The sequence below is a fragment of the Budorcas taxicolor genome, chromosome 11, assembly GCF_023091745.1.
Source record: "Budorcas taxicolor isolate Tak-1 chromosome 11, Takin1.1, whole genome shotgun sequence".
In the NCBI taxonomy this organism is placed as follows: domain Eukaryota; kingdom Metazoa; phylum Chordata; class Mammalia; order Artiodactyla; family Bovidae; genus Budorcas; species Budorcas taxicolor.
Genome location: NC_068920.1, coordinates 80,728,702 through 80,977,883, shown reverse-complemented (window position 1 = coordinate 80,977,883; position 249,182 = coordinate 80,728,702). Strand labels below are relative to the sequence as shown.

Genomic DNA, 249,182 nt, shown 5'->3' with positions numbered 1-249,182 from the left:
AGCATCAACAAGGGTGGGAGTGTTGACCATGATCTGGTATAGACAGTTTAGGTAACTCCAGCTGCTGCTTTCCTCACCAGAACAGCTCTGCCACATGATTTGGGGCATTGCTGCTGGATGCATAATCCCAAACCTGGTTCTCCAGTCTCCCAGAGATTTTATGAGCTGTCCATATCCTTTTAACAATGTCCTTTGCTGCATAAATCAGCTAGTTATTTCCTATTGCTTTGCAATTAAGAAACATAATTGAAATAATAAAAATATATTAACACTATCCAAGATTGAGAAAGCATAAGTTACAGCTTTGTTCATTGCTCTAGAAAAGACACATCTAATTTCTGGTGATAAAATGCAGATCAGTGTTCACCTAGGGCAGGAGGTGGGAGTTTAACTGGGAAGAAGCACAGGGAACTTTTTAGGTTGATAAAAATATTCTATTGCTTAATTGTGGTAGTGGTTATCCAGATGCATTAGTTTGTCAAAACTCATCAAAATGTGTATTTTGACTGAGTGCCTTTTATCCTATATAATTTATACCTCAAAGTAGAAATTAGTGTTTCATGCATATATTGAGGTCTGTGAAGCAAAGTGATTAATTGACAGAGTCTGGAGGCACACATGGATGAAAAAGCATTGGTTAATACCTGCACAATTATAAATGAGGGATCTAAAGAAAGGCCCAAAGTGAAGGCCATATGCTATTTGGAATCTTCTATATTTTTCATGTGAGCATGGAAATTATGTCGAGGTAAGGCATCTTCCCTAGCTATCTGAATCTCTTTCATAGCTGATATAAACATTACTAAGATGAAAAGTTTCTGCTTCTTAGCAAACAATCATTTGATATTTAATGAATTCCATGATGAATATAATTAAATCACAGAAAGTTAGAGCCAAAAGACACTGAGAAAATTACTTGATTCAACTTCTTCATTTATTGGAGAAGCAGCCGAGGCGTGGAGAGGAGAAGATAAGTCATCTGCTCAAAACCACATAGCTTTGAAAATAATTGTTAGAGGTGATTTCTGTTACTATTTAGGGGAAAAAGTGTTAAAATATGTGAAGCCATATTTTAATGGGATTTTTTATGGATAATTAATTCCAGAGGATTGATTGATTTAATCTGCAGCTAATTAAAAACAAACCCCCAAACTGCCATCTGTCATAGGTAGAATGTAAATTTATGCATTTTCAGAGGTAAGACATCATCAGGCTCACAAATGTACAAATAGTTACTGATTTCAAGAAGTAAGATAAGGTATGTGGTTACTAGAAAATACATTAGAAATTTTATTTATTTAATTATGAAAGCAACCAAACCACATTATAAAAAATTTAGAAAATACTGAGGGAAAAAAACCAACTATGATGCCTCTACTTATTGATCATTTGATTTTATTGCTAGTCAATCACTTTTCCCGTGAATATTTTACCTGATTGTTAATGGAGACTATAATTTTACATCTACTTTTTTACCTATATTAAGTATTTTTCTTTCTTTTACAAATTGGACCTTTATTATTCAAGTTGTTTTTATTGTGGTTATTTGGGTAGAGGTACAAGTGTCCCTCCGTAGACCCAGTCAGTGTTAACGATCTGCCGAAATTCTTCATTCCTTTCTCCATCCTCATAGAGCCACATTCAAATGTATATGCAACATATACAGATAAGGCGGGGGTTGTCATTGTAGGTTCATCCCCTTCCTCTCTGCATCATCCCCTCTCACTTCATATATCATGGCAATCTTTCCAAGCTAATTGGTGTAAATCTAACAAAGCACTGTTAGTGACTGAGTAACATCCACGGTAGGAATAATCTGTTTTAATTGTTCCTTTATTGATGGGCATTCCCTTTATTTCCATTATTTTGTCACTGTAAACAATGCTACAACAAACATCTCGGTACACAGAGCTGTATATATTGGTGCTTTTATATACTTAGGGGTTTAATAAGTAAGACTCATTTATTCTTAAGTATTGTATAGTTTCTATTGCTACTGAGAATGGCATTTTTCAGTTTCCAGTTCTCTCTAGCTGGTGTTTGTAGTCTCTCTCTTTTTTAAATATTTATTTTGTTCTCAGACATCTTACTAAATTCCTTTATTAATTATAGAAGATTTAAAAATAAATATTTCTACATGATTTTTATTCTTGTTTTCAAATTTTATACTGGTTATTTCACAGTTGACTGTATTTGCTAGAGCCTCTAGAATAATGTTTACTAATAACAGTGACTGGATATTATTATTCATCTTCTTATTTTAATGTAAATGACTTTAAAGTCATTTAGAATCATATTTTCTACCTTTGGTAAATAATGTATATCACAGTTAAGTAACTTTAGCCTTGTTTTACCAAAATTTCTTAAAAGGAATGGCTACTGTGTTTTATCCATCTTTTAGCAGCTACTGATAGACTTGCCTTTTTCTCCTTTTCGTAATAAATTATACTGATTCTCTGATGTTGAATCATCCTCACATTCCTGGAATATTTTCTTGGTCATAGGAGATGGTTTTATTGACACTCTGCTGGATTCTATTTGCTAATATTTAGACATTTTTGCATCTATATTTTCATGAGTGATTTTGATCTGTGGAAGATTTATTGCTTTTTTAAATTTTATTCTATGGCAAAGGGACATTCACATTATCCTAGCTTCTTAAAATGAATTAGAGAGGTTTTCTATTTTGTCTTATAATCTAGAAGTGTTTCAATTAAATTGGAATTATCTGTTCATCAAAAGATAGTATAGCATAGCTATGAAAACATTTGGTCTTAATGCCTTTTAAAAAAATTAGACACATCCTTAGACCCAATTCAATTTCTTAAAAGGTAACTGGTCTACTCAGCTTTTAAGCTTAATTTTATAATTTATGTTTTCTTAGGGCATCATGTATTTCCTTAAGTTTATTAACAAATCTGTGGATAGAGGATAAGTATCTACATTTTTTGAACTGCTGCTGTGGTCGCAGCGCCATCTTCACGTTTTCTTCATACTGTCACATCTAATTGAATCCTCACATCGATCCTGTTCAGTGTGGGTCATTATCTTCATTTTACAGATGAGCATATTGAGGCTTGGGAAAATGAGGTAATGATGTACCAAGAATCATGGGGAAGCTATGGCAGAGCGAGCCAGAATTGAAATAGGTCTCCGTAACTTCAGAACTGGTGGATTCAATTCCTAGATTTCTCCAAATACTTTTGCAGTCATTATATTTAATTACTGAAAAATAGTTGTGTGAGGAATTATTTCATTGTTGTCTTTTCCTTTCCAAATTATTGAATATTAGTATCATTTTCTATTTGTCAGATAGTTAATGGAAAATTATAGTTAATATAAAAAAGAATATAGATTTTTTTCCCTCTTATTTAAGGCATTTTTAGGCTAGGTTTACAGAAGAAAATTGCTAGTTTGAAGAGTATGATCATATTAGTGAGTAACATATTTTGAAAGATACATCTTAAAAGGGAAAATAACAGTATTATGTGGGAAAGTAGTATGACTTTTTCCGGGAAGAGCTATACAACATTATGAAATTCCTTTGAGATCTTACTTGTAGTCTGCTTCATCGTCTGTGGGCATCCCTCACTCTCTGAGCCCAGTAATTCTTTACTTTGTCCTTCATAATCCTTGAGTCACTGCCTGTGCTGTGCTGTGCTTAGTCATGTCCAACTCTTTGCGACCTCCTGGACTGTAGCCTGCCAGGCTCCTCTGTCCTTGGGATTCTCCAGGCAAGAATACTGGAGTGTGTTGCCATGCCTTCCTCCAGGGGATCTTCCCAGCTCAGGGATCGAACCCAGGTCTCCTGCATTGCAGGCAGATTCTTTACTGTCCGAGCCACCAGGGAAGCCCAAGAATACTGGAGTGGATTCTCCAGGCAAGAATACTGGAGTGGGTCGCCATGCCCTTCTCCAGAGGAACTTCCCAACCCAGGAATCAAAGCGGGTCTCCTGGATTGCAGACAGATTCTTTACCAACTGAGCTATCAGGGAAGCCCAAATAGCGATGCTAGCCTCTAATAACATCCATCTGGGCCTCAGCAGACTCTTGAGAAAATACTGATAAGTTTTTAGAAAAAGCCTGTTTGTCTCTAAACCATGTCTGATCATTACATAGAACAATTGTTTTTAGTCTCTACTTTGAAGCCCTTGGGTTTTTTGAGCCTGCCTTGGGAGCAAAGAGAAAGCCACCAAGCTGGTGGAGTCCTGGGCCTCCCTTCCCTTCCCCTGAAGCAGAGTCTCTCTGTTCTCATCTAATTTACATACTATAACTATGGGTGAAGAAATTTCCTTTAAAATGGATTTCTGCTGCTTTAAAAAAGGTTCTAAAAAAAAAAAGTTTCTAAAAATGATCACAATAGAGATACAGGAACATTGAAACACTCATCTAAAAAGCTATAGCCAGATTTTTATGACATTAACTCAAGTAATAAGATTAGCAGCATTAATAAAGTTAATAGAAGCAGAAAGAATACTGGAAAATCTCCTGACCCTCCCCCAGACTGACCTAGAATGTATACCCCACACACCAGTGCAGGCATAAGACCACAAAAACCTAGGATCGTCTATTACTTTCCAATTACTGCTGGTGACAGAAAAGGAAAGTTTTGCACTACTGGGAATTGAAATTAATTGAAAGCAGACTTGAGTTAATTTCCATTCCAGTGTCCTTTATTGAATGGGTCTTTAGTGCACATTTCTAATTTAGTAGAATGAGAACTCTTTATGTTGGGGGGAGGGTGATGAGGAAATATTTTCCCCTGAAACTAAAGTAATTCATCAGGACAAATATTGCTAATGTTTTCAAAGAGGAAAGCCTATATGAACTTTGTGATATAGAAAAGTACTTTTAAAAAATTACGAAAGGGGTTGTTCATTTTTTCCATACACCCTAAAAGCAACATAAGTTTATAGTACCTGCATCTTTTCCAAAACACTCTCACCTACATTATCTCACCAGATGACTGTAGCCATGCTGTGCAGTGGGCAGCACACTTTACCGTCCATTTTATACAGAGGGAAACTGTACCTCTGAATGATTAGGGAAGTAGTTCCAATAGGACCATTATTTTTTCTGTTACTTTCTATCTTTAAATAAACTGCTCATGTGACAAGATTCCAAACCACTATTGTATCAAAAACCACTTTTACTGTCATTAAAAGTATATCAGTTCTTAGACGGGGTCTGATATCTATTTTAAAAAAAGATTGAATAAATTGTAAAATGAGAAAAGTTTTGATAAGTCTAATGAGAGATATGGAGATTGAGAGAAAGAGAAAGAACACAAAGCAGAACAAAAAATAGGATGTAACCACTGATTCAGAGGCTATAAAATATTATTATAAAATTCTCGGAGAAGGCAATGGCACCCCACTCCAGTACTCTTGCCTGGAAAATCCCATGGATGGAGGAGCCTGGAAGGCTGCAGTCCATGGGGTTGCTGAGTGTTGGACACGACTGAAGTGACTTATAAAATTCTATGTGCATTTTATTATCAATAACTTGTAAAGCTAAATGAAATGGATAATTTTTAAGGAAAACATAGACCATTGAAATTTGCTTTATAAAATCAATTACAGCAACTATTTATAGAAGATATTGAAAGGGGGAGGTTGACTATCAACCCCCAAATAAGAAATCACCCAGGATAATATAATAGGAAATGTCTGTAAATAACAATGACTGTGTTGTTTAATCCATACCCCAAAATAAGATATGTACAAGTCACTAAATCCATTCTATGAGGTTCTGATACCAAATCTACTCTAGGATAGCCTATATATAAAAATATTCTAAATAAAATATTAGAAAACAAAAATACAACAGTATGATTAGTGGTTTTAGGTTATAAAAATATCTTGATGCTTAGAAGTCTATTGATGTAATTCATTAATCAATATAATGCAAAAAAAAAATCCAACCAAAAAACAAAGAGCACAGTGTGACTTTAAGAAGCAAAATAAAGAGATAATACAAATTTCACAATGCATAAGTGTATAAGCACGTGTTTAAAATGAGGATGTTTTAGTGATAATGTAACTTTTTATACCCACTTCCCTCAAATATATATAACCAAATCATCCTTGAAAACATAGCAATTTATGCAAAGGCAATAAATTAAAGTAAAATGCGGATCTGTCAGCAGACAACTCAAACAATAAGTAGTCTTATTTTGAAAAAGTTCTTGGTCCTCAAGTCAGCTTCTTACCTGACCTTTTCTCAAATATAGGTGTTGCTAGAAACTGGATGACCCCTGCTACTGAAAAAGGTCACAAGGCCATTGTCACATCCTTGGTTAACTGCCTGAATGTTAGTTCCCTCACCAGACCATAAGCAGAGAGTGTATTTTATTCATTTTTGTATCCCCAGCTCCTTGTCCCTTTCAGAGCTTGTGGTCACCAAATATTTTGTGGAAGTGAGTCGAATTCTCATCTAATAGACTACAAGAGAAACATACTCTTTACCACATGTGCTTCACATAAGTGAAAAATAATCAGTGATAAATATGGAAAGAGTTTAGCCTGGAGGTGACTTTTGTTAGAAAAAAATTCCAATTTTATTTTATTGAGCCAAGTTTCACTGTATCCACCATTGGGCTTGAGGAACCAAAAGAGGTAGATAGAATTCCCTAACAAATGGCCCTGCAACAAAACTAATTAAAACTGATACTCCATTGTTGCCAGCAACCTCAGAGCGCTCAGAACCAGTGAGAAGAGGGACAAAGCACAGCGAGGGGGCACTTCTGTAGCTCATAAAGCACACAGAGGTTCTTTTCCCCTGAGTGTGGAAAGCAGAGGTCCTCCCACCTCCACCCCACAGACACATTAATTTGTTTTTGTTCTATCTACAAATATCAGTCAAGATAATTTGCTTGAGTGGCTATTTGTCAACTCAGAAAAAGAAATATTATCAGCATGTCATTACACACAAAAATATCCAATGGCCAGAGATAATTATTTTAAGACTGCTTCATTTAAGAGATCAAAACTTGTCAAAAGCCCATAATACTTCCAGAAGCTCTTCTGACTCATTGATTGGCAAAAATAAAAAGATGTTAGAATCTGATTTTGCAAACCTGGATGCTTCAGGGGCTCTGGGTCTGGAGTGGAAGATGTTTTCTTTTCCACACAGATGTTTTCTTTTCTTCCATCTCTTTTCTTATCCTGGTTTGACTCACTTTAATTTCAACCTTTTAAACTGGTTCTCTCCCTGGGTTCATCTGAGTGGAAGTTAAGAGCCTCCCAGAGACACTCTGCAAGAGGCAGAGGGCATGGTGTTACCTGAATACAAGGTAAATACTTCCTTCAAAAGAAAATTGACTGTTGCTATATTTTTACTAGGGCAGTCCTGATTGGAAGAGAGGGAAGACAGTGGAGGGCAGGAGAGGCTCCTGGGAGACTTGAGCAGGGAAAGAGCCCTGAGCTCCAGCGAGAGCTCCCTCCAGCCCTAGGGATGGCCCTGAATTACAGAGGGTAAATCCTTAACTAGTCCTCAGAAGTATTCTTCCTTCCGAAGCAGAGGCAGTGGCAGCACTCACTATACCTGAATCACAAACTGAGTTAGCAGTGCTTTGTAAAATAGAGCATCAGTTACCACTAACAACCTATTTTAGGTGAGAGTGGAAACCAGGTTACTGCTGATATTCCTGGGAGAATTCTTTTTCATAGTTCTGATGAAATGACATCTAATTTGGATCTGCCTTTGGCACTTTCTGAACTGCTAAAAACGAGACTAGAGTAAAATCCAGTCTTCAGAAAGACTCACCTCTCACCACCTCCCAGGGAACCCCAGGACTTGGAAATCATAGACGAATCCTGCACACCTATGACCTCAGTAGAGTTGCCCATAGCCTGAGCAGAGGGCAGAGCATGACTCATACGCTATAAGCCTGACTTGGCCATTCTCCTCAACTGTCAGCTATCCTGCCCAGGGCAAGGATCATCCAATAATCTGTTCTTATTAGAGTCCAATGGCATAGTAACCTAGATATAATTGATAACAAATGCAATGCCATCATTAGTTCGATAACTTCTTTTTAAATTTTTGAAATGAATTTCTATTTCATACATGTCCTCCTCAGAGCTAAGGCATACTGAACCCAATCAATGGGTAATTTCTCACCGCATCTGGTAAGTTTGGCACAAGGATAAAAGCCCTGGGGAATTCCCTGTTTAGGACTGTCTGCTTTTACTGCTGAGGGCACAGGTTCAATCCTTGATTAGGGAGCTAAGATCCTGCAAGCCACTCAGTGGTGCGCCCGAATAAAAGAAGAAAAGAAAAATTAGGCCTAAAAACATTCCATAAAGGGACCAGAATAAGTGAGGCACACTGGGGCTGGTTTTGCTGAGATGCTGTATTTTGATTCCTAAACTTCATACTGCACTAATTCAGTTTCCTTTTTGGAAAAAGTTAGGACAGGAATAAGTAAATAAAATATAGAAATGCTCCTGCCTCCCAACTGAATTACATTCTTCTCACATCCCAGGTAGCTGGATAGCAATCCAGTTCTTCAGAGTCTTTAAAAATAAGTATGGAAAGATACTAAACAACCTCATTAGAATCTATCTAGGGCTCCTTAAGGGTACGATGGGAAATCATTCCCTGTGTAGATTATGTAGATTCATCTTGTTCTGATGTCATTTGAAAACGATTCCCTGAACTGAAGGTGAGTTGATCTAACAGGGCACATGCATGTCCCCTCCTCGGCCTGTCACTTCCTGCTTTCACTGCTATGTTTTTAGCACTCTTCTTAAGGCATCCATTTTGCTATTTTTTAATTTGGTTGCGCTGCACAGCCTGTGGGTTCTTAGTTCCCCAACCAGGGATTGAACCTGCACCCTACCCTACAACCCCTGCCCCACATTGGAAGCGCAAAGTCTTAACCACTGGACCACCAGGGAGTCCCCATTTTGCTTTTTGATGATATAATCTGTGAACATCTTCATCAGGCTTCCTACCATAGATCTATGTAAAAATGTTCCCTAAAGAGTTGGGAAGGGACACCCATTGACCAGCAGTGTCGGGGGAAGGAAGGCACACTGGACTGAGATCTGATCCTGACTTCTCATTCACTGTGCGGCCATGAAAAAGCCAGGAACTCTCTCCAGGATTCAGTTTCCTCACCTCTATTATTCAGAAGCTGTCAAAGTCCTTGCAGCTCTAAAATGCGAAGCTAAAATCTAGCAGGGCATCTCCAAATATTACTGTCATGTGATGATATGGCAACCAGGGGCCTTCCTTCCTAGCACCCAGTTCAGAGCTTTTCATAACTGTCCTTTTGTTCAATTTAAAAATCAAAAACCAAAAGATGCATTGTACCCAAACTAAAGTGATGCTAAACAGTTCACAATCTCCTAATTTCTAGTTCTTCCACTATGCAGTTTTAGCTGTCTTTTCAGGTCTGTATTTCGAGAGAAAGAAACAAAACAGTCTTTCTGATCTTTTTTCCTGCTAAATGAATGTCCTTTTTATATATCTTGAACTTCTTTTCAATGAAAATTTCCACTTGGCTGTTCCAAAGTTACCTCAAATTCAAGCTGGTTAAATCACATTGGTCATCTTCAGCCTATCCAGGTACCCCCTTCAGATTTCATTTCCCAGGCTCTGTCACAGTTGCCGTATTGACCCAGACTTAAGCCCTTGGAATGATTTTCATCTCATCCTATGATCCACCACAGTGAAATTTTGAGTCTTCCTTTATATGGTTTCTTACATCTCCTCCTTTCTTTCTATGTCACTTCTTTGATTCAACCTGACTGCTTTGTTCCCAAACATCTATAGTAACATTCTCATTAGTTTATCAACACTCTATACTTGTACTAGATTATTTTTCTTTAAATATCTCTCTGATCATCTCTCGCCCTTGTTCATGCTCTTGAATAGCTCTCTCCTTGTTGAAATAGACAGTGAACTTCAAGGTCTTCCGGTGTCCCAGACCTTCCTCTCCAACATTTTTTCTGATGCGTAGGAGGTATTCCAGCCTCCTAACTCTTACTCATCACTTGCATTCCTATCTTGTCTCTTCTCTTCTCTGTAGCCTGGTCTGCCCTCCTCACCCTATTCCAATTGTCAAATTCTTACTCATTCCCCAAAGTCTAACTCAGGCCCAATACCTTTCTGGGCTGTCACCTTCAGTCCAATAGGATATCATCCCTTTCTTGGAAAATCTGTAGAACTCAACTGGAACCAAAACCATGATTTTCTGCTGTATATAACTTATGTATATAATCTCATCTTATAAACAAACTTCTTGAGTAAAGAGGCTAGTTTTTCCATCTCTTTGTATTCTTGGTGCCTGTTTTATATTCTTACATAGAATAGCATCTCAATAAAAGTTTGTTGAGACTAAGATGATAAACCTGCTAAACATTGTCAATAGTAAGTATTTAGCACACAATCCTCCTGTAATTAATTAGGTGTTATTAATTATTAATAATTACTTGTTAAGTGTTCTCTTACCTAACAATCTGGTAATCAATAGTCATGGACATAAAGGGTAAGAGAGGTCACAGGAAACCCAGGCTGGGAGAGTAGAACGAGGGGATTTAATATTCTATCTTAGTCTTAATGGGCATTTTCAGTGTGATGGAGTTAAAACAAGATGATCTGTAGTGGCTTAGCCTTTGTTCCATATATTAGATTCAAATGTTGGGATTTAGAGACCAAGTTAATCCTTTTCTTCCTCTACTCATTTTGAGATGTACCTTAGAAACCTCACTTCCTGGGCTTTTTCTACCTCTTTGCTCTTAAAACTCAAGGACCTGCTGTTGGTCTATAATGTCTACCACTCATCTTCTTGGGGATCTGTGCTCCAGGCCTCCAAAACAAATATGAGATGGGCAGTGAATGAGCCAGTAGGCAGAAAATGAATCCAGGGGAAAAAAAAAAAAAAACAACTACACCCATCCCTTTGAAAGCAGTATTTCTAGCCTACTCCTTGAATCTTTAACTCCTCACACATCCTTAAGCTTAGGTTCTCCCTCTAAGCCTGTGGTTTATGAAGATGACAAAAGAAATACTCTAAATCTAGATGCAAAGTTTACATGCAAATCAAATTCCTGCTTCTTAAAAATCTTGTAAGTTCAGTTTTAACAGCCTTTTGAAGTTACTGCTAATACTGTAACCCTCATTGGCAAAAATTATATATATATGTAGATGCAGTACTTTTGAAAAGTCATTAAAATGTTACTATAGAATATTTAGAATCACAGAAGCAAGAGAAGCTCATTTGTGAAAATGCAGGGGCCCACAGGATGTGAGTGTAAAGGTGAGGTTGAAACTCAAACTCACACACCTCCACCAAGCCCATTTTGTTCCTATCAGAATTTTGACAACTTCAAGGTCTGGTCAAATTTACAAGATCCCACAATCATCCATTAAGAATAAAAAAATTCTAAGTCTTCTGGTCTCTGTTTAAATGTCAACTCCCTGACCACACATGTAAGAACAGGTCACATTTTCAAAGCCTGTATCCTTTCCATTGCTTCAGTTTTCTCCACAGCATTTACCATCAAACGACAATGCTGCCTGTTTATTTGTTTGTTCTTTGATCTTCTTGGCCCATCACCTCCACTTCATGAGGCCTTGGACATTTTTATTCACTCTTCATTCCCCAAGGTCTGAAATAGGGTCTAGCATGGGAACCCACTCCAGTGTTCTTGCCTGGAGAATCCCAGGAACGGTGGAGCCTGATGGACTGCTGTCTATGTGGTCGCACAGAGTCGGACGTGACTGAAGCGACTTAGCAGCAGCAGCAGGAATAATTTAGGAGAGGGCAGCGGTACCCCACTCCAGTACTCTTGCCTAGAAAATCCCATGGATGGAGGAGCCTGGTGGGCTGCAGTCCATGGGGTCGCTAAGAGTCTGCCATGACTGACCAACTTCACTTTCACTTTTCACTTTCATGCATTGGAGAATGAAATGGCAACCCATTCCAATGTTCTTGCCTGGAGAATCCCAGGGACAGCGGAGCCTGGTGGCTACTGTCTATGGGGTTGCACAGAGTCGGACACGACTGAAACGACCTAGCAGCAGCAACAGCATAGACCCCAAATACATAGGTGTGAAGTAAATAAATGAAGCAATATCATGGTTTAGAAAAATCAAACCAAATCATACCCAACCAGAACTTGCAATATAAATTAAGAGTTCAGCTTGTGTGGTAAAGAAGGTCAGAACTAAAAGATGGCCCAGAGATCATCCCGCCAAACCCTGTCACTTCACAAATAAAGTGAGGTCATGATTAAGTGACTTGACTAAATCATAAGCTCTTGTTTTGACAGAAATAATAAAATGGTTCACTACAGAGTTCCAATTTCTTCTGCAAGTATGGTACTTATGTTTTTTGATCATTTTTATCTCGGTGAGGTGGGCCTCATAAATAAGTGGAATAAAAAGACTGTCGGGTCAGGCCTTTCACCCAAATATACTAACCTTGCTATCACCAACATTGTGACTTTATTCCTTTGGATCCTGAGAGATTTTTTAAAAAACATGCTTTATTTACTTTGTCGTCAGTTACCATTTCCAAAAGCTGAGAGCAGTACTGAGAGCCAAGCTAGGTGCCAGCAGGGAATGGAGGTGGGGAATCTGAGCTTTGAAATATGGTGCTTCTGGACTCAAATCCTAGCTTGATGATTTAAATAGCTGATTGACCTTGAGAAAATTAGTTACCCTCTCTGAGAGTCTGATTAGCTCATCCACTGGTGTGATTATTTCTAGTAGTGATTATCACTACCCTTTGCAGTTTTGCCTAGGACAAAGCTGGAGGCTGTCACCTAAAATTGATAGAGATGACAGAAGCAGCAAACGTGGATCCTCCCAAGGAGCCTAGATTCATTGGTCTTTAAAGGTAGGGACTGTATGTTAAGCTTTTTCTGCAGTCCGGAGCACCTAGCTCACACAGGTAAGCACTGTGCAGGCTCCGGTGACCGCTTCATGAGCCACAGTTGAGAGCTTGATCCACAGCAGCAACCTGAGCCCAGCTGTGGAGAAGGAGGGAGCCCCCAGTGATCAATTGCTTGGGAACATCAGGCCTGAAAATGGGGTTGGAGCTTTTAGATTCAGGAGCTATGCATGCACTTATCTCTCAGAAGTGCTGAAAGAGCCTGGAAGTGTGAAAGGGAGAAAACCATATCTATCAAGAATTCTCTCAGGAAAAAAATCTTGTGTGAGTGAAAGGAATGCTTCTGTCAGCACCCTGAGAATGTGTATGTATGCGTCTATGTTTGGGGTGGGGGCGACAGCTTGAGTAGCAACAAGTGGTTGCTGAAAAGCCTTCTTAGAAGGGTGAGTCTGGTTTTCCTGTAGGATTTTGATTTTGCTAAGCGGTGTAGCCAATATGAGGCCAGAGCTGAACTGCTCTTCATCTTGGACGGGAGGCTGAGTACTGCCGTTATACTCTACCTCCAGAGAGGAATCAGCCTCCTTTCCCTTCTGAAGTTGAATAATGAAAGAAAACCCGTTCGACTGTCAGATTTTAAGTTGGCCTCATGTCTCTGGATCCAACTTTGCCTGTGGGACCTTAATTTTATCCCTGAGGGTTACTCCCAATGTGTCTCTGTAGCCAGTTAGACATTAGTTGATGTGATTTTACTACTTGTAACAGTTAATGACTGGACTGGCTGAACTTACTTGATTCATTTCTCTATTTCATAGTATTTCAAATAAAACTTTGTAACAATATATATGACGCAGATGTATAGATGATCACAGTTCATGCATTTTATTAAACACTTGCCTGTGTATCTTTGTTCCTCCCATCTTCTATGCCTCAAATATCTTTCCTTACCTAATGAAATGCTTCTCATCCTTCAAGGCTCACTTCAAGCCCCTCCTTCTCTGTGAGCCTGCCCTGGTCCTCCAAGCCATCATTAGTTATTCCCTTGTCTTCCCTGGTGGCTCAGATGGTAAAGCATCTACCTGGGTTTGATCCCTGGGTTGGGAAGATCCTCTGGAGAAGGAAATGGCAACCCACTTGAGTACTCTTGCCTGGAAAAATCCCATGAATGGAGGAGTGTGGTAGCTTACAGTCCGTGGGGTCGCAAAGAGTTGGACGCAACTGAGCAACTTCACTTCTTTACTTTCTTTGTTTCACTGTATTCTCATACCCTGTTATTAGTGTCTCTTCCTGTTGGGATTTATAGGCAGTAGTCTCTGTTTCCACATGATACTATAAGCTCCGCCAGTTCAGGGACTCTTTCTTATTCATAGCCATTGCACCTGGTGAGTATCCAGTTCCTACCAAACTAGAGTGCTAGACTGCAAGCCTCAGATAACATAGACAATCTCTTTATAGGAGCAATTTTTCTCAATGGTAAGCAATTTTTAAAATTATTATACATTTTGAAGTGTTCAGATGTTTCACAGAGAGGCATGCAAAATTAGCTTGAGTTTTAAAGATATAACATTTATGTCATTTGTTCATATTCCTCTGATATGAAAATTTGAGAACTTTTTGCAGTGGACACTCAAGTCAAATTTGAGTTTAATTATTAAATTCCAGAGGATGTTTATATAGTGATTGACTTCTGGTTGGTAAAAGGGTACAGACTCTCAGTTATAAGTAAAATAAGGTCTGAGGATTTAATGCATAACATGGTGACTATAGTTGATAAGGGGATTCCCAGGTGGCATTAGTGGTAAAGAACCGGCCTGCCAATATAGGAGACATAGGAGACATGGGTTCAATCCTTGGGTTGGGAAGATCCCCTGGAAGAGAGCATGGCAATCCACTCCAGTATTCTTGCTTGGAGAATCCCATGGGCAGTGGAACCTGGCAGGCTATAGTCCATAGGGTCGCACAGAGTTGGACACGAATGAGGCAACTTAGCACACAGGCACACCAGTGTAGGAGATGCAAGAAATATGGGTTCAACCCCTGGGTCAGGAAAATCCCCTGGAGTAGGGAATGGCTACCCACTCCAGTGTCCTTGCCTGGAAAATTCCTCGGACAGAGGAACCTGCCAGGCTACCGTCCATGGGGCTGTAAAGAGTTGGGCAAGACTGAGCAACTAAGCACTCACACTCACAGTTGATAAGACTGGACTGTACAACTGAAATTTACTAAAAGGATATAACTTAAATGTCCCCACCAATAAAGGAGGGGAATCCTTTCCCAATGCATAAATATATCAAATCATCATATTTTACACTTTAAGTATCTTACCATTTTATTTATCACTTATATCTCAACTCAGCTGGGGAAAAGGAAAACAACACAGTAACTTATTTGTTTTTATTAATAGCAAGGAGACATTAAAAAAAATAATGAGCTAGAAAGGCAGACTGGGAAAATCAATTTTATATCTATATACAATATATACCTAAATTGTAAATTTTGTTTTAACAAAAGATCACTATCTATACATGTAGACTGAGAAATCTTTCAGAGCACTACCCTTTGGCAAAGACCAAATGCCTCTTGTATTTTAAAATGTTCTTATGATACATCATACACACAAAATAGCATGTATAATACATGTACAAGTCTAGTCTTCAAAGCCTTTACATCTGATAAGTAATATTTTTTAATGAATAATAAATATTTGTCAGGTGAAATACCTTTGAGACTTTAGATGCTTACTTCAATTATGCAGCCACTGCCAAAAAGCAGGAGGTGAGATTAATATTGGATATTGAGGTGGGTACATCAGGTGAAGTACAACCAAACAGAAACAAATGGGCTGTGACACTGTAAGCCTGGCTTTCTACCACATTACTTTAAAACAAGATTACAGGGACTTCCTGCGTGGTCTAGTGGTTAAGAATCTGCCTTGCCATGCAGCGGACACGGGTTCAGTCCCTGGTCTGGGAAGATCCCACATGCCTCAGAGTAACTAAGCCTGCGTACCACAGCTAGAGAGTTCCTGCAACACAACGAAGACCTGTGCAGCTAAATAAATAAATAACAAAATTTTATAAATAACTGTAAAAGTGATACATATTCGGTGTTAAAAAAAGTTGAAAACCTGACTGATTGCACCCTCTTTCTCTTTCCTCCTCTTGGCAGTCAGTAGAAAACCAAGGGTCCACCAGGAGTCACGGGAGGCCAGTGGAGGACAGGGGGGTGTGACACGCCAGGAGTGGCACAGAAGCCCGAGGGACTGACGCTTGGCTTGACTGTACCTGGGATTCACTGCAGTGAGGGGGCAGATGGACTGCCCAAATTTTGAGTTTTATCTCACAAATACAGTCTCAGACCTGCAGTCTCCCTATCTCCTTTGTAAAAACAGTGACCTTCTACTCAATTCCATTGGATTTTTACAACATATCTTTTCAATAGCATATTATTTCATCAACAATCCCTCAAAAAATCTGAATCAAGTTGTCTTATCTCTTTCTTATAGCTTATTCTATCATCCACATGAGTATTCCTAGGATCATTTATTTAGTCGTGCAGTAATTGTAGGCTTCTAACCTACAGTGATGAAATTCTTGTTCAGAATCCTCCACTGACTCCTAGTATTCAAACATCCTAATACAATAGACAGACCCCTCCATGATCTGACCTCTATCTAGCTCTGCAAACTCATCTTTCATCCCTTTTATATACAAACTGGGCTCCTGACACAAAAACAGTCTTGTGGCTCCCTGTCCTCTCTAGCTTGTAGGATCTGTAAGTGGTGTTTCCTCAGTGGACATCCTTCCCCTACTCTGGGCTAGCTGTCAAACTCCTTGTGTTCTTTAAGATTCTGTACAAGTATCACTCTTCCCTTTCTTGACATGTCTTAGTGAAGTCTTTGCTTTTCTGTGCTGTCTCAGTGTCTTGTCCACACTTCTACTATAGTATTTATCTATGTTAAATTACTAATTTAAGAATCTTGCTTCTACAAGATCAGGGGTCTGCATACTCTCAGAGTATCCATGAATCACCTGAATTATAAGCAAAACTTTACGCAGATCTATTTTCTTCTGGGGAGAAGGTTCAGAGCTCACATCAGACTCTCAAAAGAGTCCATATTTACTCTCTCAAAATCAAATTAAGAACACTGCACTAGATGACGAGTCCCTAGAAAAGAGTGAGTTCTGTTCTTTGGGTCTGTTAGCTGAATGAGATTTTCAGTTATTATTTAAAGATAGATGTTCATACTAGTAAAGATATATGGTAAATTCAACTTCCTCTATTCTTTGATGTTTTAAAGTAGACCAGAATTGTGATACAATGAAAAGCACATAGGATAAAAAGAAAGAGATGGAAGGCTTTATACCAAACTACTAACAGTGGTTACTCCTGAAAAGAGGGATGGGTTAGGGGTCAGATGGACTTACACCTTTTACTTATGCTCTTCTGTCTTGAACAAGTGTTTGTTTTATAATGTGCACTTTTAGATTTTAAATTAAAAATTAATTCTTTTAACTATGGGACTTTAAGTGCATTAAACATTCAAATTCTAGCCCTGTTTCTTATTTAGCTTTGTGACCCTGGAACCTTACTAATCTTTATAAACCTATGTTTCTTCAACTGTAAAACCAGGATAAGACTTACTAATCCCACATAGTTATTACATCACAAAGCCTAGTAGAAAGTAGACAGTAAATTTAGCTGAATGTAAAGTTAAGGTTTTTTTGCACTCTTCAAAAACACCTAAAATAGAACTCAAAACATAGCCATTATTATCTCAACACTGTGAGTAAACATTACAGTGTACTTAGTCACTCAGTCATGTCCAACTCTGCGACACTATGGACTGCAGCCTGCCAGGCTCCTCTGAACATGGTGATTCTCTAGGCAAGAATACTGGAGTGGGTTGCCATGGCCTCCTCCAGGGGATCTTCCCAACCCAGGGATCAAACCCAGGTCTCCCACATTGCAGGCAGATTCTTTACCATCTGAGCCACCAGGGAAGCCCATATTATTATCTCAATACTGTGAGTAAACATTCATAAATGCAGTAAAAGTTTGATGTCATATGGCTGGTTTATGATGTGGCTATTAGCTGTGATTGCTAATTAATAAAGGAATCCCATAATATATTCACTTGTTTTTAAATAAAGAAGGGTTACAAAATTTTTCCAAGTAATTTGTAATATTTGTACTTCAAGAATGAAGTACAAGCACTGGTTTAAACTAAGTAAAGTACAAATATGTTTAACCTGGGTTCTCAGTTTATCCATGTTCTTACTAATAACAATTTCTTTGCAGTTTCACTCACCTTGTGGCCTGTCTCCACCTGTAGACATTACACCATATTTTGTGAAGCCTTCTTGATTTCTTTATAGGTTCTACAAAAAATAAAATGTCATTGATATGATAGGTACCTTGTAATTTCTACCATCTTTTATCCTATAATTTCATAACTAAAAGTTTTGTTATATATGCAATTGATTAAAATTTCTAATAGTTAAAAATACATAAATTAAATGCAAAAATCCTTGTTCCTCTTAGTCTTTGAATTTTTAAGTCACTTGGTGTTAAATAGGCACAATTACCTTGGTATTTGTCTCTGGAGTGACTAATAAAAATTAATTCTTACGTATTTAGAAATGTAGTTGGAATACTCTAACATGGCTTAGGGAGCTTTGCTGAATCAAAAGAATTCAGACCAGCTCATCTGACCTGAAAATAATGAAAGCCAAAAATCTAGAGATTTGCATTAAATATCCCACATTAAATGAAATCACCTACATCAGGTGACAAGTGGAGTAGGTTTGTAATAGGTTTTTCTGTAGGGGCTAAGTCAGGTGATCTACAATCAAAAGTAGGTATAAATCCTTTCGGAGAACACTCTACGAATTATATAGTTTTGTGAGTAGGACAGCAGATTCCAAGCCAGCTGTGTGTTTTATTTATTTTTCATTATCTGCAGCCTCTTGGGCAGTTTGGCCACGTCTCTGAATCTTTGGACCTTCAGCTTCTTAACTGGTATAATTGGCCCAGTAGTAATAGTAGTCATCTCACAGTTCAGAAGTGAAGATTAAGGTGAGTGAAAGCTGAGGGGGCAGGGGCCAGGATATAGGAGTGGGCTTACTGAATCACCTTTGTCATTTTGTCAAGGTCCCTGTCCTTTATCCTAAGTGAATCTGTTTATTTCCAGCTCGGCTTGCTCTTTCTTTCCCTTTAACTTCACAGAAAATTTTTCTTAAAAGATTCCTTTTTTGTACAAATGCTGTTCTTTGTCCTAAAGGAACATGAGAGGCAATGGATGGCCTTACCGGCTCTATCAGTCACTGCTAATTGCCACCCAGTAACCATGTTCCCTGTTTTCTAAGAAACCTGTTAAAAAACAAAACAAAACAAAACTGTATTCCCCATTCTCCTTCACAGGTAGTTGTAACCATGGGGATAGATTCTACTCATGAGTTACAAGTAGAAACAGTGTGAGTGACTTCTGGGAAGTCTCCTTAAAAGAGACAGCACATCTTTTTCTTCCCATTCCTCCTTCCTGCTGGCTGAATACACAAATGAGACAGGTGGACTCCTAGCAACCTTCTGTACCAAGAGGTGAGACACCAGGGATGGCAGAAGAGCAAGATGGAAGGAATCTTGGTCTTTCACACCAAGGAATTGACTGAATAGCTCTGGATTGCCTATCTATGGACCTTCTTTTTTTTAATGTAAGAGAGAAATGAGTTTCTAGCTTATGAAAGCCACTATTATTTAGGTTTGAGCCCAACCTTACTTATATGCTGGTCCTTTAGGAGGTTGTCTTGCACCAAGAACCATTTTTAATTCTTAAAAGTGTCATTACATTCCCTTTGATCCTATGTGTGCTTTCCTCATATCAAAAAATTTTCTACTATTCAAAAGCCTCTAGGGTATCCCTCCAGTTGTTTTTACCCTTTCTTTCTTGCATCACTCATATCTTGGATAGTGTACATTCATTTGAGCTCTTCAGATAGGAACTTGGAAAATGGGGCCACTCTAGTGGGGAAGGAAAAAGGAATTTTGGCTAAAATGAAAGTTTAGCTTTTTTTGCATATTATAGGAAAAGCAGAGTTCATTTCAACTCAGAAAACATTTATTTAGCCCATACTATGTAAAAGGCATTGTGCCAGATCTTGGGAAGGAATATAAAGATGACATAGTTCCTCCTCCAGGGAGTTTACAGACTAGTAGGAAAGATGAGACATACATATAATTAACTATAGCATATGATGGATTGGAAAAACACGATAAGAAAAGTATAAAGTACCTAAAACTTGCAGAGAAAAAAAAATGAGTTCTGGTCATGGGGATTAAAGAAAGTGTTATAAAGAAGACAGGTGATGAGCTTGCCTGTGAACAGTTTGTAGATACGGTACAAAGAGGATCAGTGAAGGGTCAGAGGTGGACAGTTGCAATGCATCAGAAGATTTAGGGGTTCCAGGGAGTATCTTTGGTAGAGTAGAAGGTAAGGCTGGATAGGTGGATTAGAGACAGATAAAGGGCGGTGAATATCTTCTTGGGAGTCTTATCTGATGTGGAGAGAATAAGGAGTTACTGAAAGCCTCTGAGCAAGGGAATAACCAGATCACATGTCCTCAGTAAGAAGATGACAGTTTTGACTGCAGAGGAAAGACTGGCTGCAGAGAGGCTAAGATGGGCACCTTTAATAATCCAAGTAAAAGGCAATGGTGGCCTGAATTAGGGAAGTGACTATTAGAGTGGAAAGGAGGGCACACACAGAAGCAATATTTCAAAGGTTACTGCATGAGCTAAATGTATGCTTTGCCCAGGAAAAAAAAAAAGAGTTGGAAAAAGAGTAATTCCCTGATCCAGAAGTGGAAAGAATTTTTAAAATTACTCTACGTTCTCTTAAACTAGGAAACTAAAAGGAGGCTGAATATGCTGTAATAATGAATTTATTGGTTCTACAATTCTGACAGAGACTTAACCTTTATTTTTCCCCAGATGTCAATTGGGGGTACTCTGATTGACCCTCGAGGAGGTAAGGAAAGAATATGGAAGAGCATCTCAGGAAAGAATGCAACCAACCCTTCTATCCCATTGTTCATCCTTTGCCCAAGTGTTTTAGTAAATAGCAGATGGAAGGTATTTTGCAGAGTAAGATTCTTCCACTTCTCCTCCGTTATCCCTTTGCCCATCCTTACACACCATCTCCACTCAGCCTACCCATGCACACACTCCATAAGAAATCCAGAGAAAATTTAAGAGGAGGAGGAGGTTTTCTAAACAGCATTAAGAATTTCCTACTATTTGTCTCTTCGTTGCTCACTAAAACCATGCCAGCATAGCTCCCCCAAAATGGAGAAGGCTAGCCTAGACCCATATAAGGGCATTGTATTCTCTAATAGCTTTCAGATAAATAACACTCCCCTCCCCCAAGTCCTAAATAGCTACTTCTTCATTATCAGGAGATACATTTTAGAGATCTCCTCAAATGGACACAGTTGAGCATTTAATCAGCTGCCATTTTCTGTTTTTATTTTCCTGATTATTGAGGAAGATTGAAATGGGTATTAAAGCCTAGTAATCTCTCTTTTCTCAATAAGGGCAGGAGCAGACAACAAAATAACCATGAACCTACGAATCAGAAGCATGTCCTGTGTAATCTTTTGCAATTTATGGTTTAGTTCATCTTATGTGGGGCACTGAGAGCAATAAATGAAATAAAATAATGAGGATTTTTTTCTTCCGTGATTCCCAAGGTGATTCTTAGCACTCTCGAAAGCAGAAGTGATTAATCAAGTCAGTGGGGACAAGCAGCAGTAATGTGATTGTCAAAACTATAGATATCTGTTAAACTGTGTTTCACTCTCATGTAAGGTGTTTGTGTATGTTTGTTTGCATGTGTGTGTGTGTGTGTGTGTGTTGGGAGCTAGTCAGTGGGAGAATCAACATTTTCAACGTTGTCTCTGAGAGAAGATTAGCAGGAATTATAAATTTAAAAGATTCTTACATTTTATAAAAACCCAGAAGCTAAGAAAAATGTTGAGCAACTCATACTCTAGTCTTAAATTTCAAAATCAAAGGTCCTTAACTCAGGGTGTCCACAGATTGTATTTCAGGCTATCTATAAGTCTTCTGAAATTATATGCAAAATTTGGTGTGATTTTACATTTCTTTGCAGAGAGGGTGGGCTGGTTTCTAAAAATTCATAGAGTGATCCTTGACCCCCAAAAAGATGAACTCCCTTCATTAAAGAAAAGAGGACAGAGGAGGAGAGAAGGAAAGAGAGAGAGGAAAGAGGGGAAATAAAGAGAATTCAGGAGTTTTATCAATTCTGTTTCAAACCAAATCAATCAAATGTATGTGAAATTTGAACAAGGCACTTATCTATTAACCTTTATATTTATATGAAAAGTTAGCAATAGTATGATCATCTTCCTTCCAGAAGCCTCTGAGGTTTCAGGCTGGTTTCGACTGCATTTTGGAGCCCATGGTATTAGCAAAAATTTAGATGTTAATTCAATTCTTGGAAACTATTTAGAAGAAAATGTGCTAAATCCTTCAGAAGTGCCTTTAAATGGCTATACCATTTGCAGCCAATAATTTTGTATTAAAAGGAGATATAAAAAAGATAAAATTTACACAAAGACAAATTTCTATATTTTTCAGAATATTATTGTTTCAGCATATAAAAAACTAATTATAGTGGATTCCTATTCTCACTTAAGAAAAGAAAGCTTTCAGGTGAAACCTAATTCTTATCATGCTCCCCAAGCCCCAGCAAAGGCTTTAGAATTTTCACTAATGTTCCTATGTAACTAATTAGCACATATTTTTCTGCACATAGAGGAGTAAACACTGATAGAATCCTCTATCCCTTTTCTATGTTACAAAAGCCATGAATTAACCTCCCTCCATTTCTAATCTTTTTCATTTTTCATTCTTATTCCTAAAGAGGCATACACATATTGGATATATGTGCCTTGTAAAACAGGCAGTCAGTCATCCTTTCTTTAAGATTGCTCTCAAATTTTAAGTCAGCTTCAACTAAATATGTAAATAAGCAACTCTTCAGTCCAAACATTTTTTAGTTGACAACCTGCAAAGGCAGACTATGACATCATATAAAAATAATTGTTATAACTTTGAATAAATAGTACTTTCTTTAAATGACTTCCTTAAAGAAAAGTTAGTATATTTTGAACCTACATTAGTAAAGATTTATGAGATTTCTACTCTTCTGAAAATATTTGCCCTCTCAATGTCTCTCAAAGCATATAAAAGCACTTACCCCATGTTGCTTGCCGTGGTTATATCATCATCAGATCAAGGCGTATCTGGATTCTGAATTAACTTAAAGGTTATAAAAAGAAGCAGTAGAGGTTTGACTTCCCCGGAAACGAGACTGTCATATGCTAACTAGGCTTTTAAATGAGGAAAACTAGTGTCTCTTCTAATTATATAAGCTCCAGGTCAAATTCTAGCATCAACTAATCAAATAACTGAACTGCATTTAGTATCAAGGAGTAAAAGAAAGAAAACTGTTTAAGATGAATGATTTTAGCATCTTTGAAAACTGGAGACTTGGGCATTGGAAGTTATTCTTATACCATTAAAAGTTAAATACTTTAAAAGCAATGTATATATCTTGCTACCTTAAATAATTTGAAGAAAAGTATTAGGGAAAATTTTAGTTTGCAGTAAAACAGGTATTTTTCTGTATTTTCCAGAAGTTCTGAATTTGCATTGTATGTCCTGGTCCCTGAAAACATCCTCTCAGGTTATCTTAACTTGTCCAGTATTTATCTCCTTACAAATTTTAATAAATAAAAATAAACTCTAAAATCATACCAAGTTAATGCTAAGCAACATATCCAGAATTGTCTAATTTTTAAATGTATCTTTTGAACACTTATAAATAGAGTCTTTTAAATTAAATACAAAGTTATTGTGATTTCTATTTTTAAAATGCCATTTAATTTCAACATTTTAAAAGACATTTCAACCCAAATTTATAATAGTACAACTAAAAATAGAATTTGGCAATGATTTATTGAGGAAATACAAATTTTCACAAGAAGTTGATAAAAGAAGTATATTATAGAAGTTATCTGTTCCATACACCATTTTGGAGGAGTTAGTTTTACAGAAATAGTTTCAGTAAAAACGCTAATCTTTTAAAAAATTTTTAGTGAAGTATAGTTACTTTACAATGTTATGTTAGTTTCTGCTGTACAGCAAAGTGAATTAGCTATACTTATGTATATAGCCCCTCTTCTTCAGATATCCTCCCCATTTAGGTCACTACAGAACACTGCGTAGAGTTCCCTGTGCTATACAGTAGTAAAGCCTTTATTGTAATTTTTAATAGGTAGCTGTCATGTACTGCTTTGGCAATTTTTAAATTACTTTATCTAGAAGTAAAGGTGCTTTCTAGGCAGAGAATATGTGAGCCCACACTGATCTACTTTTTTAAAAAATGAGATATAATTCACCTATGTCAAGGAGAAATACATTTTCCTCTACCCTTCCAGATTCTTCTGGCTGGTCTAAGAATTACAGTAAATTTGACATGAGATAGATTAACAGGAGAAAATCAAAAGTTTAATAACATGGGAGAGAATCAGGAAAGCGAATTAGCTCACTAAAATGGTCAAAGCCCTGACCTTAAAAACCACTTTTAGCTAAAGATAAAGGAGGATGTTGAGGGTAATGGTTTGGGACTTCAAAGGAAGGCAATTGAAGTAAGTTGGAAAAGCAAATGTTTGGTAAACAACTGTTTGTTGGGCCAGGGACAGACAATGAGGCAGAGTGGACTCTAAATGTCTGGGCCTTGCTCAGTTTCCCCCATCACATCTAGCCTAAATTCTTTGCAAGCATCTCTGGTGATACCTCTATTCTGGCAATAGATGCTTTATCTAAATTCTTTAGGCAGTTAAGCGGCAGGTGAAAAGAAAGACTTTAGGACTTAAAAGAAAGACTTTTAAGACTGTTTCTTAAAAATAAATCTCCCTAAATTAATACTCATGCCAAAGAGACACATTTTGCGGTGGCACATTTGGGATGGCTTCCTTACGTACAACATACATAAAATTTGCCATTTTAATATTAACATGAACAATTCAGGGGTTTTTTGCATTTGCAAGTTGTACAGCTACTAATTCTAGAACATTTGCATCACTCTAAAGAGAAACAACCAGTCCATTCTAAAGGAGATCAGTCCTGGGTATTCATTGGAAGGACTGATGCTAAGCTGAAACTCCAATACTTTGGCCACCTCCTGCGAAGAGTTGACTCATTGGAAAAGACTCTGATGCTGGGAGGGATTGGGGGCAGGAGGAGAAGGGGACGACAGAGGATGAGATGGCTGGATGGCATCACCGACTCGATGGACATGGGTTTGGGTGAACTCGGGAGTTGGTGATGGACAGGGAGGCCTGGCGTGCTGCAATTCATGGGTCGCAAAGAGTCGGACACAACTGAGCGACTGAACTGAACTGAAAGAGAAACCCAATGCCTCCCAACTCCTCCCTCCTTTGCAACTACTAATTTACTTCCTGTCTCTATGAATTTGCCTATTCTGGATACTTCACATAAACATAGTATTATATGTGGCCTTTTGTGACTGGCTTCTTTCACTTGTTAGCTTCCCTGGTGGCTCAGATGGTAAAGTGTCTGCCTACAATGCAGGAGACCCGGGTTCGATCCTTGGGTCGGGAAGATCCTCTGGAGAAGACAATGGCAACCCACTCTAGTACTCTTGCCTGGAAAACCCCATGGAGAGAGGAGCCTGGTAGGCTACAGTCTATGGGGTCGCAGAGTCGGACATGACTGAGCAATTTCACTTTCACTTTCTTTCACTTGGTACGATGTTTTCAAGGCTGGTTTATGCTATATCATATGTCAGTACTTCATTCCTTTTTGTGGCTGAAAAATATTCCACTGTAGAGATATATCACATTCATCCATTTATCAGTTGAGGGACATCTGGGTCTTCAGTATTGGGCTGATATGAATGATGCTGTTATAAACATTTGTATACAAGTCAATTCTCTTAACATGCATACTCAGGAATTGCTGGAACATATGATAATTATATATCAACTTTTTGAGAAACTGTTTTCCACAGTGCTGTACCATTTTTCATTCCCACCAGACCAATCTTTATTATGTGTTTCTTAACATAGCCATCCTAGCAATTGAGAAATGGCATCTTATTTTGGGTTGCTTTGTATTTCCCTAAAGAATAATGATGTTGAATATCTATTTGTTTGCTTATCAGTTCAATTCAGTTCAATCACTCAGCTGTGTCCGACTCTTTGCAACCCCATGAAAGGCAGCACGCCAGGCCTCCCTGTTCATCACCATCTCCTGGAGTTCACTCAGACTCATGTCCATCGAGTCCGTGATGCCATCTAGCCATCTCATCCTCAGTCGTCCCCTTCTCCTCCTGCCCCCAATCCCTCCCAGCATCAGAGTCTTTTCCAATGAGTCAACTCTTCGCATGAGGTGGCCAAAGTACTGGAGTTTCAGCTTTAGCATCACTCCTTCCAAAGAAATCCCAGGGTTGATCTCCTTCAGAATGGACTGGTTGGATCTCCTTGCAGTCCAAGGGACTCTCAAGAGTCTTCTCCAACACCACAGTTCAAAAGCATCAATTCTTCAGCGCTCAGCTTTCTTCACAGTCCAACTCTCACATCTATACATGACCACAGGAAAAACCATAGCCTTGACTAGACAAACCTTAGTCGGCAAAGTAATGTCTCTGCTTTTGAATATGCTTTGTAGGTTGGTCATAACTTTTCTTCCAAGGAGTAAGCGTCTTTTAATTTCATGGCTGCAGTCACCATCTGCAGTGATTTTGGAGCCCAGAAAAATAGTCTGACACTGTTTCCACTGTTTCCCCATCTATTTCCCATGAAGTGATGGGACCAGATGCCATAATCTTCGTTTTCTGAATGTTGAGCTGTAAGCCAACTTTTTCGCTCTCCTCCTTCACTTTCATCAAAAGGCTTTTTAGCTCCTCTTCACTTTCTGCCATAAGGGTGGTGTCATTTGCATATCTGAGGTTATTGATATTTCTCCCGGCAATCTTGATTCCAGCTTGTGTTTCTTCCAGCCCAGCGTTTCTCATGATGTACTCTGCATATAAGTTAAATAAGCAGGGTGACAATATACAGCCTTGACGTATTCCTTTTCCTATTTGGAACCAGTCTGTTGTTCCATGTCCAGTTCTAACTGTTGCTTCCTGACCTGCATATAGGTTTCTCAAGAGGCAGGTCAGGTGGTCTGGTGTTCCCATCTCTTTCAGAATTTTCCACAGTTTATTGTGATCCACAGACATTTGTCTGTCTTCTTTGAAAAAATGTCCATTCAAATCCTTTGCCCATATTTAAACTGAGCTATCTTTTAATTTATGTATATTTATATATGAATTCTGTATATATTCTGAAAACTAAACCTTTATCAGATATATGATTTTGCAAGTATTTTCTCCCATTCTGTGAACTGTCTTTTCATTTCCTTGATAGTTTCCTTTAAGATGTAGATATACTTTTTAAAGATGACAAAATTCAGGTACAGGATTGGAAACTGACTTTGTCAAGATCTGCACAGTTTATATTAAAATGAACAAACAAACTCTCAATTGAATCATATAATTTCTTTTTTTTTTCTTTTTTTTTTTTTTTTGTCATGTGCTAGTTTAGTTCCCTGACCAGGGATCAAACCTGCACCCCCTACAATAGAAGCATGGAGTTTTAACCACTGGACTACCAGGGAAGTCCCCACATAATTTATTTTAAATTAATTATAAGATGGTCAAAAGAAAGTGCAAAAAGGTATAAATAAGTGATGGTTTTATTGGCAACAGTAAACAGATAGTGTATGAAGTTATTTCAGATGACAGATTTAGTTGTTTTCCTTACAAGTAAAAGCTGCAATTACCACATTAAAACTTTAATGCAGGCTATCTACATATGGAGCTTTAGCCTCAGGCCTGGAGCAGCTGTGAAATGAAAGTTACCACACCATTCTAGTCCTTGGATATCAGTATATTGTCCTTCACCTTCCACCCTGCAACAGTAAAAAATAAATGTGTTCATTAACAAGACCAGAAATTTACAGTCCAGGCATAAGACTGTCTAGTATATTATATACTATGTCTGAAGAATTACATCATTCTGCTTTCAAACTTTGATTTAAAACCTGACATCCTGTTTTTATATCCTACCAAAAAAAAAATACTACTATTCCAAACAAACATTGTCATTATACAATTTTTTATGTCTAAGATTTTAGGGTTACATATGCTTAGTTTAGACAAAACCAGAATGGTCACAAAATGAAAAGTTTATATTGGTTATCTGACTTAATTAGTTCATTTATTCAACAAATGTTTATTGATCTTCAACTATGTTTGAGATACTGTGCTCTATGCTGGTGTTTTCTGGACTATTTGGAGTGGTGAAAATGCACTTCGCAGAACCAAACAGACCTTTATCCCATGGGTTAGAGTTTTCCCCCTTTATTAACATCAGCGGGAAAAGTTTATATGCTGTCATCACAGACTTGGCAACAGAAGAGGTGAACACTTTTCTACCCTCCTCAATATGTATCAGCCACTTCATAACAATTAGGTTGCATTTTTAATTCTGGAAATAATAAGGGGGTAGTTATAAATGAACATGAAACCTCTGGATGACATAGTATTTGGTGTGAGGATTAAGTTTATAAAGATGTGTGAGGGTGGGGGTGGAGATTTGGATGAAGGTGGTCAAAAGGTACAAATTTCCAGGTACAAGATAAATAAAGTATTAGGACTGTAATGTACATTCCTACATACATAAATATAATTAATACTTTTGTATGTTATATACAGGGCTTCCCTGGTGGCTCAGAGGTTAAAGCGTCTGCCTCCAATGCAGGAAACCCGGGTTCGATCAAGTTAAGACAGTAAATCCTTAGTTCTCATCACAAGAAAAAAATATTTTTTTTATTACTTTATATCAATGTGAGATGATGAATGTTCACTAAATTTATTGTGGTAATCACTTCATGATATATGTAAATCAAATCATGCTGTATACCTTGAATTTATACAGCGCTGTACATGAATGACATCTCAAACTGGAAGAAAATCTAAAATAAAATTTAAAACTATAAAAAAACCTTATTAAGATATTTCAAGTGAAAATAAGTTTTGGCCTAAATTTTCTCAATAATTGCAACAAACTTTCCATCTTTCATATGACTGCAAAAAGTTCCACAGGAATAAAGGAGTCAAGAGGAAATAAATGAAAAATCTAACAGATTATCACTAGGAATGATATGTTTTGGAGGCTCATGATGGCCTTAGCCTCTCTCATAACATTTTTCCCCAAAATGATAATCCAACAATTATTCTAAAATGTAAGTATGCTGCTGCTGCTGCTGCTGCTAAGTCACTTCAGTTGTGTCCGACTCTGTGCGACCCCAATATTTTAACTAAATACATTACAAAAGAAATTTAGCATTAACTAAATTTTTAGGCAAATATGCCTGAAAAATATCTTTTAGACTACAGTGACTTTTAATTTTAAACTCACCTGTTTTCATTGAAATTTCCAGTGTACTTTGCCCCAGTTGGGAATGTGTAAGTTCCCAGTCCATGAAACATATTGTCCTTAAAGTGTCCTTCATATATTGCTCCTGAAAAATGCTCAAGTCTTCCGAAACCATTCATCTGTTTGTAACAAAGGAAATGACCTCAGTAACTCATCTTCAGTTTCATTAGTGTATTTCTAAAAAGTATACACAGATGTCTGTCATCCACTTAGTTATTATTTAATCTAACATTGTATCACCCTTTATTTCCACAAAAATAAGACAACATTTTTATCATTGTCCTTTGTATGTCTGTCTCTGTGAAGCTGACAAAGTCAGTGTTTCTCATCTGGGGCACGTGAACATCTTGCAGGTCCATAATGACAACAACAGGGCTCCTCAAGATACCTTGAATATATAGAAAATCTTAAAGGCCAACCTGTTTATTTAGCCCAGAAATGGCACAAAGAAGTTGTTAAGAACAGAAATTTGTATTCAAGCAGAACTAAGAACATTTTTGTTTCATCACTTACTAGCTAGGCAAGAAATCTGAGCCTAATTTCCCTCAATTGTAAAGCAGCAATATTAATGATATCGAACTCATTAGGCTGCTGTAAAGATTAAATGAGAAAATTATGTAATGAGTTTAGTTTGTTCAACGAATAGGAAATGAGAAAGATGATGACAGCTCTCTGAATGAGTTTCATACTATTCCTTATATTATTCATATATATTAAATACAATAATTTGTTATTTTTATTGCATGGCCTACTCATACATGTTTTTTGAAATGGCGAAATGCCAGGAATCATTTAACCAACAGAGTTACTTATCCACTGGCAATATTCAAAACAATAATAATACCTTGTCATCTTTCCAGCTTCCTGTGTAGACAATCCCATTAGGAGTGGTATGAATACCTATTCCATTTCTCTCAATGACTCCAGAAGATGTTCTTGTACAGTCCCCATCTAAGTAAGAGAGAAATACTGAAGATTATAAACGGGAACCCTGTTTGGCTAAATAATAAAGTATGTTCAGGCTTAATCAGAACTGCATCACAGTGGGTCTCTCTGCTTTCCTAGAACTAAAACTAATGAGACCACAGATGAGGCGCTCCGTGGACCTTTAAATTATTGAGACTCAAGGGCCTGGAAGACTGACATATGGCTATGGCCCTCCCATAGGTTTCCAAGGCACACTGTCTATACTTAACTTTAGAGTTTAAGATTTAAAATCTGTTCCTCCATTAGTATCTTTCTTCTCTCCATTAGTATCTTTTTTCTCTCCATTAGTATTTCTGTGTGTTTTATTTATGGAGTCAATATCTCAATAGTACTTTTATCAAGTGTGACAGTCTCAGTTTTGCACTCTTAAGCTATTTAATCTATATAGAAAAAAGTAATTGAAATGTATGCTTACCATACGTGTCTCCATTTGGAAATACAAAGTTTATCTTAAATACTTCTGGAGCTGTTTTAAAAGATTTAAGAAAAATCACATATTTTTAAAAGTTTTTTATTCTTTGATACGAACAATTTTTAAAGTCTTTATTGAATTTGTTACAAAATTGATTCTGTTTTATGTTTTGGTTTTTTTGGCTATGAGGCATGTGGGATCTTAGCTTCCCAACGAGGGATCAAATCCACACCCCTTGCATTGGAAGGTGAAGTCTTAATCAGTGGACCACAAGGGAAGTCTCAAGCTTAAACATTTTTATGTTATAAGACCTATAACAAATTTGCTTTAAGAGCCAATCAAATACTCACTTTATATTCATGTTTACTTGGCATTTCCATAGTCGAGTGTAGGGTTCTGGGGAAATAATTTTGTCTAGATGATCTATTTTTATTTGTTTAACAGCTTTATTAATATATAATTCACATACCACAAAAATTACTCTTTAAAAGTATACAAAATTAATTTGTTTTTGCATACTCAAGTTGTATAACTGTCACCACAATCTAATTTTAGGATATTTTAATCACCCTCAAAAGAAATCCTATACATATTATCAGTTGCTCTCTATTACCCTAAAACCTACCCAACCCCATCCCCAGACCCTGGCAAACAATAATCTATAATCTGTCTCTATGTACTGGTATAATCCAGACAGTTCATAGAAATAGAATCATACAATATGTGGTCCTTTGTAAGTAGCTTCTTTTACTCAGCTTCAAGTTTCATCAATGTTGCACCATGTATTAGTATTTTATCACTTTTTATTGCTGAATATTCCATGGTACAAAAAGAACACATTTTGTTTATTTATCCATTGATCAGTTGATGGTCAGTTGAGTTGTTTCCAGTTTTGGCTGTTATGAATAGTGCTACTATAAACATTCATGTGTAATTTTTTGTATGGGCATATGTTTTTATTTCTCTTGGGTATTTGATCTATTGATTATTTCACAGAGGTAAGGTAGAGTGAGCAATCTCAGAATTGGCAGCAGAAAGAAATAGAAAAAAAAAGATAGTAAGTGAGAAGAGGTGGGGGGAGGAGTAGGGTCCAAACAGAATGAGATTAGAATGAAGACCAGGTAAAAAATGAAAAAAGAAAACCACAGCCCTGGGGGGCAGGAGTGGAGTGGAATCTCTGCCTCAGAGCTCTGGGACATTCAGTGGATTAAAACTTTAGAAACTAATTTTTTCCAATACTGAAGAAAACATATATTGGAGATGCTAAGTAAACTATAACTTCTAGAACAACAGCCTATTAGAATGTTACTCAAAGTGTGGCCCATGCATTAGAACATTTAGGGTGCTTTACAAGTTCCTAGGCCCTACTCCACACTGCTGCTGCTGCTGCATCGCTTCAGTCGTGTCCCACTCTGTGCGACCCCACAGACGGCCGCCCACCAGGCTCCCCCGTCCTTGGGATCCTCCAGGCAAGAACACTGGAGTGGGCTGCCATTTCCTTCTCCAATGCATGAAAGTGAAAAGTGAAAGTGAAGTCGCTCAGTCGTGTCCGACTCTTAGCGACCCCATGGACTGCAGCCTACCAGGCTCCTCCGTCCATGGGATTTTCCAGGTAAGAGTACTGGAGTGGGGTGCCATTGCCTTCTCTGCTACTCCACACTACTGAATCAGAATCTCTACGGGTGGGACAAGAGAGCTGATCTTTTCAACTGGAATACTAACCTGAGTGCCAGTTATGAAAGGCTGGAAGCTCATCTCCTCTGAGGAAACAGAGTTAATAAAATAGGCAGAAGACTTAAACATCATCAAAAAGGGAGAGTCCAGCAGCCTTGAGACAGGAGTAGACATTTATGAAAAATAATTAACAATTTAGGAAATGAATAATTTAACTGTGAAAAGAAGAGAAGCAAAAAGCAAAGGAGAAAAGGAAAGATATACCCATTTGAATGCAGAGTTCCAAAGAATAGCAAAGAGAGATAAGAAAGCCTTCTTCAGTGATCAGTGCAAAGAAATAGAGGAAAACAATAGAATGGGGAAGACTAGAGATCTCTTCAAGAAAATTAGAGATACCAAGGGAACATTTCATGCAAAGATGGGCTCAATAAAGGACAGAAATGGTATGGACCTATCAGAAGCAGAAGACATTAAGAAGAGGTGGCAAGAATACACAGAAGAACTGTATAAAAAAGATCTTCAAGACCAAGATAATCACGATGGTGTGATCACTCACCTAGAGCCAGACATGCTGGAAAGCAAAGTCAAGTGGGCCTTAGAAAGCATCACTATGAACAAAGCTAGTGGAGGTGATGGAATTTCACTTGAGCTATTTCAAATCCTGAAAGATGATGCTGTGAAAGTGCTGCACTCAATATGGCAGCAAATCTGGGAAACTCAGCAGTGGCCACAGGACTGGAAAAGGTCAGTTTTCATTCCAATCCCAAAGAAAGGCAATGCCAAAGAATGCTCAAACTACTGCACAATTGCACTCATCTCACATGCTAGTAAAGTAATGCTGAAAGTTCTCTAAGCCAGGCTTCAGCAATACGTGAACCATGAACTTCCAGATGTTCAAGCTGGTTTTAGAAAAGGCAGAGGAACCAGAGATCAAATTGCCAACATCTGTTGGATCATCGAAAAAGCAAGAGAGTTCCAGAAAAACACCTATTTCTGCTTTATTGACTATGCCAAAGCCTTCGACCATGTGGATCACAATAAACTGTGGAGAATTCTTCAGGAGATGGGCATACCAGACCACCTGATCTGCCTCTTGAGAAATCTGTATGCAGGTCAAGAGTAACAGTTAGAACTGGACATGGAACAACAGACTGGTTCCAAATAGGAAAAGGAGTGTGTCAAGGCTGTATATTGTCACCCTGCTCATTTAACTTATATGCAGAGTACATTATGAGAAACACTGGGCTGGATGAAACACAAGCTGCAATCAAGACTGCGGGGAGAAATATAAAAAAGCTCAGCTATGCAGATGATACCACCCTTATGGCAGAAAGTGAAGAACTAAAGAGCCTCTTGATGAAAGTGAAAGAGCAGAGTGAAAAAGTTGGTTTAAAGCTCAACATTCAGAAAACGAAGATCATGGCATCAGGGCCCATCACTTCATGGCAAATAGATGGGGAAACAGTGGAAACAGTGAGAGACTTTATATTTTTGGGTTCCAAAATCACTGCAGATGGTGACTGCAGCCATGATATTAAATGACGCTTACTCGTTGGAAGGAAAGTTATGACCAACCTAGACAGCATATTCAAAAGCAGAGACATTACTTTGCCAGTAAAGATCCATCTAGCCAAGGCTATGGTTTTTCCAGTAGTCATGTATGGATGTGAGAGCTGGACTATAAAGAAAGCTGAGCACCAAAGAACTGATGCTTTTGAAGACTGGCGTTGGGGAAGACTCTTGAGAGTCCCTTGGAGCACGAGGAGATCCAACCAGTCCATCCTAAAGGAGATCAGTCCTGAGTGTCCTTTCAAAGGACTGACGTTGAAGCTGAAATTCCAATACTTGGCCATCTGATGTGAAGAGCTGATTCATTTGAAAAGACCCTGATGCTGGGAAAAATTGAAGGCAGGAGCAGAAGGGGATGACAGAGGATGAGATGGCTGGATGGCATCACCGACTCAATGGACACGAGTTTGGGTAAACTCCGGGAGTTGGTGATGGACAGGGAGGCCTGGCGTGCTGCAGTCCATGGGGTCACAAAGAGTCAGACATGACTGAGTGACTGAACTAAACTGAATTGAACTGTTGAAATAAACCGCCTTAGAAGGGCTGAAGAGCAAAATGAAAACCATTGGAAAGTAAATTAGTGAACTGGAATACAAGGCTGAACATTTTTCCCAAAAAGAGGCATAAAGGAAAACAGAGATATCACCTGACAAACCTTTCATATCTACCCTCATCCCCAGACTCTTCTAGGACCTCCCACAGCACTCTTGTTCTATCCCTGCTGTAGTGTGTGTGTGTTGGTCTATCCTTACTGTAGAGTGTGAGACTGTGTGTGTGTGTGTTGGTCTATCCCTAGAGCCCCCACACCACTCTTGGTCTATCCCTACTGTAGTGTGTGTGTGTGTCTGTGTGTGTGTTGGTCTATCCTTACTATAGAGTGTGAGTGTGTGTGTGTGTGTGTGTTGGTCTATCCCTAGAGCCCCCACAACACTTTTGGTCTATCCCTATTGTAGTGTGTCTGTGTGTGTTGGTCTATCCCTACTGTAGTGTGTGTATGTCAATTGCCCTTAAATGGTTCACACACCCGAAACTTCGGAATGTTAAAGCTAGAAGAAGGGAACCTAAGAGGTGCAGACTGGCAGTACGCTGGCACTGGCCTAATGTGTCACAACAGCGAATCGACGGCCGGATGAGAGCTAGAACCCAGGTCTCCAGATTCCCGCTCCTGGGGCTCTCTCTGTACCCCCATCCCACCAGGAAATCTGTCTCATCCCTACTGGAGTTGCCAGGGGCCGGCTCACTGCATGTTCTATTTAAGAGACGTTGAGAGGATGGGGCACTCACTTGACACAGGGCTGCGGGAGAGATTTTCTGGACTCTGTGATTCTCCCTGGGCCGCCAGCTCGGTGGCCTGGAGGGAAGAAGCCCTAGTTCAGCGCCGGGTGCGACATGGTTGCTAGGGCGACCAGGCACCTCTCACCCGGAAGCGAATGTGGGGGGAGGGGTGGGCCCGAGGTTGAGCCAATCAGAAGGCGCCAGGGCTGTACCCCTGTAGCTGGGCCGCTGCAGAGCCGCTCCAGGTAAGGTCCGGGTGGATGGCAGCGCCCAGGCAGGGCCTTTGGCCGCTGGGCGCCACGTCCGAATAGGTGGCCCGAGAAGCAGCGCTACAAACCCGGGACGGTCGCCCCTTCCGCGGACGAGGAATGTGTGTCCGTGTGCGTGGTCCGCGCGTCTCCCTGGTGGTCAGTGTGCGGACCTTTCTACCGTCAGCCCCTCCCGCAGTGGGCAGGGTCTGAGAAGCCTCCCGGCCCGGTGGGATCCAGCCTGTCTGGCAGGGGCCGGTGAGTCTGGAGCAGCAGGATCCTAGGCCTGCGACCAGGCCTGGCCTGGGTCGACAGCTGAGGGTTGTACAGCTGAGGCCGGGGAGCTGAATTCTGCGAGATAAAGGGTTGACTTGGAGGGCCTCGGGCTGGTTTCCTGTATCTTAGCTCCATCTCCAGTTGGTGGCTGTTTGGGGAGAGGATTGGCTACAGTGTATGCTGGAAGAAAGGTACCGGGTCTGGGTATCTGCAAGGAGCTGGATCTATGGGGTCAGTCAGAGATTTGCCTGGGAGGGGAATGGTTTGTGCTAAGTTCTCAGCGCCCAGCTTGGTGATTCTGTTCCTGGGAGCCAAACATAGGTTCTCGTGTCCACGGTGAATAAAGAAAGTTGAGATCTTCCCAGGCTAAATGGATTTCTGATGTTTTGTTGTCTTATGGGGCCTGCCTGACCAGGGAAAAAATGCCATTCCTGGGGCTAGCTGATTAACGATTGATCTGACAGCATGCCTTTCATATGCAAACCAACCAATCCTGCCCGCCTTACCTCCAACAACCTCCTTTGTCTAACCAGCAAGCCTGTAGTTCACCTGCCCTAAATCAGCCCAGGGCCAAGTACCAGACAACTAGGGACAAGCCCTAGACCTTAGAGTCTGTGGCAATTACTTAAAGTAGCCAGTCCTAAGCTGTTTTCCCTGCCTGGCCTCTTCTTTCCCATGGAAAAACCAAGAAAGAATGCGGGGTGGCCTTCTCCTTACTCCTTTCTGCCTGCTCCTGACACAGGTGCTTCCCTGGCGTGGCCTACGGAGACAGACAGACCTCTCCTTTTTAGGAGAACTGTAAGTAACGTTAAACTTTTTCTTTTGATGGTATTAATCTCTCTGTGTCAGCACTCAGTCACCTTTATAAATTAAGGCCCAGGCACAAATCAAAGCGGGGCTGGCTTAACATTAAAATTTTGAATTGAAGATACAAAGTACATGTTTGAGGGGTAAAAGGTAAGTATGGGGGAAAGAATTTCAGCTTTGGAGTCAAATGGATTATTTCAGACCCTAGCTCCAGGCTTTTCTTCTATAGTAGTTACATTGGACAAGTTGTGTAATTTATCTGTACTCTAGTTTCCTCCTCTATAAAATATAGAAAATAATATTTACCTTGTAGGAGTTTTACAGAATTAATTGAAATAATCTTTCCCCTCCATGCAGACTTATATTTCCAACTATGTTCTACACATCTCCATTTGAATGTCTAGAAGGTATCTCCAGTGTAACATCCATTCTGAACTTGTGACACTCCCTATATAATTTCATGTCCATTCCCTGGTGGCTCAGATGGTAAAGCATTTGCCTGCAATGTGGGAGACCCGGGTTCGATCCCTGGGTTGGGAAGATCCCCTGGAGAAGGAAATGGCAACCCACTCCAGTACTCTTGCCTGGAACATTTCATGGATGAAGGAGCCTGGTAGGCTACCGTCCATGGGGTTGCAAAGAGTCGGACATGACTGAGCGACTTCACTTCACATTCCCATTCTGATCACATGGCTGAGCACAGAACCCCTAATTCACCTAGTTAAGCTAGGACCTCAAATTTTACAATAATTCTAGACACTTCTTATACCTTTCATCTAATTCATCTATGATTAAAATGCATTGAGACTCTATGGCCACTTTTCAACTTTACTTGTTTCCTCTGTAGTCCAGCTCACTGTTTAGTTTTTTATCTCCTACCTGAACAATTGCAGTAGTTGCCTAACTGGCCTCCTGGTTCTCCTCACCTCCCTACAGTCATTTTATTCTTCACATAGCAGCTAGAGTAATTGTTAGAACCGAAGTCAGTCATACCAAGCTTTTGCCTTTGTCCTCTATTGACTTTCTATTATATTTAGAGTAAAATTCAAAGTTCTTCCTAGGGCTTATACGGCCATCTCTGGTCTCTGACCCCATCTCCTTTGCTTAGTACGTTGCAGACCCACAAGACTCCTCACTGTTCAGCCCACTGCATTGAAGATGTTATTCTGGACTTGGACCCTTTTCACCTACTATTGCTTTGCTTAGAATGTTCTTTTTACAAATATTTCATGACTCATTTTCTGCATGTTCACATGTCTGCTCAAATATGATCTCAGAAAGATGATCACTCTTACCTGACCACTCTATCTGAAAAAAGACTCAGGTTTTTTTCTTCATAGCACTTAATTAATATTGTATATTTGTTTATTGTCATCTTAATTTCTAGAGGATGAGCTTCATGAGGCAAGAATTTTGTTGTCTTTACTGTTGTATCCCTAGAATCTAGCACTTAATAAGTGTTCAATAAATATTTGTGGAATGAATAAATAAATGAAGGGCTCTCCATTCTCATATCAGTAATTTATTCAACCCTCAGCTATTCCTCAAATACATGTTGAATTCCTGTTATATGCCATACACTATTAGAGGTACAGCGGTAATCAACATGGATATACTCCTTGCCTTCAGAGAGCGTTCTGGGGGCAGGGGGAGGGGCGGGAGATAAACATCAAAGAAACAATAAATATGTATAATTATAAAGGACTTGAAGAAAGGAATATCAAGAGACCTAGCCCAATTGCTACCTATTTGTGAGTTTCCCAGTTATTTCCCTGCTTTTGATTTCAAATTTCGTTTTAGTTTGGTTGCAAAACATACTTTTTAAAGTTTTGTCTTTTTAAACTTATTAAGGTTTGTTTTATAGGCTAGTATATTGTCTATCCTGAAAATTTTTCCTTGTCCACATATGAAAAATGTCTATTTTTTGTTGGTAGAATGTTCTATAGATGTCTCTTAGGTCAAGTTGGTTTTTACTGTTTCAAGTCTTCTGCTTCCTTATTGATCGTCTGTGTAGGTGCTTTTTACCATGGCTGAACGTGGGTTTTGCAGTTTCCTGCTGTTATATGTTGTGTATTTCTCTGTTCATTTCTGTCAGTTGTTGGTTGATGTGTTTTGGTGCTCTGTTATTAGGGACAGTATATTTATAATTGTTACATCGTCCTCATGGATTGACTCTCTTATCTTTATGAAATGTTCTTCTTTATCACTAACAAGATTTTTTTTGCTTTATAGTCTATTTTGTTTGATATTAACATAGTTGCTGCAGCTTTCTTGTGGTTTTCATTCGCATGATTTCTCTTTTTCCATCCTTTTACTTTTCATTTACTTGTATCTTTGAATTTAAAGTGATAGACAGCATATACTTGGATCTTGTTTTTTTCACTAATAATTCATCTTTTGATTGGATTGTTTAATCCGTTCACATTTAATATTGTTATTAGTATAGTGGGATTTATTTTTTCCATTCTACTTTTAGTTGTCAATATGTCTCATGTCTATTTTGTTTCACTGTTCCTACTTTGCTGTTTGCTTTTGCATTAAATTATTCAATAAATTTTCCTAATGCAATATTTTAATTCCTTTAGTGATTTTTTTTTTCACTACATTTATTGAATTTTTGGTTTACTTTTTAGTGACTGCTCAAGGATTTGTCTTATACCTCTTAACATATCAGAGTCAACTTCACATTTATACTAACTCAATTTTGGTAATATATAGAAATGTTACTTTCATATAGCTGTATGCCTTTCCTCTCCTTTTTGCAGTAAAGATTCCACATGTAAGCAATATCATATGATATTTGTCTTTGAGTTACTTCATTTAGTATGATAATCTCTCAGTCAGTTCAGTTCAGTTCAGTCGCTCAGTCGTGTCCGACTCTTTGCGACCCCATGAATCACAGCACGCCAGGCCTCCCTGTTCATCACCATCTCCCGGAGTTCAATCAGACTAACGTCCATCGAGTCCGTGATGCCATCCAGCCATCTCATCCTCGGTCGTCCCCTTCTCCTCCTGCCCCCAATCCCTCCCAGCATCAGAGTCTTTTCCAATGAGTCAACTCTTCACATGAGGTGGCCAAAGTACTGGAGTTTCAGCTTTAGCATCATTCCTTCCAAAGAAATCCCAGGGTTGATCTCCTTCAGAATGGACTGGTTGGATCTCCTTGCAGTCCAAGGGACTCTCAAGAGTCTTCTCCAACACCACAGTTCAAAAGCATCAAGTCTTCGGTGCTCAGCCTTCTTCACAGTCCAACTCTCACATCCATACATGACCACTGGAAAAACCATAGCCTTGACTAGACGGACCTTAGTCGGCAAAGTAATGTCTCTGGGTCCATCCATATTGTTGGTAATGGCATTTCATTCTTTTTTATGACTGAGTAATATTCCATTGTGTATATATACCATGTTTTCTTTATCCATTCATTTGGCAATGAAACCTTAGGTTTCATCCCCAACTATACATTGTTATAGTTTTTACTTTACCATCTGTAGTCATTTTATTAACCCAATCCATCTGTGCTCCCGCCAACCTGCTTTGTTCTGTTACAGCATATACATTACATTTTTGCGTATCATAAACCCACTATTACGTTATATACATATTATTTTATATGGTTGCTTTTTAAATCAGTTATGTGAAGAAAGAAGAAAATATGGATATACACTGTTTGGTAGGTTTTGGGGGAGTTGATTTTGTTTTATATTTACATAGTTGCCTTTACTGGTGCTTCTTTTTGTGTGTGTGTGAGTTCAGATTACCATCTAGGGTCACTTTCTTCAGCTTAAACAAATTCCTATAATAGTTTTTTTGTAAAGCAGATCTTAACTGGGTTTATATCTGTAAGTGACAAGTTGTTTTTCTCTAAATGCTTGCAAGACTTCTTGTCTTTAACTTTAGCATTTTTATGTATTGTGTCTATTTATGGATCTCTGGCTTTATCCTATTTGAAGTCCTTAGAACTTCCTGTATGTGTAGGTTATTGTCTTTCAATACATTTGATAGGTCTTCTGTCATTATTTCTTTAAATGTTTTTTCTGTTCTTTTCCTTCTCTCTCTCCTATCCTTCCGGTGTTCCTGTTATGCATACTACTAACTTTGCACTTAGTTTGGGTGTAGTTAGTTGACTTAGTTAGAGCTTAGTTTGTTCTTTATTTCTGGTTCCTTAAGATGTAAATCTAGGTTGTTTATTTGAGATCATTTCTTTTTCTTAACATAGACATTTATTACAATAAACTTCCCTCTTAGAGAACTCCTTTTGCTGCATCCCGTAATTTTTGGTATGTTGTGTTTTCATTTTCAGTTGTTTGAGGATATTTTAAAATTTCCTCTTGGTTTTGTCTTTGACCCACTGGTTGTTCAAGAGCATGTTATTTAATTTCCATACGTTTATGAATTTTCCAGTTTTCCTTCTTTTATTGATTTCTAGTTTTATACCATTGTTACCAGAAAAGATGTTTGATTTGTTCTCAGTCTTCTTAAATTTGTCAAGACTTGTTTTATGGCCTAACATATGATCTGTCCTGAAAAATATTTCATGTGGCTTTGAATGGAATGTTCTGTGTATGTCTATTATAGTTCCAGTCGAATTTTTCTTTTACTGGATGACTATCTTTCTGGATGAGCAGACCATTGTTGAAAGTGTGATATTAAAGTCTCCTGTTACTGTTGTATTGCTGGCTGCTTCCTCCCAGTTATGTTAATATTTGCTTTATATATTTAGATGCTCTGATATTGGGAGTATAAATATTCATAATTGTTAGATTCTCTTGATGAATTGACCCCTTTATCACTGTATAATGATCTTCTTTGTCTCTTGTTACAGTGTTTGACTTAAAGGCTATTTTGTCTGAGTACAGCTACCCCTGCCGTTTCCTTGTGCATTTACTATCTTTTACATCCCTTCACTTTCAGTCTGTGTCTTCGCAGCTGAAGCAATTCTCTTAAATGCTGCATGTAGTTGAGTCTTATTTTTTTAATCCATTCAATTATTTTATGTATTTTGATGGGAGAATTTAGTCCATTTACATTTAAAGTAATTATTGATAAGTAAGGACTTACTGCCATATTGTTGTTTCCTGAGCATTTTTAAGATCTTTTGTTTGTTTCTTTCTCTCTTGCTGTCTTCATGATTTGATGATTTTCTATAGTGGTATGCTTTGATTTTTTTCCCTCCTCATCTTTTGTATATCTACTATAGATTTTTTAAAAAATTTTTATTCATTTATAGTTTCTTTCTTACTATAGATTTTTAATGTGTAATTTTTTGGTTTGTTTGTGTTTTACCATGAGGCTAATGTAAGACATCTTATAGCATTTTACTTTAAGCTGATAGCAGCTTAACTTTGATCGCATACAAGAGTTTTACACTTTTACTCCCCTCCAGGCACAATCTCTTAGCCAGAGCTGTTTCTAAAAATATATATGTAAATATAAATTTTATTTATCAAATCATATATTAAATACATGAAACATCTCTTCTAGGGTTTTTAAACCCTGTGCCAGACCTAACCAAATCAGAATGTAGCAGGGGACCCTACACACCCTCCTGTGTGACTTGAAAACTTCTCCATGTGTTTCTGATGCACCTCCTAGTTAAGAAACTTGTGTCAGAAGAACTTATTAGATATTAGTCTGGGGAGATGTGCTTATAAATCTTTTGTGAAGCAGTTTGTTCGTGCTTCTAAACTGGCCCTTTGAGTGCGTTTTCCTTTTTTTTTTCTTTAAAATAGGCTATATCTTTAACTTTGACAAACAAAGGATTATTATATTTACCTGGTTTTATAATGTCTGTATTACTTTTTTCTCTTGCAGGTAAAAATGAGTTCTTCAGTAAAAAGGAAAGGCAAGCCAGGGAAAGGAGGTGGAAAAGGGTCTTCCAGAGGAGGAAGAGGAGGCAGGAGCCATGCTAGTAAATCTCATGGGGGTGGCAGCAGTGGCGGTGGTATTGGTGGCAACAGAAAGGCGTCAAGTAGAATCTGGGATGATGGCGATGACTTTTGTATCTTCAGTGAATCAAGGCATTCATCCAGGTTATTATACTCGTTGAATGTTCAAATATGAAAACAGTATCAATTCCTGATGTATGGGACAAAAGATGGTTAAGACAAAGGGGGAAAATGCCAAGTAATTCTGGCTAAGTTACTCTTCCTATTATTTTAAAGCCTTACAGTCCCCCGCTTTGTGAATTTTTTTAAAAGCATAATGGTAAATAACACCTTTGGGAGAGAGCTGGGCATTGAAATCTGAACTTAACTTTAACTTCCATATGACACTGTAAATTGAGTGTAATATTTTTATTGTAATCAATATTACAGAAAAGTAAATATTGGAAATGGTAGGGTAATTGAAAATTATATTAAGTATTTCTTAAGCATTGTAGTTTGAAGGTCCCGAAATGAGATCTGGCTGTATCCCTTCTGTTTAGTTGATGAATTATCTATTTTCCAACCGATCAACCAAATATTTACTGAAGCTTAATGTGATGGCCAGAGATAGATATCATGCCCAGGCTTCTCTCATAGTCAACTTTTAATTAGTGAACGTTGTTTTGTTGTTGTTCAGTCACTTCAATCATGTCCAACTCTTGGCAGCCTCAGGGACTGCAGCACGCCAGGCTCTTCTGTCCTCCACTATCTCCCAGGGTTTGCTCAAATTCATGTCCAGCACCACATTTTGAAAGTATCAATTCTTTAGCACTCAGCCTTCTTTATGATCCAAAGCTCACATCTGTACGTGACCACTTTTGTCAATAAAGTGATGCCTCTGCTTTTTAATACACTCTATAAGTTTGTCATAGCTTTCCTTCAAAGGAGCAAGCATCTTTTACTTTCAGTCCTCAGTGATTTTGGAGCCCAAGAAAATAAAATCTATCACTGCTTCCACTATTTCCCCTTCTATTTGCCATGAAGTGATGGGACCAGATGCCATGATCTTAGTTTTTTTAATGTTGAGTTTCAAGCCAGCTTTTTCATTCTCCTCTTTCACCCTCATCCAAAGGCTCTTTAGTTTCTCTTTACTTTCTGCCATTATGAGTGATATCATCTGCCTATCTGAGGTTGTTATTTCTCCTGGCAATCTTGATTTCAGATTATGATTTATCCAGCCCAGCATTTCACATGATGTATTCTGCATAATTCTAATACATGTTTCATGAAAATAAAGATTTTCTACTGCATGTTATGCAGTATAAATATAAAATTCTCCTTGTTTTTCAAATTGCACTTTAAGCTGTTTACTTAAATTTTTAGAGATAGAGAGACTTCTTTAGAGTTATGTGTATATACACAGGCATACACACACTCTTATGGGAACAATTACCAACTAAATATTGGTTAGAAATATCGGTGAGTGCTGAGGTTTCACTGGATCATACATGCTTTTAATTTAAATGAATTCAGTTGTATGCATTCAGGAAAAAAAAAAGAAGAACAAATGGTATTTAAGTAGTTAAACTTGCCACTAAATGAATCTGAACTCCATCATGAACAGGATAATGAGAGAGGAAGGTGTTCATTCCTGTCAGTCTCAGTGTCTAAGTGCTTTATATAGTTCAAGCTTCTTGATGCACTGAGTAGGTGATATTAATGTGTTTTTTTAAACATATATTTCTTATACATAGTCTCTACCCTAACCAAATACTTCAGTTGGTATGCAACCAGAGAATCTCCATTTTTTTCCATTCTAAATGAAGAATGGTCATTTTTGGACATACTGAGAGATAATATATCAATCTCAAACTTGATTCCTTTTTAAGAAATCTTCCAGAATAATTTAAAGCTACGTTTCACATTAGCTGCTGACCTAAGAACCTGACTGCTGAGTTAGGTGCAGCTCCATTCTTTCTGAAAACACTTACTTTATAGGTTCTTAGGGTCTTAGATGTTCATTCACACAGGATATATTGACTTAGTGCCTACTATGAGCCAGACAGTGTTTTAGTGACCAGGATTACAACAATGAATAAAATATTGTCCTGCTGTTCATAGAAGGAGGTTTGAGATATAAAAACTGTAAACAAAGGTGTAATAATATGTCAAGTGGTAAGTACTATGGAGGAAAATAAGGACGAAGGGATAGAAAATGCCAAACTGGATTGCTCGTGTTTTTAAATGGTTACTCTTGTCTGTGGAGTGATCAGAGAAGACTTCTCTCTTGATGTGTCATTTGAGGCAGGACAAGAAGGAAGTGAAGGAGTAAGCCATGAATCTATCTGAGGGAAGAACGCTTGAGGCAGAACAGCAAGTGAACAGTTCCTGAGGCAGGAGTTTTAAGAAGATTTAGGGAATGACAAGGAAGCCATGTGGCTAGCATGGATGGGTAAGAAGTGTTAGGCAGTTAGATTCCGCAGGCTATGCTGTATAGAATCTTATAGGCCAGTATAAGGATTCTGTTTTGTTTGTAAGTTTTAAAAATCATGTTTCCTGAAGTGTAATTTACATTCAGTAAAACTCACCCTAAAGTTTGACAAACTCAGTCATCTCTGTAACCAGCAGTTCTTCAAAACTCGCCCATGCCCTTTTGCAGTGAACTCCTCCCTGATCCTTAGGGATTCATCTGTTTTCTGTCAGCAGGATCAAATTTAGTCACTAAAATGATGTATTGTAGGAAAAATAAGCACATAAAACCAAGGGATTTTTTTTCTTTGTGTGTGGTTATTTGTTTAGATGGTTTTTTGGCTATTTGTTAGTTGGTTTTAGCAAGCTGTGTGACTTGCTGTATGGCTTAGTTCCTTTACCAAAGCTCAAACCTGGGCCCTCTGCAGTAAAAACGCAGAGTTCTAACCACTGGACAGCCAGAGAATTCCCAAAATTCAAGTTTTTAAAAGGATACTTTGGAATGTATACTCTTTACAGTAATCAAAAGAATTGGGATTTTAACATAACCTTTGAAAATTAAAGCACAGTTGTTGACAAAGTTGTCTTAAGATAGCTGCAGAATAGCTAGTCTAGTTACTGTGTCAGTCTTCAGCCTGGGGCTGTTTGGTACAAAACTATTTTAGATAATGGAATTGAATTATACAGAAATTCTCGATGGGGCAGATGTATATTCTCACAGATATCTGACACCTTCTCAAAAGATCACCCCTGCTGCCACCATGCAAGGGACAAGGAAAGCAGAAACATCTGTTCTGTTTATATCAGTCATCTCATGTTCAGATAGACCTTGTTGTCCAGTTGCTAAGCGTGTTCAGTTTTGTGTGCCACATGGACTGCAGCATGCCAGACTGCCCTGTCCTTCACTATCTCCAGGAATTTGCTCAAATTCATGGCTTCCCTGGTGGCTCAGACGGTAAAGCGTCTGCCTGCAATGTGGGAGACCCGGGTTCAATTCCTGGGTCGGGAAGATCCCCTGGAGAAGGAAATGGCAATCCACTCCAGCACTCTTGCCTGGAAAATCCCATGGACAGAGGAGCCTGGTAAGCTACAGTCCATGGGGTCGCAAAGAGTCGGACACGACTGAGCGATTTGACTTCACTTCACTTCATGTCCATTGAGTCAGTGATGCCATCCAACCATCTCATCCTCTGTCATCCCCTTCTCCTGCCTTCAGTCTTTCCCAGCATAGGATCTTTTCCAGTGAGTCGCTGTTTGCATCAGGTAGCCAGAGTATTGGAGCTTCAGCTTCAGCATCGGTCCTTCCAATGAATATTCAGGGTTAATTTCCTTTTGGATTGACTGATGTAGTCTCCTTGCTGTTCAAGGGACTCTCAAGAGTCTTCTCCAGCAACACAGTTTGAAAGCATCAATTCTTTGGTGCTCAGACTTCTTTATGGTCCAACTCTCACGTCCGTACTTCACTACTGGAAAAATCATAGCTTTGACTATACAGATGTTTGTCAGCAGAGTGATGTCTTTGCTTTTTAATACACTGTCTAGGTTTGTTATAGCTTTCCTTCCAAGGAGCAAGCTCTTTTAATTTCATGGCTGTAGTCACCATCTGCAGTGATTTTGCAGCCCAAGAAAATAAAATGTCACTATTTCCACTTTTTCCCCATCTATTTGCCATGAAGTGATAGGACCAGATGCCATGATCTTAGTTTTTTGAATGTTGGGTTTAGGCTTGCTTTCTCACTCTCCTCTTTCACCCTCATCAAAAGACTGTTTAGTTCCTCCTCACTTTCTGCATAGAGTGTTATCATATGCATATGTGAGGTTGTTGATATTTTTCCCAGCAATCTTGATTCCAGCTTGTGATTCATCCAGTGCAGCATTTTGCATAATATACTCTGCAGATGCACCTTATGTACCTGAAAAGCTGCTTTCAAGTTCCAGCCTTGAGGTTTGTCAGCATGTTGAAGTAGATTGAGCCAAATTGTGTACCATGGCTGAAAAGCTATTATAAGGACTTTGCCTTTTGCTTTGAGTAAGATGGGAAGCCATTGAAGGGTTTGAGGCGAGAGTATATGTCATCAATCACTCTGGCCAGAGTTACTGCCATTAATTATATCCTTTTATATGAATTAGAAAATGGTGAATGTGAATTAGAAAATGCCCCCTTCTCTGGTCAGCTATAGCTCCAGAATACATGTCTTGGCAAGCGGAAAACACATTGGATTTTGGCTCTCGCTGTCCCCTCCTCCTCTGCTTCAGGACCCTTTGCATAGTATACAGCCTGTGCATCCATACTCAGTAGCCCCGCCTCAGTGTACTGTGTGGCGAATCGACTACAAGGGGACATGAGTGAAAGCAGGAAGACCAGTTAGAAGATACTCTCCCGGTGGCAGTGTCCTAGACAATTTAATAATATGTCTGGAGTTCAAGAACAAGATCTCGCCTAGAGAAGTAAGTGTATGAGTTCTTTATGAGTAAATACTATTTAAAGCTATGAGACTAAATGAGATAAGTTGTAGAGAAGAGGTCTGAATTTTGAGCCCTTGGGCACTCTAGGATTTAGGGTTGAAAGAGGTTAGGAGAATCAGACAAAATAGATTGAGAAGTTGCCAGTGAAGTAGGAGGAAAACTAAAAGCTGATTTCTGGAAGTCAAGGAATGAAGATGTTTTAAAGGGGGTTATCCAGTCAATTGGATTGGATACTTAAAAGGGATATGCAACTTGTATAAAAAAGTGCTTCTAGCAGGTCAAGAAAAATGTGTTCTGGGAGTTCCCTTGGTGGTTAGGACTTGGCACTTTCATTGCTGGGGCCCCAGGTTTAATCCCTGGTTGGAAGCTAAGATCCTACCAGCTGTGCAGCACGGCCAAAAGAAAAGGAAAATGTGTTCTGACTGTTGTCCACTGGATTTGGCAATGTGGGTGGCATGGGTAACCTTGACAAGAGTTGTTTGGTATAGTGTAGTTGGTATAGAGTGTGTTTCAGAGAGAAGAGGAAAAACAGTGGCGACAAAGACATTTAGAGACCCCTTTGGGGGAGTTTTACTGTAAAGGGCAAGGGTGGGAAGATGGATAGGACAGTACCTTGAGGGGGATGTAAAGTCAAAGGGAGGAATTTTTTTTTTTAATACGGTAGATGTTACATAGCATGTATATATGCTGGTGGAAATAATCCAAAGGAGAATGAAGAACTGATGTTGTAGAGAGGGGGATAAGTGCTAGAATGATTTCCTTGAGGAGACTGAAGAAATTGAGATACAGTATACAAACAGAGGGACTGACTTTTAGGATCAAGAATGGTTCATCCTTAGTAACAGGAAGGAAGGCAAAGTATCGAGGTTTACAACTAAGTGGTAGATGAAATAGCATATGTAAGGTCTCCCCCACCCCCCTTTATTTTTTGCACTAATCATGAAGAAACAGATAAATCCAAATTATGAGTATTCTACAAAAATACTGGCCTGAGTACATAAAAAAAAGTCAATATCAGGAAATAGATAAGGAACTATTCTAAATTAAAGGAGTTTGAAAAACAGATAATGTCATTTTTAACTAGATAATCAGAAAATCTGTAGAAGATGTGACTGAGGCAATTAGGAACTTTGAATATCAGTTCAGTTCAGTTGCTCAGTCATGTCTGACTCTTTGTGACCCCATGGACTACAGCACACCAGGCTTCCCTATCCATCACCAACTCCCAGAGCTTGCTTAAACTCATGTCCATTGAGTCACTGATGCCATCCAACCATCCAGCCTTCAGTCTTTCCCAGCATCAAGGTCTTTTCCAGTGAGTCAGTTCTTCACATCAGGTGGCCAAAGTATTGGAGTTTCAGCTTCAGCATCAGTCCTTCCAATGAATATTCAGGACTGATTTCCTTTAGGAGGGACTGGTTGGATCTCCTTGCAGTCCCAAGGGACTTTCAAGAGTCTTCCCTAACACCACAGTTCAAAAGCATCAATTCTTCAGCGCTCAACTTTCTTTATGGTCCAACTCTCACATCCATACATGACTACTGGAAAAACCATAGCTTTAACTAGATGGACCTTTGTTGGCAAAGTAACATCTCTGCTTTTTAGTATGCTGTCTAGGTTGGTCATAGCTTTTCTTCCAAAGAGCAAGCATCTTTCAATTTCATGGCTACAGTCACCATTTGCAGTGATTTTGGAGCCCAAGAAAAGAAAATCTGTAACTGTTTCCTTTGTTTCTCCATTTGTTTGCCATGATGTGATGATATCAATATATAGTTAAATGATATATTAGATGAGATCAATATAAAATATTAATATCTTGTGAGTGATAATAGTATTATGGTTATATAAAAGTTTGTCTCTGTTCTTAGGAAATAACATGCAGAAGTATTTACGAGTGAATATGATGTCAGCAGCTTACATTCAGATGGTTTAGAACATGCATGTGTATATATGGGGAAGCATATATATATATATATGCATATATGTGTGCATATAGAGAGGAAATAAGAGAAGGGCATAAATGTGTGTGTGCATATAAGTATGGCAGGTGTTAACAGTTATTGGTGAATCTTAATAAATGCTATATATATTAAAAAATTTTTGAAACAAAAAGGGGAAATCATGAATTTTGGATAACATTTCTTTCAGAAGTTGGAATTATGTGGTTAAAAACCCCAGTCTCTTCTATTTTCTCCTTTGCTACCCAGTTGAGAGAGTGTAAATGTGTGGTTCTTTTCAAAGTCTCAGTAATATGTTGGATTTTCGGTACAGAGAAGTTTCTACCATTTCCCTAGATTTGTGAAAATTTATAATGAAACATGCCAAGTGAAAAAAAGAAAAGAAACTTTGTGAGTAAAGGTAAACTTTAGAATTCATTGTTTTTTTAAATATTAAAAAGTGTTCCTAAAAAGTCTAAATTCCAAAAATGAGATTAGTGAAATAGTGAATAGTGAAATAAATTCTAGTCTCTCTGTGTTTAAAATTTAAAAATTAAGTTGTAGGAAAATGTTTAATTTGGGGGAAATGCCAGTTTGATTTTAATAAGGAAATAAAGCAAATTATAAAAAATTACATATGCTGCATAATTTTATAAAAAATGTATGTGAAAAGGAATGATATTAGTTAAGATGTTTTCTGTTCTTTGTTCTCTATTTTTCTACAGTAAACATGTATTATTATATTTGTAATCAGGAAGTTAAAAAGTTAAATAAATATTTCAAAAAATAGGGCCTAATAGTCACAAGATACGACTCTTAGTTGTTTTCGGATTAAATACCTCGAATAGAGTGAAATATGTACTCTTTGTACATAGCGTGTTTCTTGTGAAAGAAATATGACTCCTCCACTAGTGCAGGAGTCATCATAGCATTGTTTTCCCCAGAAGATTCTTGAGTTAGTGAAGCAGGATTTAATGGTGAAGAATCTGATCAGGTTTTTCCCCAGCATTTAGAATATAATGAAGTTGAATAAATACCATAGAAATGGAGACTATCTCCACATTGATGTCCCCTTTCATAAGATACGTGACAGTCCAGTCATATTGTGTGTGTATGGAGACCCTGAAGAGAGTGTAAAAATTCTGATAACAAATAAGTGTGTAATTTTGTTCTTGTGTCCTTTGCAGACCTAGCAACAGTAGTGTGAGAAAAGGGGATGCACGCCCCAAGTGGAAGCCTGAAGCCAAAGTGCCCCTGCAGACTCTACATATGACTTCTGAGAATCAGGAGAAAGTGAAAGCTCTTCTCCGAGACCTGCAGGAACAAGACGCAGATGCTGGATCTGAGTAAATTATTATACTTGAATAAATTATTATATTGAGGAAGATAAAATGTGAGGGTCCTGTGTGTCTTTGGAATACTGTATCAATACTAATTGTGTTGTGGCTGTGTAACTAGTTGAAAGTGAGCCAAGAGAAATACAAGAATAATTATTCAGCAACTTGTTGTCCTTTACAGTGTAACCTTTAGTTATTAAATTGTCTCTTTAAGTTTTAGTTGATCATGTGAGAAAGAAAAAAATGGAGATTCCACTAGTTGGCTGGGTTGTTGTGAAGATTTTCAAAGAACTAGTACATATAAAACATTTAACATAGTGCCTGGCAAGTAATACGTGCTATTAATTACCAATATATAAGTTATTAGGTCATTAAAGAACTAAATCGGTGACTCAATAGTGGTCAGGATCCTATGTCCTTGGGTTCCATGAATTCTTAAACCCTTATAAAATTTTTATTTGAAGCAAGTGGAAATTAATATATGATATATGAAAATGTTACTTTTGCCAGAAGAGGTGTTTCTGGGGAAGAAGAAGATGATGAGCCTGATTATGATGACGAGCAGTACTGGTCACCTGGACGAGAAGCTTCCCTTGTTCCTGACTCTGATCCTTTGGAATGCGCTGGCTCAGGCCTGGTGGAGCCTCATAACCCAGAATTTACAGTCTCAGCATTTGCAGTGCACAGACTTTCCAGGTTTGCTTTCATCACTTACGGGCGGATCAAAGGAAACAAAGTTATGTTGTAAACGAATTACCTCTTGCTGAGTACTTCCCTGTAGTGTGGGCTCTAGCAGTAATACTTCCCTGTGGTGTGGGTTCTGCAGTAATACTTCCCTGTAGTGTGGGCTCTAGCAGTAATACTTCCCTGTGGTGTGGGTTCTGCAGTAATACTTCCCTGTGGTGTGTGTTCCAGCAGTAATACTTCCCTGTGGTGTGGGTCATAGCAGTAATACTTCCCTGTGGTGTGGGTTCCAGCAGTAATACTTTCCTGTGGTGTGGGTTCCAGCAGTAATGCTTCCCTGTAGTGTGGGTTCTAGCAGTAATACTTCCCTGTGGTGTGGGTCATAGCAGTAATACTTCCCTGTGGTGTGGGTTCCAGCAGTAATACTTCCCTGTAGTGTAGGTTCTAGCAGTAATACTTCCCTGTGGTGTGTGTTCTGCAGTAATACTTCCCTGTAGTGTGGGCTCTAGCAGTAATACTTCCCTGTGGTGTGGGTTCCAGCAGTAATACTTCCCTGTAGTGTAGGTTCTAGCAGTAATACTTCCCTATAGTGTGGGTTCTAGCAGTAATACTTCCCTGTGGTGTGGGTTCTAGCAGTAATGCTTCCCTGTAGTGTGGGCTCTAGCAGTAATACTTCCCTGTGGTGTGGGTTCTGCAGTAATACTTCCCTGTGGTGTGGGTTCCAGCAGTAATACTTCCCTGTGGTGTGGGTTCTAGCAGTAATGCTTCCCTGTAGTGTGGGTTCTAGCAGTAATACTTCCCTGTGGTGTGGGTCATAGCAGTAATACTTCCCTGTGGTGTGGGTTCTGCAGTAATACTTCCCTGTGGTGTGTGTTCCAGCAGTAATACTTCCCTGTGGTGTGGGTTCTGCAGTAATACTTCCCTGTAGTGTGGGTTCCAGCAGTAATACTTCCCTGTGGTGTGGGTTCTAGCAGTAATGTTTCCCTGTAGTGTGGGTTCTAGCAGTAATACTTCCCTGTGGTGTGGGTCATAGCTGTAATACTTCCCTGTGGTGTGGGTTCCAGCAGTAATACTTCCCTGTAGTGTAGGTTCTAGCAGTAATACTTCCCTGTAGTGTGGGTTCTAGCAGTAATACTTCCCTGTAGTGTAGGTTCTAGCAGTAATACTTCCCTGTAGTGTGGGCTCTAGCAGTAATACTTCCCTGTGGTGTGGGTTCTGCAGTAATACTTCCCTGTGGTGTGGGTTCTAGCAGTAATGTTTCCCTGTAGTGTGGGTTCTAGCAGTAATACTTCCCTGTGGTGTGGGTCATAGCTGTAATACTTCCCTGTGGTGTGGGTTCCAGCAGTAATACTTCCCTGTAGTGTAGGTTCTAGCAGTAATACTTCCCTGTAGTGTGGGTTCTAGCAGTAATACTTCCCTGTAGTGTAGGTTCTAGCAGTAATACTTCCCTGTAGTGTGGGCTCTAGCAGTAATACTTCCCTGTAGTGTGGGCTCTAGCAGTAATACTTCCCTGTGGTGTGGGTTCTGCAGTAATACTTCCCTGTGGTGTGTGTTCCAGCAGTAATACTTCCCTGTGGTGTGGGTTCTAGCAGTAATGCTTCCCTGTAGTGTGGGTTCTAGCAGTAATACTTCCCTGTGGTGTGGGTCATAGCAGTAATACTTCCCTGTGGTGTGGGTTCTGCAGTAATACTTCCCTGTGGTGTGTGTTCCAGCAGTAATACTTCCCTGTGGTGTGGGTCATAGCAGTAATGCTTCCCTGTGGTGTGGGCTCCAGCAGTAATACTTCCCTGTGGTGTGGGTTCCAGCAGTAATACTTCCCTGTGGTGTGGGTTCTGCAGTAATACTTCCCTGTAGTGTGGGCTCTAGCAGTAATGCTTCCCTGTAGTGTGGGTTCTAGCAGTAATACTTCCCTGTAGTGTGGGTCATAGCAGTAATACTTCCCTGTGGTGTGGGTTCTGCAGTAATACTTCCCTGTGGTGTGGGTCATAGCAGTAATACTTCCCTGTGGTGTGGGTTCTGCAGTAATACTTCCCTGTGGTGTGTGTTCCAGCAGTAATACTTCCCTGTGGTGTGGGTTCTGCAGTAATACTTCCCTGTGGTGTGGGTTCCAGCAGTAATACTTCCCTGTGGTGTGGGTTCTAGCAGTAATGTTTCCCTGTAGTGTGGGTTCTAGCAGTAGTACTTCCCTGTGGTGTGGGTCATAGCAGTAATACTTCCCTGTGGTGTGGGTTCCAGCAGTAATACTTCCCTGTAGTGTAGGTTCTAGCAGTAATACTTCCCTGTAGTGTGGGTTCTAGCAGTAATACTTCCCTGTAGTGTAGGTTCTAGCAGTAATACTTCCCTGTAGTGTGGGCTCTAGCAGTAATACTTCCCTGTAGTGTGGGCTCTAGCAGTAATACTTCCCTGTGGTGTGGGTTCTGCAGTAATACTTCCCTGTGGTGTGTGTTCCAGCAGTAATACTTCCCTGTGGTGTGGGTTCTAGCAGTAATGCTTCCCTGTAGTGTGGGTTCTAGCAGTAATACTTCCCTGTGGTGTGGGTCATAGCAGTAATACTTCCCTGTGGTGTGGGTTCTGCAGTAATACTTCCCTGTGGTGTGTGTTCCAGCAGTAATACTTCCCTGTGGTGTGGGTCATAGCAGTAATACTTCCCTGTGGTGTGGGCTCCAACAGTAATACTTCCCTGTGGTGTGGGTTCCAGCAGTAATACTTCCCTGTGGTGTGGGTTCTACAGTAATACTTCCCTGTAGTGTGGGCTCTAGCAGTAATACTTCCCTGTGGTGTGGGTTCCAGCAGTAATACTTCCCTGTGGTGTGGGTCATAGCAGTAATACTTCTCTGTGGTATGGGTTCCAGCAGTAATACTTCCCTGTAGTGTAGGTTCTAGCAGTAATACTTCCCTGTAGTGTGGGTTCTAGCAGTAATACTTCCCTGTGGTGTGGGTCATAGCAGTAATGCTTCCCTGTGGTGTGGGCTCCAGCAGTAATGCTTCCCTGTGGTGTGGGCTCCAGCAGTAATGCTTCCCTGTGGTGTGGGTCATAGCAGTAATACTTCCCTGTAGTGTAGGTTCTAGCAGTAATACTTCCCTGTAGTGTGGGTTCTAGCAGTAATACTTCCCTGTGGTGTGGGTCATAGCAGTAATGCTTCCCTGTGGTGTGGGCTCCAGCAGTAATGCTTCCCTGTGGTGTGGGCTCCAGCAGTAATGCTTCCCTGTGGTGTGGGTCATAGCAGTAATACTTCCCTGTAGTGTAGGTTCTAGCAGTAATACTTCCCTGTAGTGTGGGTTCTAGCAGTAATACTTCCCTGTGGTGTGGGTCATAGCAGTAATGCTTCCCTGTGGTGTGGGCTCCAGCAGTAATGCTTCCCTGTGGTGTGGGCTCCAGCAGTAATGCTTTCCTGTGGTGTGGGCTCCAGCAGTAATGCTTCCCTGTGGTGTGGGTCATAGCAGTAATACTTCCCTGTGGTGTGGGCTCCAGCAGTAATGCTTCCCTGTGGTGTGGGCTCCAGCAGTAATGCTTCCCTGTGGTGTGGGCTCCAGCAGTAATACTTCTCTGTGGTGTGGGCTCCAGCAGTAATACTTCCCTATGGTGTGGGTCATAGCAGGACTTGATAGTCTCAGTGTCCTCTCTTTTAGGATAGGTAGGTGAAGTAGAAGTTAGTATTATCGGGGAGACTTCTTCGGGATACAGCCCCTGCCTCTCTACACTTATATCATCACATGTATGGTTTTCTGATTGTGGGTTTTTTCAGTGGTTTTATTTATTTATTTATTTTGGCTGTGCTGGGCCTTCATTGCTATGCAGGCTTTTCTCTAGGTATGGCGAGGCGGAAGCTACTCTAGTTGCCTGAGTGGGCTTCTCACCGAAGTGGCTTCTCTTGTTGTGGAGCATGGGTGTAGGGCTCATGGGGTCAGTAGTTGTGGCCCCTGGGTTCTAGAGCTCAGGCTCGATAGTTGCCACACACGGGCTTACATGCTCCACAACACGTGGGATCTAACTGGATCAGGGATCAAACTCGCATCTCCTGCATTGGCAGATGGATTCTTTACCACTGAGCCACCAGGGAAGGCCCACATACATGTATTTAAATGAATTTCTATTCTGTGGTTTGATACTACTTTTTGATATGTCTTTTTTTGTCATGTTTCACACGTGGCAGGTATGGTTTCCACACTGAACACTGTCAGGCAGCGCTGAGGATTTGTGATGGAGACGTGGGGGCATCACTGGAACACCTGCTCACCCAGTGCTTTTCAGAGACATTTGGAGAGAGGATGAAGATATCTGAGGCAGTTGCGCACATGAGCTTGGATGAGTGTGTGGAACAGCGACAGGAAGAGGCATTTGCTCTCAAGTCAATCTGTGGAGAAAAATTTATAGAAAGAATTCAAAACAGAGTCTGGACCATTGGATTAGAACTGGAGTATTTGACAAGTAAATTCTGCAAATTCAAGCAAAAGGAAAGTACCAAAAATATACAGGAGGCTTCACTTGAAGTCTGCAAATTTTACCTCAAAGGAAATTGTAAATTTGGATCAAAGTGCAAATTTAAACATGAAGTGCCCCCAAATCAAATTGTCGGAAGAGTTGAAAGAAATGTAGATGATTCTCATCTAAATGCTAATGAAGATGCATCCTTTTTATATGAACTTGAAATTCGATTTTCTAAAGACCACAAATACCCCTACCAAGCTCCCCTTGTGGCATTTTATTCCACCAATGAGAATCTACCTCTGGCTTGTCGTTTACATATTTCTGAGTTCCTTTACGGCAAAGCCTTGACATTTGCAGAAACTTCAGAACCTGTTGTATATTCTTTGATAACCCTTTTAGAGGAAGAGTCAGAAATAACCAAGTTGCTAACAAATACCCATCACAAGTACAGTGTCCCTCCTGTGAACTTTCTGCCAGTATCACCTGGAACCAGACTAAATAATCCCGTCTGTCGTAAACCAGTGATTCCAAGTAGTTCGTTTTTTTCGAATCAAATTCCAGAAGGTACGTAAGGCACTGACCAGATGGAGGGTATTGTGGAGTGGGGCATTTGGAATGATGGATTAAAGAAATCAGAAGTTTTGAGGGCTGATCTGGGATCTCCAGGGATCTTAGGCAAGTCATTCTCCTCAGTTTAAGGGCGAAAAGGAATGAGAATCCCCTGAACTGTGCCTGACTTTCATTGTAAGGCCCAGTTGTGTCACTGTATTCTGGCTCACTGAATCAATCGAAAATTTATAGTGATGTATATAAGCTTGTTTTAGCAGGTGAGGACTGGAAGAACCTTAAAGCATCCTTTCAGAAAATCTGCTTCATTTAACCCATTTGGTTTCATGTGATTACTTCTGATACTGTCTATAGGATTACTTTCAAATGAGTTTTTAGAGATACTTCTCTTTCTGGACCACTGTCCGTACCCTCCTGCTTTTACCATGGTAGACCCCCAGAATTCATCAGGGCAGGGCTCTCTTTATGAATCCCTAAATCCTCAGAGAAATGTTTGTACAAGCCTGTGGGTTTCTCCAGATCCAGATGTGCTATACAGAAGTTACCCCCTTTCAAAGTTCACCATAGGATTCAGAGAAACAAGTTTTTATTATTTCCCAAGAGTTCCTCGATAGACGTCAACAGGTAGAGAACAGTGAAACCACCAAGATGTGGATGCTAGACAGCTGGCTGGGTTCACTCACCTGCCCCTTGACTTACTCCCAACTTGCAGCTAGTTCTGGCACATGGGACTTGGATGTATTCCTCAAGAAATGAACAAGTATGTGTCATGGATTTTGGTGGGGGAAATAACAGCTTTATTAATATATAATTTACACCATGAAATTCACCCTTTTGAAGTGTACAATTCAGTGACTTTTAGTATATCACAGAATTGCACATCCATGACCACTGTTTAATTCTGGGACATTTTCATCACCCCATAAAGAAACACCATACCTGTTAGCAAGTCACTCCTCATTTCTCCCTTTCCCCAAGGCCTAACAACCATGAGTCTACATTCTGTCTCTATGGATTTGCCTGTTCTGGACATTTTATGGAAATGAAATCATACAGTAAATACATGGCTTTTTGTAATTGGTGTCTTTCAGTTAGCATACACAATGTTTTCCAGGTTCATCCATGTTGTAGCATGGATCAGTACTTCATTCCTTTTAATTACTGAATAATATTCCATTATATGGACATACCACATTTTATTTACTGATTAATCATTTGATTAATGATTATATTAATTGGGTTATATTGTGTCATGGAAATTTAGGGACACCTGCAAATATTTAAATCCTTAATTAACAAGGCATGCCATGATTTTCTTTTCTTTGTTCTTAACTTGGTTTAAGCAAAGCCATTTATACTTGATGATAAGTTTATTTGAAGATGCATTTTAAATTCGTTAGCAGTAGTAGTGTGGAAATGAATGAATTTGTTTTATTCAAGCTTTAACTGTTTCTCTATTATGATTTTTGTTGTTATTGTTACTCTGTTAGACAGTAACTTTCCCCCTTTGCCAAAGAAAGGGCTCCATATCGAAAACATTTCCTTTTATCCCCTTCAAGTTGAAAAAGAATCAGAGCCTGAGGAGGAGACAGATGAGGATGAAGGTCCAGCACCAGTTATGGTGGAGAATGAAAGCTATGTCAACCTTAAGAAAAAGATTTCCAAAAGATATGACTGGCAGGCAAAATCAGTACATGCTGAAAATGTCAAAATCTGCAAGCAGTTCCGAATAAAACAGGTAGGGTATTCTAAGAGAATGGCTAGTATTGCCTCTCTGATGTATGGATGAAGGGATTAGGAATTAGGAAGCTTTGGCTACTCTCCATAGTATACTATCAGTCTTTTACTCTGATTAGTCAAAGTTTCTGCATGCCACCACAAACTTGGATGCATGTTCTAACTAATTTTGGAAAATCTGATGGCTGATGAAAATGCAACATGTGTATACCAAATATTCTGAGAATCATGTGGCTTTGGTACTGTGATAGAAATCTGATAAGTGAAAGAAAAATCAGTACTGTGATTTACATTAGAAATACCAGTGTAGAAAAGGATAAGGAGGGACTCAACCCTATTTCAAGGCCTCCCAGAATAAATCATTTATCCAGGGTCACATAGCTGCTAAGGTTTCAAGCTAATTCTGTTTCCAAAGTTCATATTGTTTTACCTCATTCACATGAAGATTATTTTAAAAGAATTCATTAAGTGAACTGTCAGGATAGAGTTGGATGTAGGATAAAGATGAGTTACTTAAACCAGTTTGGGGATTGGATTAGATGCTGTCTAAGAGCTCTTTCAACTTTAAAGTTCTGTGATTCTGACTTTTGACATAGTATTAACACAAGTACATATATGCTGCAACACCCATAGAGTGTCAAATTGAATTAAAAAATCATACCGTAAATAATGGTAGAAATTAAAAATTACACATTCAGTTTTAGTGTGTTTACAGTGATAAATTTATATGATTATATACAGATAATGTATATGTTAATATAAATCCCTTACATTAGTCAAAAACACATCCACAGTTTTGACCTGTAGTACAACATTTATAGCATTGGCCATTAGATGTCAAAGGGAGTTATGTAGATGTGGTGATTGACCGAAAACCCTTTAGTGAGCGGTCTTAACTGTTGATTTGGATAAAAATCTGATGCTGTGTAGAGCTGCACTGTTCTATATGGTAGCCTCTAGCCATGTGTAGGAGAAGGCAATGGCAACCCACTCCAGTACTCTTGCCTGGAAAATCCCATGGACTGAGGAGCCTGGTAGGCTGCAGTCCATGGGGTCGCTAAGAGTCGGGCATAACTGACTTCACTTTTCACTTTCATGCATTGGAGAAGGAAATGGCAACCCACTCCAGTATTCTTGCCTGGAGAATCCCAGGGACAGAGGAGCCTAGTGGGCTGCCATCTATGGGGTCACACAGAGTTGAACACAACTGAAGCGACTTAGCAGCAGCAGCAGCCATGTGTAGCTATTTAAAGTTTAATTAAAATTAAGTATAATAAAAATTTCAGTTCCTTGATGTTATTTAAATGCTCAATAGCCACATGTAGCCAGAGGTTGCTGTATTGAACAGTGCAAATATAGAACATTACCATCAGCCCAGAAAGTTCTGTTGAATAGTGCTGGTGTAGAGATTGTTACAAAAAGAGCTGGATAGGTGCTAGGCAAGAGGGGTTTTTTCTAAGATCCTTCAGTTTATTCAGATGTAGGAAAGCCACACAGATTCCACAGCTTGTTCTGGCAGGTTCTCTGAACAGCCTTCTGACCAGCATCCCACCCCCAACAAATCTTCACTTTCTATCCCTAAGCAAATTGATGAAGAAAGGACAGAAAAGGTATGTCTAACTTTGGAATTCCATGTTCAGAGCTTCGTGAAAGGTTATTCAGAGTAACCAAACTGATGTCTTGTTTTTGTTTTATTAGGCCTCCAGACAGTTCCAGTCAGTTCTACAAGAAAGACAGTCTCTCCCTGCTTGGGAAGAAAGAGAAAACATTCTCAAAATGTTGAGCAAGCACCAAGTGCTTGTTATAAGTGGTATGACTGGGTAAGAATGTAATTTATTTGTAATGCAGCTGTCATCTGTGAATATGGTGTGTGCCCTGGCTACCACTCACTGCTAGTTCTTTGAAAAAGGAAAAAACAGTAGCTGGTGTTACTTGTGCTTTTTCCTGTCAAATATTAAATAATATCTCACAGAGGCAAACATGGTGGCAACTGTAACCAATTCAAAACGAAACTCAGAAGTTTGGGAGTTGATAGACCTTGCGCACCACTGCCTTGAGTCAGTTTAAAGCAAAATGCCTAGCCGAAGGCTTTTAACAAGACCCATTTAAAAATGTAAAGAATAGTTCCAGACCATTTAGCTTGAAACTCTTCATCTAAATTTATTCTGAATTCCCTAAAACTTTTGTTTAAGAACAGCTTAGGGTATCTTACTGTTTCTGTTTCACAGTCTCCATGTGTCATCCAAACCTATTTATCAGGGATGAGCTGCAGGCTTAATTTAATTCTGTATTTGGTGGTTTAGTCACTAAGTCATGTCCGACTCTTGCGACCCCATGGACTATAACTTGCCAGGCTCCTCTGTCCATGGGATTCTCCAGGCAAGAATACTGGGGTGGGTTGCCATTTCTGTGTTTAAGGGTTTTCAATTTAATTTGTGCCCAGACTCACAGATATAGTAGTAACTTTGTATCTTCCAGTTTCTCCTCTTTTTAACTTCTGTCTATTTATAGTCAAGCAATGCCACACCAAGGGAAAAAACAAAGTATTTTAATAATCACAAGATAATACTCCTATTTCTCTGGGATTCATATGTAGAGTTCACATTCCTGGAGGCATTTATAGACCTTAAGCTACTGTTTATTCAATGGTCCCGGTTTTACAAATAGTAAACTGTTATTTGATTGCTCTTTTAATCTCAGTGCAAATTCCTAGGAATTATCAGCTGTAGGTAATAAGTCAGTAGGTAGGTTTGGAAGATAGATGAAGCTGAACAACTTTTATTCTGATTAGCTTTCTTAACCTTCCTCATTGCGTATGATTGCTTCTTCAGTTAAGTAGCACTTAAAAACTCTCATTTTAGGACTTATTTGTCCTACATCTTTTTGACATACAGATGTGGGAAAACCACACAGATTCCACAGTTCATTCTGGATGATTCTCTGAATGGACCACCTGAGAAGGTGGCTAACATCATCTGTACCCAACCCCGACGAATCTCTGCCATCTCTGTTGCTGAGCGCGTTGCTAAAGAAAGGGCAGAAAGAGTGGGTCTGACCGTGGGATACCAGATCCGGTTAGAAAGTGTCAAGGTTTGTATGTTCTTCTTATTTCCTGATGACAGAAGTTTAAATTTTTCAGGTACAAAGAGTCATTGGTGTCTGGATAGTCACGGGCAAGTTGGTATATATACTTCAACAGGGCTGAAGTACTTTTAGACATATTTTAGTTTAAACTGTTATTGGGCTATACTTAACTTCCTCTATAAAGACCTTCTGTTCTTTGTTGGCAGAAGTGATCTAGTAAGTGCTGCCTTATTCCTAAGACTGGGACTTCGTCCATTTAATCAAATATAGAATGAATAAAATCAGAATTTGTTTCATCATTCACTGTTATCTTTATGTTTTATAATAATTTTTAAATGCTTTCTGTGAGTCCTAAAATTTTCATCTAAAGTGGGAAAGCTTTTGTTGTTATTGCCAGCAAGAAACTATGCATTTAGTCTCTTGGTTTATATTAAATGGAACTGCTGGTGTGTTCAGTATTCTTTATCCCTACCCATTAAAAATGGCCTTGCTGGGAAAGTGTTTCCTTTTTTCAAAAATTTCATTAATGTTTTCTGTGCCCTTTTATGTGTAAGTCCTCAGCCACCAGATTGTTATACTGCACCACAGGAGTGCTGCTAAGAAGGCTGGAGGGAGATACAGCTCTACAGGGAGTCACCCATATCATTGTTGATGAAGTTCATGAGAGGACAGAAGAAAGGTAAAACAAAGATTTTCCAAATGAGCACCACATACATAGAATGGAGACAAGCTTAAAGAATTTTGTTCTGCTTCCAGTTCAGTTCCTTAGGGCTAGTAATGGTAGTTACCATAGAGAAGGCCTAAGTTAGAGAAGAGGAACTGCCTTCCTGGTCTCCAAGGTCTGTGACACGGAAAATGCTAGGCAGCATACCTTCATCGCTGGAAGAGTCATCCTGTTAGATGGACATCATCTAGTAAGAGGCACCTTGCTGAGCTGGGCACTGTACTTAGCAGGAGTGTCACGTGTAATGCATGTTGCAGCCGATGGATTAGTCAGTATGTGCTTCCTTCTTTATTCATTTGGCCAGTCATTCAGTCCTAATGTGCTAAGTTGCTTCAGTCATTTCCCACCCTTTGCAACCACATGCACTGTAGCCTGGCAGTCTCCTCTGTCCATGGAATTCTCCAGGCAAGAATACTGGAGTGGGTTGCCATGCCCTTTTCCAAGGGGAACCTTCCAACCCAGGGATCAAACCCATGTCTCTTAGATCTCCTGCATTGACAGCCAGATTCTTTACCACTAGCACCACCTGGGAAGCCCATTCAGTTCTGATATTCATTCATATATTTATTCAGCCTGTATTAAGTGCCAGGTGGTATCTTAATTGCTGTAGATACTATAGTGAACAAACTCATGGTTCCCCTTCATCTCTTACGGTCTGCTAGGAAAAACAAATAATGAACAGGTAAATAACTACAAATTGGAATGAGTATCATAAAGGAATAAACAGGAAGCTGTGTTTGCGGGGAGAGAGCCTTAAGATAGTAGAGATGATGTTGCTGAAGAAATTACATTTAAATTAAAAACAGAAGTATGGAAAGGAGTCTCATGAGACATAAGAGGGCAAGACAGGCATTTGCAAAGACTCTGCAATAGCAAAGGGCTTCATGAGTTTAAAAACTAGGGGAAAGCCAGTGAAGCTGAAAGCATTTCAGTAGTGAAATGAGAGGAAAGGTGACAGCTTAAAAAAAAAGGCAGGAAGCAATGCACTGTGAATAATAAAGAATTTGGATTTTACTTTAATGGAATTAAGTCATTAAAGGCTTGAAATATAAAACAAAAAGTCTCAATATTTTAAAAGGAAGGACCATTAACTAGATGGCATTAATCATAGTTTGTCATGTAGTTGTTATTTTTCAGTCGCTAAGTTGTGTCTGACTCACCGCGACCCCATGGACTACAGCATGCCAGGCTCCCCTGTCCCTCACTGTCTCCTGGAGTTTGCTTAGATTCGTGTCCATTGAGTCAATGATGCTCTCCAGCCATCTCATCCTCTGCCGCCCTTTTCTTTTGCCTTCAGTCTTTCCCAGCATCAGGGTCTTTTCCAGTGAGTCAGCTGTTCTCATCAGGTGGCCAAAGTATTGGAAGTTCAGCTTCAGAATCAGTCCTTCCAATGAATTTTCGGGGTTGATTTCCTTTAGGATTGACTGGTTTGATCTCCTTGCAGTCCAAGGGACTCTTAAGAATCTTCTCCAGCAACACAATTCAAAGGCATCAATTCTTTGGTGCTCAGCCTTTTTTATGGTCCAATGGTCAAATCCATACATGACTTCTGGAAAAACCAAAACTTTGACTATATGGACCTTTGTCGGCAAAGTGATGTCTTTGCTTTTTAACACGCTTTCCAGGTTTGTCATAACTTTTCTTCCAAGGAGCAGGCGTCTTTTAATTTCATGGTTGCAGTCACTGTCCACAGTGATTTTAGAGCCCAAGAAGAGGAAATCTGTCACTGCTCCCAATTTTTCCCCACTTATTTTCCATGAAGTGATGGGACCAGATGCCATGATCTTAGTTTTTTGAATGTTGAGTTTTAAGCCAGCTTTTTTATTCTCTTCTTTCAACCTCATTCAGACTTAAATTGAAGAAAGTAGGGAAAACCACAAGACCATTCAGGTATGACCTAAATCAAATCCTTTATAATTATACTGTGGAAGTGACAAATAGATTCAAGGGATTAGATCTGATAGAGTGCCTGAAGAACTATGGATGGAGATTTGTGACATTGTACAGGAGGCAGTGATCAGGGCCATCCCCAAGAAAAAGAAATGCAAAAAGGTAAAATGGTTGTCTGAGGAGGTCTTACAAATAGCTGAGAAAAGTAGAGAAGCGAAAGGCAAAGGGGAAAAGGAAAGATATACCCATTTAAGTCCAGAGTGCCGAAGAATAGCAAGGGGAGATAAGAAAGACTTCCTCAGTGATCAGTGCAAAGTAATAGAGGAAAACAACGAATGGAAAAGACTAGAGATCTTTTCAAGAAAATTAGAGATACCAAGGGAACATTTCATGCAAAGATGGGCACAATAAAGGACAGAAATGGTATGAACCTAACAGAAGCAGAAGATATTAAGAAGAGGTGGCAAGAATACACAGAATGATACAAAAAACATCCTCATGACCCAGATAACCACGATGGTGTGATCACTCACCTAGAGCCAGACATCCTGGAATGCGAAGTCAAATGGACCTTAGGAAGTGTCACCACGAACAAAGCTAGGTGGTGATGGAATTCCAGTTGAGCTGTTTAAAATCCTAAAAGATGATGCTGTGAAAATGCTGCACTCAATATGCCAGCAAATTTGGAAAACTCAGCAGTGGCCACAGGACTGGAAAAGGTCAGTTTTCATTCCAATCCCAAAGAAAGGAAATGCCAAAGAATGTTCAAAGTACCACACAGTTGCACTCATCTCACACACTAGCAAAGTAATGCTCAAAATTCTCCAAGCCAGGCTTCAACAATACGTGAACCATGAACTTCCAGATGTTCAAGCTGGATTTAGAAAAGGCAGAGGAACCAGAGATCAAATTGCCAACATCCGTTGGATCATTGAAAAAGCAAGAGGATTCCAGAAAAACATCTGCTTTATTGACTACGCCAAAGCCTTTGACCGTGTGGATCACAACAAACTGGAAAATTCTTCAAGAGATGGGAATACCAGACCACCTTACCTGCCTCCTGAGAAATCTCTATGCAGGTCAGGAAGCAACAGTTAGAACTAGACATGGAACATCAGACTGGTTCCAAATTGGGAAAGGAGTATGCCAAGGCTGTATATTGTCACCCTGTTTATTTAACTTATATGCAGAAATGCATCATGAGAAATGCTGGGCAGGATTAAGCACAAACTGGAATATAGATTGCTGGGAGAAGTTTCAATAACAGATATGCAGGTGACACCACTTTTATGACAGAAAGCAAAGAACTAAAAAGCCTCTTGATAAAAGTGAAAGAGAGTGAAAAAGTTGGCTTAAAGCTCAACATTCAGAAAACTAAGATCATGGCACCTGGTCCCATCACTTCATGGCAAATAGATGGGGAAACAATGGAAACACTGAGAGACTTTATTTTGGGGGGCTCCAACATCACTGCAGATGCTGACTGCAGTCATGAAATTAAGAGATGCTTGCTCCTTGGAAGAAAAGCTATGACAAACCTAGACAGCATATTAAAAAGCAGAGACATTACTTTACCAACAGAGGTCCATCTAATCAAAGCTGTGGTTTTTCCAGTAGTCATGTATGGATGTGAGAGTTGGACCATAAGAAAAGCTGAGTGCCAAAGAATTGATGCTTTTGAACTGTAGTTTTGGGGAAGACGCTTGAGAGTCCCTTGGACTTCAAGATCCAACCAGTCAATCATAAAGGAAATCAGTCCTGAATACTCATTGGAAGGACTGATGCTGAAGCTAAAACTCCAAAACTTTGGCTTCCTGATGTGAAGAACTGACTCACTGGAAAAGCCCCTATGCTGGGAAAGATTGAAGGCAGGAGGAGAAGGGGACAACAGAGGATGAGAGGGTTGGATGACATCACCAACTTGATGGAATGTGAGTTTGAGCAAGCTCTGGGAGTTGGTGATGGACATGGAGGCCTGGAGTGCTACAGTCCATGGGATCGCAAAAAATCGACACAACTGAGTGACTGAACTGAACTGAACTGAAGAGGCTCTTTAGTTCCTCTTCACTTTCTGTCATTAGAGTGGTATCATCGCCATGTCTGAAGGTGTTGGTATTTCTCCTGGCAATCTTGTCATGTAGATCATGCTCTAAAGCAGAAGAATAATGGGAAAAAGAGATGATCCTGTGAAAATAATGAGGGTTTTGCCAAAAGGACTATACTATTAAAATTATCTTGAGAAGAAGAAAAGTCTAAGTTAAGTTGATGGGCTGACAGAGAAGCCAAAACAGATCATAGTAAAACTAAAAAGGAGGAAGAAACACATGTATGTGAAAAGAGGTCCCAGCTACTGTTGAGAAACAGTTTTCAAGAACTGAACAGGGAAGACATGCAACCAGAAGACTGTTAGAAAAAATAAATAACACTGATCTAGTTACAAATAGGAAATATACAGAAATTTGAAACTAAAGAAAAGGATTTTTATATAAAAAGAATAGATCAGGGAATTCCCTGGCTGTCCAGTGGTTAGTACTCAGCACTTTCACTGCTGGGTCCCCAGTTTTGATCCCTGGTCAGCAGTCCATGGGGGTCACAGAGTCAGACACGACTGAACACACATGCACGCAATCCATTGGAGTCACATACAGTCAGACAGGACTGAACACACACATACATGCAGTCCATGGGGGTCACATAGAGTCAGACACGAGTGAACACACACATACACACACACACGAGGCACTGAGATCCTGCAAGCCGCGTGGTGTAGCCAAAACATTGTTTTAAATAAAGAATAATAAATAAAAATAATTCCTAGAACAAAACAATAATAAATTTTAAGTAGCTGTATAGAAAGCACTGAAAATCTATGTTTGAGGGGCAAATCATCTTTTTGTAGAGACTCAGAGAACAGTGGGGAAAAAGTAAATGGTAAATAGTGTCAGTTTGCAGCGAAATGGTAAAATGAACATTTGAAGAAAGAACTAAGAATCACTGAACAGCTCTGAAGAAGAAATCAAAGCATTCTACCAAAATAATAAGATTTAAATGATCGTATTCTAACAGTTTTTAAATTTTAGGGGAATTTATTTTGAACATAAAAAATAACTCTGGGTTTTATAACATTTATGCTTCCACAGACTCAAAGAAACTGGAGGATAGCACTGAATCTGGTTCCTGGCTGCAGTGGTGTTCTCAGAAAAAGATTCTTATAAAAACTTAATGGCATATAGGGGCTTCCCTGACGGTTCAGCAGTAAAGAATCTGCCTGCAGTGCAGGAGTCAGGGTTCAGTCCCTGGTCAGGAAGATCCCCTGGAGGAGGGCATGGCAGCCCACTCCAGTATTCTTGCCTGGAGAATCCCATGGACCAAGGAGCCTGGAGGGGCTACAGTTCTTAGGGTTGCAAAGAGTTGGACACAGCTGAAGCGACTTAGCACACACAGTGACATATAGAATATTAGCAGTTAAAAACTCAAAATATTTTCACATCTGAATAAAGATAAATAACACACTGGAGAAGGGAGATTTGAGAATTTACAAATACCAGTCTATGGGAAGGAACTGTTGAAATTATAAGAAAAAGTAGAGGAATTATAACAAAAAGTAGGGAATAAGTGACTGAAAAAGGCAGAAAACAGCAAATTCTAGGAACTAAGATCAGTTAAGAAATAAGATAAAAGGTTAAATAGAGAAAAATTATATTTAAATTTTTAAATAAATTTTTTGATCATAGAGACAACATTATTTTAACACATTTAGGCAATGTCAAGAAAATCTTCCCTTATAGAATGGCTAATTACATGTTAGAATTTGGTCTGTTTTCTTCTGGGAGTATATTGGGAGTTAGGAAAGAGATGTGTGTCCATAAACACTTTTGGGATTATATAGTGTGCTGCTTTTGATCTAATATTCAATAGCATGAACTGTCTTTGAAATTATTATTAATAATTGCATGAGGAAATTCTAACATATGGATGTATCATAAATTATTGGGTTGGCCAAAAACCCAAATTAAGTTTTTGGCCAACCGAATACCTAACCACTTGCCTATTGTTACATTATTTTCCTATTCCCTAAAATAGAAACAGAAAAATCATAAATGTAATTAAATTATCTCATTAAAGAAAACTAAGTAGTATAAGGATATATTCATGAAAAATTGAAACAATGTAGATAAAGCAAAAGTCCCCTGTAACACTCTCAAATCATTCTTGATCCCTTCCCCAGAGATAACTGCAGCAGTCAGATTGGTGATAAATATTAACTTATATGCTTGCTTTGTCAGAAATAGGTACTTTTGTTTCATGACCTTTTTTTCTTTGACAAATTATGTATTCATTTAGTAAATCAATGAGCATTTATTGAGCACCTGCTATATCCCAGGCATTGGTCTAGGTACTAAAGTAGTATCTTGTAGAACAAAATAACCAAAATCCCTGTCCTCATAGAGCTTGCATTCTAGTGAGAGAGCCCAACATTGAGCAAGATAAAGAAGTAAAATATAAGGTATGTTTGTTAAGTGCTAAGAAGAGAAAGGGTAATATGAAATGCAAGGGATGAGAGCATTTGCAATTTTAAACATGGTGGCCAGGGAAGGCCTTGCGGAAAAGGCACATTTTGAGTCAAGATTTGAAGAAAGTGACTGAGTGAGCTTACCTCTGTGAGTATCTGGGAGAAGCCCTTTCTAGGCACATTAATAACACATGCCAGGGACCTGAGGTCCATGTCTCAAAGACATCAAGGAGAACATTGTGGCTGAAGCCAAGTGAACAAGAGGAAGAGGGACAGGAAATGAGCAGTGGGGCTGCAGATTCCAGGGCCTCATTAGTAAGAACTTTGGTAAGTCATTTGAAGGATGTTGAGCAGAAGAGTGGAACAGTCAGGTTTACAGTTGAACAGAATTATTGGTCTGCCATATTGAGAATAGATTTCAAGAGGTCAAGGGCTGGGGAAACCAGTTAGGCCTTTGATGTTCTGTGGTACATAGCTTTCTACAGCATGGGTTCTTTTTCCACTAACAGTATGGCTTAGAGATGTTTTCATGTCTGTTCTAGAGTTGTGAACATCTAGAGTTCTGAACATCTAGAGTTCTGCTCTATTCCTTTTATCTGCCTCATGTTTTTCCTTAGAATGGATGATACTGTCTTAATTAACCATTTTTTGATTGAAGACATTTCAGTAGTTTCCATTGATTTACAAACTCTGCTATAATGAAAATCATTGTGTATGCCTCTTTATGTACATATAGATATCAAGAGGTAGAATTGTCAAATGTAATGATAAATCCTGTGGGTATTTTGATTGGTACTACACATATTTGGACTTCCCTGGTGGCTCAGACGGTAAAGCGTCTGCCTACAACGCGGAAGACCTGGGTTCGATCCCTGGGTTGGGAAGATCTCCTGGAGAAGGAAATGGCAACCTACTGCAGTATGCTTGCCTGGAAAATCCCATGGATGGAGGAACCTGGTAGGCTGCAGTCCATGGGGTCGCAAAGAGTCCGACGCGACTGAGCGACATTTACTTTACTTTACACATATTTTAGTTTGATGGGAAATTGATAGCATTAAATCTTTACATCTAGAAACATGATACATCTTTCTCAGAATGTTGCAAGTTTTTTTCACATAGGTATTATACTTACTTGAAATATGTCAAAGTTTATTAATTTTCATATGTTAAATTTGTTTGATCCTCGGATGTTTCTTTTATTTCCTCTAGTGACTTCTTACTGCTAGTTTTGAAAGACATTGTGGTGCAGAGACCAACTCTTCAAGTTATTTTGATGAGTGCAACCTTAAACGCTGAGCTCTTTTCAGAATATTTTAGTTCCTGCCCAGTTATCACTATACCAGGTGATTAAAATGCATCATTAAATAAGTATTGTCCTAATAAGCAAATACAATTATTTTAAAGTTCATTTGAGATAGAAATGAATAAGTATTTATACCTCCTTCTAGAGAAGAATGATTTGTTTATAACAAAATCATAACCATATAATGAAATTAATAAAGAGGTAATGTTATATTCATTTGCTGGGAGATTTTAATTTATATGTGTTTTAAAAAAAGTCTAGGTGATTGGATTTCTAGCATTCTGTTGTGTTTAATATCAAAATGTGAATTTATAATGGTAATCTGTCATAAAGATGAAAGTTGTATCCATGTATAGCATATTTGTTCATTGATGAATTCTGCTAAATTTATGGATATTGACCCACTCTGGGAGTAAATTGGGTAGTTTGTGTCTTCTTTTGGTGCTTTCAGTCTCATTGTGGGATTAATTTATCACCTTGGGCTTTTGGCTTATCCTTCTGCAGTTGATTGCTAAAGGAACAGTTTGGAAACACTGATAATAGTACTACTTGTTCTAGTTATAGAGGATATCAACAGTAGATTTAAAGATGAAATTATATTCTTGATCTAGAATACAGGTTATAAGGTCCCCTGTGAGAAAGGAGGTAGGGGGTGAAAAGGTATAACAGACTTTTTAAAAGAGGTAAACGTCTTATTAGCAAATGATCATTTCTCCAACTATACACTTGTTTTATTTATTAACGGGAATCTACTCCTTCCAATTTTTATCATCAAAAGTGTTTTTTGGATACTTTTAAGACCACAGAGCAAATAGTACCTTATTGTGCCAGGCTTCATTTTAAGAAAATTTTACATGTACAAACAATTTCAAGATAGTTGAATGGGTAGTCTGAGACTTACTTGTTCTGTCTTCTTGTTTTTCTAGGTCGTACATTTCCTGTTGATCAGTTTTTTCTGGAAGATGCAATTGCTGTGACAAGGTAAGGAAGATAATATTTATTAAGGTTTGATGAAAGTCCTTGAAAACAAAAAAATTATTTTACCTCATTGTGCCCAGATACTGGTAAATGTGTTATTTTTTCTTCTAATTTTTCAATTTTTTGCATTTTGCTTTCCCCTTTCAGCAAATATTTACTATTCAAATTATTTGACTTCACAGGCAATATATTATATGTTCAGTTCAGTTCAGTCGCTCAGTCATGTCTGACTGCTTGTGACCACATGAATCGCAGCATGCCAGGCCTCCCTGTCCATCACCAACTCCCGAAGTTCATTCAAACTCATGTCCATCGAGTCGGTGATGCCATCCAGCCATCTCATCCTCGGTCGTCCCCTTCTCCTCCTGCCCCCAATCCCTCCCAGCATCAGAGTCTTTTCCAATGAGTCAACTCTTCGCATGAGGTAGCCAAAGTATTGGAGTTTCAGCTTTAGCATCAGTCCTTCCAATGAACACCCAGGACTGATCTCCTTTAGAGTGGACTGGTTGGATCTCCTTGCAGTCCAAGGGACTCTCAAGAGTCTTCTCCAGCACCACAGTTCAAAAGCATCAATTCTTCAGCGCTCAGCTTTCTTCACAGTCCAACTCTCACATCCATACATGACTACTGGAAAAACCATAGCCTTGACTAGACAGACCTTTGCTGGCAAAGTAATGTCTCTGCTTTTCAATATGCTATCTAGGTTGGTCATAACTTTTCTTCCAAGGAGTAAGCGTCTTTTAATTTCATGGCTGCAGTCACCATCTGCAGTGATTTTAGAGCCCGAAAAAATAAAGTCTGACACTGTTTCCACTGTTTCCCCATCTATTTCCCATGAAGTGATGGGAACGGATGCCATGATCTTTGTTTTCTGAATGTTGAGCTTTAAGCCAACTTTTTCACTCTCCTCTTTTCACTTTCATCAAGAGGCTTTTTAGTTCCTCTTCACTTTCTGCCATAAGGGTGGTGTCATTTGCATATCTGAGGTTATTGATGTTTCTTCCGGCAATCTTGATTCCAGCTTGTGCTTCTTCCAGCCCAGCGTTTCTCATGATGTACTCTGCATATAAGTTAAATAAGCAAGGTGACGATATACAGCTTTGATGTACTCCTTTTCCTATTTGGAACCAGTCTGTTGTTCCATGTCCAGTTCTAACTGTTGCTTCCTGACCTGCATATAGGTTTCTCAAGAGGCAGGTTAGGTGGTCTGGTATTCCCATCTGTCTCAGAATTTTCCACGGTTTATTGTGATCCACACAGTCAAAGGCTTAGGCATAGTCAATAAAGCAGAAAAAGATGTTTTTCTGGAACTCTTGCTTTTTCGATGATCCAGCGGATGTTGGCAATTTGATCTCTGGTTCCTCTGCCTTTTCTAAAACCAGCTTGAACATCTGGAATTTCACAATTCATGTATTGCTGAAGCCTGGCTTGGAGAATTTTGAGCATTCCTTTACTAGAGTGTGAGATGAGTGCAACTGTGTGGTAGTTTGAGTATTCTTTGGCATTGCCTTTCTTTGAGATTGGAATGAAAACTGACCTTTTCCAGTCCTGTGGCCACTGCTGAGTTTTCCCAATTTGCTGGCATATTGAGTGCAGCACCTTCATAGTATCATTTTTCAAGATTTTAAATATCTCAAAGACTAGATAATTATATATTTGTGTTAGCTGTTATTATCATTCTACCTTCAAGAAGTTTGCAGTACATGTGGATGTTAAGATGTGTGTTTAAGTTTGGTACTGTATAGAAGATGATGATGTCTCTTGGATGCCAGCAGATTGCTGCTTTTTGGAAAGCCTTGCTTTCTCTTTCCTATTCCGTGACCTTAAGATTCCCAGAGTTTTGTTCTTGCACTGTTTCTTCTCAGGCTTATTTCAGATGTTGCTGCTGTGTTTTCAGCTGTTGCTGCTGTGCCAAGAACTCCAGATCAGTGTCTTCATTCCTAACTTCTGAACTCCAGAATGAAAATACCTGTCACATCTGACACCTTAAATTTTTTTTCCTTCTCTCTGCTCTTTCTGTGTCTAATAAGCCCCCTCCTATTTCTTTGTTTATTTAATGATGTAGTATTCTCAGGCTAACAACCCTAGATCAGTGGTTCTCAAACTTCATAGTGCAATATCATACTTAGGGAGCTCATTAAAGTTGTGTTGTGGGCTGTATCCCATTTCCACTGAATGTGAACCTCTGGGGAAATCCTTCATCTAGTTTCCCTGTCTTTTTTCTCTCACTTTTCTAAACTCACTACCCCCAAAATTATCTTAAAGCAGATCCAAAAGCATTCCAGTGTGTTCTCCACCAGAAGTAGGGCATGACGGAATCCTAGACTGGTGAAAGAATAGCCCGTGAATTGGGCAGAAGTGTTCTTGCCTGGAGAATCCCAGGGACGGGGGAGCCTGGTGGGCTGCCGTCTCTGGGGTCACACAGAGTCAGACACGACTGAAGCGACGCAACAGCAGCAGCAGAGCAACATTGGCTGAATGAGATGTGAAACAGGTGAATGTTGTCATTCCTCACCAACAGACCCACGTCCATATCCACACGTTCCTCTTTCGTCCTGCTCAGGTATGTGTTGCAGGATGGGAGCCCATACGCCCGCTCCATGAAACAGATGTCAAAGGAGAAGCTCAAGGCCAGGCGCAGCAGAACCGCATTTGAGGAGGTGGAGGAGGACCTGCGTCTCTCCCTGCACCTCCAGGATCAGGATTCTGTCAAAGATGCGGTACCAGATCAACAGTTAGATTTTAAACAGCTCCTTGCCCGCTATCAAGGTAATGTGCTTCCTGGGGGGATTTTACAGTTATGCCAAAGGTAACCAGAAAAAGAAAAATGTAGCTCTTGTTTCACAATTATCTTGTCTTTAATTCATTAGAATAATAGAAAAATAACAGTTCCAATACATATTAAAGTCATTATTATTTATATTTACCAGTGGGTTTTTTTCTGATTATAAAAGAAATGTGTTCATTATAGAAAAATGAGATGGTAAAACATAAATTATATTCTTGAATATTTTGTAACTTTGTATTTTGATGTGATTTCAAATTTAGAATTAAAAGTTTGCTGGACTGCAGTGAACTCTCCTTTATCCTTTACCCTGATTCACCAGTTATGAACATTTTGCTTCATTTACTCTGTGTTGACATATCTGTATTTTTCCTGAATGTTTTGAGGGTAAATTGCAGATATGATGTTCCTTAACCCCTAATATTTCAGTATATATTTTCTAGAAACAAGGGCATCCTCTTACATAACAATAGGATATGGGAATTCCCTGGCAGTCCAGTGGTTAGGACTTAGCAGAACCGCCAGGGCCAGATTCGATCACTGGTCCTGGTTCCACGCCTGGTCAGGGAACTAAGACTGCAAGCCATGCGGTACGGCCAAAAGAAAAACCCCACAACAATAGGGCATGATCAAAATGAAAACATTTAACACAATATGATACTTCTGTTTAATCCGTAGTCCAGATTCTCATTTTGTCAATCATTTCAATAATCTCCTTTATTGCTATTTTTTAAATGGTATAGTATCCAACCCAGGATTACATACTGTATTCAGTCATCATGTGTCTTTAGTTTCTTTTGATCTAGAAAAATTTGCCAGCCTTTATTTTTCTTTTATGATTTACATTTTTAAAGAGTTTTGGGCCAAGTATTTTGTAGAATGTCCCTCATTTGGATTTGTCTAGTGTTGCCTAATGGTTAATTTTAGGTTATGTGTTTTTGGTTAGAAAACTGCAGAAACAATGTTGAACCTTGTTCTCAGTGCATGCTATCAGGAGGCATATGATGCTGGCTTGTCGCATTATTGGCAGTGTTAACTTTGACCAACTGGTTAAGACGATACCTGTGTTTCTTCTCTGTGTAGTTGTTATTTATTCCCTTGGTAGTTAATGAGTCAGTTGTAGAGAGAGATTTGAAACTATTTAAATATCCTCAAAATTTCACCTACTAGTTTTAACATTATTCGGTGGGCCTGGAAAATGACCTAAAATGGGCCTAAAAAATCTTTTTTTAGGGTCCACCCTGTGCTGAGTGCTTTACCTGTGTTGTGAAGTACTCTCTCCTCCCATGCTACATCCCACCCATCTTTGTTCCTAGATAGCCTTCCATATGTTCAGCTGGGCTGAATCCATAGAGATCCTAAGATGAATACTTTTGCTTTCTTTTTAAAGCCTAGACAGGTCTCAGCTGCTTTTCCTGTTCTCTTTTCCCTGGATTGCCATCCCAACTCTTCTTGGTCCTTCCAAAAAAAAAAAAACTGTTTACCTTGCAAGGTGTAAGGGCCTCAGATCCTTGCTACTTCTGTAGCAGAAAAGGCAAGTGAGTTTTCCTTTTCCTCCTTCCACCAGGGACTCAGTCCTGCGTGGGAAATGGTGATCATAAAGGAACTAGGGCAATAGCCATTTGTTCTGCTGTTCAGGAAGATTCACATAGCTCCCAAACATTTCACTTCATCTTCCCAACATCCTGGGAAGCAAGGTTAAGAGCATAGACTTGTATCTTACAGACCTGGACTTAACTCCCCAGGCTGTCCTAAAACCAGTTAGATGCAAGTTCTTCATCCTCTCTATTGCTAGTTTCCTTATCTATAAAATGTGGTTATTTAGGAGATTAAATAAGACAATACAGATCAACAGCATAGGGCCCAGTCAGTCAGTGCAGATTTATGATTCTGATGAGAATGACTCAAATGTTTGTGTTCTTTCTGTACTTCATACCAGCTGACAGTTCCCATTTCCTTATTCTGTTACATGAGTTAACAGGACTCTCTTTGGTTCCTCTTTCGAAATTCCAGAGTTTTCTTTAAGAATTATGACTGGATCTAAGTCACAGTCCTTCTAATGTCCAGCACAGGGACACAGAAGTTCCGAAAGTGCCTCTGAGAAATCTTTTCTAAGGATTTGCGGTTGGGAGCCTGGCTCTGCTGCTGTTTTCTGTGTGATGCTGGGCAGGTCTCTTAGCTTCTCTTAGTCTCCCTCTCCCTCTGAAACACTTGACTTCTATCTAGCTGATCTCAGTGCTTTCTTTCACCTTTCAGAAAATTAAATGTTGTTCCCTAGCTCAATTTTTAAAACTTTTTCTAGTTGAAAGAGAATAATAAGTCTTTTAAAATATATAATTGATTATTAGTAAGCCCTGCTGAACTTTTTAAATTAAAAACATATTTTTTGTTTCCTTTTTTTTCAATTAACTGGTTCTCCTTTTGGAAAAGTCTGGCTATTTGGAATATTGGCAAATAAAAATGATTCCTGCTCTGCCTTCCACACCATCCACATCTTTGCTTGTATAGCCTGTTTCTTCCTTTGTTTGATTTTTTACTGACATACAGTTCACTGTTAGAACAGCATTGTTTAAAAATGGCTTTTGCCTCTCTTCAAGCTTTTCAGCAAAATATAGGAAGCTTCCCTTCCTTGATACCAACTACAGTTATTTTGCTGTGGTTAGATTCTGTTTCAGGTGATGGGTCATTAGGAAGACCTAAAGGAAAGGGCAGCTATCTTTGGAGAGTTAGTCTCCCCCAGTTTATGCTGTTCGTTTGTTTGGTTTGGGGACTTTGTTTTGTTGTAGTTGGTGCATGTAAACTCTTAGTTATGGCATGTGGGGTGTAGTTCCCTGACCAGGGATGGAACCCAGGCTCCGTGCATTGGGAGTGCAGAGTCTTAGCCACTGGACCACAAGGGAAGCCCCTGCTGTTTGTTTCTAAAAGGAGCTGAGGCTTATAGTGCAACATAAGGAGCTATGTCTTTTGCTAGGCCTCATGTGAATTAGAAGGAGATTGTAGACCCTCAACCTGAGGGTCTGTGGGTAGACTTCAGGGGTGTTGGTGAAGCCATTAAATCACATGTATTTTTCAGGGAAGATTCGTAACTTTTACGATTTTCTCAAAGGAATCTAAAAGTTAAGTCACTGTTGTAAAAGTGATGCTGAAAGCTGTGGTCTGTGTGCTTTGATTTTGACAGTTACTGTTAGCTGGACTTCTGTCTGATATGACTTACGACTTGATTAAATCTGGAAGGGTTTTCTGAAATACATTGGACTTTGAATCTTGTTTCTAGAACTTAAACTGTCAATAGATGCATGATAGATAAAAGGGGAAGGAAGGAAGACAGTAAAAGGTTGCCTCTCTGGCCCTTTGAAGCAGAGCCAGGAGCCTGCTCTTCAGGTAACAAAGTGCTTCTAGTGAGCTTGTACTTTCTGAGAGACTAAAGGGAAAAAGTTCATTTCAGTGCCTTTAGTATGAACATCTGTGTTATTAAATCAAGATACAGCTAGTTCCCAGGCGTATTTTCTTCAATAAGGTATAAAACTATTAATATCTTTATTATTTTTACCTTTCTTGCAGGAGTTAGCAAATCAGTCATCAAAACAATGTCCATTATGGATTTTGAAAAGGTTAATCTTGAATTAATCGAGGCCTTGTTAGAGTGGATTGTGGATGGAAAGCACTCCTACCCTCCAGGTAACTGTTGCTTAAGTGTGAGCTGGCCAAGGGCAGGGACCCTCCTTCCTGACACAGTGGGGTTTGTGGGGACAACCTGTCTTCCTGGAGCCCTCACCCCAGTTTCCATCCCCAGTTGTTGTAAAGTTCCTTATTAGATTTTTCAGGGGGAAATTTTACCTTTTACCCACTTGAGTAAAAGGACGTTAACAATACGAAGTCCAAAGGGAAGAAGGCTGAAAAGAAGCCTAGGTATCTACATATTGAACACTCATTTGCCTCTGTGCATGCCTGCTCAATCGCTGAGTCATATCTGACTCTTTGCAACCCTTGAACTGAAGCCCACCAGGCTTCTCTGTCTGTGGAATTTTCCCAGCAAGAATACTGGAGTGGGTTGCCATTTCCTCCTCCAGGGGGTCTTCCCAACCAAGGGATCAAACCCACATCTCTTGCATCTCCTTCATTGGCAGGCAGAGTCTTCACCACTGCACCATCTGGGAGTCCCTGGCTAAATGGGAATCTAGTAATGAGTGTTTGAGTCACGTGAAGACTAGACAGTTGGAGACCACAGGACCATGGGGTCAAGAGAACAGACTTTGGAGAATCTGTTAAACTTCCTGTTGTCTACTCTGTAACCTTGGATGATAAAGCCCTTATCTTTTCTATGCCTCAGGCTCCTTGTGGTAAAACAAAGACAATAATAAATCCTATTTTGAGGATTAAAAGAAACCATATATAAAACACTTAGCACAGTGCCTGGTATATAATTAATGCCCAGTAGCTACTGCCCCTAACAGTATTAAAATTATGCTAGTCTATTTAACATTGTTATTATTAGGACTGTTATTACTCCTCCTCCTCCTGTTAATAACACAGGGCAATCTCTACTGTCGCCTTGCTCACTGTCTTCTGCATGGCCTTCTTACCTCATTTGTAGCCCCTTATCCCCAGGATGAGTAAATCCCCAGATCTCATAACTGGATCTCACATCAGTCAGGTTTCCATCAAATGTCTTCTCTCCAGAGAAGTCTTCTCTGACCACCCTGTCTGTTGTCTCTCCCGTCACTCTATCATAATACCCAAAAATGGGTTTCATTTTTATTATAGTACTTTTAACACTATCCAGAATTGAAGTTCTACTTACTAATGGTCTCCTTTCAGTTCAGTTCAGTTCAGTCACCCAGTTGTGTCCGATTCTTTGCAACCCCATGAATCGCAGCATGCCAGGCCTCCCTGTCCATCACCATCTCCCAGAGTTCACTCAGACTCATGTCCATCGAGTCCGTGATGCCATCCAGCCATCTCATCCTCGGTCGTCCCCTTCTCCTCCTGCCCCAAATCCCTCCCAGCATCAGTCTTTTCCAATGAGTCAACTCTTTGCCTCAGGTAGCCAAAGTACTGGAGCTTCAGCTTCAGCATCATTCCTTCCAAAGAAATCCCAGGACTGATCTCCTTCAGAATGGACTGGTTGGATCTCCTTGCAGTCCAAGGGACTCTCAAGAATCTTCTCCAACACCACAGTTCAAAAGCATCAATTCTTCGGTGCTCAGCTTTCTTCACAGTCCAACTCTCACGTCCATACATGACCACAGGAAAAACCGTAGCCTTGACTAGACGGACCTTAGTTGGCAAAGTAATGTCTCTGCTTTTGAATATACTATCTAGGTTGGTCATAACTTTTCTTCCAAGGAGTAAGCGTCTTTTAATTTCATGGCTGCAGTCACCATCTTCAGTGATTTTGGAGTCCAAAAAAATAAAATCTGACACCATTTCCACTGTTTCCCCATCTATTTCCCATGAAGTGATGGGACCAGATGCCATGATCTTCGTTTTCTGAATGTTGAGCTTTAAGCCAACTTTTCCACTCTCTTCTTTTGCTTTCATCAAGAGGCTTTTTAGTTCCTCTTCACTTTCTGCCATAAGGGTGGTGTCATCTGCATATCTGAGGTTATTGATATTTCTCCTGGCAGTCTTGATTCCAGCTTGTGCTTCTTCCAGCCCAGCGTTTCTCATGATGTACTCTGCGTATAAGTTAAATAAGCAGGGTGACAATATACAGCCTTGATGTACTCCTTTTCCTATTTGGAACCAGTCTGTTGTTCCATGTCCAGTTCTAACTGTTGCTTCCTGACCTGCATACAGATTTCTCAAGAGGCAAGTTAGGTGGTCTGGTATTCCCATCTGTCTCAGAATTTTCCACGGTTTATTGTGATCTACACAGTCAAAGGCTTTGGCTTAGTCAATAAAGCAGAAAAAGATGTTTTTTTGGAACTCTCTTGCTTTTTCGATGATCCAGCTGATGTTGGCAATTTGACCTCTGGTTCCTCTGCCTTTTCTAAAACCAGCTTGAACATCTGGAAGTTCACGGTTCATTAAGCCTGGCTTAGAGAACTTTGAGCATTACTTGACTAGCATGTGAGATGAGTGCAATTGTGCGGTAGTTTGAGCATTCTTTGGCATTGCCTTTCTTTGGGATTGGAATGAAAACTGACCTTTTCCAGTCCTGTGGCCACTGCTGAGTTTTCCCAATTTGCTGGCATATTGAGTGCAGGACTTTCACAGCATCATCTTTCAGGATTTGAAATAGCTCAACTGGAATTCCGTCACCTCCACTAGCTTTGTTCATAATGATGCTTTCTAAGGCCCACTTGACTTCACATTCCAGGATGTGGGGCTCTAGGTGAGTGATCACACCATCGTGATTATCTTGGTCTTGAAGATCTTTTTTATACAGTTCTTCTGTGTATTCTTGCCACCTCTTCTTAATGTCTTCTGCTTCTGATAGGTCCATACCATTTCTGTCCTTTATCAATGCCATCTTTGTATGAAATGTTCCCTTGGTATCTCTAATTTTCTTGAAGAGATCTCTAGTCTTTCCCCATGGTCCCCTTTAGTAGAATATAAACTCTTTAAGAATGAATAAGGATTTCTTAATTCTGTTCTAGGATCTGAGGGATGTTCCTAAGACCCAGAACAGTACCAGGAATATTTAGGTATGGAATAAATATTTGTTGCATAAATAGCTGCAGCATTGTTGAGTGATAATTAAGTGGAATCATAGATCAGAGAATTTTATTATGTGCTTATGACACAGTGCTTAGTGGCTGCCCTCTTCTGCCTAGATTTTAATCATTATGTGGTATTTTCTAAAGAAATATGTGAAACATGTAGAATTATTGAAGTGCCTTGTTTCTCACTGCTTGGCAAATAGCCAGCGTTGGTTAATGCATTATCATGGGATAAAATATCTGATTTCATCCCAAAGGAAATGACTATTACTGAAAAAATTAAAGTATAGCAGTCAAATGTTGGAAAGTTATCTGAATTCAAAGTAAAGTTGATGTAGTGATTAGGCAGTTGGTGACATATATGTGAATATTAAAGATAACCTTGATACTGATGGCCAAGCCATGAGTGCAGAGCAGATCAAAGGCACATAGAAATATACAGTTTTTCCCACTCCATATAGATTATTTTACCACTCTTAAATTTTGTGTTACTTTGTAGAGTGAAGCATGGGGTATGTAATGGAAAGAGCATAGATCTGGTACCAGAAACCCCGTATTTGTGTTTGCACACCCTTCCTGTTAAGCTCTGTTACCTGACTATGTGACTCGGTCACCTTAAGGGTACTAATACTCTTCTTAACAGGTGGTTATGAGGACCAAATGGAGATAATCCGTGTGAACATTATTTGTAAGCTGTGAAGTGTTAGAATGGACACTGTCTTTTGTCCTTCTCACTTCAGCGTTCAATTTTTGTAATAATTTAGTTTCCTTATTTATTTTATGGGGAGAAATAGCATGATAAATAATTGTTCATGAGCTCCTTGTGGGCAGATCTTTGTTTTACCTTCCATTGTACCCAGCACAGAGCTGACAAAGGTACCTAATAAGTATTTGTGAGATTAAAGGAGGTGCTATTGAAGAGTGTCAGTTTCCTCTCTGAATGAACCACAAAAAGTGTCTGTTGCTGAGTGACTGCTCTTAACACAGAAATACACTATAATCACTTATCACTGTTTATTATCTTTAATGTAAAATTTTAAAACCCTTAAACCATGTTTATGGCATGGTTAGTTTCTGTATGGCCTCTTCAACACATATCTAAATTTAGATTACCAGATTGGTTGGCCAGTTATAGCTCCTTTTTCTCATTTCCAGTGAAATGTTTATGGATTTTACTTAGTAATGTAGAGAAGGGTCTTCCTGTCTTGTAAGATTAGAAGGAAAACTCTTTCTATAGAAAGAGAATGTCAGAGCCAGTGCATTGAAGAAGTATGTTTAACGAGCTTTGCTAATGATTCTTATGTAATGTAAAGTGAAGTCACTCAGTCGTGTCCAACTCTTTGCGACCCCATGGACTGTAGCCTACCAGGCTCCTCTGTCCATTATATTTTTCTACATGTCATATTTTTTTCTGTTTTAGAAAGATACAGTACCTCATTCATTTTTTAGTTACTAAGTCAGAAAATATATTTTAAAAGTTTGTTTTCCACTTAATTCCCTGGTGACTTTACAAAGACATGGAGTAGGAAATGGCAACCCACTCCATTATTCTTGCCTGGAAAATTCCATAGACAGAGGAGCCTGGCGGGCTATAGTCCATGGGGTCACAAGAGTCGGACATGACTGACTTTCACTTTACAAAGGAGAAAATTGATGGTGAAAAAGTCTCAGATTATTACATTTTTCATTTAAAATTATAATCTATAATAGGTTTTTTTTGCATCTATCAGATTGATTCTTTTGTTGTTGTTTTCTGACTGTTGTTGTTCGGTCACTAAGTCGTGTCTGGCTCTTTGCAACCCCATGGACTGCAGCTAGCCAGGCTTCCCTGTCCTTCACTATCTTCTGGAGTTTGCTCAAGTTCATGTCAATGGAGTCTGTGATGCTGTCTAACCATCTCAACCTCTATTGTCCCCTTCTCCTTTTGCCTTCAATATTTCCCAGCATCAGGTTCTTTTCCAGTGAGTCGGCTCTTCTCATCAGGTGGCCAAATTATTGGAGTTTCAGTTTTAGCATCAGTCCTTCCAGTGAATGTTCAGGGTTGATTTCCTTTAGGATTGACTGGTTTGATCTCCTTGCATTTCAAAGGACTCTCAAGAGTCTTCGCCAGCACCACAATTCAAAAGTATCAATTCTTTAGGGCTCAGCCTTTTTTATGGTCCAACTCTTTTTATATACCCAGGTGCTATACTTGTATTTTTACCGGGACTAGCAGAAATCAAAATGCTATATGAACAGCTCCAGTCTAATTCTCTTTTCAACAATAGACGTAGTAATCGGTAAGTAATTGCTTTTTATATTCTTAATCATCTATTGCAATTATATGTGAAAATGAATTACCAGAAAGATCTCTTTGACTGTCATCACCATCTTTAGATCCTAGTGTCACTCCTCAAGAATATGTTTGTTTATGCCAGCTGGGAATAGACAAAGCAGTTTGTTTCAGGAAGTCAACTCATATCTCTATTCCATTATATAAAAATGTTTCTCTTCACTTAGCATAGTATCTCAGAAAAATTGCATGTATAGTTAACCCTGGAACAATATGGGTTTCAAATTTTTTTGTCAGTGGTAGAGACTGTAGTACTGCGTGATCTGTAGTTGGTTAAATCCATGGATGCGGAACCACAGGTACAGAGGAACCGTGTAACAAAAGCCTGATTATAAATTATATGTGAGTTTTTGACTGCACAGAGGATTGGCTCCCCCTAATCCCTGGATTGTTCAATGGTCAACTGCTATTTCAATTGCCAAATACCAGGGATTAAAGAAGCCAGTGTTAATAACAACAAAGAAATGCTACCATTTTGAGAAAAAATGGTTTTCAGTGGTTCCTCTTCCAGTAGCAGAAAACACTGGGTATATCTTCATAACTGAGGGAACAACTACTTGACAGATGAACACCCCCTAGAAATAGAAGAATGAAGTTTCTTAGCATACATGACTGTCTCTGTCTCTCTCTGGCATTAAGTGTAGGGGAAAAAAATTCTTGTTTGGTTAGTCTGCGCTGGGCTTGGGTTACTTATAGAATATCAACTATTTATTCTTATTAATTATTTACTACTGAATTACACTCCAGCTTTTCCCAAGTTGATGCAAGGTTTTTAGTTCATAGAACTCAGTAAGTACTTTGTAAGGGTCAGGAAAAGCCTTTTCACTTAGAAGACTTGGATCTTCTAAGGACAGGTTGTAGAGAAGCTGCTCGTTTTGGGAGTTATATTGCTTTAATAGAAATCCACCCATTATAACCTGATTTCAGTGTTTTGTGCTAGAACACTCAATATGTTTTTGTTTTTTTGTTTTTTCAGATGTGTTATTCACCCACTTCATTCATCTTTATCCAGTGAAGAGCAGCAGGCTGTGTTTGTAAAACCTCCTGTGGGTGTAACTAAGATTATAATTTCCACCAACATCGCTGAGACATCCATAACCATCGATGATGTTGTCTATGTCATCGATTCTGGGAAAATGAAAGAAAAGAGGTATCCTCTTTTGGTGATGTAAAAGAGGGGCTAAAGATGCCTCAATTGGAGCAACACAGCTGTTAAAGGCTAATGCTATTAAGCTATGTAGATTATTGTTTGAAAAATCTTTATGCAAACTCTGTAGATATATGAGTGTTTCTTACATTCCCTCCCAAACAGAGGTGAAAGTTTAAAATTTTACCTTAGAAATAATTATTTTTCTTTTTTCATTCATACGCTTTACATGTACTTGAATGAAAAAGAATTGGTATGGGAGGTGATGGATATGTTAATTACCAGAAGATTGGTAATCATTTCATGAAGTGTGCATATATCAAATAAATGAAAAATAATTTTTTTAAAGTTGAATAGAAAAAACTGAATATGGTATATACTAAAGAAGCCATTTAAATTAACACTTAGCACTCAACTATCCCAGAACATGCGGGAACACTGTCCTTCAACAGAAGTAGAGCGGTTCATCTAATCTGTCCATGCCAAATAAAATCTTGGCCACATTTTTATAATGTGACTCCTTTTTACCTTTTCCTTTACTTTATAGATACGATGCCAGCAAAGGGATGGAAAGCTTAGAGGATACTTTTGTCTCTCAAGCCAATGCCCTGCAAAGAAAAGGTCGAGCAGGTCGTGTAGCGTCTGGGGTCTGCTTCCATTTATTCACCAGCCATCACTTCCATCACCAGCTTCTAAAGCAGCAGCTACCAGAAATACAAAGAGTGCCATTGGAACAGCTCTGTCTGAGGTACACATTGGTCCTCGTGTCCTGCTTCCAAAAGGTCCCAGTGTTTCTCACCCTGCATTCCATGTTTTCTTTTTTTAGTACAAGATGTTTTGCTAAGCATGCACTTGGACAAACTCATTCATTGGCAAAGAGCTCTTCAGTGTTGCCTTTACCATATTGCTTCACATCAAGATTTCTTGCATTGCAGAGGATGGCCTTAAAATAGAGCTTAACAATAACACTTATAAGTCAAGAAAGTAATCTAACTTACCAAGAAATTTCTGCTAGGGCAGCACCAATATTCAATCATCACAGGGGAAAATCTGCACCCTCGTTAGCAGTTAGAACAAAGTGAACAAAAGCAACTTGAAACACCATTATTTACCTGGTGAAGAAACATGAACAAATATCATAAAATAGAATATAGTGAATGAATGATTAAACTTGATGTTACTGAAGCTGGGAAACCTTTGGTTCAGCCTTTCTGAAAATTTGCATAGCATTTTATAAGAACTCTAAAGCTATCCATGCCCTTTGACCAAGTCATTGTTTTGAGAGAGAATGCTCATAAAATGTTACCCCAAAGGGAAAAAAGTTGCTTGTACAAAGATATTATGCTCTTCTTTTATCCAATTGATATATTTTGAGGTCCTTCTATTACATTAGTAAAAATGTAAAGGAATTGTAAGTAAAATAAACTTTTTACATATTAAATTTTTCTCTTTTGAAAATTACCTAAATTCATAATTTAAAAACAGCTTTTCAAGAGCTGCCACAGGCAGGACACAATGCACATTAATTTCATGAACAATTGCTGTGCAATTTCAGATGTGGGAAAGAGAGTAGGTGGATCATTTCAATGTTATTTTGTGATTTGAATCCACTGTTACAGAGAAAAGTATTTTGGAAGTTTATAGAGAGAAATATATTTCAAATCTCAGTAAATTTCAGAATCTGAAAGTGTTTCTGCAATTTATTGCTAGGAGAAGTACAAGACATAAGAGGTTTGTTGTTTTTTTTTTTAATTTATTTAAACTGACATTGTTTGGTTTATAAAAGCAGATATTTGGGAAATTATAAATTATTATTCATTCATGGCAGAAGCTTACTTCTTTGTGTCATCCCACCAGAAATAAAATTGACAATTGTTTTGTTTTCTTCTTTCAGAATTAAAATTTTAGAGATGTTTAGCACTCACAATCTCCAGTCTGTGTTCTCTCGGCTCATTGAACCCCCGCACACTGATTCTCTCCGTGCCTCAAAAATACGATTACGAGACTTGGGAGCATTAACTCCAGACGAAACACTGACCCCTCTAGGGTATCACTTGGCCTCTTTGCCTGTCGATGTGAGAATCGGCAAACTAATGCTGTTTGGGTCTATCTTCCGCTGTTTGGATCCTGCTCTCACCATTGCTGCCAGTTTAGCTTTTAAGTCTCCTTTTGTAAGTAAACAGCATTCATCTCAGCTGGAGTCCATAAGTGTCTAAGGGGACCATGGGGGTGCTTCAGGGTTATGTGAGCCCCTTAAAATTTTTCTTCTGAGTGTATTATATGTGACACTTTCAAGGCACAATGTCTAAAATTTTTATCAGATCTTCAAAGAAATCCATGCCCCAAGCAGATTAAAGAACTAGAGGCCCAGCTTATTTAAATCATCTAAATATGCTTTTTCTGTATCTCCTTTACTTGCCCATTATAGTAAAATAAAAAAAATAAGTGTCCCTGCATGATTTTAAAAAACAATAAATACATTGGACTACATTTTTATCAGCTTTATTGAAATATAATTCACCCATTTAAAGTGCACTGTCGTTTTTAGTATTGTGCAGTCATCACCGTAGTCAGTTTTAGAATGTTTTTGTCACTTCATAAAAAACCTTATTTATCACTCTCCTGTTTCCCTCTAATCTCCCCATCTCCTCCATCCTCAAGCAACCACCAGCTGGCTTTCTGTGTTCATAGATTTGCCTTTTCTGGACATCTCATATTAATGAAATAATATATAGTGTTTTGTGATCAACTTCTTCACTTAGCATAATGCATTTAAGATTCATCTATGTTATAGTATGTATCAGTACTTCATTCCTCTTATGGCCAAATAATGTTCCTTTGTTTGGGTGTACCACATTTCGTTTATCCATGCAGCACTTGAAGGACATTTGGGATTGTTTCCACCTTTGGCTATAAACTTCCATGTACATGTTTTTATGTGAACATATGTTTTCATTTGTCTTAGGTGTAAGACCTAGGAGTGAAATAATTTGGTCAAATGCTAGCTGTTTATTTAACTTTCTGAGGAACTTCCAGACTCTTCTAGAGTAGCTACATTTTACACTTGACCACCATTTTATCAGGATTGTAATTTCTCCACATCCTTACTAACACTTGCTATTATCTGACTGTTTTCTTTTAACTACCCTACATGCTGTGAATTTGTGGTCTTTGAACTGTATTTCTCTAATGGCTAATGATATTAAACATCTTTTCATTTTCTTCTTGTCCATTTGTATATCTGACAAGAAATGTCTTCAGATAGTTTGCCCATTTCTTAATTGGGTTATTTGTCCTTTGATTATTGAGTTCTAAGTATTCTTTAGACATTCTGGATATAAGTTCTTTAACAGATATGTGATGTGCAAATGTTTTCTCCTGTACTGTGGTTTGCCTTTTTCACTTTCTTGATCTGTTCTTTGAAATACAAGTTTTTATTTTTATGAATTCCAGTTTATTTAGTTTTTTGTTGCTCAAACTGTTGCTGTAATGGTTAAGAATTCATTGCTAAATCCAAAGTAATGAAAATTTATCTGTATATTTTTTCCTAAAAGTTTTATAGGTTTAGCTCTTACATTATGGTTTTCGCTCCATTTTGAGTTAGTTTTTGTATATAATGTGAAGTAAGAGTCCAACTTCATTCTTCTGCATGTGACTGTCCAGTTGTCACATCACCATTTGTTGAAAAGGCTGTTCTTTCTCCATTGGATAGTCTTTGCATCTTATAAAAAGTCAATTAACCATAAATATATGGTTTTATTTCTGGATTCTTAATTCTGTTCCATTGAATTATATGTTTACTTATGCCAGTTTCACACTATTTTGATTCAAAATACAAAACTCGAATAGTTTTGTAGTAAGTTTTGAAATCAGGAAGTGTGAGTCCTCCAATTTTGTTCTTTTTGTTAGTGTGTTGAGCATTTTTATATCATTTATGAGAGATACTGGTCTGTAGTATTCCTTCCTTGTGATGTCTTTATCTGGCTTTGGTATCAGAGTAATACTGGCCACATAATAATTTGGGAAGTGTTCTTGCCAACTTTTTTTTTTGAAGATTTTGTGAGGAATTAATTCTTTAAATGCTTGGTATAATTCAGTGGTGAAGTCACTTGGGCTTTTCTTTGTGGTTAGTTTTTTTTAATAATTAAACCTCTTTACTTGTTATAGGTATATTCAGATTATCTGTTTCTTTTTGAGTCATTTGCATTTTTCTAGGAATTTGTCCATTTCAGCTAAATTACCTAACTTATTAACATACAAACACTCATAGTATTTTATAGTCCTTTTTATTTCTGAGAGCCTGGTAGTAATGTTACTCTTCATTTCTGATTCTAGTAATTTAGCCTTCTCTCTTTTTCTCATGATCAGCTTGCCTAAAGGTTTGTCAATTTTGTTGATCTTTTCAGAGAACCGGCTTTTGATTTCATTGATTTTCCCTACTGTTTTTCTGTTCTCTATTTTATTAATTTCTGTGATTTATTTTCTTCAACTTGTTTCAGTTTTAGTTCATTTCCCAGTGTCTTAAAGTGAAAGGTTAGTTATTGATTTGAGATCTTTCTTCTTTTTTAATATAGACATATACAGCTATAAATTTTCTTCTACGGACAGCTTTAGCTGCATCCCATAAGTTTTGGTATGTTGCGTCTTCATTTGCATTCAAGTATTTTCTAATTTCCCTTTTCGGTTCTTCTATGACTCATTGGTTATTTAGGCATGTGGTGTTTAATGTCCATGCCTCTATGAGTTTCCCAGTTTTTTCCTGTTACTGACTTCTAGTTTCATTCTGTTGTGGTCAGAGAATATACTTTGTATTATTTTAGTCCTTTAAAACTTGTTACGATCTTTGTTTTATGGCTAAGCATATGCTCTATTCTGGAAAGTATTCCATGTAGACTTGAGAATGAATTATTGTTATTGTTATTGGGTAGGGTGTCACTCTGCCTTTATTTTCACCAGGGCTTATCTCAGATAGATAGAGAATAGAGAGATGCAATAATTTTCTTCAATTTTAATGTTATACATCATGGAATTGTAAACTCACAGATCTACAAAAAGATCTTAGTTCAGCCTCTTCATTTAATAACAGTTAACCAAGGACCAGACTGGGTGATGTAGCTTACTCAGCAACAGTCAGTACTGATGTGAGCAAGACGTCCACTGCCTATTCTCATGTAATCTAAATAGCCTCTCATTGGCTGTTTTCTTTTACTGGAATATAGAAATTGTTCATTAGAAATACTGGTGTCACCCTTAGCCAAAACTGAACACCTGTCCTTTGCTGGGTTCTGTAAGCATGATCCCCAAATGTAATCCTTTCTCCACTAGCCTTCCTAAAACAGAAGAAATTTTATTTTCAAGTAGAAATAAATAAAATTTTAATATTACTGTGTTAGCTGTAAAGGTGTGCAGATATACAAATTTAGAAAGAAGCACCGTAGTTGGTTTAGATTGACTGTCAGTGTGATACTAGGGCCTCAGTGTAACAAGCTGGTACCTATAGTATTGATACATGTGTATGTTGTATTGATACATGTGTATATTACAGTGAAAGAAGGCAGTGAAAATTAAGTTCTCAGCTAATGTCACTAATTTCTAGGGAAAAGGAGAACCTGTATTTTTAAGAGGAAAAAGCATGAATTATGGGTATAGAAATAGGGGAGACTTTCATCCCAATTCCAAAGAAAGGCAATGCCAAAGAATGCTCAAACTACCGCACAATTGCACTCATCTCACATGCTAGTATAGTAATGCTCAAAATTCTCCAAGCCAGGCTTCAGCAATACGTGAACCGTGTACTCCCTGATGTTCAAGCTGGTTTTAGAAAAGGCAGAGGAACCAGAGATCAAATTGCCAGCATCTGCTGGATCATGGAAAAAGCAAGAGAGTTCCAGAAAAACATCTATTTCTGCTTTATTGACTATGCCAAAGCCTTTGACTGTATGAATCACAATAAACTGTGGGAAATTCTGAAAGAGATGGGAATACCAGACCACCTGACCTGCCTCTTGAGAAATCTGTATGCAGGTCAGGAAGCAACAGTTAGAACTGGACATGGAACAACAGACTGGTTCCAAATAGGAAAAGGAGTACGTCAAGGCTGTATATTGTCACCCTGCTTATTTAACTTATATGCAGAGTACATCATGAGAAACGCTGGACTGGAAGAAACACAAGCTGGAATCAAGATTGCCGGGAGAAATATCAATAACCTCAGATATGCAGATGACACCACCCTTATGGCAGAAAGTGAAGAGGAGCTAAAAAGCCTCTTGATGGAAGTGAAAGAGGAGAGTGAAAAAGTTGGCTTAAAGCTCAACATTCAGAAAATGAAGATCATGGCATCTGGTCCTATCACTTCATGGGAAATAGATGGGGAAACAGTGGAAACGGTGTCAGACTTAATTTTTTTGGACTCCAAAATCACTGCAGATGGTGACTGCAGCCATGAAATTAAAAGATGCTTACTCCTTGGAAGAAAAGTTATGACCAACCTAGATAGTATATTCAAAAGCAGAGACATTGGTTTGCTGACTAAGGTCCATCTAGTCAAGGCTATGGTTTTTCCAGTAGTCATGTATGGATGTGAGAGTTGGACTGTGAAGAAGGCTGAGCGCTGAAGAATTGATGGTTTTGAACTGTGGTGTTGGAGAGGACTCTTGAGAGTCCCTTGGACTGCAAGGAGATCCAACCAGTCCATTCTGAAGGAGATCAGTCCTGGGATTTCTTTGGAAGGAATGATGCTGAAGCTGAAGCTCCAGTACTTTGGCCACCTCATGCGAAGAGTTGACTCATTGGAAAAGACTCTGATGCTGGGAGGGATTGGGGGCAGGAGGAGAAGGGGACGACCGAGGATGAGATGGCTGGATGGCATCACGGACTTGATGGACGTGAGTCTGAGTGGACTCCGGAAGATGGTGATGGACAGGGAGGCCTGATGTGCTGCGATTCATGGGGTCGCAAAGAGTTGGACACGACTGAGCGACTGAACTGAACTGACTGAAGTATAAAAGGTGAAAAAGAGTCTATAAAATGAAGATATCACAGTTAACAGAATCTTGGATTTTAGATGTAGCTTTTACAATGAGTAGCTCTTTGACATCTTGCCACTAGGAAGTAAAAGACCCAATAGAGGTCATTTTGAGTGGGAAGACGGACTCACACAATTAAGGCTGTTGGCTTGGCACTTAACCACCATAATTACTTTTAACCAGTCACCCACTTTGTACTCTGACCCACACAACACACTTCCCAAGCACCTGACTTCAGCAGTAGCAAAGTGCCACTTGAAACCTTGGATAAAATGTGTCCTTCAAGCTTGGCTTTCTTCCTTTAGGTATCTCCCTGGGATAAAAAAGAGGAAGCTAACCAGAAAAAGCTAGAATTTGCATTTGCAAACAGTGATTATCTGGCCCTTCTACGAGCATATAAGGTAAGTATATAAGCTAATAGCTGAGGTTTATTACCAGAGTTAGCATTAAAGACAGAATAACATTTTGGTTTTCTCAAAAATTTAGGGATGGCAACTAAGTATGAAAGAAGGTATGCGTGCAAGTTATAATTACTGCAGACAAAACTTCTTGTCAGGAAGAGTTCTTCAGGTGAGTTGTTGTGTGGAAATTTGTTTTTATCACTTACTGTCATAGTGCACCAGAGGGTGCTGCAACTTTATCTTGCTTGTCCTACCTTGACATTGAAAATATTATTTTTGGAATATGCTTGGCTTCCACCAGCTGTGTAAAACAGACTCCTGAACTATGACATCAGGCCTTCTGTGCTGAACCTTTCAATTCACCCGTTTTTCCTCTTCGCAGTGAATCTGTGTTTAACTTACGTGGAGGCTACGGGAATGTAGCCATTCTGCAGATTACTGCTAACTAGAAATCACTTTTTTCAGTGATTATACCAAACATCCTTAACCTGGATCCATAACCCCCTGAAATTGTTTCCAAAGTCACGCCCTTATACATATGTGCACTATTCTGGAGAAAGAGAACAAAGCTTTCATTGAGTCTCAAAGGTATCAATGACCATCCCCAAATCCCTTACCTTCTCCCTAAAACCAAAGAACAAATAGTGAACCAGATTTTCTTTATTTTTATTTTTTTTTCAGATTTTCTTTATTAATTCTTCTGTCCATCAGAGGCTACTGTGTCAAAAACGAGTACACGAGAAAGGTTTATTATCTTTTGTGTAATCATAGACAGGGCTCTGTCTTCTGCTGTGACAATATTTTAGGCCCTTTTCCATAGCAGCATGAAAATCCAGAATAATAATGGTGTATATATTTATAGAGCCTCCATTTCACTCAAATTTTGAAGCTAGGGAAGTGGAAGGACTTTCTTTCCATATTAGATGATGTTTTGGAATAGAACACAAAACTAATGTTCATACTTGACAGCTAGTTACCTCTCTACCCCATAAGGACCATCAGAGCAGAGATTTTATGTTTTCTTCAGTTCTATATCCCCAGTGCCTAGAAGAGTACTTAGAACAAGTTGATGCCCAGTAAAATTCATTGAATGCGTGAATGAATTTGTTTATTGACAGTGAAGTTCAGTTCAGTCGCTCAGTTGTGTCCGACTATTTGTGACCCCATGAATCGCAGCACGCCAGGCCTCCCTGTCCATCACCATCTCCCGAAGTTCATTCAAACTCATGTCCATCGAGTCAGTGATGCCATCCATCCATCTCATCCTCTGTCGTCCCCTTCTCCTCCTGCCCCCAATCCCTCCCAGCATCAGAGTCTTTTCCAATGAGCCAACTCTTTGCATGAGGTAGCCAAAGTACTGGAGTTTCAGCTTTAGCATCAGTCCTTCCAAAGAAATCCCAGGGCTGATATCCTTCAGAATGGACTGGTTGGATCTCCTTGCAGTCCAAGGGACTCTCAAGAGTCTTCTCCAACACCACAGTTCAAAAGAGACCTCAAAAGTATCCCAGTATTTGCCTTCCTCCTTCTCTGCCTTTAGGTATACTACAAAGAGACCTTTGGAGAAGACAGAGGCTCTGGCTTTAATCTAAGTATAATAAAAGCAGTGATTTTTAATCTTGGCCACACATTAGATTCACCTGAGGAAGCTTAAAAAAAATGCAAAATGCCCAAATTCCACCCCAGGCCAGTTACATCTGGATCTCTAGGGGTAGGGCCTGAGCATCTGTTTATTCTCCTTGTTGTAAATTCAACAAGTCATTCTCATATGCTGCAAGGGTTGAGAACCACTGGTCTAAAGGTATTTTATATGTAAAGCACAATAATAAATGTTTCCTTGAGTCCTTAAGACTTTTAAGTGTAAAAGATATCCTTTAAATTATATATATATATATTTACTAAATTTGATCTTTTTCCTTTATTTAGATTAGATTATTAGGCTGTATTTAGATTTTTCAGTGATCTTTGAGGTTCATCCATTACTTCTTTTCACTAAATTCCAGCTTAGAGCATAGAATTAGTTTTAATAAGATACCAATAAAAGCTTGTCATGAAATAGAACTCTGGGATATTTGAATCCCAGTTGTATTTTTGCCATGTTATCCATCTGTACTTGAGACAGTCCAAGAAAACACTTAAATTGTCATCAGAGACAAAGCCATTGCTTAGCTTTCCATTCCTTTGATTGGTGTCATCTGCTTCTGTGTTGTCTGATAGACAGCAGTATTTGAACAGAAGCCAAAAACAGGTTTGTTTTCATTCTTGTGCTCAGCTACAGAATGAGTGTGTAAATCTAAACCACTTAATAGTATTCCTATTCCCAGGGGAAAATATGAGCCAGCAAGTCCCCAGGGTAAGAGAAAGGGAACGTTTCTGAGGTGGGTATTCTGCATCCATTGACAGAGAACGCCAACCACTTTAAGCTCAGAGAAGGCACTATAAGGACCCCAGCAGAAAGGAAGTAGGAAAAATGAACAGGGTCACAGCACCATGAGTTAGGGTTCCAATCACAATAAACTACATTTCTGGCTGTAAGCATTGCCAGAAAAAATCAGACCTGTGCAAAATCCAGTTAATTTTTTTTTAAACACCTGACCTGCCTCTTGAGAAACCTATATGCAGGTCAGGAAGCAACAGTTAAAGCTGGACATGAAACAACAGACTGGTTCCAAATAGGAAAAGGAGTACGTCAAGGCTGTATATTGTCACCCTGCTTATTTAACTTATATGCAGAGTACATCATGAGAAACGCTGGGCTGGAAGAAACACAAGCTGGAATCAAGATTGCCAGGAGAAATATCAATAATCTCAGATATGCAGATGACACCACCCTTATGGCAGAAAGTGAAGAGGAACTAAAAAGCCTCTTGATGAAAGTGAAAGAGGAGAGTGAAAAGGTTGGCTTAAAGCTCAACATTCAGAAAATGAAGATCATGGCATCCGGTCCTATCACTTCATGGGAAATAGATGGGGAAACAGTGGAAACAGTGTCAGACTTTATTTTCTTGGGCTCCAAAATCACTGCAGATGGTGACTGTAGCCATGAAATTAAAAGACACTTACTCCTTGGAAGAAAAGTTATGACCAACCTAGATAGCATATTGAAAAGCAGAGACATTACTTTGCCAACAAAGGTCCGTCTAGTCAAGGCTATGGTTTTTCCTGTGGTCATGTATGGATGTGAGAGTTGGACTGTGAAGAAGGCTGAGCACTGAAGAACTGATGCTTTTGAACTGTGGTGTTGGAGAAGACTCTTGAGAGTCCCTTGGACTGCAAGGAGATCCAACCAGTCCATTCTAAAGGAGATCAGTTCTGGGTGTTCTTTGGAAGGACTGATGCTAAAGCTGAAACTCCAATATTTTGGCCACCTGAGGCAAAGAGTTGACTCATTGGAAAAGACTGATGCTGGGAGGGATTGGGGACAGGAGGAGAAGGGGACGACAGAGGATGAGATGGATGGATGGCATCACGGACTCGATGGACATGAGTTTGAGTGAACTCCAGGAGATGGTGATGGACAGGGAGGCCTGACGTGCTACGATTCATGGGGTCACAAAGAGTCGGACACAACTGAGCGACTGAGCTGAACTGAACAATTAAATGATCTTTTGGTTTTCTGAAATTTGTGAATTTCTGTGTAACAGTTTTACTCTGTCTGCTGGTTTGTATAAGTGAAAACTGCCCTTCTGGGAATGAACAGACAAGATATTCTTCATACTTGTCTGGTAAACCCATGAGTCCACTGTCCACTAAATTAATTCATTTTAGTAGTCATTCTTGCCTTTGATGTGTCAGTGTCTCTGCTTAAAGACTTTCTCCACTTGTTTCAGGAAATGGCAAGCCTGAAACGACAGTTCACTGAACTGTTATCGGACATTGGCTTTGTTAAGGAAGGACTCCGAGCAAGGGAAATTGAGAAAAGGGCCCAAGGAGGAGGAGATGGTATATTGGATGCCACAGGAGAAGAGGTAAAGTGTGTGCAGGTAGCTCTTATTTTATTTCTCTTTAATGATCATATACTTAGTCTATTACCTGAGGAATACCTGTAGGCCTTCCTCACTTAAGCCCTGGGAGCGATAGGTTAGTGGCAGTCTTGATTTCCTTCTTTCCACAAATGTCAACTAACACTCATAAAAACAAGGGTTTTTCTGTTTCTTGTTGCTTTTGCTATTTTTGTTTTATTTACATAGATTTTTGGTGAGTCCATCAGAGAGAAAACAGACTTTCCAATAATGTCTTCTTAATCAGACCAGCCTTTTTCAAACCAAGGATAGTTTTCTATTTAACTATAGGAAGAACAATTCAAGATGAACCTGATGTCACTCTCAGTGCAGTTAATACTTTCTAGAAATTGTGAGCATCTCACAAACCCGAATCTTTCTCTCCACTGATCCTTAGGAACACTGGCTTTATAACTGCTTTGCAGAGGCCTTGAAAGTAATTGTGGGCTTCTTGGAATGGGTCCTGTGTGAATGTAGTCTAGTAGATTGCTTTCTTAGAAATAATTTTTCACATGCTTTTAAGATAGAAGTCAAAAGAAATATAATAGTAAATTCTAAGGCACAGACAGAAATAGTCACATTATTTATAAGATTAACACTGTATTTCTCTCACAGGCAAACTCAAATGCTGAGAACCCCAAGCTGATATCAGCAATGCTGTGTGCTGCTCTGTATCCAAATGTAGTGCAGGTAACAGAACGTTTTCCTGGTCCTCCCACTTCTTGTTGGTTTGATTTGTAGCCAAGAGATGTAAGTTAAGACACTCACATTAAACATCTGAAGACACACACACACACAGCCTTTTAAACTTAGTTTATATTTCCAATCCTTCAATTCTCCAAATGTGTATAGATACAGAATCTTAAAGAACACATTCATTATATAAAATAAGGTGCCTTTTTAATCCTTCTGACATGATATTCCAGAAATCAAAATGGGCATAAATGTCACTGTCAGCCAGTCTGTGCATAACTAACCTAGGTTTAGGTCGAAATTTGATTCTACAACTCCCATTATGCCCTCTCAGTTCAGTTCAGCTCAGTCGCTCAGTCGTGTCCGACTCTTTGCGACCCCATGAATCGCAGCACGCCAGGCCTCCCTGTCCATCACCATCTCCCGGAGTTCACTCAGACTCACGTCCATCGAGTCAGTGATGCCATCCAGCCATCTCATCCTCTGTCGTCCCCTGCTCCTCCTGCCCCCAATCCCTCCCAGCATCAGAGTCTTTTCCAATGAGTCAACTCTTTGCCTGAGGTGGCCAAAGTACTGGAGTTTCAGCTTTAGCATCATTATGGCTTCTACTCTGGGCTAAAATTAGATAAGAACAAAATCAAGTCAGTGCTTTGCCATGGGACATCTGTGATCTCTTCTGGAAACCGTACCTGAGTGGAGTCTTGGACTTGCGGTTTGATCATCTCGTCCCTGTCAACCTCAGAATGTGAATTTGTCAGCGTACTGAGCACTTCTCGTAGCTGTTTGCTGTATACTCAGCTGACATCTGTTGATTCTTTTATGGCTTAGTTTTGCTTAGTGCTTGCATGCTTTTGAAACCATTTGCAGCTTCTCCAAATGATTTTTTTTTCAAGTAAAAGCAATGGAGACAATTGAAAAATCAGGGGTGGGTGGGATGAATAAGCCCAACACAGAAGATTTTTAGGGCAGTAAAAATACTGTGCGTGATACCATAACGATAGATACGTATCACACTTGTCCAAACCCTTGGAATATACAACAAGAAGAGTGAACCCTCAAGTAAACTGTGGGCTTTAGGTGATTGTGATTTGAAAATTTTTTTAATCTACCCTTTCTAGATAGCAGTTTCGTTTCTAAGGATTTATTATGAGAAAATAATTGCATATTTATGTAAAGATACAGGTAGGAGAATATTTGCAATTATAAACAGCACTAGAATGAATGGTCTAAAACTCCAATAATAGGGAATTTATTGGTTAAATTATTACATGTCATTACAGTGATCCTATATTTTGGTATATATTTTATATCATTTGTTTGTCTCCATTTCTATATTATGAAGATCTAATAGAAAACTAAAGTGTTTCTCAAATATTTTTATTTCTTAATCATGAGATTACAAGAGAGTTTTCCTAGTATATATATATTTTTTATTGAAGTATAGTTGATTAACAGTATTGTGTTAGTTTTAGGTGTAGAGCAGTGGTTCAGTTATATATATTTTTTCAGACTATTTTCCATTGTAGGTTCTTATAAGATATTGAATATTGTTCCCTGTGTTACACAGTACTGTTGCTTTCTACAGCAAATATGGGGGTATGTGTGTGCATATAAGCTTTTCAGTTGTTTCAAATGAAATAGTCTATTCATTCATAGAGGTTTGTTTTTTTTTTTCTGTTTTGAAAAAGTCATTTGGAAGTATTGGTATGGGAGTACTGGTATGGGAGGTGTCAGCGGATTCCTGGCCAGTGTTGCCAGCAGGATCTCTTTTCCTGATACTCAGTGCACACCTGAAACATCAGCGTGGTTTCTCCCCCATGTGGCTGGTGTGTAGTATAGTCACCCAGGACTACTGCAGTTATATCCACACTTCTTCATGGTTAAAAAAAGAAAGCAAGCATGCTTATACTGCTTTCAAAAGGAAACTAAGAGAGAGGGAAGACGCAGCAAAGGCATTCAAACAAGATTGGTTTTGTGTCGGGATATACCCTACAATGTAAATACATATATATATATTTTCTTATAACTATGTATTGTTTAGGTGAAAAGCCCAGAGGGGAAATTTCAGAAGACCAGTACCGGAGCTGTCAGAATGCAGCCAAAATCAGATGAGTTGAAGTTTGTCACCAAGAACGATGGATATGTACACATTCACCCTTCATCGGTGAACTATCAGGTCAGGATGGCTGAGTAAACTTACAGTCAGGTTCCACATCCACAGATTCAACCAACACAGATTGTGTAGTACTGTAGTATTAGCTACTGCAAAGATCCAAATCTAAGTGGACCCACATGGTTCAAAGCCTTTTTGTTCAAGGGTCAGCTGTTTTTACATGTGGCAGGTCCTGGGGTGAGAAACAGTCCCTTAATTCACCCAAACCTTGTTCTGTCACTTGCTGTCCTTAGGTGCTGACTTGGGGAAGGTTGAATAAGCACAGATGTGCTAGAAATTGAACTATTAAGCCTGCTTTCAGATACAAAATTGTTCTTTAAAGGTCGTGAGGTAATCCTTTGCCTCCATCTGTGCCTTAAGAGGCCTTGACCTATACTCTGATCCAGGCTTCTCAGCTCTCACTCTTCCTTCAGCCTCTTGCTGGACGCCTTCTGCTCCCATCACTCCACTAAATTCATCAGAAGTCATGAATAACTTGCAAGTTGTCAAATCTTGGGAACAAATTTCCGGCTTCCCATCATTCTTGACTCATGTAGTATAAGACACTGCTGACCTCCCTACCTCTTGACACTATCTTCAACGTTTTTTGCTTCTGAAATATCACTTCTGTTTCTCTGATCATCGCCTTCCAGCGCCTGTACTAGATTCTCCTCCCTTGCTCTGAAATCATGGTTCTGTCCCTGTCCTTGGGTTCTTAGCGCAGGGCACATAATCTTCCTGAACCACCAGAGCACACCATCGTAGCTCTAACTGCCACCTACATTTTGACACAGGCTCTAGATCTCTCTCATGCTTGGTTTCTTCTCTGAGTTCTTGCTGGAAATCACCATCTGGGTGCCTTCTTGTCGCCTCAAACTCAAAAGCTGGAAAACCAAACTCATTATCTCTGAATTCACTGCTCTCTGTTCCCTCTCTTGGTGAAATGGTACCGAATCAGAACCCCGGAGTCACATAAACCCTGCTTCTTTTCTCCTGATGCTAATCTAACTGGTCACCAGGTCCCAATAATTGCACCTTTTTGACGTATCTCAGATTTGCCCACTTCTCCTGTCCCTGCTGCCATTTCCTCAGTTCAGACCCGACATCTGTCTCTTGCCTGAAGTACTAATCTTACATCCGGTGCTTGCCCTCTAGCCCTGTGTACTACTGCTTCCAGAGTCACCTTTACAAAGCACATCTCTGAGCATGTCACGAGTGTTAGTTGCTCAGTCATGTCCACCTCTTTGCGGCCTCTTGGACCACAGGCTCTTAGCCCACCAGGCCCCTCCGTCCATGGGATTCTCCAGGCAAGAGTACTGGAGTGGGCTGCCATTCCCTTCTCCAGGGGTCTTTTGAACCCCAGGTCTCCTGCACTGCAAGCAGATTCTTTACTGTCTGAGTCACCAGGGAAGCCCACCTTTACAAAACATACCTTTGTTCGTGTCATACCGTCGTTTAAAACTCTTCATCTGTGGAGTCGCTTTGTATGTGGAGCCTACTGTAAACTCTTCTATAACCTTTCACATCCAGCCCCTTCTTAGACCACCGCCCCAGCTCCCTCTCTGTCATGCTCCAGGCCACACCAGACAACCGGCAGTATCTCCCAGTGCCGTGACACAGGACGCATTGTTCTGTGTGCCTGGAGTGGCATTCTCATTCCCCAGCAGGCTCCTACTTGGCCCTCAAGCCCCGTGCTCCTCTCCAGGGTGCTCCTTACTCCTGCCCCACCGCTGTACAGCATGCGTTTTTCTGCTGCTGCATTTACCACATTCTCTTATGGTTTATGGTATGTCTCATTCATAGACTTTTGAAATTCCTGAAGACAGGAATTGAATTTTATTCATTTCCACATTCTCAATGTCTAGCACAGTGCCTCGCCAGCATGAAGGCAGATGTTCAACAAAGCTTCATCTCGATAAAGAGATGGAGGAAAAGAGAATGAAGAAAGTTTGAAGTGTGAGGGCTGGTCAACCGCTAGAACTACTAAGTGAAGTGTCAACAAAGCATGAAAAACATCTCCTTAAGCTCAGAAGAGTCTGAGGACTGGGAGATCATCTGCCCTCTCCACTGCATGTGTACTTAGCAAACAGGCGCCCAAGTTATCTCCACTCCTCTCCTGAGTTTACCATGACATTTCTGCAGTAAATCTAAGTCATCCGTGCATCCAGTCAGTACCTGCCACCCTCTGTGTGCCAGGCACTGTTGTAGGCCATGGAGGACAGCAGATGAGCTAGGGAGACACGGTCTCTGCCCTCAGGGAGCTTACGTTCCAGAGGGGAAGACAGGCAAGAAATAAGTAAACAATCTCAGGTGAACGACAGATGTTAGAAAATAAAACCATAAGAGATTGAGAGTGACAGGAGAGGGTTGGTTTTTTTTTTTAACTATAGTTGAAATTAACACAATGTTGTAAATCAGGTATATAGCTTCAGATTCATTTCTGTTATACATATATTGACTATAGTTCCCTGTGCAATACAGTAAATCCTTGTTATCTTTTATATACAGTGGAATCTATTAATCTCGTATTCCTAATTTACCCCTCCCCTTCCCAAGAGGGGCTGTTGTACATAGTGTGGTAAGGGAAGAACTCCAAGGAGAAAAAACTGGGCAGGTCCTAAATAAAGTAAAGGGCAAGTTATGCAAGTATCTAAAAAGAAAACCTTCTAAGCCGGGGAAATAAGTGCAAAGACCATGAGATGAGGGCACATTTGGTGTGTCCGGCAAATGCAGGAAGGCAACCAGTGCAAACGACGGGAAGGTCAGGGGTGGCGGTGACAGAAGAGTTGGGATAAGCAGGCAGGAATCAGGTCGTGTGGGACCTTGTAATCCACAGTAAAGATCTGAGATTTTATCCTTGGGAAATCTCTGGAGGGTTTTGAGCCCTAACTGGTTTTTAAAAGATCACTGTGGCCACTGTATGGAAAAGAAACTGAGGATGCAAAGGGGCAAGTACATAGGAAGCCGCTGCAGTGGTCTGTATGAGACGATGGTTTGTACGAGGTGTAGCTGTAGAAGTGGAGGGGCTATGTCAGTTCATTGTGCATTTTGAAAATAGAACCATCAGGACTTAGTGATGATAGAGAGAGAGAAAGCAATCAAGGATGTGGGGCTTGAGCAACTAGGTGAATGGGAGTCTCACTGAGCTAGTGAACCCGACAAGCATGGGAAAATGGAAAGTTCCCTTGAATGTAAGTCCAAGATACTTGTTAGCTGTCCAGGTGCAGACATCCAATAGGCAGCTGCAAGTACAAGGCTAGAGCTCGGGAAGGTACAGGCTGAAGGTCATCTGGGGAGTCACTGGACAGGTGACAGGTAAATCCCTGGGACTGGTGGGATTCTGCTTATGTCGCCAGTGACATCACTGTCATGTTCCAGGTCAGACACTTTGACAGCCCCTACCTGGTGTACCACGAGAAGATCAAAACTAGTCGTGTGTTCATCCGAGACTGCAGCATGGTGTCTGTGTACCCACTGGTCTTGTTTGGAGGAGGCCAAGTGAATGTGCAGCTCCAAAAGGGAGAGTTTGTTGTTTCCCTGGATGATGGTTGGATCCGCTTTGCAGCTGCTTCCCATCAGGTAAGGGATAAGGGGCTCTGATAATATGAAATACAGGGCATTCCTTCAGGGAACAAGGACAACAGAGCTGTGTTAGAGTGAATGACACGTGTGCAGGGGACACTGAGCAAGACTGAGGCTGAAGTAAGGCCAGGGGTGGAGCTGTAGTAAGAGCTGAAGAAGTGCACTGGGAGGGAAAGCCCAGAACAGAAGCTGTGAGTGAGGTATTGGAGCTTTCTGTTATAGAAATATAGATTCAGAGAAAACATAGGTGAGCAGAAGTAAAAATTACCCTGATTCTACAGCCACCATTAAAAAAATAATAAAGATAATGGGTCTAAATGTTTTTATTCTCAGGTCTCAAATTATTCAGTATATGGAGTCTCTAGAAAACATTTAAGGGAGAGTATATTCAAGAAAAGATTTTACCATTTGCATCTGTTGGAAATCTTCTAATCTTCTATTGCAGGGGGCAGAAACACCAATTCAAACATTACCGTAAAATACACCAATGAATTCCCTTTAAAGTCTAAAGCAGCACTGTCTAGGAGAAATATACGTGGCACAGACCTAAGAATTTTTCTAGTAGCCACATTTAAAAAAAATAAATAGATGAAATTAATTTTAATGTATTTTATATAGCACAATTTTAATAATTTTATATAGCATAAAACATTTAAGTTTTAATTGTATCATGTAATCAGTATAAAAAATTGAGATTTTTATATTTTTCATACTAAGTCTTCAAAATCTGGTGTGTATTTTATAGTCAGAGTACATCTCAGTTAAGACCAGGCGCATTTCATGTGTCATGAGATTAGCCACACGGGACAGTACAGGTCAGGAGGGCCAGGCAGGGTTGGTTTGATTGAACTGCTTAATGACAAAAGCCTGGCTGGCCCCTGGTATAGGATGGCTATAGCTCCTGCATGTCCAGGCAGCACATATGGCCCCAAAGTGGAGACAGAATGCTGCTTTCCTGAAGGCACACCTCTTCTTCTAAACCGGTTCCTGTCACTGAAGAATGTCACGGCCTCTAAGGCCTGGATCCCCTGAACCATTCACTCTGGTGCATGGCATGAGCCGATTAGATCAGAGTGGCTACTCCAAGGTTGCCACACAGTGGAGGAAGAGCCAGACAGATGTTGGCAAGACGTCCACAGTGCCACATCGGCACAAGCAGTGTGCTGTGCTCCCACCCCACCTCCTCACCAACCAAAGCATAGAAATTCCAGAGTTAAAGAGATTTTTTGGTTTAATGTCTGCCATTTTTAATTCTCCATTTTCCTGCTTCTCCTCTCAGAGCTAATTGTAAAAGTTGGCCAAGCTTTAACATGCAGAACACTGCATAAAAGCTGTTTCTGGATTTAATCTTTTCTTTAAATGAAATGTAACAGAGGAGCCTTTTTATAATGGTCCCAGTTAGTACACTACAGAGCTGTATGTTCCTGTAATTGCATCAAGAAACTTTAGAAGCACTTTTAGAGGGAAGAAAAAAAAGCATTTCATTCTCCCCCCATGGAATTAATAGCAGAGACCTAGAACAATGGGCATCACAACTGGAGAATTCCCTTTAACCACCTTTCCTCCCCTGGTGGTCCAAGCACTGCTTACATCGCAACTTTCATTTTAGGTGGCTGAATTAGTAAAGGAACTTCGTTGTGAACTTGACCAGCTCCTCCAGGATAAGATAAAAAACCCAAGCATAGATCTGTGCACCTGTCCTCGAGGGTCACGGATCATCAGCATGATTGTGAAACTTGTCACCACACAGTAAAGACCTGTCGCGGAGAGCGCTCCCTCCTCACCTGCTTGCTCAGCTGGGAACCGATAGCGGCACTTCTACATCCAGCTGCAGCGCGTGGGGCTGCCCTGGGGAAGGAGCCCAGGGCAGGCTCTGCTGTGTCAGCTGCGGCCACACACACCTTTAGGGACGTTTTCCAGACTGAGTGTTGCTAACCAAGCAGTGGGCACTCCTGCCTGGCACAGTTTGAAGTGTCAGTGTGAGACAGCTTAAAAACCAACCTGCCTGTTTCTTTTTTTTTTTTTCCTCTCTGACTGCCCTGGAATGAATGAAGTTCATCTGATAACACAAAAGTGAACGTTTAATACAGTGGTTTTAATCTCTGTTTTTTTCCTGCTTTTTATTAGAGTGAGATGAGGGGCATGAGGAGAAATACCAGTTGTTTTTTTCTGTCATAAAAGCTCAACTGAGAGAAATCAGAACAGAGAAGGGAAAAAAATCATGTGAGCAAGAAAAATTAAAACTTCATTTTCAGCCATAGGCATTATGTAAACTTCATTTGTGAGGGGTTTATTTTTACTCATTAAAATTCAGCTTAAAAAAAGTTGAGTTCTTATTTGTTATTAAAATGTGAGCTGGTTTTATCAGTAACACTCTTATTCTTAAAAGCAGAACAACCTGGGTGTTTTCATCCTCTTTTGGGTTTTCCATTTATGAGTCTTACTCTGTCTTTTGAACTCGCCCGGATCTAAGGGCCACATTTCGCATTACCCGAAGGAGAATTTTAATGGTATTCTCAGAACATAGTTGGCATGGTTCAGGTTCATGGAGAAAGCTGCCATGCTAGTGTCAAATTTACAGCCATAACAATACCTTCTATGAGAGTGCTTATTTTCAGTCACCACTTAGGTTAATGCAGCACTCACATTTTGGAAAAAACATGAATACATTTACCTTGGCTAGATAGTTTTCAGTGTCCAAGAAGAATTCCAGAAAAATGAGTGGAAGACGTATTCTTGTATGTGTAGCCCTCAGGTAGAGAGTTTCCCACTACAGATAGAATTCACACTAACTCAACAAAAGCACCTCAGTGAAGGATGTTCACCTTTCAAGCTATTAAAGTTTCCAGGAAACCTCCTAGACTGTTCAAATGGTCACACATATCAGTGGTCCCCAACCTTTTTGGCATTAGGGACCAGTTTGATGGAAGACAATTTTTCCACAGACTCGAGTAGAGGGGAATGGTTCGGGGATGATTCAAGCGTATCAGCCCCACCTTAAGTCATCAGGCATTAAATCCCGGTGGTTAGGGGCCCTGGCATATATGATAGCACTTATGTATAATCTAAAAAAAAATAAGTGATTCAAACAAACTTATTTACAAAACAGAAATAGACTCACAGGCATAGAAAACTTATGGTTATCAAAGGGTATAGCAGGGTGGGAGGTAGAGAGATGGGAAAGAAATTAGGAGTTTGGGATTAACATGTAAATACTACTATGTATAAAATAGGTTAACAAGGAACTGCTGTATGGCACAGGGAACTATAGTCAATATCTTATAATAAAAAGAATGAAAAAGTATATTCAATATATGTATAACTGAATCACTTTGCTGTACATTTGAAACATTTTAAATTAACTATATCAATAAAAAAAAAGAAAACACATAAATCCTATCAATCTGTAGGTGTGCCAGACTGAAAAAGTTTGGAATGCCTTGACTGAAGGCATTCATAAGAAAATCCTCACCCCAAACTAAATTTCTTAAGCTCATCATTGCAATTTTGAAATAAATGAAATTGGATTCTTTGTGATTCAAGTCAGAATGCAGTAGTATTTCAAGGTGAAACTGGATTTCCAAGCACTAATAAGATGGTCAGCTTTTAACGTTTATTTTATGGAGAAGTCTGTAAATAATTTCTCAGATATTTGTTTTACAGGAATCTAGTTAGGGAACAATATTAAATGAAGTTCTCGCTACAAAATTAGCCCACATTGCTGTTTTGTCCAACATGTAACTGGGAAGTTCTCAGGAAATGAAAATAATTCAACACTTAGGGAGGTGGTCAGGTTGATAAAACATTAGCTTGGTCTTCCTTCTGGAGTTCCATATCTGAATGTTACAACTCAAACTCCCTGACAAGTAATGAACTTTAGTCTGTCCCCATTCTGTTATCTGAGCAGTTTACTGTATCAAAGCATGCAGACTCTGGATCCGTAGGCACAAAAATTTTTTCTATTTCTAGGCAATGGTCTGAATGTGTCCCTGAGAGGTTGTCATAAAATAAGAAAGACCTTATGAAAGTGAGATAGGCTGGGGTCTGGGGCTCTTTGCCTTAGTGCTTGCACCTAGGCAAACGTCTCCTGGAGCAACAAAGTAACAAAATATATATATATGTAAGGGACTAAAAATAACTGTAAATGGGCAGTGGTGCAACTTATGAACAAGATACGAAAAGAGCAAAAACCCACACAGCACTGCCAAGGGTGTGGGCAGACCACCTTTGCCATCCCTCTGGCCTAACCCCTGCATCCACCCCTGCCCTCACCCTGTTTAAGGAACCAGCGCACCCCTCCTCAGGGAGTGAGCAAGGGAACCTACTTGTTTCTGTTCCCTCCTGCTGCAGTAGGAGTCCCCAAAAGCCTTGCCCACGTTTGGCCTTTTGTCAACTTCTACTGATTAAGGAGGCCAAGAACCCAAGTCAGTAACAAAAGTACTTTGTAAAATTAAAATACAGCAAATGTAAGCAAATGGGGACTGAGGGGTGGTTTTCAGATGCAGCCCAGGCTGGCTCTAAGGGGACAGCACTCTGTTGTGGTCTCAGTTGCTGGTACTGAGAGCTAGTGAGCTTGGGCTTCACACTCTGAGGGTATCTTGTGGGTTTCACTCACTTGCTACATAAATAATGGATTCCTGGGAGTTCCCAGGGATAGGAGAGTATGGTCACACTGCCATTACTATGCCTTAACAAGCCTAGGCAGAGGCTGCCTCTTTCCTCCTAAATCATGCTAGAATTAAGCATAATTCCTAGGATTTATTTTCCCCCAAATGCAGGGGGATATTTGTTTAATATGTACAAGGTAAGCTATATTGTTTTCAGAAATTAGAGCTTGACTGTGAATCTGTGTCAGTCAATATTTGAGTGCCATGGTACAGAGTGCCTTAAACAATGAGTACAATTTTTTATCACTGCAATAGTTTCAGATCCTTCTAGAGTGACAGGCTTCTTCCGCAATGGGTCATTAACATGGAGAAACTTTTTCTTGCCATTTCTAAGTTACCACTCAAAAGGTATATCAAAGACTGGTCTTAAATATGACTTGCAGCCCAATCACTGACCCTTGAGGTGCTTTAAAATCTGTTTTCATAATTTGTTGCACCAAAGAGCAGAAAAAGAGTTCTTTTGGGGAACTGAAGCTCTGTGTATGAACCATTAGGAAAGAATAGAATCAGTGTTTCATAAATACACAAGACAGCAGCCTAAATTTGAACTTTTTCCCACAGTTTGGCCTCTTTGCCCCATCCATGCCCGACTTGAGCCACCCAGCTCTACTCCCAAATCAGTTCTAACCAGCTGCTTGGTAAACAAGCCAGAAAACAGCGCCCCAATGAGATAGCTGGGAAGAGGACACCTTGGAATCAATAGACTGGGGGGGCGGGGGGGGGGGGCGGGTTTCACCTCTATTTCAGTGTTTTAGGAAAGAAACAAATAGCAAAAGCCAGCATAAGAGGGGTTTGTTTGGAAAAGCAACTACTCAGGGGTGGCTTTGGAAATTCAGCCCAATCCCATAACTACCAACAATGTGAATCAGTATTTAGGATGATGACCCTGACATGTTACAAATACAATATTGCTTAAAATGGTAAAGTATATAATAATTTAACATTTCAACAGAAGCATTTCAAAACAGCGAAGTTTTTAAAAATTATTCTTTATGTAGAAAATGAAGTTCCTGCTGCCTCCCTCCAACCTAGCTGTTACCAAAAATGACCTGAAGGAGTTAATTTTCCTTTTATGTTCAATGATTTTAATCAAGAAACTATCCTTTCCTGTTTTTTCTACAATTAAAAGACAAGCTAAGTTAACCAAAAAGACTCATTTACTTCATGAGTAAATGAGTACTCATTTACTTCATTTACTTCTGCTTTTAATAAGTTTTGTCTCATTCCATTCTTGAGTTTCAAATGTGTAATTTGAAAGGTTAACAGGAAAAAAAAAATGAAAGGTTAAGATACTTCTATTGTAAGACTTTATTTGTCCAGAGATTAATTATAACAAATATATGTACAAAAATGAAAGAAGTTTCCTCATGGAAGAAAATGTAGTTTTTATTTGAAAACCTGGCTCTCAACTTGGGGCACTTTTGCTCACGAGGGAACACCTGGCAATATTTGGAGATGTCACGTATGAAGGGGGAAAGAGTATCCTCGGTAACTAGTGGTTAGAAGCCAAGGATGCTGCTAAATATCCTACACGCACAGGACACTGGAACAACAACAACAAAATCACTCATTCAAACTGCCAGTGCCAAGGTAAAGAAAACCATTCTAAACAAAATGAGATATGTAACTGCTTATAAAGTCTATTAGTTATCAGTCAGATATAAAGTATGCCCATAGTTGTCTTTAAAAATATAAGTATAATTGGACTAACTGAAAGCAAAATCTCTGCCAAATCAACTCTAATAAACATGCACTGTGTGACTAGGAGCTTAAGAGTGTATCATTTTATTAAAAATACACAGTACTTGAGAGATTGAGGTAAATGTATGTAAGAATGGCAAAGTCATGCACAGATAGGTAGGGATATTTTTCCTTTAAAAAGATGTTCTATCATGAAAAATTTTTTTAAGTCATTTATTTTGAAAATGTGAAAAGTCAAGACATGCTTTTTGAAAATATAGTTAATATAATTGCATGTGATACTAACATTGCTAACACTCTCCACTGCAAAAGTTAAGTTTTCATACTTAGGTCCATCCATATTAAGGTGTTTAAAACATGAACACATGCACCCTTATCTATTATTTGAACGGAGTCCAATCTAGTAGACTTTGGCCAAGAAGCTAAAACACAAATTGGGTTAATAAAAGGGGGGATGGGAGTATACAGCACTAGAGGTGTGTGACTGTAAAATGTTTAAATCTAACGTGAAGCCCAACCAGAACTATAATGTCTGTGTTCAGTACTCCACCTCCCACAGTTTGAACCAGAAAGAAAAAATCAGTTTTGTTTTAGGACTTGATTATTAGTAAGGTGACCACACTGAATGTCAAAAACCTGTTGTGTACTTTAAAAGACAGATGTCTTTACCGTCAGAGGCTGTGCTATACCATGGGCACCAAGGGACTACCCATGTGAGGGAACTAATCCACTAATTACAGAGCCAGCATAAAACAGCTTGTAATGAGACATTTCTCTTAATGCCACTCTTCTGTCTCAAATTCACCTGTGCTCTTTCCCATTTAGACTCCAGCTGTCCCCATTACTTCTAGCCCATAAATCTTTATACCATCCTTTTCTACCGTAAGCATGGCTAAGACTGGATTAATCGAAGCATGCAATCTGATTAGTTAACAAGAAGGCCGATTGTCTACTTTATAACTAACATGTGCTACATGGCTAATTTGAAACCCATACTGGGGTTACAGAAATTCCTCTCACATTTATACTCATAATTTCAATATAACCAATATATTTTAGTCACGTACTATGGAATGTAAAATGGTGCAGCCACGTTGGAAAATAGTGTGACACTTTCCTAAAATGTTAGTTGTCATGTAACCTAGCAACTCCACTCCTAGGTATTTCACCCAAGAAATATGAAAATATATGCCCACACAAAGACTTGCCACAGATGTTCACAGCAACATTATTCATAATTGCCCCAAACTGGAAACAATCCAAATATCCAACAAGCAAAATGTCAGTATATTCATAATGGAATATTATTCAGTAATAAAAAGAAGCCACTGATATATGCTACAACATGGAGATCAGATTCAAGATTTAGGGGAATATTTTAATAAGTTGTGGTTCATCAACACAATAGATAGAATCTTAAATATTATACAAGTGAGTAAAGTTATTTTTAAAAAATGTTTTATTTGGCTACTCCAGGTCTTAGCTGTGGAATGCAGGATCTAGTTCTCTAACCAGAGTAAATTTAAATGGAGCCAGTCGGATACAGACTATATGTTGTATGATTCCATTTAAAGGAAATATACCCCCCAAAATCAAATCTATAGATACAGAAAGTAGATTAGTGATTGCCTGGGGTGGAGAGTGCGAATGGGAATCTACTGCAAATGAGACAGAGAGTCTTGTGGCGACAATGGAAATGTTTAATATCTCAATGAAGCTTTTAGAAATATGTATGAAGATGCCTTTGATTACAAAAGAGAAAAAGTGATTTTACAGTGGAAAAATCTGACAGACACCACCTTAACCAAGTAATCACAGTTAACATCACAAACATGGGCCAAATCAGCACAGTATGCCTCCTGATGCACTGAGAATACACCATCATCTCCAGGGTCTTCCTTTCCCAACAATGCACACCGATATGGATCACTGGGAAACAGAGAAACCCAAATTGAGGGATATTGCACAAAAAAACTGGCCAATATTGAAAAATGTCGATGTCACGTAAGTCAAAGAAAGACTGAGGAACTACTCCAGAGTAAAGGAAACTAAAGGGGCATGATCCAAATAAAGTCTTTTTTTGATATAGTGAACATTGAGCAATAGGCAAAATCTAGATAATGTCTGTATTAAATTATACTACTGTATGAATATTAGTTTTGATAACTGTACCATGGTTAAGAAAATGTTCTTACATTTCCATTGTATCCACAGTTTATTCTCAAACAGTTCAGGAAGAAACATGAACACACATGCACAGAAAATGCAAATGTGTTAAGATACTAATATTTGCTGGATAAAGGATACAGGACAGTTCTTTGTCCTGTTCTCATGTATTTTCTGTAACTCTAAAATTATGTCAAAATTAGTTAGAAGTGATGCATGTACAATTAAGTTGCTTATTAACATATTAATATATAGCCATGTGAGTACAAATAAACACAAAGAAACAGTTATGATGAGAATATGGGGGAAATAACTTTTTGAAAATGAAGATTTTTTTTTATTAAGATATGATTCAAAGAGTACCCATACTGGAAACACATGGAGAATAAACACAAAGCAATTGTAAAACACCATCTTATGTTCAGTCATAAAAATTAAATAAAATACTATACTCTAAGGGTGTAATGAAATTTGTATACACCTTATTGTTCTTGTTGATGTCAAGTAGCACAAAGTATTTAAAGAGTATTGTAGTTTCATTTCTAAGCACTAGTTTTGGAGGGTTTTTTTTTTTTTTTAGCATTTGGCTGCACCCAGTCTTGGTTATGGCACATGGGGTCTAGTTCCCTAACCAGGGATCGAACCTGTGCCCCCTGCACTGGAAGCACAAACCAACAGAGAAGCACTGGACCGCCAGGAAGTTCCCTCTAAGCACTAGCTTTTGGTAACAGCAGTGAGGACATATGAAGACATTCTTTGTACCATACACTGACAGCAAAAAGAACAAATGTCAAAAAAAAATATTTAATAAGTTTTAGCCCATCAACACAGTACCATGTTGTCTTTAAATCATGAAAACCACAGAAACAAAAAATATATACATTGTATGCAAAAGAAACCATGTCTGATAACAGTATAGTTTTTAATAAATCCTTTAATGTCTGAAAAATGAAAACCAGTGGTATAAGGCGGCAGGAAAAGCTGGAGGTGATAGATGTGTTTATAGCATAGACTGTGGTGATGGTTTCATAGGTGTATGCCTATCTTCAAATCATCAAGCTGTATACACTAAATATGTAGTTTTTTGTATGTTACTCAGTCAAAGTGGGTTTTTTTTAAACCAATTGTATTTGGCAGTGAATGCAATTAATTATGTATAATTATAGTCCTTCACTGCTCTGATTTCTCCCAAAATTTATAGTAATCCTTAGCTTTGACTCTGGCATTCTAGAATCTACTCCAAGAGGCATCATAAAAATTCTAGTTCTCAAAACAATTGTGAATGTTTTAAATTTCATTACTTTTATTGAAAACAATTCATGGAGGGTGTATTTCAGCTATAACATTTAGGAGGAGCGATTTAGGAAATCAAGTGAACGATGGATAGCAAGACACAGGGCAGAGGTTGGAAGGTTTGCTCCAAGACCGAAAGATACTCAAAGTCCTGAAAACCTTTTGTTCTGCAAAATATTCTTGACACCAGTTGTGTTCAAAGACTGCCCTGGTGCTGGCTTTGGGGAGGATCTCCCCCTGGGAATCTGGAACCAGGAGAGGGATGAGAAACAGACAGGTTAAACTCTCACGGGGAATTTGAGCTGAGGAACTGGCTGGCCCAACTCCCTAAGCAGGGAAAGGTTTCCACGGCAGTGCCAAATCATATATCCTCAGGTTTGGCTCACAAGGCAAATTTTCAAACAAATCAGAGGACTCAGCTGTCAAGCAAGTCTGTCCCCAGCTCATTAGACTGACAGCAAGTAAGTCTACCAACACCAGTGCACCCGTCCCTGGGCAAAGGTTCACTCCGGACCAACACTCTGGATAATTTCCTACATGTCTTTTTTTAAGACCTCCCTCATTTTGTCAGAATCCTTTCCATTCTATTTGTTCTTATTCCCCTTCCCCTATCTGATGTCCAAAGACATCCGAGGGTTTGAAGGGGAAAGGCTATGTGATAAATTTCACTTTCAGGATTCTGGAACTCTATAGTTGTGAGGGAAGGCCTTTCTGTTCCCCCAGGCCTCTAAACTGCTTTTGCAAGGGTAATCTGATCTGGGACAGGTAGCTACCATTATCTGGGAGTTTGTTACAAGTTTGTCCAAGCTCCTGGACCCCTACTAGGTCAGAACTGACTGCTGGGCCCTACTCCCAACTGTGTTAGCAAGGCCTCCAGCTGATTCTGATGCTTGCAAAAGTACAAAAAGCACTTGGATACATCCTGTTAATATTAGACAACCATGCAGGAAAGTAACTTAGCTATGTTGTCAAAGTGCTTTCAAAGACCCCCTAAAACCCAAGTATTTTCCTATTTCTTCCAAAAGGCACAAGATTCCTTTTGTATGGATGGCAGACCCCTGGCATACCATGCTAGCTCAAGGCTCTCCTGCTGCTGCTAAGTCACTTCAGTCGTATCCAACTGCATGTGACCCCATAGACGGCAGCCCACCAGGCTCCCTCGTCCCGGGGATTCTCCTAGGGCAAGCTTCTCTGTAAACAGCCACATTTTTCTGTAGATACAATCCATATCATTTGTCAATACTCAACTCTGCCACTTCAACAACAGCCACAGACAATACACAAAGCAATGGGTATGGCTGTGTTCCAGTAAAGCTTTAATAATTAGAGGCAGCAGGCTGGATTCTGCTAAGAGCCTGAGGTGTGCTAACTCATCCTCGGGTTCTCACCTGATGCGGGAACCCTGGGGTCACTGTAGACATTCCCCTGAAAAGTCCCAGTTGGGCTGCATCTACAGGCATGCAAGCTTTGCAGTTGCCGAGTCAGTCCATAAGAGGAAGTCCGGAAGCAGCGTCACAGCTATCAATGGTTTAATAGATGGGGGAGCTTACACACCTGAAGAAAACTCCTGGAGCAACAATCCATTATATGTAGCAGACAAACAAGGTGGCGAGCAGGACACAGTGGTGGCGGTGGTCTTCGCTGCGGGGGAGGGGGAAAGACTACCTTTTAAAAGGTGGTTGGAGACTATCTTTTATAGGGGGAACTGACCTCACGTTGGCTCAGTTACCAGGGAAACCAGCAGCTGAGACCCATCCCTTACAGCCCCTCAGGTTAACCACCATGAGGGCAGATGTTTCCCTTTAATAAACTAGCAGGTGGAGGCATTCTGGCCCAAGGATTAGAACACTCACTGGCTGGGGCAAGGGCGAGCACATTTGTTCCAACACAGTGTAGGCGCGGCACGGGCTCATCAAGCAGAGGATGTACAGACAGCAAGAGCAGCCGTCTTGAGTTACCTGACCACACACTCCACAATCCTTACCCCTTTAAGTCTGCCCCTCTTATGTGATATTCCTGGGGTCAGGTATGTAGAGGTGCACCTCCACCCAATAAAACAAGTGCAATACAGACAACAGCAGCTGAAGAGGATCAAAAGTGTAAGACGTGGGTAAATTTGGAAGCAGGCACTTACTGGGTCCATTTTTCATGGAAGTCCCGAGGAGGACATCTTGCTGTAGACCCAGCAAAGAGGCCACTGATATCTCCCAATCTGTGAGCAGCTCCCTCTGCTCAGACAGGTGAAATGCCAAGATGTTTAGCAGGCACGATACAGGGGAGGTCACGACCATTAGCCAAATCTACCCTCATCCCGCCCAGCTACCCTCAGTCCCCAGACTGTGCCAAATACAGGCAAAGTGGTAGAATAGATTGTAAGGTTAATGTAATAAATGGTGCCTCCCTCCAGTAAATGCCTGCCTTCTCAGGCGAGCCAGGTATAAGACAGGTGAAATTTGTCCCTTTCTAATCCTATTCCCCACAGGGGACCTTACCCAAACCACAGGGGACTTAGCTGTCAATTCCAGAGCCATTTCTTTTATAATACGTTCCCGAGGGCAGAAATTGTGGCAAGGGCAAAAGTGAGTTATTGTCCTGACCGGTAGTTGACAACGGTCCCTTTGGGGGTAAACAGCTGAACTCGGATGGTGTTGACTAGTTGCCTCTGGGTTAACATGGCATAAGCACTGGGACAACTAACTGTTCCTGGGATGTTGAGTTATAGTTCCTAGGCTGGAGTTAGCCTCCTGGGCCCACAGGTAGAGAAATTTTCCTATCTTGGTTGTTGAAGTAATCCACTCATCCTTTCAACTAACCTGGCAGCAGTGGGTGGGTAGAAATGCCCGTGTGTCATCTTCACTGGCCCATATCTGAACTTTATGGCCAGTGAAGTGGATTTCTTGGCCACTATTATGTCCACAGGGCATAATAGATGCTAAATAGTGGTTTTTGCATTGCTCGACAACTTGAGTAGGGCTTTTATAATGTCTCTCATCTGTTATACTTTATAGACTACATATAATTGCTGTTCCAGCACACTGCATCACTGCTCTGTCCCTTTCCATAGCTGGGAACAGAAGCTCAAGGGGACTCCAATTTTTTGCCATTGCACAGACCTGTACCAGACTCTTCCAGGTAACTGGCCATGTCCAATTCCAATTCATGTCCTAAGTTAATATCCCTAAAGCCTGTATTGTTTAGAGGTGGTGGGTTAGGGGTATGCTTGTCCTTTGTAGGTAGTTCAGATCCCTTGTGTTATGTCTGTGTTCACCAGCCATCCCCCTGCAGTTAGTCAGATGAGCCACGGGCATGGGGCTGCTCTACAAACTGGTAAGAGACTAAGTTTAACAGGATATCATCAATGCAATAAAGACAGAAACCATCTTTCATGGCTAGTCAACTGCCACAGGGCTCCACACGCTAGTGGACGGCCACCCTGAGATTCCTCCCGACCCCCCACAACTTTTCATTCCCCGTCCTTACATCTCAACGGTCACAGGAGTACCCTTAGCCTCCTGGCTATTTTGTGAATTATTGGGCTACAAGCCTTGTGGATGCCCAGCCTTAGGACCAGAAAGAGCCCAGAGACAGCAACAAAGACATTAAAAGCTTATTGGACACAGGGATCTTACATGTCCGAAGCAAGGTCCTAGAGCAACACCTCCACCATGTGTGGCGGATAGTGGGCATAACCTGGTGGCAGCCCTCACTTACTCAGCAGGGAGGAGGCTACCATTTATTCAAGAATTGATGTCAGGCTGCCTCATCAGTTACCAGGGAAACCAGCAGCTAGACCGGTCCCTTATAGCCCCTCAGCAGCCAGAATACTTGTCACACTTACCTTTTTCCTCAGATATATTAGCCAGTGTTCACTTTTAAGGCTTTGAGATTTATAAGGCTTATATGTTAAGGTTTTACCAAAACTTTAAGTTTCAACCAAAAAAGCATATATTCTGATTCAAAAGCTATTTCATCATTACACTAAAAAAAATTTTTTTTAATAGACATTTTAAAAAAAGAGACATCTAGGGACTTCCCTAGTGGTCCAGTGGTTAAGATTCCACACTTTCAATGCAGGGGGTGAGAGTTCAATCCCTGGTTGGGGAACTAAGATCCCACATGTCATGCAACCACCAAAAAAAAAAAAAAACTCTATGCCTGTGGTGATAGTTGCACAACACTAAATACATCAAAAGTCACTGAACTGTGCAAGGAAAGCTAGTGAATTATATGGTATGTTAACTATAACTCAATAAAAATTTAAAAAGACACATCTAGTTAGAATAAGCAGTGTTAACAAGACTGTGATTTTACCTTAGCATTTTATATCGAATCTAACATGTTGCATCTTTTCCAAATACATTTCTTGCCTAACAGAAATGGAGGTGTATTCCAATCAAAAGAAGAGATTCTTGTAATTCTGTCCTCAAGTTAATTTTGTTTGAGATGTCATCCTTGCCCAGTTCACTTATTAGTACTGATAATCCCCATCTTTGATTTTACCTAAAACAACAAAGAACTTTCAAAAATATGAAATCTTATTTCAATCAGTACATCCATAGTTTTTAGCCTCTCATTGGGAAGCTCCAAGATGTCCCTGAATAAGATCCTGAACACGGGACAAAATAATCTCATTAGAACTGTTGCAATTTTCTGGACCATATGGTGGGTCTATAGTCAAGACCCCAGCCACACAAAGAGTCTTTTGTGAATCTCTCTGTTCGGTGATGGGGATGTGATTCTTCTCCAGCCATTTCTTCAGGCTGTTCTTCCTCTTTTCCAGATCCTCAGGGCTGTATGTTTTGCAGTCTCCGGACATGAACAAATGCATCAGCTTCTCTCTCATGCTATGGTCCCCTTCATTCACAATTTCAACAGTCTGTACAGCATGTCCCATAATTCCAGTCACAGACATGCTGCCATCTTCAAGGAAGTTCACGAGGACAATACTTTGGAAGAAAAATAAGTTCAGACCACAGTTGCAAAAGAAAAACGTAAAGGCCCATAAAACTAGAGAAGCAATGAAATGAGAGCATCAACCCCAACAGGTCATTAGAACAATAGGGAATGTTCTCTCCATTTTAAATTAATATTCTCACCACCAAATGTTTTCACTTGTTCAATATGAATTCTCTGAGCGTCCTAAACATCTAAACCTTTTGTCCAGCTAATCATTGTGCTGCTGCTGCTAAGTCACTTCAGTTGTGTCTGACTCTATGTGACCCCATAGACGGCAGCCCACCAGGCTCTGCCGTCCCTGGGATTCTCCAGGCAAGAACACTGGAGTGGGTTGCCATTTCCTTCTCCAATCCATGAAAGTGAACAGTGAAAGTGAAGTCGCTCAGTCGTGTCCGACTCTTCTCGACCCCATGGACTGCAGCCTACCAGGCTCCTCCGTTCATGGGATTTTCCAGGCAAGAGTACTGGAGTGGGGTGCCATCATTGTGGGATGTAGTTAAAGCATTACTTTAAAAGTTATGAATGTTTTAATATGTATTAGGAAAGAAGAGAGTACAGATTTAACTTTTAGAGTTAGGAAACAACTGAATAACTCCCCTTCAGAGCAGACCAAAGAAAATAACAGAGCACAAAATTAATGAAACAGAAAGCAGAAGAGTCACGTCAGTAAGCGGATCATCAAAGCCAAAAGCTGGTTCTTTGAAAAGGGTATATAAGTTTTACAAAACTCAGGCAAGATTAATAAAAAGCAAAAGAAGGCACACATAAATAGCATTAGGAATAAGGCAGCAAAAATTAATAGTATAAAATATTAAAAACACATTTAAACCAGTAATTTTGACACTTAGAAAACTTCTTAGAAAATATGAATTTCTACTACTGACTCAAAAAGAGAAAGAGAGAATGTAAATAGTCCCATAACCTTAAAAAAGGAACCTGAAATAACCAGTTTAAAATCTTCCCATGGTGGGGGGTGAGGCTGGCAGGGGTTGAGGGGGGAAAGGCCCAGACAATTTTACCACAAAATTCTATGAAATTGTTAAGAATCAAACATTTCCAATCCAACCAAACATTTCCAATCCAACCAATCCAATTCTCCTACGGACTATAAAAGGGAGATTATGCCATAACTCATTTAATGAGGTTAATATAACCTTGATACCAAAAGCAGAGGACAGGATTAAAAAATAATATTATAAGCTAATCTCACTTATGCAAATGCAAAAATCCTAACTAAAATACAATATATATGATATGATATGATACAATGTGACATGATAGAATTTCATTTCTGTGGTACTGTCCCCCCAAACCTATAATCCCAGTCCATACAAACCCAAATTGAGAGATATTCTATTAAATACCTCACCAAAACTCTTCAAGAGTGTCAGGGTCATGAAAAACAAGTAAATTTAAAAAGGACTGAGAAACTGTCACATATCAGAGGAGACTAAGGAGACACGGTGATTAAATGTAATGTGGGACCTTGGACTGAATTCTAGAATAGAAAATCCTTGGCTTGGAATCCATAAAAAGGCCATCAGCGGAAAAACTGATAAAATCCAAATGATTGTAGTTTACTTGGTGAAAATTTTTAGTTCTGACAAATGTTTGATGGTTGTGTAAACTGTTAATATTAGGGGAAGTTAGATACACAGGTACTCTCTGTACTTTCCTTGCAATTCTTTTGTAAATCTAAAATCATTCCAAAATAAAGTGTGAATGTATCACTACCTTTAAAGTAGCCCTGCAAAAAATAATTCTGATCCTAATCAAACCTCTAGATATGAATAACAGTTTATAAGAAACACAAACGATAAAAGAACATGTTAAACTACACCATGATAATGCAATGAGCTAAATTGAGTGTGTTCAATTCGAAGACAAATGACTCCATTTCTTCAACAAAAAAGAACATGGAAAACCAAAGAGAAAGTACAAAGTTACAGATTAAGATTCTTAAGAGACATATCAACAAGTTGATAGGCTAACATTAAAGAGATGCTTTGGAAACAATCAGGAAACTTGAACTCAAACTAGGAATTAGCTAATATTAAAGTTACTATTACTTTTGTTAGGTTGTTATGATGGTATGTGGTTACATTTATTAAAGAGTCCTAATCTGTTAAGGAGCTCAGCCCTGGGATTTCTTTGGAAGGAATGATGCTAAAGCTGAAACTCACTTTGGCCAACTCATGCGAAGAGTTGACTCATTGGAAAAGACTCTGATGCTGGGAGGGATTGGGGGCAGGAGAAGGGGACGACAGAGGATGAGATGGCTGGATGGCATCACTGACTCGATGGACGTGAGTCTGAGTGAACTCTGGGAGTTGGTGATGGACAGGGAGGCCTGGCCTGCTGCGATTCATGGGGCCGCAAAGAGTCGGAAGCGACTGAACTGAACTGAATCTGCTGAGATATATTTAAGGATTTATGAACAAAATTTAGTCAGTAATAGGCTTTAAAATATTTGGAAGGCGGAATAAGATTACTGTTTATTATATTACTCTCTTCACAATTGTGTATATTTGAAATTCTCCAACAAAATGTAATTAAAAGAAGTGTCCCATTTCTACAAACTTGGCTGGTCTGACAGAAATCTACAGTTTGACAGTATTTAGGTTCAAAGGAAATTAAGCACTTATATGAGAATAATCAGTCTTTCATTTATTTATCGGCTTTGTATGGATAGGGCTTCCCTGGTGGCTCAGACGGTAAAGCGTCTGCCTGCAATATGGGAGACCTGGGTTCCATCCCTGGGTCGGGAAGATCCCCTGGAGAAGGAAATGGCAACCCACTCCAGTACGCTTGCCTAGAGAAGTCCATGGACTGAGGAGCCTGGTAGGCTACAGTCCATGGGGTCGCAAAGAGTCAGACATGACTGAGTGACTTCATTTTTCTTTTCTTTAGTATGGATATAACATATAGGCAGTGCAAAGGGGTGATTTCAGGGAAGCAGGACTCGTACTCACTTGGCAGAGACTGGATCTGTGGTTAAAACCCATCCTTTGTACTCCTTGTCACTGGCTGTTACGCTGACCGCTTTGTAAGTGTAATCTTGCCATTCTAACGGGCCTTTCTTCATCCATTCATTCATGGCTGCCAGCTGGCTAGATCTAAAACAACCACCAGTTAGGATTAAGATATATGTTCCCCCCAAGGAAATGTCTTACCCGTAATCTCCATTCTAGAGGTAGAGAACACTAGCGATTTGCATCATCTTCCATATCAGAAAAAGTTAAATTTTACTATTCAGTCTTAAAGCCACGGGACCACGAGTTGCAGCGGGGACGCGTCTGGAGTAATTTATCTGGCACACTTGTATCTCACCTCCCAATCTCAATTCCAGACCGCCTTGACGTTAGCTTCGACCTCTAGTCCGCAGATGCTCAAACCCTTTAACTCAGCTCTCCTTTCATCAAGAGAGCTCACTCCACACCACTATTAACCAAAACTGAAAAAAGAAAACTCCTCTGATATCCACCCAGTCCGTCTAAGTTTTCGCTGGATACCGCCAAGGAGAGGCCCCCAGATCTGTGACAATTTCATCTAAAAACTTGTTCAGAGATGCGTAAACGAAGTGACAGCAGCCGAGACACACTGCCGCATGATACTAAGAACTGTACCCAAACCAGGGAATACTTAACGTGTAATCCTGACAAATGAGAAATATACCAGTTAAAACTTCTAGCACCGCCCGATTTTCTTCAACCACGCTGGAAGGAATCGCTACGGCTGAACCCGCCCGAGCCCAGCGTGCTTTGTTCCATGTCGTCACTTCCTTCCCCCAGAATTCTCTGTTTTGTAGTCCGTGGCCTTATCACACCTCTAAGTCTGAGTCCGCAGACCTCGGATGATAAAAGTAGGGTGCAGGGTGTGGGAGGGGTATAAGATTTTTTTTTCTGTAATAACAATAAGCTTCTTTGTTTGCGAGGGTCCGCCCATTCACTGCCATTACTGATGGACATTTTAAAATAAAAATTTTAAGACTTGTGCCACTTCCTCCTCTGGAGTAGAAATGGAATTCCAATTTTGCCATGAATCAATCCTTCATGTAAATCCTAAAACCCTAGAAGTGTGAGGTGACATTGCCTTGGGGCAGAGATATAGAACCAATATATTTCCTGTTTGCCCTGTTGTAAGCTAGTTAAGATGCTTACTCTTTCGATCTGTCTTTGCTACAGTCCTGATGCCAAAGCCTTTGGCTGTGTGGATCACAATAAACTGGAAAAATCTTCAAGAGATGGGACTACCAAACCAACTGACCTGCCTCTTGAGAAACCTGTATACAGGTCAGGAAGCAACAGTTAGAACTGGACATGGAACAACAGACTGGTTCCAAATAGGAAAAGGAGTATATTAAGGCTGTATATTGTCACCCCGCTTATTTAACTTATATGCAGAGTACATCATGAGAAATGCTGGGCTGGAGGAAGCACAAGCTGGACTCTAGATTGCCGGGAGAAATATCAATAACCTCAGATATGCAGATGACACCACCCTTATGGCAGAAAGTGAAGAGGAACTAAAAAGCCTCTTGATGAAAGTGAAAGAGGAGAGTGAAAAAGTTGGCTTAAAGCTCAACATTCAGAAAACGAAGATCATGGCATCTGGTCCCATCACTTCATGGGGAAACAGTGGAAACAGTGTCAGACTTCATTTCTGGGGGCTCCAAAATCACTGCAGATGGTGATTGCAGCCATGCAATTAAGATGCTTGCTCCTTGGAAGGAAAGGTATGATCAACCTAGAAAGAAAGAAGAAAGAAAGTGAAGTCGCTCAGTCGTGCCTGACTCTGTGACCCCATGGACAGTAGCCTGCACCAAGCTCCTCCATCTATGGGATTTTCTAGGCAAGAGTACTGGAGTGGGTTGCCATTTATGACCAACCTAGACAGCATATTAAAAAGCAGAGCTATTACTTTGTCAACAAAGGTCCGTCTAGTCAAGGCTACGGTTTTTCCTGTGGTCATGTATGGATGTGAAGTTGGACTATAAAGAAAGCTGAGCACTGAAGAATTGATGCTTTTGAACTGTGGTGTTGGAAAAGACTCTTGAGAGTCCCTTGGACTGCAAGGAGATCCAACCAGTCCATTCTAAAGGAGATCAGTCCTGGGTGTTCATTGGAGGGACTGATATTGAAGCTGAAACTTAAGAGCTTTCCTGATGGCTCAGATGGTAAAGCGTCCGCCTGCAATATGGGAGACCCGGGTTTGATCCCTGGGTTGGGAAGATCTCCTAGAGAAGGAAATGGCAACCCACTCCAGTATTCCTGCCTGGGGAATCCCAGGGACAGAGGAGCCTGGTAGGCTACAGTCCATGTGGTTGCAGAGTCGGACACGACTGAGCAACTTCACTTCACTTCAGTTCACCTGATGCGAAGAGCCGACTCATTGGAAAAGACCCTGATGCTGGGAAAGACTGAGGGCAGGAGAAGAAGGGGACGACAGAGGATGAGATGGTTAGATGCCATCACCGACAATGGACATGGGTTTGGGTGGACTCCAGGAGTTGCTGATGGACAGGGAGGCCTGGCATGCTGTGGTTCATGAGGTCACAAAGAGCTGGACATGACTGAGCAATTGAACTGAACTGAGTGGGGTACAGAAGCTGGAAAGAAAAGCCTAGGATAGGGCTGAATTAACGCCCACATAGAAAAGAGCAAGGGACTTGCTTCCATCACAAATCTGTGGTCATGTACTTAGTTGGCTTCTGGAATGGCCCAGAATTTTTCCAGACTATGATCATGAAAAATGGTGCAAGGTGGTAAATTTTGAGCTCCAAATCTGAAAATGCAGATTTAAAAAAACCGAGTTAGAGGACTGTCAAACAATACAGGAAACACCAACAGTTAACCAGTTTTTCCCTCACAACTTGGGATTTGAGTTCCATATAATCCTTGAAGTGTATTGTTTCTAATGTTATCATGTCAAATAATCCTTACCCAAACCTTCACTCAGGTTTCCCTGGTGCCTCAGACAGTAAGCGTCTGCCTGCAATGCAGGAGTCCTGGGTCCGATTCCTGGGTCAGGAAGATCCCCTGGAGAAGGAAATGGCAACCGACTCCAGTACTCTTGCCTGGAAAATCCCATGGACAGAGAAGCCTGGTAAACCATGGGATCACAAAGAGTCAGACACAACGAGCAACTTTACTTCAACCTTCACTCATTGAATGATTGGCTCATGATATTAAGGTAGCTTTTGTAGATAAGATTTTGCCATCTAATCTATAAAATTTAATCTAACCTCTAAAGTGAGAGTGAAGCCGCTCAGTCGTGTCCAACTCTTTGCGACCCCATGCACTATAGCCTATCAAGTTCCTCCGTCCATGGGGTTCTCTAGGCAAGAGTGCTGGAGTGGATTGTCATTTCCTTCTCCAGGGGATCTTCCCGAACCAGGAATCGAACCCGGGTCTCCCACATTGCAGGCAGACACTTTACCATCCCTTTTTCAGATCTTCAGGAATCTAACCTCTAAGTCCTCTATAAATCTACAAAGAACTAATATAAATAGCAATTATTAATGTTATTGTAATGTGAAGGAAAATATTTGAATTCGTAAAAACTCAGCCCCAAAGAGATATTTGTGACAATGGGTCATGTGCATTTTATGCCTACTGTCTATATTGCAGAATGAAAGACTTTGGCCTCTATTTTATATATATAAAATTCTACAGGTAGTTGCTAGCCTCAAGCTTACACTTCAAGTTAGCCCCTTTAAAGCCATGAGGAGACAGGGCCACCTCCCTCCCTTCTCTCCCCTCTCCCTTTAGTCTCCTAACTAAAGGCTCATTACCAGATTTGCTGATACAAATCAATGACTTCTAGCAAACTGAACCCAGCCCATTATCTACAGTTCAGTTCAGTTCAGTCACTCAGTCGTGTCTGACTCTTTGAGACCCCATGAATCGCAGCACACCAGGCCTCCCTGTCCATCACCAACTCCCGGAGTCCACTCAGATTCACGTCCATCGAGTCAGTGATGCCATCCAGCCATCTGTCGTCCCCTTCTCCTCCTGCCCCCAATCCATCCCAGCATCAGAGTCTTTTCCAATGAGTCAACTCTTCGCATGAGGTGGCCAAAGTACTGGAGTTTCAGCTTTAGCATCATTCCTTCCAAAGAAATCCCAGGGCTGATCACCTTCAGAATGGACTGGTTGGATCTCCTTGCAGTCCAAGGGACTCTCAAGAGTCTTCTCCAACACCACAGTTCAAAACCATCAATTCTTCGGTGCTCAGCCTTCTTCACAGTCCAACTCTCACATCCATACATGACCACAGGAAAAATGATAGCCTTGACCAGACGGACCTTAGTCAGCAAAGTAATGTCTCTGCTTTTGAATATGCTATCTAGGTTGGTCATAACTTTTCTTCCAAGGAGTAAGTGTCTTTTAATTTCATGGCTGCAATCACCATCTGCAGTGATTTTGGAGCCCCCAAAAATAAAGTCTGACACTGTTTCCACTGTTTCCCCATCTATTTCCCATGAAGTGATGGGACCGGATGCCATGATCTTCATTTTCTGAATGTTGAGCTTTAAGCCAACTTTTTCACTCTCCTCTTTCACTTTCATCAAGAGGCTTTTTAGTTCCTCTTCAGTTTCTGCCATAAGGGTGGTGTCATTTGCATATCTGAGGTTATTGATATTTTTCCCAGCAATCTTGATTCCAGCTTGTGTTTCTTCCAGTCCAGTGTTTCTCATGATGTACTCTGCATAGAAATAAGCAGGGTGACAATATACAGCTTTGACGTACTCCTTTTCCTATTTGGAACCAGTCTGTTGTTCCATGTCCAGTTCTAACTGTTGCTTCCTGACCTGCATACAGATTTCTCAAGAGGCAGGTCAGGTGGTCTGGTATTCCCATCTCTTTCAGAATTTTCCACAGTTTATTGTGATCCACATGGTCAAAGGCTTTGGCATAGTCAATAAAGCAGAAAAAGATGTTTTCCTGGAACTCTCTTGCTTTTTGATGATCCAGTGAATGTTGGCAATTTGATCTCTGGTTCCTCTGCCTTTTCTAAAACCAACTTGAACGTCAATAACCTCAGATATGCAGATGACACCACCCTTATGGCAGAAAGTGAAGAGGAACTAAAAAGCCTATTGATGAAAGTGAAAGAGGAGAGCGAAAAAGTTGGCTTAAAGCTCAACCTTCAGAAAACGAAGATCATGGCATCCGGTCCCATCACTTCATGGGAAATAGATGGGGAAACAGTGGAAACAGTGTCAGACTTTATTTTGGGGGGCTCCAAAATCACTGCAGATGGTGACTGCAGCCATGAAATTAAAAGACACTTACTCCTTGGAAGGAAAGTTATGACCAACCTACAAAGCATATTCAAAAGCAGAGACATTACTTTGCCAACTAAGGTCCATCTAGTCAAGGCTACGGTTTTCCGTGTGGTCATGTATGGATGTGAGAGTTGGACTGTGAAGAAGGCTGAGCACCGAAGAATTGATGGTTTTGAACTGTGGTGTTGGAGAAGACTCTTGAGAGTCCCTTGGACTGCAAGGAGATCCAAACAGTCCATTCTGAAGGAGATCAGCCCTGGGACTTCTTTGGAGGGAATGATGCTAAAGCTGAAACTCCAAGTACTTTGGCCACCTCATGTGAAGAGTTGACTCACTGGAAAAGACTCTGATGCTGGGAGGGATTGGGGGCAGGAGGAGAAGGGGACGACAAAGGATGAGATGGCTGGATGGCATTATGGACTCGATGGACGTGAGTCTGAGTGAACTCTGGGAGTTGGTGATGGACAGGGAGGCCTGGCCGCTGCGATTCATGGGGTCGCACAGTCAGACACGACTGGGCGACTGAACTGAACTGAACTTGAGCATTCTTTGGCATTGCCTTTCTTTGGGATTGGAATGAAAACTGACCTTTTCCAGTCCTGTGGCCACTGCTGAGTTTTCCCAATTTGCTGGCATATTGAGTGCAGCATTTTCACAGCATCATCTTTCAGGATTTGAAATAGCTCAACTGGAATTCCATCACCTCCACTAGCTTTGTTCGTAGTGATGCTTTCTAAGGCCCACTTGACTTCACATTCCAGGATGTCTGGCCAAGGGGCAACCCATTACCTACACAAGTTCTCAAACAGGCCCTCTCCTGTATCTTGTCCTCAGTGAGTTCAGAGGGTGTGGCTTTTCCTTTCCCTGGTCAACTTATACCCTTGTTCCCCCTGGAGCCTCTCATCCCCAGTTGATATCCCTTCTTTCACATTCTCTGCTCCTTTGGCCGTGCCATGTGGCACGTGGGATCTTACTTCCTTGGCCAAGGATTAAACCCATGCCCTCTGCACTGGAAACGTGGCAGTCTTAACCACTGGACCACCAGGGAGGTCCCTAAATTTTGTCTTTTAATTTGAAAGCCTTCAGATAGGTTTTCTCTCTTCTTTACAACTAGTTTCCACCAGTTTTACTATTTTACGCACTTGGCTGATTCATATGTTTAACATTTCCTGCCTAATTCCTATAGGAAATTTCAGTTTTGACTCTGGAATAGTCTCTACTGATAAATGAATAAATTAGCAGAGTAAATTATTATACCTTAATCTCTTGTGAGTTTGGTGAGAATCAGTCTCAATGTGTCTAGTCAATTGTTGGGCCAGTTAAAGGCCAGAACCAGGACTGTGGGTAGCAATGTCAAGGAAATGCCAGTTGCAGGATTTCCAGTTGGATCTCCATAGACTTCTCCAGGTGATTTCAAGAGCTCATTGTCATCTGCCCCTTTTCAACTGTGTCCTCTGATACCATTTTATAGCTTGTTGTTATTCACATTTATATTTTGGCAGTTACTGTAGGTTGATTCATTTAACAATCCTTTCCCACAACCTCCTAATGAGGCTTGAAAGCTAAAAATCTTCAGCTTCCCATGACAGTAAAAGTGACCACAGGAATACTTCTGGCCAGTGAGACATACACTCAAGTACCTAAGAAAGCCCTTCCAAAATAAAACAGAAAATTCTCCTAAGGAGGCGAAAACCTTTTTGATCCTTTGATCATTTCTCCTCCAGCCCGCCTGCACATGCGGTAGCCACTTTGCACCAAGGAGATATACATAAGAGCCTCATGCCACACAGAAAGATAAAAGAAAGAAAAAGATCCACAGCAGACCTGAACTACCTACCTTTCTATTTATTTTATTTGGGACAAATAAACTCCTTTCTGTTTAAACAACTGTTTCAAGTGTTTCCACCCCAACAAAATCGTTTTCTAGTTTATCTCCCTAATAAAATCCCCAAGAGAGAGAGCCTGTTTTATCTTTATATTCTCAGTACCTTGTTCAATGCCTGCATATAACAGGCATTCAGCATAGATTTGTTTAGCCAATTAATAAATTTGCTGTTCTTTGGGAAAAGCTGGGACAAAACAGAAAACCATAATTTAAGCAAAGAGTTACTTACTTCATAAGGGACTAAGATAAACTAAGAACAGAAAAAGCAAATTGACAGGTCAAATTTTAAATTGGCAAAGCAGGTAACAAAGGGACCTTTGCTTTTTTCAAGAAAGTAATTTAAATCCACTGCACTGAAGACTACAGTGTGTTACTATCCTTACTAACAGTAGCAGTAGTAACAATAAAAATGCTATTAACTCAATTTTAATGAACATATAAATCATTATCCTTATTTTATAGCTAACGAAACTGAGGCACAAAAGCTCAAGGTCACATAGCTAGTTAGTGACAGAGCTAGAATACAAACCCAGGCAGTCAGGTCGAAGCCTGCCCTCTTAACCACTGTATCATACTAATTAAATAATAGGGAATAACTCAAGTATAATTTGTCACTTAAAAGCCTATTTTTAGTTAGTGAGGAACATGCTTTTCAAAGTAAGTGTTCTAAAATACCAGTTTCCCATTGTGCTCCAGTTGGTTGTCTGGATACCCAAAGTACTAAGTTAATGTGTTTCACCCACGTGTTCTAGCAAACTAAACTCTCCCAGCAAATTCTGTCTCCAAGGGTAACTGCAAGAAGGATATACTCAGTCAGATATAATATTTTGGAAGTTAGGATTTTATCCTTAAAGCAGGTAAAACCATAAGAAGCCCCATTCCTACAGCTGCTGTTTACTCTCAGTGTAGCTTATGAACAGTGACAACAGCTTAGAATCAAGTGGCTTAATGATGTGGAAAAGCTGACCTTCAGAGGACTTATACCTTATGGAGGGCAACTAAAGAGAGGCTATGCAGTAACCAAACTCTTCCTCAAACAACCTAGTCTTTTCTTTTTTTCTATCCAGTGAATTTATCCTCTTGTCCTCCTTCAATTATTTTCAGAAGGTTTATGTGTGTGTGGAAGGGAGGCCTCTTTCTTCCCTATTTTGTGGCAATTATAGGCCCATATTCGAGCTTCCTAATGAAAAAGGATAAAATACGGCACTGATCACACAGGGGAAGATATTGTCTCTGGTATAAAAAACCAACAAAAAGAATTGTGTACATGGGAAAACCATTCAAGAGTCTATGCTATTCAGTACATCATTGTTTTGAAATGTCAATAAGATCTTAAAGTCTTTTTTCTTTCTTTAATAATTAAATAAAAACATTTACAGGGCACTGGGATTCCTGGTATAGCTACTTCCCCTATTTTATTTGAGAGCTATCTACATTATTCAGTGAGATGTTGAAAAAATATTTTTTTCTTTTCAAAAATGTTGCCTAATTTAATTGGTAAATTCATTACTTATAAGAGAGCCAGTATGTTTTAAAATGTACATCATGGAGTTAGAAGATGGAGGAGGAATAGGTCAGGGAGACCACTTTCTCCCCCACAAATTCATCAAAAGATCATTTGAACGCTGAGCAAATATCACAAAACAACTTCTGAATGCTGGTGGAGGACACCAGGCACCCAGAAAGGCAGCCTATTGTCTTCAAAAGGAGGTAGGACAAAATATAAAAGATAAAAAAAGAGACAAAAGAGTTAGGGACAGATACCCATCCTGGAGAGGGAGACTTAAAAGAGGAGAAGTTTCCAAACACCAGGAAACCCTCTCAACAGCGGGTCTGTGGGTAGTTTTGGAATCTCAGAGGGCAACATAACCGGGAGCAAAAAATAAATAAATAAAACCTACAGATTACGCGCCTAACTGCAACTCCCAGAGGAGAAATAGCCCAGACACTCACTTACCGCCACCAGCAAGCAGGGGCTGAACAGGGAGGCACAGGCTGCACTGCTTAGGACCGGGCCTGAACGCCCTGAGGACAATCTGAGGGAGCTAATGTGAGATAGCAACCCAAACTGTGGGATAGCCAGAGAGAGAGAGGAAAAAAGAAAACGAGAGAAAAGAGAGAGAGAGAACTTTCCCATGAAAAGCTCTAACCTACTAAGGCACTGCCGGCCCTGCTCACAGGACAGAGGACTGAGCAAATACCAGAGGAGAGCTAGCTGGCAGCAGACCGGGCCATCCCCCGCCGGAAGCAGGGAGGCAGGTGGGTCACAGCCAGAGCCAGAAGGCAAGGGGCAAAGTCGGTCCCAGAGATGGCATCCTCTACTAAACTGCAAGCAAGCTCCCAGGTGCTAATTAAGTCTTCCTGGGATCCTGGACGGTTGACATCCACCAGGAGGGTTGCAGCCAGAGATCAAATCCCCAGAGGAGACACACGGCACACCTGAGACAGCGCTCCCACTGCACACCCAGGAAACCCAGCAACTGGGACCGGGGAGGTGATAAGACACACTGCCCCACCTGGGGAGAGTGTGCTCACCAAGCACCTGGTGGCCTGAGCTGCTCAGACCTGGGAAGGGCACAAAACGAAGGCCCAACCAAGTTTGTGCCTTTGTGGAGTACCCAAGAACCTGAACCTTAGACCTGGGAAGTGCATGCAACCCAGGGCTCGCTTAGACAGTTCCCCTGCAGAGTAACCTGGAGCCTGAGCAGTGTAGACCAGGAAAGCACACATGCTGTGAGCGGGGGCAAACCCAGTGTGCCCCAGATACTGTGAGCACTCCCCACACATGCCAGTGATATTTGTTTGCAGTGTTCCTCCCTCCCCACAGCACAATCGAACAAGTGAGCCTAAATAAATGACCACCTCCACCCGCTTGTGTCAGGGCGGAAGTGAGACACTGAAGAGACTTGCAAACAGAGGAAACCAAAGTAAACAAAGAGGGAACGGTTTTGGAAGGGGCAGGTGCAACAGACTAAAACCCTACATTAAACCCTGGGTTTTATGTAGCCTTCCACTGGCTACATTGGAAGGGACCTATAGACCTTGAGAAGTAGAAGGTGGAACAAGGAACTATCTGAAACTGAACTGACCGTACACTGCCCTCAACAGCTCCAGAGAAATTCCTAGATATATTTTACTATTATAATTTTTTAATTTTTAAGTTATTACTCCTTTTTCATTTTTAAAACCTACGATTACCTTGAGAAAAAAGACCCTATTTTTAAAGCAAATTTCATATTTTTGTATATAACTTGTGATTGTTATGTTTTGTTAATATTGTATTTTTGAGAGTCTAACCTCTACTCTAGATTTTTAATCTTTACTTTTTGGTATTTGTTATCAATTCTGTACCTTTAAGAATCCAATCTTCAGTATCCATTTTTACTTAGGAGTGTGATTACTGTGTAGATTGCTCTCTCCCTTTTTGACTTTCCTTTTTCTCCCCCAGATCACCTCTATCTCCTCCCTCCCCCTTCTCTTCTCTACTTAACTCTGTGACTCTCTTTGGGTGTTCCGGGCTGTGGAGAAAACTTAGGGAACTGATCACAGGCTAGACTGGTTTCTCTCCTTTTGACTCTTCCTCCTCTCCTCTTGGTCACCTCTATCTCCTTCCTTCCTGTTTTCTACTCTAAGGAACTCTGTGAACCTCTCTGAGTGTTCCAGACTGTGGAGAGCAAGTAGGGAATTGATTACTGGCTAGACTGCTCTCTCCCCTTTTGATTCCCCCTCTTCTCCTCCTGGTCACCTCTATCTCCCACCTCCCTCTTTTCTTCTTCATGTAACTCTGTGAACCTCTCTGGGATTCCCTCACTGAGAATCTTTTCACCATTAACCTAGATGTTTTATCATCAGTGTTGTATGGATGGAGAAGTCTTAAGGCTACTATAAGAATAAGACTGAAAGCCAGAGGCAGGAGGCCTAAATCCAAAACTTGAGAACACCAGAAAACTCCTGACTCCAGGGACCAACAATTGACAAGAGCTCATCCAAAAGCCTCCATACCTACACAGAAACCAAGCTCCACCCAAGAACCAACAAGTTTAAGAGCAAGACATACCAAGCTAGTTCTCCAACAAAAAAGGAACATAACCCTAAGCACAAAAATATAGGTGGCCAAAAGTCACACCAAACCCATAGACACCTCAAAACTCACTACTGGACACTTCATTGCACACCAGAGAGAAGAGATCCAGCTCCACCCACCAGAACACTGACACAAGCATCCCTAACCATGAAACCTTGAAAGCCACTTGGCCAACCCCACCCACAAGGAGGAATGTGCACAATAAAGAGGAACCACAAACTTCCACCATACAGAAAGGCCACCCCAAACACAGCAACCTAAATAAGATGAAAAGGCAGAGAAATATTCAGCAGGTAAAGGAACATGATAAAAGCACACCAAACCAAACAAAAGAGGAGGAGATAGGGAGTCTACCTGACAAAGAATTCAGAATAATGATAGTAAAAATGATCCAAAAATTGAAAACAGAATGGAGTTACAGATAAATAGTCTGGAGACAAGGATTGAGAATATCCAAGAAAAGTTTAACAAGGACCTAGAAAAAATAAAAAAGAGTCAATTAATAATGAATAATGCAATAACTGAGATCAAAAGCACTCTGGAGGGAACCAACAGTAGAATAACTGAGGCAGAAGATAGGATAAGTGAGGTGGAAGATAGAATGGTGGAAATAAATGAAGCAGAGAGGGAAAAAGAAATGAGACAACCTCAGAGACCTCTGGGACAATGGTAAACACCCCAACATTCGAATCATAGGAGTCCCAGAAAAAGAAGACAAAGAGAAAGGCCATGAGAAAATACTTGAGGAGATAACAGTTGAAAACATCCCTAAAATGGGGAAGGAAATAGCCACCAAGGTCCAAGAAACCCAGAGAGTCTCAAACAGGATAAACCCAAGGCAAAACACCCCAAGACACATATTAATCAAATTAACAAAGATCAAACACAAAGAACAAATATTAAAAGCAGCAAGGGAAAAACAACAAATAACCCACATGGGGATCTCCATAAGGATAACAGCTTATCTTTCAATAATAACTCTTCAAGCCAGAAAGGAATGGCAGGACATACTTTAAGTGATGAAAGAGAAAAATCTACAACCCAGATTACTGTACCCAGCAAGGATCTCATTCAAATATGAAGGAAAAGTCAAAAGCTTTACAGACAAGCAAAAGCTGAGAGAATTCAGCACCACCAAACCAGCTCTTCAACAACTGCTAAAGGATCTTCTCTAGACAGGAAACACAGAAAAGGTTTATAAACTCAAACCCAAAACAACAAAGTAAATGGCAACGGGATCATACTTATCAATAATTACCTTAAATGTAAATGAGTTGAATGCCCCAACCAAAAGACAAAGATTGGTTGAATGGATACAAAAACAAGACCCCTATATATGCTGTCTACAAGAGACCCACCTCAAACCTAGGGACATACACAGATTGAAAGTGAAGGGCTGCAAAAAGATATTTCACTCAAATGGAGACCAAAAGAAAGCAGGCGTAGCAATACTCATATCAGATAAAATAGACTTTGAAATAAAGTCCGTGAAAAAAGACAAAGAAGGACACTACATAACGATCAAAGGATCCATCTAAAAAGAAGCTATAACAATTATAAATATATATGCACCCAACATAGGAGCACTGCATTATGTAAGGCAAATGCTAACAATATGAAAGGGGAAATAAACAGTAACACAATAATACTGGGAGACTTTAATACCCCACTCACATCTATGGATAGATCAACTAAACAGAAAATTAGCAAGGAAACACAAACTTTAAATGGTACAATGGACCAATTAGACCTAATTGATGTCTATAGGACATTTCACCCTAAAACAACAATGAATTTCACCTTTTTCTCAAGTGCACACGGAATCTTCTCCAAGATAGATCGTATCCTGGGCCATAAATCTAGCCTTGGTAAATTTTTAAAAAATGACATCATCTCAAGCATCCTTTCTGATCACAATGTGATAAGATTAGATGTCAACTACACGAAAAAAACTACTAAAAATACAAACATATGGAGGCTAAACAACACACTTCTGAATAACCAACAAATCACAGAAGAAATCAAAATATGCATAGAAATGAATGAAAATGAAAACACAACAACCCAAAACCTACAGGATTCAGTAAAAGCAGTGCTAAGGGGAAGGTTCATAGCAATACAAACCTACCTCAAGAAACAGGAGAGAAATCAAATAAATAACCTAACTCTAAACCTAAAGCAACTAGAAAAGGAAGAAATGAAGAACCCCAGGGTTAGTAGAAGGAAAGAAATCACAAAAATTAGGGCAGAAAAAAATGCAAAAGAAACAACAGAGACTGTAGCAAAAATCAACAAAGCTAAAAGCTGGTTCTTTGAGAAGATAAATAAAATAGACAAACCATTAGCCAGACACATCAAGAAACAAAGGGAGAAGAATCAAATCAACAAAATTAGAAATGAAAATGGAGAAATCACAACAGACAATACAGAAATACAAAGGATCATAAGAGACTACTATCAGCAACTATACGCCAATAAAATGGACAACTTGGAAGAAATGGACAAATTCTTAGAAAAGTGTAACTTTCCAAAACTGAGCCAGGAAGAAATAGAAAATCTTAACAGATATATCACAAGCACAGAAATCGAAACCACAATCAGAAATCTTCCAACAAACAAAAGCCCAGGACCAGACGGCTTCACAGCTGAATACTACCAAAAAATTTAGAGAAGAGCTAACTATCCTACTCAAACTCTTCCAGAAAATTGCAGAGGACGGTAAACTTTCAAACTCATTCTATGAGGCCACCATCACCCTAATATCAAAATCAGACAAAGATGCCACACAAAAAGAAAACTACAGGCCAGTATCACTGATGAACATAGATGCAAAAACCCTAAAAAAAATTCTAGCAAACAGAACCCAACAACATGTTAAAAAGATCATACATCACGAACAAGTGGGCTTTATCCCAGGGATGCAAGGATTCTTCAATATCCGCAAATCAATCAATGTAATATACCACATTAACAAATTGAAAAATAAAAGCCATATGATTATCTCAATAGATGCAGAGAAAGCCTTTGACAAAATTCAACATCCATTTATGATTAAAACTCTCCAGAAAGCAGGAATAGAAGGAACATACCTCAACATAATAAAAGCTATATACGAGAAACCCACAGCAAACATTATCCTCAATGGTGAAAAATTGAAAGCATTTCCCCTAAAGTCAGGAACAAGACAAGGGTGCCCACTCTCACCACTGCTTTTCAACATAGTTTTGGAAGTTTTGGCCATGGCAATCAGAGCAGAAAAAGAAATAAAAGGAATCCAAATTGGAAAAGAAGAAGTAAAGCTCTCACTGTTTGCAGATGGCATGATCCTCTACACAGAAAACCCTAAAGACTCCACCAGAAAATTACTAGAGCTGATCAATGAATATAGTAAAGTTGCAGGATATAAAATCAACACACAGAAATCCCTTGCATTCCTACACACTAATAATGAGAAAATAGAGAAATTAAGGAAACAATTCCATTCACCATTGCAATGAAAAGAATAAAATACTTAGGAATATATCTACCTAAAGAAACTAAAGACCTATATATAGAAAACTATAAAACACTAGTGAAAGAAATCAAAGAGGACACTAATGGATGGAGAAATATACCATGTTCATGGATCGGAAGAATCAATATAGTGAAAATGAGTATACTACCCAAAGCAATATACAGATTCAATGCAATCCCTATCAAGCTACCAACAGTACTTTTCACAGAGCTAGAACAAATAATTTCACAATTTGTATTTGTAAAAAACCTCGAATAGCCAAAGCAATCTTGAGAAAGAAGAATGGAACTGGAGGAATCAACCTGCCTGACTTCAGGCTCTACCACAAAGCTACAGTCATCAAGACAGTATGGTACTGGCACAAAGACAGAAATATAGATCAATGGAACAAAATAGAAAGCCCAGAGATAAATCCACGCACCTACGGACACCTTATGTTTGACAAAGGAGGCAAGAATATAATAGAGAAAAGACAATCTCTTTAACAAGTGGTGCTGGGAAAACTGGTCAACCACTTGTAAAAGAATGAAACTAGAACAGTTTCTAACACCATACACAAAAATAAACTCAAAACGGATTAAAGATCTAAATGTAAGACCAGAAACTATAAAACTCCTAGAGGGGAACATAGGCAAAACACTCTCCGACATAAATCACAGCAGGATCCTCTATGACCCACCTCCCAGAATATTGGAAATAAAAGCAAAAATAAACAAATGGGACCTAATTAAAATTAAAAGCTTCTGCACAACAAAGGAAAGTATAAGCAAGGTGAAAAGACAGCCTTCAGAATGGGAGAAAATAATAGCAAATGAAGCAACTGACAAACAACTAATCTCAAAAATATACAAGCAACTCCTGCAGCTCAATTCCAGAAAAATAATCAACCCAATCAAAAAAACGGGCCAAGGAAGTAAACAGACATTTCTCCAAAGAAGACATATAGATGGCTAACAAACACATGAAAAGATGCTCAACATCACTCATTATCAGAGAAATGCAAATCAAAACCACAAGGAGGTAACATTTCATGCCTGTCAGAATGACTGCTATCTAAAAGTCTACAAGCAATAAATGCTGGAGAGGGTGTGGAGAAAGGGGACCCTCTTACACTGTTGGTGGGAATGCAAACTAATATAGCCACTGTAGAACAGTGTGGAGATTCCTTAAAAAACTGGAAATAGAACTGCCATATGACCCAGCAATCCCACTGCTGGGCATACACAATGAGGAAACCAGAATTGAAAGAGACACATGTACCCCAATGTTCATTGCAGCACTGTTTACAATAGCTAGAACATGAAAGCAACCTGTATGTCCTCTGGCAGACGAATGGATAAGAAAGCTGTGGTACATATACACAATGGAATATTACTCAGCTATTAAAGAGAACACATTTGGATCAGTTCTAATGAGGTGGATGAAACTGGAGCCTACTATATAGAGTGAAGTAAGTCAAAAAGAAAAACACGAATACAGTATACTAACGCATATATACGGAATTTAGAAAGATGGTAATGATGACCCTATATGCAAGACAGCAAGAGACACAGATGTAAAGAACAGACTTTTGGACTCTAGAAGGTGAGGGAGGGATGATTTGAGAGAATAGCATTGAAACGTGTATATTACCATATGTGAAACAGATTGCCAGTCTAGGTTCAACGCATGAGATGGGACACTCAGGGCTGGTGCACTGGGATGACCCTGAGGAGAGGGATGGGATGGGGAGGGAGGTGGAAGGGGGCTTCAGGATGGGGGACACATATACACCCATGGCTGATTCATGTTAATGTATGGCAAAAACCACTACAATATTGTAAAGTAATTAGCCTCCAATTAAAATTTAAAAAATAAAAATAAATGTACATCATTTACCTTTTCTTTGTCAAGAATATGCATCACTCCATTTGCCAGTCTAAAACATTCCATTTTATAGGTATGGAGGAGGGAAGAGGAAAAAGTAATGGCCAATTCCTTTCTTCCTTGTTACTGGTCAGATTCTTAGCAGTTGCCTCTTCTTGGATTTCTTCCACAAAGAAATTATTTTTCTACTTGTTAATTACCAAGCTGATAGTAGACACTTCACTCATAAAAAAACAAAACCACACTTGTGTTTAAATCACTTTTTCTTTAGCTATTTGTTCAAGGGCTATGTGAGCCCTAAACTGTAATCGGGCTTCCATGGAATAGTCTTTGTAATTTTTTATGTTTTCTAGGGTTTTTATTGCACTGGCATAATCTCGTTTCAGATAGTATAGAATTCCCAGTTCATAGTAAGAATATGGCACCAAATAGTGGTCATATTTTAACAATTTCTCCTTTTGAATGACATGACTAAAGTAGTACTCAGCCATTGAATATTTGCCTAAGTATTTCAGGCACAGACCTTTCAGTAAATTTAATAAACTTATGTCATCTATGACATACTCTTTATTTGGAGTTTCTTGTAAAAGTTCTTCTCCTTTGTCAATGATTGATAGCCAGGTTGAAATAAGCTCTAGTTTTTTGCCTATGACTCGGAAACCACTCCAGGCATACATGAATTCCAGAATGGGCTGTGCTGTAAACCAGCCTGCAGTCGTCGCATAGCGCTGACCCTTCTCAGCAACAAACTTTTCTATCGGCACAGAAGTTCCTAAAATTCTGATTCTCAGGCTATCCACGCTTAGGAAGAGAGAGCTCATGTCCTCACTTACTGATTTCGCAAAATCAGGAGGAAGCACGGCCAGTAGGGAAGCTTTCGCGAAAGAATATACTGACTTGGACCACCTGCTGTTTTGAACCAGCGCATGAGCATAGTGGTAAGCCTGCTTCCATTCCAGCAGAAACATGTGGCACCACATAAGTTCCCAGTAACAGAGGTGATGAAGCTGCTTCCATTCATCCTGAATAAAAATGCACTCCTCTAATGTTAACTGGGCATGTTTAAAATATCCTTTCAGCATACTAAAACGTGCATGAAAAAATTTAAGTATGACACAGTTTGGAAATTTCTGAAGGTAGATTAGGAAGAGATTCTCCACAGCAGAACTATGGTTCTTTTCAACACTAAAAGCTATGGAGAGATAATTGTAATAAAACAGTAGAATCAAAACACTAAAGATATTATTTATATGGGATTCAGATGCACTCTCATGAAGCAAAGTCAAGCCTACTTCTCTATCACCAGAATATCCAACAACATTGAGTAGTTTAAGTGTCCTTGGTGGCACAAGTGATAATAACAAGTTGAATACTCCAAGTCCAAATTTTATGCCTCCAACCAGGTGTCTGTAGGTTTTGCTTTGGTAATCAGGTATCTGTGTTAATATGTGTTGACAGTCTTTGTATATTTGGTAACTTAACCCAATGTTGATCCCGCTTTTAAGAAAACTAAGCGTACTGTCATCTTGTATAAACATTACAGTGGATTTCAAGATCAAACACTCAGCATAACAGACTTCTGCATGCAATTCCTCTTCTTTAATAGCCTTTATTCCCTGCCTGCTAACTAGACGAGAAAAACTTATCATCCTAGATTTCCTTCGGAAATTGTTACAGACTCTCAAAGCTTCCTTTGTGGCAGTCATCCCAATCTCTATATCCTGTGGATCAAAAGTCAAAAAGGCCTTGACAACCATAAGGATGCTATAGATTAGAGCATGGTATATGCTGTTTTTTGACCATGGATAAATGAGATGTATGGCATCAGAGAATCTGTTATTTAGAAATAAATACAATCCTGTTGTGCATTCTTCCAAAGAAGATACTACATCCATTGTTGCTGCTGCAGGGATAATTTCATAGGCGTCTTCAAACTTGTCCTCCTTATTTTCTTCCTTACTAAATGATGTCAACCCATGCTCCATATCATCTCTCTTATTCAGAGTAAACGACATATTCGTTTCTTTACTTTAGAGATGTGAAGTATCTGAAGTATAGAGATGTGGCCTCAGTGAGGGTAGTTCCTGATCTCCTACCTGGGGTCACTTCTTCCACGGCCTGAAGTCTTGCTGTTATAATGGAGGCAGACTTAGAGCTGTGAGGTTCAGTATCAAGATATTCTCATCTATGTCAGACAAAGGGGGGGAAAAAGATAATTTTATTTACCTAGAAGACGAATTTCTGAAAAGTTAAAATCATTTGGAACATACTAAAGAAAATATGCTCTTTTAGAACACTGTGAAGCATATCCTTTGTAAACCAAAGAGGTCCTTTGTGAACCATCCCTCCAATCTATCATTTTCAAAAGATCATTCTTTTGTGTATTTTGTTGTAGAAATGTACAATGACTGCTGAACAAAGATAATGAATTCTCTGTAGGAAGACCTTGGGAGCAAGAATCTGGCTGGAAAGAGAAATATATTTGCAAATGTTTCTAGTTAAGACTAGAGGAAAGGGTAAGCTGTCCGGACCAAAGAATACAGATTATGAGAATTAAAAATCCAACACCTGTTATTATTAGTACCACTACTGTACTTGCATATATTTTCACAGAAAACTAGGTCTTGATAAAATATTATGGTTAGTTATAGAAGACTTTGGAATGGAAAGTGCTGTGTAAATTAGAAAGATTTCCTTGCATTGTTGCAATTAGGAAAAAAGCTCAAATGAAACAGTTTTTATCACAACATTACTATAATATCTTGGTCGGAAGGTGGGGTGGATGTGGGCACAATGGAAAACCAATTCCAAACAACAAGCTACTTAATATATTCATAATAATAGGTCCAATTAATCTATTCTTAAAAATAGGAACAGCCAAAAAAAAAAGAAACCACAAGCAAAATGCTTCAATAGTAATTTTCACAATGTTTTACAACAATTAGAAACATAGATTAAAATGTACTTTAATTTTGTATTTTTATATGTTAAATGACAGGAGGGGAAAATGAAACAAAGGAGAATAATCAAAGGAAAAGAAAGAGAAAAGCAGAAGGGATACAGATTTTTATACAGTGGGAGAGAAAACAGAGGGAAAATATGTTATATATTTAAAAAAATAAATAAAGGGAGATGACAGTCTCAAAGACACTACTCTACTTAAATTGCTTGTTTTTAAACCTTAAGATTTAGTTATGCTTCAGTATTAGCAACTATAATCACTATTCATTGTAGAGCTAAGTTAATTACACATTTATCTAAAAGGCTCGGCTCTGAGCACATCTTTCACGTCTGTCTTCATCACAGAGTACAATGCCTGCCTCTTACTCATTAAACTAAATGAATATCATATGACTATGACAGTTTTTGATTTACTAAGATAAATTCAGAATGAAGTAATCAATTGCTATTAAGACTGTAAGAGTCTTCACAGACATACAGAAGAGACTGAGAAGATGGGAAGTGGGGGGAATGGACTGGAAGTCTGGGGTTTGCACATGTATAGGCTTCCCAAGTGGTACTAGTGGTAAAGAACCCACCTGCCAATGCAGGAGACATAAGAGACTTGGGTTCAGTCCCTGGGTTGGGAAGACCCCCTGGAGGAGAGCACAGCAATCCACTCCAGTATTCTTGCCTGGAGAATCCCATGGACAGAGGAGACTGATGGGCTACAAGCCATATATATATACACACATATATAAACACACACACACATATATGCTGTGTGCATGCATGCTAGATTGCTTCAGTTGCATCTGACTCTTCGTGACCCTATGGACTGAATTCCTTTGGTGCATAACAGAAATTAACACAACACTGTAAATACTTCATTTAAAAACTTTTTTATAAAAAGAAAAAGCTAAACTTGCAGCAACAGAGAATAGAATGGTGGTTATCAGAGGCTGCGAGATAGGGAAACTGGAGAACTGTCTAAGAGTATAAACTTGTAACTAGTAGATAAATAAATCCTGGAAATCTAGTGCACAGCATAGTGATAATAGTTAACAATATTGTATTATAAACTTCTAAGTGTCTGAGAGACTAGATTTTAATTGTTCTCACTACAAAATAGAAATGATAATTATGTAACATGATAGACATGTTAGCTAACTCTACAGTGGTAATCATACTGCAATATCCAAATATATCAGATCAACTTGTTGTAAACCATAAACTTACACAATGTTTTATGTCAAGAATATATCAATTAAAAATGTATGGTTCTGAAAAAATCTATAAGAGTCTGAAAAATTTAACAGTGAATACAAATAACTGAAGTTCTTAATATAGTAAGAATTGCCATGAATCAGTTAGATAGAAGAAACACTCCAACAGAAAAATCAGCAAAGGACAGAAACAAATTGCCAGTGAGCATAATGTTCAATTTCACTGTAAATCAACAAAATACAAATGAAAAAGAAATCCATAAAAAAAAAAACTTGGTAGGTTAAAAATATGATAACATCCAATATTAATGAAAGTAGAGAATCAAATACCCTTGTAGGTTAATTAAGGAGGTGTATAAATGGCTATAACACTTTTGGAGAGTTATTTGGCAACATGCTTTAAAACTTTTATATTTTTTAATATTCTGACTCTAATTTCATTTATGGAATTATTCTAAAGAAACAGTCAAGATGGGATGGTGGGATGATTTAGGAGAATGGCATTGAAACATGTATAATATCATGTATGAAATGAGTCGCCAGCCCAGGTTCAATGCATGATACTGGATGCTTGGGGCTGGTGCACTGGGACGACCCAGAGGGATGGTACAGGGAGGGAGGAAGGAGGGGAGCTCAGCATGGGGAACACGTGTATACCTGTGGTAGATACCTGTTGATGTATGGCAAAACCAATACAATTTTATTTTATTATTTTTTTTCAATACAATTTTAGAATTAAAGAATTTTTGAATAAAAAATTTAGGAAAAAAAAAGAAATAGTCAGGGATGTGCATCTATGCAAGTTGTATACACTTCAGCATTATTTGTAACATGAAAATGAAAATAATCTAAATTTCTTATAACAGAGGATACCCATACAATTGAAATCTATGCAAATACTATAAGATTATAGAATATTTAATGACTTGGAAAATTGTTTATGGTGTAATACACTATATTAGTTCTCCAAAGAAACAAATCCAATACCAGATACCTGGCAATAGCATAAACATATAAAGGCCATTATGACAAATCTACAGCTAACATCATACTCCATGGTGACAAGCTGAAAGCATTTACTCTAAGATCAGGGACAAGACAAGGATGCCCAGTCTCACCACTTTTATTCAACATAATTTTGGAAATCCTAGCCATAGTAATCAGAGAAGAAAAAGAAATAAAAGGAATTCAAATCAGAAAGGAAGAAGTAAAACTGTCACTGTTTGCAGATGACATGATATTAGACAGAGAAAATCTTAAAGATGCCACCAGAAAATTACCAAAGATCATCAATGAATTCAGTAAAGCTGAAGGATACAAAATTAATATACAGAAATCTGCTGCATTTCTGAATAGTAACAATGAACTGTCAGAAAGAGAAATTAAAAAAACATTCCCATTTACCATTGTATTAAAAAGAACAAAATACCTAGGAATAAATCTACCTGAGAAGGGCATATTTATATCTCTATACTCAGAAAACTGTAAGACACTGATGGAAAAATTGAAGACAACACAAACTGATGGAAAGATATACCGTGCTCTTGGATTGGAAGAATTAATACTGTTAAAATGACCACACTACCCAAGGCAATCTATAGATTCAAGTACTATCCCTATCAAAATACTTATGGCATTTTTCACAGAAATAGAACAAAAAAATTTTTTAGAACAAATAATTTTAAAATTTGAATGGAGACACAAAAGACCCCAAATAGCCAAAACAATCTTAAGAACGAAGCTGGAAGAATCACACCCCAACTTCAGACTATACTACAAAGACACAGTCATCAAAACAGTATGGTACTGTATCTCCCTTGTGGTCCAGTGGTTAAGAATCTGCCTGCCAATGCAAGGGACATGCATTTGATCCCTGGTCCAGGAAGACTCCACCTGCTGTGGGGCAACTAAGCCCATGCACCACAACTACTAAGCCCACACTCTAGAGCCCATGCTCTGCAACAAGAGAAGCCACTGCAATGAAAAGCCCATGCACCACAAACTAGAGAGCAGCCCCTGCTCGCCACAACTAGAGAAAGTCCATGTGCAGCAATGAGTGCAGCCAAAGCTAAACAAATAAACAAATAATAAAATTTAAAAAGAAAATAGTATGGCACTGTCTCAAAAACAGATACATAGATCAGTGGAGAATAGAATAGAGAACACAGAAATAAACCTGTGGACTTACTGTCAATTAATCTATGACAAAGGAGGAAGAATATACAAAGGAGAAAAGGCAGTCTGTTCAATAAGTGGTGCTGGAAAAACTGGACAGCCACATGTAAAAAAATGAAATTAGAATATTCTCTTACATCATACATGAAAATAAACTGAAAATGGATTAAAGACCTAAATACCTGAATATAAGTCCAGATGCCATAAAACTCCTAGAAGAAAACATAGGCAGAACACTCTTTGACATAAATTGTAGCAGTATTTTTTTTGAGCTATCTCCAAGAGCAAAGGAAATAAAAGCAAAAATAAACAAATGGAACCTAATTAAATGGAAAAGCTTTTGCACAGCATAGGAAATCACTGACAATACTAAAAGACAACTTACTGAATGGCAGAAAATATTTGCAAGTGATATGACTGATAAGGGGTTAATATCCCACATATATAAGCAGTTCATACAGCTCAACATCAAAACAACAACAACAACAACAACAAACAAACTCAAACAACCTAATTTTAAAAATGGACAGAAGATATGAATAGACATTTTTCCAGAGAGGAAATGCAGATGGCCAACACACACACATGAAAAGATGCTCAACATCATTAGCCATCAGGGAAATGCAAATCAAAACCACATTTGATTTGTCAGAATGTCTATCATCAAAAAGTACATAAATGAGAAATGTTGGTGAGGATGTAAAGAAAAGGGAACCCTGTTCAAGTTGGTGGAGTTGAAGGATGTGCACTCATCTTCTCCTGCAAGAGCACCAAAATCACACCTAGCTATTGAATAACCATTGACAGAAGGGTGCTGGAACCCACCAAAAAAAGATAACCCATGTCCAAAGACAAAGAAGAAGCCCCAGTGAGATGATACGAGGGACACAATCACCATAAAATCAAATTTCAAACCCACCAGGTGAGTGAGCCACAAACTGGAAAACAAGAGTACCAAAGAAATTCTCCCACTGTTGTGAAGGTTCTGAACCCCACATCAGCCTTCCCAGCCGAGGGATCCAAAAATGGGACTGGGAATTCCCAAGGAATCTGACCTTGAAGGCCAACAGGCTTTGATTATAGGACTTGCACAGGACTGGGGGAAACAGAGACTCCAGTCTTGGAAGCCACAAACAAAATCTTGCCCACACCAAGACCCAGAGGAAAGGAGCAGTGACCTCACAGGAGACTGAACCAAAACTACCTGATAGTGTTGGAGGGTCTCCTGCGGAGGCATGAATTGGCAGGGGCTCATCACAGGGATGGGGGCACTGGTAGCAGCAGTCTGGGAAGGTCCCCCTTGGCATAAGCCCTGTTGGAGGTGGCCACTAACCCTACCATAGAGCTCCTAGACCCCAGGGCTGGGTAGCCTCAGGCCAAACAACTAACAGGGAGGGAGTGAAACCTAACCTATCAGCAGATAATTTGATTAAAGCTACGTTCAAGCTGGTTTTAGAAAAGGCAGAGGAACCAGAGATCAAATTGCCAACATCCGCTAGATCATCAAAAAAGCAAGAGAGTTCCAGAAAAACATCTATTTCTGCTTTATTGACTATGCCAAAGCCTTTGACCATATGGATCACAATAAACTGTAGAGAATTTTGAAAGAGATAGGAATACCAGACCACCTGACCTGCCTCTTGAGAAATCTGTATGCAGGTCAGGAAGCAACAATTAGAATGGACATGGAACAACAGACTGGTTTCAAATAGGAAAAGGAGTACGTCAAGGCTGTATATTGTCACCCTGCTTATTTAACTTCTATGCAGAGTACATCATGAGAAACACTGGGCTGGAGGAAGCACAAGCTGGAATCAAGATTGTCGGGAGAAATATCAATAACCTCAGATATGCAGATGACACCACCCTTATGGCAGAAAGTGAAGAACTAAAGAGCCTCTTGATGAAAGTGAAAGAGGAGAGTGAAAAAGTTGGCTTAAAGCTCAACATTCAGAAAATGAAGATCATGGCATCCGATCCCATCACTTCTTGGCAAATACATGGGGAAACAGTGGCTGACTTTATTTTTGGGGGCTCCAAAATCACTGCAGATGGTGCTTGCACCCATGAAATTAAAAGATGCTTACTCCTTGGAAGGAAAGTTATTACCAACCTAGATAGCATATTCAAAAGCAGAGACATTACTTTGCTAACAAAGGTCCGTCTAGTCAAGGCTATGGTTTTTCCAGTGGTCATGTATGGATGTGAGAGTTGGATGATAAAGAAAGCTGAGTGCAGAAGAATTGATGCTTTTGAACTGTGGTGTGGTATTGGAGAAGACTCTTGAGAGTCCCTTGGACTGCAAGGAGATCCAACCAGTCCATTCTAAAGGAGATCAGTCCTGGGTGTTCATTGGAAGGACTGATGTTGAAACTGAAAATCCCAATACTTTGGCCACCTGATGCGAAGAGCTGACTCATTGGAAAAGACCCTGATCCTGGGAAAGATTGAGGGCAGGAGGAAAAGGGGACGACAGAGGATGTGATGGTTGGATGGCATCACCGACTCAATGGACATGGGTTTGGGTGGACTCCGGGAGTTGGTGATGGACAGGGAATCCTGGCATGCTGCAGGTCACAGGGTTGCAAAGAGTCGGCCATGATTGAGCGACTGAACTGAACTGAACTGAGCAAGGCCCTGCCCACCACAGCAAGACCCAGTTTTCCCATCAGTCCCTACCATCAGGAAGCTTACCAAGTCTCTTAGCCTCCTCCATCAGAGGGCAGACAGAAAAAGCAAGAAGAACCACAATGCCAAAGCGGCTAGAACAAAACCCACATTACAGGAAGATAATCGAGATGAAAAAGCAGAAAGTTAAGTCCCACATGAAGCAACAAGACGAAACCCCAGAAACACAACTAAATGAAGTGGAGATAGGCAACCCTCCAGAAAAAGAATTCAGAATAATGATAGTGAAGATGATCCAGGATCTTGGGAAAATAACGGAGAAGATGCACGAAATGCTTATAAAAGACCTAGAAGAACTAAAGACTAGATAAACAGAGATGAATACTATACTACAAGGAATCAATAGCAGAATAACTGAGGCAGAAGAATGGACAAATGACCTGGAGAACAGAATGGTGGAAATCACTGCCACAGAACCAAACATAGGGAAAAGAACAACAACAAAAAAATGAAGACAGCCTAAGAGACTTCTGGGACAACATTAAGCACACCAACATTCGCATTATAGGAGTTCCAGAAGGAGAAGAGAGTGAGAAAGGACCTAAGAAAATATTTTTATAATAGCTGAAAACTTCCCTCACATGGCAAAGGAAATAGTCAACTAAGTCCAAGAAGCACAGAGAGTCCCAGGCAGGATAGACCCAAGCAGGAACACACTGAAACACATAATAATCAAACAGACAAAAGTTAAAGATAAAATATTAAAAGCAACAAGGGAAAAATGACAAATAACATACAAGGGAACTCCCATCAGGTTATCAGATGATTTCTCAACAAACTCTACAAACCAGAAGGGAATGGCACAATATATTTAAAGTGATGAAAGGGAAGAGCCTACAACCAAGAATACTCTACCCAGCAAGTCTTGGCTGGGTAGAGTCTGGCTCTACTCTTTTTGTCTGGCTATTCTCCATTCAGATTTGATGGAGAAATCAAAAGCTTTCCAAACAAGCAAAAATTAAGAAATTCAGCATCACCAAACCAGCTTTACGACAAATGCTAAAGCAGGAAGCACAAGAGAAGAAAAAGACCTATATAAAATAAACCCAATTAAAAGAGTAATAGGATCATACATATCGATAATTACCTTAAGTGTAAATGGATTAAATGCACCAACCAAAAGACACAGACCAGCTGGGTGGATGAAAACATGTGCATGTATGCACTTCTACTTACTACATCACTCTGCTTGACACCTCCCCCCAGTTGTATATAATTATTTTATAGTTAGGTTAACCATGCCCCCATTATGGCTTGCAATTATAATCATCCTTTTTGATTGTGAAAGCTGGTAAACATCATTCTATATCACCAAAACTACCATTTGACAGAAAAACCTGTAATCACTTTTTAAAATCCAGATGTATATCAGAATTATCTTTGAATTTTTTGAAAAATACAAATGCCCACATATTGCTTTTTTTTCCTCTCAAAGCTCCAAATATATTTCTAAAGAGCAGCCATGTTTAAAAACAACTGGACTATATGATGATACTTTACTTTTATCTAGCTTCACCTTTTCTATTTCCTATTCAGTGCTCCCATTTCATTTAGTTTAAGTTTTCCAATTTCTCCATCTCTTGTTTTCTTTGATGTTATTTCTCAAGCCTTTATCAAGCACAGTAGAAAAATACTTGTATACATATATATATAAATATGTATAATATATATATTTTAGAAAACTTATATGAGTTTTTGCCTAAAAAATTTACAACCTCTTGATTCCACTTATTTGACTTAGTATGAATCGAATGATAAATTCTAATTAAAAAATATATATGCAACAAGCAACAAAAGTTTAGTGTTCAGCTCAGGAAACTACAGTCAATATCTTATAATAACTATAATGGAAAATAATTTGAAAAATAATATATGTGTATATGTACAACTGAATCACTTTGTTGTGTACCTGAAACATTGTAAGTTAACTATATTCAATAAAATATATATATGTTAAGAAAAAAAGAAAAGGGAACCCTGGTGGGAATGTAAATTAGCGCAGCCACTATGGAAAACAGCCTGGAGGTTTCCAAAAAAAACTAAAAATAGAACTACCATATGATCCAGCAATTCCACTCCTGGGTATACACTAGAAAAAACCAAAAGTACTAATTCGAAAAGATACATGCACCCCAATTTTCAAACCAGCATTATTTACAATTGCCAAGATATAGAAGCAACGTAAGTGTCCATCAATAGGTGAATGGATAAAGAAGATGTGATATATATGTATGTATATATAGCCTTCCTTGATGGCTCAGATGGTAAAGAATCTGCCTGCAAGGTAGGAGACCTGGGTTTGATCACTGGGTAGGAAAGATCCCTTGGAGTAGGAAATGGAAACCGACTCCAGTATTCTTGCCTGGAAAATTCCATGGACAGAGAAACCTGGTGGGCTACACTCCATGGGGTCACAAAAAGCTGGACACAAATGAGCAACTGAGCATGCACACATATGTATATACATATATTTATACACACTGGAATACTACTAGCCATAAAAAGAATGAAATTTTGCATCTGCAGCAACATGGATGGACTTGGAGGGCACAATGCTAAGTGAAATGTCAGACATGGCAGGACAAATATTGTATGCTATCACTTATATGTGGAATCTAAAAAATATAACAAGCAAGAAGTAGATTCATAGATACTGAGAACAAACTAGTGGTTACCAGTGAAGAGAGAAAAGGCAGGGGGGGCATTATAGGAGTAGGAGATTAGGAAGTATAAACTATAAGGTATAAAATAAACTACAAGGATGTACTGTACAACATGGGAACTATACATACAAGAGTTTTACAATAACTATAAATGAAGCTTAACCTTTAAAAATTGTGAATCACTACATTGTACACCTTTTCCCTACATAATATTGTATATCAACTATACTTCAATTTAAAAATGATTTTAAAAAAAGAACCATTCTAGAATATAGTAATTTTTATTGTTGTTGTTGCTTTAAATACCAACAGTGTCCCACAGGAAAATGGTAGTAACCTGCAGGTTTCACAGGCAGATTTTTATAATGTAAAACAAATGTTTCACTACAACTCTCAAAGAGTTGAGAAAAAGCCAAAACAAATTACTTCTAGGAAGGCAGTGTGGTGCAAAAGAAATCTCTATGGACTGAGAATCAGAGGTTCAGATTTGGAACCTAAATATCTATCTATGCAATGTGATAATGCAATGTGAAAGTCTCTCAGTCATGTCCAACTCTTTGTGACCCCATGGAATATACAGTCCATGGAATTCTCCAGGCCAGAATATTGGAATGGGTAAGCCTTTCTCTTCTCCAGGGGATCTTCCCAACCCAGGGATCAAACCCAGGTCTCCCACATTGCAGGAGGATTCTTTACCAGCTGAGCCACAAGGGAAATGCTTTGTAAATATTAAATGAGCAACAACCATGTGAAATAGTTTCTTAGTAGAATTAATTAATTCTACAAATATTGAGAATGTAGTGCTGTAAAAGCGAGGCACAATGCCAGACAATAGGAATGCATCAGAGAGTAAAACAAAGTCCCTGCCCTTGAGGATCTCACACTGTATCACAGAGTAAATGAAGAGTCTAGAGGTGAGAAGAGCTATGAAGGAAGATAAAGTTGAGTAAACTGTGTAGAGATTGCGGGAGAAGGGCACATTATAATGTTGAAGCATTATTACAAAAGTACTATATTTGTTTATAAAAACACAAAACCTGCAAACAACACAGAAGACCTCATTGTACAGTTAAATGATGAAGGCCCTTTTCTATCTTCAACCAAATTTCACTTCCCAGAGGCAACCACTTCTCCCTAGATTAACTATCTTATTTAATTCCTCCATTATGACTTCCACTTAAAATATTTATATTTATTTATTTTTAGATTACATTCAATTTTTTACTAGAAGCAATTCAGGTCGTAACAGAAAAAATTTTTAAATAACCAAAACCATGGAAACTACATTCATGATACCACTCACACAAAGACAGTATCATTAAAACCCATGTTTTCTTTTGCAAAATCTTGAGCCTAGAATGACAAGTAGAGCCACATGTTCCAATTAACACAACTACTAAACAGTGATTCTCAGTTCAAACTTGGAACTCCTTTGTCTCCAAGCCTCTCAATTTAAAAAGAAAAATTATAAGACATTGTAAAATACAGAAAAACAAAACAAGAAAACTTAAATTACTTTATTAATATAATTTATTTTTACAAAACCAGAATTACTGTGCATGCATATCATTTTGAAATCTGCTTTAATTACATAACATTAACATTTTTCTGACATTGAAGAATTCTACAATGTGGTTCTTAATGGTCATAATATATGTAACCAATTTGTGTGCCATAACATTTAATTACCCCTTCATGGATCACAGCCTTGTTGTGGTGAACTGGTTGGCATAACTCAATGAAGTTATGAGCCATGCCATACAGGGCCACCCAAGATGGACGCGTCATAATAGAGTTCTGACAAAACGTGGTCCACTGGAGGAGGGAATGGCAAAACACTCCAGTATTCTTGCCACTAAAACCCCATGAACAGTACAATAAGGAAGAAAGATATGACACCAAAAGATGAGCCCCCAGATTGGAAGGTGTCCCATATGCTACCAGAGAAGAGCAGAGGGCAATTACTAATAGCTTCAGAAAGAATGAAGCAGCTGGGCCAAAGTGGATACAACGTTCAGCTGTGGATGTGCCTGGTAGTGAAAGTAAAGTACAATGCTGTCGAGAACAATACTGCCCAGGAACCTGGAACGTTAGGTCTATGAATCAAGGTATATTGGACATGGTCAAGCAGGAGATGGCAAAAGTGAAACATTGACGTCTTAGGAATCAGTGAACTAAAATGGACGGGAATGGGAGAATTTAATACAGATGACCATTGTATCTATTACGGTGAGCAAGAATCCCTTAGAAGAAATGGAGTAGCCCTCGTAGTCAACAAGAGTCTGAAATGCAGTACCTAGGTACAATCTCAAAAACGACAGAATGATCTCTGTTCATTTCCAAGGCAAACCATCAATATTACAGTAATCCAAGTCTATGCCCCAACCACTAACGATTAAAAAAACTCAAGTTGAACAGAGAAGCTGTTGCAGTGAGAAGCCTGCACACTGAAACTAGAGAGTAGACCTCACTCATGGCAACTCGAGAGAGTCCTTGCACAGCAACAAAGACCTAGCACAGCCAATAAACAAAACAAAACAAAAACCAGAAAGATTGCCAGGAGAAATATCAACAACGTCAGATATACAGATGACACCACTCTAATGGCACCAGGTGAAAAAGGACTAAAAAATCTCTTGATGAAAATGAAAGAGGAGAGTGAAAAAGCTGACCCAAAACTCAACATTCAGAAAACTAAGATCATAGAATCTGGTCATATCAACTTCATAACAAACAGATGGGGGGAAAGTGGAAGCAGTGACAGATTTTATTTTCTTGGGCTCCAAAATCACTGCAGACAGTGATGGCGGCCATGAAATTAAGACACTTGCTCCTTGGAAGAAAAGCCACGATAAATCTAGACAGTGTATTAAGAAAGCAAAGGCATCACTTTGCCGACAAAGGTGCATCTGGTCTAAGTTATGGTTTTTCCAGCAGTCATGTACGGATGTGAGAGTTGGACCATAAAGAAGGCTGAGTGCTGAAGAATTGATGCTTTCAAACTGTAGTACTGGAGAAGACCCCTGAGAGTCCCTTGGACTGCAAGATTAAAGCAGTCAATCCTAAAGGAAATCAATCTTAAATATTCACTGGAAAGATTGATGCTAAAACTGAAGCTCTAATATTTTGGCCACCTGATGCGAAGAGCTGACACACTGGCAAAGATCTGGATGCTGGGAAAGAACTGCAGGCAAAAGGAGAAGTGGGCAACAAAGGATGAAATGGTTAGACAGCATCACCAACTCAATGAACATGAATCTGAGCACACTCTGGGAGATGGTGAAGGACAGGGAAGCCTGCCGTCCTGGGGGTCACAAAGAGTCAGACAAGACTTAGCAACTGAACAACAACAACATTTAACCAATGCTTTATGTTTGATTTTCAAATTATTTCCAACTTTTGAAAAGATAATATCTTACCAACATTTTTCCAGATAAATCTTTATGTGCATCTATGGTTAATTCCAGGAAGATTACTAGTGCAAAATATACATGTAACTTAATAATTTTAAAACACACCGCCAAATTGACCTCCTCAAATGTATTATTTCCTATTCCCATTAGTGTGTGTAAGTGGCAATTTCCCTGCACTCCTGATAGAAATAGCATGCTGTTTTAATTTGCATTTTTATTAAGGACAGACATTTTTCCTGCTTCTACTTTGATTTCTTACTGTCTGATTTTTTCTCTGTTTTTTATTGGGTCAAGTCATGCTTTGTTCTTTACTAGAGATTCTGGATCCTTGAATTTGGAGAACTAGATATGTCTGAAAAAATTGAGGGACAGAGAGGACACACTTTTTGTATCAAGAAAACACATGAGATTTTTTTTTTTTAAGTTCTTAGCATTCTTGGGAGGGATATTTTAACAGAAAAAAAGACATAATAAATAAAGGATGGTTTTCCCCAAGAAAGAGTGGTTGGCAATAGTTTATATTTTTCTGAGACTGGAGAAATTTTCATTCAAGCTCAGACAGACTGACTGTCTTTGTAGTAGGATTTGGGAACCACTGCACTCATCATGCTGCAATTCTAGGTTTAGTCTCATTTGAAAAATGAGGTGGTTAGACTAGTGATCTGGTAGAGAAGTCCTCTTATCTCTGAATTTCAAGGCATTTCCTTCATATACAATGTTACTTTAATTATCTATTTGAGAGTTATACCATATGCATCCATTCGTCAGAAGCTTTGAAATAGATTTTATCCATTTTAAAAAGTTTAAAAAATTTATTTCACTGCACCTAGATGCAGCATGCAGAATCTTTTAGTTGTGGCATTTGAACACTAAACTGAGGCAAGTGGGATATAGTCCCCTGACCAGGGATCCAACTGGGCCCCCTGCAATGGGAGTGAGGAGTCTTAGCCACTGGAACACCAGGGAAGTCTCAAACTTTTTTTTTTAATGTTTCATTTTACGTTTTTGACTGTGCTGCTTGCAGGATCTTGGTTCCCCGATCAGAGATCGAACCCACCAATGGAACAGAAAGTCCTAACCAGAGGACCACCAAATAATTCCCTATATATACGGATTTTTTTACGGTATACCTAATCTCATAGAAATTAGCCTCCAAGGCTAAATTTGGTAATAAAAGTGACAATTTCCACATTGCTCACAAACATCTATCTCCCCATTCCACAGGCAAATACCTTTGTATAGAACCTTTAAGAAGGTTTCAGGGTGTGATTCTGGGATTCCTGGGATTACTTTTCATGAAAAACCTTTGAGTTTTTTCATGTTATATGCGTCAGATGATTTTTCTCTATGTGCATTTAGTCAAAGAAGTGACAACTGTTCTTCTTGCAGTCATTGAGTGAAGAAAGACATCTTAGGAGTGGCCACTGAAGGATGGTCATCACCATGTTTCAGAGTTTTGTCCCCGGCTTTGCAGAAATTTCAATTTTGTCCAAGTGCCCAGATCATATCAAATTTTTAGATAGTGCTAAGTGCTAAACTCTAAGCTAGTCTAGCTCTAATTATGACATTAAGCTGATCAAGTCACTTTCATTAATAGTCTTCCTTAAAGAAGGAGCAACACAAGTGATTGGTTTAGGGCTTGATGACAGTTAATAGTTTCACACTTTTCAACACAAGAGGCATTCCTCAGAAAGCCTCACTCTTCCTGGATTGCTCCAAATGCCTAAATCATCAATTTAGGTAGTATTTGTATCAGTGGGGCACTCTTGAATCACAACTTCCCTCTTCCGAGGTTACTCCTTCAGTTCAGTTCAGTTGCTCAGTCATGTCCGACTCTTTGCGACCCCATGAACTGCAGCACGCCAGGCCTCCCTGTCCATCACCATCTCCCGGAGTTCACTCAAACTCACATCCATCAAGTCCGTGATGCCATCCAGCCATCTCATCCTCTGTCGTCCCCTTCTCCTCCTGCCCCCAATTCCTCCCAGCATCAGAGTCTTTTCCAATGAGTCAACTCTTCTCATGAGGTGGCCAAAGTACTGGAGTTTCAGCTTTAGCATCAGTCCTTCCAATGAATATTCAAGACTGATTTCCTTTAGGATGGACTGGTTGGATCTCCTTGCAGTCCAAGGGACTCTCAAGAGTCTTCTCCAACACCACAGTTCAAAGCATCAATTCTTTGGCGCTCAGCTTTCTTCACAGTCCAACTCTCACATCCATACATGACCACTGGAAAAACCATAGCCTTGACTAGATGGACCTTAGTCAGCAAAGTAACGTCTCTGCTTTTGAATATGCTATCTAGGTTGGTCATAACTTTTCTTCCAAGGAGTAAGCGTCTTTTAATTTCATGAGGGCAATCACCATCTGCAGTGATTTTGGAGTCCAAAAAAATAAAGTCTGATACTGTTTCCACTGTTTCCCCATCTATTTCCCATGAAGTGATGGGACCAGATGCCATGATCTTCGTTTTCTGAATGTTGAGCTTTAAGCCAACTTTTTCACTCTCCACTTTCACTTTCATCAAGAGGCTTTTTAGTTCCTCTTCACTTTCTGCCATAAAGGTGGTGTCATCTGCATATCTGAGGTTATTGATATTGATACTGATATTTTCCTGGCAATCTTGATTCCAGCTTGTGCGTCTTCCAGCCCAGCGTTTCTCATGATGTACTCTGCATATAAGTTAAATAAATAGCATGACAATATACAGCTTTGACGTACTTCTCTTCCTATTTGGAACCAGTCTGTTGTTCCATGTCCATTTCTAACTGTTGCTTCCTGACCTGCATACAGATTTCTCAAGAGGCAGGTCAGGTGGTCTGGTATTCCCTTCTCTTTCAGAATTTTCCATAGTTTATTGTGATCCACACAAAGGCTTTGGCATAGTCAATAAAGCAGAAAAAGATGTTTTTCTGGAACTCTCTTCCTTTTTCCATGATTCAGCGGATGTTGACAATTTGATATCTGGTTCCTCTGCCTTTTCTAAAACCAGCTTGAACATCTGGACGTTCATGGTTCACATACTGATGAAGCCTGGCTGTTCTGTTGTTCTCCTCTCCCTCCTATATACTTCAGTACTAACTGCAATCCAGTACTTAGCTAAGGAGAAGTTAATTTTTTTATACAGTATGAAAGACTTATAAACCTGCCTCTAATAATAGTTTCTTCCCAGAATTTTAAGATATTCCAGAGGGAATAGCAGAGTATGAAATGTTAAGAAAAGGAAGTTGTGGTTGAACACAGTTGTTTGGATTCATCTCAGGACAAACATACACAGAACATACATAAATATATATTAAATGACTCGTGTTGGGGAAATTCCCTGGAGGTCCAGCGGTTAGGACTTTGCATTTTCACTGTTGAGGGCCCAGGTTCAATCCCTGGTGGGGGAACTAACATCCTGAAAGCCCTGGGCAGGGGAGGGGAACCACTGTTGGTAATACTATTCTAAAATAAAGATTATCTCTTATTAAAAAGTAATACATGTAGCACAAGGTCTAAAATTGTTTTTCTTGTTTTAAAGTTTTCACATCCAAGTAAAATGATGACAATGACTTAAAAGTGAAACTCAAAATAAAGCTAGATAAAAGGTGAATACTTCTTTTTTTTTTTTTGGTTAATTCCTTTGTTTTGTTTCATTTTATTATAGGCAGTCAACATTAAATCCTCTTTTAGTATTTCCTTCCATTAGAAAAGGTGACTATTTCTCTGTTTCTCTGGAAACACTGAATCTATGGAATGTAGATACATTTTGAAAGCTGCAGTTTTCAAAAGAATTACCCCTCCCTTCATAAACTAATAATATTAATATTTAACAACAGAAACTTAAGATTTTAAAAAGTCATATAGGAAATATTAGAATATTTGTTGAACTAACTTTCACATTCAAATTGAAACTGGGAATTTGACCTTAAATTAATACAGAATTCTAGAGGCAAGAAATTTATGTGAAAATGATTTAAAAACAATCAGTAGAAATAAAAGAACTGTACAAAAAAATCTCCCTGATTGGACTGACATTTAGTTGAAAAGAACTGTTCTTAAAGAGAAAGTTTTCAATATAACAGGGTGCAAAAGTAGTACACAGTACTGTTATTTTTTCATGGCAATGAGGTTAGCAAAGCCCAGCCTAGAATCGTCCCTCCTTTAATGAGACAGTTACAGAATCAGACAAGCCAGTCCAGGTTTACCACTTTCCCTTTAATGTGCTTGAAATCAGTTTGTTGTAAGTTGGACAGCTGCTTCTTTTCATACTGTTTACACTGTTATTTGCTCAAAAATTCTTCTGTACAGTACACTTTGTATTCAAAGCCCCCAAAATATTTATTGAAGTCTGTGAGAAACTATGCAGTATAATAAGCACTATCTTTTTTTACCTATGCTTTGTACCTATGCTCTTTCTATTTAAAGTATATATAAATGAGTATGTAAAGGATTGGTATTGTTTAATACTTTTAGGAAGAACTCTGTTAAGTAGATAACAAAAAAAAAAATAAGGGAGAACAAACATAACAAATGATGAAACTTCTATTTTCTCACTGGAGATTTTCTTGAGGTAGACCAATTCCTTCCATAATTTGAAAAGTTATGGCAATAATGTAAAATCTTAGCATTACTCTCAGAGAATTCATTTTTTATTTACCTGAATACATGCTAATTTAACTAAGTCCCCTTTCTCCTGTACTGCGTATCCCACATCTATACATACCAAGTGAAGTTACAGCAGATGAAAAAGGAAAAAAAATAGAAATACCTAAGAATTTCCTCTTGTTTTGTGGAACATTTGCAACTCATGTATTCCAAGTATTTACAGTGCAATGCTTTTTTTTAATTGGATGGTAAAAAAGTGAAATCTGTATTTATAGAGCTGGTGTCTGGCAAATACACTGTATAAAATTGAAACTGCACTTTTAAGCGATTCTAACAAAGAAAAGATCATTCATTTGATATATAGAATGACTGAGCAGCAAGGCTGCTTACTCAGAGACAACTTAAGAAACTCCCCATCCTCAGGATACAGTATTAGTGGATGAGATGTGGTACTACAGTACAAAGCAGAAAGCACTAGAAAGGGGGCACAGATAACACTTTGTGCGTCAAATGCAAATGATTTCAGAATTGCCACTACCACAAATGATTTAAAGGTTTAGGGTTATGTCACGATTTCAATAAAAGGAGGTGGGTGGGGGGACCCTCTACTTCTTTGTCCTCCTGACTCCGAGAACTCGGGCGGTGTTGGGGAAAACTGGTGGCCGGTTCGGAAGGGGAAGAAGGGTCGGTTCAGGGCTGCCGGTCCCTTGGCGGCGTCACCCCTTTTGAGGCCCGTGGTGGTTTTGAGGACCACTACTGAGACAGTCGGGGTGTAGGTGGTTCTCACCCTGGCCCAAGCTCCCGATTACCTCTGACGAGCCCCAAAGATCAATGAGTAGCAGTCGAGGTCAGGTCCCCCAGCAGAAAGGCGGCGGCAGCAGCAACATCAGCGGTTAACTCTTACAGCCTTTCATGAGGCCTGAAGGAAGATTACCACAGCTAAGGGTCCCTAGATGAGAGGGAGGGTAAATGAAGGCGGGGGGGAGGAGAATGAGGGAAGGAAAATGAGGAGGACACAGGGAAAAGGGGGAGGGGGGAGGGCGGGACAACGCGGGGAAGGGCCAAGGGTTTACAGACAGGATCTCCGCGTTGCCACGGAAACGTATCCCTCCGCCCAGGATTCGCGTTTCAACCCCATCAGTCCCGCCACACCTCTTCTCTGCTGTTTCCGCCCAGCTCCTTTGTGCCGCGCAGAACGTCGAGATGACGCATGCGCAACGAAACCCAGCCGCCGCATATATAAGCGCGAACCCAGGCGCTTCCTCGTAGTGCCGCCGGGACCGTTGGCGTGTGAGGCGGTTTGGTTGGTTTTGTGTTGATCGTTCTCTCGGCGCTGCGAGCTGAAAGAGCCCAGCTCGCAGGCCAGTCATCATGTCGCGCTACGGGCGGTACGGAGGAGGTAAGAGGCTGGAGGCCAGGAAGGGAGGTTGCTGTGGGTGTAGTGAGTATTTAGAGGTCGTGAGGTTGGCGCGGCGGTTGGGAGACGGTTATTCCGCGTGCGTAATGGCGGCTTCGGCGCACACCATACGAAGCTGGAGGCGGCGGCCGCGGGGTTTCGCAGGAGGACAGCGGGTGGCTGGGGTAGGTCTCCGGCGGGTATCTTTCAGTTCTTGGGCATCTTAGTCTCCCGCCCAGCCCGAGCCAGGCCCTCGATCACTGTTTTGTTGTTGCCCTTTTTCGAGCCACCCGCCTGCCCGCCCGTCCCCCACCCCCCCTCCCCCGCCCTCGGCTGCCATTTTGCGCACATTGACGACCATGGTGGCGCATTTCTTTGGCGCTTTCCCGCCACTTTAGCTGACAGATGTGGTCGCAGCCGTAAAAGAAAGGATGAATTTAAGACTTAGAAAACTGGCAGCTTCGAGCTGCGCATTCTCGTCAAACGGTCTGATTGCTGAGTGGGAATGGAAGCGTGATTTTTAAGTTTGGCGGCTGGTTTTCTCTCTTGGCTTTTTCGAGCACGGTTTATGGCTTCTGAGAGGGGGAGCTGGAGTCACGGGCGAGCCTGCGCCTGGGGCGCCTGCTGCAGAGTACTGGAGTCGGCGCAGCCCCGCTCCCGTTCCGCCCTCCGCTGGGGCCCGCTCACTGAGAATGCCGCTGCCGCCGCCGGCCCGCGCGTTCTCGGTGTGCCTGGGGCTGCCGGGACTCGGGGGCGGGACCGGGGCGGAGACCGCTCCACGCCTCGGAGTATCCTACCACGCTGCGGTGCTCGTATTTGGAGGTTTCCCGCGGGGCCCCGGCCTCCATTGAATGTTAAGAACTTGGTCGTACGCTTAGCTTTTCAGAAATGTTACGAACTTCGTTGGTTTAAAGGTTAACATTAGCCCTTGATAGAGTATTAAATATGTTTTGCACTGTTAAAGATGAATTTAAGCAAAAAAAATTCAAACTTGGGCCAGATTATTTGCATAACGTGCACTCTTTTCTTTGCGTTTTTTAAACAGAAACCAAGGTGTATGTTGGTAACCTGGGAACTGGTGCTGGCAAAGGAGAGTTAGAAAGGGCTTTCAGTTATTATGGGCCTTTGAGAACTGTGTGGATTGCCAGAAATCCTCCAGGATTTGCTTTTGTGGAATTTGAAGACCCTAGAGATGCAGAAGATGCAGTTCGAGGCCTGGATGGAAAGTAAGTGAGATCTTGGTGAGAATGTTCCTGTGTCAGGCTTGAATTCTGTAGTCTGGAGGAGTTTTTAAATAGCTGATCACTTTATGAAGACAGGAAATGAAAGCAAAAGTGAAGTTTGAAGGACTTATATAGTTGGAGCTTCTGAGGGCAAAGAGAGTGGTTGGAAAGTTCTAAATACAGAGCTCACTTTTTTTTTTTGGCGTTACAGTTTTGTTGTTGTTTTTTGTAGAGTTATTTGTGGTTCCCGAGTGAGAGTTGAACTATCAACAGGCATGCCTCGGAGATCTCGATTTGATAGACCACCTGCCCGACGTCCCTTTGATCCCAATGATAGATGCTATGAGTGTGGCGAAAAGGGACATTATGCTTATGATTGTCATCGCTATAGCCGCCGAAGAAGAAGCAGGTATTTATTTTAATAAAGGAATGGTTAGTGTACTAGTTAATCAAGTAACTTTTTTATTAGCAAGGCACAAACGTATTTTTCTGTAAACTTGAATGTTAATTGTTACAGGTGTATTTTACAATTTTTGTTTAATTAAAGAAATGTTAATGTATTAATAATCAACCTGGTCAAAACCTTTCAGGTTTCTTCGTTTGAGTCAGTCGCCTTGATTCAGAATGTCACGAGCCTTATGATATCATGCTGAGGCGCCTTGCAAATCCGACAATTAAGATCCTCCTAGACCTTGAGGTGATCAGCATAAGAGGCCAGATCCCCTCGAGTCATCTACACCTAGCTTCACCTTATTCTTTAAAGGGCAGAAAATTTGAGACGGTGATCGCCGTAACAGTAAATTTGGCTTACAATTGGGGGCCCCTCCGGTTTAGAAAGAGGAACACCAGATTGACCACATTCCCAACTAGAAAAATCTTCTTGCGTCAATCAAGCCTCACCTGGCTCATTTGGCTGTCAGTTTGATCGTCGTGTAGATTGAAGAAAACATCTAGATGCAGCGATCGGCTATAGATACTTCTAGATCGTCTAGATCTACTAGACCATGGGCCAAAGAGGGTCGACCTGCAAACTTGCAAGGTTTATTTTAAATACACATTACAGTGTTTTATATTATGTTAATCTAAAATGTAATTGAGCTTTTAACAAATCTTTTTTTAGGTAGTTTAAAAAAAAAAAAAAAAAACGACAACTAATAGGCCCAGAGTTTATTTCCAAATGAGACACTAAATTTAAATAGTTTTGAGATTTGGTTTCAGCAGAGGCACACAGACTCTAAGAGGAGTTGCCATCTAATATTATGTTTTTTTCTGACTTGAAAAATAGGTCACGGTCTAGATCACATTCGCGATCCAGAGGTAGACGATACTCTCGCTCACGCAGCAGGAGCAGGGGAAGGAGGTGAGAGATCTTGTTTAAATTTCAGCTTGTCAGTAGTGGTGAAGTTTAATTGGAATCAAATTGAAATTACTTTGATTTAATGTTTAGGTCAAGATCAGCATCTCCTCGGCGATCAAGATCTGTGTCTCTTCGTAGATCAAGATCAGCTTCACTCAGACGATCTAGGTCTGGTTCTATAAAAGGATCGAGGTATTTCCAGTATGTAGCACCTTTTTTCCCCCTTATTTGTATTTGGATTGTCCCGTCTTAATGACAGCGGTGGAGTACGGACCTAACTGAAATGGAATGCTTCAGAAGAATTTGAAAAAAAAAGTTGACTATGAACATGTCCAAATGAAGAAAAGCCCAACTAAAGATTTTAAGGGCGTTACAGAGGTGATAGAGGAGGGTCTAAGGCATAAATCCTCAAATCATTCCAGGGAGCACTCTGGGTAAACATGTTGAAAACTTCTGGAGTCAGCTTATATCTGTTTAGATCTACTCTGATTTACCTATAAGTCAGTTTATAGACAAATGATAATAGCACTAAAAGATGATAGTTACTTGGTTCCTGATAAGAAGGCCCATTAGAACCAGAAAGAGATTTAGAAGCAAGTTAAAGTTTTTTTTTTTTTGAGGGTTGAGACCATGGAAAATTTAGGGTAATATACACATAGATTGAATGTGGCTTGTTAGACACTGAAATTTGAGAAGTTAAAAATCAAATTAGACCCCTCCGCATTTTTTTGTTTCCAAGATTATGGAAATGGATAACATTCTAGATAATGAAAGGAATTGACAATGCTACTCGTGTCATCGGTAGGGAATGCTACTGAGAATTATTGGTACTCAGCAGCAGCACAGTCTTTATAAATGCCATGATTCAGAAACTTGTCCATTTGAAAAACCTGGACTCCAGATAAATGCATTTAACTTGGTTGCAGGACCTCAAGATGTCTATGTCAGCCTCATTTGGTTTGTATTTACAGATTGATGGTCCTGAACCATCCATGATAGTTTGTTGATCCATGAACACAGCTTTACCCAGTCATAGGAGTTTCCACTGAACTTAAAGAAGCGAAGTTTCCATTCAGGAGGTTGACGATTCTTTTAACACCAGTTTTCTCAAATACCACAAATCTCTCTTGGATGCTACATTCTGTTTAAGAATATTGTACGTCTGTACAGAAACTCATGATAGATTTTTGAAATGGTAGTTCCAAGTCTTTGTCCAGTCTCAGACTGATAGGGCATCTTAGACAGTTTTAGCCCCTTCCTATCCTACCTTAAAAGGTACTCAGAAGGTATTTAAGGAAATTATTCTTGTGCACTAATTGGTATAAATGTGTTTGCTTTTATTAAGATCCCGGTCCAGGTCGAGATCAAGATCCAGGTCTCTTTCACGGCCTAGAAGCAGGTAGAGTAAAAATCTCATTGATGCTCTTTTAGTTATATGGTACCAATGTCTAGAGTTCAAAGTATTTTTGAATTGTTGAAATTTGTTAGCTATGAGCTTAGAAGTAAGTTGAGGAGGAGCACAGTTTTCTTATTAGTAAACCAAACTTTATAACTTGCTTTATACGTGGCCTGTTCTAGCTGACTTTCTAGGCAAGGGCATATCAAGCTATAGTGAAAAGTTGGTGAATTTGGGGTTATATTAAGAGGCCTGTGTTGGATTTGATAGATGTATGGAGAAGCATTCTGGGATCGTTGTGCTTAGAGTATGAAAGATTATTTTATGAAGAACAAGTGCTAGAAGATTGACTTTTGGCCAAAAAACTGGTAGGGTTTTTGTTTCCAGTTTAACTGCAGTGTAGTTTAAGCTCAGGACATTTTGGGGGTTCATTTCATTTTTTTGTAACTGAAGGGGTTGGATAGAACTTTTCACACATTAAGTAAAACACAACCTTTTCATGTTTTGACAGCCGATCAAAGTCCAGATCTCCATCTCCAAAAAGAAGGTAAGCTAAATAATTTGTTGCCATATCTTACCCGTCAAATGTGGCCTCTGCAGAATTTTGCTTACTGTGTACTTCCCTGAGCTCTTTGGAGAATTGGTGCTATATGTTAAAATATTAGAATTTCTTAGATGACCTCCCCCCCAAATCTCCAAAAAGCAAATAGTTATCTTTACCTAAGTTTTGTAAGATTAATTAGTGAAGAGGCTGTTAAACCTTACAGAGTTTTTGTTTTTAAGACTTCTGCTATAGGAACTTACTACCCTTTGGCCACCTTAGCATTTCTTAACTTCGTTTCACCTTGACATATATGCGAGAAGAGTTTTGTTAGACACTAATTGGTTCCAAACTTAAATATTTTTTCTTTTTAGTCGTTCCCCATCAGGAAGTCCGAGAAGAAGTGCAAGTCCTGAAAGAGTGGACTGAAGTGCTCAAGTTCACCTTTTAGGGAAAAGTTATTTTGTTTACATTATTATAAGGGATTCGTGATGTCTGTAAAGTGTAACTTAGGGAGGGTATTTCAACCATCTAATCAAAATGGATCTGGACTATTACTCTGTAAATTTACAGCAGTAATATAATACAAATTTTTGTTGAATGTATTAACATCCTATGGTCTGAAAATGTGGATTTTTATTTGGCACATTTAAAATAAAATGTTTCTAATTAGATTCTTGATTTGTGTTCACTTTAATACTGCTTAATTTGGTATGCTTCAGGAGTCAACCTTGGTGTTAACTGTATTCATACAGACCTACATTTAAAATTAATGATATTAAGTCTTAAACATAATTAACATATATGTATATACACACACTTGGAAAATTCCTTTTTACCCTTAGAACTTTGGGTCAGATGGTAAGAACTCGAGTTGAGTCTCCCTAGACAGCATGGATGATGCATCATGACAAGTCCCTAAGTTCTGTTAGAGTTGGTATCAGATGTTATCAGTAAGGCTAATTTCTTATGTGAGGCTGTAGAGACCACTGACTTGCTGTAAGTGAGCACACCAGGAACTAAGTAAGAAGTAGTTGGACTTGATGCTGGAGAAGCTGGATTTTACAAAAGCCTACTAGAGGTTATCAGGCTGTTAGATGGGGTGGTATCAAATTAGAGCTCTCCATTCTAGAAAGTTATACTCAGTGTTCTTTTGTTTTCAAACATTAACCAGTTTTATATCCGAACTTTTGCATGTTAGAGAATTGTCTGAATTTGGAACAAAACACCTTTATGTAAACCAGCTTTGCAAAATTTTCCAGCCTAGATATTCTCTTCTGTTTCTTCAAATGAATTGCCTTATTCTGAGCAGAGGTACTAATTCCCAGGTTAGGTTTCTTCAGTTCCTGAAAACCAACATAATTCATCTTATTTTGCCAGGCTGGTGCAAAGTAATTAAAGATGTCAGAAATGTTAATGAGACTAAAGCAGTTGTGTTAATTCAACCTATATTTAGCAACACCTCACTGTAGTTACTTTTTGGCAGCATCTGATAGACTTTAGAATATTAGCACCAGTAGATTGTTTATTTGGACTTTAAGCATCATAGGGCAATGACAGTTAATTTTGAATTTTCTGGTCAAGCTTTTACTGGGTGTTCTCTAGCCTTGGTGCAAAAAAATTTTTTTAGTGCTGATGGCACAGCTATCTGTCCTTGTTTCTGACACTTTCAAACTTACTGGATAGCATTACAATTGGGAATACTGATCTGCCTCATATTTACTGGTTTGAATGATCATTAGTATGTTCAAAGTTTGGACGCTTTTGTTTTTGGAATTTTGACAACTGGCTGCGTTACATGGTTGCTGTAAAGCTATGTGTAATCATCAGGCTTGCTTATTGCACTTGGTCAGCTTTACTTGTTTTGTATTATATAAAGATAAGTTTACTCAACAATAAATCTGCAGAGGATAAACAGTCCTGATACTCAATTTGTGGAAGTGGGAGTTCTGAGCCAAGAGTAGGAATCATTAATTCTGTAGCTTTGGGATGGATTACTAGCAGCATCCTAGAGGTTAGTTATGAGAGGATAAAAATATGGAAGAGAGGTTAGGGGCAAAAAATGAATTTAAAAAGCACAGAAAATTCTATTTACCCTTACAGGAAAGGGAGTACAGGGTATTTAGGTCAATACCTTTTTTGTAGCCATGACAACTCCGTACCCACATTTGTTACTCATCTTAATGATGAACTGGCTTGCGTGGTGCACCTTTTTAAAAAAAAAAAATTTCAAGGTTGGGACTGCTAAATGGATTGTGTGATTGATTTGAAAAATGCTGGTTCATATTTAACTCCTAAATTAATAACGGGGCATTATTAACCTGGGAGCTGATTGAACATGTCTTTGCTTTGGACATAGCACCTTGGCACTCCTAGGTGTAGAAGTAAGTAAAACATGACTTAGGACTTCACTTTTGTAGTTCTCCTTCAGGCTTTGAACTAAGCTAAGTATCAAGGCAAAGTGCAGTGCTGTGTTTTGCCATGTCTCCTCCATTGAGAAGAAAATTTGAGGGGTTCTTAAAATAATACTGATTCGTGGCTAGGTCAAATGAATGATTGTGTGTGTGATTTTCATCATTGTGTAGCCTGTCTTGAAGTCGAGTGTTTTCCAGGATATAGTAAGCTAAGTAGGAATTGAAAGCTGTAAAGCTGACATGTTGGCAGTGAGTTTTCAATGAAGGACAGTAGCAATGAATTCACTAGATGTGGCTCTGAGCAGTTAATTGCTTGGAGACCTTTACAGGGGAGGGTTGTATATAGCCTAGAAGATGTTTATGTAATTTTATAGCTGGGAAGATGATGAAGGCATGGTTAAAGTAGAAAGAAATACTGGGGGCTTGGCTGGTGTTGGTGTTAATAACTTGGTTATTTTCTTTCCAGACTTAATGGGGAAAAGATGCTGGATAGAAGGGTAATTCTAGAACACAGAATGTAGTAGCCAGATAACTCTTCAGCCCTCAAGGCCAGTTGCCAAAGCTCATGGCTTTTCCCATTTGCCACAGGCTGCTAGCCCAACCTATTTTCCATTTCATTTCACTTTTTGATTTGGTGTATATAGCAAGAAGGCTCTACCCCTGACTCTGAGCCACCCAGTTAGATCCCCAAAAGCAACCATTGTTGTCATTTGTACATAGATACTTTTTTCTTTTTTTGGCTGCACTGTGTGGCTTGTGGAATCTTTTTTGCCCAATCACGGATTGAACCTGGTACCTGGCTATGAAAGCTCTGAGTCCTAACCACTGGACCGCCAGGGAAGTCCCACTCTCCTTTTTTCTTTTTTTTTTTTTAATTTTAAAATCTTTAATTCTTACATGCGTTCCCAAACATGAATAAAAAAGATTATTTATGGCTGTGCTAGGTCTTGGTTGCTGCAGTCCGGCCTTCTCTGGTTGCAGGAAGTCGGGGCTCCTCTAGTTGCGGTACATGAGCTTCTCATTGTGGTGCCTCAAGAGTGCAGGCTTAATAGTTGTAGCAATGGGCTTAGTTGCCCCGCTACATTTGGGATCTTTCTGGACCAGGGATCGAACCCATGTTCCCTGCATTGGCAGGCGGGTTCTTTACTAATGAGCCATCAAGGAGACCCTCCTTTTTTCTCTTAACACAAATACATAAGCCTTGTTTTTCTCATTAAATATCTTAGAGATCTTTTACATAAGTTAAAATGGCACTTTTTAAAAGTTGCTTACTGTTAAGTTGCTTGGATGTTGCATAATTTATGCATTAAACTTGTGCTCCTTCAGTGTGCCAGGTACTGTTAGCTTTGGAATACAGAAGTGAACAGTCTTTGTGTTCATTGAGCAAAAGTTCTGGAAGGGAAAGGAGCAAACACCAGGTGGGTAATAAATGATCCAGAGAATAATGATACGGAGGGATAGGGGATTGGTTGTTTTTGTGTAAGGACTGGTCCAAGGAGGCCTCTGATGGTGACATTGGAGCAAGTGAGAGCCACACCAACTTCTGAGGCACAGTGCAGCAAAGGCCTAAAGTAGTTTGAGTTGGAGGCTAGGAGGCCAAGAGGCAGTGAGTAGAGGGAAGAGATGGTTTAGAAAGACGGATGTAGGATTATAGATCGTGTTGAACTTTGTATGCCTTGGAAGGGACTCCCTGTTTTCCTTGGAGAGTTTTTGAGCTACAAGTAATAGCAGTTCAATCAGTTTTCTATTCATGGATGTGAGAGTTGTTTCTAATTACTATTATAGAGCTGCAGTGAATAACCTTACTCAGTATGTCACACGTGTAACCTTGTGTATGTATCTAGGATAATTCCTAGAAGTTGAATTGCTGGGTCAGAGGCTCTGTGCATTTATATTTTTGCTAGTACTGTTTGTCCTGGTGGAAATGTATAGGAGAGCCTATTTCTCTCTAGCATTGCCCATTTGGTACACATGGTGTGGCAACATGATGGGCTGTCAATGTTGTTGATTTTTACCAATCTTGTGTTGAAACATGGTATCTCAACATAGTTTAATTTTGTGGTAAAATACATGTTTTTCCCCCAAGGTCTGTAAATTGTCATGTATTCAAGCCTTGTTTAGGTCCCCTTGCTCTCAACACACCGACCTCTATAGTAGAACACTGGACTTGCCTGTTTACTTCTCTGCAGGTGTGCTATTGCAAGGCACATTGTGATAGCAGGTACCTTGTTCTGTTTCTTCACTGCCTAGTGCTTATTAACACTTAAATATCTGATGAATGACTTCATGGATGAGTGAATGAATTCTAATCTGTTAAACCAAACAAAATTAGAACGGTCTTTATAATTAGTCACCATTTCAATTAAAAGCCCATATTTTCAGTTTAGTAGCCTATCAGACTTCTGTTTGCATCTGCTTGCAGGGGATGTAGATTCTTAGGCTGCTGTTTACAATGCCCCGCTCTACTCTGCAATTCTAATGCAAGGTTTGTGCCTCATCTGGGTTAACACTGAGAGGCTGAGAGTTATGCTCAGAAAGAGTAGAAAATTTCTGTGCAGTAAATTCTCTGCTAGGAAAGGTTCAAACTTACTTCCTCTCCTCTTCAAGAACTGGTGAGCCCAGGTGAGTCAGCCTAACGTACATAAGGAAGGTCAAATCATCCATTTCTTAGGACAGTCAGATGCCTAAGTTTATGTCTTATCCACCTCTAGATTCCCTGGGATTTAAGTGACTGAAGCTTGAAGAAGGCTGGATGTGATCCTATTAAAAGACTTTATCTTGGTTAATAACATACCTTCAAGAAATCTGAGTTCTAGAAAACGAATCCTTTTCACTGCCAAGGATCAAAAAGTCTAGCTCTAAAGAAATATAGTCAGTGTGGCAGAGGTAAAGGGAGATAGGTCTGTTTGTCTTCGTCATTGTCCGGAGGACCATCACCAGAGTACCTGGGCCCCTGTAACAAGTTATGAATTCTTTGCCTAAGAATGGGTACCCTGTGACATTTTGTGTACAATGGCTGAGCTGAGTAATTGCAACAGATTAAGTGCCACAAAGCTTAAAACATTTCATCTCTTGCCCTTTACAGAAAATGTTTGCAAATCCCTGATTTACACTTAACCTCTTTTTTTTTTTTTTTTTGCCATGATGCGAGGCCTGCGAGATCTTCCCTGACATTTCTCTAACTATTTACTCTTCAACATAATGGTGCCAGGATTGTCAGTCTGGTTGCTGGGGTCTTAACAAGACATACTTTTGGTCTGGGAAGATTGTTTCTCTGACTCGGTCTTGAAGCGCTTCCTGAAACTAGAGAGTAAATTCTAGCTAAACACACTAATGCATTTAAAATACTAGTGAATGTGGAGAGTCATTACTATGAGGAAAGCTTTTACTTTATGCCAGGGCCAGTGGTTCTCATCCCTAGTTACAAATCAGGATCACCCAGGGAGCTTTAAAAACAATGTAATGAAATCAAAATAGCTGAGGGTATTGAGTATTAATATTCTAAAAAATCTCCCTTGTATGCCACAATTGAAAACTACTGCTGAAGGGGTTAGTTCTAGCCAGCTCCTACTTCACTATAACATTATTAGACAGACTGGCCTGGCTTACTGCTATTATCATAAGAGAGTTAGCAGCACTCACGTGATTCTGAGGAGGATTCTACAATACATCCTCTAGGATCCTTTAACCAACTGACCCTATGGAATGGAACCTTTCAATGAAAAAGGAGTTTATATTAGTACCACTAGAGGTCACTGTGCTCAAGAGAAATACTCATTTTTAAAAAAGGTAACATTCTGTTCAAGAAATTTGAAGGGCTATTTATCAGAACTGTTTGGGTTTTGTCCAACACTAAGTGAACGCCAAACATGGCCCCTGGTCACAATAATTGCTTCAAAGCATCTAAGGCTCTAATGCAAATACATTTATAATTGTTATAGCTTCGCGATGTGTTAATTGTTTTATTGTCAAATATCTCTAGTATTACTGCTTGTTTAAAAGTCAGATTTTCTGATATTAATATAGCCACTCTACCTATTTTATGGTTACTGTTTTTATGGTATATCTTTTCATCTATTTACTTTCAGCTTATCGGTGCATATACAGTTGACCCTTAAATAGCACAGGTTTGACCAGCATGGTCTTCCCTGGTGGCTCAGCCGGTAAAGAGTCTGCCTGCAGTGTGGCAGGCCCAGGTTCAATCCCCGGGTCAGGAAGATCCCGGAGACAGAAATGGCAACCCACTCCAGTATTTTTGCCTGGAGAATTCCATGGACGGAGGAGCTTGGTGGGCCTACAGTGCATGGAGTCACAAAGAGTCGGACACGACTGAGTGACTAACACTTGACCAGCATGGCCTACTTACAGACAGATGTTTTTCAGTAGATGCTGTATACCTACATGATTGGCAGAGGTAGAACCACCGGTGCAGATGGCTGTAGTTGCATGTGGGTTTCTGACTGGGTGGTCATGGTGGTGGGGTACTTCCAAGACAACTGGAATTAGTTGCTAGATCTTGACTTTTAATTCAGTCTTACAGACTGCCTTTTGGTTTGTTTAAGCCATCTACATATAGAATTATTAGTATGGTTGGGTTTATGTTTGAGGTTTATTGTTTTCTGTATGTCTCCTGTCTTTTTACCATTTTGTATTAAATATTTTTTTAGTGTACTATTCAAATTCCTCTTGATTTTTTAAAAACTATTTTTTAGTTATCTCCTGAGTGGTTGTATCTTGTTACTGTTCAGTCACAGTTGTGTCCGACTCTTTGTGACCCATGAACTGCAGCACACCAGGCTTTCCTGTCCTTCACCAACTCCAGGATCTTGCTCAAACTCAGGTACATCGAGTTAATGATGCCATCCACCATCTCATCCTCTGTTGTTCCCTTTTCATTCAAATCAGGTGGTCAAAGTATTGGAGTTTCAGCTTTAGCATCAGTCCTTCCAAGGAATATTCAAGACTTATTTCCTTTAGGATTGACTGGTTGGATCTCCTTGCAGTCCAAGGGACTCTCAAGAGTCTTCTCCAACACCATAGTTCAAAAGCATCAATTCTTCGATGCTCAGCTTTCTTTATGGTCCAACTCACATCCATACATGATTACTGGAAAAACCATAGCTTTGACTATACAGCTGGACTTTAATTTATTACAGTCTCCTTCAGATTAGTAGTCTGGTAAAATCCAGAAATTTTGCTCCAGTATATTTTCCCAAACTTCCCTCCCTGTGCTATATTACGTGTTACAAACTCGATGACATGGTGTTTAATTATTGCCTCATACAACCTTCTGTCTTTCAAAGAAAAGATGAGGAAAATTTACCATTTCTGGTATTTTTCCTTTTTTTCCATGGGTTTGAGTTACTGTCTTAATTTCCCTTGCAGCATTAAAGGAAGACTTCTCTAGTATTTCTTGTAAGTAGTTCTGCTAGCAGTGAGTTTTCTGATTCTTTAATGTTTTTATCCCACTTTTGCATTTGAAGGGTAATTTGGGGGTTTAAGCACATTGATTGTGCCTTATACTGCCTCCTGCCCTCTGTTGAAGGCAAAAAGTCAGATGTTAATTGTGTTGGTGGTCTCCTGTAGTGATGAGACTTTTTTCCTCTTGCTTTCAAATTTTTTCTGTCTTCAGGTTCATTTATTTTTTTTCCCTGCCATTTTAAATCTGCTTCTGAGCCTCTGTAGTTGGAACTGTCATTGGTTATTGTACCTTTCAACCTCAGAATTTTGCTTGGTTCTTTTTTTAATAATCTCTGTTCAGTATTTTGGCTATTTCTAAAAGAACATTCTTGTGTTTATTTTGAAGCTCAGCTTTGTAGGGGTTGCCCTGCGTCTGCATAGCTGGCTCAGTGGGTCAGCAACTGGGTAGTAGTGCTCACACATTTCAACCCAGATTACTGTCCTCTGCTGATGGATCTGTGTGAAGGTAGGGAGTGGATTCAGTGTTCAGACATTTTTTCAAATCTGTTTTCGTTTTTGCTTTTTGCTAAGTCCTTTTAATTTCCTTTGCGTGTGCCTGCTGCATCAGAGTTGGCCAGGAGTGTGTGTGTGAATAGCTTGACCCCCTCTGGTCTTTGCTGTGCATGTGTAGCCTCTGATCACCCAGAAGTGTGCTTGTTCTAACCACACACAGTTGCAACCTCAGGCTAGTAGAGCCATCAGCCTCCCTGCTTATAGAGCACCAAGATCACTATTTTTATTAACAAAGCAGTTGGGTATGGATATCACCTACCACTCCAAACTGAGAGAACCCTCCCATGCCCGAAACCACAGCAGTAGCAGTCTCCTGGTCTTCATGCTCTGTTTCGCCCTGGCAGAAGCTCCACTGCAAGTGAGCTGGGGAAGTAAAGGGAATGGGAGCAGCCCCAGGCAAGGATGCCACAATCTTACAGTTTCTACTCAAAATTCAGCAGTTTTTCAAACAAACATGTCTTGTATGTTTGGGTTAGTTGCCAGAGTGACAAACCTGTTTTGTCTCAGTTTTTTTCTACATTATAGTTGCTTTTTTGAGGAGAGAGTTTGCTGACCTCACTTAGCCACAGCTGGCAGTGCTACCCAGATCATCTGAGACATTCATTATGATTTGAGTAATTGAATTCGAGAAGCTGGAACTTAAAAAGGAGAAGATAAAAATTCCTTGATTGGAAAAGGATTGCAGTCCTGTCCAAACTCTCCAAATAGCCCAGGGAACTAGATCCCACATGCCACAACTAGGAGTTCACATGCCACAACAAAGATCAAAGATCCCACATGCTGCATGCAACTAAGACCTGGAGCAGCCAAATAAACATTAAAAAAAAAAGCCCATTGCAAACTTCTGATTCCGTTGTTTCGTTTTAAACAGCTATCGGTTATAACTGGTGATGGGACTGGCTAGGGAGCAGGGTATATGCTGTGCTTTCTGTTTTCTGCTGGTAGTTTTTCATGTTCTACTTTTTGCAAATGATCCATTTATTCATTGATGCTAGCTAGTTTCCTTTAGTCTTCAGAGATTGAACTTGTCATTGCTCACCTAACAGTCACAACAGTTCAATGCCCGTAGCATGCATCTTAGACTTCATAGCAATGATTGTGCAGATTATTTAATGTTAAATCTTACCTTGTTAGGCAAAATGGGTGGGAACTGGAAAAACGAAAATCTCAGTCAGCGATAAGAACTTGTGTCATGAATTTGAAACAAATGAATCCATAGATCATTGAACTGAAGTCAACAATATGCTCACCTGTGAAAGACCAGAACTCAGAATAATGCAGCACTAGTTTGGTCGTGGGTGGGGGATGTATGGTAAAGAAGGCATGGACTTCTGGGGACCTGGAGACTTACTCTTGGTGGGGTTGCATTTGAGTAGATATTTACAACAAGTCTTTAATAATTCTATAATACATGGTGTTTTCCATACCAAATAATACCATGGTTGGTTTTCACGACATTAGTTGTACTCTTGGCCGCTTTAGTTTCTGCCTGCAGACTTATACTCATCCTCCACATAATTACAGTCTATTCCCTTTGCCTCAGAGGTGAGAAAACAGGCCAAGTGAAATTAGACTGTTTGCACGTGTAGTAAAAGCCAGGCGCCAAGTCAGTGGTCAGGGCTCCCAGCTCTGTCATGTTGCAATTCGACATCATCCAGTTGTTCCTGTTGGTCTTGTTTTCCCCAAAGAGATTTGTGATGTTCCTAAGGAACATACTACATCTTGGACATCACCTCTTGAACTGCTTAAAAGACCCTGGAGAGCATGGTTAAGTGCTTAGAAATTTCATGTCAAAGTGAATTAAAAAATAAACAGTATCTTCAAGGGGTGGCAGAGGATGAGATGATTAGATAGCATCACCGACTCAATGGACATGAATTTGAGCAAACTCCAGGAGATAATGGAGGATACTGTACTCTTATAGAGGATACTGTAGCCTGGTGTGCTACAGTCCATGGGCCCAGAGAGTCAAACTCGGCTTAGCAACTGAACAACAACAAAGAGAAAGGGAAGTGTATAGGAAGCTCCACAGGCTGCTAGTTAGATAGTATTCCCAGCTAGGGCTGGGACTGGAGAGCATAGTAGAATCCAGAACACACGGTTTATATTTGATCCATTTCCCAAAGGTTCACGCCTGACAGAATGAAGAAACTGGGAATTTTTTGAAGATGCAGATTTTTATTTTATTTAAACTGATTATTAGTGTATAATAGTATAAAATACATTTCTTTAAAAGCCACCAACCCAAACCCATCACTAGATGATTCAGTTAGGAAAGCTGGGAAGCCCAGGCTGATCTATATAACACAACATGTGCTCTCCAGTGCAATTTGTAGTTCTCTCAGTTAAGGCCCTCTCCTCACACTAACACAGCTCCTGTCTCCAGTGACTTCCTTCCTATGCCTTGGCTGAACTGGCCTTCTCAGTTAACTGTGAAGGCAGAGAATCAAATTTACAGATTGTTTCTGGACATTTTGATCTTGCATCTTAAATCACATCATCTATAAAGCTCAATCAGACTCACACTTCTTTTTATAAAAGTGAATTTGGGAAGAAAGCCTGGCTAACAGGATTAGACTCCTCTAGGGATGCTCCTGAAGACTGGAGTGGAGGCAAAGACGGGGACTTGAATTTGCACATTTTTCATGCAAATAACCCAACTTAGAGTCTTGGTTAAAATTTTCCCTAGTTCAGTGTCTTTAGGTGAGTCATTTATCCCCTCTAAGCCTCAGCTGACTCTCGTCTCCATCATCTGTTGCCTTATTGAGGCAGACAGGGTCCCTCTGCCACCAGGCTGAATGAGCTTAAGTGACCTGAAAATGCCATAGGATGCATAGGGCAAGGTGATGTGAGCTAGAGAAAGAGGGGGAAAAAAAGGATTGAGTAGGATCAAAGAAAGAAAGGGTGGAAAGTAGAAAAGAAAGAGGCAGAATGGACAGATGGAGCCAATGCATGGAGCCCAGGTGCCACTTCTGGGCTAGGATCAAGGCTGAATGATAGGTGACATGGGTGGTTGGATGCCCTTCACTTCACAGAGAGGAGAGCTGGTCATTAGACCTGGCCTGGAGCCAGTCTTGGGGAAGGAAATCAATATTCAGACCTGACTACCCTGACTGCTACCATTTGTATGATTTTAAATCACAGGATCACTTTGAAAGCCTCTAAATCTTCAACTCATCTCTTCATAGGAGAGTCAGGCTGCTAAAGGGGCTCTCAGCCTGGCCTTGGAGCAGGACATATCTTTACATTTCCTTAAGCCACAGAAAACTTGAACCAAGTGGTATGGTCATACTCCTCACCAGGCTTCAGCAACACAGGAGGAAAGTGGGGCTGTGAAGAGGAAAACAATACAGGTTACACCTTGCCAACTCAGGTTGCACCCTTAACCATTCGGGATGGCTTCTGGACTGGTCTCTAGACCAGTTCTAATGTGAACCAGTTGCCAGGGTAACAACTATTTATTATTGGTTTGCAATGAGATAAACTTGAACCAGGATGAAAATCAACCACATCACTAAACACACTTTGTCACAGCAAGACTTTCTTAATGAAAGAAGAGGGGTTGATTTACATTCTGGTGCAGGCTGCAAGTGTCTTATTATGGGCCTGAACTTTGAGGAGCATTACTCTAGGCAATAGCTGGGAAAGAAAGGAGAAAGCGAAAGGATGAAAAGATTTGGAGGAGCATCTTAACAGTGTAGTTGTATAAAATAAGTAAATATTCATAAGGAGAAAGGTTAAACTGAGTAAAGGCTTTGAAGGTACAAAATAAAGGGTTTTTTTTTTATATGTAAATGCTATGTTAGTAACATGGCTAAGAATTTCCTATGTTTATCTTGACTTGGAGAAGAGAACACACATAGACTTTTGAATCATACAGATCTGACTTGAGTGTTGTGATCTCCGTCATCTGGTATGACCTTGGACATACCACCACTCTAACAAGCTGGCTTGTGGACTTACCTGATTGACTGCATCAGGCCAGCTCTGAGTCTCAAGGCAGAATCCGGAGTGCTTGGGGTAGACTGCTCCACTCTTGCCCTTCAGCATGCCATCCAGGAAGTTGCCCGTGTAAAACTGGACCCCAGGTTGGGTGGTGTACACTTCCAGTACCCGCCCGCTTCCAGCATGATGGACCCTAGAGATAAAGCCAGACCATATATACGTAGATCCAGGGTGAAAAAGCAGACAGGGAGAAGCTGGGAAGCAGCTTTGAGATAGGAGTCAGACCCAGCCACGCAGCGAGACAGGATATGGAAGAGACAAAGATGAGATGAGCATGGTAGGAGATTCTCGCAGCCTCTCAGGGGAGGTGTAAGTAGGTGGTTTGCTTTCTTTTTTTTTTTTTTAAAGTAGGGGGTTTTGAGGATTCGCAGTAGCACCTTACCACTCTGAGCTCGGCTTCCCTGGGGAAGGCAAAAGCGACTCAACCTAGTCAGATATGTTTGTGTGTGTCAGGGGAGCCAGGTTGGACAGAGGCCGTTTTAGGGCTCGGGGGGGAGACTGGAATAATTTCTCATAAGGAGTTGGAGCTCTCTGCTTGGTCTGACAAGACCACCAATTATGTCATTTGAAAGAGAAGCAATGCTTTTCTAAGTTAAACTACCTGCCGCCCTGGGGCTAAAACAGGCAGGGGGCTCCTTAGTCAGCTATCCCCCCAGAATAGGCTGCTAGACTGTTCCCTTTTTCTAAAAAAAGAAAAGCCTCTACAGAAGACAGAGTACCCACTCGGTCTTATATTTGGGGTCAAAGGGATATACATAAGGCTAGGTCTCTCACAGCCTTATCAAGGTGAAACATCCCACAGTGAGGTTCAGGGAAAGATGTTTAGAAAGAGAAAGGCCAGGGATTGAACAGCCAGAGAAGGCAGGAGTGGCAAGAGGTCTGCTCAGGTGGAGGTCGTCTGGAGAGGGATGTGAATAGGAGGCACAGAGGAGAGCAGGCAGGAGCGAGAGGAACACGCCTGGGGTTGGTGCTGGGGCTGTGAGGGAGAGAAGGCTTCTGAAGTTCTTTCTGTTTCTATTAGTGCTTCAGTCATTTTCTCTGCTTTATTTGAGGTCCTTCCATTCTACAAACATGTATTGATTATGTGCTAGTGCCAAGCATGGTGTTAGGTGTCAAGGGATTCACAAAGATGAGATGATGTGAAGTACTCGGACTTTAGTGAGGAGAGTGTGGACACAGATGCTTATCAGACGGGCTGGAGGTGGGGAGCACTACAGGGGAAACGTAACCTCCAGCTTTCCCTGCAAAGAAGCAGAGCATACGTCATGAGTCAAGAAAGGACGAAGGACTCCGGAAGTTCAAGGAAAGCAGAGGTGACTTTAGTCAGGAGGAACTGGCACTTCTAGTGGAAGAGAAACAGGCCTGAGAGGTGGGGCAGAGACGGGGAGAGAGGAGACAAAGAGACAGAGTGCCAGGCAGGGATAAAGGCAGATGGGGGGCGGGGATGAAGTCACCCGTGGAACGGGAGCTTTGAAAAGACACTTGAGTTGTGGGAGACAGTCCCCTGCAGCATAGTAACTGGCATTAATAGGGCCAGAGGAAAAGCTCCTCGAATAGGAGTTGGGATCTCTTCCCAACAGAGACAGCAAATGAAAAGTACCTACCGTGCACAGAAACGCTTTTCTTTAGATCCCTTCAGACAGAAATTGTGGTCAAAGCCATTCACGTGGAACTCCTGCAGGTGTTTTCCAAGCTCCACTGGCTTCCTCAGGTCAAATGCCGTTCCTTGCACTGAAGCAATTTCTCCTGGTGGGAAGAAGCAGAAAAAAAGAGTGATAAATGCCTGAATAAAATCGTTATACCCTAAAGACCCTACTGGTTCTACCCTCCCAGCCTTAATTTCAATTTGTAAAGGAGGTGGGAGTCAGATCTTAAGAAGAATAAATTATTAGATTTCCTTAATTGTAAGGTGTTACTGACAGCAAGATGATAAAGTTCAGAATCATTCAAGTGTGGAAAAAAGTACAAAAATCAAGGAAGCACTTAATTTTCATTAAAGGATAAGGTGGATAAGGGTTATCCTAACTGTTGAGTCAGTTACCTTCCTGACATTTCTTGCATTAATTCTGTGATACCCCAGGGCTCATATCCAAGCATCAGCACCTGGTACTGGCTAACTAGATGCTAACAGTGGCCCTGAGATTAGTGATTTTCAAACCATTCAGTGCCATTATTAGCCAAAGTGACACTGGTAACCACTCTTTCTCAGTCACTTCCCTGAGTGGTCTTTATACTTGAACTGTAGGGGGAACTGTTAATAACAACCCTGGGATAAATGAGTTAACCAGGACAGTCTGGGGCAAACCAGGATGTATGGTCGCTCCACTATTAGCCAGTTTTAGAGTCAAAGCTTTGTGTCTCTAGGAGTGATTCTTGAAGGTGTTATAGTTGGCAAGCACTGCTCCCTTCCAAAGTGTAAGCCAGATTCTTCAACCTCTAATAGGTACATTTGTTCTTATCAAGGTGAGACATTCTGAAGCCTCCTTACGATGATGTGGATGGGAGGGACCAGTCCTGGGGAGGACACTGCAGTATGAAGACCCTCAACCTTTCAAGAGAAAAGTACAGAAGGAATCTGGATGGAAGCCCCATCTTGGTGGTTATTACACAACAAATGATGCCCAGTCAAGAACATCCCTTCGTGACATCACAGAACTCAAGGATGTTGGGACCAGAAGGGTTTTCAGAGCTCATCGTTTCCAAACTACTCATGTAACAGATGAGACTAAGATCCACAAAACTTTTGATATTGTCAAAAAAACAACCTGTGATGTTAATATACACATTTCATCAATTTATTATAAGATACTTTCATAATTTAAAATCTCTGAAATCACATCATATCATGTTTTAACTGGCAGAGATTTTGTTTGTTTATTTCATGGTATGTAAAATAAGGGCTTCCCCAGTGATTCAGCAGTAAAGAATCCACCCACAATGATCCCCTGGAGACAGAAACAGCAACCCACTCCAGTATTCTTGTCTGGGAAATCCCATGGACAGGGGAGCCTGGCTACAATCCATGGGGTTGCAAAAGAGTCGGACACAACTGAGGAACTAAATAACAACAATCATGTAAAATAAAGGTGAAGTTTACAATCAGTGGCATTTTAGAGTCGATAAAATATGTGAAAATAGTTTACCGCATCTTCTGCTCTGCTAAAACCACTAAGGAGAAGTCTGGCCTTCAAGGGTAGAAAAGAGGCATCAGAATTATCTTGTGAGTGAATTTTCTAGAGATAACAAGGGAAAGAGTGAATTTCTCAATAGACAATCCTCTAGACAGGGTTTGCCAAAAGACTGTAACATGGATTTTACGTTCTTCTGAATATTGTGCCATTTTGCTTTATTACCTTTCATTCTTTTCCCAACCTTCAGGTCTGTTCTTTAGATGTTAGGCCGAGCCATCAAACAAGGTACACAAATATTTTGAATTGAGCTCCATTAAGAAAGCTCAAGGAATGTGGGGGAAGCTTCCCCCCATAGGCATGTTCCTGGAATGTGTAAAAGCCAAAGCGATGGACTCGGTGCCATTCAGTCAGTCACTCTTTTGATTGATCAACACTTATTCAACACCTACTGTATGCCAGGCACTCTGATGGGCAGAGATGCCACATAGATGAGACATGGAACATATCTTTTTAAGAGGCTTGCAGCCTTAAGGAGGAAATGGACATATAAGCAATTCATAACCACAGTGTGTAGAGTGCTCCAGCAGAGACAGCTATAGGAGGAAGACAAGCAGTGTGAATGGGCTGGCTTAGATGTGGCAGACTGGGGAGATTTCATGGATAAAAGTTTAGCAGTTGAGCTGAGACTTGAGGTGAGGTCATAGTAGGCTGAATGGGTGAAGAAGTTTGAAGAATAACTGATACGGAGAAAAATGGCTTAAGTACAAGGTGATTTGTGTGTTTATCATATCAGTAATAGCAGCAAAGGCAGTAGTAGTAGTAGTAATAGTAGTAGGGTAGAACCTGCCTCAGATAAGGAAAGAGGTTAAGCTAAATTAGATGACATCACTTCTCTGGGCCTGGGGTTTTTCATCAGTGCAATGAATAAATTGGACTAAATCACTGACTTTCAACCCCTACCCCATTCCTGCAGAATTTATTGTTAATATTCAGAGGGGAGCTCAATAAATACACACACACATAAAATAAATATACATATATAGTTGACCCCTGAAAAACATGGGTTTGAAATGTGTGGTCCACTTATGTGTGGATTTTTTTCAATAATATTACAGTACCACACTGTCCTTGACTGGTCGAATACTTGGATTTGGAGGGCCAACTGTCAAGTTATAGGTGGATTTTCGACTGCATGGAGGGTTAGTGCCCCTACCCTCTGCATTGTTCAAAGGTTAACTGTACACAACATAAAATACATATATATATATATAGGGACATCCCTGGTGGTCCAGTGGTTAAGAATCTACCTGCCAATGCAGGGCCACAACTAGAGAAAGCCTGTGTGCAGCAATGAAGACCCAGCACAACCAAAAATATGGAAATAAAAACTTACAAATACAAATATATATAAGCTAGAGTGAAGCCAGTACAGGCTCTGAGCAGCTCAGCTAGAAAACCCCAGGAACAGATAATAGCAGAGGTCTTTGCCATCTTACCCTAGAAGTATGACTCAGCAGTGAGAAGCCCCTGGTCCTAGGCTCTTTCCCCAAATGCAAGGAATCCTAGGTTCCTCTGCAGCAGGCCCACCAATCTGGCCAATCTTCAGAGGGAAAGCAGAAAGGGATAGAGCCTCACACACGATACAGTTTAGTCCTTTTAAAAGTGTTGTATTGTCCCAGAACTTTATATTTTAGAGGCAAGTACAGACATTAGATCTTTAACATATTCCTTCAGGATGTGAGTCATTTTTCCTTTCATGTGGTCAGATGGAGATGTTTTAGGAACTTGGTTTCATCTGTTTTTTGAGAAACAGTGGAGCTAGAATCTTAGAGGCTAAGAAAAATTAGGAACTTGTATCTTACCATTAAAAAAAATTAAATAGGTAAAAAGAGAACTGACTTTTAGCCATTTAAAGCATTTGGTTCTGCTTCTGTGAGTTCCTAAATACTATGTAACAGGGATGTCCTGCCTTTGGGTGAAAAGAGGGTATTCTTTTTTTAACTCAGAGCTTCTGCTCAGAAATGTATTCTTCCTGATGTATGAGGAATGGGGTCTTTGAGTTCACATAGAGCTGCAAGGGGGCCTGGAGTCCAAAGCACCTGAGAGAGACAGGGAGACCTGGCCAAGACCATTCCAGAGTCTCGTGTCCATGTTCAACCAAGAGAATCTTTCTCTTACCAGAGTCAGCTTTAGGAAAAGTTAAGTAGTATTCTTGAAAACATCCTTTAAAAGCATTTATTTCCTTTGTCTTGGTTCTACTTTTCCAAAAAAAATTCTTGAGTAGGTAATATTTACACATGTAAACAGTTTAAAAGATGACAAATGTGAAAGGTACAAAGTAATGCTCTGTAGTGTAAAGAAGTTCTCTCTTTTCCGTTCCCCACAGACCCAGCTTCTTTCAACAGAAGCAACCACTGCCACTTGTTTCTCACGCAACTTCCAGAGATGTTACGAGAATACCCAAGCATCTAGGTGCATATCCACGAAACACAGCCTGTTTCCACCTTGACCTTTTCACTCAATTTATCTCGGAGATTGTTGCTAAATGTATGCCCGTATTTCATTGGACAACTCCACTGCACTTGTATTTTTCTCTGATAATCTATTTGAAATTTCTTTTGGGGCTCACAATTGAAAATTTATATATTTTCCTAGAAAATTATCCATTTCATCTATATTACTCTCATGTTTATTTGCAGAGAGTTGAGGAAAGAAATAATTTTATGATACTTTCAGTTCCATCTGTCTGTGGTTATTTGCCTCTGCTCATATCTAATTCTGTGGACTGAATAGGTTATCTACTGTTATATTTATTTTATTGGGTTATTTTCCTCCTCAGTGAAGTGGCTCTTGGATTTATGCACTACCTTTTCTGATTCTTTTCAAAATTATAGTTTCTTTTATTTTTGTTAATTTTTCTTTTGTTCTCTTGGATTTATTTTTTAATTCTTTTTCAAATATCTTGTATTAGATGCTTAATTCATTTAATTTCACAAGTTGTAATTAACATATAAGTAGTGCTAAAATTTTCTGAGTATTACTTTAATTATAGCACATGTAGGCAGTTTCATTACAGATAATTATAATATTATACTATTTATTTACTATATAGTCCTATATATTATGTATACATTTCCATTATACATAATTATTTTTCTGATATCCCTAATTCTGGGGTTTGGCTTCCTGTAAAAAAAGTTTGGTTTTTTTTTTCGCTTCCTTTTTTTTTTTTTTGGCCATACCACTCAGCATGTGGGATCTTAGTTACCTAACCAGGGATCTAACCCGCAGCTCTTGAATTGGAAGGGTGGAGTCCTAACCACTGGGCCAAGAGTGAAGTCCCTTGACTTCTCTTTTGATCCAAGAATTATTAAGAGTTCAAACATTTCTAAGTCAATATTGGCTGCATTGTATTTTGTGAAAGTGCTAGAGGTTTTCTTCATGGTCTTAGATACAGTCATTTTGGGGTGAACTTTCATTGTGAACTGCACCCTTTATCATTTCCAAGTGTCTTCCTTTGTGTAACCGAATGCTTTCTGTCCTGAAATCAGTCTTTTCTGATATTCAGATTGAGACCCTCTGCTCCTTGGGCTTTCACTTGCTTGGTTGGCTTTCGAGTGCTCATATTTTGAACCTTTCAAACCAAGTTAATCACTTGGTTTGTACATGGCATTCTGTTGGGGTTTTTTTGTGTGAGACTGTTTAATAGCGGCTATTAAGATGACATGGACTTCCCAGATGGCACTGGTGGTAGAGAACCTGTCTGACAATGCAGGAGACATAAGAGACATAAGCGACTTGGATTGGACATAAGATCCCCTGGAGGAGGGCATGGCAGCTCACTCCAATATCCTTGCCTGGAGAAATCTGTGGACTGAGGAGCCTGGTAGGGCTATAGTCCATAGAGTCACAAAGAGTTGGACATGACTGAAGCAACTTAGCACACATGCATTAAGAAGACATACGTATATTCTAAGTGTTCTTTGTTTGTCACTGTGTTTATGAACTCTAGTTGCTTTAAAAAAAAAAAAACTTTTACAATATGGTCTGTGTTTGTGAGATTAAAAGACGCTTACTCCTTGGAAGAAAAGTTATGAGCAACCTAGATAGCATATTCAAAAGCACAGACATTACTTTGCCATCTGAGGTCCGTCTAGTCAAGGCTATGGTTTTTCCAGTAGTCATGTATGGATGTGAGAGTTGGACTGTGAAGAAGGCTGAGCGCCAAAGAATTGATGCTTTTGAATTGTGGTGTTGGAGAAGACTCTTGAGAGTCCCTTGGACTGCAAGGAGATCCAACCAGTCCATTCTGAAGGAGATCAACCCTGGGATTTCTTTGGAAGGAATGATGCTAAAGCTGAAACTCCAGTACTTTGGCCACCTCATGCGAAGAGTTGACTCATTGGAAAAGACTGATGCTGGGAGGGATTGGGGGCAGGAGAAGGGGGCAACTGAGGATGAGATGGCTGGATGGCATCACTGACTCGATGGATACGAATCTGAGTGAACTCCGGGAGTTGGTGATGGACAGGGAGGCCTGGCGTGCTGCAATTCATGGGGTCGCAAAGAGTAGGACACGACTGCGTGACTAAACTGAACTGAACTGAATAATTTAGAAACTTTTATTTTTGTTTTAGTGGTTACATCTATACACAAGAAACTTCAATATAATATACTCAAATCTCTGTTTCTTAGAATCTTCTGAACTCCTTCCTCCCCTTTTCTCTGCTTCCTGAGTTGGGTTTCTGACATTTTCTAATGTAAATCTAATAATGGCACTTCTTTTCCCAGTAGATGGTGCTAGAGATACAATATAAAGAGCTTACTTTACCAATATCCACACTGAGTTCAGTCAAGTCCTCTAAACCCTGAGCAGTTCTAAGGGCTGAACTTATCGGATCTCTAATGTCAAATCCTGGGTGGTAGTGACCCCAACGGGGTGTAACTACTGTCCTCTGAAGTCTGGGTGACCAACCACCTCCTCTACCAATTTTAAAAAAGACAACTGTTAGAATGGGAAAAAGCAGCTGTTTTCATGGGTTCAACAAGATTTCAATCTTACCAACACATATTCCAAGTGATCATTTATGTTTTGCTTTCTTTCCTAACTTTAAATGGTGCTCACAATATTTAGTGCTTTCTTAAAGCCATATTTGACTCAAAATCTAACCCTTTTAAGATAGTCCTAATGTGATTGCCTGGGTCAGCCAAGATTATTTACTTTTCTTGAGTTTAAAGAAAAAAGAAAGTCATGGAATTTTCATGAAGGAAGCACCCCAGGTCACCTTTCATGTCTATTAACCTGATATTGTGCAATCTACAAATCAGTGTTTACTTTAGCTTTTCTCTCTGTAAAACAAAGCTGCTGTTATTTATTGCCCTCCACGTTACATGGAAATATTTGATAAATGATATCCCTGAACATTTTCAGGAAGATGGCATAAATAAATGGGCCAAATTTCAGGAAATATATATATAACACAACCAGAGCATAGAGAGGGTAAGAAATCAAGAACAGCAGAGAAGTCCTGACTCAAAAATTAGACAATGGGGATAATCCTAAAATGAGATTTTTGCTAAATGGGAAGAAAAAGAGAAGGTTCCAATGGAATCTTTCCCAGCCTTATGCCCTGACACACTCCCTCATGTGCTTAGTGGTAAGGCATGTGAAAACTTTAGTATTTGTCTCCCAGATTCACTGTCTTTGGACTCTTTCTTATAACTGGAATGAGCTTTCTGGCCCCCCACACCATTCTGGCAAAGTCCACTAGGGTATTTAAGCATGCTTATTCTCCAATGCTGTTTCCTCTGTGAGGGCGTATATCATCCACAGCTAGAACTAACCCGCTTTTTTACTTTGTTCATCCTACGTTGAACATACTTTCCCCCAAACGTTCATCACATTAAGGCATAACTCTAGGATTATATCAAGCTATATATCACTAGGGAATGTGAGCCCCTAAAGAGCAGGGACTGTATGTGTCCTACTGATTTTTGTGTTTTCTGAGCATTAAGCAGAGCCTTTACTTGATTGAAAACCTGATGAATGGATCAAGTAAACAGACAAAAAAACAGGGGCAACTGTGAATGTTGTAGCATCCTGTGACACAGTCAGAATGAAACGTTTAGAAAGAACCTTAGGAATTACCTCATCTAGTCCCCTTGCTTTGCAGATGAGGTTGGGACCCAGACAGCTAAAGGGACTTGCCCAAGGTGACACGTCTCCATTGTGTCAGAGTCTCCAGGCCCCCTACACAGGCACTTTTCACCTCCCCTTGGATGGACTTGGCTGCAGCACCCCCCGCCCTTAACCCTAACTAATCTTGCTTTTTCTAAGAATTTGGAAAATGAATGTGCAGTTCTTTCAATTTGTGTTTATCCGCATATGTGAGTTCCTGCTCTGGTGCTAAGAGTAGAAGGAGATGTCAAAATAGCTCTCTCAGCAATGCTGAGTGTACAGAAAATGAAGCGGAAATGAAAAGGGTGCCTTCAGAGAGGATGTCACATCACCAGACTTCGGTTTTGAAGCCACCAGAAAGCTATGGTGTCAGCAGAGAGAAGCTGTTTTCTTTTTCTTTGGGCCACACTCCAAAGGCATGTGGGATCTTAGTGCCCCAACCAGGGATTGAACCTGCATCCCCTGCATTTGAAGCATGAAATCTGAACCGCTGGACCACCAGGAAAGTCCCCAAGAAGCTGTTTTCTGATGAGGATTTCTTACTATCCTGAATAAGGCTGGATGTGTGCTAAGGTCTGAGCAGCAATGCCTGGCAGCTGCTGGGCCCTGACCCAAAGATATGGCATTATAGCTCTGGGACAGGGGAGTGGCCTGAGGCAGTACTTCTGTTTCCCCATTTCAGGGAAAGTCTGATTGCAAGCCCAACTAAGGACCCACTTGAGGTTGCTGTCATGAATTCTGAGTGAGACAACAGCTTTATGGTGGCAGCTACAGAGAGTATGGAGGGGTAGGACTAGTCAGGGCCGGGCTTTGTTAGGAGGACACAAGTGCACAAAGAAAGCGGACGGGCATTGAGAGCATAGGAAAAGGGCTGACCCTAATAATGGACTTTTGATCTCAGTAGGGAAGGAGGTGAGGAACAGTGAAAGGGTGGGAGGATCAAGTGACTACAGGCTCTTGTAGCACTGAAGAATTATTGAAGCTGAAACAGACATCTCACATTATGATAATAGAAGGCAGCGATAAGAGGTAGTGACAAAGTCGGGGGTATGACCCACAGACCATAGGAGTGAGTAGCTGCAAAGCTTGGAGGACAGGATCATTGCAAGAGGATGTCAAGAAGCTGAAAGGTCATGGTATCATCAATACGGATAATCAAATAATTAAGAATTATGACAAGAGTGTTGTTGGAGTGACAGTGAGCCAGGAATAAGGTCGAGTCTATAGAGCAGCTCAACAAAGAGAGCTCATGGGGGTGTCACTGTAGCAGCTACAGCTGCCTCATTCTTGCAAGAAGAGAATGTGGACCTGAGCAGGGGAAACAGGACTCTCTAACATTCCAGATCTCTGTCACAAGGTCTGAAATCTTCTTCTATCTGCATTCCGGATAGAGTTGTAATTGCCTGCTCTCTGGAAGTAAAGGAAAAAGTCACCCTTTATGAAACTCATCTGTCTTGATTCATACCTCTTCTCTCAAATGAGGGATTCTTATAGGCCTTTTCCCCATGACTGCTTGTGGCATACTGCATTTTTCAAAGATGGCCACTCCAGGATAGAGCCACAGGCTCTACTTACAGTGTGATGCTGACACTCCTTCACCGAGAGGTGGAGTCTTGTTTCCTCCCTTAAGCCTGGATGGACCTTTGTAACTGCCTTAACCAATAGAAGGTGGCACAAGTGATGCTGTGTGATTTCTGAGGCCAGGGAACAAATACAGAGTGGCTTTGGCTTGGTCCTCTCTGCCTCAGAACATCTGCTCTTGAGCCTGGCTGCCAAGTTTTAAGGAAACTCAAGTTGCATCAAAAAGCCATGTCAAAAGGGGTATTTTGGCTGACAGCCTCCAACCAACAGTCAGCATCAACTGCCAGACAGGCCAGTGAATGAGCTTTCTGATGATCCCCATCCTGGCTCTCTCATTTTCCAACAGAGGTCCTAGACATCAATATGCAGAGACAAGATATGCCCTGTCTAAATTCCTGACCACAGTAGAGATAATAAAGTGTTATATAGCAATAGATAACTAGTATACTGCCTCGGGATGTTTTCACCTCTTGGCACTTGACAAGTCCTGACAGGAGGTGAATTTATCCCTCCCTGCTATTTTTACATAGTCAGAAGTCCCTTTAGATGATTCTGCCTTAAGAACACTAACCCTTGCAATTACTTTTGGATAGGGAAGAAACAAATATGAATTTGTTAGCTCACTCTTTTCTGAGTATCTTTTATGTACCAGGCATTAATCTGACCTCAGGGGGTCTTCCCTGGTGGTCCAGTGGTTAAGAAGCTACCTCGTAATGTGTGGGTTCGATCCCTGGTCAGGGAGCTAAGGTCCCAGATGCTGCGGAGCAACTAAGCCTGGACGCTGAAACCACTGAGCCCACGTGCCACAGCTAGAGAGTCTGAGACCCACAAGAGAAGATCTTGCATGACCCACTGAAGATCTCGAGTGCTTCAACTAAGACCCAAGGCAGCCAAATTAATGGGCTAATTAAACTGAAACAAAACCACAACTGACCTCATGGGACTTAGACTCTGATGAAAGAGACAGACGAAAAAATGAAAACTTACAGGAGAGTCTGACAGAGGCAGTGAGTATGGTGTTCAGAGGACCCTGATGGAGCAGGGAGCGGCAGCACCTAGTGCAGCCAGTGAGGTCGGGAAAGGTTTCCCAAAGGTGTGTCACAGGGCTAACCTTGAAAGGCAAGTCAGAACTGGCTAGCTTGACAAAGGCGCAGGACTACCGTCACCTGTGAATGACAAGATGGTCACGTGAGTGTCACTCTGGCAACTACAGCTCCTCATTCTTGCGAAGATGATGTATATCTGATTGCTGAAAACAAGATTCTTTACCATTGCAGATCTCTGTCACAAGGCATTAAATCTGTCACAGGAATGGACTCTTGTCCGTATTTGGGGTGAAGGCAAGACAGTTATGTTACACATATCCTATGGGCTCCTAGCTCTGACAATTTTTTGGGCAAAAGACTTAAGAAAAAGAGCAGAAGGTAAATTAGTCCTTACGAATTCCTGACTAAACACTGACTACTGAAATGATGTTCTGTGTAACATCTGGACATGAACACTGTTCTCAGTAACTGACTGAGAAAATTCACCTGGGGTGAATTTTAATTCAATGCTTTTAATTTCCCATCATCTGAAATAACTCTTTTTGCTACCTGGTGGCCCTAGTGCCTGACTCAGAGAAGATAAACAGATGGTCACTGCAGGAGTCACTGGCTCTTCATGTTTATTCATTTTTTAGCCCTCTCCTTTTTGGCAGGTCCCCTTTCTAGCTTATCTCACACAACCCAGTAACGTAAGTGCAGAAAGAAAACCAGAATCCCTCCAGACAGTCCTCAGCACAAGTAACTCCTGTTTATGATAACAATTAAAAACCATTTTGAGAAAACAGAAAAGAAAAGAAAATCTGGCATAGACATTCTAGAAAAACTTTGTGGGGGAGGGTAGGTGGGAAGAAATTTTTTTCTCCTTTGAAAAATAAATAGTAAAAAATAATTAAGTATGTTATTCAAAAATTATTTTCTATGATTTGTCCTATACACTGACTTATGAATCTATGTAAGATATCTTAGGATTTAGACAGACTTACCAACTGACCTTCATAAATTTCTTTGCCTCTGTAAAATTCAATTTTCCCACTTATAAAATGGAGCTAATAGTGTTATCTACCAAATACAGATACTATGATTTTTTTGTTCTTTTTTTGTCTGTTTGTTTTTGTCTGAACCATGCAGATTGCAGGATCTTAGCTCCCCAATCAGGGATCAAACCCACGGCCTCGGCAATGAGCGTACAGAGACCTAGCACTGGACTGGCCGGGAAGTCCCCAGGCACTGTGATGTTTAGGTGAGAGAATGCTATGAAGGGGGTTGTATCTCTCGGCTAGCACCTGGCATATAGTTAGTGCTCTCTCTGTCTGTCACACACACACTCCAGAAACTCAGAGAACAGAACAATTATTCATTATGATCTTTAAGTTATTAATACTAAAGAAAAGTACACTACTTTCCCCAGAGAGCACTGACATTTTCATTTAAAAAGATTTCTCTTTTTTGAAACTTTCTCTCTTAGTGATTTTTTAATCTAAAACAATGGATTTTTAAAGTGTCTCTGAATCATGTGCTCCTTTGAGAATATTCTAAAAGTTACAGGCTCTCTCTGCAAGAAAATGCACACACACACACACACACACACACACACACACACACACAATGTTCTTAGAACCTCCAAAGTCCAGTGATAGTCCAGTGATACATGCCTGGTTAAGAATTTCTGATCTATATAGCCTGGTGAGTATTTTCTGCCTATCCTACTTCTGGTCACAAACAAGCTGCCCTCTGACGCTAAAATGCACCTTTGGAATGTTGCACTCCAATAACCTGAGGTGTTTAGTCAAGAAACGCAGACTGAGCGTCTCCTGGCAGATTCCTCCTGTAGCAACGTCGTAAAGGCCTTGTGCAATACATCAGGGCCTCCTTCCAGACTGTTTATGACTCCTCCATATTCTTGCAGCATGGACAACTAGCATGTGAAAGGACACAGAAGCTAGTCTTAATCTTAGCGAGTCAACAGCCCAAAGAAACTGCAGGAAAATAATGTATCTGAGAAAGTGGAAATTGCCCCCATGACAGCTGATTAAGCAAATTGTCCTCATGGTCACAGGATATATCAGAAGTCTTCATCACCAATTATGATTACCGGCTTCAGGAGCATCCTGTTCACTTGTTGGGAAAACTCAATAGATGTTAGAATGGATTTTAGAGTCAGAAAGGCCTGGATTTAAATCCCGGCTTTCTTTGCTATAAAAAATGGTGGAGTAGTAATACAGTTGCTATTAGGGACTGTAGCCAAGGGTAATAACAACATAGACTTTGGAGTTAGGGAAACTTGGCTAGAAATGTTGACTCCACCAATGACTTACCCATTTAACTTTGTGCAGGTTACCTGACCTCTCCAAACGCCCATTTTTTCCAAACGAGGCTTAATTGAAGCATAACGCCTATTTCAAAGGGTAACTCAATGAGCTAAGGCATGTATATATGCTTAGCTCCGTGTCTGGTACATATTAAACACACAGTAAATGGTGGCAATGATGATGATGGTTATGGTCATGCTGCTGCTCCTGCTAAGTCATGTCAGTCATGTCCGACTCTGTGCAACCCCATGGACCGCAGCCCACCAGGCTCCTCTGTCCCTGGGATTCTCCAGGCAAGAACACTGGAGTGGGTTGCCATTTCCTTCTCCAGGGCATGAAAGTGAAAAGTGAAAGGGAAGTCGCTCAGTCATGTCCGACTCTTCACGACCCCATGGACTGCAGCCTACCAGGCTTCTCTGTCCATGGGATTTCCCAGGCAAGAGTACTGGAGTGGGGTGCCATTGCCTTCTCTGGATGGTGGTCATAATAATAGCTAATACTTAATAAGCTCTTAACTAAATTTCAGGAACTGTTCTATGCACTTTATACATATTACCTCATTAAATCTTCACAACCAGTGAGGTAGGTCCAGTTATTACCTCCGCTTTACACATAAGGCCCGCAGAGGTAAAATACATTGTTCAGCATCACAGAGCTGGTGAGAACTGAAGCCTAAGCAGTCGAGGTTTGAGTTTGTGTTAACTACTAGTCAAGGTTTGAGTCTGTGTTAACTACTGTGTTTTTCTGATTGTGATGAGTCAAAATCAGCCCTCTTAAATAGCCATTCATGGTCGTACCAAGAACTCAGTTCACTAAGGCCAGTGAATTGAGTCCATTTCTCTGGCTGGGGCTCCCTTGCCTGCCCCGTAAGTTTCAGCCCCATGGTGGGGGACCTACTGCCCAGGAGCAGATGCATTTCCAGGGTCAGAGGACATTGATCCAGGAGGGTCTGGGAAGGTGGTCTTGAAAGGACTTACCTTCCCAAGCCCTCCTGCATCCACTGGACTTCAGCCCTTAACTGCTCTGGCGTGAGAGGGACAGCCCTTCTACCTGACCACACAGAGATACAGTGTTTGGAGTTTGCTTGAGGATTTCAAAAGGTGAACACACTGGGGCAGAAGCATTTTCCCGCATGCTTGTTTTGCTGCTTCAGAGGCTCCAACTACAAAGTGGGACCAGGAAGCCCAGGCTCACAGGAAAACCCTGGCCTTCTGCTCTCCCCCAAGAGTCACAAGGCTTCCATGGTCATGGTCACAGGAAGCCACAAAGAGCGGCAGGGAGAGGTGGGCTGATGTCCTTACACCATGGAAAACACAGTCACTGAATACAGAGAGCCAACTTATGTTAACAGCCTAGGTCAGAGAACGGAACCTGTAAAGGAGAGGGGAGGAACCAGTCCAGTCTTTCTGGTCAGGTGACCCAGTGGCTGTGACAGGAAATGGCTTTATGTGGGGGATTTAGCCCCTCTGATCTCCATCAGTGCTTCACCTTCTCACAAACCACCCCACACAAACATATCAGCTAAGCCTCAAGGCACACGCCTGTCTCCCTCATCCTGAATCTGCTGCCCCAAGCTCCTCTGACAGAAATGCTGGTTCCATTATAGCTGCACAGCCTCCTTTGGCTTAGTCTGAACACAGAAGTTCTGTGTTTGTACTAGTGGAGTTGGAGGCAGGCAGCCTTGAAACACAGGGCCAGCCGCTCCGGTCTCACTACCTGTAAGAGGTGGTCATTATCTTCTCTGTGACAGTGTGCTCTACATACCCGGAGTTCTATTTTGTCTTTGCACCTGTCCCTGCCCACAAGGATAACCTCACATGCTACAAATCTGGGAGCAGTTCTCTGTCCTGGGAAGAATCCTGGAACGGAGACATAAAAGGAAAGAGGAAGCACACTCCCTGGGAACCAAACGCAGTTGCATTCAAATATAAACCACTGGCTTCTCAGATTGGGTCACATGGCCTGTGGCTCAGGGAGCTTGGAGGGATGAAGCATCCGGGCTTCAGTGAGCAGAGTCTGCAGGGAGTCGTCAAACGGCCTCTGATCTGTGGCTAATCTAGATGAAGATACAGGAGGTATTTTTCTCAAATGATGACAGAGAGCATGAAGCTGGAAGGCAGATATGCTTGGGATAACAGAACCAGGAATCCAAAAGAAAGTATAAAGTGGGTGGGGGGGTAAAGCACTGATGACAAGATGAAATTTATGGACAACAAGGACAGATAGAGTCCTGCATGTGTCTGAAAAATAAAAACCCAAGCCAAAGGATACCACCCAGGTTTAGATTATAACTCTTAATCCTAGGTACAAAACAATCTGAAGTTCTATTTCCTCAGTAGTGAAAATGGGACACTGTAGCCCCTCCCTCATGAAGTTGTCATGAGGATTAAGAACAGTTAATACAGGGAAAGTGCTCAGCACAGTGATGTGATGATGGTTGTGATGGTGACAGGTAACATGTGGACGGTTCTTTGTATAGTGCTTCATACCCAGGCAGTATGGTTCCAGAGCAGGTGGTTCTTAACCATCATATTATACTAACTCTCATAAAGGTTAAATCTAGTTAGTACAATTATTACCAACTAAGGGAGAGATGTGGGCTTCCCTGCTGGCTCAGCAGTAAAGAATCTGCTTGTGATGCAGGAGACATGGGTTTGATCCCTGGGTCGGGAAGATCCCCTAGAGAAGGAAACAGCAACCCACTCCATTATTCTTGCCTGGGGAATCCCATGGACAGCGGAGCCTGGCGGGCTACAGTCCATGGGGTTGCAAAGAGTCGGACATGACTTGGCGACTGAACCACTAACCAAGAAGAGATATAGCTAAGCCACAGTAGGTGTGAAAACGACTTTAAGGATGTGGTTGGCAGTCAGTTCGATGGAAGTTATGTAAAGACTGTAATGGGGTGTTGACAGTTCTTGTTACTGTTTGCAGCAGAGGCATCACAGGATGACCTGAGGATGTTCCACCTCAAGAAGAAATGACTTTGAGGTGACAGGACAGCTGCCTGCTAAAGTTATGAGCCTGCTCTTTAGGGACCCAAGGCCCAGAACTAAGCCAGGTGGGGGTCAGCGCTAGGTAGACAGATTTCAGCTCAATATCAGGAAGGCCTTTCTGACATGCTGGCCCAAGCTGGGCAGTGAGCATCCTGTCCAGTGTCAGCAAAGCCTATGGTTCTGAGATTCAAATACTCGACAGGTGAGCAGTGGTTGGAGAAGACAGGGTCCTGTCCAGCTGGGACATTCCAGGGCTATAGGTACAATGGCCCATGTGACAAACACAATGCAGGAAGTTGTTCCCTTTCGGGGGCACCCTGTGATATCTGGTTAACTCTTTCCTCTTTTTAAAATAAAAATCTCAGCTTGTCTTACCTAAGGAAGCCATTGACAGAGAGCAGTTCTTTCCAGAATGAGCTACAAAGAAAAGATTTTTGTAAGAGAGGCCCAGGGTCTTCCGGGTGGTCCAGTGGCTGAGAATTCACCCTGCAATGCAGGATCCCTGGTCCAGGGAGACTGCACACGCTGCAGGGTGTCAAAGCCCATACACCGCAACTACTGAAGCCTGAGTGCTCTAGAGCCCATGCCCCACAACAGAAGAAGGCACCGCGCATCGCAACTAGACAGTAGCCCCCGCTCACCACAACTGGAGAGAGCCTGCAGGCAGCAATGAAGACCCAGCGCAGCCAAAAATAAATTAAAAAAAAAAAGCATTGACGTGTGAAGTGCTAGAGCAGAGTGGAGTACAGAGGTAGCTAAGGGGTAGCAGGAGGACTCAGGATTGTTAAGGAGAGGAGTCAATGGGCAGAAATAGGTGCCCAAAGTGGGGAAAGCAATAAAAGTTATAGGAGGTTACACAGAGTGGTGTAGAGCCTTTTCAACAGCTACTCAAACCAGGGAGCATCAGCGCAGGCATCACCTGGTGCTTGTTAGAAACAGGCTCCACCCACACCAAGTCAGAGTCATTGACAAGTCCACCAGGTGACTTGTGTGCACTTTAAAGGTGGAAGACAGTGATGCGGAAACATCTAAGACAGACCTGGCCTCACGTGCGCTGTGCTTTCGTCTCCAAAAGAAAAAGAAAAACAAGGTGGGGCCAGAGGAAGACCTGGAGTCTGGTCTCCATGGGGATGGCCCAGCTGTGCCTTCCAGCCCAAGCTGCTCCAGTGATGTCTGCGTCTTCAGTCGGATTCAGAACAGTCAGCCAAATCTGCATAAGGAAGCCAGCGGTAATGGGGCCTGTGGGCACAGCTACTCATCTGACACCTAATTAAGCCATCTTGACAAATCATCTCTAGAATGCCCGTTATTATTCTAGGAAATGACATAAAGAGAATGATAATTAAAAGTAACTGCCTCGGAGTGAATTTGGACTTCATTCCAGTGGTTGGCAAGTCAAGCACCTTGGGATTTTTTTTTTTAAGGTAACATTTCTATAAATTTTCATAGATCACACAACCTCAAAGCTTGTCTCTGCTGCAGGTTTTTTTCTCTTTCCTTTACCATTGCTTTGAGTTTGCAGCTTTATTCTACTGCTGTTTTTTGTCTTTTTTCCCCACTGAGAACTTTTTGATCTTGACTTACAGTGGGGGAGGGCACTGCTTCTGGATATTCCATGCCATCTGAAGCAGAAAACGCCGAACACCATCACGTGACGTTTTTCAGGTGAGAAGGCACTTTTACACTTCACAGATGGGCCCGTGTGAGGCCTGTTCATGCAGAGGATTTTTCCACCCCAGACTTCCATCCGGATGGTATCGGGGATTTGAGCTGAAGTTCACCCACTGCGTTCCTGCTAGACCCGCTCTCCTCCTGAGCATCGCCGTGTTCCCCTGGTCTTCAAGGTGTCCGTCAGGGCACTCACATCCTTTGTCACCTGCCTGGGCCCACTTGGTCAGTAACACCCTCGCCGTCCGGCCTTACGTCCTGTCCCCTCCTGCTGCTCCTCCTTCCTGACAAAATGCAACGAGGGATCATCCCACAATCCACCTTCTCTGCTTCTGACTCCAGCTACTGAGAGAAATGGAGACAACCCCGAACCAACTGCGGCCACCACAATTTCACAGTCTCTGTCCTCCCCTGGATTCTCAGCAGCACTTGCAATCATTTCACTCCTCTTCAGTCAGCTCTGCTCCTCTCCCACCAAAACCTTCCTCTTCCTTGATCCTGCATTTCCATCTTAGGGAGGCACCCGCTTCCCTCTTTTCAAGTTGTTTGAATGCAGATTCAACACCAGGGGCTTCCTGAGCTCACTTAGGCAGCTTTTACAAGTTCAGATTCCCTGGCTCTACATTCGAGCAAATGAATGAGAATCTCTAGGGCAGTCCCAAGATGCCGCATCTAGACATTGCCTTAGCTGGGAACCACTCGTTGGGCTACATTCCCTGACCCTCTCGCCTCATTTCCAGTTACTCGCCAGTTGTCAGCCTGGCTTCTCTCCTCACACGCTGAGAAAGGGGCAGCAGTGACAGCCACTATGGCCCAGGCATGCTGCCCAGGTTTCCCAGGACCTCTCTGGGAACTGACGTGGCTGGTCACTCCAAGACAGCTGGACACCTTTTCTCTTTTTTGCCTTCTTCCTCTGACCGTCTTCCTCAGTGTCATTAGCGTGAGTCTTTCTTGCACTTGAAATAAGTTTGGTGGTGGCCTCCAGTTCCCCTGGCTTCAGCCCTCAGACCCCTTGACCATCTCAGTCTATGGTTCCTCCCTGGGAAATCGATATGGCTTAATCTACAAAACACATGCTGAATTGCACTCTTGCTCCCACTTCTCTCCTAACGTATCCATTCATCCAGTTCCTTGCTGGACATCCCCACCTGGTTGCTCCCCAGGCATCTTAACCTCAAATATCCCTGAGACCAAATCCACAGTTCCCCCAGCCCCTCCCCTTCTTCATTCCAGCCCTGTGCCAGCTCCTCCTCCTCTATCCTGCGCTACTTAATATCTCTTAAAATCTCCACTTCTGCTGCCCGGGAGCTGTCCTAGAAACCCAGACACCATCCTATAGCCTTCCTGCTTCCTCATTTACTACATGTCATTCAGGCTTCCTAACTTAAACCTCTTAAATATTGTAAGACTACACTTCTTCCATCTGACTTCTTGTTCTGGTCAACCTTATTTCTTGCTTGGTCTACTGAAGTAGACTCTTCATCAGACTCTGTCTCTAGTCAAGCCCCACCCCCGACAGTGGCTGGGGTGATATTTGTAAAATGCCAGTCTTGCTAGGTCCATCCCCTGACTTAAATGCTTCAAAGTCTTCCAGGACTGAAAGATAAAATCCTAGCTCCTCAGGATGGCACAGAATACCCATGGTGACTATATTCAACTACCAGGCTGCAACCAGGGTGAGGCAATCAAGGACCCAGGGTTCAAAATTTAAGGAGACACTCATTCTTAGGTTCTGACCCTGCACCTTCATGGCCCTGCGAATGAGTGCTGCCTTACATTTTGCACCATAAAATTGCCTCACCCTAGCCTCCACCCTGCCCAACTGTCTCTGTAGCTTTTGACTTAACAGTCCACCCCCTACTCCCACCTTTTGTGCTTAGTACTCTTACTCTCCATGTTGCTAGACCCTCACAGACACACTTCTCAACGCTCAGAGTGATATCAAGAACGCCTCTTCCAATCCTACCTCTACGATCCCTTAGTTCCATGGGCATCACCGCTACCACTGCCCTGACTACATCAGTCTCTACTCCCTGTGAGCTTCTCAAGAGCACAGATAGTGTTTCTCTGGCTAGCACCCCAGGCAGCACGTAGCAATCAGCAGGTGTTCTACCAGTGTTAGCTGAACTGAATACAAGCCTGCTCTGAGAACTCGCGTGAGTTAGCCTCAGACTCTCAGCTACCTCTCATCCCCTTCAGAATGATCTCTAAGGACTGCTATGCGCCAGGTATAAACTTGAGCCAGACCTCCGAGGGCAGAGGGGTGGCTGTTAAACCATCAGCTTAATCATCAGCTTAAAGGGTGGTAGTCAGAGTTCTAGCAAACAACTCCCCTTCTGACAAATTAACTTGATGTTGGTCTGAACTTTCCAGAGGAGTTATACAATGTCTGGCCAAGCGCTATTTCTGAGCTTTCTTCCTGCCAAATTTTCACCATGCTGGCTCATGCTTGACAATCTTGTAGCAGTGATATTTTCTAGCAGGGAACACGAGTAACTTTGGGAGTTATTCTGGATCTCATAAAGTTGTTCCCAAGGCCATTTTATAGAGTGGGTTTCAGTAATGCATCCCCTTGGGGGGTATTGTTGCTGCCAGGAGAGGTCCTTGGAGTTTCTGTTGTTGAACTTCCTTGAGTACCATCTAGGAGGGATCTGTCATAGACAAAACAGCTCTAGGGTAAATAAAACTGTAGCCTTATTTAGGGGCTTCCCTGGTGACTCTGACAGTAAAGCGTCTGCCTGAAATCCGGGAGACCTGGGTTCGATCCCTGAGTCGGGAAGATACCCTGGAGGAAGAAATGGCAACCCACTCCAGTACTCTTGCCTGGAAAATTCCATGGACAGAGGAGCCTGGTGGGCTACAGTCCATGGGGTCACAAAGAACTGACCATGACTGAGCGACTTCACTTTCACTTTATTTCTGTGGGGATGCGCCCTGTGCTATGTGCTGTGTTCTCCATGCAGCCTGGGTATACCTAATTTGCTCAGCCTTCTACCTTCCCCAGGGCTGTATTGTACCTGGCACCTAGTACGTGATATCATCTAGTGACAGGGCATGGGAGGAGAAACTCGGGGGCCAGACTTGGACCTGGAGGGGCTAGTCTCCAGAATTACATAGCTGAGGGTAACAAACAGAACACCATGCTCTGGCTTTCTGCTAACAGGGAGGCCCAAGAATAATGGGGTGGATAGTCTATCCCTTCTCCAGGCGATCTTTCTGACCCAGGGATCGAACCCAGCTCTACCGCAGTGCAGGCAGATTCTTTACCATCTGAGCCACAGGGATGGGGAAAGGAAGGGGTAATTGATAGCATGTGCCGGGAGGCTACTTCTTGGTTTCACTTTTCTGTTTAGCATAGATAAGTTTTCTAGCTTCAAGCCAAAGAAACCCAGCCTGAAACTCCCTTCTAGCTCCCTACTTTGGATCTGTAACTACTAAAGAGCACCTGAGGCAGACGTAGGCTTAACGGAGAGGAAGATAAGGGCGCCTGGGCACATAAACTCTGAAACAGATTATGTCATTACAAACCCCCCAGAGCAACAAAGAAGCCACTGTTTCCAGGAAGGAGGGGAAATATTTCTAAGGAGGAAGTGTGGGGCTTGGAGAGAACAGGGGTCTGTGCAGCCAGCAAGGGTTATAAGGTGGTCCCAGTGGTTGGGAGGGAGGTTCTCCAACAGGGTGAGGCATGAGTGAGGCACAGTGGGTGATGCCCCGGGGAAGCAGCTGGTGTCTGGCCTGGGAGCCATGTAAAACTTTTTTTTTTTTTAACTGAAAAGTATTAGAAAGTAAGATTTGCATTTTGGTTAGATAACTTTAGCAACTAGATGGAGGACAAATCTAGAGAGATTTTTCACCCCCCGTTAGAGAACTGTTGCCCGCATTCATCTGCTCTTTTGCTGATCCCAATTTATGAAGTTTGTAATACAAGCCAGGCACTGATCTAGAGAAGAAAAGATAGCCTACACCAGAACTCAATAATACATATTGAGGAGATGGATTCAAGAAATACTTTGTTGTTGAAAATCATCAAGACCTTGGAGCTTCCCTGGCGGGCCAATGCAGGAGAAACGGGTTCAATCCCTGGTCCAGGAAGATCCCACATGCAGCAAGGCAACTAAGCCCATGTCCTACAAATACTGAGCCCATGAGCCACAACTACCGAAGCCCTCATGCCCTAGAGCTCATGCTCCACAGCAAGAGGAGCCACTGTAACGAGAAGCCTGTGCACTGCAACAAGCGAGCAGCCCCCTCTCGGCAGCTAGAGAAAGCCTGTGTGGAGCAATGAAGACTCAGCACAACCATAAATGAATAAAATTTTTAAAAAATCATCAGGATCTAGTGACTAACAATATGGGGATAGGTGGGAGGAGGGACTGAAAAGGAAAGAGGAAGCATACTGATGGATGGTTGGAACTAATACTATGTCCAGAGGATTTTTAGAGAATACTCTGTATGACACCATCATTATACCTTTGTCCAAACCCACTGAATACACCACATGAATAGTGAACCTTAGGGAATTCCCTGGTGGTTCAGTGGTTAGGACCCTGCTTCCACTGCAGGAACTAAGGTCCTGCAAGACGCATGGCACAGCCGAAAAAAAAAGCAAACCGTAAAAAAAAGCAAACTGTAAATTGTGACCGTTGGGTGATAAAGATGTGTCAGTGTAGGTTTGTCAGTTATAATAAATGCACCGTCCTGGTGGAGGGTGTTGATAATGGGGAGGCTATGCCTATGTGGGGCTTCTCTGGTGGCTCAGGGGTAAAGAATCCACCTGCCAATGCAGGAGACACAGGTTTGATCCCTGGGTCAGGAAGACTCCCTGGAGAAGGAAATGGCAACCCGCTCTAGCATTCTTGCCTGGGAAATCCCATGGACAGGGGAACCTGGCAGATTACAGTCCATAAGGTCGCAAGAGAGTTTTACATAGTTCAGTTGCTCAGTCGTGTCTGACTCTTTGTGACCCCACGGACGGCAGCATTCCAGGCTTCCCTGTCCATCACCAACTCCCAGAGCTTGCTCAAACTCATGTCCATCGAGTCAGTGATGCCATCCAACCATCTCATCCTCCGTCATCCCCTTCTCCTCCTGCCTTCAATCTTTCCCAGCATCAGGGTTTTTTCCAAGGAGTCAGTTCTTCGCATCAGGTGGCCAAAGTATTGGAGTTTCTGCTTCAGCATCAATCCTTCCAGTGAATATTTAGGACTGAATAAGTTGGACACAACTTAGCAACTAAATAACAGCAACATGCATATGAGGGAGTAGAGGGTATGGAAAATATCTGTACTTTCTGTTCAATTTTGCTGTGAACATAAAACTTCTTTAAAAAAGATTAAGCCTGATAAAAAAAAAAAATCAGTAGGACCTGACGATGATATTGAGTGGGGTGGGGAGGTGGGATGAAAAGGTAAGAGGCAACCTATTGATGGAGGGATGAAACTAATACTATACCCATTACTTTAGAATTAAATAAAGTCCAAAGGAGTTTTCTGTAAGAAGCTGTGCAAAGATTAAAACACGTAGATCAAAACAGTCTTCATTTGCACTATCTTTGAACCAGGAGACTACTTTGGGATTTGTTATTTCTCCAGGTCAGAGACTTAGACCTGCCCTAGGGAAGTAATTATAAAATCAACTGAATCGTAGGTTGGACCCAGAGAGGTTGAAATAAAATACAAACGTCTTGCTGAGCTTCTCTCCGCAGCCTCGTGGCAAGCCTTTCCTACCAGTTCTAATTTTGTCAAAATGGGGTTGCTTTCATGTAATTTTAGAAGAAGCTTTCAAAAATGGAGAGCAGCGAGAACTGCAAGTGAACACAGATGGGCTGGGGGACAGGGTGGATTTCATTTTATAAAAATGAAAAGTATCCATCTCAAGGAAGAGAATAAGATGAGACTTAACTAATGTTACTTTAAGAGGCAAATCAAATCATTCACTTTGTTAACTTAATTCCTTATCTACAACTACGAGTGAAGAATAGCAAAACTAGAAGAAGAAGGAAAAAAAAAAGTTGTGTGCTCTAAATGCCTATAAAGACACATGCTTAGTTCTGTACTGTGCTGTGTGCATCATAAAGTCTTGCTGGGCAGGCGGCCCAGATCGCCTCCAAGTCTCACAGTTCTGTAAGGCAAAAGGATGAAATATAATATTTACAACCCTGGGAATGAATTAATCCCTGGAGAAAAGAAGGGCTGAATTTTCTCACCTGCTCACATTCAGCTGGCTCAGAACCTAAGCAGGGCACCAAGGACCGGTTTCTTCCTGTTGCCACAGGGCAGGACACCAGATTCAAGCCTTGAAGCTAAATATCAGACCTGTCAGAGCTGGGTCTTTGGAGACTTCCACCTGTTCTTCCTGGTAAATAGCTTCTAGGAGTTTCACCTCTGGGAAACTGCAGGGACAGCCCTGACAACAACATCAAAAACATTCTCAAGAAGAGCTGAAGATGCCTCAGGTAACAGAGTATGCGCCCATCCTAAGCAGTAGCAATGCTATATGGGCTGCACATTTTTTTTTTAAGTGGAGAAAAACAGCTGCTCAGAAGAAGCTAAGCTCCACTAACTGCTGACATGCAAACCCAGCTTTGACAGCTGAGCTGCAGCTCTGCTCCTGGTCTACAGGTGAAATGAGCTCTCAGCCTTGCAGAGACCTATTGGTGCAGGAGAGAGGTGCCTGTGAGCAAGGACCAGGCCTCACACTTGCTGGGGCATTTCTGGTGGGCTTTGAGGAAAAGAACAGCCTTCTACCAGAGCAGAGAAAGGGGAAGAATGAAGAGGCCACATAGTGCAGGCTCTTGTCTTCCACGCTTTATTGACAGAAAGGGCTGAAGACATTTTATATGTCCTCCCAAAACTGTCAACAGGAAGAAAGGCAGGAGGAAAACAGGTGCCCAAGGCTGCTGGAGGTCCTTGCGCCCTGCCTGTAGTAGAGGTCTAAAGGCAGCTATAGGACTTCCCTGGTGGTCCAGTGGTTAAGAATCCGCCTGCCAATGCAAGCGACACGGGTTTGATCTCTGGTCTAGGAAGAGTCCACATGCCGTGGGGCAACTAAGCCTGTGCACCACAGCTACTGAAGCCCTCGTGCCCTAGAGCTCTTGCTCTGCAACAAGAGAAGCCATTGCAAGGAGAAGCACACACGCTGCAGCGGGAATAAAGCCCTCACGCAGCAATGAAAGCCCAGTGGAGCCAAAAATAAAATTAGAAAAAAACAATAAACGTGGCTGTAAGTTTAAGATGAGGGGATCTCATCATATTATGCTTGCTTTGGTTCCCTGAAACTCTCTGTCAGGGTATTCCTTTCCTCTCTCTGAAATAACACCCAATCAGTAAGACTGAGAAGAACAAAATGGAGGACAGGACTTTACTTCTACCCAAACATACTTGAGGGGAAGGTTCCTTTTTACTGAGTAGCTCAGCCATAGTATTACAACTACTGTACAGTAAGAGGTGTTACTTTCTCATACAATGGGTTTTCCTATTACCTGAAAAGTTACTTACTGAGGGTCTATAACCAAGGTCAAACACCCCCAAAGTTTAAATCTGCATAAGCATGTCCCTTAAGAGCTCAGCTTACAGCTTTTATGAAGGAGTTGAAAAACAAATATAAATTAACAGCCACAAAAGATGGAGACTTGGCCTCTATCTTTATCTCTCTCTTTTTTTCTTTTGTAAATATTTTGAACAAACTTGTCTTCTGTTTTCTTTGCAGAAAAGCAGATATAAACTGACAAAAAGGAGAAACAGGAAGGAAAATGGTGAGAGAAGTGGGGAGGCCACCTGTATAAAAGGTGGCAGAAGAACGGGAACTGACAACCATCCAAAGCTTTATTTATTTAGTTCCTAGCTTTCTGTTTCTTGGCTATATAGTGATCCTGGCTATCTATACAGTCAAGAAACTAATTGACTTTTCTTTTTTTCCCTCTCTTTTCTTCCTTTCCAGTCTCCCAGAACGTTCTTTGACATCTAACCATTCGTAGGCTACAGGTCGAGTTAAGAGCCTCAGGTTTAATACCAGACTGCCTGGGTTCGAGCCCCAGCTTTCCACTGCTCTTTAACTGAGTGCTCCTCAGTACATGACTCAGATTCCTTGTTACAGTTCCCACTTCCATTAAATAAGAACAATGAGCAGAACCTGGTTATAGGGTTGTGGTATGGATTCTTTATTTATAAAGTGCTCTCTGAAATGCCAGCCATGATTATTATAAACCCTCACCTCATCTCTCAGGGAAACAGTATCTTCCTTTGATTCAACACGACTGCAGTCTCTGCTGCTGCTGCTAAGTCGCTTCAGTCGTGTCCGACTCTGTGCCACCCCATAGACGGCAGCCCACCAGGCTCCCCTGTCCCTGGGATTCTCCAGGCAAGAACACTGGAGTGGGTTGCCATTTCCTTTTCCAACGCATGAAAGTGAAAAGTGAAAGTGAAGTCGCTCAGTCATGTCCGACTTTTCGCGACCCCATGGGCTGCAGCCTACCAGGCTCCTCCATCCACGGAATTTTCCAGGCAAGTGTACTGGAGTGGGGTGCCATTTACTGTATATCAGTTCCCAGAGCTCTTAATGAGTGCAGCTGGTCTAACAGGTTTCTTGTAGCATGTCTCAAGGAAGTGGGCTTGGGGTTCAGTGCAGCCCAGTTCTGGCTGAATACCTGGTACACCTGTGACTCTGTCCTAGGTGAATTGCCCTTGAACCCCAGGCAAGCTTAGGGTCATCCATGGTCAACCCAGGATTGCAGCCATACCAGAACCTGGTACAGATCTGACCTGGCCCCCACAAACCTCTACTGATCCATCCATAATTTTCTGCCACCAAAAGCATGCCCTGAATGCTTCAGAAGCTCAGCACTTCCCTGGGGACAGCCTTGCTGTTTCCTGCACTGCCCATTCTTGTCCATCTCCATCCAAAACATCTTTCTCCTTCTCATTACCTGGCAAAATTCTACTTGCCCTTCCAAGATTTATTTCATTCTCATCTCTTCTTTCTAGGAATTACATCTATCTTGACATTATTTTCCAGGTTAGTGGATAATATTCTGGCTTGACTCCTCCAGTCAATTTCTGCTGAGCCCAGCTACACCGGGGAGGCTTTTTTCTTCATGTTGCAATAAAAGCACATATTGGGCAAGAAAACTTTATTTCTAAGAAGAAGCATATTTCAGTGAATATTTAAACCATATAACACTCCCAGAACAGAAACAAAAACTATCATGAAATTTTTAATCTTCATCCTTAGAAGTCCATCATCTTCAGAGCCAGGTAAACAGAGCCTCAAAACCCACCATCATTACCAAAATTGGGGCGGCATTTCGGAATGACCAAATGACTTTGGACTGGCCTCAGTTAAGCCACTTGCCTGTGGGCTTTTGGTCAATGTTAAGAGTCAGATGAGGGAGAATGGATACATTTATACGTATTCCAAGGTACTTTGCTGTCCACCTGAAACTATCACAACATTGTTAATTGGCTCTACTCTAATATAAAATAAAAAGTTTGAAAAAGAAATGTAATCTGAGCTCCTACAGATTTCTTCTTGGCTGAAAGTGGGCCAGACACGTAAAATCTTATATCACTGAAGGGGAGAATAGAAGTTACCGCCCTTTTTGGAGGAAGTTCCAAAGTAACAATAGTTGTTTCTTAAGCATTTCTGAGAAAGAAGGAAGAAAATATCCCTTAATTTCAGTTTAAGTGCCACTGGGCAAACAGATATAATCTATGAGGGACCGGCTTAAAGTATGATTATGCAAAAGAAAATTATAAATTTTTCATGAGCTCTGACGTTGTTGCAACTTATTTACATAACAGAGTTCTAATGAATTTGAAGGATGGTGAAGATGGTAGTAAAATGATATACTAAGAGCCTCATAGAATTACAGACTGTAAGAGTTATAAGTGACTTTATAGACTAATTGTTCGTTCTTAATCACGAGTATGGGGCTTCCTTGGTGACTCAGCGGTAAAGAATCTGCCTGCCAATGCAGGAGATACAAGTTTGATCCCTGGGTAGGGAAGATCCCCTGGAGGAAGGCATGGCAACCCTCTCCAGTATTCTTGCTAGGGAATTCCCATGGACAGAGGAGTCTGGCGGGCTACAGTCCATGGGGTCACAAAGAATTAGACACACTGAAGCAACTGAGTACACAGTTGCTTCACAAATACATCACAAATACATGATAGAATTTTCACTGGTCCCCAGAAGACTTAGATAGATTTGGATAATCAGTTATCACATTCTTTTACAAAGTAAGACAAATTCAATTTAAAAGGTCCTTCTTTATTCCAAGATTAAATTTTTCCCATTTTTGTGGTGTTAATATATTCTTTCTTTTATGAAAAATGGTGACCATGAATGGTAGTTTTGTTTTTTTTTTAATGTAGCCTATTTAACTCTGCTTCTTCTTATTATCCCAATCAGTTAAAATTTTTAAATCAAAATATAACATGCATATATTCCCAATTAATTTTCATAGCTCTGTATTTGTAATAGCTTTCTAGCTCGGCAAAATGAAAAATTTCCCTAATTTTTTAAAATAAAATTTATGGGTATGATTTATAAAAATTTATGAACCCTGATTGAGTTCAACATCCTATCTGCAAAAAAAAAAAAAAAAAATGGAGTCTAGAGAGGTTAAACATTAAAGCATTATACATGCACTGAAGGTCCCATAGCCAGTCAATAGCCAAGCCAAGACTGGAACCTGGGCTCTTGCCTCCTGAAAGTTCAGAGGTCTTACAGCCTACTCAGCTTCACAGGTGTCCAGGATTAGTACAGAGGGGAGAATTTGACCTAAAGCTACTTGCAGTGCAGAACTGTGATGAACATGAGTTTTACGTGGTCGATTAGATTACAAGTTGTATTGTGCTTTGCCACAATTATCTCTTACAATCATGACAAATAATCTTCACCTGGCATGAATTATGCCTTTTTGTGTGTGATTTTCATCTGATCAAAACTCAGTAGGATAACATAAAATTTTATAAATATACAGAAAGAAATATGCCTTTACTTCATCACCTCGCTCGTAAGCTACTTAGCTCATTTTCTTACTTATCAGTCACAAAACAGTAGCTGCCACTATTTTTCCCTTGCAGCTCACAATATAAGAGTTCCAATGCAATAATTCTGCATCTAGGACAAGATGAGCCAGCTTACTCAAGCCTACCTATTGAGCCATGTCCTTATCAGATAACACATGTTATCAGACCAAGGTAAATATGAAAAAAACCTGGAGCCAGGAAAACATTCAACTCTGTGATGCCAAAAATCGTAATCAGGGGAGCTGATGAAGAAAGCATTTGTCTTTCTAGACTTCTGCTCTGCCTTCCCTTCATCCTCTATTTTTGTTTATTTTAGCTTTCTTTGATGATGCTTTTAACATTCAGCTTATCTCTGATTTTAACAAAATCGCAATAAGAATATGTACCTATTGCTTTGGGGGTAATTACTCCAAGTTAATTTCTATAACCTGCCACAAATAATAGTACCCCTGCAGGTCATCTTGTTGCCATCCATCTGTCCCCTGGAGCCAGATGGGGGTACACATATGATCTAGCACAAAATTACACTCATCAATCCTGGAGGTAACACATGAACCAAGGTTTCTTCTTCCTTTTTTTAAACAGAGATAACTCGCATACCATTTCAAAGTGCACAATTCAGCAATGATTAGTGTATTTACAAGGTTGTGCAACCATCACCACTATCCAATTCCAGAATCTTTCATCTCCAAAGAAATCTCATACTCATTATCGCTCCCCATTCTCCTCTGTCCCCAGCCCCTGGGAAACCACTAATCGACTCTCTATCTCTATGGATTTCCTATTGAACGAAGGTACTTTTGATCCCAAATAATAATAATAACCAAAGTGACCTCAATTCAGTTAACCCAGGAGACACACAAACACACAGATACACACACCCCCCCCCGCCCCCCGCCATGAAATTCCTCTCTGGCAACACCTCACCTTCCCTTCTAATATGCAGGACTCCTTCTTCCATGCCATTCCCCTGTATTTCAGAGGTGATATACCTGCATTTATCCTACTCAAGATGCAAGCCATCCCAGCCTTTTCCTCTTCTGTCAAAAAAACCATGACATGTTCTATCAGGGTCCTGCATTTGTAGGGTAATGCTTAGGTAAGTTCCCCTCTGCTAAGGTGCTAAGAAATAACAGATTAACAGTTTAGTGGAGACCTTCTGAAGTCTAAGGCTCAGCTGGGATGACCATCTGACCCCGTTTGTTTGGGACTATCTCAGCGTATGCCTGTTGCTTGGCTTAATTATTAACAGCATTCCCTTTCCCTCTTAAAATTGTCACGGTTTGAGAGTCTAACTACATGGTCTCCCAACCTTACCCAAAATAAATGACTAATCATGGTAACTATGAGCATTGTGTCAGGCCAACAGGGGAAATATATTTAGGGAAATGAAGTTTTAATGTTTCTCACATTGCACCCTAGCTCTGCATTCCTATAAAAGGTTTAAATTCACCAACCTGTAGGAATCAGGACTTCATCCACAGGCAAAAAAGCATCAGCTTCTATAGTGACTTCATGGTCATATATATTTGGGAAACCCTGGGAAAGAAAAAGTAGAGAAAGAAATGAAGATTTAATGCTCGGTCTTATATATTTGCTTTACAACTTCTCTTGCACAAATGATTTCAAGTATTGATGAAAACTTCAGAAATCTCATTTGACCGATGAGGATGACTAATATGTTCATTTAAGTTAGGTAGGCAGGGGCTCAGAATAGTAGCCGATACATCTGAAAGAAGATTCCAAGAGTGATCCCAGCATGACTTTTCTGAATGGAATGATAAAAGTGAAAAGTCAGAGAGACAATGGTGGTGTGAAGGCCTTTAGGGTTTTCACTTATTAGCAGAGGGGTTTCTTCTACTCTCTTCACATGCCAGGCAAAGAGAAGAGCAAGGGTCAGTGACCTGTAACACACAGGTGCTGGGTGTTCAAAGCACCGCCTGTAGGCTCACTCGAGGTGGGCCATGTCTCCACTTCTCTGGCCTAGTTCCCACCCAGAAGTCCCCCACTCCCTGCCACAGAGCAGAAGACTGAGAGTCAGAAGTGGGGTCCCAGCTCCTCCATAAAGACAGCCTGCCCTCCTGGCAGAGTCCAAGGCTGGTACATTAAGTGTTAGTTGGTGGTCAGAAAAGCCTGGGGTCTAATCCTGGCTCCCAGTGAGTGGCCCAGGGAAGTCACTAAACCTCCTGGAATCTCACTTCCTTCAGCATAAGACTGGGCTGATGCACCCATTCTGTCCAGGGTTCTCATGGGGAACAGTTTGGTCAAATGGGCTTGCAAACTGGAAAATACACATATATGCTTCCAACAAGAAGGATCATATTTTAACAGCAGTATTTTTTAGTTAATTTTTAAAATTTTTATTTATTTATTTATGGCGGTGCTGGGTCTTTACTGCTGCACGAGCTTTTCTCTAGTTTCAGAGAGTTGGGGTGCGAGGGCTTCTCACTGCTGTGGCTTCTCTTGTCGCAGAGTGCAGGCTCTAGGGTGCACGGGCTTCAGCATCTGTGGCGCAACAAGCTCAGTACTGTGGTTCCAAGGCTCTAAAGTACAAGCTCGATAGCTGCGGTGCACAGGCTGTTCCTCTGCACCAGGTGGGATCTCCCCGGATCAGGGATCTAACCTGTGTCTGACGCACTGGCAGGCGGATTCTTGACCACTGAGCACCAGGGAAACCCTAATAGCAGTGTTTTAGAGCTTCCCAGTGAAAGATGTGGGATGGAAAGCAGCTGAGGGCTTTGCTTGGTGAATGCTCAAAAATAAACTACACCGGTAGTTTCCAACTGGGGATGATTTTGCCCCACAGCTGTCCTGAGACATGTTAGATTGTCATGACCAGGGACAGTCATGCTCCTGGAGAATCAGTTCTTGGAAGAGGCCATGGATTCTGTCAAACAGCCGACCACGCCCAGGACAGCCTCCCCACCCCCACAATGAGGAATTATCTGGCCCAAAATGTCAACAGTGTTGAGGCTGAGAAATCCTGAGCTGAGGTAAATTGAAGGCTCTGCAGTTTCCTGAGAAGTAGGCAGAAAGAGGCAGTGCGCTCTGGGTATAAACTGGAAACAGACTCTATGGTGAGATGGCCTCAGTCGCACAATCAAATGGAATCATCCTGAGAAGAATGGCCAAGATTTTAGAGGCCCTGAGAATCGACGTCTAACCATGACAGAGACTAGTTTGTTTACACCACCAAGAGGCTGTTTCTGAGGAACTAGGATCCTCTCGGATTGTCCCAGTGGTCAGGGGTAGGAGTGGGTGGGAAACAAGGCTGGAGCAGAGGCCTCTGCCCACACCTTCTTAGCCACTTCTTTCGACCCTGATCTGACCTGGGAAGGCAGGTCCAAGATGGTAGTGGCCTGCGTCGCTGCCTATAGCTGTAACAGCCTAGAAGGGTCTCTCTCCTGTGACTTCCCTGTGTCACCATCTCATGCCTCGGCTACTGAGAGCACCGAAGAGGCGCCTGGGACTGAGGAGAATTTGGGACTCTTTCTTTGGCTCTAATTATTTGTTCGATGCTCACCTCAAGGTTGAGTAGCATTCCACTGTATGAATATATCACTTGTTTATCTGTTCTCCTATTAACAGACTTTTGGGTTGCTTCGAAATTTTTTTTTTTTACTATTATGAATAGAGTGTCAGGAATTTCCTTTCACTTTTTTTTTTAACAATAGGGCAGGAAGAAAATGATTCCATATGAAAGTCACAGACCAATAAACTGAGTCCAAGATGTTGAGAAGAAGTCTGGGAGGAGAAAGAAAGGAACACTAACTAGGCATCCACTCTCTTAATTGTTGAGTCACTAAACAGCAGTAACATTCCTTCAGTAAAGAAAGCATGCTTTTCAGTTTATGCCTCTCTTACTTGGAATAATGCAATGTCTCCTCCAGTGGAATATTACTGTTGGATTATTTTCTTTTCAAGGCTGATGAAAACTTGGCAAGGAATGCTGATTCACAAACAGAACTGAGGCCCATCTCTGAGTTCAGTGTTTGCTTTCGTTAACTTTGGTTGCTACTGTTTGTATTAATAATGTTAACCATTTAGAGCTGACTATGGCTAGGTTGGGGCATTAAAGACCTTTTTGTGCATTGCCATGACCGCCACCTTAATTCAGCTCTAATCACCTCTAGCAAGATAGACACTGTTGGTTCCTACCCAAAAGCCATCTCCATTATTAGCAAACACCCTCCTTTTCCCCTGGCAGAACACTGACTAGTTGATTCATCCTATATGAGGATATATTCAGGCATAGGACCCCCACCTGGGCCCCAGAGAGCAAACTTTGTCTAATTCCCTCGCTGGTGATTGGGTTAAGCAGAGCGTAGGACACACTCTGACCAACAAAATGTGAGGAAAGTCTGTTGAGGAGCTTCTGGAAAAAGTTTTGTTTCTTCTTAAAAATGGAACATTAGAGATATAAAAAAAAAGAGTAGGTCCTTTTTTTAAAATCTCTGGATGTGACTATATGAAAAGGTGACTCACGGAGCTGTGGCAACCATTTTGTAATTATGAGGGGATAAGCCTGAAGACAAAAACACTGAAAAAGCAGAATGGAATGATGGAAGAATTTGAGTCCTTGCTAACATACCTACACAGACATACCAGAACCATAACTATTGCTTTTCATCTCAAATTGCCCCAGGCCTGCTTTCATAGCTCTTAAGACAAAGTTTCAGTTGCTTTTTTTTTTTTAAAGTTCACTTACTTTTACATTAGATAAGAAAGGAAAAAAAAAACCTCAACTAATCTACAATCTACATACCTTTTCCATTCTTTGAAAAACACCATGCTTTCCTGTCTCTAGGCCTTCAACACTGAAACTTAGAAGTGATGAGTCAAAGCTTGACCCCCCAAGTAGGACGAAAGTTTGCTTATTAAATTTAAAAGACAAACAAAAAGACAATATATATGATGAGTTGATTACTTTAAATATTAAGTTTTGAGCTATTTTTCCTCGGGAGGGTTTAGAACACACAATAATGCTTTTCCGGTGGGACAAGAGATGTTCTGAAAATTCAGACAGACCCCTTGACCCCAGGCTGATTAACTGCCCATCAACTCTTACGTGTCTGCTCCAAAGGCTGGTGGCCCTCACCCAGCCCCACCCCTGAAGCTAATGGCTGTGGATCTGAGCTGTACTTACGAAGACAGCACATACAAGGGAGTTCGCCCTGACCACTTTTCTGTGTGGGGTCTGTGATCTGGGAAACTATCCAGCCTCTGGGGAAAAAAATTTAGAAATACCTGTCCCTCCAAGTCCTTGTAGGATTGGAAGGGTGGAAAATTCTGGTCAGGAGGGTCCTCCTCTCGGGTAAACAGAAAGAGCCTTAGTGAACCTTACTTGCCCATTTTGGGTCCTTCATTGGAACACAGAGGCAGAGGTAATACTTCACACCTAATTTCTCTTTCTATTTCTGAATCTATTCCTTTAGACCAACCCCTTGGTTACAAAAATGTGGAAAATAGTGAAACAGCACCATTATCTGCTACCCACATAATACCATTAAAATTCCATGTTATTTCTGTGAAGTTTCCCTCTGAACTTATTTTTTAAAGTGGGGTTTTATGCTTATGACTGCAGTCTCTTATGGCTTGTGCATATTTGTCTTTTTTTTTTTTTTTTGGTTTGTCTTTAAGATCTCAAGAACGATGGTTCTTGAACATAAGGAATGAGCAAGTGAAGAACCATCTTTCTTATCTTCAAAGGAAGAGCTTTGGAAATTCTGTAAGGACAAATTAGCTCATGCTATTTGAAAAGATTCTAGAAAAAAATCAGCAGATCATCAGCAAACTCCTAAAAAGCATAAAAATGCAAGGTATTACTAGCTGCCTGTGAACATCATCTTGTGGTAGGAAATCATGCCAAAGTGATTCAAGTATAGTGAACAATGATGAGCTTCTCAGGTGAAGAGAAAGTCATAGAATCTAGAGTTTAGCTAAGCCTTTTATTCTGTGTCATGTAATAGCTTCCTCAATAAGCTAAAATATTGCCATTAGAGGGGAATGAGGTAGTTTAGAAGGAATTACCTAAGAGGGGCTTTCAGTGTCTTCACACCACTCTTTAGGTGGGTTTGTACAGTGGGAGCACCCCAATACTGGCAGTATTTCCTAAAAGGGGCTGGGCTAAGTACATTTCCAAGGATCCAATGTGGAAAATGCCTTACTTAGAAGTAATTTTTAGGGGAGGGGGAGGAGTGGAATAGGGGAAGAAAATGTAAGCCCTTGTCACAGTTAGAGGAGAGGGAGTTCTTTTTTTTTCTTTTAATATTTTAATTTATTTATTTGGCATGCAAACTCTTAGTCACAGCATGTGAACTCTTAGTTTTGGCATGTGGGATCTAGTTCCCTGACCAGGGATCGAACCTGGGACCCCTGCTTTGGGAGCTCAGAGTTTTAGCCACCGGACCCCCTGGGAAGTCCCAGATGAGAAGGAGTTCTTGAAATAGCTAGTTTTACCTGTCTGAGCATGTGGGCAGCACAAGCTACACAATGTATTCCCTTCCCTATAATTTCCATTTGTTGAGCAGCTACTGTGAGTCAGATGCTTTGCTGGGTGCTCTTCCTCACTCAAAGGGTGACCCCATCTCCAGAGTAATTCCCTAGTGGGTTTGTCTCTTCAGTCACAGCCCCACCACCCCCAAGTCATTCCACAAAGCTCACTGCAAGAGAGAAGAGGCAAGTGACACTCCACACTACAGCAGGTGAGCAGAGGCAAGTTCACTTACCTGGCCTGCCAGGTTGAAGTAAGAATGATTGGTCAGATTGACCGGGGTGGTCTGACTGGCCTGTGCTCGGTAGTTGACCACAAGCTCGCCACCATCCAGCGTGTACGTCACCCAGACTTTTAACTCTCCAGGGTAGCCTTCCTCACCGTCTGGACTGACCCGTGAGAACTCGACACCATTTGACAGCACCCGAGGGGTCCAGAGGACCTGGAAAAAAGTGTTTTCAAAGCTATTTAAGTCACTCCAGTGCCGAGCTAAATGCCACATTGCAATCTTTAAGGACAGCTTGGAACCTAAAAAATTAACCTAGTGAGGATAACAAAACAGAAGCAGACTCACACATAGAACAAACTAGTGTTACCAACGGGGTTACCATAAGGATAGAGGATTGAACGTACAAACGTCTATGTATAAAATAAATAACCTACAAGGATATATTGAACAGCATGGGGAATATAGCCGATAGCTTCCCTTGTGGCTCAGCTGGTAAAGAATCCACCTGCAATGTGGGAGACTTGGGTTTGATCCCTGGCTTGGGAAGATCCCCTGAAGAAGGGAAAGGCTACCCTCTCCAGTATTCTGGCCTAGAGAATTCCATGGACTGTATAGTCCATGGGGTCACAAAGAGTTGGACATGACTGAGAGACTTTCACTTTCACTTATAGTAACTTTATTTATTTAGAGAAGAGGTTAATTTTTTTTTGGCTGCACTGGGTCTTTGTTGTTTCACGGGCTTTTCTATAGTTGCAGCGAGCAGGGGCTATTCTCTAGTTGCAATGTGCAGGCATCTCATTGCGGTGGCTTCTCTTGTGGCAGAGCATGGGCTCTAGGCATGCGAGCTTCAGTAGCTGTGGTTCCCAGGCTCTAGGGCACAAGCTCAGTAGTTGTGGCACACGGGCTTAGTAGCTCTGCAGCATGTGGGATATTTCAGCACCAGGGATTGAACCTGGGTCTCCTTTACTACTGAACCATCAGGGAAGACCCTATAATAACTTTAAATTGAATATAATCTTTGAAAATCATGAATCACGATGTTATACACCTGAAATTTGTACATAATCTTCTATGCCTTATCGAGTGCCCATTATGAGCCCAGGGACTTGCTAGAAACGTCACATGCACTATCTTTTCTGTCTCAGGACTGAGTTAAAGTGGGTACCATTATCCTCATTTAAAGATGAGAGAGCAGAGGCTCAGAAAGGGTAAACTGCTTGTTCCAGGCCACACAGCTAGTAAAACGCTGGATTTGAATCAAGTGGTCTAATCCTAGAGCCAGAGGACGAGGTAGCCAGAGACCTCCAGCCCCTTTGGGGAGCCTGGGATCACTAGTAAAGGGGACTTTTGCTGACATGAGACCTTCATTTGTTGGATGCTCATTAGCCACTGACCTGGTGCTTTACATAAACCATTTGATAAGGATTTGGCTGAACCCACTAAAATTACCATTTTTGTAGGTCAAAACAGTTGTGCACTGGCAGTTTCATATGGGTATAACTAATATTATTACCTGCATTTTACAGATAAACAAACTGAGTTCAGTGGTGTTAACTTGCCCTTAATGTGGGAGGTGTTAACTCTACCTCCCACATTCTAGAGGATGGAGTAGAACCCTTTCACACTTCATGCAGTTATTTAAAGGGAAAAAAAATCTTGTTTAAAGTCACACATGTAATGAGAGACAGAGCTAGGGTTCAAACTTAGCCTGACAGTCTACACTATTCCACAGCCTTACTTTCAGTGAATGTCTAATCCAGTCTTCATTTTCAGCAGTGGAGTTGAGACCAGACACTGTCATTCGAAACAGACTTGGAAGACAGTAACTTGTGTGGGCTATAAGAGTGGCCCATGAGCCCAGGCTCTGCCTACCCACTCCTGACACGGCCTGCGTCTCTCACTGACACTACATCTGCCAGGAAGTGGAGCCCGGTAGGAAGAGAGGGCTCTGCCTTCACCTACAGTGAAAGCAGCTGGTATCTGAAACAAATTCAGTGACCTCGGGAAAAAATTAATTTTACACCCTAGTTATCTTCTGGAAATGGTGAACTTTTGAGACAACTAAGATATAAAACCTGGTATATGTGTGATTAAAGAAAAAGGTCAATTGAAGTCAATCCTAAAGGAACTCAGTCCTGAATATTCACTGGAAGGACTGTTGCTGAAACTGAAACTCCAATACTTTGGGCACCTGATGCGAAGAACTGACACATTGGAAAAGACCCTGATGCTGGGAAAGACTGAAGGCAGGAGAAGGGGACAATAGAGGATGAGATGGTTGGATGGCATCACCAACTTGATGGACATGAGTTTGAGCAAGCTCTGGGAGTTGGTGATGACAGGAAAGCCTCGCGTGCTGCAGTCTATGGGGTTGCAAAGAGTCAGATATGACTGAGGGACTGAACTGAACTGAACTGAAAGAAAAGGGAATCCCCCAAATGGGAAATTTTATAAATAAAATATGTGAAATAAAATGGTCTTAACTTGCTACCTAGTTTTTCTCCTTTAGAGAAAGGACACAATGGGAAGATTTTCGTGTAAGTCAGTATCATCAGATAAAGTGGAAAGTACAATTCCTATTCACAGGAGAATTTCCCTGATTCAGTAGTTTCCAAATTTTCCTGAAAACTTCCAAATTTGTTTCTCTAGGCCTACTTACACCCTTTCTAATCCTGTCAGGTTATTCAAATTTCATCTTTAAAAAAATGCGTTGGTATAAATAAGAAAACAATTACCTGCAAACCGACAATTATGCAGTAATTGTTGAGATCAAACACAACTGAAAGCAAAGTTCATGTGAGGCTGCTCATGTTGCTCCATGAAAACCTTGGGTCCCAAAACTTTCAGTGGCTTCATGATTATATTCCGAGTCTTTCCCCACCCTCTGCGGGCTGTTCCACAGCCACTCTCTCAAATATCCATTTATTAAATGACATGCTATCTTTTCCTGAAGAACAGTTCAACTCCAACCTCCCTAGCTGCCATTAATACAGTTCCTGTAGCACACCTCTGGCATCTATATTTTGGGGCTCGTTATTCATGTAACTGTTATTCATGTAACTTACTACATGACACTCACTATCCTGGAGGATCAGGAATCCCCATCCTATTATGCTGCCTGGTTCACAGAAGAGGCTCAGTAAACACTCGGCAGAGAAGGATATAAACACTCACTATCTTATGTGTTTGTTCCTACAGGGTGTGTAGGACCTGTAAGGGGCGTGTAAGTAACACCACAGAAAACTCCATGTGGAACTGAGGCAGCAGGAAGAAGCTAAAACAAGGGGCTGAGGCTCCCCTGAAGACCCCTGGCCAAACAGAGCTGAACCTAACTTCCTCTGGTTGGGGTTTGCCCATGGACCTGGCATATTCCAGAGACAATCTGCCCTATTATTGCCAGGACAGAAGCCATCCTCTGCCTTCAGCTGTCTCTGGCATGAGGAATTTCATCATGGAGGAAAGGGGAAGTAATGGGGCTGTCCGGCTCTAAGCCGCAGACAGCTGATGGAACAGGGGAAACAGAGAGTGACCAACTTCCTTTGGCAGGATAGGTGGCGATCAAGAGGTAGAAAAGAAGAAACTGTGATTCTTAACATGCCATAAACGTTCCTGTCTCCTCTGGCTTTTCTCTAGGATGTCACCTGGGTGGTATAATTTAAAGGAAAGCTAACTACCAAAATTACCTCTCTGAGATTAGACTAGTAAGAGAATCGCTGCGATTAACCTGCAGACTCCCACACAGCTAGGAAAGAACAGGAAGCCAGGCATTCCCACCTCAGGGAGAAGCTGTCTGATCAATTTGTTTTCCTAACCTGGTTTTCCAGGGATTCGCTTACGGGATGGGAGTTAATGTGGAAAAGGGGAACTGGGGAGAATCTGACATCATTTTGAGGTGTGAGACCCTTCACTGGAAGGGTAGCCTGGATGGGGCAACACAATACATGCCAGTCGGGGTCGGGGGGGAAGAGCTTATAGACCAATACTAGCAGGGTGTTGGTTGGGGGTATGCAGGTGGCTGTGGCAGACACCTGTAGTATAGAAATGAGGGCTTTGGGTCAGGCAGCCCAACTTAGGGGCTGTGTGGCCTTTCAGGGCCTCACATTTCTCATCTGGTGATAATATGGGGTTCTAATAACGGTGGGAGATAATATATGCAAATGCTTTGTGCAGGAAGTGGTGCATATTGTCTTTAATCCACTTTTCTGTTCTGCCTAAAATCAACTCTCTGATCCCAAAACTGTGAGACGGGCGTTCAGTCCCTGTCTTTTTTAAGTCAAAGGCTGTCATCTTTTCACTCAGGGGCTCCCCTGCCTACTATAGTCAGATGAGCTAGAGAAAGGTGGGCCGTGGAACACAGCCAGCAATCTCCTTCCCCTCAGGCCCAAACCATGGAGCAGCCTCTTTCCTGGATCACCTTACCACGCATTGACTCTAGGGCCTAGGGCTGTGCCTGGCAAAGGCAAGGCATGCTTGAAGGTACTTAGTGAGGTGTGCCAGGTGAGGACACTGTGCAATGACTTCAACTCACCTTGTCAAACCCTTTGACTCCTCCATGCAGGCTGTTGGGCCCGTTGTTAATGGCCAGTTTATACTCCTTCCCATCCAACGTGAACGTTCCTTTGGCAATTCGGTTGGCCACCCTGCCAACCACAGCTCCAAAGTAGGGCTGCTTTTGGAGGTACCCTGCAAGGATATGGGATGACAGTGATTTTAAAACCTTCAAACCAAAGATGAGGCTCACACTGCTGCTCACCACTTCCTTTTAAGGGCAGCTGTAAGTATTAACAACACGGGCATACCACGTGTGCATGGAAGCAGGGAAAATTGGTGTTCTTTACACACGACCCTTCCCCTTTCCAAAAGTAATTCATATTTTTTACAAACATTTTAAAAGACTAAAGCACAAAGAAGAAACTTAAAGCATCCTGAACTTATCACTAGAGAACCACTGACTGTTAATATTTGGGTTTTTTTGGCTGCGCTGGATCTTTGTTGCTGCACATGAGCTACTCTCTTGTTGCAGTGCACCAGCTTCTCCTGTTGAGGAGCATGGGTGCTGGGCTCTAGGGCACACATGCTTTAGCAGCTATGGTGCTCTGAGTTAGTGGTCCCACAGCATGCGGAACCTTCCCAGGTGAGGAACTGAACCTATGTCCCCTTCACTGGCAGGCAGATTCTTAACCACTGGACCACCAGGGAAGTGCACCATTTATATTCTTATGTATATCTATATTGTTTATTTCTTTTGCTTGTTGTTTTGGCCATGTAACATGGCTTGCAGGATCCCAGTTCCCTGGTGGTGGTGGTGGTGGTGGTGGTGGTGGTTTAGTCACTAAGCTGTGTCTGACTCTTGTGAACTGTAGCCTGCCAAGCTCCTCTATCCATGGGATTCTCCAGGCAAGAATACTGGAGTAGGTTGCCATTTCCTTCTCCAAGGGATTTTTCCCAACCCAGGAATTGAACTCGGGTCTCTTGCATTGCAGACAGATTCTTTACCAACTGAACTACAAGGGAAGCCCCACCAGTTCCCTGATCTCGGATCAACTGAGCGCCTCCTGCAGTGGAAATTCACAGTCCTAACCACTGGAATGCCAGGGAATTCCCTCCTACGTAGGTCTGCATATTCCCTTTAATATTTGAGCATAGGTGTGCATATGCTTTTCAAATGGGCATCTTTCACTTAGTAACATGCATTTAAGGTTGCTCCATATATTTTCGTGGACTGATTTCTTTCTAGCACAGCATAATACTCTGTTGTCTGGATGTACCACAGTTTACTTATCCATTCACCTATTGAAGGGCATCTTGGTTGCTTCCAAGTTTTGGCAATTATGGATAAAGCTACTATAAATATTCATATGCAGGTTTTTATATGGACATATATTTTTAACTCCCTTGAGTAAAATACCAAGGAATGTGACTGCTGAATCATATGATAAGAGTATGTTTAATCTTGCAAGAAACTGACAACTATCTCCCAAAGTAGCTATACCATTTTGTATTCCCAGCAATGAATGAGAGTTCCTGTTGCTCCATGTGCTTGCCAGCATTTGGTGTTGTCAGTGTTGTGGACTTTGGCCATTCTAATAGATCTCAATGTCGTTTTAATTTCCCTTTCCCTGATGACATATAATGTGGAACAAATTTTATTTGCTTTCCAGGAGCTCAAAAATGTGAAAAACAGGACTTCTGTTCAAAAATCATTTAGCTACATCTCCTTTTGACTCCTACCTTGATTCATTCAACTGGTGTACACCAAGCCCCTACTCGTTGCCAGCCACATACTTGGCATCGGAAAGAAGGATAAATTCAACAGCAAGCTGCATCATGGACTTGCAAGAATTCTCTCAGAAGGGACCACTTTCTGGCAACAATTAATAAGCCTATCAGTAACAGGCACTTTTCAACCCTTGGTTTAGATGAAGAGTTTTTAAGGATTAAACGGTGAGGATAGCAGAAATGACTGCTCCTAACTGTCTCTGAGTAACTCTTTAGAACAAATGGATTTTATATTATTTTCTTAAGTTACTAAGTTTGTTTTTTTTTTGGCTGCATTGGGTCTTTGTTGTGGCATGGCAGCTTTCTGTTGCAGCACACAGGCTTTCTCTAGTTGCGGCACAAGAGCCTCTCCTCGAGGTGCTCGGGCTTAGTTGCCCCTCGGCATGTGGGCTCTTAGCTCCCTGACCAGGTATAGAACTCGAGTCTCATGCATTGGAAGGTGGATTCTTAACCACTGGACCACCACGTAAGTCCCTATTACTAAGCTTTTAAATCAAATCAAAATTACAAAAAGTGACAGTCCCCCAAAGTCTGAACAGGGCTAAGAAGCTTGTTTTTGAAATGCAGAAAATACTATTTTCCAAAAAATAGGAGGGTAGTAGGGTAAAGAGGGTGGTTTCTAGGTCAAGCCAAGAATGCTGGTTTAATCTAGTCAGTAACTGATGTAGTTTGGCCCCAGGTAAAGAGCATGATGGTGTGATCACTCACCTAGAGCAAGACATCCTGGAATGTGAAGTCAAGTGGGCCTTAGAAAGCATCACTATGAACAAAGCTAGTGGAGATGATGGAATTCTGGTTGAGCTATTTCAAATCCTGAAAGATGATGCTGTGAAAGTACTGCACTCAATATGCCAGCAAATTTGGAAAACTCAGCAATGGCCACAGGACTGGAAAAGGTCAGTTTTCATTCCAATCCCAAAGAAAGGCAATGCCAAAGAATACTCAGACTACCGCACAATTGCACTCATCTCACACGCTAGTAAAGTAATGCTCAAAATTCTCCAAGCCAGGCTTCAGCAGTACATGAACCGTGAACTTCCAGATGTTCAAGCTGGTTTTAGAAAAGGCAGAATACCAGAGATCAAATTGCCAACATCCGCTGGATCATGGGAAAAGCAAGAGAGTCCCAGAAAAACATCTATTTCTGCTTTATTGACTATGCCAAACCCTTTGACTGTGTGGATCACAATAAACCGTGGAAAATTCTTCAAGAGATGGGAATACCAGACCACCTGACCCGCATCCTGAGAAAACTATATGCAGGTCAGGAAGCAACAGTTAAAACTGGACATGGAACAACAGACTGGTTCCAAATAGGAAAAGGAGTACATCAAGGCTGTATATTGTCACCCTGCTTATTTAACTTATATGCAGAGTACATCATGAGAAACGTTGGGCTGGAAGAAGCACAAGCTGGAATCAAGATTGCCGGGAGAAATATCGATAACCTCAGATATGCAGATGACACCACCCTTATGGCAGAAAGTGAAGAGGAACTAAAAAGCCTCTTGATGAAAGTGAAAGAGGAGAGCGAAAAAGTTGGCTTAAAGCTCAACATTCAGAAAACTAAGATCGTGGCATTCAGTCCCATCACTTCATGGCAAATACATGGGGAAACAGTGGAAACAGTGTCAAATCACTGCAGATGGTGACTGCAGCCATGAAATTAAAAGACGCTTACTCCTTGGAAGGAAAGTTATGACCAACCTAGATAGCACATTGAAAAGCAGAGACTTTACTTTGCCAACAAAGGTCCGTCTAGTCAAGGCTATGGTTTTTCCAGTGGTCATGTATGGATGTGAGAGTTGGACTATAAAGAAAGCTGAGCGCGAAGAATTGATGCTTTTGAACTGTGGTGTTGGAGAAGACGCTTGAGAGTCCCTTGGACTGCAAGGAGATCCAACCAGTCCATCCTAAAGGAGATCAGTCCTGAGTGTTCATTGGAAGGACCGATGCTGAAGCTGAAACTCCAGTACTTTGGCCACCTGATGCATAGAGCTGATTTATTTGAAAAGACCCTAATGCTGGGAAAGGTTGAAGGCAGGAGGAGAAGGGGATGACAGAAGATGAGATGGTTGGATGCCATTACCCACTCAATGGACATGAGTTTGAGTAAACTCCAGGAGTTGGTGATGGACAGGGAGCCCTGGCGTGCTATAATCCATGGGGTCACAAAGAGTTGGACACGATTGAACAACTGAACTGAACTGATGTAGGGTAAAGGGTAAAGAAAAAGTTTGTCCCTCTTTTCTGGGCAAGGGACTGGCCAGAATATGTTAATAAATGGGGTATGGTCTTCTCCACTCCTCAAACATCCCAAGGATTCCAGCTATGACATCTACCTCAGACAGCCCAAACCGTAACAAGAGTGCCCTAAAAGTCTCAAATAAAATTGCACAGGATTCTCGGACAAACCCTTCACACCCTTAATGACTTTCTTTTGGCCTTCTGAGGAAAATCAACACTAGTTTAACTGACAAGCACTTTAAACATCCCAGATCTTTTATATGTTTTACAATCGCTGCTGGTTGTCCCAAATGAATCTCCATGCCATTCTGTGCAGTGTTAACAAAGTGAAATAGGACGTTTGAGGAGTGTGAAGGAAGATATCCGGGGGCAAAGGAAGTAAGGACGATTAAAATTATTAATTGTTCAATATAGTCAGACACAATCACAGCCAATAGCACGTTTAATCATTATCTATTTGTTTCAGGTGAGGAAATAGTTCTAGAGAGGTTAAATAATTTGCCCAAGGTCACAGAGCTATAAGGGACAAAGCAGAGATTTTAAACTAGGAATCCTTAATGCTTCTAAAAGGACACTCTTGGGCATCTGTAATATGAAACTGCAGCCTCTAAACTGGTCCCTTTTCCCACCACCACCTCTTATAAACTCAGGTTTTCTAAAAGCATTAAGTTGATTTTTTTTCTAATCTTTTCATAATACCTCTCATGGCAGTAATAGCTGGGTGTTGGTGGCAACTGGGGTGAAGATGAAAGGAAAGGAATCGTGCTGATTATCTGGGTAGATTATTTCTACCTGTAGCTCATAAGCAAATATTCTCACCAAGGTTTTGAAAGAAGTCATAATGACAGTAAGTGGGACACGCAGATGAAAAAACATTGAAAAATATTTTCAAGGGACTTTCCTGGTGGTCCAGTGGTAAAGAATCAGCCTTCCAATCCAGGGAACATAGGTTTGATCCCTGGTCAGGGAACTAAGGTCCTGTATGCCTAGGGGCAACTAAGCTTGCATGTCACAACTAGAAAAGCCTGCACACTACAATGAAGACCCAGCAAGTCAAAGAAGAAGAAAAAAATTTTTCAATACAAAAAAATGGCAGGAAAAAACCTCACAGGAGGCATTACTGATTTTTCTAGCCTATAACTAAAAGATCACACGATTTACCTCTTTAGAATTCTACAGAACAAAGATTTCATTTCCTAGGGAGTATGTGAACTATTCTGATCTCCATTCATGGCCATCATCCACATAGTTTATATAATCTATCTGGGAAATCAGAGAGTTCACATCTAACCTGGCAATTACAAAAGGACCATGTCTCATGGAATTATCCATGCTCAGCTCTTCCCTGTGGCTCAAAACATTTTGGGGACATAGTAATGTGACAATAAACCCTGACTCGGTCACATCTTATTGCTTTAAATTATTTGGCCCAGTTTGTTTCTATAATACTTACTCAGACATTCGAAGACTATACAGTGAAAATCCAGCCTTCTTCCTATCCCTGTACCACAGCTACCCAGAGTTCCTTCTGAAACACAACCTCTGTTGCCAATTTCTTAACACGGGTTTTAATACACTAGAATTGATCAAAATAGTAATATACTGCCATTCACACTATTATGATTGAGACAATTATGCTTCCCATAATGACATATATGAAGTTCAACCCTGAAGATGGCTGAACATATCAGAAAGTCTTCCCATAATAAGGAAAAAAGAGAAGCGAAAGGCAAAAGAAAAAAGGAAAGATATACCCATTTGAATACAGAGTTCCAAAGAATAGCAAGGAGAGATAAGAAAGCCTTCCTCAGTGATCAGTGCAAAGAAATACAGGAAACAAAAGAATGAGAAAGACTAGAGATCTCTTCAAGAAAATCAGAGATACCAAGGGAACATTTCATGCAAAGATGAGCACAATAAAGACAGAAATAGTATGGACCTAAAAGAAGCAGAAAATATTAAGAAGAGGTGGCAAGAATACACAGAAGAACTATACAAAAAAGATCTTCATGACCCAGATAAACACGATGGTGTGATCACTCACCTAGAGCCAGACATCCTGGAATTTCAAGTCAACTAGGCCTTAGGAAGCATCACTATGAAAAAAGCTAGTGGAGGTGATGGAATTCCAGTTGAGCTATTTCAAATCCTGAAAGATGATGCTGTGAAAGTACTGCACTCAATATGCCAGCAAATCTGGAAAACTCAGCAGTGGCCACAGGACCGGAAAAGATCAGGTTTCATTCCAATCCCAAAAAAAGGTAATGCCAAAGAATGCTCAAACTACCGCACAATTGCACTCATCTCACACACTAGCAAAGTAATGCTCAAAATTCTCCAAGCCAGGCTTCAACAACACATGAACCGTGAACTTCCAGATGTTCAAGCTGGATTGAGAAAAGGCAGAGGAACCAGAGATCAAATTGCCAACATCCCCTGGATCATCGAAAAAGGATGTTCCAGAAAAACATCTACTTTTGCTTTATTGACTACACCAAACCCTTTGACTGTGTGGATCACCACAAACCGTGGAAAATTCTTAAACAGATGGGAATACCAGACCACCTGACCTGCCCTCTCAGAAATCTGTATGCAGGTCAAGAAGCAACAGTTAGAACTGGACATGGAACAACACACTGGTTCCAAATCGGGAAGGAGTACGTCAAGGCTGTATATTGTCATCCCGCTTATTTAACTTATATGCAGAGTACATCATGCGAAATGCCGGTCTGGATGAAGCACAGGCTGGAATCAAGATTGCCGGGAGAAATATCAATAACCTCAGATATGCAGATGACACCACCCTTATGGCAGAAAGTGAAGAACTAAAGAGCCTCTTGATGAAAGTTAAAGAGGAGCATGAAAAAGTTGGCTTAAAACTCAAGATTCAGGAAACTAAGATCATGGCATTCTGTCCCATCACTTCATGGAAACAGTGAGAGACTTTTTTAGGGGGGGCTCCAAAATCACTGCAGATGGTGACTTCACCCATGAAATTAGAAGACGCTTGCTCCTTGGAAGAAAAGGTATGACCAACCTGAACAGCATATTAAAAAGCAGAGACATTACTTTTCCAACAATAGTCTGTCTTGTCAAAGCAATGGTTTTGCCAGTAGTCATGTATGGATGTGAGAGTTGGACCATAAAGAAAGCTGAGTGCCAAAGAATTAATGCTTTTGAACTGCAGCATTGGGGAAGACTCTTTAGAGTCCCTTGGACAGCAAGGAGATCCAACCAGTCCATCCTAAAGGAGATCAGTCCTGAATATTCATTGGAAGGACTGATGCTGGAACTGAAACTCCAATACTTTGGCCACCTGATGAGAAGAACCTACCCACTGGGAAAGACTGTGATGCTGGGAAAGACTGAAGGCGAGAGAAGGGGACGACAGAGGATGAATTGGTTGGATAGCATCACTGACGCGATGGACATGAATTTGAGGAGGCTCTGGGAGTTGGTGATGGACAGGGAAACCTGGTGTGCTGCAGTCCCTGAGGCCGCAAAGAGTTGGACACAACTGAGTGACTGAACTGAACTGAACTCTCATAATGACATATATGAAGTTCATCCCTGAAGATGGCTGAACATATCAGAATGTCTTACTTGATATTCTAAACACTTCTTTGTCTTTTGAAAATAGCTTGCTTTCCTTTTTAAATAAACCATTAAATTATCTAAATTATAGCATAAGGTTGAAAATGTCTCTCAATCCAGCACCTGGAATACTTCACTATTTTTTTTTGATGTGCCACACAGCTTGCAGGATCTTAGTTCCCTGACTAGGGATGGAAACTGTGCCCCTTCCAGTGGAATGGAAGCTCGGAGTCCAGACTACTGGACTACCAGGGGATTCCCAGTGTCTAGAATATACTTTAGATGCTTCGATTTGACCTGGCATTTTGTGGCACCAGTCATGGATGCTGACAAAAGAATGCCATTTAACTTTCTCAAGATATGTTAATAACATGGGGTGGGGGGCAATACCGTCGATAAAAGCTAGATCACTGTAATCCAAGGGGATCTATTTTTTTTCTCCCTTTTAAGAACATTTGGGAATAATACTTTATTTCACCTCCTGCTGCTGCTGCTGCTGCTAAGTCACTTCAGTCGTGTTCGACTCTGTGCGACCCCACAGATGGCAGCCCACCAGGCTCCCCCATCCTTGGGATTCTCCAGGCAAGAACACTGGAGTGGGTTGCCATTTCCTTCTCCAATGCATGAAAGTGAAAATCAAAGTGAAGTCACTCTGTCGTGTCTGACTCCTAGCGACCCCATGGACTGCAGCCTACCAGGTCCACCGTACACGGGATTTTCCAGGCAAGAGTACTGGAGTGGGTTTCTTTCACCTAGACTACCACAAAACTCAGAGACTCACAGAGATAACGTATTCAACATTACTGTACTCACAAAATTGGCACTTCTATGCCTACTAAGAATCTGGTGCTTCCCAAGTGCCATATCATCATCATGGCACAGTTTTCATACGAATTGTGCAAAGATGCCTTTTGTTTTAAGACCCATGTGACTCTTATATCAGAACTAAAATTAAGAACTTTCCTGGTGGTCCAGTGGCTAAGACGCCACGCTGCCAATACAAGGGGCCCAGGTTTGATCCCTGGTCGGGAAATATACCCCACATGATGCAACTAAGAGTTTGCATGCTGCAACAGAGATCGAAGATCCTGAGTGCCGCAACCAGGACCCAATAAAATAAGCAAATAAATATTATTAATAAAAAAATAATTAAAACTAGTAAGAAATGAGTGTGTGTACAAGTGGAAGGAGGGGAGGGGAGGGTAGATACCTTCTGAATGGTGATAAGGCAGAGATGGAAATTAGGTGATAAATGCAGATAGCACTTATCATCTCCAGTGCTTTATAGGCTCAGAAATTCTAGGTCATCTATCCAATTCTTCTTGGACTCCATGGGCAATTTTGCACCAGTTAAGTAATCTCTGTGATTCTGTTTCCACGGAGCAAATGGTTATGCTAACAGAGAGATGACTCAGCAAAAGTGATTCTAAAGCATTCTCTTTTGTCACTTGTCAACTCTCTTGCCTTCTGACTCTGAAGACAGGAGATAGAAACATCCACCCCAGAAACTGAAAGGGATGTAGAGAGTTAAAAGGAAAGTGGAGCTGATTTTCCCAGCCCCTGCACCTTCCTACCACTGAGTCTCCTATAATAGGCTTGCTGAAATTACCAAAGAAATTCTGCTGAATGTTACCTACACCTTCTCCAAGCCAAGCTGTGGAGGCTCCAAGGTAGTTAAAGACAACCAACCAGAGGGCAAGGAATAGAATCCTCAGGAATATTTCCTTATTTTTGTTAAGGAAATGAGCCAATTTCAGTCTGCTAAGGGAAAACCAATTCTGTTTTCTGTTGACCTCCCATCCTAGGCTATGTTGCTAAAGAAGCAAACAGACAGAAAGACACACACCTAAAGGAAAACCTCAAACCTCCTCTCTAACAGATTTTATCCATACGCTTACCACTGAGCAGAGAATTAATTCTCAAGCAGTTGCCCTTTGCTAACTTTATTTTGAGCTCTTTTTCTCTCTAGCTATTCAGTGTGCCAAGAGACAGCAAGCACTATGTACATTTTCCTTTGCTCCAGTGAAACTGCAGTTTTAATTATTTGTTTATGCCATTATTTGGCTAAGGTCTATCTCCACATCTAAACTGCAAGCTGCATGAGGGTGGAGACCTGTCTCCTGGAATGAGATAATTGAATCAACAATGATTGAATGCATGAATTAATACACGTTCTTAGCTATAATGTATTTTTGCAGAATAAAATCTATCCCAGTTATAAGGAGACTCATTTCTCGACAGTAAGTTGGTCTTCCATGTTCTTTCAGTACATGGTTATTGATTAGCCAGGGGGTGTGGGACACCGAACTCCATAGAACAAAGCAGATAAGCTTCTGCACCCGCTGAGCTTACCTTACCGAGCATTTCTGAAACAACCAGACCTCAAAGCGAATCTGATCAAGCAGAAAGGAAGTAGAAGACGCACGTCTTTGATTTTTTTCCCCCCTTCTTTAGAAATGGCAAGAGCTGGGAGGCACACCCCCTCCAGCCTGTACGTCTCCTCTCCCGCCCTCTGGGATCAGGCAGTTCAAAGATCGCTCCGGGGTTGCTGAAGTTTTATCTTTCCCTCAACTGACTTTTTAATTAAGGAAAAGCCTGAATGTATAACCGGAAGCTAACTCCTAGGGCAGTTTCTGTTCACTTTGTCTTTTCCCAAACACTGGATCGCAACACACTGAGTCAGCTGGATCCAAGCGGTCACAAGCTCGGTACTTCCCCTCGGTCCCCGCATCCCTGGCTGCTGGTGTGGGGCAGTGTGCGCGGCGGGCCTGGGCCCCGTCTGCAGCCCGGGACGGAATTCAACCCACCTTCCAACTCGTCAAAGCCGAGCACCACATCTGAGGCTCTGCCCTGCCTGTCTTTGACCTCCAGGGCTGTGATGGTGCAGCCCCAGGAGATGATGTCCACTCTCAGCTGGTCTGACTGCAGCTGGAACTTCTCCACTGTCCCTGCTCCCAGGGGCAGGTCTCCAAACACGGCTCTGGTCACCGAAACCATGCTGAGCTCAGGGTGTGCAGCTGCTCCAAGTCCTTCGAACTCCCGCCGCTAAACCTGGAGCCGCAGAAATTTACTGGAGAAGGGGCGGGACGCGGCTCACACTCCTCCCCTTTCTTGATTGGATTTTAGGGAGTGACCACTCCTGCAAAAAATATCCTCTGGGACTTCTCTAAATCACTCCTCTGCCTGAGGGAAGGCAAAGTTTCCAGCTAGGCTGGCAATTTCCAGTCAGTTCTTTTCTTTTGAAACCCTGACTGCATTGCATGTTGGGAATGGTAGTTTTTGGAATGTGAAATTGCATTTTGGGGCCTGTAGTCTTTCTAAACCGAAATCCTGAATCGGTTGTGTTCTACCGTTTTTCGGGCACGAGGTTCTCAACGAGCAAAGATTCATCCGTTAATGGTGGCTGACTTTCAGATAGTGAAAGTGAAGTCGCTCAGTCGTGTCCGACTCGTTGTGACCCGGTGGACTGTAGCCTAGCAGGCTTCTCAGTCCATGGGATTTTCCAGGCAAGAGTACTGGAGTGGTTTGCCATTTCCTTCTCCAGGGGATCTTCCCCACCCAGGGTTCGAATCCGGGTCTCCCGCATTGTAGGCAGCCGCTTTACCCTCTGAGCCAGCGACTTTCAGATAAGCCGCTGAAAAATGAAGAGATGAGAATTAGGAATAGCGAGGGGAGGAGATTTTGGGGGGAAATTTTGATTTTTAACTCTTTGACCCAGTGGGAAAGAAGTACAAAGCTAATTTAGAAAAGGGGTAAATAACTGCAGGTTTCTCTGGACACTGACTGAGGATCCATTCTGTTTGTCCCACACAAACAACTCTGAAGGTGTTTCTGCTGGAGCCACTGCGGAGAGGCTCTCCAGACTACCAGCCTGGAGTAGTAGCCTGCACAGGTTCCCATGTAGAGATTAGGACATAGTTTATATAGAGGCAGTCTCTGACTTTCTTTTCTTCAGGGAACTGGGAAAGGACCTTGGGTATATATACCCACTCTTATTCCTAAAATCCAAAGTTCCTTTAAAAAGGGATTAAGGATAAATATTTGTTAAGGTCCTAATAAATGTCCGATACTGTACTTTGCTTCCCAGGTGACTCAGCGGTAAAGAATCCGCCTGCCAATGTAGGAGAGGCAGGTTCCTTGGATCAGGAAGATGCCTTGGAAAAGGAAATGGCCACCTACTCCAGTATTGTTGCCTGGGAAATTCCATGAACAGAGGAGCCTGGTGGACTACAGTCCATAGGGTTGAGAAGAGTCAGACACAGTTGAGTGAGTGAACATGCAGTACTTTTATTATCTCCTTTCCATAAGCAGAAAAATGTTTTAAGTATATGCTGCTAGAAAAGACGCAGAGGTCATGGATAATTGTTATGCTTTGATGTGCCTCAGAATTATCTATAAAGATTAAAAAAAATACATATCCTCAGGCCCATATCTGGAGTTTCTGATTCTGTGAGTCTAGGGTGACACTCAGGAATCTCCTTTTCTCACAGATTCCTCATGGTATTTTAATGCAGTTTATCTGGAACCAGACCTTGAGAAATATTGCTCCAGGTTTTGATGACTAATCTCAGATGGTTTTGGTTTTTCTTCCCCTACTAATGGCAGAGGACTAAGACAGAGATATGAAAGGCCTTATTAGGCTGTCAGATAAAATACAGGGGCCTGGAATTTCTTTCCTAAATCTGTCCAGACAGTACTGGGCCTAGGAAGGGGAAGGATTCTGGAATCCTAACAACATGTTTTACTCGACTGTCTGTTATACTCATCTCATCTTTGCTTGATACTACTTTTGTTTCGGTTTCTAGATACTTCAGAGGGGATCCAACTAGACAATGTGTGATCAGTTGTTCAGTCGTGTCCAGTTCTTTGTGGCCCCATGGACTGTAGCCTGCCAGGCTCCTCTGTCCTTGGGATTCTTCAGGCAAGAATACTGGAGCAGGTTGCCATTTTCTTCTCCCGGGTATCTTCCCGACTCACTGATTGAAACTGGGTCTCCTTCTTGGCAGGCAGATTCTTTACTACTGAGTAACCTAGGAGGCCAGCTAGACTATGGTGAAAGCCAAAATACACCTATGTCTAGAGAATTGGGAGAATTGGGATCACGCTCTGGGAATCAAGAGCTAATAAAACAAAACTGTCTCTCAGTCATGTCTGTGTAGTTTGAAGGAATATTTAACATTCTTGTCACAAAGCCTCAATTCTCATTCATGAATCAAGGGAGTTCTGATAGAAAAGGGAAAAAGAGAACCTGTAACAAGCTTCAGTGAAGCATAACATATAATAACAAAAAGACCCAAACAAGTCAAATTATAGACTGTACTGCACTTACACAATAATGGCTAGGCACTCTTGGTGCTGCTTCATCAGAAATTCTCATAAACTCTGCCACCCTCATCTGCCCACTTAACATTTATGTCTGATTCATACATAAGCCCTCTGGCAATGCTGTATTAGCAAGGATGACTTAGAATCTCGTCTGTGAGCAGAAAGACCAAATTTTCTTTTCTCAGCCACCGGTTCTCAATGTTCTGCCAAGCTCATGTTGTTACAGAAATAAACAAATGCATTTGGATGGCCAAAGCCAAGTATCACTGTGGGTGTCTTGTAACTTGGCTTGGTAGAAAATGAAACATACCATGATGCCTCTCTAACAACCTAAATTTTCCTTTAGGTTTGAACGGTTTAACATAGTGTCCCACTTTGTGCTAAGTCAGCTGTCAGGCACAAATCTTGATTTTTCTTACCAAAATGTCTTATTTTCCTAGTCCTACAGTAATACTTTATAGGGAATATCTGTGAACTTAAAAAAAAAGAAGAAGCCATTTAAATCTAAAGAAATATTCTCCATCCCGAATGTTGGATTGGGTTAAAAACAAAGTAGTAATTTTGAGAGTGAAGCACTGTCATATTTTAGGGGATATTTATTTTTACTTGGAGGGTAGAGGCTAAGGGTTTGGTTATGAGACAAAGAGTGTAAGAATTGTGATAGTTATGTCAAAGAGGAGTTACTTACAGAGAATACCTTTTCTTTCCACCAGAGAGTGAGGTATAGGGAGAATAGGTCAAGAATAAGGTCTGTTTTTCTTCACAGATGGAGGTTAGTCCCCAAAGCTGAGTGCTAGGAAAGTCAGGAATGAGGAATCTTGGTCTCTGGGCCCCACCTCCTCCTTCTACACAGAAACTGAGGTGGGCCCATCAGACCCTAAGCCCATGAAGATCAAGGCTCCAAAACCTTTAGCTGTTGACAGGATGCTATTCACAGGAAACTCTCTGAGATACAATAATACTAAACTCTCTGAGACATAATAATAGCTGCTGCTGCTGCTGCTAAGTCGCTTCAGTTGTGTCCGACTCTGTGCGACCCCATAGACAGCAGCCAACCAGGCTCCTCCGTCCCTGGAATTCTCCAGGCAAGAACACTGGAGTGGGTTGCCATTTCCTATTCCAATGCATGAAAGTGAAAATTGAAAGTGAAGTTGCTCAGTCATGTCCAACTCTTAGCAACCCCATGGACTGCAGCCTTCCAGGCTCCTCCATCTATGGCATTTTCCAGGCAAGAGTACTGGAGTGGGGTGCCATTGCCTTCTCTGATAATAGTAGCAAACTCTCCAAATTTCCTGGTGATCCAGTGGTTAAGATTCTGCACTTTGATTCACACAGCCTGGGTTCGATCCCTGGCAAGGAGCCAAGATCCCACAAGTTGGGCAGCATGGCCAAAAAGGAAAAAAAAAAGATAGTAAACTCTGAGATATAGTAATAAAACCAACTCACAATACCTCACAGTTTGTCAATAAGGAGACCTAGAATAGCTTTTCAGTCAGACTGATACACAACCACCCTCCTATTTCCTTTCTCCTTGCTCAGAATTCCAATGATGTTTTTCATTTCTTTTCATCAGACACTCAGTATGTGCTATCTTCGATCATTCCTTATCTCTCCATGAATACATTTTGTTGGTGTTACTTTTTACTCAACTATTAGCTCCCTGAGTCAATTTTTTGGGACTTCCCTGGTGGCTCAGATGGTAAAGCGTCTGCCTACAATGCGGGAGATGCAGGTTTGATCCCCGGATCAGGAAGATTTCCTGGAGAAGGAAATAGGTCAACCTACTCCAGTACTCTTTCCTGGAAAATCCCATGGACAGAGGAACCTGGTAGGCTACAGTCCATGGGGTTGCAAAGAGTTGGACACGACTGAGCAGCTTCACTTTCTTTCTTTTCAATTTTTGACATATATATATATATATATATATATATATATATATATATTTTTTTTTTTTTTGTAACCCAACCAACACTATATTTGGTTTCAGATGAAAACTACTTGAATCTGGAAGCCACGCATACCTGGGAGAATGGCATCAAGCTCAAGAGAGGTAGGCTTCTTCACAGTTCAATTCATCTCCATTTCATCAACGATTTTGAAATAGCTACTGGGGAAGGTATTATGGGGACTGGTAAGAAGTTGTTGAGGAAGATAGGTTAAACTTTGCTGTATGACATGTTCATTTATCAAATAGTCAATGAATATATACTGGGCACTGTGCTAAGTGCTGATTGTACATTGGTAGGTAAAATATGACCCTTGCTTTCAAAATATTTACAATCTAAAGTGAGGTAATGTTCATCTCTATCCTCCATAAAAACATAAGTAAAATCTTCAAAATTCAATTCATGGATTTAGTCAATGCCAGATGAAACAAAGTACTGAGACTGGCCTCAAGATAGCTGTAATTTCAGGCCTGCCCAAAGATGATCCACCATATTGGGAATATTTTAGAATTCCCTAGCTCCAAGCACAATGACAGGCAATTTTAGCTGCTCAATAAATAACTATTGAATGAATACGTAATAGACATACTTATATGCTATGCTTTGTCACTCAGTCATGTCTGACTCTTTGTGACCACACGGACTGTAGCTTCCCAGGCTCCTCTGTCCATGGGGATTCTCCAGGCAAGAATACTGGAGTGGGTTGCCATGCCCTCCTCCAGGAGATCTTCCCAACCCAGGGATCCAACCCAGGTCTCCCGCATTGCAGGTGGATTCTTTATCATTCTAGTGCCAGAAAACCTGAGTTCATGAGGCACAAGCACTTACTGTCTGGGCAGTTTATTCAGCCACTCTGGCCTCAGTTTTCTCATCTATAAAATGGGAATATCACATGATTGACCCATCCAATTATTAATCGATCACTAGTAAATAAAGTGTTAAAAACTTACTGAGCACCACATTAAGCACCCCTATAAGTCAACACTATTATCTCACACAGAAATTGAGGCTTAGAGAGATAAAGTAACTAATTCAAGATCATGTGATTATAAGCCAGGAAACCAAGATTTGATCCTGGGCAGCTTGACTGCAGAGATAGAGGCATTTGGCCACTTCCTTATATGTTGCTAGTATTATAGTCAACTGATAACATGGGTTCCAAAGCACTAACTAAATTCTAAAACATTACATCAATGTAGACTAGTCATCTTCTAATTTTTTGGTAATTACAAGCTTAAAAAATCAGTTTCTGAAAGTAGGTTCAAGATGGCATTGTATTCACTTACTATAGTTAAAGAAGGGCCCAAGGAGAAGAACTAGTCCTTGGCACCCAAAGACCTTGGAAACAAGACACTCATCACTTCTGGACCCTTTATATATTCATTTTTTATTTGTTATTATGTCTCCTGCCAAGAAAATGAAGCTCCAAGAGAGCAGGAAATCCCAGTACCTAGGACAGATTACTAGATAACTAAAAAATATTTGCTGAGTGAATGTTTGAGAGCTAGAAAGGATGAGAAGCATCTCTTACATTCATACAAAGCTGGTGAAAGTCTCAATTCATATAACCACTCTGGAGGATAACTCATCAATATCTAGTAAAGTCAAATTGCATGTAACTCAGCAATGGTCCATAACCCAACAATTATATTCCTTATAATATACCATAGATGATTTTTTGCATATAGGTACAAGAATATTTATGGCCGTAGTATGCATAAGAGTGAAAATTTGCTAAAAAAGTGAAAATGTATTTTTGTTGGTTGTTTTTAAGATTTTTTAATTGGACAGTTTATAAAGTCTTTATTGAATTTGTTACAATATTGCTTCTGTTATATGTTTTAGTTTTTTTTGGCCATTCAGTGTGTGGGATCTTAGCTCCCAGACCAGGAATAGAACCTGCACCCACTGCATTGAAAGGCAAAGTCTTAACCACTATACCACCAGGGAAGTCCCAAAAGAATGAGAATTTGGAAACAACGTATGGTCTGTCAATTGAAAAAGGAATAAAAATATTGCGGTAGATCGAAAATGAAGCATAACAGGCTCTGCAGGACCTCAAGCATGTATTTCATAATTATGATACTTAAGGGAGAAAAAGATCAGTGGCAGAAGGATATGATACATCATTTATCGTTGTTATTTAGTTGCTAAATCATGTCTGACTCTTTGCAGTCCTGTAGATTGTAGCCTGCCAGGTTCCTCTGTCCATGGGATTTCCCAGGCAAGAACACTGGAGTGGGTTGCCATTTCCTTCTCTAGGGGATCTTTCTGATCCAGGGATTGAACTGGCTTCTACTGCATTGGCAGGTGAATTCTTTACCACTGAGCTACCAAGGAAACCCATATCATTTATGTCAAATGCAAAATTTTGTAAAACACATTAGATATCCCAGCATTCAAGACATTAGTCTAGGGTCATTTAGCTTGGTAAATTGTACAGCTAGGATTTGAATCCAGAGCACTCTATCAAAATGCCTCTGGTAAACACTGATATTCAGATATGGATTAAACCCTATAGTGCTCTGTAAACTTTGGTGATTGATCTCTACTTGGAAAATCCCATGGATGGAGGAGCCTGTTAAGCTATAGTCCATGGGGTGGCAAAGAGTTGGACACAACTGAGCAACTTCACTTTCACTTTAGGTTGAGTCAGTGGTGGTGCCAAGGGCCTGGCCTGGAGGGCTGGTTGGGTCTTTTCTTCCTCTCATTCTTTGATATGAATAATAGATGTTTAAGCAAATTATGTAAAGCAGCTTTAAAACGAGTCCCTCATCCATTCCCTCTGATTTAACTATAACACCTATTTATATAAATTCTGGAGCCACAGCTAGCCTGAGCACATTATTTTCTTTTATACAGACTAGGTAGCTACTTCTAGGAATCTTTTGTGATAGCAATACTCTCAAAAGTCAGAATGTTTTTTATTTCTGAAAAGTGTAAACCAACTCAAGCCTGGCTTAGGCAAAAAAGGGAATTTATTGACTAATAGTGAAAAGTCTAAAGATGTTCAGGCATGTTCAGGCATGGCTGGATCTGGACTAAAACTATGTCATTAGGACCTGGTATTTCTCTTCCTCTTGTTTCTGTTTTCCACAATGTTGGCCCTTTTCTCAGCATTCCTTTTCTATCTATGATTTCTAGTATCCCCAGGCTTATATCATCCTATATAGCAATCTTGCATGTGTGCAAAATTGATTCAGTCATGTCTGACTCTTTTCGACCCTATAGGCTGTAGCCCACCAAACTCCTCTGTCTGTGGGATTCTCCAAGCAAGAATACTGGAGTGGGTTGCCATGACCTCCCCCAGGGGATCTTCCTGACCCAGGGATCGAACCCGCATCTCTTGCATCTTCTGCATTGGCAGATGGGTTCTTTACCACTAGTGTGACCTGGGAACCCCATACAGCAATCTTAAAATAAAGCAAATTTCACATTCCCAATAATAACAAAAGTCCCACTACTGAATCTCACTTGGTCACATGCTCTTCTGAACCGATTAACTGGTAGCTGGTAGGTGGAGTCAGGCTCACCCAAGGATATAGACTGTGAGAGTGGGGAGGGGTGATTCTCCAAGGGAAAATCTGGATGTTATTCCCAAAGAGAAAATGGATACTGATCAGGCAAAAACAACATATTCTCACCAAAAAAAGTAATGTCATTAGAATATTAGAAGTTGGAAATAAAAAATAGCTACATAGGGAGTCTTTGTAGAGAGTTCAAGCATTTAGAATATAAGCATTTAGAATATTTTGACACATCAGAATACATGTGTCTCATGAAGAACTTTCAACATTTTGTCAGTGGTTTCAGTAGCAGGTGTTGCCACATCCTCACATCTATTCTTGTTTTATCTTTGCCTTTTCTCTTGACTAATGTGGTATTGATGCAACCCTGCTTGAACCTTTCTCAACAGTGTCAATTACTCTGCTGCTATTCAAAGGACAAGAGTTATCAACATTTTAAAGCACCAGGGACTGGTTTTCTGGAAGACAGTTTTTTCACAGACCAACGGGGTGTGGTGGAAAATGGTTTACAGATTATTTGAGAGCTTTACATTTATTGTGCTCTTTATTTCTTTTATTATTATGTTGTACTATATAATGAAATAATTATACAACTCACCATATCACAGAATCAGTGGGAACCCTGAATTTCTTTTCCTGCGACTAGATGGTCCCATCTGGGGGCGATGGGGAGCGACTGTAAATACAGACAAAACATAGCTTGCTACTGACCTCCTGCTGTATGGCCTGGTTCATAACAGGTAGAGAACCCCTGAACATTCTAGAGAGAATGCTAGCTCAGATTCAGTCTAGCCTGATGGATATTAAACCTTGCCTTGTCAGAGTACAATGCAGATCAGGGAATTGCTCTCCAAGTTTATCTGAACTCCATTTCTCATGACATGGAATCTTACATCAAAACTCACAGGTGTATATAATTCTTGGCATAAAATAGCATTCAAAAACATTTTAAGGGATTTCTCTGGGGGTCCCGTGGTTAAGACTCCATCTTCCCACTGCAGGAGGTGCAGGCTTGATTCTTGATGGTGGGGAGGGGACTAAGATACTGTGCGGCACAGCCAAAAAAAAAAAAAAATTTTTTTTTAAGGATTATCTTACTCAAAAAATGTGGAGAATCCACTGTCATGATTTTGCCAGGCTAATTCAATAAGCTTGGATTCAGTCCCTTTCATATCTGCTCATCGTGGGAAACCTAGTGTCATTTTCTTAATTCCTATCTGCTATACCACTTGTTCAAGAGGTCCCAACACTTTTACAATTTCTTGCTTTTGGATAGATCATGTTTGGCTCAGCTTGAATGATAAATTTCTGATAAGATGTAACAATAGTGGCTTAAAAGAGATACAAATTGACTTCTTTCCTAAAAACAGTCCCGAGGGAGGTTAGTGAGATTCTAGGATGATTCTAGGAGATTCAAGTTAATAAATTACTGTTTCACAGATGCTGGCTGAAGAAACAAGATTCCTAGGTCTGAGACAAAAGATTTAGCTGCTCACTGCATTCAAGCAGAATGGGCATCATGTTGGTATTGGTTCCTCATGCCCTTCAAAACCCATGGAGGCAGCATGAAGGGACCAGTATGGTCCCTTCATATAGTGGGTTTGAGAGTCAACTGGAATCTACCACTTTTACAGTGAGGGAGAACAAGCCTGCTTTTTGTTTGAGAGAAGATATTACCTTATCTCTTGAGCATGCTCATTGCAAACTCAACTCAGAAAATGGTTGGCTAAAGAGCGGTCAAGTTTTGCACTGCTGGCATACCCCAAAGGGGTGTTCAGGGATGCTCAAGCTCACAATTGCTTGTCTCAACAGGTCGTCCAAGGTTAGGATAGCAGTTCTGCTTAATGTGGTCATCTGGGACCTAGGTTCCCTCTAACCTGTTGCTTCATCATCTGTAGGGTATGGCCTAACGTCCACTTGGCTAATGAGGTCTGCTGCCATGTCCCCATATAGAGGACTGGGGCAGAGAAGAGACAGGGACTGCTGGAGAAAGGGCAGCCACCTCCCTTTAAGGACACATACTGAACGTTCTGTACTTTGCTTCCCTTCATCTCCCATTGGCCAGCATGCATTCATATAATCATATCAAACTTTAGGATATGCTAGGAAACATATAGTCTTTATTCTAGGTATTCTATTGTGGTGTATGTGATTTAGTCCCTAAGTTGTATCTGACTCTTTGCGACTCCATGGACTGTAGCCTGCCAGGCTCCTCTGTCTATGGAATTTCTTAGGCAAGAACACTGGAGTGAACCCAGAGATGGAACCCAGATCTCCTGCTTGGCCAATTCTTTACCACTAAGATACCTGGGAAGTCCTCCCACTGTTTGTACATAATAATAATGTGAGCCTGTGGCTTGGGTGTGTACTGGTCACAGCCAGAAATCTATGAGTACACACCTGGGATGGAACTACAAGTCCCATACTTTGAAGGCATTGCCCAAAGTGAGAAGACAAAGGAATCATATGACTTTCAGGGGTCTGGAAGAAGATAGAGATTTTACTCTAGATAATGGTATATTTGTGATTAAGGTTCTGGAGGCTCCAAGATAGGATAAGTGTGGCAAGGTCTAAAGGAGCTCTAGCTGGAGAAGTTTATTATGCCCAGAGGTGGGTGGTACAGGTTAGGGAACCATTTTGATGGTGATGGGTTCATTGATTGAGGAAGAGCCCAAGCCACACAGAATTTCCCCCCAACCCTCATATAAGTGTCTCCCATAAAAGACATTGAAAACTGCAAGTCAGTTGGCCCAGACAAGGGCTATTTCTGTCATGGAAGAGGAGACAGAACCCAGTTGGAGGGAAAGATTTCCAAGAGTCAGTGTTGACCCAATACAGTTACAGTAAGGAATTTCCTAAGGCTGACTAGGAGTTGCCTGGCACTTTCCTTAGTAATACTCAGTGGAGGTCCCTGGGATGACCGTGCATTTGGCAGGTGTTTTTCTCTAGATAATGATGACCCTGGAGTATAATCTTCTAGTCCTGGGGAAGCTTCTCCTTCATGGAAGACTTGAGCCTCTGCTCAAAGTAGAAGCACTTGGCCAGTTCGTACTACTTGGACTTCAGCACATTAGGCCTCAGTCATCTCCCTTACCAAATTGACTGTGTCTCTCTCCTTACAGGTGGGTAAGACAATTATTGACCAGGTTAATTTTGTCCTGAACAGGGTTATAGCAGAAGAAATCCCTCTCAAAAATTATCACATCTTAAAAAAAAAAAAAAACTAGGAATGAGGCCTCTTTGAATGATTTCAGATATGCCACCAGGTGTACCAAGAGGTGTGGCATTGATTGATAAAACTATGTGAATTCGCCAGGAAGAGGAAGAGAGAAGAGAAGGCAAGGAAATGAGGGGACAGCATTCTAACATCAAACTCTGGGAGCACAGGAGGCCTTTCAGAAGCGAGGCCAAGATAGGAAGGCTTATCAGAAAAGACTTTATCCGGTCTCCTGGGGCACATTCTAGTGGACATAGCTGAGTAAGTTTATTGCAGAAACTTTGAGGCCCGAGGAAAGGCTTGACCACTGAAAAATAGCCAGGAGGAACAGAGGCAGAGAATCTAGTTAGAGGGAAGGGGTCTGGTAGACACAAATGACCAGGTTCAAAAGGTTTTGAAGCAGCTCAGGCGGGGTTAAGGCAGAGTTAAGGCGGTCAGCTAGTCCATAGATGATTCCAGTGAATGAGCTTGTACCCTGTTGTAGAGCAGGCCCTTTGCTCCCTGGCTTGTTGGAGACTGTCTTCTGAGTGTGCTACTGATTACAGTCTACGTCAGAAGCCGATGGGCTAATTCTGCCCTCCTTTTGGGTAGGCTTGAACAGAGAAACTTTTAGCCCCACTTCCTTTCCTCTTCAAAAGGTTAACACTGAATTTAGGTCAGAGAATTGCAGCGGAATCGACTGTTTCTTCTGGGCTCAACCACATTCTATAAAGAAGCATGGTTACACAAGGGCCAGGTGAAGTCAGGAGACAGAATGAATGTAGCGGTTTTTTCTGACACCCCTTTTGACACTAAGTGTATGTTGTTTTTCCACATGCCAACCAATTCTATGACACTAATTGGATCCTCAGCGATTTAATTCCCACCCTATCTACCAAGAATTAGGGGCAGATCCCATGAGTTAAGGGGCTCAGTCTAATACTTCAAACCAGCTGCAAACGGGATACCTGGGCAACCTGGCTAACTACAAATTTGGGAATCCCCATGGGCTCCCCTCAGCATTGTTAATATTCTAGAATGACATAAAACTCCTGAAAAACTTATAACTGGTAGACATAAGTTATGTCTACCAGTTAAAATAAGATAAGTTATGTCTACCAGTTCCTTACAAAGAATGTAAATGAGGGACAGACAAATGGAAGAGATACGTCAGAGAAGGAAAAAAATTTCCTTTACCCTTCTAGGTTCTTCTGATTAGTCTAAGAATTAAATTGACATGAGACAGATTAACAGAAGAAAATGAAACAAAAAGTAATAACATGTATACCTGGAAGAGACCCAGGAAAGCTAACTCACCAAAATGGCCAGAGTCCTCACCTTACATGCCATCTTGAGTTCAAGACAAAAGAGGTCATTGGGGTTAGTGGTTTGGGACTTCAGAAGGGGGGAAGATAATTGACAGGAGGTGGACAAGCAATGTTTGTTAGTAAACAAATGTTTGCTGGGCCAGGCAGAGGCAATAGGACACAGGGAGGAGTTTTGACAGACTTTGCTATGTTCCTGTCTGTCAATCATACCTAGTTTATACTATAGGTATCTATGGTGATAGTGCCCTTCCTGGAACAAGTCCTCTATGTACGTTCTTAGGCAGTTAGGGGGAAGGTCAAAAGTTCTTCCGGAGTCTCTTGGACCTTGATAGTTTTCAGTTCAATATACTCTGCATGCCAAAGAGATAATTGGGTTCCCCTACAGATGCACAGGGGAAGTTATAGGGGATAGGGATGAGGAGTGGGGATTAGTGCAGAGCTTTCATGCTCTCTCCTGTTATGCTGTCTTCCCACCACATGAGTGTGTTCACCAACCTGGAAGCTCACGGAACTTATTTTTTGGGTTTTTAATCAAGGTTATATTAGCTAGGCATGATTACTGGCTATTGGTGATTGAACTCAGTCTCCACCCCTTTTGCCTCCCTGAGGAAGTCAGGGGCTGGGGTTGAAAGTCTAGCCCTTTTAATCACTTGGTTGATTTTTCTTGTGACCAGTTTCCATCCTGAAGCTATCTAGCCCTGTCCCCCACCAAACCCCTCCAAGGGTTATCTTATTAGCATAAGACTAATCACTATTAGCATAAGGCCTTTATCACTCAAGACACTCCTTACTCAAGAAACTCATCACTCAAATTCTAAGGATTTGGGAGCTTTGTGCCAGGAACTGGAGATAAAGACCAATTTTTTTTTTTTTAATACCATGGCCCTCAACAGGACCCCAGCACCCACTCTGTCTATCAGAATAACTAGGTCAAGAAGGAGACAAGAGAAACTTCCAGACAGGGCAGTGATTCTCATACTTTGGTGCATGTTAGACTATTCTGGGAAACTTATTAAAAATATAGATTCCTGGATCTGACTCTCAGTGATTCTCAGTCACTGAGGGAGGGACCGGAGTATCTGTATTTTTATTTATTCTTTTTTTTTTTTTTTTTGGTGCATGCAGGATCTTAGTTCCCCAATCAGGGGTCAAACTTGTGCCCGCTGAGGTGGAGGCTCAGAGTCTTAGCCACTGACCTACCAGGGAAGTCCCTGTATTTTAATAAACTCCCTAAATGATTCCCACACTCACTGAAGTTTGAAAGCCAGAGAGTAAGCATTTCCTTTAGTCTTACCCCAGCCCCAACACTACTCCTTTCTAGAAGCCTGTCCAGTCAGAGCCCCAAGTCTGACTGTAGGTTACCACCTTTCCCTGACTTCAAGACAAGGAAGAATTACAACTGAGTACAAAGGACTCTCAGGTGAAGCTGATCTTTAGGATCCTGGAGATTCTGCCTCAGACTGGAATCAGAATCTCAGAAAAAGGAATCAGAATTAACATTGGTCAGTGTCTGCTGTGCCAGGTATGTGCCCTGGTGGCTCAGTGGGTAAAGCATCTGCCTCCAATGCGGGAGACCTGGGTTCGATCCCTGGGTTGGGAAGATCCCCTGGAGAAGGAAATGGCAACCCACTCCAGTACTCTTGCCTGGAAAATCCCATGGACTGAGAAGCCTGGTAGGCCACAGTCCGTAGGGTCGCAAAGAGTCAGACACGACTGAGCGACTTCCCCTTCAGGCGTTCTCAGGGGGTTTATCTGTGAGGGAAGTGTAATGATATAATTTCAGGGCTGAGAAAACCAAGACTTGAGAAGATGCAGCCAAGTAGGTATGGCTAGTATTCAAACTCAGCCCTGCCTGGCCCCACTATCTACCTCAGACTTTGTTGTTGTTCAGTTGCTAAGTCGTGTCTCTTTGAGACCCCATGGACTGCAGCACACCAAGCTTCCCTGTCCTTCACCATCTCCCAGAGTTTGCACAGACTCATGTCCATTGAGTGGGTGATGCCATCCAACCATCTCATCTTCTGTTGTCCCCTTCTCCTCCTGCCTTCAACCTTTCTCAGCATCAGGGTCTTTTCCAGTGAGTCAGCTCTTTGCAACAGTTGGCCAAAGCATTGAGCTTCAGCTTCAGCCATCAGTCCTTCCAATAAATATTCAGGGTTGATTTCCTTTAGGATTGATTTTACCAGCTGAGCCACCAAGGAAGTCCTACCTCAGAATGGTAAGTAATTAAAAGGGAACATGCTGAGCCGGTGTGACTTAATTGTGAGCTGGAGTTGCCACCACAGTCCCGAGTGTCAGTCACTCTGTAATCATTGCTATGGAAGTGGCAGCGCTGACATGGCAGCCCTGGATTGCCAGGTAGGAAAAGCTTTTGCCTACAAATGTTACTAACTGAATAGCTACCTTCTCAGAACCTCTCTGGGAAATCACCAGTTCTGATGAGTGTTTCCCTGTCTTTTTGCTGAACTCAAATCCCTGAGGTAAAAGAGCCCAGCCCAGGGTTCTGGAAATTGCTGGGATTGTTACACCTCGTGCGGCATCTAGCGTGGTTGAGTCCAGGTTGTTCCAGGAGTGTGTCCTGGAGAGTTCTGTGCATCTAAGTCCTGTCAGCAAGGCCAGGGTAGGCCCGGTGGGAGAGTAGCCCTTCAGTTCATGGTCGAGGTAGAGGGAGTCACCCAAGGCTTTTCGAGTCAGCCAAGGTCAAATCCAAGGGGAGCAGTTGGGAACATAAGCAGGAAAAGGAGTTTAAATGCCAGCAGCCAGAACTTTTAAGAGTTGGTCAGAAGGAAGTAGACCAGGGATGGGAGACTGAGTGGCCAGCTTGGCCACCACTGCTGGAGTGTGTTGTGGGACAGTGCAGGGCCTTAGAGGAAATTTGTACATCTGGCCAGACTCTGTTCTACTTCCATGTAGGTCCTTCTCCGTCTCAAGTGGGAGTCCCCACCATGACATGACATTGACTGAAGGGGCAAGGCAGGGAAACAGTGGTGTCACCAGGAGAAACGGGACAAGTGATTACCAGAGTGTGGATTCACCCCTGAGTCCAAGGTCTGGTCCTCAGCCTTTCAGGCAAGAGCCTCAGTCTTTTTTTTCCCTAATTAAAGTATAGTTTTTTTGGTTTGTTTTTTACTTTGCCACACTGCTTGTGGGATCTCAGTTTCCTGACCAGGGATTGAACCTGACATTGGCAGTTGAAAGCCCTGAATCCTAACCACCAGGCCACCAGAGAACTCTCTATTGAAGGACAGTTGAATTACAATATTGTGTAAGGGAAATCCATCTCATTAGAGCCCCACACAAATCCTGAAAGATGATGCTGTGAAGTGTGGATCACAATAAACTGTGGATCACAATAAACTGTGGAAAATTCTGAAGGAGATGGGAATACCAGACTACCTGACCTACCTCTTGAGAATCCTGTATGCAGGTCAGGAAGCAGCAGTTATGGAACAACATGACTGGTTCCAAATAGGAAAAGGAGTATGTCAAGGCTGTATATTGTCACCCTGCTTATTTAACTTGGGAGAAGGCAATGGCACCCCATTCCAGTACTCTTGCCTGGAAAATCCCATGGACAGAGGAGCCTGGTAGGCTCCAGTCCGTGGGGTCGCTAAGAGTTGGATACGACTGAGCGACTTCACTTTCACTTTTCACTTTCATGCATTGGAGAAGGAAATGGCAACCCACTCCAGTGTTCTTGCCTGGAGAATCCTAGGGATGGGGGAGCCTGGTGGGCTGCCGTCTATGGGGTCGCACAGAGTCGGACATGACCGAAGCGACTTAGCAGCAGCAGCAGCAGCAGCAGCATAGAACATCATGAGAAATGCTGGGCTGGAGGAAGCACAAGCTGGAATCAAGACTGCTGGGAGAAATATCAATAACCTCAAATATGCAGATGACACCACCCTTATGGCAGAAAATGAAGAAGAACTAAAGAGCTTCTTGATGAAAGTGAAAAAGGAGAGTGAAAAAGTTGGCTTAAGCTCAACACTCAGAAAACGAAGATCATGGCATTCGGTCCCATCACTTCATGGCAAATGCATGGGGAAACAGTAGCTGACTTTATTTTGGGGGGCTCCAAAATCACTGCAGATGGTGATTGTAGCCATGAAAAGACGCTTACTCCTTGGAAGGAAAGTCATGACCAACCTAGAAAACATATTAAAAAGCAGAGACATTACTTTGCCAGCAAAGGTCTGTCTAGTCAAGGCTATGGTTTTTCCAGTGGTCATGTATGGATGTGAGTGTTGGACTGTGAAGAAGGCTGAGCGCCGAAGAATTGATGCTTTTGAACTGTGGTGTGGTATTGGAGAAGACTCTTGAGAGTCCCTTGGACTACAAAGAGATCCAACCAGCCCATCCTAAAGAAGATCAGTCCTGGGTGTTCACTGGAAGGACTGATATTGATGCTGAAACTCCAATACTTTGGCCACCTGATGCGAAGAGTTGACTCATTGGAAAAGACCGTGATGCTGGGAAAGATTGAGGGCAGGAGGAGAAGGGGACGACAGAGGATGAGATTGTTGGATGGCATCACCAACTCAATGGACATGGGTTTGTGCAGACTCCAGGAGTTGGTGATGGACAGGGAGGCCTGGTGTGCTGTGGTTCATGGAGTCACACAGAGTCGGACATGACTGAGCGACTGAAATGAACTGAACTGAACTGAGAGCTCCAGGATGAATCCTGCTTAGGGTAGTCAGCTACAATGTTAAGAAACTGATGTGTAAAACAAAAGCCCATTCTATTTCCTCAAAAGGAGGTTATGCTTTTCCTCTTACAGTCTCTAGAATGGACTAACTTTATGATGGATTAATAATCGAGGACCATTTGATAAGCATGGATTGGAGCAGAAAGCTGGAGAGTTTGGGCCAGGGCTAGGCCTCCCAAAATGTACTTGCTTCGTGAGTGAGAGTTTCCTCTGATGACTGAATTGCTGATGTCCCACAGATTCTGGGTGGTGCAGCACGTAAACAGTGAATGTTTGTAGTTTTGACTTGACTTTTTTTGTGGGCTTCTGATTCAGAGTTGTATAATTCAACTTTGTCGTGCAGATAAAATGGATTTTTCCTACTATTTTGTCCATAACTGATGCGGTCTTCTCTAGAGCTCCCACCTACTGGTTAGTTATTGGTAGTGGCGATGATAAGTTAAATATCCCATCTCGTTTAAAGCACAACAATGCCAATAATTTAATAAACCTTTCAGGTATGTTAAAATAGAAACTGAAGCATTTAAAACTTTTTAAGAGTTTGTTAGAGCAAAAATGGATTGCCATTGGGCGGCACCAAATCAGAAATAGTCAGGAACACTCCACCAACAGGAACCCGAAGAGATACTTTTATAGAAAAAAGTGGAAGCAAAGTAAGGGAATTATTGATTGGATATATATATACACATGCACACACATGTATTTTGGCTCTGTCATGAAGCTTCTGAGGCCTTGGTTCCCTGACCTGGGATCAAACCCAAGCCCTGCACAGTGAAAGCATGAAGCCTTAACCACCAGTCCGCCAGGGTCCTGATAAGCTATATCTCAAAACCTAGTTGGCTATTTGTGATTGGTTGCCTTTAGGTTTCAATTTCCTAACTTTGAGGCATTGACAGGCTTAGATTTCAGTTTGCTTACATAGGGCCCCATGGCATTAGAGCTACCTCAGTGTAATGGCCTCATTGAATTAACAGGTATGTTCAGTTTCTCTTCATTAAAAGAAACCAAACAAACAAACAAAAAAACAAAACCAAACTCTCAGATAAACTCCCTTCTCCCTACTTCCTTTCCTAACGTGTTGAGTAGGTATTGAGAAAAAAGAGAGGTATGGCTTACGAGTATTTGTCACAGAAGGAAAAGCCAGGGCGCTTGGCTGGGGGTCCCTTGCCTCCTCTGCTCCCCCATTCACTGGTTGGCTCTGGGCCTCACTGGTTTCCAAAGCTGCAGCCTGCTAGTTAAGATGTGGCTCGTAACAGACTGGGCAACGCTCCCTAGGAACGCTGACCCTCTCCCTTGCAGACCTGGCCTCCTCAGTTCCTCCCGACTGAGCCTCTGCTTCATCCTCCATTGGCCTCCTGCCCTGGGATCTCCTGCAGCATCTGCGCAGGGTTTTGTTGTTGTTGTTGTTGTTGTTGTTTAATCACCTTTATCATCTCTCATTTGTTATAGTGCAATAGTCTTCAACTAGCATCTATGGCCTTCTCCAAGCGTTTTCTCTTTCTGAAATACACACATAATCACATCACTCCCTTCAAAACTTCTAAGAGCTTCCAGTTTGCTGCAGGATAAAGTTTAAACTTCAGTGTGCTTAGTCTGATACATAAAAGTGAACAATTTGACTTCAATTAGCTTTTTAGCCTCATCTTTGCTCTGGCTTCCCACGCCCATCTAACGCATCATACCCTTTCATGCCTCTGAGTTTATGTATTCTTCTGTATAGAATTTTACTTTCTCTTCTTTCTTTAAGACCTAGCTGAAATGTGTCTCTGTAAAACAACTTTTTCTTTTTCTGTATTTTTGCATAGATCTGTAGTATGGCACATAATAGCTTTTTAAGGAAGATAAAATATTTTAAATTAAACTTAAAAGCTTAAGGAAAATTGTGCAATTTTGTGTAGTTCAATAAAGTTTATACCAATTTGTATAATTCATTCAAGTATATAAAAATTTAAACCCAGATTAACTATAAATGGACTTCTTTGTGTACATGCAGCCGCCCCTGGATGTTAAAATAAACCCACTTTGAGACTGAAATATTTAGATAATTTTTAAATATGAAAAGTCTAATAATTGACTTGTTAAAAGTGATCTGGGAAGACTATACTTTCAGGGATCATTTCTATAGTTCGTTACTAGAGAAGTTTCTCTGAACGTGTAGAGCACCCACTAGATCACTTTCTAACACCGTATACAAAAATAAACTCAAAATGGATTAAAGATCTAAATGTAAGACCAGAAACTATAAAACTCCTAGAGGAGAACGTAGGCAAAACACTCTCCGACATAAATCACAGCAGGATCCTCTATGATCCACCTCCCAGAATTCTGGAAATGAAAGCAAAAATAAACAAATGGGATCTAATTAAAATTAAACGCTTCTGCACAACAAAGGAAAATATAAGCAAGGTGAAAAGACAGCCTTCTGAATGGGAGAAAATAATAGCAAATGAAGCAACTGACAAACAACTAATCTCAAAAATATACAAGCAACTTATGCAGCTCAATTCCAGAAAAATAAACGACCCAATCAAAAAATGGGCCAAAGAACTAAATAGACATTTCTCCAAAGAAGACATACGGATGGCTAACAAACACATGAAAAGATGCTCAACATCACTCATTATTAGAGAAATGCAAATCAAAACCACAATGAGGTACCACTTCACACCAGTCAGAATGGCTGTGATCCAAAAATCTGCAAGCAATAAATGCTGGAGAGGGTTTGGAGAAAAGGGAACCCTCCTACACTGTTGGTGGGAATGCAAACTAGTACAGCCACTATGGAGAACAGTGTGGAGATTCCTTTAAAAATTGCAAATAGAACTACCTTATGACCCAGCAATCCCACTGCTGGGCATACACACCAAGGAAACCAGAATTGAAAGAGACACATGTACCCCAATGTTCATCGCAGCACTGTTTATAATAGCCAGGACATGGAAACAACCTAGATGTCCATCAGCAGATGAATGGATAAGAAAGCTGTGGTACATATACACAATGGAGTATTACTCAGCCGTTAAAAAGAATTCATTTGAATCAGTTCTGATGAGATGGATGAAACTGGAGCCGATTATACAGAGTGAAGTAAGCCAGAAAGAAAAACACCAATACAGTATACTAACACATATATATGGAATTTAGAAAGATGGCAATGACGACCCTGTATGCAAGACAGCAAAAAAGACACAGATGGGTATAACGGACTTTTGGATTCAGAGGGAGAGGGAGAGGGTGGGATGATTTGGGAGAATGGCATTGTAACAGGTATACTATCATGTAAGAATCGAATCGCCAGTCTATGTCCGATGCAGGATACAGCATGCTTGGGGCTGGTGCACGATGATGACCCAGAGAGATGTTATGGGGAGGGAGGTGGGAGGGGGGTTCATGTTTGGGAACGTATGTACACCCGTGATGGATTCATGTCAATGTATGGCAAAACCAATACAGTATTGTAAAGTAAAATAAAGTAAAAATAAAAATTAAAAAAAAAAGTGATTTGGGGACTTCTCTGGTGGTACAGTGGATACGAATCCACCTGCCAATGCAGGGGACATGGATTTGATCCCTGGTCCAAGAAGATCCCACATGCCCTGGGGCAACCAAGGCTCGTGTGCCACAACTACTGAAGCTTGTGTGCCCTAGAGCCCATGCTTCGCAACAAGAGAAGCCACCTCAACAAGAAGCTCATGCACTGCAACTAGACAGCTCCTGCTTACGACAGTTACAGAAGAGCCCACACAGCGACGAAGACCCAGCACAGCCAAAAATAAATAAATAAAAACTGTATTTTAAAAAGTGCCTTTGGTTACAAGTAACTTAGCGACTGAACAATGACAGCAACAAACTACTTGTTTGCAACATCAAGTAATAGTAGGTGAACAAAAAGCAGTTTTGTTTTTCTTACATAATGAGAAATCCAGAGCTGGGCAGTCCAGCACTGGCACAGCTGCTGAGAAATGCTGACAAGGACCAAATGTTTCTGCTCTACCTTCCTTAGCTTATGGGTTTTTTTTCTCACGCTTGCCCCCTCATGTCCCCAACTGGCTGTTGCATCTCCAGGTCTCATGTCTGCTTTCTAGGTAGGAAGAGGAAGGAACAGACAAAAGGGCTCTGCCAGTTGTAATTATCCCTTTTCATGTGGAACTAAAACTTTCCTGGAAAACTCAAAGGAGAGAGTTCTGCTTACACTGTATTGACTGGATCAAAGTCACATAGTTGCTTCTAGCAGCAAAAATGGAAAAAGAAATATAGTCATTGGGGGATTAGTTCCAGGACCTCTTTGGATACCAAAATCTGTGGATGCTTGAATCCCTTATACAAAATGGTGTAGTACTGGCACGTAATCTACCCACATCCTCCCTGATACTTTAAATCATCTCTAGATGACTCATAAAAGCTAATACATGTAAATGCTATGTTAACAGTTGTCCATACAATGTAAATGCTATGTAAGTAGTTGCCAACATGTGCCAAATTCAAGTTTTGCTTTTTGGGACTTTCTAGAATCTTTTTCAGTTTTGAATATTTCCAATCTGATGTTGGTTGAATCCATGGATGCTGAATCCACAGATACAGAACCCATAATACAGAAAGCCAGTTTTATTTTGCTGTCTAGCCCCTATATTGGAAAAGGGCAGGAGAAGAGGACATTCTGACTGGCTGATGGGCTGTCAGTCCCCAAAGTCTATCACAGGGATCCATTGGGTTAGACTATTGATATGATAAAGTATGAGGAAGGATCTTGCTGAAAAACGAGGAAAGAAAATGGTGAAATATTAGGATATATTCGATCAAAAACCTCAGGTCTGGCCTTTGTTTCCTGGTCTTAAAGCTTTAGCAAAAAGATTACTCACATCCAAGTGACTTCTTTTTATAGCACCCTTCTCTCTTCCAGATTCTTCCTCAAGAATAGATTAAAAAAAACTTTATTGAGATAATTTACAAACCATAAAGTTCATCCATTTAAAGTGTACAATTCAATGGTGTTGTATATTCACAGAGTTGTGCAACCACCACCCAAATCTAAGCTCAGAACATTTTTACTATCATAGAAAATACCCCCTACCCAGCAGCAGTTACTCTTATTTCCATCCCCAGACCCCCGGGCCTAGGCAACCATTAATTTTCTTAGAGCAAAAAATTTTTAAAGAGTGATTTTCTGCTGGAAAGTCAGTAGGAACACTGTAAAAATGAGCTTTGGGGTAGGTAATTTGATTTAAATATGTCACAGAAGGCAATTCATCTGCTATAGTAGAGTTGTGTGTGTGTGTTTGTGTGTGTGTGTGTGTGTGAACTGATGCAGTATTGCACTCAGTGAAAGCAGAACTTTTAAGTACCTCATCTCTTTTCTCATTTTGTCCTAAAGAATCACTGTTTGCTAAATCTTGTCTTTCTTATATTTTAGCCTTTTTTTAAAAAATAAAGATGAGATTTAGAAAGATATAAATTAGATATAAAGTTACAAAACTCATAATGCAAATGCAAATCTCATTAGTGGGAAGAGTTTAATTAGGAAAACAAAACCAAACCAAACCCTAAGGCTTTCGGGGCCAAATATTTGCTGGCTGGAAGTACTAACTGAGCCAGGTGCCTTTTCTTGGTACATGGGCATGGTACAGCCCATGTCCCTGTTTTTTGTTATTTGCAAGAGATAATATCATTTACCTACTGAAATGAAAATAAGCAAATGGGCCTAAGGCTCGGAGTAACTGCTTTCATTATTGTTTGTAGCATTCCTTCTAACTGTCATATCCTGCTCTGCTTAGTACCTGGTATATCTAGATGAGAGAAAAAACAGGAAATGAAGCAGGTACTAAGCAAACAACTATCACTTAAATGTTCTAGGCCAAGGCTTTCTGATCAGAGGTTTAAGGAACCGTGGAGAGAAACAGAAAATTTGTGACAGTTAGTACTGAGAAATGAAAAACTGTGCCCGAACAAAAGTGAGGAAACATTTCAATGAGACAGCTTTTGATACTGGGTTACGTTACACTTAAAGTAGAGATCTTACCCCTGACACAATCAAACTATCAAGTTTCTTTTCCTCTTAGCTACTTTTTCCCTTTCATTACCGTCATTATAGCAGAAAGACATTTTGTACCAGTTTGCTGTTTAAAAACTTCGCTTTCTGTTTATTTTTGTCTTATTTTTTTGAGATTTAAATAAATTAACAGCTAAGTGGCTGCTTTAATAACGAATAATTTCATCTCTGAAGGAAAGATAAATCCCAATTTAAAACCCTTTTTCCAGTTTGAAAAGTTCATAGGACTTCTCTGGTGGTCCACTTGTTAAGCTTCTGCACTTCCACTGCAGGGGCAGGGGTTCAGATCCCTGATGGGGGAGCTGAGCATGGGGGGGCCTGCATGCCACATGGCAAAGCCAGAAAAAAAGTTCATAAGTGGGAAAGTAGTATTTCTGGTTTCTAGAACTGTACGTGAAAAAGTGAAAGTGTTAGTCGTTCAGTCGTGTCCGACTCTTTGTGATCCCAT

At 40.7% G+C, this 249,182-nt stretch overlaps 6 protein-coding genes and 1 pseudogene across 8 annotated transcripts; 3 read left to right on the top strand and 4 right to left on the bottom strand.

The window, feature by feature from the left end:
* Nucleotides 1-27,694: 27,694 nt before the first annotated feature.
* On the bottom strand, nt 27,695-37,675 carry MORN2 (MORN repeat containing 2). Its single transcript, XM_052648236.1, has 7 exons — nt 37,611-37,675; nt 35,566-35,952; nt 35,363-35,445; nt 30,839-30,889; nt 30,281-30,387; nt 29,419-29,555; nt 27,695-27,907 (listed from the first exon to the last, which is right to left on the bottom strand). Exons 1-7 carry the CDS (start codon nt 37,673-37,675, stop codon nt 27,805-27,807), a joined length of 933 nt encoding a protein of 310 aa, XP_052504196.1. The 3' UTR covers nt 27,695-27,804.
* Nucleotides 35,757-103,731, top strand: DHX57 (DExH-box helicase 57). Its single transcript, XM_052648431.1, has 25 exons — nt 35,757-35,859; nt 36,620-36,675; nt 42,499-42,716; nt 50,611-50,769; nt 51,271-51,456; nt 55,599-56,437; nt 58,000-58,178; nt 59,876-59,997; nt 61,072-61,267; nt 61,816-61,940; nt 69,598-69,731; nt 70,618-70,672; nt 73,233-73,438; nt 77,016-77,132; nt 82,302-82,398; nt 83,428-83,601; nt 84,146-84,346; nt 85,493-85,769; nt 90,932-91,027; nt 91,113-91,196; nt 94,855-94,992; nt 95,641-95,715; nt 97,760-97,894; nt 101,249-101,449; nt 103,062-103,731. The coding sequence occupies exons 3-25, from the start codon at nt 42,505-42,507 to the stop codon at nt 103,203-103,205; spliced, it is 4,152 nt and encodes a 1,383-aa protein (XP_052504391.1). The 5' UTR covers nt 35,757-35,859; nt 36,620-36,675; nt 42,499-42,504; the 3' UTR covers nt 103,206-103,731.
* Nucleotides 103,732-115,381: 11,650 nt separating this feature from the next.
* On the bottom strand, nt 115,382-119,980 carry GEMIN6 (gem nuclear organelle associated protein 6). The gene is made up of 3 exons (XM_052649406.1): nt 119,911-119,980; nt 119,208-119,351; nt 115,382-116,225 (listed from the first exon to the last, which is right to left on the bottom strand). Exons 2-3 carry the CDS (start codon nt 119,330-119,332, stop codon nt 115,850-115,852), a joined length of 501 nt encoding a protein of 166 aa, XP_052505366.1. The 5' UTR covers nt 119,333-119,351; nt 119,911-119,980; the 3' UTR covers nt 115,382-115,849.
* A 16,145-nt stretch (nt 119,981-136,125) lies between these two features.
* LOC128056895 (tetratricopeptide repeat protein 39B-like) lies at nt 136,126-137,889 on the bottom strand. The gene has a single exon (XM_052649716.1). It carries the CDS (start codon nt 137,887-137,889, stop codon nt 136,126-136,128), a length of 1,764 nt encoding a protein of 587 aa, XP_052505676.1.
* Nucleotides 137,890-156,816: 18,927 nt separating this feature from the next.
* Nucleotides 156,817-162,156, top strand: SRSF7 (serine and arginine rich splicing factor 7). 3 transcript variants are annotated; one of them, XM_052648651.1, is made up of 8 exons: nt 156,817-156,968; nt 158,011-158,191; nt 158,421-158,597; nt 159,474-159,548; nt 159,636-159,713; nt 160,891-160,944; nt 161,453-161,488; nt 161,857-162,156. In XM_052648651.1, the coding sequence occupies exons 1-8, from the start codon at nt 156,941-156,943 to the stop codon at nt 161,909-161,911; spliced, it is 684 nt and encodes a 227-aa protein (XP_052504611.1). In that variant the 5' UTR covers nt 156,817-156,940; the 3' UTR covers nt 161,912-162,156. The 3 variants fall into 3 exon arrangements, with proteins under 3 accessions (XP_052504611.1, XP_052504610.1, XP_052504609.1); XM_052648650.1 differs by having other exon boundaries at nt 156,818-156,968; nt 159,636-159,737; XM_052648649.1 differs by having other exon boundaries at nt 156,818-156,968; nt 159,636-159,746.
* Nucleotides 162,157-172,112: 9,956 nt separating this feature from the next.
* GALM (galactose mutarotase) lies at nt 172,113-225,848 on the bottom strand. The gene is made up of 7 exons (XM_052649019.1): nt 225,463-225,848; nt 215,064-215,218; nt 210,542-210,748; nt 205,271-205,352; nt 175,479-175,620; nt 173,833-174,007; nt 172,113-173,199 (listed from the first exon to the last, which is right to left on the bottom strand). Exons 1-7 carry the CDS (start codon nt 225,650-225,652, stop codon nt 173,122-173,124), a joined length of 1,029 nt encoding a protein of 342 aa, XP_052504979.1. The 5' UTR covers nt 225,653-225,848; the 3' UTR covers nt 172,113-173,121.
* Nucleotides 225,849-244,782: 18,934 nt separating this feature from the next.
* On the top strand, nt 244,783-244,860 carry LOC128057116 (uncharacterized; annotated as a pseudogene).
* Nucleotides 244,861-249,182: the final 4,322 nt, after the last annotated feature.

Coding starts and splice junctions, on each gene's coding strand:
- MORN2 (XM_052648236.1), bottom strand. CDS start 37,675: ATGACTGACTTCGGTTCTAACAATTACTCTAGCTGCTATGTGAAGAAT. Junction 35,446..35,565: donor GCAGCGGCCCAGCTACAGGG/GTACAGCCCTGG, acceptor GCGCTGAACTAG/GGCTTCTTCCCTCCAGGCCA. Junction 30,388..30,838: donor TCCAAATGGAGACACGTATG/GTAAGCATACAT, acceptor TCTCTTACTTAG/ATGGGGACTGTACAAGAACA.
- DHX57 (XM_052648431.1), top strand. CDS start 42,505: ATGAGTTCTTCAGTAAAAAGGAAAGGCAAGCCAGGGAAAGGAGGTGGA. Junction 58,179..59,875: donor AGCAGTTCCGAATAAAACAG/GTAGGGTATTCT, acceptor TTGTTTTATTAG/GCCTCCAGACAGTTCCAGTC. Junction 70,673..73,232: donor GATGCAATTGCTGTGACAAG/GTAAGGAAGATA, acceptor CGTCCTGCTCAG/GTATGTGTTGCAGGATGGGA.
- GEMIN6 (XM_052649406.1), bottom strand. CDS start 119,332: ATGAATGAATGGATGAAGAAAGGCCCGTTAGAATGGCAAGATTACACT. Junction 116,226..119,207: donor ACAGATCCAGTCTCTGCCAA/GTGAGTACGAGT, acceptor TTTCTTCCAAAG/TATTGTCCTCGTGAACTTCC.
- LOC128056895 (XM_052649716.1), bottom strand. CDS start 137,889: ATGTCGTTTACTCTGAATAAGAGAGATGATATGGAGCATGGGTTGACA.
- SRSF7 (XM_052648649.1), top strand. CDS start 156,941: ATGTCGCGCTACGGGCGGTACGGAGGAG. Junction 159,747..160,890: donor AAAGGATCGAGGTATTTCCA/GTATGTAGCACC, acceptor GCTTTTATTAAG/ATCCCGGTCCAGGTCGAGAT. Junction 160,945..161,452: donor CTTTCACGGCCTAGAAGCAG/GTAGAGTAAAAA, acceptor ATGTTTTGACAG/CCGATCAAAGTCCAGATCTC.
- GALM (XM_052649019.1), bottom strand. CDS start 225,652: ATGGTTTCGGTGACCAGAGCCGTGTTTGGAGACCTGCCCCTGGGAGCA. Junction 215,219..225,462: donor CGGCTTTGACGAGTTGGAAG/GTGGGTTGAATT, acceptor ATATCCTTGCAG/GGTACCTCCAAAAGCAGCCC. Junction 173,200..173,832: donor GGCCTGATGCAGTCAATCAG/GTAAGTCCACAA, acceptor TCCTCTTCACAG/CCCCACTTTCCTCCTGTGTT.